Below are 288,358 nucleotides of genomic sequence, written 5' to 3'. Positions count from 1 at the left end.
GGTGTAGTATTAGCATACAGTAGTAATAGTAACCTCTCCAGCCATGAGTGGGTGGGTTTTGCGGCGCCCAGTGTTTTCTGTGAGAAATGTCTCCCTTCCTTCCTTCCTTCCTTCCTTCCTTCCTTCCTTCCTTCCTTCCTTCCTTCCCTTCCTCCCTCCCTCCTTTCTTCCTCCCTCTCCACTTCTCTTTCCCTTTTCTTTCTTTCTCTCCATTTCTCTCTCTCTCTTCCCTCTCTCTCATTCTCTCCCTCCAGATCTCTCTCATTTCTGTGTACCTCTCCCTCTCTCACACCCTTTTCCCTCTCATTTGTTTCTCTCTCCCCCCTTTTTGCTCTCATTTTTCTCACTTTCATTTCTGTTTTTCTCTCTCTTTCCTCTCCCTCTCCCTTTTTCTTTCTCTCCCCTTCTGACATTTGTTTCCCTCTTCTTTCATTCTCTCTCTCTCTCTCTCAATTTTTCTCTAATTTCTCTTTCCCTTTTCTCTCATTTGCCTCTACAGTGATCTCTTGATTATCGCGAGGGTTACGTTCCAAGACCCCTCGCGATAATCGATTTTTCGCGATATAGTGGAAACACCATCTGCGCATGCGCACCCTTTTTTCCCATGGCCGCGCATGCGCAGATGGTGGAGCCGGTGGCTGGGGAGGTGGATTCGCCGCCCCCACCAGCCCTTCCTGCTCTGGGTCAGAGCCGCGGAAACCTTCGGCTCGCCGAGGCTGCGTCTGACCCCCTTGAAGCAAGGCTCCAAGCTCGCCTGCCGCCACCGCTGCTACGCCTCCGCCGCCTCAGCCACCCCCTCTGCTGTGCAGGGACCTCGCATTCTCCTTGGCGGCGGCCAAGCAGCAAGTTTACAGTAATGGGAGACCAAAGGCGAAAAAAGAAAAAAAAAATCCCCAAAAGAGAGGGACAAGAGGCAGGCACAAAGCGAGGGCACAAGGGGAGCTGCCCGGCAGAGGTTGCTTTTTTTCTTCTCGTGGGCAAGTGGGGGGGGGGAGAAGGAAAGAGAGAGAGAGAAGAGTGGAAGGAAGAGAGAAAACCGCGGATGTATTTTTAATTTATTATTTTTTGAAAAATCACGGTATAGCGTTTCGCGAAGATTGAGATCGCGAAAATCGAGGGACCACTGTATTTGCTCTGCTTCATTCTTTCCCTCCATCATTTTCTCATTTTTCTCTTTCTCCTTTTCTCTCTCTCTCTCACATTCCCTCCCCCTCTCACTTCCCCCCTCTCTTTACCTCTTGTCTCTCTGCCTCCATCTCTGTCTCTCTGGGGACCAGCCAGCAGCGGCATGTAGAATGGGGGGGGGGGAAACATGGACATGGCTCCAGTCCCTTCAGTGCAGAATGAATGAAAGGGCAATTCCTTTCCCCTTCCCCCTCGCCCCATCCAAGCATGTCTTTTCCGGCTTGTGGGCATGTGGCTTGATTTGCTCAGTTTGGCAAATCGACTCTTAACCTAGCAGTCCCTGAAACCTCTGCTGGGCGGGAAAGGGCGCTTTCTGCCACAGTAGGGAAATGAGAACCAGAGTCCCCGCTGGTGGAAATGGGGAATGCTCGTGTGCTGTCCCCAGAGACAGAGATAGTTGGACTGTATTTAGGCATGATTCTTTAAGATATTGCATTAGGGGAAATGTAGTGAAATTGCACTCTGGGTAATGTAGTTTTACATGTGACCACATTTGTGTATTCCTATTGGCTCTGACTCAGGATGAGGGGTAATTGGAGAGAACATTCCAGAGGGTTTTTGTCTTCACTCACTAAGCCAGCCAGCATGTAGATGCTACACCCAGAGCTGGGGTCAATTCAACCTCTTTTTACCTGCACAATGGGAAAGATTATACTGCAGAAGAATCGCATCATAACTGTGAGTTATTGTGAAAATTCCTGTAATAAAATGATATGTGATATCTCGTTGTGCTGAGTTATCTGACTGGGAAAAGTTGAACTTGTACCAGAACAGCTCGGCTTATCTTGTTCACCAGTTCGTGGATGTTTCTCAGCTCCCATTGAAGATCATCTGATTGAACTTCACCAGGAACTGGCCTTGGCTGAAGGCGGGGATGCAATTCCTCTGGTAGTCAGAAAGTTTGATGTGGTGCTGTTGGAGGTGGTTTTTCTGGAAGTTCGGAAGGGCGAGCTTCAGGTTCTGCCAGGAGATGATGGAAACCGTGGAGTCGATGTCTACCTCCATAAGGCATGGTGTGTCGCCAATTGATGTGATGACAATCAGCTTCTGCTTGCTAGGAAAATTGGTCCAAGTGACACATGTCTGGTTGGCATCCATCTGTGGCTTTTTGTCATGGTTTCCAAGATTCCTGCCAAAAGGGGTTTGACAGGTCATTGCATGCAGCATCAGGCACATGTGCATGGTTGACAACAAAAATGTCATGGCAGACTCTCACTTGGTGTCCTCACCACTCGCACAATTTGCACATAATGTTGTGGAAATGGCACAATGCTTTCCAGTACTGCCCCTTGCCTCATAGCTGGCACAGTCAGCTCTTTTGAGTCCGTCTCGGACCAGTGCTTGCAATCCAAATGGCAGACTTCTTCATCACTGCTAGTCCAGTCCTCCTTTGTATCCTGAGGCCGGAGGTTTGGCATCAGTGTTGGATGCAGTTAACTTGTGCAGCTGCCTTAGTTGAAGACTAAGCTTCAAGCCAGCAGCTCTGGCTTTATCCAGAGCGACAGCCAGGTTCAAGTTTGTCTGAGCTAGTAACTGGCACTGGTGGTGGACATCCCAGATGCATCAAATGAGTTAGTCTAGCAGAACATCATTTAGATCTCTGAATTCACAGTGACCTGTGGCTTTAAGTAGGACAACGATATACTGGTTTATCATCTCACCTTCCTGCTGCATCTGCTGCTAGAATTCAAACTTCAGGACAACTTTTGAAGTAGTGGGAGCATAGCGGGCCTTCAAAATTGCTTGCAGGTCCTGCCATAACATAGTGTGTACTGGGGTTAAGTCTGACAGGGGCTCCGCTGTGTAAAACACATCATACCCACGATGACTTAAGAAAAGTGCTCTTTTTCTATTATCTGTCTGACCCAGCAGATCATTAGCTTCTAGGAAGCACTGAAATCACCACATATGATGCGCGTATCATGCCACCTTGATTGCATCAGCGGAATCCCACCCGGCCGCTCTGTTTAGGATAACCCGCTCCCTTCTTAACCAGGGGGGAGTTGGGGAGCCCTTGCAGAGTAGTGCCGAGGATTTTAACACGTTTTTCGCTGATAAAATTGCTCGGATTCGAACGGACCTCGACTCCAATTGTAAAACAAAGTCGATTGACAACGAGTCAGTTGAGGTGACTGGGGCTAAACATCTTTGTCCATCTGTCTGGGAGGAGTTTGACTTGGTGACACCTAAGGAAGTGGACAGGGCCATTGGAGCTGTGTGTTCCTCCACCTGTCTACTGGATCCGTGTCCCTCTTGGTTGGTTTTGGCCAGTCGAGAGGTGACACGGAGCTGGGTCCAGGAGATCGTCAACGCCTCCTTGGGGAGTGGGTCCTTTCCAGCTCCTTATAAGGAGGCACTTGTGCGCCCCCTCCTCAAGAAGCCTTCCCTGGACCCAGCCATACTCAATAACTATCGTCCAGTCTCCAACCTTCCCTTTATGGGGAAGGTTGTCGAGAAGGTGGTGGCATTTCAGCTCCAGCGGTCCTTGGAAGAAGCTGATTATCTAGGTCCTCAACAGTCTGGATTCAGACCCGGCTACAGCACGGAAACTGCTTTGGTCGCGTTGATGGATGATCTCTGGTGGTGCCCAAGACAGGGGTTTATCCTCTGTCCTGGTGCTCCTTGACCTCTCAGCGGCTTTCAATACCATCAACCATGGTATTCTTCTGCACCGGCTGGAGGGGTTGGGAGTGGGAGGCACTGTTCTTCAGTGGTTCTCCTCATACCTCTCTGGTCGGTTGCAGTCGGTGTTAGTGGGGGGTCAGAGGTCGACCTCTAGGTCTCTCCCTTGTGGGGTGCCTCAGGGGTCGGTCCTCTCCCCCCTACTATTTAATATCTACATGAAACCGCTGGATGAGATCATCCAAGGGCATGGGGTGAGGTATCATCAATACGCCGATGATACCCAGTTATACATCTCCACCCCATGTCCAGCCAACGAAGCGGTGGAAGTGATGTGCCGGTGCCTGGAGGATGTTGGGGCCTGGATGAGTGTCAACAAACTCAAGCTCAACCCAGACAAGATGGAGTGGCTGTGGGTTTTGCCTCCCAAGGACAATCCCACCTGTCCGGGGGGGGATTATTGCACCCCTCAGAGAAGGTTCGCAACTTGTGCATCCTTCTCGATCCACAGCTCACATTAGAGAAACATCTTTCAGCTGTGGCGAGGGGGGCGTTTGCCCAGGTTCGCCTTGTGCACCAGTTGCGACCCTACTTGGACCGGGAGTCACTGCTGACAGTCACTCATGCCCTCATTACCTCGAAACCCGACTACTGTAACGCTCTCTACATGGAGCTACCTTTGAAAAATGTTCGGAAACTTCAGATCGTGCAGAATGCAGCTGTGAGAGCAATCATGGGCTTTCCCAAATATGCCCATGTTACACCAACACTCTGCAATCTGCATTGGTTTCCGATCAGTTTTCGATCACAATTCAAAGTGTTGGTAATGACCTATAAAGCCCTTCATGGCACCGGACCAGATTATCTCAGGGACCGCCCTCTGCTGCACGAATCCTAGCAACCAGTTAGGTCCCACAGAGTGGGTCTTCTCCGGGTCCTGTCAACTAAAGAATGTCGTTTGGCGGGACCCAGGGGAAGAGCCTTCTCTGTGGCGGCCCCGGCCCTCTGGAACCAACTCTCCCCAAAGATTATTTATTTATTTATTTATTATTTAGATTTGTATGCCGCCCCTCTCCGCAGACTCAGGGCGGCTCACAACAAGATACAGCAAATCATGACAAATCCAAATAGATTTAAAATATTTAAAGAGATTTAAAAAGAACCCCATTTACTAACAAACACACACACAAACATACCATATATAAATTGAACATGCCCGGGGGAGGTGTTTCAGTTCCCCCATGCCTGACGGCAAAGGTGGGTCTTAAGGAGCTTACGAAAGGCAAGGAGGGTAGGGGCAGTTCTAATCTCCAGGGGGAGTTGGTTCCAGAGGGCCGGGGCCGCCACAGAGAAGGCTCTTCCCCTGGGGCCTGCCAACCGACATTGTTTAGTTGACGGGACCCGGAGAAGGCCCACTCTGTGGGACCTAATCGATCGCTGGGATTCGTGCGGCAGAAGGCGGTCTCGGAGATATTCTGGTCCAGTGCCATGAAGGGCTTTAAAGGTCATAACCAACACTTTGAATTGTGACCGGAAATTGATCGGCAGCCAATGCAGACTGCGGAGTGATGGTGAAACATGGGCATACCTAGGTAAGCCCATGACTGCTCTCGCAGCTGCATTCTGCACGATCTGAAGTTTCCGAACACTTTTCAAAGGTAGCCCCATGTAGAGAGCATTACAGTAGTCTAACCTCCAGGTGATGAGGGCATGAGTGACTGTGAGCAGTGAGTCCCGGTCCAGATAGGGCCGCAACTGGTGCACCAGGCGAACCTGGGCAAACGCCCCCCTCGCTACAGCTGAAAGATGGTTCTCTAATGTGAGCTGTGGATCAAGGAGGACGCCCAAGTTGCGGACCCTCTCCGAGGGGGTCAATAATTCCTCCCCAGGATAATGGACGGACAGATGGGATTGTCCTTGGGAGGCAAAACCAACAGCCACTCCGTCTTATCCGGGTTGAGTTTGAGTCTGTTGACACCCATCCAGGCCCCAACAGCCTCCAGACACCGGCACATCACTTCCACTGCTTCGTTGACTGGACATGGGGTGGAGATGTAAAGCTGGGTATCATCAGTGTACTGATGATACCTCACCCCATGCCCTTGGATGATCTCACCCAGCGGTTTCATGTAGATATTAAATAGCAGGGGGGAGAGGACTGACCCCTGAGGCACCCCACAAGGGAGAGACCTCGGAGTCGACCTCTGACCCCCCACTAACACCGACTGCGACCGACCGGAGAGGTAGGAGGAGAACCACTGAAGAACAGTGCCTCCCACCCCCAACCCCTCCAGCCGGTGCAGAAGAATACCATGGTTGATGGTATCGAAAGCCGCTGAGAGGTCAAGGAGCACCAGGACAGAGGATAAACCCCTGTCCCGGGCCCGCCAGAGATCATCCATCAATGCGACCAAAGCAGTTTCCGTGCTGTAACCGGGCCTGAAACCCAACTGCTGGGGACCTAGATAATCGGCTTCTTCCAAGGACCGTTGGAGCTGGAGTGCCACCACCTTCTCAACAACCTTCCCCATAAAGGGAAGGTTGGAGACTGGACGATAGTTATTAAGTACAGCTGGGTCCAGGGAAGGCTTCTTGAGGAGGAGGCGCACGAGCGCCTCTTTATAGAGTGTTGGAAAAACTCCCCTCCCCAAGGAAGCGTTGGTAATCTCCTAGACCCAGCTCCATGTCACCTCCCTGCTGGCCAAAACCAACCAGGAGGGACACGGATCCAGTAAACAGGTGGCAGAACTCACAGCTCCAATGGCCTTGTCCACTTCATCAGGTGTCACCAGATCAAACTCTTCCCAGACAGGTGGACAAGTACGTGCCCCCACCCTCCTTGCCTTTTGTAAGCTGCTTAAAACCCACCTCTGCCGCCAGGCATGGGGGTATTGAGACCCTCTTCCCCCTAGGCCTTTACAATTCTATGCATGGTATGTATGTATGTATGTTTGGTTTTTTATATTAATGGGCTTTTAATTATTTCTAACATCAGAGTACTATTGTACACTGCTTTATTGTTGCTGTTAGCCACCCCGAGTCTCCGGAGAGGGGCAGCATACAAATCCAATAAATAAATAAATAAATATGCGACTACCATTTCTCTCTAGCCAGATTAAACAGCATTGGAGGGTGGAAGGTAGACAAGTCTGGTTGAAATGCCTCAATTCCGATCGTCTTTGTTCTCTAGTGGGAATAATGACAGGCGACAGACACAAGGAACTTCTTTACTAGGCAACGTCTCTGTATAACTAGCAACTTGCAGTCTGACAACTGGCCCTTTTATAGGTAGCATGCATCACCCAATAGCATTTGAGCATTCTCCTGCTCAAGCATTGGACCTGAGTGAAACACTGTACAACTGTTAATACATAACAGTGCTATCTTCAGCTATAAACAGTGCTGCTTTCATGCAACAAACTGCACTAGACGCACCCTCAGGCACTTGGAAAATATGTTTTAGGAACTGTATTAGATATATTCAATTCTTGAGAACTTAAAATAAACATACACCTTGTGAACACATGAGCCTTTTCTGAAAGCAGTGATGGGCTCCTACATGTATGGTCAGGTACACAGAACCGATAGAAAAAATTTGGTCAGGTATGCAGTATTTTTTTGCTTTTTTTCTCTTCTGGGCTTTGGGTATGTTTTTCCTATCACAGTAAATGAGGTTAAATGTGTATAATTTTTAAAAAGCTGTGCATGTGTGTGTGTATGTGTATAAATACACATAGAGTTTATATAGTAGATCATGTATTTTTTGTGTGTCTGTGTGTAATATGTATGTACACATATGACATATATAGAATTAAATAGTATATTTTGGATGTTCAGTAATAGTAAATAGATAGAGAAATTGTATCACTTTGAGGCAAGGAGAGGCCAGGCACCCTAGCCCAAACCCTTGATGTGAGTGACATCAAGTTGGCCACATTTAAGCCGGTCACATGATCTTTAAGCCACCCCCGATCACATGATCATCAAGCCACTCCCACCTGGTCACATGGCTGACAAGCCACACCCACAAAATAAGCCACGGCCGCAATGTGGTAGTAAAAAATTATATAGCCCTTCACTGTCTGAAAGGAAATTTACTGCAATACGAATAAACTAGGCAGCCTAAGAACAGTAAATGGCTTGTATAGCTGAAGCAAATTTTGTATTTTGTGTCACATAATCTCTATGGACATGCCTTACCTAACACATGGAAGATTATTTCAAGATATTTAAAGCAGCTTACTTGTTCTAACCCGTGCTCACTTAATGTCCAATTTAACATCCTTGGCCTTTTAGTGAATGCCATTATTTTCCTTTTGTCATAATTAATCTCTAAAAATTGGTTGTCATAGTAGGAAACAGGAGTGGGTAATGCTGTTCTAAACCTACTGGGATTTGTGAGAGAATGATCATGTCATCCATGGAAGGAGAATATCAAGAGGTTTGCTTGCCTGTTTTGGATCATTATACGTAGGAATGTCCATTGTAAGACATTTTGAAAACTTTTAAATGTAACAAACAATGAAAGAAATATTTTCTGGAGAATATATGTATTCCCATATAATATACTATATATTAATTACTGTCTTTCAAGGCATAGTAATTATGCCTAATTGTGTGGAAGTCTTTCCTTAGAAAGTTTAAAAATGATTGAGAATAAAAATAAGATGTATTTTTAGTTAGTATATAAGTTAATTTATTATAGTTTATTTATTTATCTGTAAATAAAAACATCTCTCAAAATGCAAATTAATTTTTAGCTTAGTATAGACAGGAAAGAACGCATTGGCTTCAATTTATTTATCAGCTGTTAATTTATACACTAATGAATTCATGCCAGCTCTCAGCAAATTACAATGAAATTACAGTCTCATGAATTTGCTGCTTGAAATCACAACTAGATCTGTTCATGGAGATCAATTTGGATGGATGAGAGATCAACTATTTGATCCTAAAAAGAAGCATCTTGTCTATTTCCAAGGTTTAAACAGACTTGCAATGAAGCAGAGAAATTCATAAATCTTGGCTGCATTCATACTCATAAGAGAGCCAGTTTAGAGAAGTAGTTAATGCACCAGGCAGGAACCATAGTAATAATAATAATAATTTATTAAATTTGTATGCCGCCCCTCTCCGAAGACTTGGGGCAGCTCACAACAATAATAAAAACAATATTACAGTGAAAAAAATCTAATATTTAAAAAAGCATATAAAACCCTATCATATTTAAAACCAAACAACACATACATACCAAACATAAAATATAAAAAATCCTGGGGGAAGGTGTCTCAACTCCCCCATGCCTGGCGATATAGGTGGGTCTTGAGTAGTTTACAAAAGGCAAAGAGGGTGGGGGCAGTTTATCTGTCTGTCTGTCTGTCTGTCTGTCTGTCTATCTATCTATCTATCTATCTATCTATCTATCTATCATCTATCTATCTATCTATCTATCTATCTATCTATCTATCATCTATTTATTTATTTATTTATTGTTAGAGTTGAAAGGGATCATGAAGGCCATGGAGTTCAACCCCCTGCCCAAGCAGGAACCCTATAGTATTTTTGTGGGGATTGAATTGTTTTGGGCCTCAATGATAGTGTTTTTTAGGGCTTCCCAGGCATCCTGTGTGGATTTACACTTTAGAAGTTCCTTCCAGGGTTTATTCTTCAGATTGGCTCTGAGCTTGTTAAAGTCTGCTTTTCTGAAGTCTGGGACTGTAGTTGAGTTGGGTGTTGTAGTTAGTGATTGCGCAAGGTCGAATTTTAGGATGGTATGATTACTCTCACCTAGAGTCCCTTCTCCTTCTATTCCCTCAATCATTTCTTCCCTGTTTGTTAAAATTAGGTCTAGTATTGCAGTCCCTCTGGTTGCTGTTTCCACTTTTTGAGGTAGAAAGTTATCGGCAAGGCTGGTAAGAAATCTGTCAGACTTTCCACTTGGTGCTGAGTTTGTTTTCCAGTTAATGTCAGGGTAGTTAAAGTCCCCCATTATTATTGTGCTGTGCTTGTTGCATATTGCTGATAATTGGGTTGTAAAGAGGTTGTCCAGTTCTAATCTCCGGGGGGAGTTGGTTCCAGAGGGCCGGGGCCACTATAGAGAAGGCTCTTCCCCTGGGCCCCGCCAAACAACATTGTTTAGTCGACGGGACCCAGAGAAGGCCAACTCTGTGGGACCTTATTGGTCGCTGGAATTCATGCGGTAGCAGGCAGTTCCGGAGGTACTCTGGTCCAATGCCATGTAGGGCATAAGACCATGAGATCTAGTCCGGCCTTAGGCACAAACCATGGGTCAGTCATTCTCTCAGCTTTAGGAAATAGACAAAAACAAACCATTTCTTGAAATTTTGCCAAGAAAACTGCAGGAATTTGTCCTGGCAGTCATCCAATTTGAAGGCACAATAATAATATAATATATCATACTCATGGCTGTCCCAGTCTGTTGCACAAAATGCATAAAAGGCTGGGATCAGCGACCCTTCCCAAATATCTCAATCTTCTTGAGGAGGCTGGTAGCTGTCTCCTTCCTTCCTTCCTTCCTTCCTTCCTTCCTTCCTTCCCTCTCTCTTTCTCTGTCTTCCCTATTTTGAAAAAGGGAAATAAAACCACAAGTATGAATAAAAACTAAATCTGTAGAAATGTCCTAAACTAGCCTTGTTCTGCTTGGCTACTCTAAGTTTTTATGTCACTGCAGGAAACCAAAATAGAGAATTAACCCTACATTAACCAATACTTATTTTCCTTTTTTACCTGATATGAATCACCAAGAAAAGATGAAATTCCAAATAATGTTATTTAGATTAGTTTGAATTAAAAATTACCATTTCCTACCTTCTATGTCTTGTTTTATATTTGCAATGTTCTATTGAGAGTTCAATATGCTGTGGGAACATAGTTGTCATTAACCAAATAGATGTTCTGAGAATGAACGCAGCAAAAAGTAGAATGCAAAAAAGCTTTCAGGTAAAATGTACTGTTAGCTTTCTTTCTTTTCCCCATTCCATGTTTTTCATCTTCTGTCACACTGACTTTATCTCATAGATGAGTTGGAATCTGTGGCCCCTTGGATATTTATAAATAGGAAGTCTGAGTTGCTCGCCAGGAAAAAGCTGGAGATTAAAGTGCAGCCCCACAGTATTCTCACACTGCATATTATGCTGTGGTAATAGACTGCCAGTGATAAAATAACATTGCTTATTGTTCTACAGCACTTGTTGATTTGTTTTCAGGAATGAATTTCCCCCTTTCAGCTCCCATACAAATTCATGAAATTGAGCTGCTTGTGTACACATGTCTGCTTTCTCTTGTCCTATAACTCCATATTTCCCCAGCCTTTGTTTTTAGCTCCTATCCCCAACCAATATCATTAATTAATCTGTCCTTTAATTTAAATTGATACTCATTTGAAATTCTAGGATATTCTTATCTGTTGCAGCAGTGAAGCCTTATTTTGAAATGAGTAGACTTAAAATGTAAAGATCATTCTTCTGGCTGCCTGAAGATCATAGTTTTCTGGAAGGACATTAATATAACTCCTAAATAATATTGAAGTAGGAGTGCCACACTCATATAGATTCCAGTGGTAAATTAAGTTATTTCCCAAAGAGAAAAGACATTGGATTAAATCCCAGAAAGTGTAAAACTTTGGGACTATGCTTAATAACATTAAATTATACCTACATATAGTCATTTAAATTCATTATCAAGTTATGTATTTAAGTTTGAAAGATATATAATATTTCCCAATAAATAAATAAACTTTGCAAAAGTGACAGAGATAGGCATGCAGCAAGGTGCTGGGCTCACGGAGCATCTTGGGAGGTTGATAGGGAGGTCACCTGTCAGTGAATGACACATCTGATATTTTAAGACAAATATTGGAAATATTTGAAAAGGAAAATTAGAAATCATGATTTGACTGTTTTGGCAGGATATGCAGAAGATGCTAATCCGTTTATTATAATTTGGATTAGATTAATACAAATGTATTAACAGGTTGTTTAACTCCCAATGACTCTAGAAATTATATGATTGCTAAAAAGATTTTAAATAAGTAATCAATTCAAAAACACATAGAAACCCTCCAGCACATAATAGAATAATGAAAGCAAAGAAAAAAAATCCAGAGGAGAACAAGAAAGAAGAAAAACACATCAGTCATCCTTAAAAAGACCTGGATTTAGAACCAGACTTTAAGGCTCTTTGGAATAGCAGTGGGATGAAAGCCACTTAAATAATTAAGACATTCTAGAAGACAGAGAAGACAGGGTCCTAATATATAAGATTATTTAATTGATGGAACTTGAAGCATGCCAATCTTGTTATGTTGAACCAGCTGAGCAAATATTATGTGAGACAGGCAGTCCCTCAAGTAACCAGTCTCTGTGCAGGGCTTCACAGATCGGATGAGATCGGGTGAGAGAAGCGGGTCTCCACGCTCCTGTACTGAAATCTCCCCATTGGAGGGTTCCAAAAGGAGCTAAAGCCACTCTTGAGGAGTGGTGAAGAGTGGTGCCCTGTAGGTCGTGGAGAGTCGTATCTCTCCTGCTTAACCCAGGGCTCTTTTCCTTCTTATCCATGACAAGGAGAAGAGGCAGCCATCATGGCTACCATGAAGCTGGGCCAGCTGAAGCAACAAAGAAAATGCAGGAGCAGTGGTGACCCTTGAAGGAATTTGATTCTTGAAAGAAGTTCCTAGCATCAGGACTACAACATGAAAGGTAAAAGGTAAAGACTCCCTTGAATTGTGCTTTACCTTTAATAACTATAAAGGCATATCCATATGGCTTTCTTGGATGGCCAATAGTATGGGCATCCACAGTATTGTCCATATAGAGTATATTGTCATAGTATAATCAAGAGTCCTCTTGACTATATTTTCTTCTAAGGATTATAAACTAAAATCCTTCATGAGCATTCTTTGATCTTAGCCATAAGCCCTTCTCTTGGCAGCAAGATGCAGCCTGAATGAAAGCCAGAAATATTTATAAATAGATCATTTGCATGAACATCCATGTCATTCACAGCAGTAGAAGGCACAATATAAGGTTAATTTCAAAATGAATAAAACTAGATCATGCCAGTAAATTTCAATAAATTGGTGAGGATAAACAGCTGAATGCCTAGCAAAAGAGATTACATTCTGAAATTATAATGTATTTTTCTTTTAGGAGATGAAAAAATAATTTGGATGGTAGCCATAAAACATAAGAACATAAGCAGCGCTCTGCTGGACCAACCAGCCCAGCAATCTGTGTTAACAGTGGTTAACAAACGGCACAAGGAAGCCCACTAACTTCCTACCACTATCTAAGTATCCAACAACAGGGAAATATTAAAAGTTGCTCAAATAGGTCAGATATGTATCTTAATCAGAACTTAATGCTTATAAAGAAAAATTCTTACAGACCATGTTCTCCCACACACCCCCAAGAATGTGTTTATCCATGAATATTTTCTATTTAAGGTCATTCCAGAGCAATTGAATTTCAAAGAAAAATAGATTGAGGAAGCCATGAGAGCACATTGCCAAATTGTATTGTCAGTGTGTGAAATCTAAGAAGACACAAACAACATCCTACAAATCCCCCAAACCTAACTTTAGACTTTCTACTGTTGACTTTACCCCATTCCTAAGAGGTCTCTAAGGGGGTGGATAAGCACACCAATGTGCCTTCTGTCCCTGTCCTAATGTTCCCATGTACTCATAACCATCTCATGTATACATGTTTATACTTTTACTGCAATCTTGGATAAGCTTGAATAAATAAATAAATAAATAAATAAAAATAAAACATTCTGTTGCATCCTCACATACTCAACCCTCACTATACAAAAAGAATGTGTGTGGAATGTGCATTACAGCAGGTGGCAGCACTTAGCCAATGTTGACTTGGCTCATGAGTCAATGGCTCATGAGTCAAGTTAGATGCAGGAGATTTCCAAAAATACCAGGTTAGATGGGAAAGTTTGTTTGTTTTTTCAAATAAGACAGCAATGGTAAATCACTTCTGTATTACTAGCAAGAAAATGACATGGATATGTCAATTTAAATCATGAGTTGTTGAGTGTTACTTGATGTAAACAAAGACTCGCATGTGAAAATCAAGGTAAGGCGGTTTAAGGAACTTGCTGGAATATGTATTACAGTGGTACCTCGAGATACGAGTTTAATTCGTTCCGGACCTGGGCTCTTAAGTCGAGCAGCTCTTATCTCGAACGACTTTTCCCCATAGGAATTAATGTAAATAATTTTAATTGGTTCCAGCCCTCAAAAAACTCACAAAGTTAGTCTAAATTATGCAGAAAGACATGTTTTTAATGAAGAAATGTACATGTACATATAAATGAATAATGAAGTTTCTTTCACTTAACTTGTAAACTTTCTTAAACTTTTAAATTTACATATGTTCAACTTCTCTGCCACCCAATCCTGTAGGACAGAGGTCCCCAACCCTTTTTGCACCAGGGACCGGCTTTAAGCGATCAAGAGAGGAATGGGTGAATGAATGGACGGAGGGTGGGAAGGAAGGAAGGAAAGAGGGAAGGGACAGGAACAGAGGAAGGAAGCAAGGAAACTTATGAAAGGGGAGAGTAAGAGAGGAATGAGTGAAGGGAGGGAGGGAAGAAGTTGGGAAGGAGAAAGAAAAGAAGAAATAGAGGAATGGAAGGTAAAAGAGAGAAAGAAAAAGAGCAAGAAAGAAAGAAAGAAAGAAAGAAAGAAAGGGGGAAGGGACAGGAACAGAGGAAGGAAGCAAGGAAACTTATGAAAGGGGAGAGTAAGAGAGGAATGAGTGAAGGGAGGGAGGGAAGAAGGTGGGAAGGAGAAAGAAAAGAAGAAATAGAGGAAGGGAAGGTAAAAGAGAGAAAGAAAAAGAGCAAGAAAGAAAGAAAGAAAGAAAGGGGGAAGGGACAGGAACAGAGGAAGGAAGCAAGGAAACTTATGAAAGGGGAGAGTAAGAGAGGAATGAGTGAAGGGAGGGAGGGAGGGAAGAAGGTGGGAAGGAGAAAGAAAAGAAGAAATAGAGGAAGGGAAGGTAAAAGAGAGAAAGAAAAAGAGCAAGAAAGAAAGCTGCAAGCACCCCCCCCGAGCCCCCCAGGCCGGCTGCAACCTTTTAAAACACGCGCGCCGCTTCGCAGCTGTCTCCTGAAGCCGAACGCGGAAGTTAGCGTTTGGCTTCAGGAGACAGCTCCTTGGCGCTTGTATCTCGAATTTGGGCTTGTAAGTAGAACAAAAATATCTCTCCCCTCCCAGCTCTTATCTCGAGTTGCTCTTAAGTAGAGCAGCTCTTATGTCGGGGTTCCACTGTAATAGCAAAGGAAACCAATTATCTGCAAATTGTAAGACTAATTCTGTCTCTCTGTCTCTGTCTCTCTTTCTCTTTCTCTCTTATCTATCTACATATATATAAAGGATGTAGAGCCACACATAGCAGCAAATGCCATGAGGGTGTCTAATTATTCTCAAGAATTTTGCCCACTAATCCTTTAAATTAGTATTTGGGTAGTACAAGACTATTGAATTATTGGTAGTAAAGGTCTTTGTGTTTTACTTAGAAGAAAATACAGCATGAGTCTAGTTATTTAGGTTTATCCAACCAAAATCTAAAGGAAAGAATGGTGCTTTAAAAAAAACCCTAATTCTTCTTACTCTGCAACTTTTTGAATATAAAACTTCACCCAGTTTAAATGATTAAAAATGTACAATCATTAAACTTCTTCCTCACACCTATCTAGATAAATATATACATTGGGGGTTCATATTATGCTATGCCTTATTTATCTTGGTACAACAATTTCCAGGAAACTATTTAGTTTGCACTTATCTTTTTTGGTACAAATGAAAGAAAACCTAGAAAGATGATAAAGACATTCTTGTGATAAAATAGAAATAATTCATAGCTGATTTTGATTTTATGAAATCTTTTCATGCTAGTATATCTCCATCACAATATTTTAATGAGTTTACAAACTATTCAAGGTATTTCTTTAGCAAAGATTTTCCCAAAGTTGTAACTGTATTTACAATTACTTTTAAAGGTGGAATTAACTACACCCTTTCAGATTCAAGCACTGGGGATACATTCTACCATCAATTACAGTCTGGAAAGGGGAACTTTCAAATTCACCTACTCTTGTAATCATCAGATAGTAACTAAGTTGTCTCATATCCCAGCATGAATTGGGATCCCCGCTGGTGAGGAACCGGTTTTCATAATACACTTAATACTGTAAGGCATATGGAAAACACTGGACATTTCAAATATAACTTTGACCTATTTACTCCTAAGAAGCTTACATTGTGGGATAATTGCAGTTTAAAAGTGGTGTCTACATCTGTTTGGGGGATAAACTCGATCTCTCACAGCATTATTTCTTTATTATACAACATTGGAAGGAGAAACGTGTAGCAATATATTGTTGATAGTTGTGTGTTGGCATTTGAAATAATGATAGTATGCATGTTTTGTTTTGTTAGTTTTTATAGTCTGTGACAAAATGCCAGGGAAGAAGACTCCTCACAACATGATGAATGTTTGTGTGGTTGTTTATAATTTTCAGCTCTACTCTTTTCTCTCCGTTCTTGCTATTGCTATGCTTATGATTTCTAAAGTTCTCTCTTTAATTCTATTAAATATATTTCTACCTTTATTGTGTTTATTAGTTTAGCCAGTTTGGGTGTAGTAGTTAAGGCACTATGCTAGAAAGCCAGAGACTGTGAATTCAAGTCGCGCCAGATACATGAAAGTCAGTCACTTATTCACTCAGCCCAACTCAACTCACAGGGTTCTTGTTGTGGAAAAAATAGGAAGAGGACGATCTCTTGGATGTGATATGTTCACTGCCTTGAGTTATTTATAAAAATAATAAGGTTGGAAATCTTTCTCCCTTCCAGAAAGTTTAACTTTGCCATCTGTCACTCTTGATTTTTCGGATGAGAAGTTTGCAGTGTACCTACGGATTAACAATTTGGAATTTATTTTTTTAATTTTTATTTATTTATTTAATTTTGTCCAATACACAATAATACACAGTGAGGGTAGTAGAGGACACCTTCAAGGAAATAAAATAAGAGAAGGAATAGAAGAGAGAGTATAGGATAAAATAAATCAATGAGAGAATAGAAGAAAGATAAAGGGATAGAAGAGAAGATATATTGAATATAGGAGAAACAATAGGATTAACAACTCTTAGAGCCTTCTTGGCGATGTTGTTGCAGTGGGCTTTGGCATTTAGGTCTTTTGAAATTAGTACTCCGAGGTCCTTAACTGGGGGGTTATCTGTGATCATTTGATTATTCAGTTTGTGTTCAGAGTTCTGATTCTTTTTGCCGATGTGCAGTTGGTTGAGATTTGGAGTTGCCATGTGTTAGACCAATCAGAAACAGAGTCTAGTTCTTTTTGGAGAGTAGTTGTGTTATCGGTGATGTTGAAGAGTTTTACATCATCTGCAAAGAGAACACAGTTGCTTGTAATGAGATCGCAAATGTCATTGATATAGAGAATGAAGAGTGTAGGTCCCAGTACACTACCTTGGGGGACACCACTTTTAACAGAGACAAGGGTAGATATGGTGCTTCCTATTTTAACCACTTGTTGTCTGTTTGACAGGAATGCTGTAATCCAGCTGTGGAGGGGTCCTGAGATGCCATAGGATTTGAGTTTTAGGAGTAGGATTAGGATTTCACTAATCTAATGGTTTATTAAGATAAGTTTATAAAATGAAAGTATATGAATTGCAAAATATTTTATATTGGTTAAAGAACATTTGTGAAAAATGTAGTGCAAAAGAGCAGTACAGTACTTGTTTTTATTTTGTTAAGTGCATTGTGAGGTTTCCTTTAGGTCTTTGCCTTTATTTTTGTCAGTTATGTTTTTTTAGTATATTTGGCTGCATCCATTTTATACCAGTCTCAGACAATTCAGCATTTTTACAATTTTACTTTGTATTTAAAGGAGAAGTGTAATTGTGAAACATCCAGGAATTTCAGCCATTTTTATCCAAATCTTTAGACTGGTCATCTTATTAACTTCCTACGTCAATTTTTTAAGGCCAAGGAGCATCAGTGGCCTTAGAGCAGCATGCAGCATTAATAACCTCCTGCTATCCTCCACACCTTCAGAAATAGCTTTTTGCCTTCCACCAAAAGATTGCCCATCCATATAATTTTCTGAAATTTGAAAATGATCAAGTAAAGCCTTCAAGCCTCTTGTCAGGGTTCCAAATAGCACCCAAAAGTAAATCAGAGCCCGAGTCAAAATATTCTTCAAGGTTCCAATTTATTCTCAGAGTCATGTTGGCACATCTGGGTGAAACCCAAATCTGAAGTCCCCAGAGTTTCACCACCCAGTTTAAAGTTCAATCCTATGTCCTCACAACCACAAGTCCATCACATTCTCCAATCTCCAAGTGCCATGCTGAGAGAATCCACCCATCTCCTTCAGTGCAGATGCAGAGGTGCAGAGACAAAAGATGACCTTGGCTTTCTAGAAAGGAATTTGTTATAACTACATACTAGCAACTTCATGCTACCCACCCACCCCCCCGCTCCCCTTTTTCCACAATAGAAAAGGCATGGCAGGTCAAAGACTCCAACAAAAATAGCTTTGGCCTGACATCTCTGTCATGATGTTGAGCAAGCTTGTAGTGACCTCAGGTGTCTATTTCTAAAGTGAATATATCAGTAGGCTGTACCAAGATTCATTATGAGACAGGCTGCACTAGGAATCGATTCCACTTATTCAAAATTCATGGATGATTTTACTTGGTGGAAAGAAAAACCAAAGAAGGAATGGAAAACAGTGTCACTAATTATGTTTTTAAACATCATTGGTTTGTTTCCCTTTCAAATTATACAAAGGCAAGTTTTTTTCATAATCAAAAGCTCCATAATGAGACAATAAAGATTTTCTAGTACTCCTGTGTGAGCTTTTCTGTCATGCTCACATATATAGTTTAGTATAGGATTCATGGGAGAACATGTGTTGAGTCCCAGAGAGTTTGTGTACTGATAGCTTTTGGCAAAGCTGAATTATTTCACAGAAGATCTTCCATCTGTCACTATATTCAGCTACACAAACTGACCTTAGTGGACTCAGAAGTTCTGACAGATTAACATTTAATGACGCTTTCAGACTAAACCCTTATTATTTTTCATTTTCCAGGAAACTGACACAGCACAAAAGCATATTGCATGGTAGATTAATCATTAACGTAAATAAGCATGTGTTTAGAACACTCAGGGAAGGGAGCACTCACCGCATAATTTTACCTCTAGCTATCATGCCCTTAACTCTTTCCCTGCCACACTAGACTTTAATTTTACTTATAGTTTTGTATTTGCATTTTTCCTTTATAAAAATTTTATTAAAAATGCATCAAGACATGGAAATTTGCTGTTGTCCTAGTTGTAAGTAAATGCTTGTATTATATATTACTATTGTCTGTTGTCCTAGTTGTAAGCAATTTTTTTCTGTTGTCCTAGTTGTAAGTAAATACTTACTTATATTGTATATTACTATTCAGTGCTAAATAGATTAAAATTTATTTATTTTTATTTTATTTTAGTCAAGTATGTATTGGTAGTATACATAGATATAACACTGTTATAAGTCTCTCATGCTGTGGTCACTGATGGAAAAGGATTCTTTTATTTGTAGTCCATAAATTGCGCTTTTGCTGTTGCAGAATATGAGGTTGAGGCAGTAGTTGAGTCTAGTATTGTTCATTACTAGTTGGTCATGTCCCATACAACAGCATTGTATGGATGGGTTCAATCATGCATTCATTTAGGGTCCAGTTAATGTGAGGTAGATTGAGGTCTCCAAGGGGGTATGGGTAGGGGGTATGCCCACTGAGGTTAATTTGTTTGCATGTGTGATGTTGTAATCTAGGGCACTGTAACAAAAATGTGGCATTTAAGGATCACAGACAATGGGTTTGGGAAGGGTGAAATCATTTGTAACTTGGATATTTTTAAGGTTTAGAGTCTTTTTGTAGAATATACCTAATCCGCCTCCTCTGTGGTTTTCACAGTTGGACCAGAAGACAAGGCAGTTTCTTGCTGTGATGATGGAGTCAGGGAGGGATGCATTTAGCCATGTTTCACAGACAAAAATAATGTTGAAAGTGTCAGTGTTTAGTAGTAGTAGTAATTCAGACATCTTATTAATTACACGTCTTGTATTGATTAGTTTGCATTTGAGATTAGTATTGGATTGGATTGAGGAACTAAAGGGCACACTTTCCTGGTCTTGGTTGGTGGTGTGTGTGATGTTGATTTGTTGTTGAGAGATAGTGGATTAGATATTGTGGGATGGATGGCGGGTCTTATTTTTGATGCGCACAGCATAGTAATTTATGTATAAGTTTGTTTCACCTAGATCTAGTTATCTTTTGAATTCCGCGTGGAGTTCACGGGAGCAGATGCGTTGTAATAAAGATAGATCCAGTCTGAATCTATTTAATATTGATGGACTGGAGGACAAATGAATTTTTTATCTCTGATTTCACTTTCAACATTTATTGAGTCTTAATGTCTTGTCAGTTAAGCAATGGAAGGGCCAATGGGTACCACAATTTATTTAAATTGGATTTTATTCAGCCTGGCTTTCCAGTCCAATTGGAAGTCGGCAAATGGGCCATTTTCTGCCTCTGGAGGGTCTCTGTTGGGGAGGCCATTTTTGCCCTCCCGGGGCTCCTAGAAAGGCTCTGAAGTCTGAGGAGAGTGAAAAATAGGTGTGCCATCACATGCCAGGAGAGGGGTCACATGTGAATGCATGGGGGGCACATTGAATCATGTCTGTCAGCACACACACACACACAAAACCCCTGATGTGACACCACCACCCCTTTTTGGCATGTGAACAAAAAAAGATTCACCATCATTATTACAGGATGTTAATTCTTAAGCTTAAAGGAGGGGTAAATTTGGATCCAATTATAATTTATAAACTCTAATTATGTAATAATCTCTGCCTTTAAAAAAAAACCTCCAAAAATTAAGATCTTCATTTGCCTGTGTGTGAAATAATAGTAAGAATAATAATAACAATATTCAATCTGAATATTAAGTTTAAGTTTAAGTTTAAGTTTAATCAGATTTGTATGCCGCCCCTCTCCGCAGACTCGGGGCGGCTCACAGCAACAGCAACACAATGTACAACAAATCCAATATTTAAATTAATTTTAAAAAACCCACAAATTAAAACAAATCATACACACTAGCGTACCATACATAAATTTTATAAGCCTAGGGAGAAGGAACATGTCAATTCCCCCATGTATTGTATTGGCAGTTCTGTGTTAGCAAAAATTTCAGAAGAGAAGGATTTAGGGCTAGGGGTTTATGACAGTCTCAAAATAGGTGAGCAGTGTGGTCGGGTGGTAGGAAAAGCAAATAGGATGCTTGGCTGCATAGCTAGAGGTATAACAAGCAGGAAGAGGGAGATTGTGATCCCACTATATAGAGCACTGGTGAGACCACATTTGGAATACTGTGTTCAGTTCTGGAGACCTCACCTACAAAAAGATATCTACAAAATTGAATGGGTCCAAAGAAGGGCTACAAGAATGGTGGAAGGTCTTAAGAATAAAACGTATCAGGAAAGACTTAATAAACTCAATCTGTATAGTCTGGAGGACAGAAGGAAAAGGGAGACATGATCGAAACATTTAAATATGTTAAAGAGTTAAATAAGGTTCAGGAGGGAAGTGTTTTTAATAGGAAAGTGAACACAAGAACAAGGGGACACAATCTGAAGTTAGTTGGGGGAAAGATCAAAAGCAACATGAGAAAATATTATTTTACTGAAAGAGTAGTAGATCCTTGGAACAAACTTCCAACAGACGTGGTGGTTAAATCCACAGTAACTGAATTTAAACATGCCTGGGATAAACATATATCCATCCTAAGATAAAATACAGGAAATAGTATAAGGGCAGACTAGATGGACCATGAGGTCTTTTTCTGCCATCAATCTTCTATGTTTCTATGTTAAGAATCATTTAAATTTCAGGGCAAAATGCTTTATCTTTTATACCAGCCTCTAGAGGTTTTTAGAGTAGAAGAGGGCACAATTACATTGAGTGACAAACAATTTTCTTTAATAGAGTAATTAATTAATTTATTTATTTATTTATTACTTAGATTTGTATGCCGCCCCTCTCTGAAGACTTTATTCCAGTTTCTAAAATTGCCATGGTAATGTGATCTCCTGCTAGAGAGATTGCAGAAACTTTAAGATGATCTGGCAAAACCTCAAAAATAAATCAGGTTTTATATCCTACTTTTCAGGAAAACAGTCCTCCCAAAACTGGCTAACCAGCAATTTGTCTTGTAATTAATTTAAATAATTATCTTCTTTAGCTTCCTAAGTTAAAGAAGCTGGGTATTTGATCTCCTATGGAGTTCTAGAAATGATCATAGAGTTGTTGTAGCGAAAAAGAAGAGTGCTTCTGTCCATCACATTAATTCTTTTTTAATCAATGACCTAGAACAGTGATGGTGAACCTTTTTTGGTTCGTGTGCCAAAGGGAGGGAGGTACGCAGTGAAGGGCTACCAAAATTTTTACTACCACACTGTGGGCGTGGCTTATGCAGGATGCCCTGCATTTTCTTTCAACATCTTTCTGTGCAAATTGGGTGCTCTGGGGTGGAGCTCCATTTTTGCTATCCCATTGCATTCCCCCCACCGTCTGGGCAGTAGCCCACCCCTGGAGGTACAGGAAGGTCAGGCATGATAATGATAATGATGATGATGATGATGATGATGATGATGATGATGATGATGATGATGATAATGATGATAATTTATTGGATTTATATCCCACCCCTTTCCGAGCAATTCCATGTGCTTCCCCCACGCATGTGAGTGTGAACCCTCTCCCACTCCCGGCATGCAATGGCATGCCCATTTTTCATTCTCCCCAAGCTTTAGAGCCTTTCTTAGAGCTCAGGAGGATGAAAATGGCCTTCCTCACCCCTCCAGAGGCCCTCCAGAGGCCAGAAATGGCCCATTTCAAGTCTGTTTCTCGATTTCCAGTGGGCCCAGAAGGCCTGAAAATCAGCTGGCCAGCACTCGTATGCATGCCAGACCAGAGCTCATGTGTCCACCAATATGGCTCTGTGTGCCACTTGTGGCTAACATGCCATAAGTTTGCCATCATGGACCTAGAATTTATATAATGCACAACTCCATATTTTCTGCTCAAATACTAATATCAATTGATCAAAAAGACTATTGAGAATTTTCCAAATTAAATGCTGTATTTAACTCTAATCAGTAATATTTAATCCACTGTATTTCAGAATTCATATTACATACAAATTAAACCAAACATATAATCGTTTCATGCGTGAACTGCCTTGGAGTCAAATAAATGAATAAACATATCATATTCAGATTATATTAGCTTAGTTTGACTTAGTTGATTTTAGGCAAACTGAAACTCTGATTTGTAAATCATGGCTTAAAGCTGAGTGCATTGTAAAAAAACATTTTAAAGAAACATCAGCTTCTAAAAATGTCAAAAATCAAAATCAAGTCAAAAATCCTACAAAAAATACTACAAAAACCTCCTCAATTATTAGGTTTATTATATAGTGTTTGTTAATTTATCTCACTACTTGAATCAAGCAATGATCTCACAACCTACAACTATTATTAAAACAGAATAGAAATAGAAATCAGCACAGTGATACCTCTACTCAAGAACTTAATTCGTTCCATGACCAGGTTCTTAAGTAGAAAAGTTTGTAAGTAGAAGCAATTTTTCCCCATAGGAATCAACCTAAAAGCAAATAATGCATGCAAACCCATTAGGAAAGAAATAAAAGCTCAGAATTTGGGTGGGAGGAGGAGGAGGAGGAAGAAGAGGAGGAGGACAGTCGCTGCCGAAGGAAGGAGGTGAGGGGAATCCAAAAAATCCAAAAAATCCAAAACTTTAAGGTTTTAAAAAGAAAGAGGGACTCTGAGGCGGTGAGGAGGAGCACATGCCTCCCATACACCTGGCATGAGGCTGCCTCCAATACACTGTGCCAGAGAGAGAAGCTCAGATGGGGAGAGGCAGAATCCTTCCACTCTTTTGACCGAAAGTTGACTGTTGCTGCTGCTGTCTGAAGTATAAAACGTATCAGGAAAGACTTAATGAACTCAATCTGTATAGTCTGGAAGACAGAAGGAAAAGGGGGGACATGATCGAAACATTTAAATATGTTAAAGGGTTAAATAGGGTTCAGGAGGGAAGTGTTTTTAACAGGAAAGTGAACACAAGAACAAGGGGACACAATCTGAAGTTAGTTGGGGGAAAGATCAAAGGCAACATGAGAAAGTATTATTTTACTGAAAGAGTAGTAGATCCTTGGAACAAACTTCCAGCAGACGTGGTTGGTAAATCCACAGTAACCGAATTTAAACATGCCTGGGATAAACATATATCCATTGTAAGATAAAACACAGGAAATAGTAAAAGGGCAGACTAGATGGACCATGGGGTCTTTTTCTGCCGTCAGTCTTCTATGTTTCTATGTTTCTATGTTTCTATCTGCTTCCTCTTCTTTCCCATGCTGAAGGGCTCCCCTCTCTTCTCTTCTCACTCACTTGCTTTGTAGCCAGCGCCTTTCCTTCACTGTGGTGACTCCTCAATTTGGCTGAAGCCGAGTTGATCCAGCCGGGAGGAAGCACCCCCTTTTGCCTTTCTGTGCCCAGACGCTCCAGGAGATAAGTTCGCGGGTGTATGGGAGGCAGTGTGAGGTAGTCACCACAGCGAAGTGGTTTATTACCTCTTCAAGTGCCCAGAGAAAGGAAAATGCTCCATTTGCTCTGTGCTGCCCAGAGCGAAGGGGGTGTTTCATTTTTCTGGGCGCTGGCAGAAGTTTATTCCCTCTCCAAGCACCCAGAGAAAGGAAAATGCTTCATTCGCTCTGGACTGCCAAACCTCCTTAAGCACCACTGAAAGGCTGCTCTGGCAGCCCAGAAAAGCCCAAGATGGCCGGGATTAAAGGGGGAATGGCAGGAAACTGGCCGAGCCTTTGTACCGCTCTCAAATTTTTCCGGGAAAAAACAAATTTCCCATGGTGTTAGGAACTAAAGATTCTATTCTGCACCTTGAAATATATTTTTACAATACAAGCAAGCAGGCGTTTATAGTGGGGGTGTCCCTCTGACCTTCCTGCCAATCAGCTTAAAGCTCTGTTAGGAGAATTGGTGCTAGACTTATGGTTGGGGGTTACCACAACATGAGGAATTATTATTAATTATATTAAGAACATGATATAACAGATCTTTATCTTCATATAATATTTGGTACTTGGAAGATTACCTGGTTACTAATCATGAAAAAATATTTTTGTAAAATCTGCAGTTTGCCAAATTTCATCAACAGCTTGAGTGAGAAGGACCTTCAATGGGCCAGAATAATTAAAAACAGCTAATCAAAGCTCCAGACATTTCTATTTTGGTAAGTCAATTGTACAAAGCCATGGTTAACGTTATACTGATTAAAATGAAATTGGTAATAATTAGGTTGATATAATGAAGTTCATAACATACATACATATGTATAATTTACAAACCATAAAACTGTAGGCACACTATGCATTACTATAATCACAATCGTATTATGGTTCAGAATGAACCAAATATAAACCAAAGCATCTCCCCAACCTTTATAAACCTAGGTTTCCACTATTCTGACTATCTATAAATCTCCAGGGTCAAAGACAAAGAAGGTTCATGCCAGTTCTTGCTAGATACCTTTTTCAGGTGGAAGTATGAAGTTTGAATATATTATATGCAACTTATATGTTCTGTTAATTTTAGCCTATCCTTTAGCTTTTAGAATTGAAATAGGGCTTGTGTCTGTCAGAACAAGTGGGCCTCTTTTTCCTCTTTATACCTCTTAGGTGAAAATCAGTGATCAAATCAGATGAGACTCTTGCACCCAAAGGGTGCAGCTTTTCAATCGGAATAAAATGGATCAGGCATCTGTACTATCACCAACTTAATATCTGGCTTTGAAGTGCAGGTATTAAGTACAATCCAGTGATGAATTATAAAATAAAATGTGATAAATAATAGTATGACTGGCAGAAAGTGATTTAATTTTGTTCATGGAAGATTATGCTCCACATAGGCTGGAGCAATTTCAAATTAAAAATAAATACATTTACCCTCCATAGTTTTAATATTTTAATTATGTTTCTATTTGTTTTATAATTTTAAGATACCTACAGACAGTAACTGTAGAAGAGATGGTTGGGATAAAATGTAATTAATGCATAAATAAATAAGTCAGAGAGGGTTAATTTATTCCTTAAGGTAAGTATCAATTTTCATGAAGCGATTAATAAAAATTAAACAATAAAATCTATTTTAACTTAAGACCATAAAGATTCACTAAAAATAATATTACAAAGTATATTCTACAACAATATATAAAGCCCTACCCCAAGTTAAATTTACTATTATTTAAAGCTGTGTATTGGCTAATTTCCAAAATTGGGTGAGATCTACTTCAAAGATCTTCTCATGCTTATTCCTATAGCCATAAAATTATTTTTGGGTATCACATACTAAAAACAAGTTTCACTTCCAAATCTGAAGTTTCCTAACTTTCCAAAATTTGTTACATAATTAAGCATTTTGTAATATATCTAAATTAATACTTTTTCTCATCACCTCATCCTAACCTATTCTGGCATTCTGGTTCCAGACAATTTTCCTATCACCGGCATATTTTTATTATAAAGGACGGAAAAATGGGCTTAAAACAATACATTAAGTAAAAAGATTCTAAGAACAGTACCTATTAAGTAGCATATTATGCATGGTATAATTTTAGATTTATAAAAACACAGGTTATCTTTTAATTTTTTTTCTCAGTTTCCATTAATATCTATCTTATTTATCACATTAATGAATAGAATGGAGATCAAATTTGTTGAATTGCTAGGGGGGAGAGGTATTGCAGATATCTACAAATAAATATAATTTGCTCCAGCACACTAAGAATGTATAAGGCTTTTCATTTGCCAAAGCCTGCAACAATATCTGAAAGAAGAGAGCTCATTAACAGTAGAACTCCATCCCATGGAAGCTCAATCTTCATAGCATGCTGCAATATTCCATTTGATATTCAATTTTTAAATAGTCTGCTTTCTGCTGAAAGCATTTCAAAAAGAAAATTCAGATGGCAGAGAAATCATTTGTTTGCTCACTTGAGAATGGACAATATTCTCCTCTATTATGCTATGCACATAAACGATCACTATTGTCATGACATTGTAACAAGACACAATTTCATAGATTGATATCTACTGCCATATACTATATGCATAGTTCCCTCTAAGCTGAGCAGTGAGCAATCGCTCACTTAAAAATCATCATCAACTCAGAGTTTTCCAAACCTGCCCAGAAGCTGAGAGGGAAAGAGTGAGAGGGAAGGAGAGAGAGAGGAAGAGAGGAAGAGAGAGAAACAGATAGAAAAAATAGAGGAAGGAAAAGAGAAAGAAAAAGAATGGGAGTAAGGAAGAGAGAAAGAAAATCAAAATCTAGTTTGAAACTAGCTCAACCATTTAAGTGGCATTTTGATATTGGTAGAGTTGCCCTATTATGAGCTCACTGTTATAGACACACAGTACAGTATTTTATTTTGAAATTCTCTGAGGCAAAACAGGGTAGGTTTTTTATTTATTTATTTGTTTGTTTGTTTATTTATTTATTATTTCTGTGCCGCCCAGTCCCGAAGGGACTGCTGCTCAGACACTATACTTTTCCGCCCCCCCCCCCCCAAAAAAATTAGAGGGAACACTGACTATATGTAAAAGAAAGAACAACAGAAATAGACAAACACAACTCTTGCTACTCCTACTCTTTTCTCAAATGCATATATTAGAATAGTTTAAGGAATTTAAGGGTTGGATCACAAAGCACATCTGCTTAATCTAGTATGATCAGGTCGACTTTGTGCTTTAAAAAATAAATAATCCAGATGTACAAGAATAATTCTCTTCTAAAACCATCTAAAGTCATAGCTACAATCTTGTTTGATGCATATCAGAATTCTGTACATTTGTGAGTTATTGCATAACATCCTTTTATTCTGTATCCATTTTCAATATTTTTCTGGCTGAACCTAAAATTATAACTTCTTTGTTTTCAGTGTATGGGAAGTTACCATACTAAATAATCTCCTTTGTTCTCCCACTGTCTTCATATCTCTTCTTCTGGATTCTCTTGACATTTTAATTGCATTTTATTTACAATTTGGATCAAAGGAAATTTCTTTTTGTTATTACTGGTAATTGCAAAAGCAAAAAAATATTTTTTGAAAAGTTCCATTTTTTCCAACAAAGAAAATAATAATGGGAAGGGCAGGGAGAAGTAGGGTTGATGGGAATTTTTTTTTTTTTTACCAAAATGCGATAGCAGCAATCAAAGAAATTGCAGTGAACTGGAAAATCCTGGAGTTCAACTACAGTTGCTTTTGCTTTGGAATATATACTGTATCTTAAAAGTGGGCTCATTACTTAAATGGAATATGGGCTCACTGCATAAATGTTTAGACAAACTGCATCTTGAGAAAAAATACACACAATTTTTAAAGCAAACATACTGTACTCCATTTCAACTGTTATTAGCTTGGTTCACACGTAGCATGGTTTACTGAATGAACTGCAAGGTCTACTAAACCATAAAAAGAGGATTCAGGGATCACATTAAGCCAATAATAAACAAAATGGCTTAATGTTAATTATGACCTTAAGCCTCAGAAACACAAAACATTTTTTTTTAAATTACTTAAACTTGCTTTAAAAAATCTGTTTTATTGAAATTATTTTCTTGACAGCATGCAGCTTGCCTTAATTTCCTAGAATTATATATCCATTATTAAAATGTTATTTCCTTCTCTGTCATGTCAGTAAATAATGAAATAAGCAATGTTGGAGAAGAAAGATCAGAAAAGATGGAAATTTACAGGAAGCAAAAATCTACTGATAGTTTACTGTCAAGAAGAGGTAACTTAGAATTATGAATCCCATTTTTCCCCACAGAAACTACAATAGGAAATTGAAACCAATGTCTGTTTGAAAATAGTTTGTGACCAGAAAAAGGTTTGCTTTAATGCTGGAATTGCAAGAATTATTCTAATGCTATTATGGAGTTACAATTTTCCAATACTATTATAATAAACTTTTCATCTCCATAATGATGTATAATTGTTCAAATATAAATATGTATCATGATCACACTTTGGGAACCATAAAATATCTCTCTAAACTGCTGGATGTATTAATTTTCACAAAAAAAGCCATGTTCCATCTAGAGTTAATTGCCCTGGACCACTTGTGCAAATTTAATGCACTATCACATCAAAATACTTGTTTCAAATTAGTGTGATATCTAATTGTTAAAAATATCACAGCAGGCATCTGAGGGTCTTAAATGTTTTGCTCTCCAAACAGTTTTCTGAAGACAGATCCAGATTTTACTATTAGGTTTATATTCAGGGCATGTCAGATGCTGCTAATAGGCTCAGCTGAACCATTTATCTTGCAGTTCCCACATAACCACCCAAGGGGGAAAAAGACAGATGGAAGTCAAGAGTCCCTCATGCTATTTCTGAAAAGAGAGCAATGATTATTATTTTTTTGTTAAGAAGAATAAATAAATATAGGACTAAAGCAGTTGCTGGTAGTCTTGCAGGCTCACTCTAATGGACTAAAGTCACCTTACATTGAATGCAATTTTTGGAAAAACAACGAAGTTATTTTTCCCCTCCTCTACACTAAGCCAATTCAAACACATGGTTTGATTAAAATGGTTAAAATGGAGTGTGACTTTAAAAAAAGATGACAAAGTTTAATGAACATCATGAGAAAAATAGTCATATTGGGGTTAAGATATGAAACCTTCAGATGTTTTTGTAGTACAATTTTCCTGGATTACTGGAAGCTGCTCATTAGAATGTCATTTTAAAAAATGAAGAGCATCAAGTTGCCTTTCCCCTAGTTTGTATTAAGTAAATTCAGACAAGAGTTTCATAGCACTTAGGAGCAAAATGGGACAGAAAGGAGGAATTAGAGATGGGTGAACCAGTTTTATTCTAGATCGTATCTCTTGATTTCTCATACAGGTAAATCCATTCTGATTCTCTCCATATCAATATATACTTTTCAAAGCAGAAAAAGAGATTAACTGAATTCTTTAGAAAAAAACAAATGCTATTGATTTCTCTGATAACGTTCAACTTAAGACAAAAATAGGTAAACGATTCATTTTTTAATAGACCAGATGCACTAACTTTAACAAAAGCTTAGGTACCTACGTAACTTCTTAACGTTTTTGAAAGAAAAACAAGAGAATAGAACAGTGATGGCAAACCTTTGGCACGGGTGCCATAGGTGGCACGCTGAACCATTTCTGCTGGCATGTGAGCTGTTGCCCTAGTTCAGCTCCAAAGTGCATGTGTGCTGGCCAGCTGATGGGGAGGACATTTTTACCCTCCTCCGGCTCCAGGGAAGCCTTTGGAGCCAGGGCTGGGTGCAGGGATGGGCTGCTGCCCGGACAGGGGGGAACGCAGTGTGGTAGCAAAAATGGAGCTTCACCCCAGAGCACCCAATTTGCACTGAAAGGTGTTGAAAAAAAATGCATAAGCCATGCCCACAGTGTGGTAGTAAAAATTTTGGTAGCCCTTCCTTGGGTGGATGATACACGAGCCTACTGGGGCCACCAGAAGTTGGGAAACAGGCCGTTTCTGGCCTCCAGAAGGCATCCAGGGGATGGGGGAAACTGTTTTTGCCATCTCCGGGCATTGAATTATGGGTGTGGGCACAATGATGCGTATGCATGGTCTTTCGGCACCCGAGGAAAAGAAGGTTTGCCATCACTGGAATAGAAGTATTGTTATTAGAAGGCTCTCTCCAATTTTGATGAGATATCTTAATAAACACCAGGAATCACTGGTAAGTTGAAAACAGCATTTGGTCTCATAATGTGTAGATTGCCAACCTCTGACATAAAAATCTATGAAAACTGTATCCAGAAGTTAAAATACATATGCGGCCTATGTTAATTAAATAATTACTTCTTTACAAATGCTGCTAGTGAGACCATCGTAAAGCAGGTCACACACATCATAAAAATGGCATGTGAACTGATACAAAATCTCATCACAAGAACTCATCACAAGCAATTGTGTTCTCTTCCAGAAGATGTTAAACTTTTCAATACCAACAACACAACTACTCTCCAAAAAGACCTGGACTCTGTTTCTGATTGGTCTAACCCATGGCAACTCCAAATCTCAATCAGCAAATGCTCTGTCCTACACATTGGCAAAAAGAATCAGAACTACAAATACAAACTGAATAAACAAATTATCACAGATAACCCCCACTCGGTTAAGGACCTCAGGGTACTAATGACAAAAGACCTAAGTGCCAAAGCCCACTGCAACAACATCGCCAAAAAAGCTTCAAGAGTTGTTAATCTAATCCTATGTAGCTTCTGCTCTGGCAATTTTACCAGAGCTTACAAAACTTTCGCCAGACTCATCCTAGAATACAGCTCATCTGTTTGGAGCCCATACCGCATCTCAGACATTAACACCCTCGAAAATGTCCAAAGATACTTCACCAGAAGAGCACTTCACTCCTCCACTCAAAACAGAATACCCTATGAAACTAGATTTACTATCCTGGGCCTAGAAAGCTTACAACTATGACGCCTTAAACATGATCTAAGTCTTGCCCATAAGATCATATGCTGCAATGTCCTGCCTATCAACGACAACTTCAGCTTCAACCACAACAACACAAGAGCACACAACAGATACAAGCTTAATATTAACCGCTCCAAATTGGACTGTAAAAAATATGACTTTAGTAATCGATTTGTCGAAGCGTGGAACTCATTACCAGACTCCGTAGTATCTTCCCCTAACCCCCAACATTTTACCCTTAAACTATCCACGGTTGACCTCTCCAGATTCCTAAGAGGTCAGTAAGGGTTGTGCATTAGCGTGCCTCCCGTGCCCTGTTCTATTGTCTCTCCTGTATCTCATATATCATATCTACTATTCTTCTATTCTATCCTTCTCATACTTTTCTACAATATTCTTCTATTCTCTTGATATATTTTATTCCTATATTTTCACTTCTACTCTTTCTCTAATATATCTTACTCTATATATCCTCTATAACCTTCATTGTGTATTATTCTACATTGTAGTAAATCAATCAAGCAATCAAGCAATAAATAAATAAATCTTCACTGTATTTGTAGGAATTTATAGACAATAGGAATGGGATTGTGCTCCGGTATGCATGATTAAGTCTTCCTATTGTCTTCCACTGCCTCAACGTAAAAATTAATGCATTTTATTTTTTATTTCTCTATAGAAGTCTAACTATTCATGTGATTTGAGAGAGGTTATGCAAATACTCCCATAACACTGTACTAATTATAATGCTCCATTTAATAAAACTATTTTTCCATGCCAATGTGTAACATGAAATCTGCCATTTGGATTTTGAATGGGTATATTATTATGGGCATATTTAAACTGCTGTACCATATTAAAGCCATATAGGAACACTATTTAAAATGTCATAGAGATTTTCTATTGTAAGAGAATCAGTATTGTATATTCACATATGCTGTGTGAATATATAAAACAAAACCTAAGCAAAACATAACCTAAACAGCATGGGCAACCCACTGAATTATTACATGCAAGACATTCACCGTTCAGGTACTGAAAAATATCTTCATTTCTGCCATTGAAGACCAGGAACTTATTGTGGCATTAATATGTATGTTATTAATATATATGTAATATGAAATATGTGGCATTAAATAATTAATCTAAAAGTCCAAAGAGGGTGATTTATAGAGTTCATATTCAGTAATAGCAGTTGTAGTATTTTTATTTAGTATATGTATATATCTAAACACAGGGAACATTTATTTTTGGATCACCTTACTTAGATCAGCTGCAAGCTGTAAGTATTATTTTGTTCTTCAGCACTTGGGATATCTTCTTGCTGTATTTAATAATGTCTAGTAAAAGTGAATTCATTTTTCTGAGTGCTAAATCTTTAAAATGGAGATTTGGTGTCTTGCCCTTCGGTATCTTTTAGTTATCTGTAAATTTATTTATTTATTTATTTATTATTTAGATTTGTATGTCGCCCCTCTCCGCAGACTCGGGGCGGCTCACAACAAAGTGAAAACAATTTACAACAAATCTAAATTACTATTTAAAAATATTTAAAAGACCCCCTTTTCTAAATACACATACATACAAATAAACATACCTTTCATAAATTGTATATGCCCGGGGGAGATGTCTCAGTTCCCCCATGCCTGACGACAAAGGTGGGTCTTAAGGAGCTTACGAAAGGCAAGGAGGGTAGGGGCAGTTCTAATCTCCGGGGGGAGTTGGTTCCAGAGGGCCGGGGCCGCCACAGAGAAGGCTCTTCCCCTGGGGCCCACCAACCGACATTGTTTACTTGACGGGACCCGGAGAAGGCCCACTCTGTGGGACCTAATCGGTCGCTGGGATTCGTGCGGCAGCATGCGGTCTCAGAGATATTCTGGTCCAGTGCCATGAAGGGCTTTAAAGGTCATAACCAACACTTTGAATTGTGACCGGAAGTTGATCGGCAACCAATGCAGACTGCGGAGTGTTGGTGAAACATGGGCATACCTAGGTAAGCCCATGACTGCTCTCGCAGCTGCATTCTGCACGATCTGAAGTTTCCGAACACTTTTCAAAGGTAGCCCCATGTAGAGAGCATTACAGTAGTCGAACCTCGAGGTGATGAGGGCATGAGTGACTGTGAGCAGTGAGTCCCGGTCCAGATAGGGCCGCAACTGGTGCACCAGGCGAACCTGGGCAAACGCCCCCCTCGCCACAGCTGAAAGATGGTTCTCTAATGTGAGCTGTGGATCGAGGAGGATGCCCAAGTTGCGGACCCTCTCCAAGGGGGTCAATAATCCCCCCCCAGGGTAATGGAAGGACAGATGGAATTGTCCTTGGGAGGCAAAACCCACAGCCACTCCGTCTTATCCGGGTTGAGTTTGAGTCTGTTGACACCCATCCAGGCCCCAACAGCCTCCAGACACTGGCACATCGCTTCCACTGCTTCGTTGACTGGACATGGGGTGGAGATGTAAAGCTGGGTATCATCAGCGTACTGATGATACCTCACTCCATGCCCTTGGTTGATCTCACCCAGCGGTTTCATGTAGATATTAAATAGCAGGGGGGAGAGGACCGACCCCTGAGGCACCCCACAAGGGAGAGACCTCGGAGTCGACCTCTGGCCCCCCACTAACACCGACTGCAACCGACCAGAGAGGTAGGAGGAGAACCACTGGAGAACAGTGCCTCCCACCCCCAACCCCTCCAGCCGGTGCAGAAGGATACCATGGTCGATGGTATCGAAAGCCGCTGAGAGGTCAAGAAGCACCAGGACAGAGGATAAACCCCTGTCCCGGGCCCGCCAGAGATCATCCATCAACGCGACCAAAGCAGTTTCCATGCTATAACCGGGCCTGAAACCCGACTGCTGGGGACCTAGATAATCGGCTTCTTCCAAGGACCGTTGGAGCTGGAGTGCCACCACCTTCTTGACAACCTTCCCCATAAAGGGAAGGTTGGAGACTGGCCGGTAGTTATTTAGTATGGCTGGGTCCAGGGAAGGCTTCTTGAAGAGGGGGCGCACGAGCGCCTCTTTATAGGATGATGGAAAGGATCCCCTCCCCAAGAAAGCGTTGACAATCTCCTTGACCCAGCTCCGTGTCACCTCCCTGCTGGCCGAAACCAGCCAGGAGGGACACGGATCCAGTAAACAGGTGGCGGAACTCACAGCTCCAATGGCCTTGTCCACTTCATCAGGTGTCACCAGATCAAACTCTTCCCAGACAGGTGGACAAGTACGGGCCCCAGTCACCTCGACTGACTCGTTGTCAGCTGACTCTGTTTTCCAATTGGAGTCGAGGTCCGCCTGGATCTGAGCGATTTTATCAGCGAAAAACGTGTTAAAATCCTCGGCACTACTCTGCAAGGGCTCCCCAACTTCCCCCTAGTTAAGAAGGGAGAGGGTCACCCTAAACAGAACGGCCAGGCGGGATTCCGCTGATGCAATCAAGGCGGCATGATACGCGCATCTTGCCGCCTTGAGTGCCACTTTGTAAGTCTTAATAACAGCTCTTACAAGTGTTCGATCGGATTCAGACTTACTCTTCCTCCATCGCTTCTCTAGACGTCTCTTCTGGCGTTTCAACTCCCAGAGCTCCTTGTTGAACCATGGAGCTCTACAGGGTCTAGCGCCACGGAGAGGTCGCAAAGGCGCAATCCGATCAAGAGCCTCCGCTGCAGCCTTGTTCCAGGCTTCCGCAAGAGACTCCGCCGAACTGTGGACGAGTGCATCTGGAATAACCCCAAGCGCCATCTGAAAGCCCTCTGGCTCCATCAGGCGTCTGGGGCGGAACATCTTAATTGGTTCCACCTCCCTGCGGGGAAGGATTGGAGCCAGGAAGTCAAGCCGTAGTAGAAAATGGTCTGACCATGACAAAGGCAGTACTTCTAAGCCCCTTAGTCTCAGACCATTGCTCAATTGCTCAGAGAGGAATACCATGTCGGGTGCGTGCCCTCCCTCGTGAGTCGGACCCTGTATTACTTGAGTCAGGTCCATGGCTGTCATGGTGGCCATGAACTCCTGTGCCAGTCCAGAGGCTTCGCCAAGTGATGGCAGGTTGAAGTCGCCCAAGACAATAAGTCTGGGGAACTCCACTGCCAACCCGGCTACCTCCTCGAGCAGCACAGGCAGGGCTTTTGACACGTAGCTGGGAGGCAGGCATGTGAGAAACAAGCCCACCTGAACCCTAAGTCCAGCTTCATCAAGAGAGACTCGCAACCCGCAATTTCTGGAGCAATGAGTCCACGTAGGCAAAGGCTCTCCCTGGCTATAATAGCCACTCCTCCCCCCCTTCCCTGGGGTCGAGGTTGATGCCATATCTGAAACCCAGCTGGGCAAATTTCAGAGAGGAACTCCTCCCTCTGGGCCCAGCCAGGTTTCAGTAATACATGCCAGGTCGGCCTCCTCATCCAGGATTAGATCCCGGATGAGGAGAGCTTTATTTACCACCGACCTGGCATTAAGCAGCAGCAACCTGAGCCCAGGGCCAGAATTACACTCATCACCAGTACCCAAGGTTGAGCTCACAGAGCCAGAACAAGGGATCGTTATTAAACAACGATCCCTCGTTCCCCTGGAACGGCTAACTCTGTGGCCCCCGCCATATCTGCCTCTCCCCAGCAACACCGGGATATTCTGACCCTCTGTCCCCGCAGAGATAGGTGTCTCCCCCCCCCTCCTGCCTCTCCAGCGTCAGGTGGGCCAACTATGTTATTTGCAACCTTCCCATTCATCTCACCCATATTGTAACCCCATCCATCCCATCCATACCAATCATTCACTCCATACATACTACACCCATCTAATGGAGGGCAACTACCTTAGATGACCGAACAGCTATTTTTAAAAAAGAAATCTTTCTTTTTATGGCTAAGACTCCACTCTATACAAATCCTACTTTGTAGAGACTCACTGTATCTATCTGGAACCTAGTGATCCTTTTTGCCTCTGTTGTAGATTGGAATGCTGAATTCTAGCTTGTGGTACTGGAAGTTAGAGATCAATAACTTACCATTTAACAAATGGCTGCCTTTCTTGATGTGGTCAATTATTAACATCTTTTTATTAAAAGATATATTAATCAAATTGCCCCTCCTAGCTCCCAAGCATACTGTCTACCATCCTTTGTCTTTTGCCTTGGCACTTTTATTTCCAAGCATCTCTGGAAGTACTGCTCCCACCCTGCTGGCCTTCCAAAAGGCTAAGAAGACCTCGCTTTTCCGGCAGGCCTGGGGGCCAGGAATATTACATCTTTGATGGCCAAATTGTATTGAATGGTATACATGTGTTGATTGGATTCTTTGAGTTGTGGGTTTTAACCAGGGGTAGGCTACTGAACACATGGGAGGGAATGCAGTGGGGTAGCAAAAATGGAGCTCCACCCCAGAGCACCCAATTTGCACTGAAAGATAATGAAAGAAAATGCAGGGCATCTTGCATAAGCCACGCCCACAGTGTGGTAGTAATAATTTTGGTAGCCCATCAATGGTTTTAACTGAGCTTATAGTTTTAATTTAGATTTGACTTCTTTTTATTGTAAATTGTATTTTTATATTGTTGTAAGCCACCCTGAGTCCTTCAGGATTGGGCAGCATAGAAGTCACAATAACAACAACAACAACAACAACAACAATAATATAGTCCATATATTCTCCAAGAATTCACAGTGGCTTATATGGTAGTGGTTGTTGTTGTTGTTGTTGTTGTTATTATTATTATTATTATTATTATTATTATTATTATCAGTACAACACAGCAAACGAGATCACTATGCTGGATTTCTTATTTCATCACCAGTCGGGCGCTTCCCAAGCACCTAGGACTGCGTGATGTAGCGGCGAATTATGTTTGCCGATCCCAGTAAAGCAGCCTTTTGCAATTGACAGATGGAGATTTTGTCAATTCTGATGGTTTTCAAATTATTATTATCATTATTATTATTATTATTATTATTATTATTATTATTATTATTAATTAGATTTGTAAGTCACCCCTCTCCGAAGACTCGGAGCGGCTCACAACAGACAACAGACAGATTACAAATCCAATATTAAAAACAATATTTAAAACCCTTATAGTAAAAAACAATCAAAGCTCTCTTTAATGAAATTTAATCCCTGCAGTTACTTTGAGAGGTAAATTAGGTTAAAAAGAATTACTGAGTTCAGCCAAGTTGTCCTGGGTTGAAAACCACATTCTGCCAATCTCATTGGTTTTAATTTAACCATATTGGATAAAGATAAATAAGGAGCCATGGTTGTATAGTGGTTACAAACTCTGCCACAGCTTGGAGTTTGATCCTGATGGGTCCAAAGTTGACTCAGCCTTCCATCCTTCTGAGGTCGGTAAAATAAGAACCTAGACTGACAATATGCTGACATTGTAAACTGCCCAGGGAGGGTTGTAAAGCACTATGGAGCAGTATATACTGTAAATCTAAGTGCTATCACAAAATATTAGCCGTAAGAAAATTGCCATGCAATGTTTGTTTTTTATTTTTCCATTAAAAAAACCATAATGGTATTGGTCTTTTATGATGTTTTTATACTTATGTGAGTATTTGGTATATAACATTTTGTTGTAGTTACACTCCAGTTGTTTCAGTTCCTAACTGAATAGCAATCTGAACTTGGGTTTCCCATCCCAAAATTAGACCTTCTAGCTACTACCATAGTTCCCTCTAAGCTGAGCAGTGAGCAATCGCTCACTTAAAAATCATCATCAACTCAGAGTTTTCCAAACCTGCCCAGAAGCAGAGAGGGAAAGAGTGAGAGGGAAGGAGAAAGAGAGGAAGAGAGAGAAACAGATAGAAAAAAGAGAGGAAGGAAAAGAGAAAGAAAAAGAATGGGAGTAAGGAAGAGAGAAAGAAAATCAAAATCTAGTTTGAAACTAGCTCAACTATTTAAGTAGCAGTTTGATATTGATAGAGTTGCCCTATTATGAGCTCACTGTTATAGACACACAGTACAGTATTTTATTTTGAAATTCTCTGAGGCAAAACAGGGTGGGTTTTTTGTTTGTTTGTTTGTTTGTTTACTTACTTACTTACTTACTTACTTACTTACTTACTTACTTACTTACTTACTTACTTACTTACTTACTTACTTACTTATTATTTGTGTGCCGCCCAGTCCCGAAGGGACTGCCGCTCAGACACTATACTTTTCCGCCCCCCCCCCAAAAAAATAGAGGGATCACTGGCTACTACACCTAAGGTCGTGAAAGAAAGTAGACTTATAAACAGGTTTACACTAAGATAAAAAGGGAAGTTGACATGTGTTCAATCTCTCTGCAAGGGTACTCTTTTGAATAAAGAAAATACCAGTTTAAACCAAGCAGCAAAATCCTTTTCTTGCTAGGATTTCTCAGCTGCAGCAATCTTATTTCCTTTTTGTAAGTGTAACAGAAGGTATAGATAGCATGGACTGAGTAGGTGGGATAATCAGAACCTATAGAGCAGCGTTTCCCAACCGGTGTGCCGCGGCACACTAGTGTGCCACGAGACACGGTCAGGTGTGCCGCGAAGCTAGGGAAGCTCCAGCTGGGCAGGGCGCTGCCGATGCCTCCGACCTCCCGGCTCCTGCCCGATGCCGCGGTTTCTGGCGCTCTCCTGCTGGGCCCCAAAGAAGGAAGGCAGGAAGAAGGAGAGCTTTATTCTTCACGCCTTTTTCCCGCCTTCCTTCTTTGGGGCCCAGCAGGAGAGCGCCAGAAACCGCGGCATCGGGCAGGAGCCGGGAAGTCGGAGGCACCGGCAGTGCCCCGCCCAGCTGGAGCTTCCCTGGTGTCGGCGGCAAGTGTCCTTTGGGGCCCGGTGGGAGGGCACTGGTGGTGGGAGCGGGGTGGTGGTGGCTGCAGTGGCCGCAGGCAGTCGCGGGGGGTGGCGGCTGCAGCGGTGCAGGCAGTCGCGGGGAGATGGTGGTGGGAGCAGGGGGGGTGGCTGCAGCGGCCGCAAGCAGTCGCGGGGAGATGGCAGCGGCCGCAGGCAGTCGCGGGGAGAGCTCCAGGGTGGAGGCACCAACATGCTGGCGCTGCGGGACTGGCATATACGGCGTCCAGCAGCACGTCCAGCTGCCGCCATCAGGGCTCCCGCTTGCAGTCAGCTGAGAGAGAGAGAAAGAAAGAAAGAGAGACATATAAGAGAGGCAGAGAGAGAGAGAGAGAAAGAGAGACATAGCAAGAGAGGCAGAGAAAGAGCGAGAGAGACATAGCAAGAGAGGCAGAGAAAGAGAGAGAAAGAGAGAAAGAAAGAGAGACATAGCAAGAGAGAAAGAGAGACATAGCAAGAGAGGCAGAGAGAGAGAGAGAGAGAAAGAGAGAGAAAGTGAGAGAGAGAAAGAAAGAGAGAGAAAGAAAGAGATAGCAAGAGAGGCAAAGAGAAAGAAAAAGACATATAGCAAGAGACAGTGAAAGAGAGAGAGAGAGCAAGAAAGAGAGAAAAAAGCAAGAAAGAGATAGCAAGAGAGACAGAGAGAGAGAGAGAGAGCAAGGGAGAAAAAGACATAGAGGAAGGGAAGGAGGGAGAGAGAAAGAGAGCAAAAAAGAGAGGAAGAAAGAAAGAGGGATGGAGAGAGAGAGAAAGAAGGGAAGGAAGGAAAAGAGAGAAAGAGGGAGAAATAGAGCGAAAGGTAGGAAGAGAGAGGGGTTTTTTGTCCAAATTTTTCTTTAGCCCGCCCCCCCCTTCAATGTTCCCCAGGATTTTGAAAATATGAATAATGTGCCGCGGCTCAAAAAAGGTTGGGAAACACTGCTATAGAGTGACATTTTGCTCTAGATTTTGAACCTTCAGAAGGGAAGGAGAAGAAATGAAAGGCAATTTTCATAATACCGTAGTACAGAGGTCCCCAACCTTTTTTGCACCAGGGACCGGCTTTAAGCTAGACCAGTTTTCCATGGCCCGGTGGGGGGGGGGAGCTAGCTGTCAGCGGCGCCGTAAAAGGGGCGATCAAGAGAGGAATGGGTGAATGAATGGACGGAGGGTGGGAAGGAAGGAAGGAAAGAGGGAAGGGACAGGAACAGAAGAAGGGTGCAAAGGAAGCAAGGAAAGGTGTGAAAGGGGAGAGTAAGAGAGGAAGGAGTGAAAGGAGGGAATGAGGGAGGAAAGAAGGGAGGAAGGAAAAGGAAAGCAAGAAATGGAGGGAGGAAAGGAAGGAAGGAAAGAAAGAAAGAAGGGGGGAAGGGACAGGAACAGAGGAAGGAAGCAAGGAAACTTATGAAAGGGGAGAGTAAGGGAAGAAGGTAGGAAGGAGAAAGAAAAGAAGAAATAGAGGAAGGGAAGGTAAAAGAGAGAAAGAAAAAGAGCAAGAAAGAAAGCAAGAAAGAGAAAGAAAGAAAGAAAGAAAGGCAACTTCAAAGAAAGGCTCACTGAGCATCTCTCTCTCTCTCTTTCTATCCCTCTTTCTTTCTTTCTTTCTCTTCCTTTCTCTCTCTCCTCTTCCTTTATCTCCTCTCTCTCTCCCTCTCTCTTTCTCTCCCCCCTCTCTCCCCTTTCCCTCTCTCTTTCTCTCTCTCCCTCTCTTGCTATCTCTCCCCTTTCCCTCTCTCTTTCTCTCTCTCCCTCTCTTGCTATCTCTCCCCCCTCTCCCTCTCTCTTTCTCCCTCTCCTTCTCTCTCTCTCCCCCTCTTTCTCTCTCTTCTTCTCACTTTCTCTTGTTTTCTTTCTGTCTCTTTTGCTTTCTCTCTCTCACTCTTTCTTGTTTTCTTTCTCACGCTCTTTCTCTCTCTTGTTCTCTCTCTTGCTATCTCTTTCTCCCCCCCCTTTCTCTCACTCTCTCTTTCTCACTTTCTCTCTATCTTGCTGTCTGTTGCTATCACTCACTCTCGTTCTCCGTTCTTCTCAGCGGTGACGCGCGCACGCCCTGCCCGCCTCACCTTTGCGAGAGCACTTTCGCCCCGGGCTCTCAGCAAGGGGGTTTGCAGGAGAGGTGGGGCCGGCGAAGGTGATATTCAATGTCGGGGGCGCACAGGCGGTTGCACGCGCTCCCTATCTCCCTGCTAGCCCACTCGGAATATTCAAAATAAGAAAAGCCTTCGCCGGCAAAGGTTTTTCTTATTTTGAATACTCCGAGTGGGCTAGCAGGGAGATAGGGAGCGCGTGCAACCGCCCGTGCGCCCCCGACATTGAAGACCTCCGCTGAGAAAAGCCTCTGCCGGCATTTCCTCTCGGCGTCAAGGAGGCGCAGCGGCGGGCGGAGAGAGGGAAGGGGGGGCAGCGGCGTCCCTCCTGGCCTTGGCGGGCCGCCCGACCCTCCCCGCCTCCTGCAAACGCGGCGGGCGAGGAGCCGGTTCCGGCGGCCACGGGGCTTGGCTGGCTGGCGGGGGGAGCGCCGCTGGTGGTGCGGAAAGGCCGAGGGGGCCCTGGCGCCGCGGACCGGCTGAAAACCCCCAACGGCCCGGTGCCGGTCCGCGGACCGGCGGTTGGGGACCTCTGCCGTAGTACATGGCACAGCTTGACTGACAGTGACATTTTGAGCTTGTTTTGAGCTGAGTTTTTCTCTTCCCCATGTTTTTAAATTATTCCCACCTGGCTGAGGACCTTAAAAAAGTAGAGAATGGCGTTGTTGTTTTTTTTACTATGAATAGACAAAGCATATTTCCCCTTACGTAGGCAGAAAAAACCACAATTGAGACACTGGTAAACGCAGTGCAGGAAGCTACCTGTTGATTAAATCTTAGTTGCTGTTTCAGGACTTGTCTAAGCTCAACTGAGGCTTTTATGAAATCTGAAGAATCGGCCAATTTCATAGTTTCACATTCACTTGCTATCACTTTCTAAACTTGAATTATTGGCTGAATAACCACATAATCAATAGAAAAATTTGAAGCCAAACTTTTAGAAGATGCATCCTCAGATCAGAAAGACATAAAAGAGGGTTTCAAGGTTTTCCTCTAAATAGTCAGAGATTCTTCACACCCAGAGTCTGGGTAAATACTCTGTTGATCTTCTGACCCCCAACAGTCTGTTAATCTCATCTCCACAACAGTAACGTTGAGAAATATGGCAATGACTGAACTATACTACCAGCTATCCTGTGGTCATGGCAACTGAGAGTGCTAGCTAATCATTATGGTAGCTGAAATCCAATACGTCTGCTTTTATTTTCTTTATGAAGAAAGTAAAAACTGATCCTGTTGATCATGTACTTGCTAATGAGACATTGGTATTTATAACTGAAGAAAGAAGGGAATTGAAGGAAAAGGAGAAAGCAAAGGAAGAAGATTCACCTTAATGCTAACAGTATTTAAATAAAACATTTCTACTACTTCATCCCCAAATGGATTTTTATGATGAGGAGATTATAGTAATCAAATATGGATTATAATCTGGAAATTGTTTTTCTTTTGACAACAGAATGATTAAGGCAGAAAAATGCATCTGTTGTACAATGTGATATCCCACAGCTGGCCTTCAAATCAGAAATCAACAAATATTTATGGTAGGACATTTTTACAGGTATATTATTATTATTTATTATTATTTATTATTTTGTATACCACCCCTCTCCGTAGACTCGGGTAAGAGTTTTGTCATTGTTTCCAGTTTCAAATACCCCAAAATTTGGGAACTCTCAATGGCAAGAAAACATGGTTAACAAGAATAACATAAACTAAATCAAACTAAGAGTCTCCAAAATCACTCTCTTCCACAACCTGGGAAAATAATCAAATTGTTAGTAATTTCCAAAATGTCGTGAGGATGGGAACCACACAAATATCTCGAAGAATAACATTCCAGAAAGCAGACCTTGCAACCAAGGTACACCTTCTGGTGTCAGCCTTGTGAGCTAGTTCAGACAATCCAGATGCACCAATCTAGTGATGGGCTCCTATGGGCATGGTATGCAGAATTGGTAGAAAAAATTTGGATTTTTTTTCTTTTCCCCCCTTCTGGGTATGTTTTTCCTATCACAGTAAATGAGGTTGAATTTGTATAATTTGAGAAGAGTTGTGGGGGAGAGGGTGTACATACACATACAGTTTATATAGTAGATAATGTACTATATAATGGGGCCAATGAATTGTACATCGTTCATGGCCAAATCGTATTAAATAATATGTATTTTTTGATTGGACTGCTGAGTTGTGAGTTTTAACTGGGGTTAAAGTCCTCGGAGAGGGGCGGCATACAAATCTAATAAATTATTATTATTATTATTGTTGTTGTTGTTGTTTTGTTGTTGTTTTAATTTATACTTGACTTTTTATTGTTAACTGTATTTTTTTATATTGTTGTAAGTCGCCCTGAGTCCTTCAGGATTGGGTGGCATAGAAATCAAACAAATAAACTTCTACAGTTGTTGAAATTCATTTTTTCTCATTAATCTACATTCATACTCCATAATGACAAAGTGAAAACAGAATTTTAGAAATGTCCGTAAATTTATTAAAAAGAAAAAACTGAAATATCACATTGCCCTCAGTGTTCAGACTCTTTGCAACAACACATGAAATTTATCTCTAGTACCTGCCATTTTTCTTGATCGTTGCTGACATGCTTCTACACCTTGAATGGAGTCCACCTGTGGTAAATTAAATTGATTCGGCATGATTTGGAAAGGCACACACCTTTCTTTAGAAGGCATCAGAGCTGACAATGCATACTGTAGCAGAGCAAAAACCATGAGGTCAAAGGAACTGCCTGCAGAGCTCATAAACAGGATTATTGTGAGGCATAGATTTATTAAAGGCTACAATAAAATTTCTGCTGCATTGAGAGCACAACCAGGACTCTTCCAAGAGCTGGTCGCCCAGTTAGACTGAGCAATTAGGGGAGAAAGGCCTTAATAAGAGAAGTGACCAAGAACTATCCTGCCCTCCATTTTTGCTGGCAAAGGGCTGCAGGATGCTCTCATGGCTGGCCAAACATACCCCAACCACACCCACCGGCCTCCCGAAGTCAAATACAAGCTTCACAACGAATCAGGTTTTGAAACCCCTGGGCTAGACGGAAGCCTCTCCTCAGTGCAAAACACATAAAAGCCCATTTGCAGTTTGCAAAAAAAAAAAAGCACCTAAAGGACTCTCAGACTGTGATAGCCCACTAATAATTACTAGTGTACAAATAACAAACTTTATCTGCAAAAAATATGTGCCTTTAAGCACAAGTGCCATTTTAAAGTCAAAGAAAGTAGGTTTTCTAATAAAGCATCTGATATTAACTTGGGGGGGGGGGGATATTTAAAAAAAATCATTATAAAAAGGAGTCTCCTCTATTTAAAAAATGGATGGAGATCTACATCTTTATATGAACATATTTTAAGTGTTCTAGAATAAGAGTCCTTCCACTCGATAAGAATAAATTTTAATTGCCACACAATATAAACAGAAATGAATAAATAAATGAGCAGAACCTGGGATGTGGTCAGAAAGGGAGACCTTTTCACTAGGGTATAACCACATCAGGATGTATTGAATCACAGCAAGGGAGAATTGCCTCCAAAGGCCGTCCCAGAGGAAAATCAGTGAAAACAGATGAAAAGACATCGGAACTAATTTCATGAGCTGAAAACACTGCATGTTCCTGTGGCTCAAAGTTCTCTTGTGGCCCTGGAAGCTATTCTGGCAATAGTTGATATTACTGGTTTGCTGCCATTTTGAAGTAAGGGTACTACAAAACTGGAATCTAGCCCACTGTTGGCCTAAAGCCAGAGATGCACTTTCATTAATCATACACAGTATAATCGCCAATCCAATGTAAAGTTTTCTAAATTGTCTGCTTTTTCTCTTCTTCAAATGTATACCTCATTTATGAGAGAGAAAAAGATTATTACAATCCTCTCTTTCTATGAGAAATAGAAATAGAAATAGAAATATTTCTATGAGAAATATTGAAGCAATACAGAGCAATCACAGGATAATACCCAAGACTAGGAGAGTCTCATTCCCTCCAGGCTTAAAGCTGTAATATAGGTCACAGCAATTCACAGTGAGCGCAGCCTGAATATATGGCTTTCCCAAAAGGTGGGGCTGATGGCTGGCTGGCTGCTTGGCCCAGCAGTTAATAGTACAGTGGTCCCTCGATTAGCACGGTCTCAATTAGTGCGAAACGCTACAACACGGTTTTTCAAAAAATATTAATTAAAAAATACTCCACGGTTTTTTTGCTATACCACGGTTTTTCCCACCCGATGACGTCATACGTCATCACCAAGAGTCACTTCTCTGTCTCTTTCTCTTTCTTTCCTGTCATTCTCTGCTTCAATCATTTTCTCATTTCTCTTTTTTTCTCCCCTTTTTTCTATCATTTCTCTCTCTCTTTCTTCCTCTCTCTCACACTCTTCCTCCCTTCTCTCTCCCCCCCTCTTGCAAGTAGAGGTCGGGTGTGTTACCGGGAGCTGGAGGTGGCGTGGGGCCGGACACTAGGTGCTGGGGAGGACAAAGGAGTGAACGTAGCTACTGCCTCTCAGCTGCAGAGCCGAATGGGGGCGGAGGCAACAGCGGAGCCCGGCGCTGGGGCCATGCGAGGCTGTTCATCCAGGGGGGCGTGGACTGGCAAGTCGCCCTCCTTTCTCTCTCTTTCTCTCTCTTATACCACACCGGTAACAGGGAGAGAAAGAGAGAGAGCGGAGGGCACCTTGCCGGTCCACGCCCCCCTAGATGAGCGGCTCCGCATGGCCCCAGCGCCGCCCAGGCAAAGGGGAAACCCCAAGATCGCTTGCCGCTTGCCGCTTGCCGTATTGCAGCGAAGGAGGCGAAGCAAGGCTCCAAGCTGCAATACGGCAAGCGGCAAGCGATCTTGGGGTTTCCCCTTTGCCTGGGTGGCGGGAAGACCCAGGGAAGGTTCCTTCAGCCGCACAACACCTGATCCGCTCGGCAGCGCGGCAGCAGCGAGGAGCCGAAGATGGGGTTTCCCCTTTGCCTGGGCAACGGGGAAACCCCATCTTCGGCTCCGCGCTGCGGAGCAGATCAGCTGTTGGGCGGCCGAAGGAACCTTCCCTTGGTCTTCCCCGCCGCCCACACGCAAACTCCACCATCTGTGCATGTGCGGCCATGAAAAAAATGGCGCGCATGCGCAGATGGTGTTTTTACTTCCGCACCACTATAACGCGGAAATCGATTAGCGCGGGAGGTCTTGGAACGTAACCCCCGCGCTAATCGAGGGATCACTGTATAGTCATTCATGATCAACAAAGCCAAAAAGGCTTTTCATGGCCTAAGGGAACATCACATGATCAACATCATCACCACAGCATAGTTGCAGCTCAGCTGGTTTACTGAAATAAGCAAATGCTGTAACTACTTTTTATATTTTACACTGCAGTTACTTTTATTATTTTAACATTCACAGATGAATCTACTTCTCAGGTCCTATTTATGTGCTAATTTTATACTGTTTCATAATTTTGTGGCGCTGTAATCTTATACATTATTACTATTATAATATTATACCAATTCTTGGTAATAATGAGGTTGAAATTGTCTGAAAAAAGACCATTGTTTCTCTGGGCAGTTTAAACTATCAGACATTATAATATAAACATCCATACAATATATAATGGTATAAACCATCAAGTTTCTAAAAATCAAAGATAAAAATAACTTTAAAATAAATAGAATGAATAAATAACATATAAAATATAAAATATGGGATTCCAATGTGGAACAGTCATTAAATTAAACTGGGGGGGGGGTAATCTATGAAGACTGGGAAAAGAGAAATTGAAATGGTAGTTGTCTCCTTGGGAAGCTCATTCCAATAGCAAAATCTTCAAATGTAGAAAATCTTTTTTTTTTGTAATTCATTAAAAATTATTCAACTTTTATCAATACACTCAGCCAGAGAAAGTTGCTTTAACACTTTCCAAAATTATCCAAACTAATTGTGTCTCTTATAACCACAAAATTATGCTCTTCCTTTAAAAATAAGTACGGTATTTTAAAATTAAACAAATATTGTTACCTGTAGAACTACTGCAAAAGTCAATATAATTAATTACAGTGTAACATCCATTAAGTCTGGATTTTTGTAGCATAGATTTGGTAACCCCATTGGATCCAGTACATATAACAAAATAGTTATAAATAATATTTGTCTGATACAGTCTCCAAAAGAAGAGAACATGCAGAAAAATAAATACATCCTTTTCACCTGCTAAATTATCTGTTCAAATAATCACAGTGCAGTATAAAAAATTACTACAATTGCTATATTGTAGTAATTGAATGAAAGAATACTGAATTCATTCAAAGTGAAGAAATTGTATCAGGTATTCTTTATGTCTTCTTAATCTCATCTTTGCTGTTAGCAATTCAAGCCTATATTGTGTTCAATACTTTCTTCTTCTGATTTCTTTTTTTATGTATAAATAATCTTTACTAAATCTACGAAAACAACAATCTTTATTAAATATATACATTTTAAATCACTACAATATACAATATACAACAAAAGGGGAAAGGAAAGAAAGAAAAGAAGAAAAAGAAAAGAAGAAAAAACACACAAAATAACGGACATATGCATAATTCACACTTACAGATAGTGTTAAATGCTAGGAAACCCTTTATTTTAGATAGCATATAGTTTTTCCTCATTTATATTGTCAACGTTGCAGTTTAAAGTTCAATTTATTCCAGATACTTTTAGGTGTGTGTAAGAGTATGAGCATCTATTTGATTTTGGAAATGAAAAAAAAAGGAAAGGGAACATCTATGTCAACTATCCAGTTGATTTTCATTAGTGTACGACCTAAAGTTAAGGTATCTAAGGTGGATGTATTCTATCCCTCATTTCTGGTTCTTCGCTGTTTTTAATGTTATCTTTCTGTTTCCTAGCTTTTCAGGTTGTTGTCATTTTTGTTTTTATCTTTTTAAAAATTAGTTGTGTGTATATTGTCCTTATGTATATTGTGTGTTTATGTTGATGAACAGTTTCAGCCAATTCCAGGGTTTCAAGTGGATCTTCATCATTGTCTTGATTGATAGCTTTGCATAGATTACAGTATAAATTATTTTCATTTTATCTGTTGTGTTCATAGCGAGCAATATTAATGCTAGTTTTTATCCTTTTTTATGATGTTTAAATAATTCTTCTGGTTCAGCCATTTATATCATTTTCCAGGCTTCTTCTGATTTCTATCTAAAAGAAAGATCACTGCCTTTAAAGAAGGACTGTTTTCTATAAATTAGTGCATATTGCTTGTTTTCCTAGCCCAATGTTTCTTCTATAGGAGTGAGGAAACTGGGTCCATGATCTTCACTGAGGCTGTTGGGAGTTGTAGTTGTGCAACATTTTAGAGCTCCAAGTTACCAATTCTTTCAGTAGAGGAAGTAATATCCAATTGAGAAATAAGAAGGCAAGAAATAATACAGATGTTCCTTGATCTCTGGTTCAATTGTTCAGTTCAACTGGATTGCAAACCTGAGATTTACTGCTACAGAGAGAAGTGAGCATTTGAGACAACAAAAAACTTGTCTTCAAACTAGGAGATGGCTCTATTTTCAGATAATTTGGATGTTTTGATGTGGCTGTTATTGTTGATTAATATTAAATTAAATTATTTAATTAAATTATGAATAAATTATAACTATAATTAAGTTGCTGTGATATATTTTGTTATTTTTACTATTATTACTACGATGGAATAAATTTTAGAAAATAATCATAACCTGGAATCCAATAAAAAACTTTTTTAAATAAAATAATTCTTTTGAACCAAAATCCAATGATGGCACAAACTAACTGTTTTTTAGAAAGAAAACAGCATTACATTTTGTTGTAGTGAGTTACTGCCTGATAACTAGCTTTTATCAAAGCTTATTATTGAAGTGTCAGTAGCTACTAATTTCTTGAGCCAATAGAAATAAATAAAATGTGCTGAAACAGTTTCTAGCACACAATAGCAGACACCAAAATAATGACATATGTATGGTGATCCTATTGCCACCTTACATATGTGTCCCAGGGTCTAATGCATAAATTTAAATTGCATTTGTTTGGTTGTTTGCCCAATAGCTGTCCATGTGTCTGTATTAAATAAAACCAACAAATAAGTAAATGAGAAAATGATTGAAAAGGTGCAACATCTCACCTGTATGTTTTGGGAACTAGTGCTATTAAATGCAATTATATTTTCCACAGAGTAGCCCCACATTTGAATTTAAATGCTGCCATCTTGTGGGACCATTAATCTCTTTCTTTATGTTCATTGATTAACATAATATGTCTGTAATAATACATGCAAACACTTAAAATGCATTAAGAATGAAGATTGAATGGCTTACGAAATAAATGGCATGCTTTGTATCTTCTGCAGTTCATGTCTTCTAATCTCATTCATTATTATTTTTTCTCTTCCTATTAGGGCAGAATTCATGTTCCTATTTCATGCAACTGATGAAGCTGATTATAGCTCACAAAAACTGATAATGTAATAAAGTGCTCAGTTGATTTTACTGTAGATATCACCCTGGAAACACTATTACATTAAGTAGTCTTCTATAACTGTGTGTCTTCCAAATGGTTGTGATAACTGTTAATGTATGAGCAGACTAATCCTGGTTTACCAAGGTTGTGCACACACAGAAACATTTACATTGAGATTAATTGTGAATAACTATTCAGCCATACAGATATACTAACCTGAATTAAAGTTTAGTTTGAGAAATAACATATTCAGATAAACAGTCTAAAGTCATACACATGTCAGAATAACAATCTAAATATTACCAAGTACATAGTCTTTCTTACCAGTTGTCTTTGTCATAATCAGTAAACAAAGATATCAAGCCTAAACACATTTTAACTGTAATACATAACTAAATACAAGAGAAATTGCAGATCTAACCTAAGAATAATTAAGGTAACAACTAAAAGAGCAGACTAGGGCAGTGATGGTGAACCTTTTTTTCCTCGGATGCCGAGAGTATGCGTGTGCGCTTTCGCGCAGGCGCAAGTGCCCACAGCCAGAATTCAATGCCTGGGGAAAGCAAAAACAGCTCCTCCCACCCTGCCGAAGGCTCTCCGGAGGCCGGAAATGGCCTGTTTCCCATGTTCTGTTAGACCCAGTAGACTCATGTTTTGCCCTCCCCCATCCCCCCAAGGCTCCCAAGAAGCCAAAAACACTCTCCCAGAACCTCTGTGCGAACCAAAAATCAACTGGCTGGTACACACATGCACGTTGGAGCTGAGCTAGGGCAACGGCTTGCGTGCCAGCAGATATGGCTCCATGTGCACCCGTACCATAGGTTCGCCATCACTGGACTAGGGTGTTTTTTAGTGGAATTGGAGCATTATTATAAAAAAAAAAAGATATCAAGAATAAAACATGACCTCATCTCCAATGCTCCTGTTAGTGGACCTTAAGTGGCCCTGGACGCCATTGGCTACTGATACTGAATGCCAAGTTTGTTTGAAACAAAGCCTCTCTGTCCATGATTTGAAATGCATGAGAGGGCTTAATCTGGCATGACCAAAATTTAGAACACAAGAAATGAAAATGTGATTTGACAACTATGTCAGTGTGGTCACAGTTGAATACATTTTCTTTAAAAAGTGATGCTAGTGTAGCAAGGACTGGAAATATCTGTTAAGATATTCAATCAATTCATGTTAAATTAGATTGGTAGATTTGTATTCTTTCTCAGGGCTTTTCTTGACAGTGTTTTTCATATTCATCACAAGCCATGTTGGAGACAAATGAATTTATTATTATTTGATGGAGATATCAAATTGTTATCAGTGTCACCAGCATTGATATTCAACAGAAGCTACTACTGTAATCAACAGAATCTCCAAATTACCGGTATGTCTTCTTCATTCAACAAGCAAAGCTCTTTGCTTGTCTCTTTTAGCACTTCTTCTAACATCTTAGACATGTTAGTCTGGAATGTAAGTCAATTTAGCTTTTTTTTAAATGGAAAATTCCTTTTCTTTAATGCACTTCTCCTGCAGCTATCAAAGATCAGCTTCCAAAAGTTTTTTAAAGACATCTGATTTTTTTTCCTTTGGCGGCATTTCTGAAATTTTGAAAGTGAGGAACAATGCCACTGCTGATGTTACTGTTTTCTGCTTTGCATCTCTCATCATTTTGAACCCTAACCCTTCCAGAAAAACATGAAGTAGGGATTCCTTTATGATGTCTTCCTCTGGGATTTCACTGAAAAATGGAAAGACAATGCTGCATCTTGCAGGAGACAAAATGGTACAAAGAAAAACACAGACAGGGGCATTGGTCAGCTTCCAACTATGCAGGATTAGATCAGGACATTCCATCCATAAATATTTTATTGAAATTCTCTTATAAAGCCTTGCCAACTTCTGAGTATAGTGAAGTACAGATAGTGCTTGACTTATGACCTCAATTGAGCCCAAAATCTTTGTTGCTAAGCGAGGCAATGTTAAGTGAGTTTTGCCCCATTTTATGTCCTTACTTGTTAAGTGAATTACTGCAGTTGTTACATTAGAAACACAGTTGTTAAATGAATCTGCCTTCCCCATTGACTTCACTTGTCAGAAGGCTACAAAAAGTGATCACAAGATCCAGGAACACTGCAACTGAGTTAAACATGAACCAGTTGCCAAGCATCCAAATTCTGATCACGTAACCATGGGGATGCTGCAATGGTTGTGAGAAACAATCATAAGTCACGAATGAAGGCAAATATATGTCTCCCAGGATAATGTTACAAGACCCAATCTGAGTCAGTCACTGGGATAAGAGGTTTAGTCTTCCAAGCTTTTGGATTCGTGCTAGAGCCCATCCTCAGGGAACTTTCCTCCCCTAGAAAATGTGTTTGAGTTATTCTATGCCTCATATTTATATTGTGCTTTATATGAAGCATAGAATAGCCCAAAGCACATTCCAATAGAGAGAAGTTGCCTGAGAATGGGCTCCAGCATGAGTCTGAAAGCTCAGAAGACTAAACCTCTGGCCTTGGTGACCCACACAGACTGGATCTTGCCGTTATAAGTAACTTTTTTCAATGCTCTTGGAACTTCAATCGCTAAACAAATGATTGTTAAGTCGAGGACTAACTATAATAGTGATGGCTAACCTTTTGCAGATTAAGAGCCCAAAGTCCGTGTGCACATGTGCAATTGCACATGCACATGCCTGAACCCCCAAAATGCAACGTGCATGCCCCACCACCACATGTTGGCAAAGACCCGAAGACCACCTGGTCGGAGGGAGGCACATAGCAGAGCTGAATTGGGGCAAAGGCTTGTGTGCCATCAGAGAGGGGCCTGCATGCCTCCTCTGTCACACGTGCAATAGGTTCGCCATCATGGACCTATACACTGAAATATACTTGTGGTTTCTTCTTCTATAAGAATGACTATTTTGTTTTTGAATATAAAATCAAATAACATTCTATATACACTGCTCAAAAAAATAAAGGGAACATTTAAACAACACAATATAACTCCAAGTAAATCAAACTGTCCACTTAGGAAGCAACACTGACTGACAATCAATTTCACATGCTGTTGTGCACATTCAACTTTGTACAGAACAAAATATTCAATGAGGATATTTCATTCATTCAGATCTAGGATGTGTTATTTGAGTGTTCCCTTTATTTTTTTGAGCAGTATAGTTATTTTACAAATGCAAATCTTGAATAAATTGTTTGACAATGCATCCAAGATTAAAATGCATTTTATGCCTTTCTCCTTCTCTTCCTCTCTTCCATCCCAAGATTCAAGTCTATTTGAAATTTAATTCATAGGGGCCACAGATTAACCTCCCTCAGCTGGACTCAGCTGACACTTCTAGAATAAATTTTGCAAGACATGTGATCATACCTCTAAGCATGCTTTCACCACTTGTAGGTTTTAAGTTAGGAAGATTTTTCTGTTGTCTGTGGAGTCCTTGATGCTCTTTGAAGTTGGCTTATTTGCTTGCAAACTTTCATTATCTGACCAATGCACTAATGATTTTCACTTATGCACGCTGATATAATGAAATGTCTGCAAGCACATAACCAGGTTCAGACAGAATCAAGGACTCTATCGTCCAATTCTAAACTACATACAGTATACTCCTTTCTATTTTATGTTATCTTTCTCCTTTGCTTTGTATTTAATTTATGGATGTTTGTTTTCATGTTTTTAATGCTGGGTATAGTAACCATCAAATTGTAAAAGATGATTTGCCATTTTTTTATTGGCCTCTTTAATTTTTATTGGAAACACAAGCTGTTTCAAATTCAAATTCAAAACATACTGATAAAAGGCTTTTATACCATCTTTCATTATACTTAAATTCACAGTAGCCTTTAAGGCAGAAAAAAAAATTAAACTATTACTTTTGTGAGCTCACCTGCTATCACTGGCTCAATATATCATGATCCCAAAATGTTCAATTTTATCCATCTTTTGATACATAAGAAAAAGGGATCACATTAGAAATTAACAGTAGCATCTTCAATATTCCTTCTTTAGAGACTTATTTTATTTATTTTTATTTGTTTGTTTTGTCATGTACATATTGGTGGTATACAAAGATATAATATTTAGATACATGATACTAGTAAAAGAGAAACATTAGGACAGGGGACAGAAGGCACTCTGGTGCACTTATGCAGGCCCCTTACTGAACTCTTAGGAATCAGGAGAAGTCAACAGTGGATCTAAGGGTAAGGTTTTGGGGGTTATGTGATGATACTACACGGTGCTCACTCTTAACGTTCTCATTTTCACCCACCACACCCATGGGCACAAAAGAAGAGTTTCCACATACTGAAAAACAAAACAAAATGTCTCAATCCAACTAGACATACAACTAAAAAAATTAGAATATGGTGCAAAAGATCATTTAGTTCAGTAATGCAACTTAAAAGGTGATACTAATATATGAGAGAGACTCATTATATGCAAAGCAAGATAGTTCAAGCCGTGATTTGCCATAATTGTGATGATTATGGGGTATAGCTCATGAAAATCCCAACCCAGAATCTCAGAAAATTAGAATATTGTGAAAGGTTTCAACATTCCAGGCTTAAAGTGTCCCACTCTAATCATCTAATTAAGCCATAACAAAGGGTTCCTGAGCCTTTAAATGGTCTCTCAGTCTGGTTCAGTAGGAATTACAATCACCGACTTGGCTGTTGACTGGACAGTTGTGCAGAAAACCATAATTGACATTCTCCATAATGAGGGAAAGCCTCAAAAGGTAATTGCAAAGGAAGATGGATGTTCCCAAAGTGCTGTATCAAAGCACATTAATAGAAAGTTATGTGGAAGGGGAAAATGTGGAAGAAAAAAGTGCACAAGCAGCAGGGATGACTGCAGCCTTGAGAGAAAAAGGCCATTCAAAAGTGTTGGGGACTTTCACAAGGAGTGGACTGAGGCTGGAATCAATGCATCAAGAGCCACCACACCCAGACGGATCCTGGACATGGGCTACAAATATTGTATTCCTCTTGTCAAGCCACTCTTGAACAACAAACAACTTCAGAAGCATTTTACCTGGGCAAAAGATAAACAGAACTGGTCTCTTGTTCAGTGGTCTAAAGTTTTCTGATGAGAGCAACTTTTGCATCTCATTTGGAAACAAAGGAGGAATGGAGGAAGAATGGAGAGGCACACACTACCAGATGCTTTAAGTCCACTGTGAACTTTTCACAGTTGATTTGGGGAGCCATATCATCTGCTGGTGTTGGTTCACTGTGCTCATTAAGTCCAGGGTCAATGCAGATGTCTACCAGGAGATTTTGGAGCACTTCATGCATCCTTCCACAGACGTGCTTTGTGGGGATGTTGACTTCATTTTCCAGCAGGACTTGGCACCTGCCCACACTGCCAAAAGCACCAAACCGTGACCATGGAATTACTGTGATTAGCCAGCAAACTCGCCTGACCTAAACCCCATAGAGAATCTATGGGGAATTGCATTGCCAAGAGAAAGATGGGAGACATGAGACCGAACAACGCAGAAGAGCTGAAGGCCGCTATTGAAGCATCCTGGTCTTCCATAATAGCTCAGCAGTGCCACAGGCTGATAGCTTCTATGCCATGCCACATTGAGGCAGTAATTGCAGCAAAAGGGGCCCAAACTGAGTGTTCGGGCATATTTATACTTGGTTCAATATTGTTCTATGTACAATTCTTGTTTTATTGATTGCAGGTAATATTCTAATTTTCTGAGATTGTGGATTTGAGGTTTTCATGAGCTGTACCCCATAATCATCACAATTATGACAAATCATGGTTTGAACTATCTTGCTTTGCACGTAATGAATCTCTCTCATATATTACATTTCACTTTTTAAGTTGCATTACTAAACTAAATGAACTTTTGCACAACATTCTAATTTTTTGAGTTTCACCTTATTGTTTTCAGTGAGTTTCAAATATAGTGCTCATTCTACCAAGTCGTAGCAGATTTTTCTTTTTTCCTCATTTTAAGGACCTTTGCTCTTGCATTCAAGGTACTTTCCAACTGATGAGCAATAAAAGTTGAATATTTTGCTGGGGTCCTTATGTTTACAAGTAACATAATTGTAGATATATTATGTACATAGATATGTGACAAAAGTGTAAGAGTGAGAAAATATTCCAATACTGAGCTGAGAAAGCAGCACATACAGTTGTTATTCTGACTTAGGCTTCCTTAGAAAGCATAAAACACAATCTTAGTTCCAGCAAAACCTCTTTTATTTCCACGGCTGTGAATCACTTTCATTCACAGCCTGCAAGGCTTCAAAAAAGTATTCCAGAGGAATGTTTATAAACACGACCTTATTGCACTTGGAAGACAACTAAATTACCAAATGCAAGGCAAGGCCAAACTTGGCACAGAATCTAACAGAACTTTTCAAAGCTTGAACCAACCAGATGAAATAATTGCTTCCTGCAAAAGCTCACGTCCAATTTGCTCCTCTTATGTGTCCTATGGGAGGGGCCAATCATCTCGAAAATGTGGCCTTATCCCCAAATTGATCCTGCTTTCTCAATTGTTCTTGTCTTGTGGCAGCTCTGTGCATGCGCACATTGGGAATGGGCTCCAGCTGTTACTCTGCCTCGCTGATGTCTGACTCCAGAGCCAGCTGATAAGTACAAGATGTCTTTGGCCCCCTCTTTACTTCCAATGCAGGGCCCTTGTCCGAGCCTTCCCCAGACTCCAGGGCTAACCCATGTTACTCCCTAACCTCCTCATGGTCTGGATCCGCTGCCAGATTTGCTGGCAGGCCCAACAGTTGCTGCCACTTCCTGAACAGTATAGCTGAAGCTTGTTAATGACATGCACAGAGAATTGGCTATAGTTTTCAGATGCTATGATGATGATTTAAATGTTCAAATACAGAAATTCTTAGCCAGTATTCCCCAAAACCAGAAAAGTGGTCCCACATGGCCCAAGATACTATTCATAGCACAGAGAAGTACAGATCCTGAACATAGGAAATTGTGTAGCATAGCCATTAAAAAACTGTAAAACATTTCTGCTAAAGTAGAGAAAGGGACTACAGCAATCTGGCTTTCCATAATTTAAAAAAATGTCTTGTAACTTCATGTGCAATACAATGGTTGCTATTGATGTAAACATTATAAAAACATAATGGAATGGAGTGGATTGGATTGTGCAGTTTTTGTATTTTTTGCTATTTTTATCCAGTAATTTCCTGAGGCCTGAAAATTATTTCAAGAGTCTCTAAGAGATAAAAAGATTGAGAAAAACTATTCATGGTATTGTAAGATACAGAAAGCTACCATTCAGATCAAATCTGTCAACTTTGTAGCTTTTATTTTGTAATATAGAGCCTAATGATCATGGGCAAGAAATGATTAAGTGTCCCAATATTTGCCTCAGATTAGCAACCTGTGTAATGCATACTAAGTGTAAGAGAAATCTCAACTAGAAATAGAAAAAAACACAAATCAAATTTCAGTGCTGCAAAGAGAAGTAACAGTGAAGTTAATTATTTGAGAGTGTTTTTATCCATGCTCAAATAAAAGGTGATGGATCAATAAAAATCTGAGTGCTTTGGGATCTCATCAGTACTGACAGTATAGAACACCTATTCAGTGGCTATTGGTATGGGAGCATTACTCTGGCACAAGGGTGAATGTGATTTAATTTTTATTCAAAGCTGATGAACCTTTTCCTTGTTGTTTTCTTCAGCAGGAACTCCTTTCTATTCATTCACTAATCACACACAACACAGTCCCATGTTCCTTAGATCAGTATTTCCCAACCAGTGTGCCGCGGGACATGGTCAGGTGTGCCGCGAGCCCAGCCTGGCTGGAGCTTCCCTGGCGGTGACGGGAAGTGAACTTTTGGGGCCCAGTGGGAGGGCGCCGGCCACTGTTGCTTCTAAGCTGCGTGGGCGTGCGCCCGCACAGCCATTAGAACCCCCTCCCCCGCAGAAATTTTTGAAGTGGCGCAAAGCCACGCAGTCCTGAATCGCTCCCTTCTCCGGCCAGCAAAGTCGGCTGCCCAAGAAAGCGCCGCGTTTGAAAAGCGCACGTTTAAAAAGCGTGCCGCTTTCCCAGGCAGCTGGCTTGCTAGCCGGAGAAGCGAGCGATCCGGGACTGCGTGGCTTTGCACCGTGATGACAACGGTGCCGAGGTGACCTCCAAGCGCCGCCCTTCATGGCGCCCCACCACCCATTCCTGCAGGTAGAAGTTGGGCGGGGTACTGGGAGGCGGAGGCGGCATGTGGCCGGGCGCTGAGCGCCATGGACACCTGGGAGGGCGAAGGGTTGAATGTGGCTGCTGCCTCTTAGGCGGAGGTGAAGGTGACAGCGGAGTCTACGCTGGGACCATGCGGGGCCGCTGATCCAGGGGGCCGCGGACCGGCAAGCCACCCTCCATTCTCTCTCCGCTCTCTCTCTCTCTTTCTCTCTCTGTTGCCGGCGTGGTGCACGAGAGAGAAAGAGAGAGAGAAAAAGGAGGGGAGAGAGAAAGCAAGAAAGAGAAAGAAAGAAAGAAAGAAAGAGGAAGAGAGAAGGAAAGCAAGAGAGAGAGAAAGAGAGAGAAAGCAAGGGAGAAAAAAAGAGAGAATAAAAGAGATAGCAAGAGAGAGAGAAAGAGAGAGAAAGAGAGAGAAAAAGAATGCAAGAGAGGGAGAGAAAGCAAGAAAGAGAGAAAGAGGGAAGGAGGGCGAGAGAAAGAGCAAAAAAGAAAGGAAGGAAGAAAGAGGGATGGAGAGAGAGGGAAAGAAAGAGGGAGGGGGAGAGAAATAGGGCGAAAGGGAGGAAGAGAGGGGTTTTTTGTCCAAACTTTTTTAGCCCCCCCGCTCCCCCCCCCCACACTCAATGTTCCTGAAGGAAGAATCCATTGTGTATAAAATAATTTAAGTTTTATTTTAAGAATATCAGTATTTGCTGTCTGTCTGTAGTTAACAAGATTAGGATTTCCTGTTTTTCCTTATCTTGTGACTGTCACTTTGGGATCTGTTTTTAACAAGATAAATGTTTGCTGTTTAACAAGATAAATGTTTGCTGTTTACCCAATAAACTATTCATCTCCGGGAGAGGGAGGCAGGATGAGGACCATATTTGGGCAAGGAATTCTGTGTACCCCTATGATAAGTTGAGGAATTCTATGTACCTTTGTGATTTGTAAAAACCTATATAACCTGCTCTTTAGCTTCTGTACAAGTGTCTCTTCCCTTGGGAAGAGTACCCGCTTTGCAAACCGTTTTTGGTATACCCAGAGAGAATAAACATTTCTGTTCTCTTTGTCCAAACGTCTCGTGTGAACTTTTTCATAAAATTTCAGCGCACATTCCCCAGGAATTTGTAAGTGTGAATAATGTGCCGCGGCTCAAAAAAGGTTGGGAAACACTGCCTTAGATAATATGTTTCTGTTTGATTTCCCAACAAAGCAAATATTGTAGACTCAAGAGAAAAATATTTCAAATAATGCTAACATTTGCTAAGTAGAATCAGAAGATGAAACAGACACTCAATACTTCTGAAGCTAAATCAGCAATAGTTCATATTATTTTTTAATTCATCTCCAAATCTTATTGCAAACAATGAGCTCTTAATGGAAATGCATGCTACGGTATGAACATTTGCTATATCCCCACCTACACTAATTAATCAATGTGGTATAATTCCTTCACACAGATCTACATTATATATGTAAAATAGGACTCAATATATTCATTTTTAAAATTCTCTTTTATAAGACGCATTAGACAGAAATACAGTATTTTTCAGAGTATAAGACACACCTTTTGTTTCTCTCTAAAAGAGGCTGAAAATTTGGTTGCTTCTTAATACCCTTAATGTAGCTTTTTTTCTAAGCTTATTTTTTCAGCCCTAACTAGGTGCTAACGATCTTCCCAGCTCTTCCCAGCCTGCAAGCTATTTCATCCAGAATCATTTCAGGCCTTTGATTACTGGTAAATTTGGTAAAAAATAATCTCTTTCACACATTTTACAAACGATATATTTTTAAAAAGAATATTTCAGACCCAAAGAGTTCAGATTTAACCTTTTATTAAGCTGAAATTTTATATTAAAAACTCTCTCTAGAACACACAAAAAAAGCACATAAATCTTGAGCAGTGTTTCACCTGAATTTCTCAGTCATAAGTTGTAGTCACAAGTATACCTGAAAATTATCTTGCCTAGCCAGCTTTAATCTCGTGTAAAATTATTCTGTTGAATTATAAGAGTATATAGTGCAATCTTGCACATAATCTTGGACCCATTTTAAAATAAATAGACAGAGATATAGAACCGGCTCAAATGTATATACAGTCATGGAAGTTCATGCAGGCACCAGAAATGCTGGGGTTACAGCTCCTCCCTGTAATAGCCAAGTTTTGCCAGCGACATCTCTTTCCTCAGTTGCATTACTTCCCAAAACATCTGGTCCACTGTGCAAAAGAAAAGGAGATGTTGTGGAAAAAAATGCTTCTTTAAAATTTCCCAATGATCAAAGATATTTAGCAATGTTAAATCATAGTTTACAGACACTAAAAGCACTATTTATACGGGTACTGAGAGGTGCTTATTGGGGGGGGGAAATATATTTTATATTAAGGATTGCATTATGTTCAACCACTTTTGAATACATAGCCTATCATTCAGTTCATCTTTCAAACTAATTCAAGATTTTGGGGCAAAAATCTAATGATACTTCAACCTTTACCAATTGCACTGTTAATTATATTTTTTCTGCCTTAAAACTTACTCTGTTTATATAAAAATATTTATTTATTTTAGTATTTTGCAACCATTTAGGTTTTTTTAAGATGCACCTGTAAAGACTCTGATAAAAACATCTAAATTTCAAAATAACATTTTCTACTATCTTATAATACTGTAGATCTTAAAGTTTGGTAAAACCTGGATACAAAATTAGAATTAACAACCATGCATACTGTGTATATAAAAGGTTATGACAGTATTTAACTGATGTTTAACTATTTAATGATGAATATATCAAATCCCTTGCAACATTTTTCATATAAAAATACTAAGACCATGTAAAATAGATTTTAATTCACAATACACAACGCAATAAAAATGTTTTACCAGTGTAAGATAAAATCAATTTGCATCCTTAAACCTAACTTTTAAATAGTTTATGTAGTTTAATCTTCAAGTGCAGTGCAGATATGAAAAATTCACAAAAGGATGTAAAGAACTAAGAGAACAGGAAAACTGGTGTATTTTTTTTCTGTATGCTCGGTTTAGAAGAATGAAACACTGCTTTCTATTTTTCTTTCTCCAACCTCCCTTGATACAATCTGTCACAAAAATCTGTGAATATACCGTATTTTCCGGCGTATAAGACGACTGGGTGTATAAGACGACCCCCTAAGTTATGGCAGCCTGGAAAAAAAAGCAACTTATGGTTGTTTTTCACCCTTAACAACCATTGCCTTCCCTGTGGCCGTGGGAGAAGACTTCAGACCCCCAGCAACTGACTCGCCTTTATGACGGTCATGGTATCCCCAAGTCATGTGATTTCCCTTTGCGACCTTCTGACGAGCACTCTTGAATGGGAGGGGAGACGGATTCACTTAAGGACCGGGTCAATGCCTTGACAGCTGCAATGGTTCCACCTACGGACTGTGGCAAGAAAGGGGGGAAAACTCACTCACAATGCATTTCTCTCTTAGCGTACGCCGGCTACCCCCGCAGTTCCTGCCGCCGGCTTTGCTGGGGTCAAGCGCCACGCCCGGCGGCAGGAACTGCAGGGGGTAGCCGGCGTACGCTCCGGCTAACGAGCCCTTGCCGCAGCTATCCGCCGCTTCTTTCTTCTCTGCCTTGCCTCCGCTACTCCCGCCGCCACCTTTGCTCTCCCCGCCGGGCAAGAGGCAAAGGCGGCGGCGGGAGTAGCGGAGGCGAGGCGGAGAAGAAAGAAGCGGCGGATAGCTGCGGCAAGGGCTCGTTACGCCGGCTACCCCCCGCAGTTCCTGCCGCCAGGCGTGGCGCTCAACCCCAGCAAAGCCGGCGGCGGGAGCAGCAGCAAAACGGCGGGGTCCAGCCCTCTAGCCGGCGCCTCGCCAGCTATCCACCACTTCTTTCTTCTCCGCCTCGCCTCTGCTACTCCCGCCACCGGCTTTGCTCTCCCCACCAGGCAAGAGGCCGGGCGAGCAGGCCGAGGCGCTGGAACGGCGGGCAGGTGGTGCTCGGCACCCGGAATCCAGTATCTGGCGTATAAGACGACCCCCCACTTTGGAAAAGATTTTCAGGGGTTAAAAAGTCGTCTTATACGCCGGAAAATACGGTATTTATATGAAACCCACCGATTGCCTAGAAATTAAAAGCTTAATGACATATTGTTCTTTTGAAATTTAAACAGATGACTGTCAGCTTAATTATGAAAAATATATTTCTCTTCCTAACTTATACCATATGGGACTATAAAAAAGCAGCATAGTAAGAGGTTTTAGACGCAGTTCCAGAGGTTGTAGGAGCATTACAATTTCTCCAAGTTCTTGGTTTATATAGCAAAAATATAGTTCTGAAAATCCGCAACCTACTGCAAAAATAATAGCAGCCCTGCTAAGAAATAAAACAACTTTCTTACAGTAGGCTTCATTCCTAACTTACCATCCTGCTGCTTCACAAGCCCCTGCTGAATATATCGAATGTATGTGAAGAAATTACATACTGATGTGATCTGTATAAAAGAAGGGGGATAAAGAATTAGAATTCCACATGTTCAATTACCTGCCTGATCCAAATATACAAACCATGATTTAGAGTTCAACACTTACCCTATACCTACAGAAAGGAGAAATATAATAGTAGTTTCCTGAGTCCCCTAGCTTGATTCGATGCTTGCAGAGTTTACTTTGTCCACTGAGAGCACATTTCCTGTCAACAGAATGGAAGAGTTTTAAAATATGGGTTGTGATTTAATTTACATGAATATTGAATTATGGTAGAGTTGTTTACCAAAGAGCCTATCATCCATTTATATACCACTTTGACAAAAATTACAAAATGATCTGCTCATCGTTTACAATATTTTGTAAAGCTGTTAACACCACATACCGTATTTTCCGGTGTATAAGACGCACCTTTTTGCCTCAAAAAAGTGCGTCAAAAAGTGAGTGCATCTTATATATTGAACGTTACATGGGGGGGGGGAGTTGGATGATGGCGGCAACGGTGACAATGGCTGGAATTAGAGAGATGATTCTGCCTAAGAGTTGCCGCTGCTATGCCTTCTCACAGAGGTCAGCAGCTTTCTCATAGTCCCGTGGTGGCAGCTTTTCACTTGGGTTGGCGGCGGGGGGCTGGCTTTAACCACAGCCACCAAAACATTGGAAAGCTTCTGCTGCCACCGCCAGTGCTACTGGCAACTTCTGCTTCTCCAGCGTGCAAGCTTCAGCCTCTGTTCCCCCCCACCGCATGCGGCTCCCTCCCTCACCATGTGGCTGGCTGGCAGAAAGAATGCTCATGTCCAGCAGCCTCAGCCGGTTGCTGCACCTGCCCACCCCCGCTGCTGCTCCTGCACCTCAAATTGTTGCCTGGTCCTTTTGCCGGTACTTCTACGAACTGTAGAAGGGAGGAAGGAAAGACTGACTCAGTGGAGGGGGTGAGAGAGAGGAGAAAAGGCTTCCTCAGCCGGCTTTGGGGCTTGCCGGCGTTTTGTTACAGTCTGGTGGCTGCAGCTGCAAATTTAACTTCCTCATCGCCTCGCCCCTCCCTCTGTTGCAAACGTTCCATCTGTTTGGGGAGGGGTGCATTCTAGAACGCTCGGGGCTGGCTCTTTGCCTGGAGCGGGGTGCGAGTCAGCAACCCCTGGGGGGGTGCACCCTAGCTTCCCTTCCCCCCCCCTATATTACACAACAAAATTGTGCCTGCCTGCTTTTGCAAGTAGGTGTGCCAGCTTTTGGGGTGTTTTTTTTCTGCCGTGAGGACCACACACATCCACACGTTCTTTTCTGTTGTATGTTTTGACAGTGAAACTTGCAATGAATTAAGAGTTAAAAAGCAAATTGGGAGAGGAGATTAGGTAAGGGAGAGGAAAAGAGAGAAAAGGTAGAGGGGATGGAATCTAAAACAGTTGGTCCCTGGAATTTTGCAAAATCCCAAGCTCTTTTTAAACATCTATAACATTTTTTTCTTGGAAGTTTCCGTGTTGTTTGGCGATTGGGAAGAGGAATTTGAAGCCCCCTTTCTCCATAAACAGATGAGATGCAAGAGTTGGAACGAAGCAATACAGGGGGAATAAAAAAGAGATGGGGTGGGATAGTAGCAGATATGTATACAACCATCCTGCAAGGAGGGAAGGAAGTCATTTTCCCAAACCTGATACTCATTCCTCTTCAAAATAAAGGAAATATCTGGTGGAGCAAGAGAATGAAAAGGATTCTTCCAGTTTGATGTTTTTAAAAAAAAATAAGGACACTCAACCTTCCTTTCCCTTCCTCTTCTGTTCACCTTTCAACTTTCTTTAACTTTCTCTCCCTCTTCCTTCTCCATCCTCTCCCCACCCTCTATCTCCTCCTCCCTTTCCACTTCCTATCCTCCTTTCTTTACCCTTCTCTGCCTTTTCCACTTTCTAGAAGAGAAGAATGGGAGATCTTAACTTTTCTCTCCCCACCCTCACCCTGTTTCCCTCCCTCCTTTCCTCTCTTTTGCTGCTGTAATTACACCCAAATGGTGAAAGTCTAAAACTAATCGCTGACCTCTCCCACTATTGCCTTTTTTCTTCTTCTTTCGTATTAACAGCTGTTTTCTCTAGCTGCAGAGAGTGTCAACTGATAGACGGATCTCCCCCGCCCCAAAAAAGACAACCAACCACCACATTGCCATTTTTAGATGATTGTAGAATGATCTCCTGGCTGTGCATGGCTCTGGGGTTGCTTCTTTTTTCCATAGCTTTTCTTTGCTGGCCTTTTATCTACCCCTTTGGGTTTAATTTGATATTAGGGTGTATGGTTTTTGATATTTTTATTTTACAGCTTTTTGGTGTGTCTGGAAATCCCAATTGCCATTCTGAGCTTGTGGTTTTAATTGTGTCCAATTATTCCTCTACTAGGCTCACATAGAGATACTGTGAGAGTTTTATGACAGAGAAGCAATGCTAGCCTAAGTGCTGCATTTGTTTCTTGCTTCTCTTCTGTTTTCTGAGAGAAAACAGCCCAATTGGGGAGGGGAATTAAGTGGATGCTCTATTGGCCTTTAGCTGGTTTTCCTTGCTAGATTATGGATAAGTGGGCCAAAAATCAGCAGGGAAAGAGGAAAAAACCTCCTAGTGGCAATCTAGGAATTTTATTATTTTCCAAGCTGACCCCTGAGTTAGAGGTGCAAGGGTCTTCAAATCTGGCAAGTTTAAGGCTTGTGGACTTCAACTTCCATTTCTGAATTAGCATGACTGGTGGAGGAATTCTAGGAGTTGAAGTCCACTAGTCTTAAAGCTGTCATGTTTGAAGATTCCTGAGTTAGGAGTTAGGAGTGCAATGGTCATTAAACCTGGCAAATTTTAGACTTTTGGATTTTAACTTCCATTTCTGAGCTAGCATGACTGGAGGAGGAATTCTGGGAGTTGAAGTCCACAAGTCTTGAAGCTGACAAGTTTGAAGTTGACAGTAAAAGGTGTACATGGTTTTTAAAAATATACATGGTTGTAAAAAGTATTCTGCTTCACTGGTATTTTATTAAACAATATAATACTACACCATTTGGTTCAGAATACTTTTTCCCTTGTTTTCCTCCTCTAAAATCTAGGTGCGTCTTATACACCGAAAAATACGGTAGGTAAAATTTTCTACTCCAGACAGAATTGCCCTTTGCAGTGGTCTTTGCCAATTTTTTTTAATCCCCTTAAAAGCATATCAACTATTACATACTTAAGATCCCTTCATTTTGTTATGGTTTAGTATCTCTATGAACTTAGTGGTGGTGATCTGCAGTGGTTACAGCCTAGTATTAATTAATTAACACAGCCACAGTTTTACCTATGGAAGTAGTTTGATTCTCACCTCTTGCTGGTTACAGAATGATAAAAAGTGCTACCTGAATTAAACTTCTGACACAATGGGAGGGGCATGAGGGAAATGAGATCAGAGGCATATCTGATTTTGGGGGGGGGGGAGAGAGGGAAAGAGACTTCCTTATGTCATTAGAAATGGGGATACAGGCAAGATAGTGTGTAATTTGTAGGGGTGGGGCTAAAAGAGCAAAAATAAAGAAAGCATAGTAAAATATGGAGACAGGAAGAATCTATGTTACTTGTTCTTGAGCCAATTAACTGTCGTATGTGCAGAACTTGGGATATACAAAGCTTCCCTTCCAAGTACTGAAACACATCAGATGCCTGGTAATAGTCGCTGGCAACTACCCAAACTAAGAAGATAATCAGTGTACATAAATGTGCTTTATAACTCCCAAATGTCACTGATAAATATGTAAATAAATATATATATTTATAAATATTTACATATTTATTCTCACAACCATAATCTCTAATTCAGCCTCAGAAACACCATCAGTAAATGTTACTACTGCTCCTGAAGAAACTAGATCTGGTTATTAACCTAAACCCCATAAACTAAGTTAGGACTCAGAGATTAGATGATAGTGATTCTCAGACTTACTTAGAGTTTTAACTTATTTTATGGGCTTTTGATCCATAGCCTAGTTTATTTTCTTAATCTCTTTCATGGCACATCAACTGCCTTTGCTCTGGTTATACCTGCAGGAGCAACAACCCTTCCTCTTTGTATAAAAGATGGTGGAGATCCATGCCTTGCTGAGAAAGAAATAGTGCATCGTGTAGCTTTCCATGCAGCATTTATGGGGTTTCTCTTTGGGGGTAAATCTGTTAGTCATTTCTGCCAGAATAAAACCCAGCAATGTATTCCCGATGCCAAAAGATCCTTAAATTGCAACATACTTGGGTCCTCCACATTCAACCGCAGAAGCTTTTACAAATCGAACAGGCTGCAGACCAACAGGCTCAATGCTTAATGTATTGTTTTCTACAGCTTCCAGGACAGCAGAGGCCAACTGAAAATAGACCACAAAGAGGCAAATAGTTTTCTCAAGGTGTTTCCCAAGGCTTGACAAAGCATGCTATGAGCTCTATCTGGAGACATTATTAATTTACCTGTGACAAAAGGAAACATGTATCTTCAATACTTTAAATCAGTGTTTCCCAATCTTGGCCTTTCAAAGAAGTATGGATGTCAATTCTCAGAATTCCTTGCCAGCATAACTCCCTGGGAATTCTGGGAGTTGAAGTCCATATGACTTCCAGTGGTCAAGTTTGAGAAACACTGCTTTAGCAGCATAGGAATGAAAATGCGATACATCCAGTTGCCCCCACCAACACCACCCACTCCAAAGCTATACTACCGGTGGTAGAAATTGCATGAAGCCTAGACACATGGCTCTTCTCATATAAACCAGAACAACACAGTATGTAACACAAAGCAGCAAAACCATATACTTCATTAACATAAGAACCAGCTTTAGAATTGCATTGCAAGGGAAGGCAACATTTTGGTGGTTTGTATCATTGGAAAATTTCACGTTATTTTCTTCCACATTTTTATAGGCAGGGAAGAAGATAAAAACAAAGTCCATTTTCGAGTTTAACTGCAATTCTCATTTGTTTTTACACTACATTATCCCATGTACATCCTACACACAGGGCTCAGATATCACAGGTTGTCCGTTTATGAATTATGATCAAGAATAAAACATTCTAAATATATATTAAGATAGATGGCTTTCAATTTGAGAAACTAATGAACATATCAGCTTTTAATGCTAGTGGAAAGAAGAATAGCAATGTAGAAGAACTGCCCAGAGATTCTTGGTTTAATATAAAGCTAATTTTGGCATTAATATAAAACTAAGATTAGGAACCAACACAATATTTGTATTCAACAGAGTAAGATTTTAGGAGCAGTAAAATCAATAGCAAATTGTAGTACGATATGAGAAACAAAAGGAAAGAAATGTATTATAATCTGCTAAAACTAACTGCAATATTTTCCATTATTCCAGCTTGCAATTTAAGCAAAGTGAAGTTGGGGCTCTCCTTATGATTTTACTTCAGCTTTCCTTTGCTTTACAGACTTGTGTCATAAATGTGAGGATTGATTAAATTATTTCACGGTCACTAAATGAACAGTCACTAATTATGGATTATATGTAGATTGTCTCCTTGAAACCATTTATCATCAAAATACTTGGCAACTGCTCAAAGGTTCAATATGCTATTTTGAAACTCTCAATAACAAATCCAGAAGAAAACTTTATGACCTTAATTGTGAAATGGTCCAGAGAAACAGTATATGCAATAAAAACAAAATCAATTCTACCTATAATTCTGTGGAAATACTTTGCAAGTAAAAGAGGGAATTTTGGACTGAAATATCAAAATAGTTGGTGGTAGTTGTTTTAAAGGCCTTCTTTCATATTAGATTACTAATCTAACTATATAACTATATATTTTCAAAGTATTACCTCACTTTTCGAGAAGGTTAAGCATGGAAAGATATCTTCTTCATAGATTTTATTGAGAAAAGGGCATGTCCTTTCCATGGTAGGATCATCCTTCCAGGATTTGAATTCATTGTATAGAGATACATCAGCCTAACATTGAAATAAAATAAGCAAAATGATAGTGCTTCATTCAAGAATCATACTATATACCATAAACTATATTGTACCAAACCATAATTAACAAATGATAGACATTACATTGCACTTGCACTTCAATGATATTAACTTACAGGTACTGTACTTCATTCTTCCACTTAAATCAAGATAATTAAACTCCATCATACCATTGCATAGCAGCTTCAAGCACTAAACTGCAGAACCAGACAAGTAAAGCAGACTTCCCACTGGGTAGCCAGTTCAGCAATAGCTATATTGACTGGAATTCTAAGAATTGAAGTCCACGTATTTGAAGAATACCCAGAACAGAGAAAACTGAAGTGTTAGCTAATTGTCAACTTCTACCTTTGTCCTCTTAATATTTCCATACATATATGCCATTGTTCATAACACCATACTAAAAAAGTTAACAATTCCTGGGTTAACAATTTGCCATATTAAAAGTTATATGGCCAATATATGTTCTGTCTCCTTAGGAAAAGTAGACTAAGCAGGCTAAATAAATTTCTAACTGGCTGTTGAAAAAAGGGAATATAAAGAAAAATGGATGGTTGAAAGGAATGAAATTGTGCGTGGCAGAGGTGGGCTTCATATAATTTAACAACAGTTCACCCAGAATTAAAAATGTGCACACGTGTGCTGCATCAAAACCACAGCAATTGTATAGGATGGGATAGCTTCACTTGCACGTGTGCCTTTCACACATGTGTGCTGAGTCAAAAACATGCCAGTTGTATAGGACAGGATAGCGCCAGGGTGGGTGGGTGGGCCCAGATGCTGGCAGTTCACCCCAACTGGTCCGAAGCGGCCGAATCTGATGCAACAAATGGGAGATCTCCTGAACACAGCATATTGTTGATATTCCTCCAGTTGCCATTAATTTAGTGCAACTTTTTTTAAAAGAGATTGTTTTTTATCTACTTCTTATCACCATTAACTCCCAATTCTAATCCTATAAAAACCTGACAACAACTAGCTTGCTTAAGCCTTGTTAAGCCAATGAAACTAAAGGCTAACCCTAAATTACATTAAATGTGTGGCTGCAATTATATCATTCAAACCACAGTGTATGTCGCCCCTCTCCAGGAATAGCTTTATATAGCTTTTCCTTGTATGTGGCCAAAACTTCCTGTCAATATTCCAGTCAAAATCCATTCATATGACTATAGCAACAGATCTAACTTATAAGTTGCAAACATAATTATTGAAGAGTTTCAGTTACATGTGGTAGGAAAAGAGGGCTCATATAATAACCAAGGACTTTCTGTAAAAACACCCAATAATCTTTGCAAACCCTGAGCTCCATATTTCACCAAATCCCAATTGTTAAAATACCTCTTTGCAGTCCTTTACAATTGGCTGCATCACGTTAACCTCCTGATTATTGACACCCATTGCACTACTTGTACTCTTGTTTCTTGTGTGGCCTTTTCTGAAGGCTGTTTTTCCACTAGACTGAAGCTCTTTTGTTGGTGAAGTTGGAGAAGTAGATAGTACTAATGCTTTCAGAGCTGCTACTTCAGCCTGAAGTACATCAATCTAAATATATATCAAAAGAAAAATGTGTTAGAAACATGCCATTCTGCATCCTGCACAGTAAGATGAGATACATGTATGTATGTATGTATGTATGTATGTATGTATGTTAGTTAGTTAGTTTGTTTGTTTGTTTGTTTGTTTGTTTGTTTGTTTGTTTGTTTGTTTGTTTGTTTATAACAAGAGAAAACAAAGCCCATTGCCCTTGGAGTTTTCATAAAAAGATGGACGTAATTATAAGAAAAACAAAATGCACTATTTATTGAGTTCATTTTATACTCAATAGTAACTATGGCAGGCATCTTGGAGTCCTAGTGGACAACCATTTAAATATGAGCCAGCAGTGTGCAGCAGCTGCCAAGAAAGCCAACACAGTTCTAAGCTGTTCTGGGAATCAAAATCAAGTTAAGTGTTAATACCACTTTGTAAGGCCTTGGTAAGGCCACACTTGGAATACTGCATTCAGTTTTTGTCACCATGATGTAAAAAGGATTTTGAGACTCTAGAAAGAGTGCAGAGAAGAGCAACAAAGATGATTAGGGGACCAGATGCTAAAACACATGAAGAACGGTTGCAGGAACTGGGTATGTCTAGTTTAATGAAAAGAAGAACTAGGGGAGACATGATAGCAGTGTTCCAATATCCCACAAAGAAGAAGGAGTCAAATATTCTCCAAAACACCTGAGAATAGAACAAGAAACAAGGTAGAAACTAAACAAGGAGAGAAGCAACTCAGACTAAGGAGAAATTTCCTGACGGAACAATTAAGTAGTGGAACAGCTTGTTTCCAGAAGTTGCGAATGCTCCAACACTGGACGTTTTTAAGAAGCTGTTGGATAATCATTTGTCTGAAGTAGTGTAGGGTTTCCTGCCCAAGCAGGGGGTTGGACTAGAAGACCTCCAAGGTACCTTCCAACTCTAACATTTTTATTTTTATTTTATTATTATTGTCGTTATCTTTATTATTATTATTATTATTATTATTATTATTATTATTATTCCAATTCATAGCCAATATAATTGAAATAAAAACAACTGCAACCCTATTAAAATCAAGATTTTAATGCATAGGTAGCAAATTAGCAACAAGATTGATATCTTTTGAACTTCTGGTATACATGTTATATTTAGGTAGAACAGTAATAGAATTATGAAAAAAATTAGTAGGGGAGACACACACACACAAATATTTTGCTTGATATAGGGAATGTAAAATATCTAATTAAAAGTAGAAAGAAAGGGGAACTATGAAGAGAACAGTTAAGGGTTATGCTAGTGATTTTTTTATGCCAGGAATTGCTTTATTTCCTTATTTTTATCTTTTGCATTTTTATGTTAATTAAAACTGCAAGCCACTCACAATGTTCAATATGAACCAATAGTAGCATATAAATTGAGCAAATAAATAGATTGGTTACACCAATTATTTAAGCAGTGAGCTATATCTGGAAAGGCTCACCAACTTTGAATACTGATTTAGCTCTTTATGCAAAATAATCATCCAAAAAATAAGAACCCTATTCTCAAATGGTGTGAATAATTTCTCACCCATTTCTCTTTGGATTGTTTTGACATAGAATCAATTAAACTGATTTTAAAACTCTGTACATTTGAAGTGCAGTTGGGAAATCATAAAAAAGAAGCATGCATTGAGAGAGAAAGAGAAATTTTGTAAATGCTATTATATCAAAAATTAGAACTCACTTTTCCTTGTGCTTCTTTCAACTGTTTTTCTGCTGTGGCCTGTTTTATATTAGCTTCTCTCACCATCTTATGAGCTTCCTATTAAAAAAAACTTATGTGGTATAATTCCTTCACACAGATCTACATTATATATGTAAAATAGGAACCAATATATTCATTTTTAAAATTCTCTTTTATTTTACTTTTATAAGACGCATTAGACAGAAATACAGTATTTTTCAGAGTATAAGACGCACCTTTTTTCTTCCTAAAAGAGGCTGAAAATTTGGTTGTTTCTTATACACTGAATGTAACTCTTTTCCTTAGCTTATTTTTTCAGCCCTAAGTGCTAATGATCTTCCCAGCTCTTACCCTCCTGCAAGCTCTTTCATTGTTACTGTCTGCGAATAATGTTTTCCAAGCCCTAAGTTTTTGCAGGCTGTTTTTCATTTCTCTACTTGCTCCAAATATTTCTTTCCAGCCCTAACCAGGTGCTAACAGTGTGCCCAACTCTTACCAGCTTGCAAGCTCTTTCATTGTTACTCTCTCCGAATAAGATTTTTTTTTATCCCTAACCAGAAGATAGAATAATGTGCTGAAACACAAGACTAAGGATGCTAGCTAGATGAATATCTGGTAGGCAGATTTTTTCTCTCTCTCTATTTTCCTCCCCAAAAACTAAGGTGCGCCCAGTAATGGGCTGCTGTCTCCATGTGGTGGGACGCAGTGGGGGTAGTAAGTTTCTGCACTATTTATTGAATACTTAATAGGTATGGTCCTTAATTACTTTTAAAATAGGAAATAAATAGTATGTTTTTACCCATAAATACTTTAATTATTTTAATCATTATCTATAACTGAACTTTTATAGCAATTAAAGAAAATTGAGCTACTTGCCTAATGTGTTATCATACTGAACTTTGAGGGCTCAGTACAAAACCTTAAAATGTTAATGTGCTCCTCAACAAATTATGCAGGTCCCGCTGCCGTCACCTTCTTTCCCTCCGCCTCTTTCTCCTCATGCAGCCTGAGCCCGCCTTTGCGAGTCCGCCCTGGCTTTTGCTTCGCCCCATGATTTCCCCGCAAATTCATCCAGGCCACCTCTTGCCTCCTTTTGAACTGCGGGAAAATCTGCGGGCAAAGCAAAAGCCAGGGCGGGAGAGAAGCGCGGGGGTGGGGAAGGAGGAGAGCCCCTCAGCGCTTCCCCTCCGCCAAGCTGCCTGCTTGTCCTCGTGCCTCGTTGCTGCCTCCTGCCTTTTTCCAGGGGCCTTTGGAAGGTACCCAGGGAAGGGGGGGGATTGGGGGTGGCTGCAGCGGCTTCTCGTCCTCCTCATCCGGCTGCTAACGCCCGCCTTTGTCCCAGGCTGTCAACGAAAGGGCTACAGGACAAGCGGGGCAGCCGTTCTTCTCACAGCTGAGGCAGGATTTGGAATGTCGTGTGTGTGTGCGTGCGGGCTCCGCATCCCCCTGCCACCCGGAACTTTTAAAATAAGAAAAACCTTCGCCGGCCTCCGCAGACAAGAAAGGAAGGGAGAGAAAGAGAGACAGAGAAAGAGAGGCAGAGAGAGAGAGAGAAAGAAAGAGAGACATAGCAAGAGAGACAGAGAGAGAGAGAAAGAGAGCCAGAGAAAGAGAAAGAGAGAGAAAGAGAGCTAGCAAGAGAGAGAGAAAGAGAGCCAGAGAAAGAGAGACAGAGAGAGAGAGAGAGAGATAGCAAGAGAGCCAGAGAAAGAGAGAGAAAGAGAGAGAAAGAAAGAAAGAAAGAGAGAGAATGAAAGAGAGATAGCAAGAGAGGCAGAGAGAGCAAGGGAGAGAGAAAGACATATAGGGAGGGAAGGAGGGAGCAAGAAAGAGAGCAAAAAAGAGGAAGAAAGAAAGAGGGATGGAGAGAGAAAGAAGGGAAGGAAGGAAGAGAGAGAAAGAGTGAGGGAGAAATAGAGCGAAATGGAGGAAGATTTTTTTTTGTCAAAACTTTTCTTTAGCTGCCCGCCCCCCCCCCCGCCCCCACGGTTCAGCGTTCCCCAGGATTTTGAAAATATGAATAATGTGCTGCGGCTCCAAAAAGGTTGGGAAACACTGATCTAACCTATGGAGACATTTTCTTCATTTTGAATATGCAACATTCAGAAGCACAAGCAATTTCCCAAATTTGCCATTTTACTGGGGGGAATTGAAGGTTTCATGAAATTAGCCATATCATTCCTAGAGTATATTATAGTAAAGTCTTTTAACAAACCTCAAAAAGGCTAGCAGTGAGTTCTTCCAATTCCTGGCCAAGTTGATCACGTACTTTGGAAAGCCTCTCGCATTCTTCATCTTTTAGTTTGAGTTCCTATGAGGTAAAATGTTATTCTGACAGTAATAACTGACAGTTTTAACTTGCAAACTCAAAAAGAATATGGAAGCTAGGTTCGTGTTATATGCAATTAGACAGCCATGTGCATTTCATTTAGGGATCTGGCTTTTTTTTAATAACCAATCAAAATGCATAGAATCCATTTCTAATATAAAATATAACAAACACAGCAGGAGATGAAAGCTCTATCTTCTTCATTCCTTTCTGGCTTATATTACAAGTGGGAGTGTTTAAGAAGTTGGCTTCTGACTTAAGGAGCGAAGTTCAATATCATATTGAGATTATTAACTATGTCATTCTAAAGTTATATTAAACCTGAAACCAAAATAAAATAATAAAAGAACAAGACCAAATCATGTCATGATAAATTGCTCGTATCATTAAAAATAAGAAATGTAATTTCCTTCATTTTTAAAATATTCTTGTAAGAGTCAAATAAATCTGAAATAATATTTTACAATGAATTAATTTCATTTTTAAATCATAAGCAGTATTTTTTTTACCACCTGAACTACCAATTTTCCAAAACTGAAAATTTCAATTCTTCCTTCCACAAATCAATATACTGTATAACTAATGATTTAATTTCACCTTTTAATAGTTTATAAAATTAAACGGTAGGTTTTCATGCAAGGAAAGTGTTTCTTAAAGAAGTCAATATTGTAGATACATGGAGACTGCTAATTATCTGGGCTATACTATTCAGTTAGGAGATGTTTCAGGTGTATATACTAATATAGCTGCATATTCAGCAAACTGCAAAGCGATCAAACCAGTCAGTCCTAGAGGAGATCAATCCTGACTACTTTTTAGAAGACCAGATCCTGACAATCAAACTGAAATACTTTGGCCACCAAATGAGAAGGACTCACTGGAGAAGAGCCAAATACTGGGAAAGATTGAGGGCAAAAGAAGAAAGGGACAACAGAAAATGAGGTGGCTGGATGAAGTCACTGAACTTAAATGAACTCCAGAGGATGGTAGAGAACAGGAAGGCCTTTAGGAACATTGTCCATGGGGTCGCGATGGGTCAGACACGACTTCGCAACTAACAACAAAAATTGAAGGAAACTAAAATTCAAAAAGTAATATCTCACAACTGTTAAAATCATCATTAAAAATTAACTGGTTTAAAGTATTGATCTCTTTTTAGTCCAAGTATTCCAATGAAATATTTTCCTGCTATTTTCAGACTTCAATTATACTTTGTCAAGTTCTTTTGTGATTCACCTTACACAGTATCACAGGAGCAGCAAATTTCAGAAATTTAGAGAGGCATTTTCTCAAATTATATTGAAATTCTAAGGACTGTATCCTGATACTGCTTACAAAGTATCTACTGAATACTTACATAACAACCTTTCCCACAACCAGAATATTCAAATACAGTGATCCCTCGATTTTCGTGGGGGTTACGTTCCAAGACCTCCCGCGAAAATCGATTTTCCACGATGTAGCGGCGCGGAAGTAAAAACACCATCTGTGCATGCGTGCCCTTTTTCCATGGCCGCGCAAGGGCTTGAAGTTGGAGGCGGGGAGGCGGGGAGCGACGAAAGGCTGGCAATGATTGCTTTTAATGTCGGCCACCCACCCAGCGCCTCCGGCCTCCTCGCCGCTATCCCCCGCCCGCCCGATTCGCCCCTCTCACCAGCTTTCTTGGGGCACGAGTCCTCCTGCAGCAGCGCTGGCGGCAACGGCTTCTCGGCTTTTAGAATGCCCGCCTCCTTCCTTCCTTCCCTCCCACCTTCCTTCCCTCCTTCCTTCCTTCCCTCCCTCCTTCCTTCCCTCCTTCCTTCCCTCCTTCCCTCCCTCCTTCCTTCCCTCCTTCCTTCCCTCCTTCCTTCCCTCCTTCCTTCCTTCCTTCCCTCCCTCCTTCCCTCCTTCCTTCCTTCCCTCCCTCCTTCCCTCCCTCCTTCCCTCCCTCCTTCCCTCCCTCCTTCCTTCCCTCCTTCCTTCCCCCCTTCCTTCCTTTCTTCCCTCCCTCCTTCCTTCCCTCCCTCCTTCCCTCCCTCCTTCCCTCCCTCCTTCCTTCCATCCTTCCTTCCTACCTTCCTTCCCTCCTTCCTTCCTTCCTTCCTTCCCACCTGTGTTTGAATTTCATTCACTCAGTCATTCATTCATTCTTCTGTATGCCACTCAGTCCCAACACTTTTAACCCATAAAGTACCATTTCCCATCCCCTTAATTACCATTTCCCCTTCCCATTACAGTACCTCTACCTGTACCTGTACACATTGAATAAGACATTTAGTCATCCTGATAATAAATGATAACAATATTTATTTACATTTTGGGGGGGGGTGTTTAGCATAACTAGGATAACTCGGGATCTTCTTCTATCACCATTTCTACAATGGACGCTGCAGGTGATGGTGTGACAGACCTCTTGGTTTTCGTGACAAACATAGTTATGGGCAGTTGTTGGTGCAGTTTCTTTTTCTGGGCTAACATGGCTCTGTATGGTGCAAAGGTGTTGTCATGGGAGGCCTTAAAGTGTATAGAGCGAGTCATGTTGGGATCCCAAAGTTCCACCATGCGTTGGAGATGTGCTGCAGCTCTGTTCAGTTCTGCAAGCCGCTCAAGCGTTAGGCCAATATCTTCTTCTTCCTCAGCTTGTTCAGCTTCCTCTTCCTCCTCTTCTTCACTCGCTGACCTGGTCAGCTCCTCCAGATCTTTGTCTGTCAGTGGTAGGCCATGCTCATCAAGCAACCCATGGACTTCATCTGGTGTCATGTCAATGAAGCCTTCTCCACCCAGTGCCTGTGCCAGCTTCACAGATTTCTGGACTGCAGCATGTTGAATTTCTTCGGGAGCAAATTCCTTGTAATCATGCACCACTTCTGGCCACAATTTCTTCCAGCAGGCATTCATTGTCTGTGACTTCATATCCATTAAGGCATTCTGAATGTTCTTCAGACACGATGCGATCGTGTACTGACGCCAGTAGCCCTTCAATGTGAAGCTTTCATCAGCGTCCATTGCTTCCACGAGGCTTGCAAGGGAATTGCGTGTGTACAGTGCCTTAAATGCGCGGATAACACCTTGATCCATCGGCTGGATAAGCGATGTGGTGTTTGGTGGCAAGAATTCGACTTGCACCCCAGCATGTTCATGTGCCAGGTCATCATGGCCTCCAGCATTGTCCATTAGGAGAAGCACTTTGAAATTGAGTCCTTTGCCAGCCAAATAATCCACCTGTGGGATGAAGCACTGATGAAACCAGTCCCGCGTGAGGGGTTTTGTAATCCATGCTTTAGGATTATGCATCCAGTACACTGGCAATGCATTCTTATTTCTGTTCTTGAGGGCTCTTGGATTTCGTGACTTATAAATTAACCCTGGCTTCATCAAAAAGCCTGCTGCATTCCCACACATGATCAAAGTTACCCGATCTTTCTGGGCCTTAAAGCCAGGGGCTTTGGCTTCATCTTGCATCAAGAAAGTCCGTGAAGGCATCCTCTTCCAGAACAGGCCTGTTTCGTCCATGTTGAACACCTGTTCTGGAAGGTAGCCCCCTTCTTCAATTAGGTCTTTAAACGTGCCCTGGACGTACTTTTCGGCTGCACCTGTATCTGCTGAGGCAGCTTCTCCGTGCAATGACACACTCTTCAGGCCATAGCGCTGTTGAAATTTCTCGAACCACCCTTTGCTTGATGTGAATGTGGATGGGGCCGAAGAAGCAGAAGATTAGGTTTAGGTTAGGTTTATTGGATTTATATGCCGCCCCTCTACACAAACTCGGGGCGGCTCACAACAATAATAAAAAACAGTACAGTACATAATACCAAATCCAATGCCCACCCATCTAGTTACAATTTAAAATTAATAATCTCATAAAAACAGTATATATAAAAAAACAGGCACACAGTCAATCAATCAACAAAACAACATGGGCAAGGGGGAGGTGTTTTAGTTTAGTTCCCCCTACGAAAGGCAGGGAGGGTGGGGGCAATCCTAATCTCAGGGGGGAGCTGGTTCCAGAGGGTCGGGGCCCCCACAGAGAAGGCTCTTCCCCTGGGTCCCACCAGACGACATTGTTTAGTTGACGGGACCCGGAGAAGGCCAACTCTGTCGGACCTAACCGGTCGCTGGGATTCGTGCGGCAGGAGGCGGTCCCGAAGATATTCTGGTCCGGTGCCATTAAGGGCTTTATAGGTCATAACCAACACTTTGAATTGTGACTGGAAACTGATCAGCAGCCAATGTAGACTGCGGAGTGTTGGAGTGATATGGGCATACTTGGAGAAGCCCATAATTGCTCTCACAGCTGCATTCTGCACGATCTGAAGTTCCCGAACACTTTTCAAAGGTAGCCCCATGTAGAGAGCGTTACAGTAGTCGAGCCTCGAGGTGATGAGGGCATGAGTGACTGTGAGCAATGACTCCCGGTCCAAATAGGGCTGCAACTGGCGCACCAGGCGAACCTGGGCAAACGCCCCCCTCGCCACAGCTGAAAGGTGTTTTTCTAATGTGAGCTATGGATTGAGGAGGACGCCCAAGTTGCGGACCCTCTCTGAGGGGTCAAGAATTCCCCCCCCCCCAGGGTAATGGACGGACAGATAGAACTGTCCTTGGGAGGCAAAACCCACAGCCACTCCGTCTTGTCTGGGTTGAGTTTGAGTTTGTTGACACCCATCCAGGCCCCAACAGCCTCCAGGCACCGGCACATCACTTCCACTGCTTCGTTGACTGGACATGGGGTGAGATATACAACTGGGTATCATCGGCATATTGGATGATCTCACCCAGCGGTTTCATGTAGATATTAAATAGCAGGGGGGAGAGGACCGACCCCTGAGGCACCCCACAAGGGAGAAACCTCGGGGTCGACCTCTGACCCCCCACTAACACTGACTGCGACCGACCGGAGAGGTAGGAGGAGAACCACTGAAGAACAGTGCCTCCCACTCCCAACCCCTCCAGCCAGCGCAGAAGGATACCATGATCGATGGTATCGAAAGCCGCTGAGAGGTCAAGGAGCACCAGGACAGAGGACAAGCCCCTGTCCCGGGCCCGCCAGAAATCATCCATCAACGCGACCAAAGCAGTTTCCGTGCTGTAGCCAGGCCTGAATCCAGACTGCTGAGGACCTAGATAATCGGCTTCATCCAAGGACCGCTGGAGTTGAAGTGCCACCACCTTCTCGACAACCTTCCCCATGAAGGGAAGGTTGGAGACTGGACGGTAGTTATTAAGCACAGCTGGGTCCAGGGAAGGCTTCTTGAGGAGGGGGCGCACAACCGCCTCCTTATAAAGGGGCAGAAAGGACCCCCTCCCCAAGGAGGCGTTGACAATCTCCTGGACCCAGCTCCGTGCCACCCCTAGACTGGCCGAAACCAGCCAAGAGGGACACAGATCCAGTAAACAGGTGGCGGAACTCACAGCTCCAATGGCCTTGTCCACTTCATCAGGTGTCACAAAGTCAAACTCCTCCCAGACAGATGGACAAAGACGTTTAGCCCCAGTCACCTCGACTGACTCATTGTCAGTCGACTCTGTTTCACAATTGGAGTCGAGGTCCACTCGGATCCGGGCGATTTTATCAGCGAAAAACGTGTTAAAATCCTCGGCACTACTCTGCAAGGGCTCCCCAACTTCCCTCTGATTAAGAAGGGAGTGGGTTACCCTAAACAGAGCGGCCGGGCGGGATTCCTCTGATGCAATCAAGGCGGCATGATACGCGCATCTTGCCACCTTGAGCACCACTTTGTAAGTCTTAATATGAGCTCTTACAAGTGTTCGATCGGATTCGGACTTACTCTTCCTCCATTGCTTCTCCAGACGTCTCTTCTGGCGCTTCAACTCCCGGAGCTCCTCGTTGAACCATGGAGCTCTACGGGGTCTAGTGCCGCGGAGAGGTCGCAACGGCGCAATCCAGTCAAGAGTCTCCCCTGCAGCCTTGTTCCAGGCCTCAGCAAGAGACTCTGCCGAACTGTGGACAAGTGTATCTGGAATAACCCCAAGCGCCATCTGGAAGCCTTCTGGATCCATCAGGCGTCTGGGGCGGAACCTCCTAATTGGTTCCACCTCCTTGCGGGGAAGGATTGGAGCCAGGAAGTTAAGCCGCAGTAGGAAATGATCTGACCACGACAAAGGCAACACTTCTAAGCCCCTTAATCTCAGATCATTACTCAGTTGCTCAGAGAGGAATATCATATCGGGTGCGTGCCCACCCTCGTGAGTCGGACCCTGAACTACTTGAGTCAGGTCCATGGCTGTCATGGTGGCCATGAACTCCTGTGCCAGTCCAGAGGAACCGCCGAGCGACGGCAGATTGAAGTCCCCCAGGACGATAAGTCCGGGGAACTCCACCGCCAGCCCAGCCACCTCCTCGAGTAGCACAGGCAGGGCTGTTGACACGCAGCTGGGAGGCAGGTACGTGAGTAACAAGCCCACCTGAACCCCTAAGTCCAACTTCACCAGGAGGGACTCGCAACCCGCAACCTCTGGAGCAATAAGCCTACGCAGGCCAAGAGTCTCCCTGGCTATAATAGCCACTCCTCCCCCCCTTCCCTGGGGTCGAGGTTGGTGCCATACCCGAAACCCAGCTGGGCAAATTTCAGAGAGAGGAACTCCTCCCTCCGGGCCCAGCCAGGTTTCGGTCACACAAGCCAGGTCGGCCTCCTCATCCAGGATCAGATCCCGGATGAAGAGAGCTTTATTTACCACCGACCTGGCATTGAGTAGCAACAACTTGAGCCCAGGGCCAGAATTACACTCATCACCAGCGCCTTGAGTTAAGCTCATGGAGCCTGAAGAAGGGATCGCTACTAAGCAGCGATCCCTCCTTCCCCTGGAACGGCTAGCTCCATGGCTTCCGCCATACCTGCCTCTCCCCAGCAAGACCAGGATATTTTGACCCTCTGCCACCCCAGAGATAAGTGTCCCCTCCCCTCCTGCCCTTCCAGCGTCAGGTGTGCCAAAAATTCCATTCATGTCATATTCATTCATTCCATACATATTATAATCCCCCCCACCCACTCCATTCCATCTATCACCCCCCTCCCATTCATTTTCATTCACAGTATTCCATTCATTCTCCCATGCCTCTGGAAGGAGAGTCCAGCATGGGTTTAGCTCAAGTCTTATTGGTAGGACTGAGTTTTAAATTAACATAATTAAATAATAATTAGGTACCGCCCCCTTGCTGCCCCAAGAAGCCAGTTTTTAAAAACTCAGTCTAGGTTAAGGACATGAGTTTTCTTCCTCTAGGATGAGTATGTTTAAAAATAGTAATTAAAATTGATTGTATTTGAACTTTGTAATTTTTTCCCCTTTCTCTTACACAGATTCGTGTTTGGCTGGGGTCTCTGCCCTCCGCGGGCACCACCCCCACCTTTCCTCCTTTTGGGGCCTCTTCTCTCCGTGGGTACTGCCCAACGAGGAGCAACTGGGCTGTCAGTCTCTGACCCCCGTGGCCAGACTAAGCCCAAAACACCCCAGGGGGGGGGGTCCGCCCCTCCCCATTGACGGGGGCGGCTAGAGAAAAAACGCTGCTACCGCGGCCGTGGCCGCCATTATAAGCCGCCAAACAGCTGATCGCTCGATCGCAGGGAGCGGATGACAGCGGCTGGCTTTGCGGGTGCCTGAGAGTCCCTGGGGAGTGATGGCTGCCTGGACGGCACGGCAAGGATTTTTCCCCCGGCTCTGATGGCCATGGTGCTTAACTCTGAGGCGGCTTCCTCGCGCCCGCCATTTTTTCTGGCACCCGAAGGCGCGAACGTTTTTTCATTAACGTTTTTAAAAGGCGCAAACTGGGCAGGTTGCCAACCTTTGTGGAGGCTCCTATTCTGCCCAGAGACAGACGCTGGGGGTCACGTGGTGTCTTGACAGCCAATAAAGGAACAGCCTAGCTGTCAGATTGCCCTCACGTCTCACTTGCGAGTGAGAAATTGCGGTGTAGGCCAGTGACTGCCCTTGTTGGATTCGACTTGAGTACGCTGCCCCTATAAAGATAATGGCTGATCAAATCGAGGCCAGGGAGGAGCAGGCCCAAGCACTTAAGGCACCTCCAAAGGGAAAGGACAAGGCTTCAGGCAAGCCTAAGAGCAAATCCTCCCAATCGGGCTCCTCTCTTCGTGAAGCTGAGAGAAAAATCAAAGCCCTAGAGCAACATTTGGAGGCGGCCTTGTCCCCCCCCCATCCCAGGGGGACTGGCTATGTAGGAAGTGGCTTTTCAACCACTTCCTACATCAGCTCTCTCACCTGCTGTATTAATGGGGCTCCAAGGCACTGCAACAGAGAGAGACTGGTCACCTGACAGGCAGGCATCACAATTTCCCCCTCCACCTTTGCCTTCTCCTGCCTCGAGGCCTGAACGGCCTTCATCATCTAATAGTCAGGCTTTGCCACAGGTTGGGTTGCAGACAGCTTATGCTCCCTCATCTACTTTCACGCCAACGGCAGCGGGTCTTAGAGACCACACAGACGCTTGGCAAGCCTTTTCACCAACGTTACAGGACATTATCGCTAATGCGTATACTCAGGGCATAGCGGCGGCAACCCAGCGTCCTAATGCCTTCACATCACAGGCTACCCAACCCAGAGATATCTGGTCAGCTCCACCGCCCCCTACTGGGTTGGGTTCTATGTCTGTTGACCATTCCAATTTTGAGGAGGACAGCGACCACGGGAACGGTTTGTGGGACGACGAATTCAGTTTTCCTGAGCAACCCGCAGTGGCCGGCCTATTTAAACCCTCCTTGTTTCGGGTTTTATTGCACAAGGCGAAACAGGCCTTGGATGTGCCGGGATCGGCGACTCCGGTGGAACCAGGAGATGGGCCGCGCACATCAGCGACATTGTGCAAAGAACCCACCAGGGAATCAGACAAGGTTCCTGCGCTGGAAATATTTCTTGAAAACATTAAGCGCCCATGGCAACATCCAGCGGCGGCGCAAGGGCCTTCAAGCCTAGAGCGCAGATTCTATACATTCGATGACAACCTGGAGAATCTGCTACAGTTTCCCCCCGTGGACAAACCGATGGCCACATTGGTCTCCCATGCGGTCGTGCCATCAGAGACTGCTGATAACTTGAAACCTGATGAGAGGAGGGCAGAGACTCTCCTGAAGAAGACTCATCAGATGGCCGCTTGGGCTCTTCGGGCAGCATCCACTGCCTCGTTTTTCAATCGGGCATCCATCATGTGGATCCAGGAGGTCCAGGCGAGGCTGGGCTCAGATGAGACCCGACTGAGGCAGGACTTAAACAAGCTCCTAGCGACGGCTGAATTTTCTACAGACGCCACGCTACATGCAGCTAAATTTGCCTCAAGGGCTATGGCATCAACCATCTCGTCCCGGCGCTTACTTTGGCTGAGGAATTGGCAGGTGGATGCCAAGTCGAAGTGGACATTGTCTTCGGCTCCCTTTGAGGGCACAAAACTGTTCGGGGAAGCTCTTGAGCCTGTCCTGGTGGAGGGTAAGGACAAGAGGAAGGTCCTTCCGAGATCTTACCCCCGCCAGGACCGCAGGACTGGCCCGTACTCCCGTCGTCAGCCCTTTCGGTGGGACTCGTGGTCGGCCACGTCACAGCCGGCCAGACCTTATTCCCAGGGTAACTTTTCGACGCCCTATAGAAGTGACAGATCTTACTCCCAAGATCGGGGTAGAGGTTTCTCTCAGACAAGACGGCCCTTCCGGGGATACCAGCAACGGAACCTTCGACGTTCCAAGTGACTGCCGACACGACACACCCTTGGGGGGCAAGTTACAGCGGTTCAGCGAGGTCTGGCGGACTACTTCTTCAGACCCCTGGGTGTTAGCAACTGTTTCTCGGGGACTGCGAATCGAGTTTCTGCACACTCCTCCGCGTCACTTCGTAACTTGTCCTGTACCCAAGGATCCCACAAAGAGGGCTCTCTTGGAACAGGAGATTTACCACCTCTTACAGATCCAAGCAATCGAGCCAGTTCCGGACAATTTCAAAGGTACGGGATTTTATTCAAGAGTGTTCCTCATACCCAAAGCGTCAGGGGGTTGCAGACTCATCTTGAACCTCAAACGTTTGAACCAGTATGTTCTTTACCGAAGGTTCAAGATGAGCTCCCTCCGTTCCATCCTGGCCTCCGTTCGGGCAGGGGACCTTCTTACCTCAGTCGACTTGAAGGAGGCCTATCTGCACGTCCCCATACACCCGGCCCATCGACAATTTCTCAGATTTTGTCTAAACCACGTCCATTATCAATACAAGGCAATGCCCTTTGGCCTGTCATCGTCCCCGCGTACCTTCACAAAACTCTTGGACGCGCTGATGGCCGATCTACGATCCCAACCAATCCGGATCCTAGCATATTTGGGCGACATCCTCCTCCTGTCTACAGACCGCAGGGCGGCACACCGGGATTTGCAGACCACATTGGCCTTACTACAACATCACGGCTTTACGATCAATGTGCCAAAGAGTCACTTGGTCCCTGCAACCAGGCTCATCCACCTGGGTGCGGTAATAGACACAGTTTCCCAGAGGGTGTATCTCTCTCCGGAGCGGCAGATCAACGTTTGCTCACTAGTGAACAGTCTACAACGGCAACGGAGAGTCCCATTGTCCTTCCTATCCAAGGTACTGGGAACCCTGGTATCCTGCGTGGACATTGTTCCTTGGGCCCGTTACCATTACCGGCTGCTTCAGTGGACTCTACTCCCATTCCAGCGACGGCGTCTAAGCCATACGCATCATCTGATCTCCGTGCGACACGAACTACGACTTTCCCTGAGATGGTGGAGATCCCCGGCACTGCGTCAGGGCTCCCCCTTTGGCCAGTTTCGTTATACCACCCTTACCACGGATGCCAGCCTTCTGGGGTGGGGCGCCCATGTCAACTCCCACGTGGCCCAGGGGTTGTGGAAACCCCAGGATCTGCACCCGATCAATATCAACTTCTTGGAGTTGCGAGCGGTCTGCTTGGCATTACAGACCTTTTCCACCCTGCTAGAAGGACACCACATTCTCGTACGCACGGACAATGTAGCGACCAGAGCGCATTTAAATCATCAGGGAGGGACGCGGTCGCTCAGACTGATGGAAGAGACGGTTCTTCTTTTCGATTGGGCGGAGACGCATCTTTCCTCTTTGCATGCAGAACACATCGCGGGAGAGGACAACAAACAGGCGGATTGGCTCAGCCAACAAGCGCTGGACCCGACGGAGTGGCGACTCGATCCCCTTCTGTTTCAAGAGATCGTCCGTCGGTTTGGGGACCCGGTGGTGGATCTGTTCGCCACGCCCCAAAATACCCAGCTCCCGAGGTTTTACTCCCGGTTTCCATCCCCGGGAGCCGAGGGGGTCAATGCCCTGCACCTTCCGTGGCCAAGGACCTTACTGTATGCCTTCCCTCCAATTCCACGTATTCCAAAAGTATTAGGGAAGATCCTGATGGAAAAGGCGGAGGTGATCCTGTTAGCACCACATTGACCTCGGAGACCTTGGTTTGCGGACCTCAGGGAACTATCCATCTCTCCACCGTGGAGGATTCCAGACGACCGGATCTCCCTCAGCCAAGGGTTTGTGTATCATCCGGATCCTCAATGGTTCCACCTAACCGCTTGGCACTTGAGGGGGACAGGCTGAGGAGCTGTCACCTTCCCGAGAATGTCATTGCCACAATTCAAGCGGCTCGACGCCCTTCCACCGCTCGAATTTATCAGGCGACATGGGCCGCCTTTACCTCCTTCTGTAACAGCAGACATTTACGACCCCAGGACTCTTCAGTCCTTCCTGTTCTGGAGTTTTTACAAACAGGCTTGGAGAAAGGTCTGGCGCCCAACATGTTGAGACGTCAGGTTGCGGCGCTAGCCACCATTATAAAGGGGGACGATGGGGGCTCCTTGACCCATCACCCTTGGATTAAGGACTTCCTCAGAGGGGCTACGAACACACACCCTCCTCCGGTACGTCGTTTTCCCACATGGGACTTAACTTTGGTCCTTCAGGCCCTCACTGGTCCACCATTTGAGCCTTTAAGGACAGTTTCATTACGTTACCTTTCTATCAAGACGGCCTTTTTGGTAGCGGTTACCTCGGCTCGGCGGTTATCCGAATTATCTGCACTGTCGGTGAGATCGGATTTGTGTAGGTTCTATCCAGACAGAGTTAGTTTGCGTCTGGATCCCACGTTTATCCCGAAAGTCAACACACACTTTCACAGAGCCCAGGAATTGGTGTTACCAGATTTCTGTACTCGTGGTAATCACCCTTTAGAGCTTAAGTGGCACAAGGTAGACGTACGCAGAGCGTTGAAGCTTTACATCAGGCGTACAAGCACTATACGAAAAACTGAGGCCTTGTTCGTCTCATTTGGTTCCTGTAGACTGGGTCTCAAGGTTTCTTCAAATACCATTAGCCAATGGGTAAGACTCTGTATAGTCGAGGCATACAAGGCGAGTTCAACTAGTCCGCCGTGTGGCATACAGGCTCATTCAACAAGGAGTGCGGCTTCGTCGGCAGCTTGGAGGACGCAAGCGCCCATTGAAGACATTTGCAGAGCCGCGGCATGGAGTACACCCACAACATTTATTCGCCACTACAAGTTAGATGCCTTCGCTTCGGCTGAAGCTGCCTTTGGCAGGTGTGTACTTCAGACAGTGTGCGGGGAGGCGCAATCCATGGTTCAACCCTCCCTGGAACATTAAACTTGGGTATATCCCATGCTGGACTCTCCTTCCAGAGGCATGGGAGAAGAACCGTTGTACCTACCTGAACGGTCTTCTCGATGCCCTGGAAGGAGAGTCCAAACCCTCCCTCTTGAACCATGGGAGTTCTAGTTCTTGTTGTTATTCTTGTTGTTAAATAAATTGTTTGATTATTCTACCTTCGTTTTTAAAAACTGGCTTCTTGGGGCAGCAAGGGGGCGGTACCTAATTATTATTTAATTATGTTAATTTAAAACTCAGTCCTACCAATAAGACTTGAGCTAAACCCATGCTGGACTCTCCTTCCAGGGCATCGAGAAGACCGTTCAGGTAGGTACAACGGTTCTTCCAATAATTACTAAAATAGTCCCATTCATTCATGTCATCACTACCATCCTCCCATCCACTTAAAAATCCCCACAATAATTTAATTAAAAAGAGTTAATATAAAACTAACAGTTCATATTATTAAAAATATTAATTATTAAAAATATAGATAAATATAAGTAATAAAAATAAAAATATAGGTAGAAGATATTTCAACTGGTCAGTTAATTAATCAATTAAGCCAAGTTCATATAGATATCATCCAGTCTAAAAAGGTGAGTCCAAGGGATGTATGATGTTATTAGTAGGACAAACAGTCCTGAGTATAAACTCTGTCCTCTGTCCTCCCAGGTTTTCTCTTTGCCACTGTCGTTGTTATCAGCTTTCTCACCTCCACGACACCCCCGGTCTCTCATGGGTCGCCCCAAATGTCTACCAGTACCTCTGCTGTTATTTGAGAGGTATCTCTGTATCTCCTGGTCTTCAGTTGTAGCATCCAGCAGCCACAAGGTTTTGAAGATGTTGATGGCTGGGGGTCTTCAGAGTCATCAGCACCTTCACCAGCACCTTCATCTGCAGAGAATGACAGGAAAGGAAGAGAGAAGTGACTCTTGAATGAAAGCATACAGTACTGTATTAAATAATGACAGAATAAAAAACCCCAGCCCTCACCTGCGTTTCCCTCATCTGCATCGCCTCCTTCTGTGTTTGCAAGACGGGTGTAGAGTTGCTGTGCCTTTGTCCGTATTGTGTTGGTATCCAAAGCAATGCTCTTTTTACGGCAGTCTTGTACCCACATGGACAAAGCAGCTTCCATCTTCATAAGGCGTTTGTTTCTAGGCGTCACCATTCTTTTTGCAGCCTTGTTGAATGTTATCAGAGAAGTTTGCCTTATCTTCTTTTCGTCTTTCCGAATGTATCGCACACTCGATTTGTTGATCCCATAATGCCGACCAACATCTGCATAAGAGCATCCCTCTTTCAGCATGTCCAAAAGTTCAATTTTCTCCTTAATTGTCAGCATCTTCCTGCTCTTTTTAGCGTCGCCGCCTCCGCTCCGCATGCAACGTTTAGGAGCCATCTTCCAACAAGTCTTAACAAGTTCCAAAAGTTCCAAAGCACGCTGGCCAAACAACACTGATTGGCCGAGATTTCTGTCCATCAGCAGTCAGGCGAAATTTTTGCAATGACAACGCTGATTGGCTGAGATTTCGGTGCATCAGCGTTGCCGGGCAAAGTTTTTGCGATGGCAAAGCTGATTGGCCGAGATTTCGGCCAATCAGCAATGGCAGACGTTAGTTTGGTGATGACGTATGACGTCATCGGGCGGGAAAAACCGTGGTGTAGGGGAAAAAACGCAGACTATTTTTAAATTATTATTTTTTGAAAAACCGTGGTATAGCCGTTTCGCGAAGATCGAGACCGCAAAAATCGAGGGATCACTGTAATCTCAAAAGAGTGATGATAAATAGCTACAGTGGCTGAACAAAAAATGGAAATATGAAAATATAAAAATACAAGGGATCCAGATATAACATGACCTCAATAAAATCCCTGGTCCATATTATGTGGCAGCTAACAAATGGAAGTGCAATTGTCACATTCCCTTTTTTGTAGCCTGTATTGCATTTTTCTGAGCTGGTGAGACAATTAAATCTGTGGAACTTGCACAAACTAGATTTCACAAAATCATAAATATTCCATATTTGTAGCCAAATCTGAATACAAAGCTGGTTAACTAAAAAAAAAATTCAATTTAGGCCCAAAGTGTTAATCCTCTAGTCCACACTTTAACAAGTGTTAAATATAATGTATAGTACTAGGGGGCAGTAAATATTAAGAAACATAAATCAGGGCAATGGCTGCAAGATTCCAGAAATGAAAGGATCTCTCCCTGTGTAGTTGAACAGCAAACTTCTGGAATTAGTACCGCCGCATACAACTGCTCAGCATTTCTGTCATATCAATCTCTGATAGACTACAACTTGCCAATTTGATTAATATCCAAAAAGCAATAAATAAGCAATTAAAGGTGATTAAAAAGGAAGTCTGCAAATTCAGTGTCCTTCTGAAGGCTCAAAGCCATAGCTTAGGCCAGTGATTTTCAACCTTTTTTGAGCTGCGGCACATTTTTTACATTTACGAAACCCTGGGGCACATTGAGCGGGAGGGGGCCTAAAAAAAGTTTGGACAAAAAATTTTTCTCTTCCTCCCCTTCGCTCTATTTCTTTCTCCCTCCCTCTTTCTCTCCCTTCCTTCCTCTTTCTTTCTCTCTCTCTCCATCCCTCTGTCTTTCTCTTCCTTCCTTCCTCTTTTTTGCTCTTTCTCTCTCTCTCCCTACGTTCCTCTATGTCTTTCTCTCTCTCTCCTTCCCTTCCTCCCTCCCTCTCTTTCTCTCTCTCTCTTGCTTTCTTTCTCTAGTTCTTTTTCTCTCTCTCTCGCTCTTTCTCTTGCTTTCTTTCTCTCTCTCTCGCTTTCTCTCTCCCTTGCTTTCTTTCTCTCTGAGCTTCGCGGCACACCTGACCATGTCTCGCGGCACACTAGTATGCCACGGCACACTGGTTGAAAAACACTGGCTTAGGCAACAATGGAGATTTCCTCAGCTCTCAGAGGAAGACCACTGTCTTATACTCTCTTCATAGGGAGTTACTGTATGTATTCATATCTGGAATGCCTGTGGGCAATCCTGATTCCTCTCCTTGTCTGGAGAGGAAGAACGAGAAGTCTGCTCTTTTGCTGACTTCTCAGTCTACCAGTTGACAACTGTGCTCACTGCAGGGTCATCTTCAATTCACCATAGCTTTCGCAGACATCCACAACATAACACAGTTTTTCAATAAATTGTGAATGAAGAATGAATGAAATTGCTTGGAAACTATCTAAAGGGCAGTGTAATGTTTTATTCGTACATAATGAAAGGTATAGTTAGGGGAGTGGGGGGCAGAAAAGTTAGAAAATAAAGACAATAAAGAATTGCCATAATTTGGAATATTTTATCTCAACACCAATATTTTGCCGTTACACAGAAATAGAATTATATATATTATTCTTACCCTTTGAGCTTTAGCAAGTTCTTCTTTCAGTCTCTCATAGCCTTTCTCTCTAACTTCCAATACCGATGGACTTCGCAGACGAGACAGACTATCTGTGCTTAGGCCAAAAACATCATCTCTTCCTTCAGAAAAGTCTGTTACTGTTGCACCCTGCAAAAATTCTCTCTCTGCGCTACAGTTGTCTTTCCTGGAATGATCATGTTTGGACAACCCACCATAGCTTCCTGAGGTAGTACACGGTACAGTTTCTGTGGTATTGATGCTATAAGAAAAGAATGTATTTTTTAAAAGTAATACATTATACATGGATTATCTGCAATCGCAGGTAACACAAGGTGATTGAATACACAACCTGTGTAATAATCAACAGAAGGGTTTTTTTACAACCAACCTGATACCTGGTGTTTCTGCACAATTTAGGTGCCTAGCGGAGGAGTAGACAGGTTGTGTAGGAAGATCAGTCACATTCAGAGCACTTGGCTGAATAGGTAAGGAGCACACAGCTGAAGGGTGAAGCCGGTAAATAATGGTAGGTGAGGTAGGTTCTTCAGAAGTTTTAGATTTGTGCACTTCTAAAAGATCTGGAGTAGTAGGGGAAGCTAGATTCACTTCATGAAAACCTTCTAAAGTATCATTTGCCATGATAAAAAAATCATCATATGAAGGTCTAAAATAAAAAATAAAAAAACCAGAATTATTGGACTGTTACCAATCCCCAAATTACATACAAATAGATGGTGAACTTATCAACCTATTCAAAATGCATATTAAAATCTTAGGTTGGCAACTTTAAGACAGCAATGTACATATATACATATACATACATATTTCGATCCCAAAATTATGTCTCCATATACAGAATAAAGGCGACTGTGGCTAAACATCTTTGTCCATCTGTCTGGGAGGAGTCTGACTTGGTGACACCTCATGAAGTAGACAAGGCCATTGGAGCTGTGAGCTCCGCCACCTGTTTACTGGATCCGTGTCCCTCTTCGTTGGTTTCGGCCAGTCGAGAGGTGACATGGAGCTGGGTCCAGGACATTGTCACCACCTCCTTGGGGAGGGGTCCTTTCCAGCTCCTTATAAGGAGGCACTTGTGCGCCCCCTCCTCAAGAAGCCTTCCCTGGACCTAGACGTGCTTAATAACTACCATCCAGTCTCCAATCTTCCCTTTATGGGGAAGGTTGTTGAGAAGGTGGTGGCGCTCCAACTCCAGCGGTCCTTGGAAGAAGCCGATTATCTAGGTCCTCAACAGTCAGGTTTGAGGCCCAGTTACAGCCCGGAAACTGCTTTGGTCGCGTTGATGGATGATCTCTGGCGGGCCCAGGACAGGGGCTTGTCCTCTGTCCTGGTGCTTCTTGACCTCTCAGCGGCTTTCGATACCATCGACCATGGTATCCTTCTGCGCCGACTGGAGGGGCTGGGAGTGGGAGGCACTGTTCTCCAGTGGTTCTCCTCCTACCTCTCTGGTCGGTCACAATCGGTGTTAGTGGGGGGTCAGAGGTTGACCTCTAGGTCTCTCCCTTGTGGGGTGCCTCAGGGGTCGGTCCTCTCCCCCCTGCTATTTAATATCTACATGAAACTGCTGGGTGAGATCATCCAAGGGCATGGGGTGAGCTATCATCAATATGCGGATGATACCCAGTTGTACATCTCCACCCCATGTCCAGTCAACGAAGCAGTGGAAGTGATGTGCCGGTGCCTGGAGGCTGTTGGGGTCTGGATGGGTGTCAACAAACTCAAACTCAACCCAGACAAGATGGAGTGGCTGTGGGTCTTGCCTCCCAAGGACGATTCCATCTGTCCATCCATTACCCTGGAGGGGGAACTATTGACCCCCTCAAAGAGGGTGCGCAACTTGGGCGTCCTCCTTGATCCACAGCTGACATTGGAGCCTCCTGGATCCACAGCTGACACTCCCAGCCCCTCCATGTTTCGGCTGTGGCGAGGAGGGCGTTTGCCCAGGTTCGCCTGGTACCCCAGTTGCGGCCCTATTTGGACAGGGAGTCCTTGCTCACAGTCACTCATGCCCTTATCACCTCGAGGTTCGATTACTGCAACGCTCTCTACATGGGGCTACCTTTGAAAAGTGTTCGGAAACTCCAGATCATGCAGAACGCGACCGCGAGAGCTATCGTGGGGCTTTCCAGATTCGCCCACATATCTACAACACTCCGTGGCCTGCATTGGCTGCCGATCAGTTTCCGGTCACAATTCAAAGTGTTGGTCATGACCTTTAAAGCCCTACATGGCATTGGACCAGAGTACCTCCGGAACCGCCTGCTACCGCACGAATCCCAGGGGCTGATAAGGTCCCACAGAGTTGGCCTTCTCCAGGTCCCGTCGATTAAACAATGTCGTCTGGCGGGCCCCAGGGGAAGAGCCTTCTCTGTGGCGGCCCCGGCCCTCTGGAATCAACTCCCCCCGGAGATTAGAACTGCTCCCACCCTTGACTTCCGTAAACTACTTAAGACCCACCTATACCGCCAGGCAAGGGGGATTTGAGACATCTTTCCCCCAGGCTTATTATAATTTATGTTTGGTATGTATGTGCTGTTTGGTTTTTAATTATGATAGGGTTTTTAGTTTTTTAATATTAGATTTGTGCCATTATAATATTGTTTTTATCGTTGTTGTGAGCCGCCCCGAGTCTTCGGAGAGGGGCGGCATACAAATCTAATAAATTATTATTATTATTATTATTATTATTATTATTATTATTATTATTATTACATTTTTTCTTCTATTTGCCAGGTTGTATTCTAAATCATTGCCAAAAATGTCAATATTTGAGGACGAGGAAGGCATGGGAACTTATTTGCCCATAAAAATAAATTTGAAATCAAACCACACATATTTTATCCTCAATTAAGGTTGGGATCAAAAGCCCTTCTTTCACAATCCATAGCTTTTAAATAAGATCAGTAATGGTTATCCTTTATTTCACACACTTCCTTAAATTCTGTAGTGATATTTCCCATTTTCATGCTGGCATTTCAATGTGTTCAGAAAGGCTCCAAAAGTTCAGAGCAGTTTACTGATATTTAAGTGAGACACATACAATTTTTACAAAGCATCTATAAAAAGGTATAGCATCTACCTTTAAATATAAGGTAGAATAAACTTAAGAAAAAAATTAAAGTTTAACTTCCTTCCTGATTTATATGGGAGGATGCAAAGGAGTATATTCATCTTTAGAGATTTCAGTTATCTATTTTACGCATTAAGTTGCTTTTGTAAGATAGGTGGCACATGAATTTAATAAATACTATATGTATGAAACAGTTGAATGATTGATTTATATTATCTTTAATAATTTAACATTAATGAGAGACTACTTAACATTATATTTTAACATATACTGTACTACTGGTCGTAATGTCACCATTGTGCTCACAAGTACCTTCTTTGGCAACATCTAGAACTTTTATCCTATTTTACATTTTTCTAAAAAAGAACACTTAAAAAGTATAAGGGTCAGCATCATCTCCATTTCAAACTGCTACACCTTAGTAGCCTAGAAAATAAAAATGTCAGATGATTTGAGCAGAATATTGTGTTCAGAAGTATACAATTTTTCTGGGAAAGCTGGGACTTATGAGAAAGCCTCTGAATCACAAATAGATCTGATAGGCAAAATATTATTGGAAATGCTGCAAGGTCATCTCACCACAGTGCTTTTGGGTAAAAAGATGTTTTCCAAAACACATAAAAATCTTTTTTGAACAGGTAACCTCCAAACATGGTACAAAGTAAGTCTGCCCGTGTTTTCAAAATTTCAAATATGCTCTCATTCCAAAAAGTTTCTCAATTCTAATTTGAGAATTAGACAAGCTAAAGCCAGATAAAAGGTAGAAAATGGGACCATACCATATTCATTGTTATACAGGGTGTTATTTTCAGAAGCCAGTTGCTAAATCCCAGGATCTGTGAATCACCAGAATCCCCAATCCTCTTCCTTGTTAAAAGTAAGCTCTATGGAAAATTCAGATAGGCTTCCAGCAAACAATTCTTCATAAGCATCAAGATGAACAGATCTGTAAAAAGACAGTTACAATTATGCTAAGATTATGTTTTAAATCAAGCCCAAGATGACCACTGATATAATACACATGAAATATAATTTTTCTATCCATGGGGATGTTTCAGTTTTTTTGTTTTATACATATTCCTGATTCCTGTAAAGAATTTATGGGAATCAATGTGTATTAGGTAACCTGATGAAGGACTAGCTGATATTTTCTTCAGCTGTTATTAAGAAGTAACAGCAAAAGTCAATATAGTACTTATTTCTGCTCTAAATATTGCATAAACATTTGCAGCCGAAAAAAGATATTTGTGGTTACAGAAGAAACAAATAGTTTCAAAAAATATGTTCTATTTTAAAACATGACCCACTTTACCTAGAAACTATACTCAAAGCCTAAAGATCAAAGAAAAAGTAATTGTCTGATATTATTTATTAGATACTATATCTTGTAATGCCAGAACTCCTTCCTAATACCTCACCTTTAAAATTCAATACAGACTATATAATAAAATAAAGTTTAATGTTTCCAAACAAAATAATGCACTTGGGGAAAAGGAATCCTCAATCTGAGTATTGTATTGGCAGTTCTGTGTTAGCAAAAACTTCAGAAGAGAAGGATTTAGGGGTAGTGATTTCTGACAGTCTCAAAATGGGTGAACAGTGCGGTCAGGCGGTAGGGAAAGCAAGTAGAATGCTTGGCTGCATAACTAGAGGTATAACAAGTAGGAAGAGGGAGATTGTGATCCCACTGTATAGAGTGCTAGTGAGACCACATTTGGAATACTGTGTTCAGATCTGGAGACCTCACCTACAAAAAGATATTGACAAAATTCAACGGGTCCAAAGACGAGCTACAAAAATGGTGGAAGGTCTTAAGCATAAAACCTAGCAGGAAAGACTTAATGAACTCAATCTGTATAGTCCGGAGGACAGAAGGGAAAGCAGGGACATGATCAAAACATTTAAATATTTTAAAGGGTTAAATAAGTTTCAGGAGGAAGTATTTTTAATAGGAAAATGAACACAACAACAAGGGGGGGACAATCTGAGGTTAGTTGGAAGAAAGATCAGAAGCAACGTGAGAAAATATTATTTTACTGAAAGGGTAGTAGATGCTTGGAACAAATTTCCAGCAGACGTGGTTGGTAAATCTACGTAACTGAATTTAAACATGCCTGGAATAAACATATATCCATCCTAAGATAAAATACAGGAAATAAAATAAGGGCAGACTAGATGGACCATGAGGTCTTCTTCTGCCATCAATCTTCTATGTTTCTAAAATTTTGTTGCAAAAATGAACATATATACACACTCTACACCTAATAACTCAGGAGTGTAGTACAGTGATACCTTATCTTACGAACTTAATTGGTTCCAGGACGAGGTCCATAAGGTGAAAAGTTCGTAAGACGAAACAATATTTCCCATAGGAATAAATGGAAAAGCGATTAATGCGTGCAAGCCCAAAATTCACCCCTTTTGCCAGCCGAAGTGCCCGTTTTCGCGCTGGTGGGATTTCCCTGAGGCTCCCCTCCATGGGAAACCCCACTTCCAGATTTTGCGATGCTGTAGGGGAATCCCAGCAGGGGAATCCCACCAGTGCGAAAACGGGCGCTTCGCCTGGCAACGGAAGTCCAGAGGTGGGGTTTCCCAGCGAGGGAAGCCTCAGCGAAATCGCAGCATCGCCACCCACCTCCGGACTTCCATTGCCAGCCGAAGTGCCCGTTTTCGCGCTGACGGGATTCCCCTGCTGGGATTCCCTTGCAGCATCGCAAAATCCAGAGGTGGGGTTTCCCATGGAGGGGAGCCTCAGGGGAATCCTACCAGCGGGAAAACGGGCACTTTGGCTGGCAACGGAAGTCCAGAGGCGGGGCATCTCAGCAGCAGTGGCGACGGCGGGTTCGTAAGGTGAAAATAGTTTGGAAGAAGAGGCAAAAAAATCTTAAACCCCGGGTTCGTATCTCGAAAAGTTCGTATGATGAGGGGTTTGTAACACGCGGTATCACTGTATAAGCCCAGACAAATATTCAAAGTAGTTTCCCTTTGCCATACTAAGGATAAAGAGAATTTCCATTCATCCCAAAGCAATGAAAAGTATGCCCTTCTTATAAATCAATAGGCAAAATTTAATTAAACTGTATATGCTTATACCACTCAAGACTTGCTTTTCTTGGAAGATTGCTATCAGAAGACAGAGCTTTCAGTATGGCTTACTCTGCAATAGAACTTAAGATTCCCTGACATTTCCCCCCTTAGCAGTGTCTTGTTAATATTTCCTCTTACCTCTCACTGGTCATGGTCTCCCATTACAAAAAAGTAGACTGTAACTCTATTATTTCAACTATTCTCTCATTTGTTGCATGAAAAAATAATACTGTGGTATTATAGCACAGTACAACATTTAGTTTTCTTTTTCATACAAGCATCAAATCCTGAAAACCCCAAAACAAAAATAAATAAAAGCCAACAAGCTACAAAATCTTAAATGTCTGCATTTTTTTCCTATCAAAATCATGTGAAGCATTTGGAAAGCGTGCACTGTGAGATAATCCTGGGTTAAACTTTTTAAATATTCAAAATTGGATATTCAATGCTCTTTCCATTTAGTCTTGCTCTCAGAAGTCAAGGTGAAGTTAAATTTCTTAGAGAAAGTATCACCCTTTTGAGCTGTGTTATTTTTAATGCAAATAGCAAACTTGAAATTCCTGGCATTTTTCTTGAAAAACTTGATGCCGCCATGATAATGGTGATCAAAGTTTAGTGCCTTTGATCACAATTTAATGACTTCCAAGCCTTTGTTCTATATCTATATAGTGTAATCCAACCCCTTCCAGCATTCAGGCCCATGCAACTTAGCTGCTACCTGATACAAGTTACCCTTCCCAGAAACCTGCAATACCGCACTATCACTAGCCATGGAAGCACATCCACAACACTGAAGAGCATGTAAACAAATTACAGTAAAGATTTAATGTTTCTAGAAACATTTTGGAAATCAGCATTAAAACATGTATTATGGCTATGTATTTCTCATAAATCAACTGATAGCAAAAATAAATAATGAAGCTAGAAGGAAGAGCAATCTAAAATGATAAAAAGATGATGGTGTAAAGGGTGGGAATGATTTCATTCTTGTAAAGATATTTATCTCCAAATTTAGGGTTTGGATGCAGTGCTTGAATTCAGTTAATCAGAAATGTAAGTGAAAGTACTGCATTTCTTTCCAGATACGGGCAGCAAAGGGCAGCTATTTGCGGCGTGTGCAACCCGCCCTCTTTAATTTTCTGCGCACACGCAGAATTGTGACCAGAGGCTGTCCTGCCCGGGAATCACCAGCGGGAAGAAATCCGCCTGGAAGGAGAGCAGCTAGTCGTGGAGACGATGTCGCTCCCGCTTTGCCCGCCTGCCAGTCACCCCCATGAACTGCTCTCCTTCCTGGAGGATTTTTTCCCACTGGTGGCTCCTGTGAGGGATTGACTGGGCTGAGTCCTGCGAGGCACAGTAGCAGTGGCGGCTATCAGTTCCAGCCTGCAGCCGTCAGTAGGAAAAAATGCTCCAGGGTGAGCATGGTGGGCGCGCGCCACCTCTCTGAACTCAGCTAGGAGACATGCCTGGCACTCTGCTTGCTCAAGCCGCCCCGGTCCCACTCTGGCTGCGGCGGGGCAGCAGGCGCGTCTCCTAGCTGAGCCAGCACGAGAAGCAGCTCGGAGAGGTGGCCACCAGCAGGAAAAAATGCTCCAGGACGGGCCTGGCGGGTGGGCCTGGCAGGTGGCGGCCACCTCTCTGAGCTGCTTCTCGCACTGGCTCAACTAGGAGATGCGCTCGGTGCTCTGCCTGCTCGAGCCACCCCGGTCCCACTCTGGCTGCGGTGGGCAGCAGGTGTGTCTCCTAGCTGAGCCAGCGCTGAGTCAGGAAACGCACCGGGCGGCTCAAGTCTTCTCTCCAAATTATCCCAGTGGCAGAGGCGCCCCATGCCCACCAAACAAGTGCTGTGCTTTCTGGCTCCACTTAACAGTGGGCATTGCTACTGACTGGGGCAGCAAGATTTTGTGTGCACGGCGCATGGCAATGGAGATGCGTGCACAACTTCATTTTTGCCAGTGGAACGGTGTTCCATGCCCTCCTGCCAGGAGCCAACCTCTGGATACAGGTAACCCTCGGCTCATAGCAGTTCATTTAGTGAGCCATGGTGGCATAGTGGTTAGCATGTAATACTGCAGACTACTTCTGGCTGGCTGAAATTTGGCATTTCAAATCTCACCAGGCACAAGGTTGTCTCAGTCTTCCATCCTTCCAAGGTGGGTAAAATAAGGACCCAAATTGTTGGAGGCAATATGCTGCCTCTCTAAACTGCTTAGAGAGAAGGCTGTAAAGCACTGTAAAGTGGTATATAAGTCTAAATGCTATTGCTATTGCTAGTGACAGTTCGAAAGCTAGAATGGCATTGAAAAAAGTAACCTATAACCATTTTTCAAATTTACTACCATTGCAGTGTCCCCATGGTTAGGTGATCAAAATTTGGATGCTTAGCAAATGACTCATATTTATGACAGTTGCAGTATCCCCAGGTCATTTGATCACTTTTTGTGACCTTCTGACAAGTAAAGTCAATGGGGAAGCCAGGCTCACTTAACAATCTTGTTACTAAGTTAACAACTGCAGTGATTCACTTAAAAACTGACAATAAAGTTTGTAAAATGGGGCATTAACAAATGTCTAGCTTAGCAATAGAAATTTTGGGCTCAATTGAGGTCATTCTCTAAAGATTAACATAGCCTCTTTCTGGCTAAAATTCTACTAGCTCTCATTAGACTAAATATTATGTTTAAATATTATGCTGTGAATACAAGTTTTGTATTCATTCCACTGATTGGAGAGCAAAAATAAATCAGCCCACTAAAAGGAGCTATGAGCACAAAACTCTTTGGATTAATCTCTTATAATCTCCAGTTAAGAAGCATTAAGAAGGTTATTTGGGTATTATACTTGCCAAGCACCATTGTTCAATAATAAATAAGTCAAGAACAACTATGCAGAATTAAACAAAGACTCAAAGACTCAAAAGTAAAGAAAATGGTGGTTGTCAGAACCCTTTTTCAGAACATGAGAGCATGAAATAGATTTACATGGTTGAATATTTCTCCAAACAAGATCAGGACACAATTTATATAAATATGTATGAATAAAACATTTTTGTAATGAAAGAGCAGGCAATCAAACCCCCCTTAACTTTAAATTAAATGAACTAAGGAGAAATAAATCATATTATAATTATATATCTGTGATCTATATAAAAATATACCTTAAAGAGATAGAGATGGAGAGATATCTTTAGATATTCTTTAGATGCCCTCCACTGCACTTGGCCGGGGGGCCTGCTGTATGCCTTTCCCTTGCTACCAATCCTGCCCCAGGTCATCCACAAGATCCTGGAGGAGCAAGCAGAGGTCATCTTGATAGCTCCTTTTTGGCCCAGGCACCCTGGTTTGCAGACTTACTTAAAGATCTTGTTGGCAGCGGAACCATGACAGTTACCGGTGTCACCTCATCTGCTATTGCAGAGTCCCCTGCTCCATCCGGGCCCGGGCCGGTGCCGCTTGACCGCCTGGCTTTTGAACGGCGCATCTTGAGGAGCCAAGACTATGACAACCATGTAATAGATTACATCCACAAGGCACGAAGAGCTTCCACGGAGCGGATCTACTCTTTGACATGGCAGACCTTCTGTGCCTGGTATACCTCACAAGACCTCTCCCCAGTCAACATTCCACTATCCAAGGTCCTCATATTTTTAAAACAGGGTCTAGACAGGGGTCTTTCCCTGAATACCATCCGACGCCAGACTGCGGCACTATCTTCTATCATAACCTGTGACCACTGGTCCTCCTTGGTTCATACCCCCTTGGTGTCCAGATTCCTCAAGGGCATCACTAACGCTTCATTTCTTGACTGAGCCTCCCTATGACCCCTTACGAGAGTCCTCCCTTCGATACCTGTCCCTGAAGGTAGCCTATCTCATCATGATTACCACTGCCAAGCGAATCTCTGAATTGGCAGCTCTATCAGTAAGAGAGGACCTGTGCTGTTATCAGGATAAAATAGTCCTTCGCCTTGATCCGTCCTTTATACCCAAGGTCAATTCATCGTTCCACAGGGGTTGGGACATTATCTTACCAACCTTTTGCTCCCAACCGTCCCATCCTTCGGAGCACAGGTGGCACATGCTTGACATGAAGAGAGGCTCCGGATTTACCTGAGGCAAACCCAGCCCATCAGACGTACTGCGGCCATATTTGTCTACTTCTCGCCTCACAAACTAGGCCTCAAAACCTCCCCCACTTCCATCAGACAATGGATCCGTGGGGCCATTGCCAAGACCTACAACGTTGAGGGCATCCAGCGGCCATTGGGTATCACAGCCTACTCTACGCGGAGTGTGGCCACTTCAGCGGCATGGGCCACTCAATGCCCATTGGAGGAGCTATGCAGGGTGGCCACCTGGACATCTCCTACGTCCTTCATCCGCCACTACAGAATTGACAAATTTGCTTCGGCGGAAGCAGCCTTCGGCCGCAGGGTCCTACAAAGAGTAGTGGAATACTCGACTTAATCCCTCCCACCCTTTTATTATGGAACAGTTGGCAGTTAAATCAAAGTGTCTGCTTAGAAGTGGTTTAAGCTTCTAATGTGGATGACAAATAATTATTCATATTTTATTAAGTATAAAATACAAATGACAATAGTGGAAAATAGGGGGAGGGAAAAAGATAAAGGTGTAGGAGAAAGGGGAGGAGAAAGAAAGACACAGATTTCCAACTCTTTAGCTCAGTAGAATAACATAGTAACAGTCTCAACTTTTTACTTTTATATAGGTAGTATGTATTAGCATTTCTATAACAACAAATTTAAACCCAAAGTCAATGAGGACCCAGATTGTGGAGGCAATATGCTGGCTCTGTTAAAAAGTGCTATTGCTAACATGTTGTAAGCCGCCCTGAGTCTAAGGAGAAGGGCGGCATAAAAATCAAATAAATAAAAAAAAAAATAAATAAATAAATAAATAAATAAATAAACCTATTCTCCTATCCCTTTCTGCTGCCTCCTTGAACTTCTTTATTTCATAACAGTTGGATGGTTATAGCTTAGGTGTTCATATTCCAAGCTTCTTAACCTCAGGTTGTGCTGTCCACTCCGAGTCAATGTTTCAGCTTTGTCAAAAAAACTGGGGCCTATGGGCAGTTCCAGTGCTTTTATATTCTCCTGACTCGACCATGCCTCTGACGAGAGAGTACAACCCATCCTGATTGGTGACTCCTCTACCATGAAAACGAGCATATCAGGTGAGTCAACGCTCATTTTGCATAGGCATTTCAAAATGCTGGAACTATTTACTTAAAAAACTAACATCATCATTATATTTTGGATTGTTCCCATTTTGAAATACCTATACAAAATGAGCGCTGACTCACCTGATACGCTCGTTTTCATGGTACAGGAGTCACCAGTCAGGATGGGTTGTACTCGCTTGTCAAAGGCGTGGCCAAGTCAGGTCGAGACTATCCAGAGGAACAGGCTGATCAATTTTTGGATTTAAAGTTTTATGAATATTGAACTTTTTGAGAAATGATTTTATGTAAGATGCTCCACCAGCAAGAAATGAATGGAATTTGGGAAAAAACAGAAATTCAAAGTATTAAGGATACTTTGACAAGAAGATTCCCAAGAGATTATGAATAAAATGTAGAGCAAAGATGGAGAACTGGAAAGGACAAGAGTGACCAAGATGCCCAGGAAGGGGGAGGACCCAATTGAAAGAATAGATGAAAAAAACAAAACAGAAAAACCAACAAATAAAACAAGACGACAAGAAGGAGATACCAACAAAAATAATAATGACAGATGAAATAAGCCGAGGGGAGGTATTTTAAGGGAATTAAAAAAGGAGCTGGCGTTGAAGGAAGACTTTTGGAAAAGAGATAGAGGCAAGAGTAGATATTTTGAAAATCAGACAATGGAAAAGGACAGAGAAGGGAGAAATGTTTAAAATAATTGGTCAAGATGTGGGAACTAGATAGAGATGAAAATTCAAGTTGGAAAGAAGAAACGAACAATTAAAGCTTTAAAGCGAGCAAGAGATGATTGATAGTAAGGGAATATTTTTAAATATAATAGTGGCATAATTAAAAGTTAGAATAGGGATGGAAACTAGAGAAAGGGATTAATGAAATACTGTATACATTTTATACAATGTGAAATAATGACAAGAGGGGAAATCAGAACTTGAACGAGTGTATTATTAAGTATGCTTGAATAATATGGTGATTGGCATAAAAATAACATACTGAAATACTGAATAATTAAATAATGGAAGATTATAATTTAATATAAATATGTATATTATTATTTGAACCATATAAACTTGCTAAATGTAACAAATATGATTAATAATACACTGCTCAAGAAAATAAAGGGAACACTTAAACAACAGAATATAACTCCAAGTATTCAACCAGAATATTTCATTCATTCAGATCTAGGATGTGTTATTTGAGTGTTCCCTTTATTTTTTTGAGCAGTATATTTTATTTGTATTAAAAGGAATGACACTCAGAATACTGTATAGTGATTGGTATAAATATAATATATTGAAATACTAAACAATGGAAAATTATAACTTAACATAAATATGTGGACTATTACCAGAACTATATAAGCTTGTCAAACATAATAAATATGATGAATATTGTTTTATTTATACTAAAATGTATGACACTCAGGTGCTACACTGTTCAAGCATTAATATGTTTGTAAAAAAATAAAAAATAAAAAAAACTTAGGGGTGGGGAGATTTGCTGACTTCAACTTCCAGAATTCCTCAGCCAGTCATTTAATTTGATGTCACAGCATTCTATGTCGTATAGTCAGAACTAGCAAAAAAAGAAAAGCATAGCAGCATATTACAGTACCGCTCATACAGCTTGACCAAATACACAAAGTTTGTAATTCCCAGAATCATGGACCTCATGAACTTCTACCTCATTAGCTATATTCAGTTAGATCAGGATGGCCTGTGTCTTTTAAATGAAGATGGATGCTGAATCTAGTCTTGGTGTGTTCGTTCTCCTATGGTGTGCCATGCGTTTATGAAGTGGTTGTTTCATTTCCCTAATGTACAGATCTGTACATGGTTCACTGCATTGTACTGTCTTTACCACATTGCCCTGTTTCTGTCTGGTTGTTTAATATTACAATGCAAGAAAATGGTCTGTAACCATAGGAAAGGCTGATGTAAACCATTATCAGTATGTAATCATGGGTTTATTAAATGTGCTGCAACCTGATTGGCTGTAACCTATATAAAAGAAATAACACCCTTGCATGGGTGTGGTTTGTTGTTAATGGTTAGTGGTTTGTTGTTAATGGTTAGTGGGTGGTTGCAATGGTGGATGTAATAGTAGTTGTATGATAGTATTATGGGTGGTTTGTTATAGTGGTTAAATGTAAAGATGATAGTTTATTTAGAGAAACCTTTTGCTAAGAAGACAAGTAAAGTATATTTTTACAAGAAAGCCTGCTGCAGTGTTTTTCATTGAAGACTTCAATTAAATATAGTTGTGAATTAGGGCTAGTGGGGGGGTTACCTTCCGCATGCGCAAAACTCTCCAAACAGTTTTATCCTTGGTGTGGACAAGCTTCTGCCTTCTGCCTACTTGCAGAGCACATTCTCTGCAGCAACCAACACCCAGATAAGCAAGGATTAACACCAGACAAACAAGCAGAAACTAATACACTAATCAAGTAGAAAATCACATCCCCACCAAAACTGGTATTTATTTGTTTGTTTATTTGATTTTTATGCCGCCCCTCTCCTTAGACTCAGGGCGGCTTACAACATGTTAGCAATAGCAATTTTTAACAGAGCCAGCATATTGCCTCCACAATCCGGGTCCTCATTTTACCCACCTCGAAAGGATAGCATGGCAAGGGATTGTATAGAAACAGGGAGCAATCTCAAAGCACTGATATTTTATCTATTCGGAAATATCCCAAAAGTGCTGTTTTTCAAGAGGAAACTAGACTATCTAGGATTTTTTGGGAGATGTTTAGCTTTTGCTTCAGAGGTCAAGAAGCTACTTGGATGAGAAGCAAAACATCTTCTAAGAAATAATGGAAAGTCCAGTTGCCTGTTGAAGAAAAAAAAGCATCTTTGGGACAACCATGACTTGGATGACTGAGCATTTCCATAGATATTTAGTCAGTAATAAAATATCTGCAAGCAAACAACCAAACTCAAAAAGCACTATTTATTTTCAATCAATTCTTCCATGTCTGCCTGAATGTTTTTTCTCTAGGAATGTTGAAAAAGAACATAACCTAGTATTAGATGTATTTAATTAAACCTACTATTCTTTGGATCTGGTAATACTTCTGTGTTTAGACTTGGCATAAGCAAGTATCTTTGGGAATCAGCAGGGCTTACCATTAATTCCTCCCAGAAAGAAAACCTCCCACAAATTAGTGATCTGATTTATTTAACTGCCCTTCTTCCTATGATGTTATTCCAGTATTTATTCAATGAAAGCACACAGCTACTAAGAGTTGTTTGGAATAGTTAGTGCCTGTTGATACAACAATTCACAGAATTCAGTAGTTTCACCAGAAAACGTTAACACCATAAAATGATGATGTAAGGACCATCCCACATGCACTGTGATGTCACAGCGCATGTACAACAGTAATAGTGTGATGTTCATTTTAGACTTTGCTCTTCCTTCCCCCGCTTCTTCAGATGCATTTGACTATCACTGCACTGTATTTTTCCCAAATATATCAGATAAATTATGTAGAGATTCCATCTCATGCTTACTTTGGAGCTAAGTTATAAAATAAAGTCTTCCTCAATTGAAGGTTAACTCCTGGTGATTAGTTACATATATCCATGTTGTTTTCTTTGCAGGGAAGAAATTGGAAATTATTGCTGCCTTCTTTTGTGATAGAAAAGTAAAAGCGTTAACATATGAACAATTTTAAGCATATGCTACAGAATGTAAATTCACAGGTCTCTCCAAAGAGCTATTTATTGTTTTCATAATTCAAAATTAAGATGTTAAAAAAAGTATACTGTACAATCTTCCATAGGTATGGGTACGAGAGTGTGTATGATAGCCCATCTCACTAAAAAGGCTCCAGGCAGTAAATAACTTTTCTATAGTTTTCTCTTTCTATAAATAATTATTATTCAGCACTTAGACCAGAAGCAATCTGATACAACAATAAAAACATGAAAACAATCATGACTGGAACTTAACTCCACTTATTTATCTTAGTCCTCACAAATATACAGTATTCAAACAGGATCTGTGGCTGAATAGCAGAGTTTTGCAATAATATACTGTATATCACTTTAGAGACTCTTGTCCACCAATAAATATATAAAATTCATCAAAGTGACATAAGTTTTTTCAATCTAAGTAAAGACTCACTTAAAAAACTAGAACAAAACTTACATCATAAGAGAGTGCATCCAATATGCTAATCTCCTCTGCTTCACATTGGTTTAACCTTTGGAAGCTGGAGAACCATTACAAGTAATCCTCAACTGACAAAAATAATTTAGTGACTGTTAAAACTTACAACGGCACTAAAATGACGACAGTGGAATGCCCCCCATCCACCCAAAAGTGTGATGGAGGGAATTTTAAATTTTAAAATCACTGCTGCATTCTTTTAGATTATGACAAAGGCATGTTCATTAACTTGAGCTATTTTCATTTTATAAGATTTGAACACCATTCCTAGATTTAAAGCATTTCACTTGTTTTATGGCCGGATTATTTTGCCACACACATACACCTTTGTCTGTGAGTTTGATGCTATTGGAGAGGACCACCCCTTTGGTTTTTTGGTGATTCATTGCCAACTATTTTTCATTGCAGTGACAAGCTAGAGAAATCTTTTGCAATAAATGTAGTGAATAGCCTGGAATACCAACTTTGCAGAAAATTTCAGGATAAAGAAGAATACTTTAAAAATATTTTTAAAATATTTTTAAAATATTTTTAAATATTTAAAAATTAATTTTCTTTTGGCCTAAAGACATGATATAAATCCAAAAATAAGAAAAAGAAATAAGTTACAGTGCAGTTATGCCGGGAGTTATCTTTGAAAACAATTAAAAGTTCAACAAGTAACTTGATATTTTCTTATAAGATCTAAAATGCATTCCTCAAACGTACATGTTTCAAAGTATTGATTATAACTTGGATCACTCTAAAACAGGGAATGATGGGAATTGTAGCCAATGTATTGGGGAAATTTAAATTTAGGTTCTTTTAAAGCCAAATATCTTTCCCTTCTAAAAAAAAAATCAATGTAACAGCTTTTGAATTTGCCTCAGGAACACAAACAACAGGGTTACCTATACAGTATTACCAACAAGTTGTCCTTCAAGCACTAAAGTTGAATATGTTGACTCTACTTAGTGAGTTTAACATCTCCTACCTCTTTTAATAAAGATTAATATAAGACCAAAAATAGTAAATATTTGTCATATACAGCAATGATTAAACTGCCAATCTCCTGATTTTCAACTGAACACAAAGTCCAAAGGACAACTTAAAATCAGTATTACCTCTAAATGACTTACCTTTCTTAACACATAGTACTTCATTAACATAACAGTTACAGCTGTTAAAAATAGTTCCTGCAACCAAAAGGTGCCTATATAATCAAAGAGCAGAACAATGAAGAATGAACATTAAAGGAATGTAACAGTTGGTCATAAATATTAATTATAATACAGTGAAGGATTAGCTTCTGGGTCATTCTTTGTCAAGTGGACCAGGTATCCACTTGACTGATTTTTGTATGATAGGAAAAAATGTGTTCTTTCTAATGAAATAAATATGAAGATGATTGAAGGTGAGAAAACAGAGCTCTGTTTCATCACCTTCAATCATCTTCATTAGAAGAGCAAGATTTTTTTCTATCACTTTCTGTTTTCTCACCTTCAATCATCTTCATTTTTATTTCATCAGAAAGAGCATGTTTTTTCTATCATATATGTTGTTTTGTGAAGGTTTCTTTTCAAATAAGGTTTCAATTTCATCTGGACACTTGACAAAGAATGATCCTTCTTTTAAAAACTGAAAATAAATTTGTCAAAATAAATAAGTATATATGGTATGTATTGAAGAGAGCCAATTTGTTGGTTAAATCACAAGGTTAGGAACTGAGAAATGTATGTTCTAGGACTGCCTTGGGTACACAGCCTGCTGGATGACCTTGGCCAGTCACTCTATCTTAGCCTTTTCTTCGGAAAAAGTTGCCAAGAAAATTGTAGACTAGCAGATTCAAGCCTGATCTAAAGACATATTTAAAAGTCTTCATAAAAACTGTGTAATCAGCAAACTTTATTTAATATGGAATCTAAGTACAGTATATGAAGGATGCAGGCCAAAATGACATTGGGGTCATTTTTTTCAGTCTGAGTGCACTTAACAATATCCCTACCTGCCACTTTACAATTGACATGCTTTGGAGACCACTGGAGACCATATGATAAGCTTTCTGAAAATACTTTGATTTCTCAGCTTTCTAAGCAGTGTGGACACTGTTATATTCACTGAAACATTTCGAAACAGCCTCAAAACAATTAAAAGTCATCCAATTTATATAATGCCAAGGGCCTTTTCCTTGTACCTAGTCAAAATATTTTCTCTAATGACAAAACAAAGTTCCATTAGAATGCTCTTCCACAAGTATTGTTCCTTTAAATAGGAAAATGCAACAGCTGCAAATTGTATAGACTAGTTAGTTATTTATTAAAAGCATGACTAGTGTGAATTATTTATCCTTATTCTCAGATGTTAATTTAATCATACAAGAATTCTGCAACTGGCGCATGTACAATATGCACAAAACATATGTGAAGTGAATGATATAAAATAATATATGATTGTATTTAACATTTGCCAACAATTTCCATTTATAAATAAAAGATTAAGCTCAGGTATCCAAGGCTTTCAAATGCATGCATTATTAATTTTCTATTATTTATCAGATGAAATTTTACAAGACCTATGTACAACTTCTATATTTTTAAGATAATCCACAATCTATTGATTTCAATGAATAATTAAATACACAATTTCTATCAAAAGATTCATTAAGGACTTTCAATGTAAATCCTGCAGTAACATATACTCCATTGTTCCCTTAACCAATTTAACCTCAGTGATATACTATTATTACTTTAAGTGTGTACTATTTACAATACTGGTAATCTCCAGTTAATATTAACCTGTTACCAAAAACAGATTAAGTCCAGACAAATTATTCTGGCCATTGCAAGTTTAATAAGTTATGTTTACTGGTTCAGGGAGGCAAAGAACACAAGTTCCAGACATTGAGAAAACAGAAGAGATTCTGTGAGGCCTGACAAAATTGCTTAGAAGGCTTTGCACATTATTAGTCGGTGTATTTTCAGGCATCTAGGATTCTAGGTCGGCTTTCTGACAAACAAAATAAACATTTTCAGAATGGCTGTATTAGCCTTTGGGGAAAAACAAGCGTGCTACAGCATCTTGGAATACTATCAGCTTTATCAAAATCCACTTCAGTGAATATTGCAAACCATCAGTTCAAATGTGCAGATTTTGTATCAGAGAGTTAACTGTGAATTCAAGGAACCTGAGAAATAGTCTAGGCCAGTGTTTCCCAACCTTGGCAACTTGAGGATATCTGGACTTCAACTCCCAGAATTCCCCAGCCAGCATTCCCTGGCTGGGGAATTCTGGGAGTTGAAGTCCAGATATCTTCAAGTTGCCAAGGTTGGGAAACACTGGCCTAGACTAAGGAGAGCAAAGCAGCAAATTGCCTGATGACTCTGAAAATAAGAAAGTGCAATGGATGCTGGATGCTCAGGCCCTGAATGTTAAATGCACGGTATAATACTGAGTTATCTAGCAAGCCGGAAATATATACCTGTATACTATTATCCATTTATTTATGTCCTCCGTTTATCACCCTGTTTCGCTTCTCCCGTACGAATTGAAAACATCACACGGAACAGCTCTTAAAGACGCTTCAAAAAAGATCCCTGGCGTTAGCTAGCCCACCTGCAAAACTGGATATAATCCAAGTGCCTGCTTGTGTGTGCGTGTGTGTGTGCGTGTGTGTTTGTGGAAGGAACCATTGCCGGGCGCAGGTGAGCAAAGGGATCCAAACCTAGGCATTCAAGTGACCTTGCACCTGCGCTCGGTCAGAGTGCTGCCTGAATCACCGGAGCAAAGAGAGAAACTGCCGAGGGGTTGGGAAAAGAGACGCGGTTCCATTAGTCGCAGGCGGCCACGGCCACGGCACAGGGACGGCGCAAAAGAAAAGGCTGAAGTGCATCTTTCTGCAAACCGTGCGTCGAACTACAATTCCCCGAATCTCCCACCACGCTAATGCTACTTGCAATCCAACGCCATTGGATGTCACGACTCCTTTGGAGCTACAGCTTTTGAGTGACTCCTGAAGGAGGAGCAGGAAGAAGAAAACCTAGCAGCGGGGCTTACCTGCGGAGGCCGGCAACGCCACCCCTGCCAGCCGCAAGCGACGAGTCAGCAACAGCTCCCGCTTCTGCTCTCGCTCCGGCCGCCGAGACCCGACCCTGAACACCAGCGGCGGTGGAACAACCGGGCGAGGCTGCGCATGCGTTTAAAAGCACAACAATCTCGATCCGGGCGGAACTGGAGTCCGCCTATTGCCAGGTAGGACTTCTGGGGTGGAGCGGAGAGCTACGCGGCTCCCCCTAGAGGATGTGACTCTCCAATGCATGCTGTTGCCGGAGTGAAGGTGCCCCAACAGCTTTGCCAGAGCTGCTATTTGGGGGGAAAGCGAGGAATTTACGAGAATCGGAGCTGCTGGAGACTAATCCCTCGAAAGTCTAAAAAGTACTCGAGCAGTATTTTCTAGGAAAGGAAGCGAAATGATGACATCTCCATCTCTATTGTCGTCATTCCATCCATACGGAATATTCATATCTAATGACCTAAGTGCCAGAGGCCGATGTAACAGCATTGCCAAAAAAGGCACTAAGAGTTATTATTGAGCCGGGGTGGTGCAGCAGGTAGAGTCCTGTGCTGCAGGCCACTGAAGCTGACTGTGGATCTGTAGGTCAGCGGTTCAAATCTCATCACCAGCTCAAGGTTGACTCAGCCTTCCATCCTTCCGAGGTGGGTAAAATGAGGACACGGATTGTGGGGGCAATATGCTGGCTCAGTTAAAAAGTGCTATTGCTAACATGTTGTAAGCCGCCCTGAGTCTAAGGAGAAGGGCGGCATAAAAATCAAATAAATAAATAAATGTAATATTGCATAGCTTCTTCTCTGGCAATATTAATCTACTAACCAGAGCATACAAAAACTTTGCTAGACCAATTCTTGAATACAGCTTGTTGTGTCCGTAGCAACAGCCAGAAGGATTCCTATTGGTCGGCTCAGGAAGCAGGAGTTTCCTGAGACCGGATTGGTTGCTGGTCCTGACAGCTCATATAAAAGAGCTGTCAGTCGGTTCTGAGGCGTTCTTGTTTCTGTTTGCAATTTGGTTCGTGCTGCCTGTTACTTTGCTGTGCTCCCAAATAAAAGAGTTTGTCCCAGCCTTTCAGTATTCCAGTCAATACTTTTCACAGCTCACCTGTCTGGAACGGCACTGCATATCAGCTATCAAAACAATCTAAAGTGTCCAAAAATATTTCACAAGAAGAGTTCTCCACTCTTCTGCTTGCAACAAAATACCTTATCACAGTGTTTCCCAACCTTGGCAACTTGAAGATATTTGGACTTCAACTCCCAGAATTCCCCAGCCAGATGGCTGGCGAATTCTGGGAGTTGAAGTCCAAATATCTTCAAGTTGCCAAGGTTGGGAAAAACTGCCTTACCACACATGAAATTTTGGGTTTAGATAGCCTAGGACAGTGAGGGTGAAACTGTTTTTGCTCGGGTGCCAAAAGGGTGTGCACACACATGATGGCGCAATGGTGGGTGCCCATACCTATAATGCAATAGCCTTCCCTTGTGCATGCGCATACAACCCCCTGCACTCCCTCCATGTTTCCAAACCCCTGGTTGGTCTGTTTGGTGATTTTTCGGCATCCCCAGGCTCTACAGAGGCTTTCTTGAAGTCTGGGGAGGGTGAAAAACAGTCCAACAGGTAAAAACAGCCTCCCGCACCCTCCAGAAGGACAAAAATCAGTTAGCCAGCACATGCATGTGCGCTGGAGATGACATAGGGCAAAGCCTCACATGCTCTCAGATATGCTTCTACATGCCACCTGTGGCACCCGTGCCATAGCTTTGCCATCACTGGACTAGAACTTTGTCACCTACGATCACACTTAAATGTACTGTAGTTTATAAAATCATTTACCACAATGTCCTGTCAATGATTTCTTCATCTTCAACAGCAACACTACACAAGCACACAATCGATTCAAACTTAATGTAAACCGCTCCAAACACAACTGCAGAAAATATGACTTCAGCAACGGAGTGATCAATGACTCGAATGCACTACCTGACTCTGGTTTCTTCCCCAGACCCCAAAAACTTTAACCTTAGACTATCTACAGTTGACCTCACCCCATTCCTAAGAGGTCTGTAAGGGGCATGCATAAGTGCACCATTGTGCCTACCATTCCTGTCCTACTGTCCTATTGCCTAATTTCCTTGTACTTACTTTGCTAATGTTTATGTTTATATCACTACCTACTACCTATCAACAAATTAAATAAATAGATAGATAGATAAATAGACAAATAAATAAAAACATATTTCCTGCTTCAAGTGTTTGTTTGTTTTTTAAGGCAGCTAAAGTGGCCCGTGTGAGGCTTCTTCCCACCTCCGGAAAAAATGGTCTAATATCGAGTTTCTAATTCAGAGGAACAGAAATCACTTGAGGCTGAGCAGGGTTATTTCTCAACAAAAGTGTTGCTTGACTCAACACTTTCAGGACCATGTCCGCATCAGAGATTTGTAAAACTTTTCCTATAGCTAAGTAAATGATCTTATGATCTTTGGCAGAAAAGGTTTTTGTGCACGTTGTGCATAAGAAATGGACTTGGCTGGCCTCTTTATTCACATCAAACCCGGCCCACTGAGTTCAAATACAACCCTGATGTGTCCCTCAATTAAATTGAGTTTGACACCTCTGCTCTATGGGGCTTCTCAGTCATCCATCCAGGTTACGGTTGTCCCAAAGGTGTTTCAGTCTAGTTGCCTCTTGAGGCATACTGCTTCTTGTCTTTTTTGAAATTGTTTTTAAGCTATTTGTCTTTCCTGGCTTTGATTTTTCTTCATAGCAATTTCTACTGTTTGTTCTAACATTTAATTTGATTTCTTCTATTGCTTGGTCCTAGATCAGTGATGGCGAACCTTTTTTTCCTTGGGTGCCAAAAGTGTGCATGTGTGTGCTATCACGCATGAGCAAGTGCCCACACCTATAATTCAATGCCTGGGGAGGGTGAAAACAGCTTTCTGGAGGCTGGAAGCAGCCTGTTTCCCAACATCTGGTGTGCCCAGTAGGCTTGTGTTTCGCTTTCCCCAGGCTCCAAAGGCTTCCCTGGAGTTGGGGAAGGGTAAAAATGCCCTCCCCCATCCCCGAGGAGGCTCTCTGGAAGCCAAAAACACCCTCCCAGAGCCTCTGCGAGCCAAAAATCAACTGGCTAGCATTCACGTACACATTGGAGCCGAGCTAGGGTAAAGGCTCGTGTGCCACCAGATATGGTAAGATATGGTAATCTTTTCATATTATATGCATGATCCCCCTGCTGCCCTGCCCTCTGTGTATGCATGCATGCCTTACCCGCTGCCCCATCCCACCCCCACCCATGCATGTGTGACCCTCCACTGCCCTGCATGCATTTGTGGCTCCCCGTGCATGCACACATAACCCCCCTGCGCTCCATTTTGGGCTTAGCAGGCCTCTCTGAAGCCTCCAGAGGCAGAAATGGCCCATTTCCAGACTTCCAGCAGGCCTGTTTTTCACTCTCCCCAGCCTCCGGAGGCTTTCATGGAGCTGTGGAGGATGAAAACAGCCTCCTCTAGTCTTCCATAGGCTGAAAATGGCCCGTTTTTAGACATCCGGGGGGGTATTTTTCACCCCCTCAGAGCCTCTGCATGAGCCCTGTACTTACCTGGCATCCAAAACGGGCCATGTGGAGACTCCTGGGAGAGGAAGCATGACGGGGCCAGCCAAAATTCAGCTGGCTAGCACATGCACATGTGTACTGGAGCTGACCTAGTGCACTGGCTCATGTTTAATTATGAAGCCGAAACACATGGGTTCTGGGTAGCTGACCACATGGAGTTGAGAATGAGGGGTTTTTATAACTTCTTTTGTGCTTTGCACTTGAAATTCCTATTCCTGTACAAGAACATGTATTCTATTGGCTGTGTCATGCAGCACATGGTGCCATGTACAAATCCTAGGAGTTTGTCTGAGCTAAGCTTGGTTGAAGTTTGGCTGATGCAAGGGGCTTGTTGGGCAATTTCTATTGTGGCTGAGGACTAAACCAGTGATGGGGTACCAAAATTTTTACTACCACACTGTGGCCATAGGTTATACAGGATGCCCTGCAATTTCTTTCAACATCTTTCAGTGCAAATTGGGTGCTCTGGGGTGGAGCTCCATTTTCACTACCCCACTGAGTTCCACCCCTGGAATAACCCTACCTTTGTTTAGTTTTTGCTGCAGGGAATTTGCTTATGAATAGAGCTAGCTGCCTCTTTATCTCTTAAATGGTGACATCTTCTGAGACCTATTAAGAAAGGCAAGAGCTATTAAGAATGAGTCTGCTTCCTACCTCTAAAAAAAGTTTTTCAGAGAAATATAATATTCTGTTTTTTTAATACTTCTCAAAATATTTCATTCTTTTATGAGAGGAGGATCACTTTCCACATAAGTGATCTGCTAGATTAATAGATGGTGTTGATTGATTTACTGACCAATATTAGAAAAATGTGTCCTCTCCCCCATACCAAATATGTCATTCTGCCTTCAAAGTTCTGTCTTCAAAGTACTGTCCTTGGGCCTCTACACATTTTTTCCAGTGACTCTGCCATGACTGGTACACAGCCTGGAAGGCGTCTTTGGGGACCTCTTGCAAGGTCTTCATCACAGCTGATTGGATCTCTTCTATGGATGAAAAATGCGCCTTGTCACAATGCGCTATGAGTCCGCGAGTTTCTGCCAAACACTGGGTGCCAACGCTGCTCCCCCCCTGTAGTCCTGATGTCGCCCCAGCAGACTTCTTTTTGTTCCCAGTCCTGAAAGGAACCCATTTTTCATCCATAGAAGAGATCCAATCAGCCATGACAAAGACCTTGCGAGAGGTCCCCGAAGACGCCTTCCAAGGCGCATACCGGTCATGGTAGAGTCACTGGAAAAAATGTGTAGAGGCTCAAGGATAGTATTTTGAAGAATTTTAAGTGTTTGTGCAAATCTGTTCAATAAACTACTTTTTAAAAAAATTGCATTATTTTTGGAACGTACCCTGTATCATTTGTTACACAAAATTTTACAGTAATCTCATCATAAATTATTCTGTATTATAATTTCTGAGCTATGTCTTTTTGCCAGTTATTCCACTGCCAAATCCTCTTCCTAACCGTTAGGCCATAGTTTCCAGAATTCCACCTTTGCAATTTTGTAAGATATGAAAAAAGAAATAACACAGTTTCTGGTTTTCTTGACACTAGTTCCTTATTCTATAGAACACTTAAAAAGCATCTATTCATAGACATACGACAGGTAAAAGTACAGAGATATGTAAACTTTCAAAGCGATCATATGCATATTTACATATTACTAAACCACTGCAGTTACTGAGACTTAACATCTAGATAAATCTTTGGAACTGCATTCTGAATCATCTAATTCTTAATAACTGCATATTTTGTCTGATCTAATTACAATTTGGGACTTTTTAAGCATTAGTTCCATAGCTGATAATGCTATATCATATCCATCCCATGGAAACTATATTCAAGAGAAAGATCTTTGGGAAGTTAATATGACAATACCCTTTATTTGGTTTAATTGCCTTTGACTAGTTAGCATATAGTTTTTAGGCCACAACTTCAAAAGCCTGAACTCTTTTTCCTTTCTGACTCTTATGTTTTAATAACAACAAAGTAAGAATCTAAAGGCATTTTTCTTTTACCTTTTTTTTGCTTTTCCATTTCTTTCCTTTCTTCTTCGAATAATTGACCTTTTCTTTGACACTGAACGATGGCAGAAGGAATGCATTCCAACTAGAATAGGTTGATGCAAAGTATTTTCATGATTGTGACTTCCCTCCAAAGGAGTCCTCCTATGAAGAACAAGTGGAGGATAATTATAGATTTGAGATGAGCCAGGTCAGCAGCTGTTGCTTGCTTGTGTTTGTTCTCAGTTAAGTGACAGCAGAAGACAACTTGGCAAAAACATACCTCCCGAAGTGGAAAGATGCGTTCACCCCTGTGCTTGTCAGTCCAGTCCTGTGAAACTCCAGGGAGAAATTAGAGCCCTGTATGCTGAAAGCAAAGAGAGGAACAAAGTAACCTGAATGTTTTTATTTGGGGAATACAACAGCCCCACATCATCACCTCTGTATTTGAGTGCCCTAGCCAGAATAAACGGTGAGTGTTTCCAAAATCTTATTGTGCTTCTTCTTGTTTTGGCATTGCTATGAGTGTTTGAAAACTATATCTGATTTCTTAACAGCACATTTCTAACACGGACTTTAAATGTTAATTTAACATTTAGTCAATACCTAGACAGTTTACCAGTTCCAAAAATACATAGTAAAGCTTTGTGGAGGTGTAAACTCCACAGAGGGCCTCCCTTTGCTTAAACATAGTTGAGGCCCTTCCACAATCACTTCATTCCTTATATGTTAGATTTACTCCACATGCTTATAGCAGTATGAAATTACTCCAAAATGTCTGCAATAAAAAAATAGAAAAGAATATGGTAGGAAATACCATAGATGACTCTCAAAAGTTTGCCAACTTCTAGTTGGTTTTGGTAATTCACGCCTTAAGGAAGAATAATACTTTGAATTATTACTTTCACTATACTTAAATATATGTAAATATATTTTACCAAGCCCATGGAATGACTTGTGTTAGAACTAGATTCAATATGTGGCTCAGTGCTAATGTTTTTGTCATATTTAATTCTTTATTAACATTCATTGCATCCCAACTATCATCAAGGGGTCATGCCTTCCAGAAACGATGAGTAAAATTGCAACTAATATATTTATTGGAACGTTTCTTGTTGCTGCTCAACGTATGCCAGTGGTTCTCAATCTGTGGTCCACCGACAGTGGGAAGGGCATGATGTCATCACAGGGGGTCCACAAAGTCTTGAAGAAATGTTAAATGTTGTTTAAATGTTGAGTTAAGCATTGGGGGTCCATGGCCACAAAAGGTATTTAAAGGGCGTCTGTAGTAAAGAAAATGTTGACAACCATTGATATATGCCATTGATAAAGACAAATACATTTTGTAATGGACATTTTGGATTTTAGTTAGCTTAATCAATGAAAATATTTCAAATCAGGGACAAGAACGGATGTGATTACCTATATTACATACAACAATGCTGGGCAGCTCACAAAACATATAACTAATTTTAAAGAAAGCTCTAGTTCAACAGTTGTACATTGAGACTTTATTGATAATACCTTTTTGCAGTGCCATGATTAGTGATTGAGTAAGTCTTTCAGCAGGATAGGCTCTGGTATCAATTATGGAATTCACTACCTACATCCAACCTTTCCCAACATAGTAACCTCTCCTTGTATCTAACTTCTGCTTTGTTGAAGTTACTTGTCTAATGTATCTAAAGGTTGGAGAATTAATTACATTACTGTAATTCTAAAAGAGCAACTTGGAAAACTCTAGTTTGATGAAATTATACATATATCCAATAAAGGAGAATAGTTGTAGCTCAGGGTTGAAATGAGGGCTCCTTAATGTTCTCTGAGCTTGCTTGTTTTCTTGTAGATATTTCATTACCCAAACTAGGTAACATCCTCAGTACTAGTATATCCAGTTCAGGAATATTCTAATGACATCTTTCATTGTGAAAGCCATGACGGTTTAGGTTTAAATCAATATTCTCAGTGAAAGTCCATTGGTTTCACTTTGTGCTTTTGTCTTTCATTTTTTTCAAAAGCATTTTGGAGAGATGACCGTCACATACTCCAGTAAAGTTGCAAATGCTACCTTCTTTGGGTTCCACAGGTTACTTCTCAAATGGAAAGGAAGCATCTACAAACTGCTGTACAGAGAATTTATTCTCTTTGCCTGTCTTTACACAGCGATAAGTATATTGTATAGGTATAACTTTTTTCACAATTCTACAATGCTATCAGCCCCACCCTTGTAGGAGAATGTGTGATACTATATTGCAATGTGGTTCTCTGGAGTATTCTAACCAGTGACACTCTTCTATTTCTTTCCTCCAATTTTCTGTACCTCCTCCCCATTCGCTAAACACTCAGGAATTTATAGTATGCTTAGTCCTCCTAAAAGAAATATTTTATAGATTCTTTCTTTAGAACATAGATGTCCAAACTTTTGGTTTACCTGGGATGCATTAAGTGAAGACAAATTGTCTTATACTGTATGTAAAATATATAATATAGTTAACATATATAAATAACAAAGTTCCTTTATTTATATATATATATATTAGTTATATTTTGTGCAGTCATCTTACTAGAGGTCCAGGACTGCATGCAGCCCGCAGGCCACAGTTTGGACATGCCTGCTTTAGAAACTTTTCCTATTAATATTTTTTTGGTATTTCTGCAAGTCTTGTTGTTTCTCCATATCTGCAAGTGTTTCTCACTTAGGGTACCATTTTGATTACACAAATACTGGAAATTGGAAAATGAAATTGTTGTTGGTATATATATTTATGTAGATCTTAACTATTCAAGAAGGCTTTGTTTTAAAAAGATGTGTTGAAATGTATAGAATCTATGCAAAAACATTGCTTTCCAAGCTTGCATTCTCAACATATCTTGTATAATTTGATTATTTTGCAGTTAAAGCAAATAATTTAATCAATTCGCTAAAATTATTATGTGGAATTTTTGGTTATATTTAGAATCAAATGTACATAGTTGCATATTGTTTTAATATTTTATAATGTTTTTAAAAACACTTAAATAGTATAATGTTTCATAATTGTATTTTGACAAAGAAGGCAAGTCCTCACCATTGAGGGAAAAGAATCAAGAAATGACAACTCTAAATCAACTACTTCTGCAAGACACCATGTGGCAATTGTCATTTCATGGAGATATAAATGTACAATGAGCAGCTTCATTTAATATAATATGAGAAAATTCAGTTCAGCTTCAAATCTTAACTGAATGTCATCCCTCTGTGGAATTGCAGTTTGAAGCAAAACTAAATTTACATCTCCATTATAGTCAGATCTAGGTTTGATGTTGCTTTGGAATCTGTAGCTATTGAACTACCAGTGAAATCTCTCACTGCAGAATCTCTCACTGCCTTTTTTCTGTTATGTCCAATGTGCGATTTAATGCTGAGTGGATGCTTATCTTTGTTCTTAATTTGTATTTATTTAGTCTTTATATCAAAAGTTGCTGTCTTTTTTGTTACAGATTTTTCCTTTCAGGAAGCCAGAAACGATATTTTGAAAAATTGTCCCTTTACTGTGACAAATATGCAGAACAAATTCCAGTCACTTTTGTTCTAGGTAAGCTTATATTCCATTTCATGCAGAGCAGGGGTGGAAACACTTGCAAGGCCATGTTACAGAAGTGTAAAACCTAAAATATTATGTACAGTTGTTGCAACTGTACATTGGTGGCACCACACTATGTTATTGGCATAATGTGCTTTAAAAAAAACTCTAGAAGATCAATAAAATCCCCCTTCCCACTATATATGACAATTGCTCCAGTCTTACTTTGTGACTAGTTAACCCATCTGCTGCAGCCTCTCTAAAATCTTAAAAGTGACTCACACCTGATGTAGAAGACCCTTCCTGACCCTACTACTCTCCAGATCTCTTGGAGGTACAATCCCCAGCATAGACATAGTTGGAGAGCTCTATGTATATATTATAAAGGTTTACTTTGGATTTCATCAATGTATTTGTAGCAGGGATGGATGAAAAAAATCTCCTACCAGATGTCAAGGGGATTACTAGAAGAGTACATATAGGGTTTACTTATGCATAATATTATAAGATCTTCTGTTGGATATATGACAAGTAATGTGAATCAGGATTTTTGAACTCTCCAGGATTTTATGTTACTTTGGTGGTGAACCGCTGGTGGAACCAATTTGTAAATCTGCCATGGCCAGACAGAATTATGTTCTTGATCTCCAGCACTGTTCAGGGAAGAGATGAGTATGGCCGATTACTCAGGAGAACTCTAATGCGTTATGTGAATTTAACATCTCTCCTCATCTTTCGATCAGTGAGCACAGCTGTCTACAAAAGATTTCCAACTTTAGAACATGTGGTAGAAGGAGGTACTGTTTACTTCTTTTCATTCCTGTCTTTGACCCAGTTAAAGTCATCATTTCCCAGTGAAGCAGACATTTGGGACAGAGCCAGTATAATCACACTGCATTGCAAGAAACAAGCAGAGATGAAGCTATACGTTTTATACTTTTATGATTGCTGTAAGCTGCCAATGCTGCTTAAGATGGGTGGTCATAAATATTTTAAATAAATAAATATTGTTATAATTTAATATGATCTTATACTTACACATGTTTCCCCAATCTGGTATTCTCTTTTTATTGTAATTTCTGTCATCTTTAACCATTGTACCCAGTAGCATGATAGAAGACAAATATATTGGGGAAACCTGTCTTATTTTGTAAAATTCCTCATTTGAATAACCTCAGGACAAGATTCGGTACTTTGTGCAATTCTCACTGTATCATGATACCGTCTGTTACTGGGAGAAACGATATAAATTTCAAGTTGCAATGCATACATGTTTCTGCAAACATTAAACATGCTGGGTGGGTGCTACTGATTGAAACAAAGCAAAACAAAATATACATTTCCCCCCAGCTGATTAAAAGTTTAATTGTATGCTGCTGTATATCTCCTGTGTAATGTCTAACTTACCCACTGATTTTACTAATATAGATGTATCTATGAGTTCTGCAGGAGTTGGTCCCAAGTTAATATATGTTCACTATAGCCTATAGATCCTGTCAATTTCCCCCCCAGCACTTGGCTTCATTATTTAGGAATAATTCACTTCAGTATTCTCAGATCATAATATCATTCTGACATCTGAAACATCTGAATTATGATATTACCAAAGTGGGGTATAATCTGTGTGAACAATTCAGTCACTACATTTTTAAAAAGATAAAACAGAACTGGGAAAATGTAGAATGTGCAGCAGCTAAATTGCAAGTGCGAAAACATTAGATCTTTGGAATTATTTTCATGATTTAAGGAGAACAGGATTGAAGTACTTAAAATCCTGCTTGTCGAGAAAGTAGCCAGGAAAAAAGTTTTCCCCTTCTCTCAAAACAGTGGGACCAAGTTCATCAATGAATCTGATTAGAAAAAACTTCTACACAGATGAAAGAAAGCTACTGCTTCGTATGGCAAATAATTAACCTGTGAGATTTGGTATCACAAGATGTGACTGACTTGGATGACATTCATGGAGGAAAGGTCTATTAACAGGAGTGGGCTGCTGCCCGGCGGGGGGTGGGGGCGGGAGAACACAGTGGGATAGCGAAAATGGAGCTCCACTGCATAGCACCCAATTTTCACTGAAAGATTAAAGAAAATGCAGGCATCCTGCATAAGCCATGCCCACAGTGTGGTAGTAAAAATTTTGGTAGCCCTTCACTGTCTGTTAAGCACTATTAATATAGAATACAGTGTTACTTCTACTGTATGCTGTAAATAGTTGCAAGAAAATAACAATAGATAATAGGTAGATTTTAATCAACTGTGGAACATCTAGATACCTCTTGTCAGTCACTATGAAAAATGAAATGCTGGACTAAGGCCTTGATCTGATCAACAGGGATGTTACTATATTCTTCAGTAAAAGTTTATCATGTAGCAACAAGGACTTCAATTCACACATCAGAGAGTAATTGTATGGAGGTGAAGGGGGTGGCATGAGATCTGAATATGATCTAGAGCAGTGATGGCAAACCTTTTTTTCTTCGGGTGCCGAAAGAGCATGGGTACATGCTATCGCACATACGCGAGTACCCACACCCCTAATTCAATGCCTGGTCAGGGCAAAAACAACTTCCCCCGTCCTTTGGAGGCCCTCTGGAGGCCAGGAATGGCCTGTTCCCCAAATTCTGGTGGACCCCATAGGCTCATGTTTCACCCTCCCCAGGCTGCAAAGGCTTCCATGGAGTCGGGGGAGGGTAAAAACACCCTCCCCTTATTTCTCTGGAGGCTTTCTGGAAGCCAAAAACATCCTCCCAGAGTCTCTGTGCGAGCCAAAAATCAGCTGGCCGGCACACACATGCACATGAAGCTGAGCTAGGGCAACAGCTCGCGTGCCAGCAGATATAGCTCCGCGTGCCACCTGTGGCACCTATGCCATAGGTTTGCCATCACTGATCTAGAGGATAGTTGCCTTTGTCAAAGTCAGCTAAGGTGATGTTGCTGTAAAATGTTTATGTAATAGCTGTTTTGTAGCGAGAGAATTGAACCGATACATAGTTCAGACAACTAGTCTTTTATGAAGCAAAGCTCTTTCAACTAAATCAGCTATAATGGGCTAAAAAGATATTACTAAAACACAGCATGCCATGACATGCATAGCAGAAATATAGATAGTAAGATGTTGTTACTTTTCTTTTCTAAATAAAATAGTGGCTGTGTGGATGTGTAGGTTGTAAAATTAACATTTATTGGGTTCATCATATGATACATACACTAAAATAGCTTCAAATTAATTTGATTTGAGCACTGGATTAAAAACTGGTTGTTTGAAGAAGTGAACATATATTTTAATACACGTACATGTATAAAATTACATTAAAAGTTTAGGAATTAGAACTTTGCTTGGTTTGAAACTTCTCTTTTGAGGAAACAAAAACAGGTGATCAAGTTCCAGCTGCATTTTTTTATACACAGGTTTTATGACAACTGAGGAAAGGATAATATTTGATGAACTTAAATCACCCCATCTTAAATATTGGATCCCTTTTGTTTGGTTTGGAAATTTGGCAGCCAAAGCAAGACAAGATGGAAGAATTAAAGATAGTGTGGACTTGCAAACACTGATGAATGTAAGTAATCAGATGCAGTGAATATTTATGAAAAATATTTGAATTTCAAAAGTAGAATACTGTATAAGACACACCTTTTTAACCCCCAGAAGAGGATGAAAACTTGGGTGCATCTTAAATACTGAATGTAGTCACACTCAGCCTTTGGCTTCTGCCTCCCAGCAATTTACCTCCTTGCAGCAAACAGCACAGAGCTTGATGACCTTTAGAAGTATTTAGAATATAATTTTTTAAAAGTGAATTAATTTACAAAAAGGTAGAAAATTGATTCGGATTTGAGAGGAGGAGGGTTTTTTGCTTTATTCATTGGGATCATTAATACTACAATAGGGCATGAGAATTCCGCTGGCTACACAGTGCTAATATTAGAGTAGGGCACAAAGATACACAACTTGATTCCAGTGGGTATTCAGAGAAGTTTCCTTTTCTTTGATTAAGTTAGGGTTTTTTCCCCTTTTTTTCCCTCTCGCTTCTCTTAAAGGTATAAGGCAAGAGAAAGTTTTATAATAAAAAAATAATTGATTATAGAAATTAGTAATTATAAAAAAATATAGATTATAATTTTAGAAAGATGTATTGAGGGCTGAAAGGTTTTTAATTGAATTAGGATTAAAGAAATAATAATAATAATAATAATAATAATAATAATAATAATAATGTATTAGATTTGTATGCCGCCCCTCTCCGAAGATTTTAACCAATTTAGAATAGGGCATGATGATTCCGCTGGACATGCAGCATTAAGCTTAGATTAGGGTATGATGATTTAGCTGAGTACACAGCATTTTTCTTTGGAGTTGATCCCAGTGGGCTAATTTCCTCATTTTATTTTTCTTTTCTTTTTTACAATATTTATAGACATATGATTTAATGAAGGTTGGAGGTAAAAAAGGAACTTAAGGCTAAACATTAAGTTTTCATGAATTCATTGGTTCTATATGAAGGTAGGAGGTGAAGTATAAGAAGAGGAGGAAGTTATTTTTCCATTTCTTCCTCTCCTTCTTTTCTTATTTTTCTTTCTCTCTTTTTTCCCTTTCTTTTCTTCTTCTCTTTTTTTCTTTTCTTCCTCTTACGTTTGTTTTCCTTTCTTTATAAACACTTCTTTCTTTCTACTTTATTTTTCAGCTTTTACTCTTAAACTTTATTTCCTTTTTGTTAGTTACTTGTTATTTGTTCATAATTTTTTATATAATGGAATTACATATTAGGTTTTGTAATTTTGCAATTCGGCTAATTGGGTGTTTTTAGGAGATGTTATTGTTTTTGTTTTTTTGTTAGGTTCTCTCTCCTTGAATTTGTCACCAGTAGTTTTTTTATGTTCTTTTTTTTCTTTAAAAGTTCCTTATTAATGGGTGATTATCATTTTAAAAGGTTATTAATTATATATGAAAATCGACATAGAAGAGATAAGGAGAAATTTGAAATTTTTCAGCCTAATTATCTTGAGACATTTTAAATCTTGAACAGCTTAAAAGAGGTTTTAGCTAATAATATTTTTGTACAACATAAGAAATTGAGCAGCTAATTTTTATCCAGATGTTAAAAGTTAAGGAGGCAGCATTGATCTTTGCATAATACAATTTGTAAAATTGAACTATGGTAAAGCAACTCGATGTTTTTGGTATTTTTTCAACTGTACTGTGAATGGAGAAAAAATAAAAAATTCTTTGGAAAAAAAATAATTATGAAAAATATTTGAATTTCAAAAATAGAATATTGTATAAGACACACCTTTTTAACCCCCAGAAGAGGATGAAAACTTGGGTGCATCTTAAATACTGAATGTAGCCACACTCAGCCTTTGGCCTCTGCCTCCCAGCAATTTACCTCGTTGCAGCAAACAGCACAGAGCTTGATTAGCACAAGTAACTGATCATCAGCTTTCTGACCAGCAGATGATTGAGACTGCAGGAAGGCCATTGCTAAATTGAAAGGGAAACTAAAACTGTGAGGAGGCAAATTGCTGGAAGAGAGAGGCAGAGGAAGGATTTTATTTTTGTATGCTAATCAGTTGCTGAAACTGGATGCAATGAGGTAAGCCAATAACTATAAATGTCTATAGAATGTTCAAATTATTACTCTTATTTTTTTAAAAGACTGCTTTATTGTTGCTCTAGACACCTTAACAAAAGGAAGAACTTTTTTTTTTAAAAAAAAGCTTGATCTGAAGAGCCCAGTGCTTCATGCTTTATTTTTGCTGTCAGTTGATTTATAGGAAAACCCCATAGCAATAACACAGGTATTAATGCTGACTTCTTAAAACTCCTTAATTTCACAACAACTGGACAAACCTAACCACTGTTTCAACTGGGAAACTGTAAGCATCCTAGACCAAGCTAAAATACCAAAAATGCTAGAAAATCCTAGAAACTTGGCATGCACACAAAGTGGTCATCAACAGGAATATAAACAACTTTTACATACCATTCAAAATAGACAATCAACCAACCAAAAAGGAAACAAAATGACCAAAATATATCCTTTTCAGCAGCCAACATCCAGATAAGCAGAAGTTAATACTGTAACAGACAAAAAAAAATCTAGCAAAAACAATAAAGGTAAACTGACACCCAAACCAACACTGGGAAGGACATATTGTATACAAGCATGGATTAAATTCACATTTATTCACATTACCCTACTAATAGCCTCAGAGGTCATTATTTTACTTCCTGTCAAGTATCATTATACAGTATCTAATTAATGCATTGTGACAATCCTCAACTATATCAGTCGCTCTATTATTTTTTTTCCATTTAGGAAATGAATCGGTATCGATCATGGTGTAGCCTACTATTTGGTTATGACTGGGTTGGAATACCTCTCGTGTACACACAGGTACAAAGTGAATGCTTATATATTATTAAATATATCTGAGACGTATTAGGGTAGGGTGAAATCTTGAGTGCTGAATACTTTTATATTCAAGCACTGAAAATATTTATCTCCTTCTCACTACTCTGATTCAGCTTTCCTTAATTTGGGGCATTCACGTCTCAATTCCACCAACTCCAGATACACTAGGAAAGTCTTAATGGCATCATAAATGGCAGTGGTGGCTGATCCTAATGAGATTCATACTCACACAGTCGCAACATATCTAAAGAACCACAGATTGATAAGCCTTGTTTATTATGGAACCAAGGAATTGGTTCCTTGGTACTGTGAAACCAAGGAATAAAATCAAAGAATATTTTGTATTGAATGGTCCATCACATTTTGTAATTCATATCTTTAAAATACAGAATCTTTTGCATCCCTCCTCAACTTAGATTTCCCTCGATATCTATTTTTGCCTTGTTGCCTCTGGACATTGTAATACAGTACCATAGAAGGACATCAGGTCAGTGAAGGCAGGTTTTAGATATACTGTATAGAAAGCATCCTGCATTCGTTGTTATATTCATAACTTTGTATGAATTTTAACTCTTCTAGGTTGTCACCTTGGCTGTTTATACCTTCTTCTTCACGTGCCTTATAGGGCGTCAGTTTTTGGATCCTGCCGAAAGCATCCAAGGTCATGATTTAGATCTTTACATTCCTATCTTCACATTGTTACAGTTTTTCTTCTATGCAGGATGGCTTAAGGTAAACAATAATGTTAAAAAGGGTTGGAATTTTCTGATAGTTTTCTTCAAAACCAGAGACCCATGTGAATGAAAGTTTTTTTACATGAACATGAATAAAATTTTGCTAAAATTTTAGTATTTTCTGGGAATCTGAGCTAACTATTTAGTTAACACCAATTGTCATGTGGCAAGAAATACTTCACAGTTGTACAATAGTGTTATAAAAATATTTGTGCACATTTTTAAGAGTTAGCAAAAGTGTTTGTCTGCATAAGAGACCTTGAGTACCTCTGCACTAAACATATCTCTTACACATTAACACTAATAAGACATATCAAAGTATTTAGCATTTATAATTAGTGTTAGCTGTACTTTGAGATCAATCCTCACATGCATATTTATGGTCATTATCAGGGGTGTAAATGTATTTTACTATATATATTCCTATGCCTACTCTCATCCATACAATTTCCCAGGTTTATATATATAGCCAGGGGTGGGCTGCTGCCTGGAAAGGGGGGTGGGACGCAGTGGGGTAGCAAAAATGGAGCTCCACCTCAGAGCATCCAATTGAACTGAAAGATGTTGAAAGACAATGCAGGGCTTCCTGCATAAGCCACTTCCTCAGTGCGGTAGTAAAAATTTTGGTAGCCCTTCACTGTAAATAGCCTACAATCAGAACTGCAGAAACCATTCTGACATTTAAGTGCATATTGTCTAAGTGTCTGTGCCTCATTTAAGGAAATCACAGCTTTCAAATTTCATAGATCACTTCATTAGACAAAATTTAAAAAATCACAACATTCCAACAGGAGATCCCCAAAGCATCAGTGTTAGCAATCAGATGTTCCTCACCAGGCCTCAAACAAGAGTTATTTATCCACAAAGCTAATTAAAGGAAACAGTTTCCAATTTTTGTTTAATTTTCTTCAAAAATCAAATTACCTGCCCTTGACTTGACTTGGTTATATTGCTAAATATATTTGGTTGTATATTCAGCCAATGCTCCTAGAAGTAATATAAACTTCAGATCTCTTACATGCCAGGTCTCAAAATTAAAGATATCACAGAGCATGTAAGTGTGAATCTATCTTTTTTTCTAAGTTTAAATCTCTTAAGAAAGGGTTTCAAGTGAGTAATCAACTGTCATTTTTGTTGACTGTCAAAGATACCTAGTAAAAGTAAATAAAAATTTCAAGGACCATAAGTTGCTGAACAGAATTAATGAAAAATGCTTTTTTGCTATCACATAAAGCAAGTAACAGCAAGTAACAGTTATAGAATTCCTCATTGTCCAATTGATAGTTATTTCTTGTCAAGCTTAAATCTGTACAATTCTGTATTTTTCTGTATAACTCCTTCTGTATTTTTGAGTAATTTCATTGAACCCACTATAAATGCTACTTTTTGTTTTCCATGTAGAGAATAAAGTACAAATTTTATTTTGCATTTGGACTTTATAAAAATGGAACATAATTTAAATGAAGAATATTTAAGGCAACAATATCTAGAAAATATGTTGATGCCATTAAGCAAATTTCCATTAATCATTCATTACAATAAATTATGCAGATTCTGGAACTAATGATATTTTGGATGTTTATTTGCTCGCCTTTAATGCAAACACAATTGTTTTATCAAGTTTTGGTATCATATATGGATTAATCACATTGTTGTGCTATTACAATATACTTTGAAATGAAATGAAATCAGAGGTAATGCCAGAATATGTTTTTTGGATGGAATTGGTTTATCTTGCTTTTTTATAATTAATGTAAACAAATCATCAGTGCTAAAGTAGAGTGCATTTTCCTCCTTTCACTGCCTCTAGTAATTGCCTGCTTAACCTATAATGGGTTTTTGCTACCTAAGAAAATAAATCCTAATACAGTAATCTTTCTTGTAAAGGAATTTTATTTTCTACTAAGACCTATTTGAGAAAGGAGTAATCTGATTTTGTTATAGAAATCAAATATTATATACCGTAGTAGAGAGTTCTATGTTGTGAAAAGAATGAAGAAATAAATATTAAAGTCAGGTAAATATTGTAACTTTTATAAGGAACATATTTTTGAGCCTGGTGTCTCTGTGGGAGAAAAAAAGGAAATAACATGGTGACAAAAAAATATCATCTCTGTTTTCTATTATATAGGAGAGCCTGTAGGCATCTCCTTCTGTTGTGAAGTGACAACAAATTAGGTAGAGACCAAAACTAACTGGTCAATATCAGAAAATTTTATTTTATTTTATTTATTTATTTATTTTGTCAAGTACGTATTGGTGGTATACAAAGATATAACAATGTTTATATACATGGTACTAGTAAGAGAGAAACATTAGGACAGGGGACGGAAAGCACGCTGGTGCACTTATGCACACCCCTTACTGACCTAGAGTAAGGTCAACAGTGGATAGTCTAAGGCAGTGATGGGCTCCTATGGGAACGGTCAGGAACGCAGTTCCGGTAGCAAAATTTGGAGCTCCACCTCAGAGCACCCAATTTGCACTGAAAGATGTTGAAACAAAATGCATAAGCCATGCCCACAGCATGATAGTAAAAATTTTGGTAGCCCATCACTGGTCTAAGGGTAAAGTTTTTGGGATTAAGTGAGTCAGGCATTAGCTACTCGGATACTAAAGTCATATTTCCTGCAGCCGAGTTTGGAGCAGTTTACTTTTAAGTTTGTATTTGTTTAAGGTGATGTAGTTCTAAGCTTTCTAAACCTAGGATTGTAAGTCTAGTTGCATAGAGGATTCTGTTGCGAGCAGAGAAGTGGAGAGCTCATCTAGTAAAGTATCTCTTTATATTTTCTCAAGTGTTTATATCCGAAATGCGGTGTAGGTTCCTGACGGATGAGCTGTATTCAAGGATTGGTCTGGTGAAAATTTTGTATGTTCTGCTTAGTAGTGTGAGATTACCAGAGCAGAAGCTGCATGGGAACAACTCTTGAAGCCTTTTTAGTGATGTTGTTGCAGTAGGCTTTGGCACTTAGGTCATCTGATATGAATATTCCAAGTACAGTAGTACCTCGTGATACGAACCCCTCGTCATACAAACTTTTTGAGATACGAACCCGGGGTTCAGAATTTTTTTGCCTCTTCTTACAAACTTTTTTCACCTTACGAACCCGCTGCCGCCACCGGGATACCCCACCTCCAGACTTCCATTGCAAGCGAAGTGCCCGTTTTTGCGATCCTGGGATTCCCCTGAGGCTCCCCTCCATGGGAAACCCCACCTCCCAGGATCGCAAAAATGGGCACTCCACTGGGCACCGCTGCCCGGCTGTCACCTTCTGAAACAGCCAGGGGGCTTCTCAGCGTTCTCCCAAACACCAAACCTGGAAGTTCGGCAAAAGTTCAGGTTTGGTTTCGGAAGAACGCTGAGAAGCGCCGCTGCCCGGCTGTCACCTTCCAGAACAGCCGGAGGGCTTCTCAGCATTCTCCTGAACGCTGAACCCAGAAGTTCGGCAAAAGTTGGGGTTTGGCGTTCAGGTTTGGGAGAATGCCAAGAAGCGCCGCCGCCCAGCTGTCACCTTCCCAAAAGAGCCGTGGAGCTGTTGGCCGGTCGGGAGGCTCAAATGGAGGTGGGGAATCCCAATAGGGAATTCCAGGGGCGGAGCTTTGACATCACGGAGACGTCCTTCCAGCCGGCCAGAAAGGATGTCTCCGTGACGTCAAAGCTCTGCCCCTGGAATTCCCTGTTCGGATTCCCCACCTCCGTTTGAGCCTCCCAACCGGCCGACAGCTCCACAGCTCTTCTGGGAAGGTGACAGCTGGGCGACGGCACTTCTCAGCGTTCTCCCAAACCTGAACCCAAAACCGAACTTTTGCTGAACTTTTCGGGTTTGGTGTTTGGGAGAACGCCGAGAAGTGCCTGGCTGTTTCAGAAGGTGACAGCCGGGCGATGGCACCCAGTGGAGCGCCATTTTTGCGATTTTTGGGGGGAGCTTGCACGCATTAATCGGTTTTCCATTGTTTCCTATGGGAAACATTGTTTCATCTTACAAACTTTTCACCTTACGAACCTCCTCCCGGAACCAATTAAGTTCGTAAGACAAGGTATCACTGTATTTTACAGAGTGAGGATTGTCTTTAGGTCTTGTTTATTCAGTTTGTGTTTGGTGCTCTGCTTGTTTTTGCCAGTGTGTAGGACAGAGCATTTTTTGGTTGAGATTTGGAGTTGCCAGATGTTTGACCATTCATATACAAAGTCTGAATGACAATGACAATGTCAACAGTGTTTAAAGAGATGTTTTACAGATAGTATATATCGCCAAAGAAGCTAGCCAAAATGTTTAAGAATAGGTCGATGAAATATTGGAAGTGTAGTAAGTTATTGGGCTCCTTCTTTCAATTTTAGAGAAAAATCCAACACTGGATACAGAAGATATTGAAAATGACTATTGAATTTAAACCTGAGATTTTTCCTGAGAATTTTAATAAGGAGGAAATATATTTAATTATCTATATAGTAACTGCAGCACAAAACCTTCTTTTTTTCCGCACCAGATTCTTTTAGCTTTGGCTCTGGTGAAGTCCCCCTCCTTTTTTATTCTGTCAAACTAGAGAAAAATAGGAGAGTACCTCTATCAATCCCAGCGCAGTGTCTGCTCTCTCTCCCTCTCTCTCTCTCTCTCACGCGCACAGACACACACACACACACTCCCCTTTTACATGAACTGAAGTTTTCTTGCATAATATTTTGTGCTATTATTTTTTTTAAATAATCCATTGAGTGTTATTCTAATTTCTAGTGTTATTGGTATCCTAGCTTCTGATTTAACAATGCTGTGGTTGTACTACATTATTTTTGTTTACTATTATATATTGTAAAATAAGAATAATAAAATAATATGTTATATTTCCAAAATACTGTTAAAATCAAGTACAGTGGTACCTCTACCTACGAATGCCTCTACTTACGAACTTTTCTAGATAAGAACCTGGTGTTCAATATTTTTTTGCCTCTTCTCAAGAACCATTTTCCAATTACAAACCTGAGTCTCTGAACCTGTAAAGCAGAGAAAAGCCTCTGTGGTGCCTCTCTAGGAATCTCCTGGGAGGAAACAGGGATGGAAAATGTGGGGAGAAGCCTCCGTAGGCCTCTCTAGGAATCTCCTGGGAGGAAACAGGGCCTCCATCCTCCCTGTGGATTCCCCAATCACACACATTATTTGCTTTTAGATTGATTCCTATGGGAAAAATTGCTTCTTCTTACAAACTTTTCTACTTAAGAACCTGGTCATGAAACGAATTAAGTTCGTAAGTAGAGGTACCACTGTACATGCAATAAAATAAAACAAAGCTGATAACTAACCTAAAATCACGAACAAAAAAGGCAGCAAATTTTCAATTCTGTTAAAGTCCAATAATACACATCTCAGCAACACATATAATTGCTTTCTGATTTAATCTTACTAAATAAAAAACCGCTTCTCCCTTTGATAATTTCCACAAAGTCGAGCTATTAAGACATCCTAAATTGAATTTGCCGGTTGAAATGGATATGCTGAATTATTTTAATGTAATTACAAAAATATTGTTACCTGCTTCAGCTGAACAAAGGATGCAGAAATGTATTTTTCTCTCGATATGTATCTCTGTATCTCTGGTTCACAAAGGACATTTCATTATAAGAGTATGTGTATTCTTTTGCAAGGAAAATAGTTTTAAAACCAGATGATTTTAAACGGTTGCTTGCCTGCCAATCACATTATATATAGGACGATGATTTTCTCACATGAAATCCTTTTAATCCTGGCCCTTGTTGTCTGGGATTAGTCTGTAATCCTTTTTGTTGTGGTAGCCAAGTTTCTAAAATAATATGTAATTGTCTTCCGTTGCATTCCTTTCAATCCTGTGAGATTATATGGCACATACCAACGGCAGATGATCTATGCAGCTAGCCAGTACAAAGTTTCTTTGTGTTGTCACACATCTTTCAATCTCATTTAAGGGTGTCCTGTGGTAGATTTGCCAATACATAAAATAGATAACTTGTTCACCAGAAGAGGAAATTTAGTGTCTTCCAGATTACAACTTTGTCATGATACCTTTGAGGGCTGTCTGGAGCAAAAGGAATTGAGAAATAAGGAATGCCAGATTGTGTACTAATCTAGCTGCTTGATAAAATTGAAAACTCTATTTATCTAATTATTAATTTGTTTAATAGTGAAATAAAGAAAAAAAATTCAACTACAGCAGTCTCGGTTTAAGATATAAGGCTTGGGTGCCCATGTAGAAAAAAAACATAGGGAACAGCTAGGAAAATATGAATAAATAAGAATAATAGACAAAGTCCTCTGAGATTCAAGGTAATGTACAAAGAAAATCAATCGATTGATTGATTATGTGCCATTAAGTCAGTGCCCCCTTTTGCCTTTCCACGCCCAGACGCTCTGGGAGGCAACCACGCGCCGGGTGTGTGGGAGGCAGCGTGAGGGAGTCACCACAGCAAAGTGGTTTATTCCCTCTCCAAGCATCCAGAGAAAGCAAAACTCTCTGTTCTCTCTGGGCTGCCCAGAGCAAAGGGAGGTTTATTCCGTCTCCAAGTGCCCAGAGAAAGGAAAATGCTTTGTTCATTCTGGACTGCCAAAGCCTCCTTAAGCACCAATGAAAGGTTCCTCTGTCAGCTCAGCCAAGCCCAAGATGGCTTGGATTAAAGGGGGAATGGCAGGAAACTGGCAGGGCCTTCATGCCGCTCTCAAATTTCCTGGGAAATTTTTCCGGGCTCGGGTTCTTAAGTAGAAAATGGTTCTTAAGAAGAGGCAAAAAATATTGAACACCCGGTTCTTATCTAGAAAAGTTCTTAAGTAGAGGCATTCTTAAGTAGAGGTACCACTGTAATGTGCTGAAGCTGATCAGAGTGGTTTTTTTAGCTATCCACAGTATTCTCACGAGTCTTCTCAAACAGTAAGGTTCAAAAGCATCAGCTTTTTAAAAGCCATACTTTCATCATGTCTATAAAGTGTTACAGGGAATACCATTGCCTGCATTATTGTTGGGAAATTGCCAGATAGGCTGGTAGGAGGAGTCAAGCAAGTCCCTAGCTTGGAGTTGTTGTGCAGGCACAATCAGCAAAATAACCTCCCGCAAGATCCATGATCATTCCCAGAGAAAAGCAAGCAGCCTGTGATTCTGGTTGCTTGCATCTCACAACTATGCTATATTTGTTGACAGACATCTGAATAACTTTTCAATGGTCTTCATGGATGTTCTATCAAGTACTAGCCTATGTGTATTTCTTGACTGATTATTTATTTATTTATTTGTTTGTTTTATTTTGTCCATTACACAATGAGGATTATATTGGGTATACATATAGTAAATATATAATGAAGGTTATAGAGGATATACTCATAGAAAAATATATCTAAGAAAGAATAGAAGAGAAGATATAGGAATAAAACATATCAATGAAAGAATAGAAGAAGAGATATAGGAATAGAAGAAAGGTATAGGAGATATAGGAGAGCAATAGGACAGGGGACGGAAGGCACTCTAGTGCACTTATGCGCGCCCCTTACTGACCTCTTAGGAATCTGGAGAGGTCAACCATGGATAGTCTAAGGGTAAAGTGTTGGGGGTTTGGGGATGACACTACAGTGTCCGGTAATTAGTTCCACACTTCGACAACTCGGTTACTGAAGTCATATTTTTTACAGTCAAGTTTGGAGCGGTTAATATTGAGTTTAAATCTATTGTGAGCTCTTGTGTTGTTGTGGCTGAAGCTGAAGTAATCACTGACAGGCAGGACGTTGCAGCATATAATCTTGTGGGCAATACTTTGATCATGTTCTAAGCATTCTAGACCCAGGGTTGAAAATCTAGTCTCGTAGGGTATTCTGTTTCGAGTGGAGGAATGAAGGGCTCTTCTTGTGAAGTATCTTTGAACATTTTCAAGGGTGTTAATGCCTGAGATGCAATATGGGTTCCAAACAGATGAGCTGTATTCGAGGATGGGTCTGGCGAAAGTTTTGTAAGCTCTGGTGAGTAATGATAGATTGCCAGAGCAGAAGCTACGTAGGATTAGGTTTACAACTCTTGAAGCCTTGTTGGCTATGTTGTTACAGTGGGCTTTGGCACTTAAGTCTTTTGTTATTAATATACAGTGATACCTTGTCTTACAAAATTAATTGGTTCCGGGACGAGGTTCTTGAGGTGAAAAGTTTGTGAGACGAAACAATGTTTCCCATAGGAATCAATGGAAAAGCGATTAATGCATGCAAGCCCAAAATTCACCCCTTTTGCCAGTCGAAGCGCCCGTTTTTGCACTGCTGGGATTCCCCTGAGGCTCCCCTCCATGGGAAACCCCACCTCCGGACTTCCGTTGCCAGTGAAGCGCCTGTTTTTGCACTGCTGGGATTCCCAGGCTGGGATTCCCCTGCAGCATCACAAAAACACGGAAGTCCAGAGGTGGGGTTTCCGATGGAGGGGAGCCTCAGGGGAATCCCAGCAGCGCAAAAATGGGTGCTTCGCTGGCAAGGGAAGTCTGGAGGCAGGGCATCCCAGCGGCAGCAGTGGTGGGTTTGTAAGGTGAAAATAGTTTGTAAGAAGAGGCAAAAAAATCTTAAACCCCGGGTTTGTATCTTGAAAAGTTTGTATGACAAGGTGTTTGCAAGACGAGGTATCACTGTACCGAGGTCTTTAACCGAGTGGGGGTTATCTGTGATAATTTGTGATAAATTATGCCCTTAATTTTGATGGTTCATCCGAAAAGGCAAAAGCTATCTAACACTTCAGTATCTGCATTATCAGTTTTAAGGCTGATAATGTTGCCGTTCATTTGGTTTTCTTCCTATTTAATTTCAGTCCATTTTTTCACTGTGCTGCTTGACTTTTATTACTAGTTTACAGCTTGAACTTCCTTTGAATTTTGAATTATCAGTGTTGTGTCATCAGAATAATGCCAGTTATTGATTTTTTTTCCTGCAATGTTAATACCACACTCTTCTTCTTCCAATCCAATTTCCCGTAATATTTATTTGTCATGTAAATTAATTAATTTATTTTATTTATTTATTTATTTGATTTTTATGCCGCTCTTCTCCTTAGACACAGGGTTGAATAAATGGAATAAATAAGGGGGAAAGATATTGGATGGTCTGGGAAAGTGTATCAAACAGTATGAATCATAAACAGGAATGCCGCAAAACAATTAACAAGCCTACCATATTTATCTAGATGTGGCATATTTTACCATGGACAAAGAATATTCAGAGGAATCCCACCTATCTAACCACCTTTTACACCTCATGGTTCTACCACATGCTTCCACTATTTCATTCTAGGCCATCATTTCCTAACTTTCTGAGACTTTTATGAATTGTAATCACTATGACTGGATGCCATTCCACTTATGAAGAGTTGACACCTACATCCGTGATGGCAAAACCTATGGCACACGTGCCACAGGTGCCACACAGCAGCATCTCTGTGGGCATGTGAGCCATCACTCTAGTTCAGCTCCACTGCACATGTGTGCATTCCTCCCAAAGGCCAATTAGTTGTCAGGTCTCTGGCGTGCAGGAGCAGGGCACATGTGGAGGGAGGGCTACACGTGCCTTGCATTTTGAGAGTTCAGATGCAGGCACTCACTCCGGAAAAGGTTAGCTATCATTGTCCTACATCTTTGATTGCTTATAGCTCATTCTATCAACTGTGTTATGGGAAGGAGAGAGGGTGAAAGGCAGTGTAAGATGAACCCTATAGCCATCTGTTACCAACAAGAGTCTCGTGGGAAGGTTCTTTGAATGTATTGGGTGCAATTGTTTAAAATATAATTTGAAATAATTTGAAATATAATTACGGTAGGTGCAATTGTTTAAAATATAATTTGAAAGGATTATAATCTTTAAAAGCAGAAAATAAATAATTGCAATAAATAAATAAATATGCAAATATTAACACTTTCAGCTGTCCATTTTTAATGTTTTGTTCTATTTATTTTTGTTAGGCTGTTCTGAATTTTCTATCTGGAGAAGAATGCAACAAATCCATCTAATAAATAAATACACAAAGCAATAGTCTCTTGAAAAACCAAGGATTAATGCTACAAATATGGCATGTCCATAAATATCTCACCATACAATGTACTGTATCTATTCTATGTGGATTTCTTCTTGATATTGCCAAAGAATTATTCATATCTGCAATGGTTATATGTGTTTGTAAATCAGCTTTGGATAATATGTAACTCTATGCTCAAAATATCCAACTCTAATCACAGGTTGCTGAGCAACTTATCAACCCATTTGGTGAAGATGATGATGATTTTGAAACAAACTGGTGCATAGATAGGAATCTCCAGGTAACACCCTTTTGCTTCAGCCGATAACTATTTTTTGCTGTCTTGCAACATCATACATTTATGCAATTTATAGCAATAAATAGCACAAGTGTTGCAACCTGCTCCCACCTTTATAAACATTTTCCAGATTAAAGTAAAATTATTTATAGTTGTTTTCATATACAGTACTCATTTTGTAAGCTGCTAAAACTTTCTCGCTGTTGGTTCTGTGCTTTTTCATTTACATTTCAATTCCTGTTAGATTACTTTTTTGCATTACTATCAAGAGGTCTACAAACATTGTCTTCTAATGTGCAACTGCAACTAATGCTACAATATGAGTCTCCGGAGAGGGACGGCATACAAGTCTAATAAATTATTATTGTTGTTGTTGTTGTTAATAATAATAATAATAACAACAACAACTACCACTATGGATTCAAAATATATTGCTGGCTGTTGTCCAGTAGAGTAAGATGCAATTCATGGCAAGGTTGTTTGAAGCAATAATGGAGCTGTTCAGCAAACTAAAATAACAAATTAAAAAAAACCCAGCCCTCACCTGTTTTTGGAAATGGTTCAAGAATTCACACAGAAAGAGACAGACAGACAGACAGAGAGAGAGAAGGGGGGAAGAGACAGGGATGGAAAAAGAGAGAAGTGAGAGAGGGAAGGAATGAGAGAAAAAGGGAGGAAGAGGGAGAAATGGCAAACAAATAAGAGAGAAAAGGGGGAGAGATACCCAGAATTTTTTTCTTTCTTTCTTTCTTTCTTTCTTTCTATCTATCTATCTATCTATCTATCTATTTATCTATCTATCCATCTATCCCGCCCAGTCCCAAAGGAACTGCCGCTCAGACACTATATTTTTTCGCCCACACCGAAAACAAAATTAGAGGGAACACTGATAGTTGGAGTGAATTAGATTTGGTGACCTATAGACTTCTCAGATGGAATGTCTTCTATCAGAATGACATGATGGGACTCGTTATTAATATGCTTTAGGTCTTGCAACAGGATCATCCCCATCTGAGATTGTCTAATTTTTGTTCTAATTTTATCCATTCTGATTGCAGTAAGGCTATATCACGACTGTCTCCCTCATTTACTGAATATCCAAGATCTAAAAAGCGCCCTGTAAAGATTCATTTCTTCTTACATGGTTACCAAACTTCAAACTCTGATTTTGGCCCAGAAAAGTGCTGCTGCTGCTTTAAATAAAAATGATATGGTTGTGTGGTGCGGTTCTTTGGATTGTGACTTATGTTTAAAATGTGGCAGAGATGTTTAAAATGTGGCAGGTCTTCTAATTCTTAATTCTTATAGGTTTCACTAATGGCTGTTGATGAAATGCATATGAATTTACCAAGAATGAAGAAAGATATTTACTGGAATGATTCTGCAGCTCGTCCACCATATACATTAGCAGCTGCAGATTCCTGCATTCCATCTTTCCTTGGATCAACTATTGAAATGGGGTATGCAAATCTGCAATGTCTTATCCTACTTTTTCATATACAAATGTATTATATCTTTAACAGTATCTTCTTGTAAATTTTTTTAAAAAAATAAAGTTAGACAGACAGGACCTTTTCTTACCTCTCATGGTAATCTAAAATTATATTCCCTCTAACATATTACCATTGAAAGTATGTTAATTAGGAACATTTTTCAGTAATAAAAGCTATGGAAAAGACTACGAATACTATGGAATTTTCCACCTCAAATGACCTTTGATAACTTTGGGACATTCTCATAAAAGATTGGGGGGGGTTCCACATCATTTGAATAAATGTTTTCTTTGACCTAGCTAAGAATTATATTCTGGTTGATCTTAGCTTTTAGTTGTATTTTAAATTTAATTTAATTATGTGATGTGAACATAAATGACAGGAAAGTAGATTTTGGCCATTCTTTCTTTCTCAGCCTGGTCTGTTTCAGAGATTTGTTGTGGAGATAAAATGGATGGGCCTACCAGTGAAGGGCTACCAAACTTTTTACTACCACACTGTGGGTGTGGCTTATGCAGGACGCCCTGCATTTTCTTTCAATATCTTTCAGTGCAAATTGGGTGTTCTGAGGTGGAGCTCCATTTTCGCTGCCCCACTGCGTTCCCCCCCGTTTGGACAGTAGCCCACCCCCCTGGGGCCTACCCATTATTTTAAATAAAAGGAACATTTCAGTGCTATTTGGAATTCTCAAGTGAAGTCCAACAGGCGCGCCTGAACATTTCAGAAAGATATACCAAGGGGATTTGGAATCTGAATTGAATTAATCAACCTGGAAATGCATGTCATAAAAGTCTCTCTAAATATACTTTCAGTCATCAAGTATTGACTATAAAATAATTCATAAATTAATATGTATTTAATATGTAAAATAATGCACTTGGGGAAAAGGAATCCTCAATCTGAGTATTGCATTGGCAGTTCTGTGTTAGCAAAAACTTCAGAAGAAAAGGATTTAGGGGTAGTGATTTCTGACAGTCTCAAAATGGGTGAGCAGTGTGGTCGGGCAGTAGGAAAAGCAAGTAGGATGCTTGGCTGCATAGCTAGAGGTATAACAAGCAGGAAGAGGGAGATTGTGATCCCCTTATATAGAGCGCTGGTGAGACCACATTTGGAATACTGTGTTCAGTTCTGGAGACCTCACCTACAAAAAGATATTGACAAAATTGAACGGGTCCAAAGACGGGCTACAAGAATGGTGGAAGGTCTTAAGCATAAAACGTATCAGGAAAGACTTAATGAACTCAATCTGTATAGTCTGGAGGACAGAAGGAAAAGGGGGGGACATGATCGAAACATTTAAATATATTAAAGGGTTAAATAAGGTTCAGGAGGGAAGTGTTTTTAATAGGAAAGTGAACACAAGAACAAGGAGACACAATCTGAAGTTAGTTGGGGGAAAGATCAAAAGCAACGTGAGAAAATATTATTTCACTGAAAGAGTAGTAGATCCTTGGAACAAACTTCCAGCAGATGTGGTTGGTAAATCCACAGTAACTGAATTTAAACATGCCTGGGATAAACATATATCCATCCTAAGATAAAATACAGGAAATAGTATAAGGGCAGACTAGATGGACCATGAGGTCTTTTTCTGCTGTCAGTCTTCTACGTTTCTATGTTTCTATGTTTAATATAATATGGGTGCTCTCCAAATATGTGGATTTCATCTAGAATTCGCCAACATACAGTTATTATTGAAAATGTCAGGGGTTAAAGTTCACATGGATTGAAGAAATGCAATTACCAGAGGCTGTTCATGATTTTTTTGGGGGGGAGGATATTGAATATGAACAGAATTTTGTATTTATACCACTACTTTAAAAATTGTTTGCAAAAATAGATAAAATTAAAATAGAATCTGGAAAAAGTTAGGACCTATGTTTCATTTATTAGCCAACCAGCCATGCCTCTCCAGAGAAAATCTACTGCATTCCCTATTTCTCCCCCCTCTTCTGCTTCAGGAATGATCGTTCAGTCTACTCAAGCTTTACTGTTTTTTCCTTTGTCAATGGTAAAAGTCAAGGTTCTGCCAAGAAGTATACCTGCAAATCAATGCATCCAACTGGTGCATTGCACACACATCCTCTTGATTCAGGCACACCTGTGCGTGTTCATGTGCATGCTCACACATCCCTCATGTGATTTTGTTTCCATGCGTGCGCAGGAAACAAAAGCACACCGAAAACTCACAAGAGGATGCTCGCACACACATGATTTCGGTGCATGCACAGGAAGCAAATAAGGCAAAAAATTCAGGAAAAAAAGATGGTGCTGCCCGATAGACTGGCACTGGAGCGGTTGTGCAGAAATTGCTCAATCTGGCGGCTGCTTCCAGAATAGAGTTGCCTACCATACCGGTAAGAACCCACCACTGCTGCAAATATACTTTCCATTTAATGGATGGCTTTCTGCGACCTAGGTCTGCACACTGAAAGAGCCAATTTACTCTTAATACATAAAATTAATGTTGCATGTTTTTTTCTTGCAGCCTGGCAGACAGCCAGTTCTTCCATGGAGAAAACTGGCCCCGGGATGATGATAAAGCTAGAAGGCAGCATTCGGTGCTGCGAAGAGTGAAACGCTTTCTGAGTGTCCGAGAAGTCTCCCCTTCGCCCAGCAGGAGGACCTACCAACGACAATCCAGTGAAAGCTCAATTTTTTTCCCATCACATGAAATGCATCATATTGACAATTTTCTGGAAATGCACTCTAGAGGGAGACACTTCCCTTTAAATGACAGGAAAACTCATAACTGGCCTGATAAGAATGGAAAGATGCATGCAAGTACAGATCTTAGAGTTATTCGAGAAAGTAGCAAAAATGATGCTCTAGAGACTTCCAATAAATCCAAAGTGGATGAGAGAATTGGCAAAGTAGACTCACTAACTGTAAAAACCGAGAGCAAAGAAACCAGACTGGATTCAGACAAGGTTTTCCATGTCATGACAGGAAAAGATTTGGGCAGTCAAAGTGGGTCAGAGACAGATTCTGAAGGAATTGTGTTGACTCATTGTGGAAAACTCAATAGTAATGCAGATTTGTTGATAACACCTTCAGAAAAAGAACCTCCTCATATGGAATCCAAGCAACAAGTTCCATCTTTGGGTATGCCAAAAGGAAATAAATCACCCTCGTCTCAAATATCAACTGTCAATATGGCAGATACTCAAAGATGGAGATTTCCAGATGTTCTTGCTCAACATGAAGTGCTCAGTACCAAAGAATTGGCAACTTCCTCTGGAAAAAGTCCAGATAGCACACCTACACCTAGTCCTATTTCTCCAAATACATTTGACATATGTTACTTATTAGAGCAACCAGATACTAAAGAAACTGATATTCTTCATATAGCTGAGTTTAACAATGACTCCACTAAAGATAACCTTTGACAAACAGAGTGCTATGGACTCATAGTTTTGTTATAAACTTTTTGGCATATAGAATGTTAATTTCCCTTGGAGAAACAAAGCTTGCATACTGTCTATCCTACTGTGTATTTTGATAAAAACAATTTTAAAATGTTTGAACTTACCTTTCATTTCAGACATAAGTAAATACAAATTAAATAAGATTAAGATACAATGGAGTAAATATTAAAAGGAGTAGGAAAGAGAGGGGAATAACCAAACTTCAAGAAACTGGCATTCTTTCTCTTTGTAACAGCCTAGTTCATTTGTCAGTAAATTCTGAATATTTATTAGTGAAGATTAGTGAAGATGTCTCTGAAACTCATCCCTGCTAGATAGCACTCAAATAAAGGCATGACAACTTGAATTTTGACTTCTACATAAGTAAAGATGCTCAGAATAGGGCGCCTGAAATGCTCTGAATTATAGAAACAAATCATAATTTTAAAAATTCCCTCAAGACAGATATGACAGTCATTTCTAGTGATGTATACAAATAAGACTAAAAACTAGAGTCTTTGTAATAGAAGCTCCATGACCATAAAACAGGTGCACAAGGAGTACAGAATTCATATCCATAGTTGCTTGAAGTTCTTCCCCTACATAAAAATATTTTGGCCTTCCTTTTCTTAGAGAAAGGCAATGTGCATGTTTACATTCTTTCCACTGTTGCTTTGAGAAATTCCTGGAGAATATCCTGTTTCTTATAAAACTCTTGTGATTAAAGTTCAGAATTCCATTTCTGTGTCCTTAATATGAAAAGAGATAAATGTAGCAATGACTTTTTAAAATCTTGGCATACTGCCAAAACATCAATAAAATTGCTTGTAGGAGAAGTTGTAATGACCTCTCAAAAATGTGTGTCATAACTTCATTTATCTTTTCATATTGAAGGGCGGGGTATAAGATAGTCATTTAATGAGAGAAAAGCATAAAGGAAATTTCACTATTATCTTCAGGGCTCATCAGCAAAAAGGGACTGGTTTAATTCTGCTGCCTGAAAGAATTATTGGAATTCAGCTGCCAACATCAGAAGAGAATCCACAATTCAGTGCTAAGCAGGACTTCAGTTTTCTGGTGAAAAGGTCAAATTAACTTGAAACAGAATGACTCGGAACTTCGGAAGGTTATTTGCTTGCTCAACTTTATTTGTATATCTGAAAGTCCAGAACAGATTAAACGGGGGGGGGGGGGGGGTTTAAAGAGAATTTATAGCTTTGAACACATCTGGCTTATGAACAATTATGAAAGTGGCTGATTTGGGCTGTAGGATTCTGAGGAATAAATCTTATATCAGTTTCAGCAATTCTATATCTGAAAATCTACCTTTAAGCCTTCTTAACTACAATATTTTAATTTTAGAACAAGTTAACTTCAAGAAAAAGTAAGCGTCTCTGATTTTAATGAAACAAACACACATGTAATTTGTAAATATGTATTGGATAAGCAGTCTCTTGCCTATCTTCATGGCAGACATGGAATCTTATCCAGCCACAGACCCAGCTAACTAATTATACTAAAGCCTGAGTCTGCAGTGAAAAAAAGATCTGCCTTCTTTGTCGGCAATGAAGTGGGAAATTGAAAAGAATCTAGCAAAACAGGTAAAGAAATTCCATGGGCCAAATCAGGCCTATCAGACAAATTCCCTTCACTTGGGGTGGGGAATGATGGCCCTTTTATGACTTCAACTCCCAGAATTATTAAGCCAGCCATCGTTCCCTACCTCTGTTTTACGGCAACTGTAATATAAGAAACATAATTACTGCAGATAAATAACTTTTCAGTTACCAGTTGTGTAGGAATAATTTAACCAGCAGAATAATAATAACTTTTGCCTTAGAACAAAAGTTTGTTTCAGTGAAGTCTTTTCTCATCTAAGTATACAGTATATAGGATTGAAAGCTGAGCATCCTTTGCAAACAAAAATGAGCATACATCATGATCCAAGTAAATGTAAAATAGGTAAGCCAAATGGCTCAGCTCTACAATTTTTGAAGACTTTATTCAGCTTATTTCTAATATGGCTACCTAATAGGTTTTGGGTTTCAATCATAAATAGATCTCCAATCAGGCATCCTGTTAGCCCTGCCACATCTGACAATCAATAGGTTGGAAAAAGTTGCTACACCTCCATTATGACCACAGAAGGATCATGGTTAAATCCTTTTTAACCACGATCCCTCTTCTCCCCATTCTCTCCACAAATCAAAAACAATTCTTGAAAGGCAAAATTATCAATATTATCTCTATCTATGCTGTTTTACTACTTCTGTTGATGACTTCTTCTTTTACGAGATGGTTTAGCAAAGCCAACTCTATCATGTCCACGATCAAAAACAGTGTAAAAACCAGACATAAATAGATCTCCTAGAATCCACAATGGTCCTTCATTAGAGATGAGATCTAGCGACTGGAAACCACTGAAACACAAGGCCTCATATCCGCTATTTTCCTGCCAAAGAGAAACAAATTTTATATCTAAAATGTACAGTTTACTTCTTAAACAACTAATAGTAAAGGAGCAAGTTAAACCATCAATGATAGCATGGGCCCAAAATTTCAGTTACCCCATATACTTAAACGAATGGGAGAAACTCTGGAACTTAAACTATAAACTTACATTGGAAATTCCGTACAAAGAAAATCTTTATAAAATGGTTTACCTTTGGCACCTTCCCACAGCACATATAGCAAAGATGTTCCCCAATATCTCACCTCTTTGTTGGAAATATAAAAAAAACAATTGGAACGTACTATCATTGCTGGTGGACATGTCCAATAGTAAAAAAATACTGGAGGAAAATTAAACTATATCTAGAACAAATCACAAAACAAACCATTCACTTAAAACCTGAAATGTTCTTGCTAGGAATATGTAAACAAAAATACAGAATACTATATGCCCAATACTGGAAGGAAAATAATACCCCATCTAATTTACACCTCATAAATAAAATACATGAATGTGCAGAACTAAAAAAAAAAGACCTTTGAACTGCAAGATAGAGACACATCAGACTTCTACCCAGCCCTGGATCGTTGGTATAATTGGCTGAAACATTATAAATATTCCAAACAAAAATTAATTAAAACTGACAAGTTCTCTTTCACCTTTCTTAGAAATATTCCAAAAGAGACAAATCTGAAATATTATATACAAGAGAAACTGTGAACCTATCGATAGATGGCTATCCAAAAACTTTTAGGAATATTATAAACTAAAACGGCTATAAATAATCTGAACTAAATATTTAAAATTGCAACTTAGCGGTCAACAATATAGTTGACAAATCAATAGTAAAGATCTTTGGATGGTATTACAATTCTATAGAGGTTAAATTTGACTATATAAGTTCCAAATATACGCAAAATAAGAATGAAAATGTAAATTATGTTAATCTCAACTTATATATGTTATCCCTACTTAGTGATAAATTAATATACAGTATATCAACTCGATATATTCATGAAAATCACTTTTTATAGTCATAGCATTAAGTTTTTACTCTTGTGATGTGTACCACCTAGTTTACATTTTGGAAATGCTCATTTAAATGTTTTGTTATGTCTTATGTGTTTTGTTTGTTTGTTTGTTTTCTTCTTTATAATCAATAAAACTTTCTATTAAAAAAAGAAAGAAACAAAGACTGCCATTATGTAGCATGTACTAGACCTGAAATAGAGGACTGTAGTGATGAGAATGTTTGCTGTCCCTTTTAACTAAATGTTATGAAATTATTAAGAAGAGAGTGGATATTTAGGAGAAGAGATAGTAGTGTATCATTACCTTGTAGGATTGGGGATATTAGAATACAAATTATCTATAATTTTGCATTTTTGAACTAATACAGTACATAAAAAAACTTATTCATATTCAAAATTCATCTTTTTTTACTTTAAAATACAGTTCATCAACAATTTTGAAAACTTGTTCATTTTAATTCAATATTTGTACAATATGCATATGGACTCCCTTCTCTCCTTCGTTCCTTCGTTCCTTCCTTCCTCCTTCATTTTTTTCCTTTTTTCTGTCTTTTGTTCTGCCTTTAAATGATCTTGACTCCTGATGGCTTGCCTGGACTAGTCCCTACAGTTTTCTTGGCAAGGCTTTTAGAAGTGGCTTGCTATTTCCACCGTCCTAAGACTGAGAGAGAATAACTTGCCCCAGGTCACCCACCTTGTTTTATGATTAAGATGGGACTGGAACTCAATCTTAGCACACTAGACAAAATTGGGGGGGGGGGCTTTGCAAAAATATCCACTGAAACTTCTATAAATTTTGTTGCATTTTTATGCAAAAAGGAAATGAAAGAAAACGGGGGAAAGCCAAACTCAATCAATGAAAATTGAGCTCCTGGGGACTGGGGTAAGGCAAAATGGCCCATTTTTCAGCTCCTTGCAGGCTTCCCAGATCCTTTGCCCATCCCATTTTTGTGAAAAAGCAGGCAAAAAATGGCCAAGATTTTGCAAAAATAGAGATGTTTTTGCCTTCTTATTAGCCCATCTAGCATGACTGAAAGAGAAATTCTGGGAGTTGAAGTCAACTTGTCTTAAAGCTGTCAGGTTGGAAGACTCCTGGGTTAGGGATTAGGGGTACAAGGGTCTTAAAAACTGGCAAGTTTAAGATTTGTGGACTTCAACTCCCATTCCTGATCTAGCATGACTGGAGGAGGAATTCTGGGAGTTGAAGTCCACAAATCTTAAAGCTGTCAAGTTTGAAGTTTGTAAAAAGTGTACATGGTTGTAAAATGTATACAAGTTTGTAAAAAGTATTCTGCTACACTGGTATTTTATTAAATAATATATTAGTATACCATTTGGTTCAGAATACTTTTTTCTTTGTTTTCCAACTCTAAAATCTAGGTGCGTCTTATATACCGGTGCGTCTTATACTCCAAAACTACAGTAATTATCAATCCATAATCACATATGAATAGAATAGATTAATAGAAATCCTGCTGCTCAAGTCTTCGGGCAATTGGACTAGACAGCTAGAACAGGAGGCCTCTTCTTTAGACTGAGGGTAAAAGGATCCATTTGCTCCAATTTTTTTTTATCACCTACTCAAGGATGGTTACCTCCAGATATATTAACTTCATCTTGTGTACAGTCTCATCATCAAATGAGAAAATGTATTTACTAAAGGGGAAAATAGTCCTAAAGCAGCATATTCGGTCTGCAACAGGAAGTGATACATGGAAGATAAGGAGCAATATATTAAAAAGTTATTTGAGCTGATTGCTAGACCCTTCCAAAATAATAATATGTCAAAAATCATGTGTATGAAAATCTGCGTGTATGCCTATTGTGTGATGCTAGAAAATATATACATGATTTATTTATTTAGCATATGGTATATTATACACGGACTAGCAATATAAACATTACAGCTATATTAGTAGACTCTAATAAAATATGTTTAAAAGATCTATGTCTAGGACATCTAACATTGAAGTACAGCATTATTTATATTAAAAATTATTAAGTGATAATTAAGCTACCATTATTAAAGCTTGGATACATACCTTAATTATATATTGGTTTGGTGTTAATGTGAATTCTTTCTGCCCAATGGTAAAGCTTATTGAGGGCAGACTAGATAGTCTCCTGCAGTCCACAAGAAACTGTAACACAAATCAAAGCATTCCTTGATCTAAAATTTTGTTCACCATTTACACTGACTTGTTCCTGATAATTCCTGACATCTAATCATCCATTGCATTTGAATATGGAAGATTCATGTTTAACAATTAAGTAAAACGGCAAATATTAGATCAACCTTCCACAATATAAGCCAAAGAATTGATATAGTGGCTTATTAAAAGCAGCATGAGGATATATTGGAACTAGTAAAGAGGCAATATTTATCATAAGAATGTAATTTCCCAAATTGCTTTCCCTCTGGCACAGGTGGGCGGGCAACATGATGAGCACAAGGAAGTGTCAAGGTTGGATAGATCTATCCAGAGGTGGGCTGCACATATGTTAACAACCAGTTCGCACATGAACCACATGAAGTAGCCAAACTAAGAGCTCACCAATAGGAAGTGGCTGCTTAAAATTCACTCACACTTTGTTCCCCGTTCACATTTATTAAATGTAAAGTCAGTCTAATTTAAAATTCTTTTGAAAAAGTGATTAAAGCCATGTTTTAAAGTGGCCAAACAATGACATGCCCCTGGGCAGGACTGTGCCATGAAGCAGCAACTAGCCTCTTTCTCATTAACCCTTTAATTTATTCTTCGCTTTCACCATTGGTCTGCTGCCCTTTGAGCCAATCAGATCTCCAAAGTGATGGATTGGATCAGAGACATGATGGATAAAAGGGAGAATCTGGTTTGATTTTTTTGGGTTCTCTTGCAGCCTCATTAAAGAAGAAGACTCAATTTTTGAACTGAAGAATCCAGATAAACATAGAAATATCATCAAGTGGTCATCCAAATGTTATTCTACTACCTAGAATTAAAAAAAACATGACCAGTTCATCCAAGCATCTTCAATTCAGTACCTTTCCCATTTTAATTCTTCCATATCAATATCCATGGTAGAACATTAGCTCCAAATAAAGTGGATAAACAGTAAATAAATGCCAAATTTTCTCTTTAAAATTTCAGTCTCTTCCATTTCCAACAGCTTCTGTGCTGGTTTCAGATATATTAAATATAGGCCTAGGATTAAAGGATTATTAAAAAACCCTTCATTCTTAATTTTACATTTCACAAAAACAATATTTACACTTTAGTATAACTCTTACTTTGAGAGGTCTTCACTCTCTTAATACATTTTTGTCACTGTGATATCAATAATTTTTATCCTTTCCAGCCCACAATTTTATTTACCTCTCCAGAAGAACTAGGTGCAGCTCCAATTTTTGCTTGTAGTTTTTTAATATCTAGTAATGGACCAGTAATAAGAGAGGTTCCTGAATCTACGATTGCTTCACAGCCATTTTTACATGCTACAATCTGTCCCTGGATTTTCACACTGCATTATTGGATATGGAAAGCATAAAGGGATGGGGGGGGGGGGGGGAAGCAAACATCAATAATCAAGAAACAGACTAAAAGTAATTGGCAGACATTAATACAAAAAAAACCAAAATTAAATAGGTACATTTGGAAAAGTCAATCTCAAATCTTTTCTCTTTCTCTGCATTACACACACACACACACACATTACATCTGTACATTAATATCATTTGGATGTTTACATTCCGTATTGTCAAGAGAAAGTAAGGCTGCAATCTCATACTTGCCTGTTTCAAAATCTGGTGGTAAGATTTATGCTTCAGTAAATATGTATTGAATTATCCTCTAACCCGAAGGTGTCAAATATTTGGACCAGGGGCTGAATGCATCATGCCTTGGCCATGCCCACCCATGTTTTAGCAAAGGAAGGAAAGTCATGATACGTCACTTGATGACAACATGTTGACATGAGTTTGACATCCCTGCTCTTACCCATGCAAATATCTGCCCATTTAGCAGTTTGAGAGCAAGTAGATTAAAAGACACCACTTCAGTGGGAAGGTAACAGTATTCTGTGCATCTTTCACATATAGCCATGCTGGCTACATGTCCACAGAAACTGTCATTGGACAACGCTGGCTCCCTCGGCCATGAAATGGAAATGGACACCATGTCCCAGAATCAGACATGGCTGGCTGAGAGAGAAACTTTTACTTTTTACCACACAAATGTCTAATTTATTTTAACACCAGCAAAACAAAAATATGAAGAAAACATCTTGCTCATACTTTCTATGTGCCTCTTCTTTTGAAAAAGTTTCTATTGATGAACATATTAAAATAAAATTATGCTATATGTTCAATTATATTATGTATTAACTAATTATATTTAGTTAAATTAAATATGCTCTGTGTTCACAGCTCCTCAGACTCTCAGGGCCCAGTCCCCAGTCCTAAGTAGAGTGATAAAGATTCAGCCACAGAGGAAACCAATCCATAGATTGGAGAGACTTGGCAGGAAACCGGACAATGGAAGAGCCAATTCTGAGAGCTCAGCTATGGCAGCTCTGTATTTTATTCAGTGATTTATTTAGAAAATTTACATGGCTACCTGCTCACTCTCAGTGACTCTGGGCATCTTACAAAAAATAAGCTGGTGTATTGTCCTTTCCTGATGCTGAAATTTTTTTTCCAGGCCTCAACTCTGTTTTGGGATTATGCCATAAACTCTGGATTCTACCTCACTGTGTCTGTTGTCTTGCCTTGGATTACGGTAGTCTCTATTTAGTGAATTCCTGGTCTTGATCTATACCAAGCTTATGACTGTTTACAGTTGCCATCATAATATATTGGTAAAAAAGGAATCTTTTCATTTAAAAAAATCTTCCTGAGCTCATATATACTGGACTGTGATAGGCATCCAGCTTGTTATTAAGTGCAAGCTTCTCATACTGAAACATAAGCATAATATTTATGGATTGTTTGTGGTTCATCTGCTTTCTGTTCCAGCAAACTTACTTTTCAAGAGGAATCTGCCAGTACATTTTCCGACTGACAGGAATCCAATATATGGGTCCATGGTAGAGTGAATGGTCTATGCCTCCAAATATCAATTCACCCCCATCGTTAGTGCCATCTCTAAAAAGATTAAATACATTATGCTGATGAACAAAAGATGTAGCTGTTAAACTGAATGAGAACACAACTGGGACTCAGAGACATATTTGAAATAAATTAGGGATGATAAAGAAATGGAAGCTATTGTAGCATGAATTATTAGTTATTAAAATCTACCTCAAAGTATTTCTCAGCTCATAACTGTATATAGATGGTACATATTTGGGGAAGATTCATGCATATTGGGAAACATCTATAATACAGATAATTGGAAAGCTGTATTCAGGTATAAATAGGAAAATATGAAAATGAAAATATGAAAAAATGAGCCAGGGTGGGGCAGCAGGTAGAGTGCTATACTGCAGGCCATTGAAGCTGACTGTAAATCTGTAGGTCAGCGGTTCAAATCTCATCACCGGCTTAAGGTTGACTCAGCCTTCCAATCTTCTGAGGTGGGTAAAATGAGGACCCAGATTGTGGGGGCAATATGCTGGCTTGGTTAAAAAGTGCTATTGCTAACATGTTGTAAGCTGTCATGAGTCTAAGGGGAAGGGCGGCATAAAAATTGAATGAATGAATGAATGAATGAATGAATGAATGAATGAATGAATGAATGAATGAATGAATATAGTTATAGGACTTATAATAATCTATTCTTATAAAAAGTTGTTCATAGAAAAATGGATTTTCTTAGTTTAAAAAATCAGAGCTTTGATCAAACAGATGGACCGAAAGTTAACATGTAATCGTGTTGTGATTTATTTTGGTGGTTTATTTTGAGAGAAGGAAACCACATTGGCTGCAAAACAAGTTTTCCAATTGTATTTATCTAAGAGCTGTGAATAGTGTTTCCCAAAATATATAATGGAGAAATAGATGAACCAATCATCTTCCTGTACATGTATTATTCTTTTGACATAGAACTGGACTAGTCCCCCCAAAAGGCAATGGCATGAGAATTAAATAACTCTTGAATAGCTATTGATCAACTGATGCATGTATTTCTCCTCCATTTGTATATATTAATGTTCGCCCTTCCTTTCACGTGCAAATACTGACCTGTTCAGAAAGAAGGAAAACACAGGCTCTTCAACCAAATTCTGCTTCATCATATTGTCAAATACTGGAACTGCATCCACCACTGACAAGTTAGGGTATGCCAAGCCCAACACCCCATCAAAATGTGCAGAGACAAAGGTGTTGCCTGGCTCCAAGAGAGATTCACCAAACTCTTGCGCCTTGATGGAAATGTTGCTAATCTGTTCATTGATTGTAAAAGAAAAACAGTACGGAAAAGATATTATGGCTACACATAGTAGGAGCCATTTCAAGGGAAATGTTATTTTATTTAGATTTTTATTCCACCTTTTTCATCTATATTTCTTTGCTAAAAGCATACCATCACTCCTTTTTTCTCCTATTTTCCTCACAGCAACCTCACAATAGCTCATTGGGCTGGGAAAGAGTGACTGGTCCAAAGATACCAAGCCAGTTTCTCATGCCTAAAATGGGACCAAAAATAATGGTTTCCTGATTTCTAGGCCAAAATCAAAACATTAACCACTATACGAAACAGGCTCCCAATTGTTTCCTTAGGGTATTATTATTCCTAGCTCCCCTAACAAGAGGGTTCCTATATTAGTTGAATTCTTTTTAAAAGAGAATTGGTCTCATTTATCTCCAGCAATTTATTTTTAATTCTAGTAATATACACATTCTCAGAAAACATAAAACCCTTGAAGATAACAGCAGTTCTCTCACCTGGACCACATCTTCGGAAAAAATGCCCATGAGGTGCCCAGTACCATACCGTAGAGAAAATTGTCGCCCTCCATGTTGATAGGAATGTGACAGAAATGACTCAAATTTGTTGTGCTTTGCTGTAAAAATAAAATTTGCTCTTAACCCATTACTTCTTCTGGAAAGTGGGATTCATTTTTAAAGTATTTTTTCAGCAAAAGAAAAACATGGGATTAAAGTATCAGGGTTAAATTATTTGGCAGAAAAAGCAGCAACTCTTTAATTCAGGTAAATAAAGCAGCGGATCAATGACAATCCATCACGGTCAACCCTTCATGACCAATTCACTACAGCAATTAGGTAGAATAGAATAATTAAACAAAGGATGCAAATGGAGGGACAAAATGAAATGTGAATGACAAAAATGTGTTTATTTTGAATAATTAAATTGAATTGATAAATTGTCCCGCAGCGAGTTGGCCCATTCCAGAGACAGCTACTTTATGTGACAGAGCCTAAGAACAAATTGAACTGGCAGAACTGGAGGATCTATGAAGTCTATTCCATGAAATATGAGCCAAAGTGGCACAGTGGTTAGAGTGCAGTAGTGCAGGTTACTTGAGCTGAGAGCTAGCTGCAGATTGGCAGTTCAAATCTCACTGGCTCAAGGTTGTCTCAGACCTCCATCCTTCTAAGGTGGGCAAAATGAGGACCCAAATTGTTGGGGGCAATATGCTGACTCTATAAACTGCTTAGAGAGGGCTATAAAAGCACTATGAAGCAGTTATATAAGTCTAAATACTATTGCTATATTCAGTTTCTTATATGTTAGAAAATAATATTGCCTTCTTCTTTCTTCAGAGAGATACATATTATGGTGCAGCCTCAACAAAGCTAATATTTGGATCTGAATGTTGAGCTATTCAAAGTATACTATATGGCTATAGGAAATTGCCCTAGTAGGGCAGAATAATCACTTGAACAAAAATTAGCTTCAAATTTAAAGATGCAGAAAATACTGTTGTGGATATGAACATCTTTACTTAGATGTATCGTGATTATTTAAGGTGAAGGAATTGGGTATGTTAGATCTCTTTCAGCTTAAGCATCCTACTATTCCTTATTATTTTAGTTCTATACAACTAGACACAAGAACAGGTTTTTTTTCCGAACGCCATCACTCTACTAAACAAATAATTCCCTCAACACTGTCAGATTTTCTACTAAATCTGCACTTGTATTCTACTAGTTTTTCTCATCATTCGTATCACCCATTTCCTCCCATGTTGACTGTATGACTGTAACTTGTTGCTTATATCCTAAGACTTTTATTAATATTGCTTCCTCGTTGCTTATTTGACCCCTATGACAATCATTAAGTGTTGTACCACATGATTCTTGACAAAAGTGTATTTTATTTTATGTACGCTGAGAGCATATGCACCAAGACAAATTCCTTGTGTGTCCAATCACACTTGGCCAATAAAAATTCTATTCTATTCTATTCTATTCTATACAGACTTTCCTCCTCATTAAAACAGTTTAAATCAAAATATGAATAATAAATCCACAAATTCTAAAAGAAACGACAGAAAAATAAAATACTGTATCAATAAAAATAGAAAAATCAAAATAATGTTCATTTTAAAAATGTGACAACTCTAAAATGACACAATTTTTGAAGAGTTGTATTATCTAACCGACATAAATGGGAGATATCAGCAGAGAAGAAATCTCAAAGGGATTCCATATCTATGAGAGAACTTTGCATTAGATGAAGTCATGAATTAACTATTCTTTCCCCTATTTTTCTGTATGACAAAATTTTAACTTTTCTTTGTTGATTTTATTTAAGTTCTTAATGATATTAAATATTTCTTACAACAAGCATCACTCATGCAATATATTGAGGGTACCCAACAATCAGCAGATCCGGTGTCAAATATCACAGAGAATTTCTGTGGAGGGGTGCCAATGCTCACTTCTCCATAGTATTGGGCCTAGGGGAAAAAAGGCATCCATCATTCAGTAATTAGTCACCTACCAAATTCCAACTTGCTCTAAACCCTTTCAGTTCCAAGGCTTCAGCCCGGACTTTGCTTTGTCCTATCTGGATCGGAACAAAGAGAGAATCCAGAAGCTGACATTTCAAATAACACACTTTTATATTAAAAAATAGGGTTTATACAAGCAAACTCATGCATTTCGATCCATTTTGGCAGCTTTCCAGGTTTTATTGGATAAGAGATAAATTTAGGCAGCCACCAAGAGTCAAAGCTAATTATCACATTCCTCATTAACATATATATTCTTGGTCACACATACACACACGATTCTCCAGGTTTTCCTTACATAGCTGCATCTCTGCCTGATGAATTTAGAAGCATAATAGCAGGTTACCAGCGTGGCATTTCTGGAACCCCAAATCTAGGCCTGCCACCATTACGAATGTTGAAACACCACACTCCTTTACCCAGAAATCTTCCTTTATATCCTGTTTGGGTGTGGTTAACTGTTTCCTAGACTTTCTTTCATAGACTCATTTTCTGAACTTTTTCCCATAAAGATATTCCTGTCTGCTTCGTGATCTTCTAACCTGTTGTGGTTGGCTCTGGCCCAGCTCCTGCCCCAGGGAATGGGGAGGTGGATGCAGGGGAAAATTCAACATGTCACAGGCCTGTGTTATTGCCGACAGAATCAGATCAGAGTTTAGGTTCCTCGGACGAAGAAGAAGGTGGGAGTGATTTGGCAGAGGAGGGCTTGGCACACAGCCAAGGCAGTCAATCTTCCTTATTTCCTATAGCTTCAGATTATGACATGTTAGACCCACGCAAGTGCAGAATTATGTGTAGAAGAGACCAAGTAAGAACATATTACAGGAAATAGGGAAGGCCACCTGTGTTTGGGTGGAGCTCCAGTAATTAGGGATGCTGCTATAAATATAAATAGCAGCAGCCAGATTTGACTATTGTGGAAGAATATCTGTTGCAGTTTCGTCAGGAATCTTGTGTGCTAGACTTTGTTGCTTTTTCACTCCTTTGAAACCAAAGCAGAGCAGCGTGTGTGTGTCTCCCTTCGTTGGAAGAAGAAGGGGTGTGAAGTTACTCCACAGCCAATGTTTCCTCTAATTTTTTTCCAGTGTGGGCGGAAAAGTATAGTGTCTGAGCGACAGTCCCTTTGGGACTGGGCGGCATAGAAGGATAGATAGATAGATAGATAGATAGATAGATAGATAGATAGATAGATAGATAGATAGATATTTTCTTTTTTATTAAAAGAAATTAATAATAAAAAAAACAAAATCCATTACTATTAAAACTAAAACAACCAGCAAAACTATTAATAAAAACAGGTGAGGGCTGGGTTTTTTCTCTGTTATTATTTAAGTGCTTTTAACATATGCTTTAAATCAAGAGTCACTTCTCTCTCTGTTTCTCTCTCTTTCCTGTCATTCTCTGCCTCAATCATTTTCTCATTTCTCTTTTTTTTCTCCCCTTTTTTTATCATTTATCTCTCTCTTCCTTCAACTCTTCTCTCTCTTTCTTCCTCTCTCTCACTCTCTTCCTTCCTCTCTCATCTTTCTTTCTTTCTTTCCTTCTCTCTCTTTCTCTATCTCTCCCCCTCTTGCTCTCTTTTTCTCACTTTCCCTCTCTTGTTTTCTTTCTCTCACTCTTTCTCTCTCTCATTCCCTCTCTCTTGCTATCTTTCTCTCCCCCCTCTTTCTCTCTCTCTCTTTCTCACTTTCTCTCTTTCTTGCTATGTCGCTCTCACTCTCGTTCTCCGGAGGCTGGCGAAAGTGATTTACAATGTCAGGCGCGTGGGCCGTCGCGCACTCTCCCCATCTCCCTGCCAGCCTGCCCGGAACATTCAAAATAAGAAAACCCTTCGCTCTTACTTTGAATATTCCGGGCGGGCTGGCAGGGGGATGGGGAGAGCGTGCGCCGGTCTGCGCACCCGACATTGTAAATCACTTTCGTCAGCCTCCGGAGAACGCCTGCCCCGCCTCTCTTGCAGCGGAGGAGAAAGAGAGGCGGATCGGGCGGGCGGAGGGCAGGGCCGAGAGGCCAGGAGCGTGAGGGGGCCGGAGGCACCATGGAGAGGCAGGGGCGGCCGCGGCTCCCTTCTGCCCACGCCTCCCCGCCCGCCCCCCCCCCTGCAGGCTGGCAGGGGGATGGGGAGCGCGCGCCCAAGGAAAAGGGTGCGCGGGGTGGTATTTTGGAGCGCGCGTGCACGTGCACAGCTTACAGGGAACGGTGTCCACAGCTGCTGGCTAAGTACTTAATGACTGCTTAAGGGAAATTGTACAGACTATCTGGTTGTTTTGGGAAGCGTGCTCTTTGCAATACAAAAAGAGTGCTTAGTTTATTTGGACTTTTGTGATAAAGAACATTGTTTTGAATTTTCAAACGTGTGTGTGTCTGAAATTTGTATCCTTGAATTTTCGGGAGGCTCCTATCAGAGAGCCTGACAGAACATAACCCAGGCATCTAGGACTTCTCTCCCATGTCCCCTTCCTCCTCTGACTCAGATGTTACCTTCATTGGGGTTTCTACAGTCTCTCGAGGTTCCTCAGGCTCCTCAGGTTCCAACCCTCCCTCACTCTCACTATCTGACTCAGTTAAGAACACTGGCCTAGGGCACCAAGATGGGCCCAGTTCATCCTCCTTAGAATCTGTGACTAACTGAGCTGCCGTGGACCACTCACAACAATACTCACCTCTTAAACATGAAAATGAGTTGCTCTTGATCAAAGTCTTAGGCATATCCTATTAATTATCTTGAAAATTTGGATGGGAATCTATAATTCTAATTTCAACTTTAGAATTATTATTTCGTAAACCTGGGGGACAAGTTTGGGGTTTTAAAAAGCCATTAGCTCCATTGTGCCCTCTGCTCTCTAACTGGCTTCTAGCTGAAATTAATGGACTCTGTGAGCCTGATAAAAAAACTTAATAGAACCTATAAGTCTGAAGTCAGGCATACTAATAGCACAGATAATACTATAATAACAAGATAAATGGAGTAGATTTTTGCTAATTATTTCATTTCCATATTTAACTCTATTTGTTTTCCAATCGTTAAGTGGGGGGACATCCAGGAAGTATAGGAGGAAGTAACAAAAACCCTTCCCTTAATGGGAATTGTTCAACATCAAATATATTTTCAGGAAATCAATGCACATTTGGATTTGGGTTGTTATATTTCCCTTCCCTGCACAAGCTGTATTTTGCAAATATCAAAGTTATGTTTTTATTCAAGGCCAACAGCTGTCAAGAAGTCTATTAAAATATTAAGGCCTCCAACCAGTAGATGTCTATTAAAATATTAAGGCCTCCAACCAGTGCTCTCCAAATTTGTTTCACTATTCCAGTATTCATATGGATTTAAAATCAATTCTATCCAAAAAAAGTATCCTTATTTCATCTTCTTTCCAAAGTTTTTAAATAGTCACAACGAATTTAATGAAGGTCTGGGTCCCCAAAAGATGGGCATGGATTTTGATTCCTGGGAAATCTGATGGTGTCTGTTTTCTTCATCATCCCTCCAAGGTGGTTCCAACCTGGTTCCGAATGAACCAGGTCCTCCAAGCGGCATTGGTATTTGGATTCCCCAAGTCGCCACGGCATTTGGCTATGCCCCTCTCCCAGCTTTAGACATTTCTCAATGATTGCCCAACTTGAAGTACTTTATACTAGCAAATCAGCACTGGAAAATTTGCCAAGTCTAGCAACTCAGGAATGGTTAGATAAGGCACAGTGCAAATACACTCTCTGCGGTCACTAGCAAAGCTATTGTGGAGGGGTCAAAGAGCAAATGTTTAGATCATTTGTTTTCATACAGCCCATGGGTGTCATCAGTATACCAGTAAGATATCATTCCAAAGCTCTACATGAACTCTGCCAGCAATTTTATTTTTTGTAAAGATTGAAAATAACCCTGAAGTTGATTGAAAAAAAGTAGCCATTGAACCTGAGCTGTTAAGAGACACTGTTGCCTTCAGAGGTTTATCAGGAGTCCACTCTGTATCAGTCCACTTTCCATATCAACCCAGAGCTCACAATCTATTTTTAGGAAATAAAATAGGTCACTGGCATCTATTAGATTATGACTTGATCGTATATGCCAACAATATTAGTGAGTTTAAGTGTCAGAAGTATCTGCTTGGTATTTTCATTGCTTCAATTGGTAAATCCCATTTTGCATAATACATTGGTCTAGGCCAATGATGGTGAACCTATGCATGTCTGCCAGAAGTGGCACACGGAGCCATATCTGCCAGCACATGAGCTATTGCCCTATCTTAGCTCCAGCACTGATTTTTGGAGAACATGAAGGCTCTAGGAGGGTGTTTTCAGCTTCTGGAGGTCCTGTGGGGAGGCGAGGGAGTGCATTTTTGCTCTCCCCAGGCTATAGGGAAGCCTTTGGAGCCTGGGGCGGATTTAAAAATGGGCCTACTAGGCCCACCGGAAGTCAGGAAATGGGCCATTTTCAGCCTCCAGAGGACCTCCAGGCAGGGCAGGGGAAGCTGTGTTTGCTCTTCCGAGACATTGAATTATGGGTGTGGGAACACACACGCATATGCTTTTGACAGCTGAGGAAAAAAAGGTTCACCATCATTAGTCTAGGCAAAAAGTCTCATTAAAGAGGACAATTAATGGCTGTTCCAGGAGAAGTTTCCATTCCTCTCAATACAGCCCAACAATGGAAGGAAAACTCTCACTCCATGGCATGGAAGCAAATGTAATAGCTGATGACACCTTCAAACTAAACTTTTAAATTTTAGTCTTTCAGCATGCCAAAAAAAGTTATTTTTATACAATGCAGATTAAAGTGGAGCATTATAGATAATGAGTTACAAAAAAATAGTGTATCAGAGCACAACAGTTAAAGAGGAAAACTCTGTGTGCCTCCCTTCCCCCTGGTGCTCTAGCTCTCTGCTTATTTTGCTTACTGATTGACCCAGAACTGTCCCAGGCTGTTCTTTTCATTCTGTTTTCTACAAATATACTCACATTCATGTAATTATGAAGCTTTTCCTTTGCTGTTCCTATGGACAAAAGAATATCAGATGGAAAGCAAGGATGGTACTTCCGAGCAAAACTTTCATGTAAATTATTCCTCCAAAATTGCTCCAGTTGTCCTCTTTTTCGAAGTACAGTTTGTATAGAATTAAACTGAACTAGTGGAATCCTGATTGAACAATATAAATATAGATTTGAATGTTGACACTACCATTATCAATTGTCATGATTTGCACTGTTTTTCCTGCTTTGAGGCTCAGTGAATTGACACTACAGCATTATCAAAGTATGCTATTGGGTAGGAGGTTTTTTTTATTTTTGTTCAATTTGGTTCAAATTTTTGAACCAATTTTTTTTGTTCAATTGGACATACTCACTGGATATGAACCATTTAGAGCAGAGTTCCCTAATCGTGGCAACTTTAAGATTTGTGGACTTCAACTCCCAGAATTGCTCAGGTAGCAAAGCTGAGAAACTCTCAAAATTCTGAGAGTTGAAGTCCACAAGTCTTAAAGTTGTCAAAGTTGGAGACGCCTAATTTAGACTTTATCCATTAGAAAAAGTGGTAACACAGACATATAAAAAATAAACTCCCTGTGACATGCAATACATTCTAGGTCTAAATGGGCCCTCCTCCAGCCCAAAACATTAACCCAGAACGTGAAAAAACAGGATAGCTTGGGGAAGGAGGAAATTATAATGAAACTTTAAAAAGAGTGGGTAAAATATAAATGCATTTATAACCAGCCCCACCCCAAATCAAATGCTGTTTCTTTGTACTACCATCTTTTTTCTCTTTCTCTTTTCTCTTTTCTTTCTTTTTTCCTATATTTTTCTTATATTTCTAATGTAACATCTAAGAGACTGAACAGGAGATATCTACTTCGATAACAGATAAATTAGGTTTAGTGCTTAAATATTCTGGCCTTGTAAAAAGAGCATCTTAAGAACTGAATTCACGTGATTCATATTGGTTTTGCCAGAAATGAAAACTATAGTAGCATCATTCTCTTTAAAGTAAACTGGTAACTTTTTTTCATATTGATTATATACACAAATAAGAATGCTCTGAAATTCTTACCTTATCAGAGCAGTCATGAACGGAATATAAATCAGAGTTACTAAGAGAACCTTCATGCCTTCAGTGTATTGAAAATGAAAATGGGACTGATTTCCTGCAGCATCTGCTCTTTTATGTGTCATTGTGGCTCATTGGGAACACAATCAGCTATTGGTGAGTCAATATCTCTTTGGCAGGACATCTGCAATATGCTGTAAAAGCAGAGTTGTTTTGTGTAAATATTGTAACCTGTTACGGATGGGCAGACCCAAATTGGGATCTACTAGTGGATCACTGAACTATTATGATTTCTCAATTGTTGTTTGTATCTTATTATTTATGAGTGTATCTTATGGTTTATGATCTATGACATCACTTTGTTATTTATATGAACATTGAGAGCTTATGAAAATATTCCCTGTGTATCAAATTATACTTGGCCAATAAAGAATTCTATTCTATTCTATTCTAGTGCCTAAGAGCAGAACATGTAATGACACAAATTATTTTAACAATAATTGTTACCTAATTGCATAATGGTCACGGAAAGCTTTTTCTCCAAGACTAAGTGAATATGAATCACTTGTGACCAAACATCTCAAAGAATGTTCCAAAGGTGCTGTTTCAAGAGGCAATTGGACTTTCTGTAAGTCCAATTGCCTCTTGAAAAAGCACCTTTGACAAAACCATGTTCTGGATGACCGAGAATCTCCATAGACATCTGAAGGAAGTTTTTTTTTCTGGAGCATCCTTCACAGCTATTGACTGAGTTCTCAAAAGGGTGGAAATTTGTGAGTTATGTTATGGAGAAATATATTGCATTTATGAATTATAACAGAATAACAGAGTTTTATTTTTTATTTATTTATTTTGTCCAATACACAATGAAGGTTATAGAGCAGGGGTCCACAACCACCGGGCCGCGGACCAGTACCGGGCCGCGGGGCATGTTGCACCGGTCCGTGGAGTCAGCAGCTGCCAGCCCTCATGCCGCCACCCCCTCCTTCCAGTGTTTCGCCTCCCGCCGGGCAAGAGGCCTCGGGAGGCAGGTTCTGCCGGCCACAGGACGATGGATGGGACAGAGGGGCGGGAAGGACCGAGAGGCTCAAGCCTCTTTTGGCTTCTGCCGCGGGGCGCTTTTGCGTTTTTGGCTGGGGGGAGGCAGGAGGGCCAGCCTGACCCCCTCTCTCCAGCGCTTAGCTCCCGCTGGGCAAGAGGGCTTGGGAGGCAGGTTCTGCCGGCCACAGGACGATGGCGGGAAAGAGGGGCGGGGAGGACCAGCACCCCCATGCTTAATCCCGCCCCCAACCACGCCCCTTTCCGCCCCCACTGGGCCATAGAAAAATTGTCTTGCTGAAACTGGTCCCTGGTGGAAAAAACGTTGGGGACCACTGTATAGAGGATATAGTAGAGAAGAAACATAGAAACATAGAAACATAGAAGACTGACGGCAGAAAAAGACCCCATGGTCCATCTAGTCTGCCCTTTTACTATTTCCTGTATTTTATCTTACAATGGATATATGTTTAGGAGATATAGGAGAGATTATAGGACAGGGGATGGAAGGCACTCTAGTGCGCTTATGTATGCCCCTTAGAGTTGGAAGAGACCTTGGAGTTCTTCAAGTTCAACCCCCTGCTCAAGCAGGAAACTGGAGAAGGCCAAACAATGTCGTTTGGCATGCCCCAGGGGAAGAGCTTTCTCTGTGGCGGCCCCGGCCCTCTGGAATCAACTCCCCCCCAGAGATTAGAACGGCCCCCACCCTCCTTGTCTTTTGCAAATTACTCAAGACCCACCTATATCGCCAGGCATGGGGGAACTGAGACACCTCCCCAAGGCTTTTATATTCTATGTTTTGATATGTATGTGCTGCATGGTTTTTAATTGTTGGGGTTAGATTTGTTACAATGTTATATTGTCTTTGATTATTGTTGTGAGCTGCCCCGGGTCTTTGGAGAGGGGCAGCATACAAATCTAATAAATTATTATTATTATTATTATTATTATTATTATTATTATTATTATTATTATTATTATTATTGGCAAAGGGAAAAAACATACATTGAGCCCTCACAGCTTTTTGTCCTAAAATATTTCATCTTCTAGAGGTAGAAAACATATATTAATTGGTTCCCACTCTCTCCACACAAACCAAAGACTTTAAAAAACTCATTATCTGCAATATTGTATTTCATTATCTCTCTGCTGAGACTTTGGCTATGTCAACGGTCACAAGATGCAATAGCTTAAGGTCATAATGATCTATGTTGATAAAACAGATTAATGGTTAAATGGTAAATCAGACCTTCCCATCTAAATTTTATATTTTGGCACATCCCAAAAAACACTAAAGAAATGCAATAAAACACAAATAAGTTGTCATAATTATTAAATATTTAATAAATATGGCCATTTTCCTGTGTTTTGTAACAAAAGGCCACATTCTGACTAAGAAATGTGACTGTGCTATACAAGCTGCACTAATTCATTGCACTTCATATCAGATGATGGTTTAAAACATTTCTTATTCCACGCTTACTACTTTTAAAATAAAATTCTGCCAATGGGGGCCCAGATCTGAATTAAAATCATATGAAGTGGAGGGGAAATTAAGTCCATACCCTGGCCTAATTTTCCACCTACTGAGGCTGATAGTCAATGCCTTATTCATCTTGTTTAAGTCACTATAAACAGATTCATACTACTTGCTAAACCAAAATCAGAAAGCCATATCACGACTTAACACGTCTGAAAGCATACATATGAAATGAATGGATAAATTGCTGAAAGTATCAATCATATTAGCGATCATTAAGTCATGGGACACAAACCTCAAAAATGAAATATCCTAAAGAGGAAACTCAGAAGCATTTCCAAAAACATTTGAGATCAACAAGAACTTCCCTAAGATAGTTTCACTGCCCTTTTCTATTAGAGCTGCTCCATGGGAATGTCTGTAGCTCTCATCAGCAGACACTCATTCACTTATCAGAAATATTTCAAGGCTCTTGAAAATCATGATTGTTGCCATGTAGACCCTGCCTCTATTTTACTGGGAAGAGGAAATGCCAGAAGAGCAGAGTAAAACCCACAGAGTTTCTACATCTACAAGGAATATTCATCTGACTCTAAGCCATTGCAACTTTTAAGAATGGGCAACACATTAAGAGCAATTATAGCCTTTCTCCCATTTGATGAGTGCCAGAAATACATCCTGGGAGATCTTGAAGAGATGCCAATTGATAAAATGTTGGATCTGAGTGGCAGGCAAGTGAGACGGTTTCCTGTGTGTGTTTGCTCTTTCAGGGAGCTGGTCAAGCTGTACTTAAGCAACAACAACCTGAATAATCTGCCCCCTGAGTTAGAACAGTTACAGAACCTTCAGATCCTGGCACTGGATTTCAACAACTTCCACACACTACCCCAAGTGGTGTGCACCTTGAAACAACTGTGTATTCTTTATCTGGGCAATAACAAACTGGGAGATCTACCTGCAGAGATGCATCAGCTCCAAAACCTCAAGACTTTATGGATTGAATCCAACTGCCTGTACCACCTGCCCAATGTGGTGTGCGAACTGAAGCAACTCAAGACATTGCATGTTGGATCCAATGCACTGCGCTCTCTGCCTGGACAGCTACAGTATCTGAAAGAACTGCGTACTATCTGGCTCTCCAGCAACTTACTGGCCGATTTCCCACCAGTGCTTTTGCACATGCCTTTCCTGGAAGTGATTGATGTAGACTGCAATGCTATTCATGATTTTCCCAGTCTCATCCACCTGAATGGTTTGAAATTGGTGATCTATGACCACAACCCCTGTAGAAATGCACCCAAGGTGGCTAAAGGGGTGCACAGAGTTGGAAGGTGGTCAGAGGAGAGCCCCGAGCCTAGGAAGCGATCTGGGATGGACAAGGACAAAGGAATAGAAGACATCAACTCCCTGCTGCCTCCCCCTCCTCCTCTCTCCTCCAAAGTGTCCAGTTAAAAGAACAAGAACATTCCTCAATCCACCAAAAACTGAAGAAATATTAGTGCCTACAGCTTCTTCTCAGAAAAGTTAAACAGGACGCTTGGACTGGCTTTTGCTTTTGCAGGCTTGCATGAAGGTGACATTGGCAGAATATCATTTGTTCCAGTGGTATGTATGTGGTATGCCTGCACGTGCACAGTTAGCTATCTGAACACTTGCAGCAAATTCGTAGTTGAAAAATGTTCAGAACAGAGATAGCAGTCAGCAGCTGTAATGTTATGTACTGTAATTGCTTCTTTTCCCAAAAATCAAAATGGAAGGCTAAAGCAATGCAGATGAAATTTATTGCATTTATTGCCAATAAACTATAGCATTGGATTCTTAACAATAGAGGCATTGCCTAGAAGCATCCTGAAAACATTTTGAAACGTTTTATTGTTTATAATTATCAGCTAATATAAATAAGCCACATTTCAAACTAGCTGCTGTTTAAATAAGGTGTTTCAAAATGTTCTTAATGTTAAATGTTCTTAAGAATTATTAAAGGATATCCAGAAAGATTTAGTGAAGTGGTCTAAATTACAAATATCCCTGCTAGGTAGAATTTCAGTAATTAAGATGAACATACTTCCAAAGGTACTTTACGTTTTCCAGACAGCCCCAATTAGAAATGAACAAAAATATTATAATGAATTGGATAGTTAGGAAATTTATTTGGAAAGGGGAAAAACCCAGAATTAAATATAAACTGTTACAAGATGCAAAGATCAAGGAAGCATGGGTCTACCAAATTGGAAGTTATACTATCAAGCGGCTACTGTTTTATGGTTAAAAGATTGGGTAGTATTAGTAAATAAGAGATTATTAACCATTGAGGGACACAACCTACAATACAGATGGCATAAATACCTATGGAACAATGAAGAAAAAATACATAGATACTTCAAAAACCATTTTATCAGAGGCACACTAATTCAAAACTGGCTGGAAATTGAGAACAAAAATTATTTGCAGACTCCAAAATTGCTTTCACGTTTGGAAGCAATAATGTATCCAAACTTGATTCAGGCAAATAAGAAACTATTATCAGAACAGAATGAGTTGAAATCTAGAACAAAATTAGCAGAAGATGGTGTAAACATTGATTGGTGGCCCTATTTTCAATTACAAAATAAATACAAATTTGACCTGGAAAAATTTGGCTTCCAATCAAGTGAACAAGAAATCGACAAAATTTTTACAGGCCCGGAGGGAAAAGAAATTTCAAAATTTTATAAATGCCTTCTAAAAAATGAAATGGAGAAAAAATTAAAGAGGTCATGATGAAATGGGCCCAAAATGTAGGCCATACGATTGAGTTAGACAAATGGGAGGACCTCTGGAATTATAATTTAAAACTTACCATCTTTTCTGCGTATAAAGAAAACCTCTACAAAATTTTTTATCAATGGCATTTTACACCAGTGAAATTGGCAAAAATTTATAAAGGAATGTCTCAAAATTGTTGAAGTGTAAAGATGAATTAAGTACATACTTTCATATGTGGTGGACCTGTGGGAAAGCTAGAAAATTTTGGAAATTAATATGGAAATGGATAAAGGAAATAACTGAAATAGAGATCAGATTGAGCCAGAAATATTTATATTGGGAATGGTTGACAAAAATATCAAAAGGGATGACAAATATCTTATTATACATCTACTCACAGCTGCAAAAATCTGTTACGCTCAAAATTGGAAAAAGGAATTTACACCCACTTTCATATTATAAACAAGATAATGGAATTGGTTGAAATGAATAGGTTGACTATGCACATTAAAGATAGAGAAGACGTTTTTTATAAAATTTGGGATAAATGGAATAATTGGCTACGCAAAAGGAAAAAAAACTGGAAATAAATAGTCCTTATTTTATACAGTATAGCCAAGGGGAAATATACTAAGACAAGAACCAAAACCTTTTTTCCTTAACCCAGACATGCCATAAATGTATATAATCTAAAATTGTTTTGGATTAGAATCTTAAAATTTAATTAATGATTGTAACATTTGAATTTTTTAAAAAATAGTTTTACCATAGCTCTAGAACTGAAAAGTATAATCTGTATACTTTTATTATTCTCTTTAGTTTCTCAAGAAACATAGAGCTTACCTGTTAGGAGAGCATGAAAAACTTTAATATGGGAAATGGCTAATTGAATATTAAATTGTTTGTTTTCAAAATATAAGAAAGAGAGAGCACAATGCCTCTCTAATGTTTGCTGGGGTTTTTTTTTCTGTTTTTCCTGTTTTTCTGTTTTGTTGTTTTTCTAAATGTTGTTCTTTTCATTTGATATTGGTGGACTGATGTTTACTTTCTGTACTATATATTTTCAAATAAAAAATTTAATTTTTTAAAAATTTTTTATTAAAGCTGTAGAAAAATGATTTGGTATTTTTCTCTCATACTTATACACATTACTAGGGTTCCTTTTAATATTATTTATACTCCGCTCACCTTGTTAATTACAGTGCAAATGAGAAATATTTTAATTTTATTCCACATTTTTAATGGGAAGTATATCAAAGTATTTTTTTTATTTTTCTTGCCACCATTTTCCATGATATTCAATTTATGTATCTTCAGATCTGTTGTGGTTGGCTCAAGTCCAACTTCTTTTGTCACTTTGATGAGGATGAGCTGGGTTCATCTGGGGGTCACAGGCCAGTGTATCTATCAGACGAGTCAGACAGTGAAAGAAAGGGAGTTGGGGCCTGGGGATATTCAGGAGGCTGCAGACCCCCTAAGATGTAACAGAATCAGAGGAAGATGTGATGAATCCTATTCTAGATGTGAGAGTGAGAAGAATGTGGGGGAGAAAGGAGTATATCCAACAACTGAGATAATGTAATCACATTATCAAGGAAGTTCATTTGCAGAATTGCAACGTTTGTTTGTGAGTAGAGAAAGAGCACAGCTGAAGTGTGTTTCTGTCTGCAACCTTGCAAAAATCTAGTCTGGGAAAACTTTGTGAGAACTGTTCACGTCAAGAGTTAATTGGCTGTACAGTGGTACCTCTACCTAAGAACTTAATTTGTTCCGTGACTAGGTTCTTAAGTAGAAAAGTTTGTATGTAGAAGCAAATTTTCCCATAGGGATCAAGGTAAAAGCAAATAATGCATGCAAACCCATTAGGAAATAAAAGCTCGGAATTTGGGTGGGAGGAGGAGGAAGAGGACAGTCGCTTAAAACTTAAATTTAAAAGACATGTTCACATTGTATCCACTATTGATATTTTTTTTCTTTAAAAAGAAATCTACGTTAAGTCCCACCGTGTAATTTTCAGGGCTGAATTGCTGCAATGTCCTCTACCTAGAACAGTGATGGCAAACCTTTTATTTCACAGGCCAAAAGGGTGTGTGTGCGTGTGCTAGCACACACGCACGTGTCCATACCCATTCCCTCCCCCATGAATGCGTACACCCCGCGCTGCCATTGCGCATGTGCACAACCCCCCACCCCCCACGCATGAGCAAAGACCTAACTGAAGCCTGAGATGGTGAAAAAAATGGGCAAACAGGAGGTTCAGAAAAATGGACTTCCGGTTTGCCCGTTGTGCTGTTTTTTGCACTCTGGAACCTTCAAAGAAGCTTCCTGAAGCCCTGGAGTGCAAAAAAACAGCACAACAGACAAACTAGAAGTACATTTTCCTAACTTCCGGTTTGCCCATTGCGCTGTTTTTCACACTCTGGGGATTCAGGAAGCTTCCTGAGGCCTCCAGAGGGCGAAACGGCCTTCCTCAAGGCCAAAAAACAGTTGGCTAGCGTGCGCTTGCGCGCTGAAGCTGATACAGTGATCCCCCGATTATCGCGAGGGTTCTGTTCCAAGACCCCTCGCAATAATCAATAATTCGGGATGTAGTGGTGCGGAAGTAAAAACACCATGTGCGCATGCGCGCCCCTTTTTCCATGGGCGCACATGCGCAGATGGTGGAGTTTGCATGTGGGCGGCGGGGAAGACCGGGGAAGGTTCCTTCGGCCGCCCAACAGCTGATCTGCTCCGCAGCGCGGCAGCAGCGAGGAGCCAAAGATGGGGTTTCCCCGTTGCCCAGGCAACGGGGAAACCCCATCTTCGGCTCCTCGCTGCTGCCGCGCTGCAGAGCAGATCAGCTGTTGGGCGGCCGAAGGAACCTTCCCCGGTCTTCCCGCCGCCCAGGCAAAGGGGAAACCCCAAGATCGCTTGCCGCTTGCCCGTTCGCCCGCCCGCCTGCTCGCTTGCCGCTTCCCGTTCGCCTGCCCGCCTGCTCGCTTGCCCGTTCGCCCGCCCGCCTGCTTGCCGCTTCCCGTTCGCCCGCCCGCCTGCTCGCTTGCCCATTCGCCCGCCCGCCTGCCGCTTGCCCGTTCGCCCGCCCGCCTGCTCGCTTGCCGCTTCCCGTTCGCCTGCCCGCCTGCCCGTTCGCCCGCCCGCCTGCTCGCTTGCCGCTTCCCGTTCGCCCGCCCGCCTGCTCGCTTGCCGCTTGCCCATTCGCCCGCCCGCCTGCTGCTTGCCCGTTCGCCCGCCCGCCTGCTCGCTTGCCGCTTCCCGTTCGCCTGCCCGCCTGCTCGCTTGCCCGTTCGCCCGCCCGCCTGCTCGCTTGCCGCTTCCCGTTCGCCCGCCCGCCTGCTCGCTTGCCCATTCGCCCGCCCGCCTGCTCGCTTGCCGCTTGCCCGTTCGCCCCGCCCGCCTGCCGCTTGCCGCTTCCCGTTCACCCGCCCGCCTGCTCGCTTGCCGCTTGCCGGTTCGCCCGCCCGCCTGCTCACTTGCCGCTTCCCATTCGCCTGCCCGGCTGCTCGCTTGCCGCTTGCCCAGCTGCTCGCTTGCCGCTCGAGAGCAAGAGGGGGAGAGATAGAGAAAGAGAGAGAAGGAAAGAAAGAGATGAGAGAGGGAGGAAGAGAGTGTGAGAGAGGAAGAAGCAAGAGAGAGAAAGAGAGAAAGAAAGATGAGAAAGGGAGTGACGTCATCGGGTGGAAAAATCACGATATAGCGATTCGCAATGATCGGGATCGCGAAACTCGGGGGATCACTGTATAGGGAAACGCCTCACATGACCTCCGATATGGCTCCACGTGCCACCTGTGCCACAGGTGCCATAGTTTCGCCATTACGGACCTAGAAGTTTCAACTGACACAAAGTGCTACTTTGTTTCAAAAAATCTAATGGGAGATATCTGAATAGAATAGAACATTTGCATTTTCTCCAATTCTTCAGTTTACAAATGCATTCTCCTAAGGTGAAAGATTTATTTTTTTCAGAAAGATCTTTCTGCCTAAATATTTTTTTTCTTTTCTTTCAACCTCTTGCAAATTCTGAATTTGTTTTTTCGCGCATCTCAATATGCTGGCTAAATCTTCAAACTTTGATACCAAATGTATCTGTTCTGATTAAGAATTCTATGAAACTATCATTTTGTTCCAATGAATGGTTATCTACCTCCAGAATTTTAAACCATACCAATAAAATGAATTTGAAAAATTTTATTTCAATTTTCACAATTGGCTTATCCACAGGTGGCATTTTGGCAATTTTCATGTTTTGATTAAAAATTCAAGAGTCTGCTTATCCAGATAGTTTTACATATATAGAGTATATTTTTAAGACGTATGTTTGGCGGGTAAGCAGAACCCAATTAGCGGTATTTTGGAATCCCCCCCCCCCCCCCGGTTCATTTGAGTATATATACACTGCTTAGGAACCAAATTATTTTGCACTTACTACTACATTTAAAAAAAATCTACTGCAATATTTTATCTTTATTTATGTAAGAACAACTAATCTGATACTTTCCTGAAGTTTTCAATTATAACTTCCCTAAGCTGAGGCTGATGGGAGTTGAGGAATAGTCTCAAATGAACTAAATGTAAGATCAATTTTTTAGTTTAAAGTAATGATCCTGAACTCTGAACCAACTGCCATCTACAAATGTTTTAAGTAATCTGTTCTGTTACTTTTCCAGGTTTAAGTGCACATTTAGTGGAATAATAGGAAACTAAAATATTAATCCATTTCTATTTGAAATGTTTATTGTGACTACACAAAAGAAAGGAGTATAGATGTTGTACTATGAGTTATGTGTTTTTTAAAAAAACAATATAAGTTAAATCAAAACACTTATGCACCAGTGCTAAATGTGCCAATTCTTCTGTAATCTGTTAGAAGTACACCCAGTCTGAAAATGTCTGGTTTGAATGTTCTTTCTGAATGCAGAATGCTCAACAAGGATACCGATCTGGGACTCGTTTCCTGAAAGAAGCAATAGAAATGAGGATAAGCAGATGCCATAGGGCAAGGAAATATTTCTCTACTCAAAATAGCAATAGCACTTAGATTTATACACCTCATAGTGATTTACAGTACTCTCTGGTCAGTTTATAATGTCAACATTCTGCCCCAACAATCTGGGTCTCATTTTAGAGAGCTTTGAGGGTTGGAAAGCTGAGTCAACCTTAATACTCATCAGGATCAAATCTTAGGCTGTGGGCATAATTTACCTGCAAAACTGAATTCTAAACACTGTACCCCCAGTTAATTATAAATGATAAATCTCAATTTAAGATTTAATTAAGTAGCATTAACACATATAACCTGTAACAGTAAATCATAAATACTGAATTTATGTGTGAAATATGTAAACTGAAAAACATGTGTAGATAAACAAAAGTATAGACATCCCATTCGTGCCTTACTTCCAACTATATCTTACCAAATGAGAGTAATTTTGGTCATATTCCTGTTGCCCTCAGAGGTCAGTAACCAGAAAAAAAAAACAATCTTGCCCACCCATTGCAAAATATTTGATATTCAATTAGCTCATTCCCTCACAAGGGTTGAAAAGTTGCACTTTACCTTGGTGCTGCCTTAATGATGTCATCAACACGGAGAATGACTTCTGCTGCTTCAGCAGCACTTAACAAAACCTGACGTTTCACTTGAAAGCTTTCAACAACTCCTAGACTTGCCATATCTGCAATAGCAGCTTCTTTCATATCTTGGAGAGATTACAGAGAATTATTGACTTTTTCATTTTTGTTTCTGCTGCAATTTTCAATTACACAATTATTTAATTATTTATTAATTATTTATTTATTCAATTTTTATGCCACCCTTCTCCTTAGACTCAGTGCGGCTTACAACATGTTAGCAATAGCACATTTTAACAGAGCCAGCATATTACCCCCACAATCTGGGTCCTCATTTTACCCACCTCAGAAGGTTGGAAGGCTGAGTCAACCTTAAGTAGGTGATAAGATTTGAACCGCTGACCTACAGATCTACAGTCAGCTTCAATGACCTGCAGTATGGCACTCTACCTGCTGGCTCATGCATTAAGATTTATTAAAACATGAACTTACCAAGTCCATAGGTATTCTTTCCTTCACTGTGGGCAGCTCGAAGTTGGGAAACCAAATCTGCACTATCATATCCAGCATTTTCAGCTATGATAGCTGGGAGCTACAAAGATAGGCCTTTATTAAAGGACTATTTGAAATCAGTACCAAACAAGCCATAAAAGCTAATTCAAACATAAGATACCATGCAACAAATCTCAATAATATTCATTCACATTTAAGTATTTTCAATTACAGCTAGGATGCTAATTGAGGGACAAAGTCAATTACAGTATTATTCCATTTCCATACATATTCCTTTTAATTGGGCCTTGTACATTATATGCTGTACATTATTTGGCTAGCTTGAAAAGAAATAGTTCAGAATATTAATCAGTATCTTTTTTTCAAGACTCAAACTTGTCTCACAAAAATGATGATTTCTCGCAAGAGTTAAAACACTCAAAAGGCTAGCAAGCTAGCCTTTTCCATATCTTTTAGCTTTATATATTTATTTCTAATATAATTAACTGGACAGGAGCTTACCGTACTTAGAGCCCTAGCAAACGACTCCATTGCTAACGATTCTTTGCCAGGAGTTCTTTTTGCAAGCTCCCACACTGCATTAGCCATTAACATTTCTGAACAGCCTGAAAATTTGAAAAACCAAATCTTAGCCAATGTGAGTAAATACACTCTGCACTGAAGAAAATGTAGATTTCAAAGTTTGAATACTCACCTCCACCATACACAGTTCTAGTATCTTTGACTGTCTGGGCAAGAACACAGAGTGCATCATGCAGTGACCTTTCAGCCTCATCTATGATTTGCTGTGTTGCACCACGTAATACTATTGTGCAAGCTTCACCTAAGAATAAAAAAAAAAGATATGTATATTTAAATTTAAATAATCTTAGATTATTAGCTCATACATAAGGTCTAGTTCAAAAGCTACCTGTAGAAAGTCTGATGATCATATTCTAACAGGCCTTTATGCTATATAATAATTTCATAAATTTTGTATTATATGGGCAGACTAAACCTCAGCATACACACCCCCTTTCCAAGCAGGTATAGGATGGAGCATCTAATGATTAATAATTCTAGAGAGTGTGTGGTCTCTTTGTTATTACTGGAGTTACTCACTCCACAGTACCTACCAGGTCAGAAATACAATGATATATATATTATAATGCAGGAACATTATGAAAAGTATGGATCAGCAATGTGAATTCAAAGGATCTCTCCACATATGGTCAATTATTACTTTTACATTCTCTTGCATTTAATTTTGCATCTTTCCCCTATTTTGATCTGGTCACTGCACAGTACAAGTAATAGTTTATAAATAATTGGATTAGGATTGCTGATTCCAATATGTAGTCGGATAGGAATAACTCGAGAATAGGATAATTCAATCTATCTTACCCATAGCAACTCCAGAGAAATGAATAAGTTTATCTTCACCAATCATGACCTCTTCAATTAGCTTGCAGCTTCCTAGCTTTACTAGTTCTGGGTGATCAAAAGTTGAAGCAATTTCGCCACCTAAAAAAATTAAAGTTCATATGAACCATATTCACTTGCATGATAATGCAGAGATTATTAAAATAAATAAAATAAAGCAAAAATGCATTATCTTTCTAAGTATCTTTATGATAGCTTTATGAAGAAATGGCTATGATACTGCTACTTCAGAACATAATGGTAAGAAATCCCTTTTCTGTTCAAAAGAATAGAAAAATAGTAAAAGCCCATTTTGATTATTTAACTGTCCAGTACCTTCTTTAATGTGTCAATAGATGTTTTTATAACCTGAAGACTATTTTTTAAAAACACAGAACTATGAAATTTCTTTGAGGAGTATCATGAGAAATCAACAAGGAATCTTAAAAGGAAATTGTCACTGAAAACAATTGAGAGTCAAAAAGCTTTTACACAAGGGAAATACACAAGGGAAAAGGCACTTTGATTTATGGAAAAAAGGACATTCAATCTCTACCCACCAATCCATAGTTACCATTTCCTACATAATATACTTTTAAATATTCTTAAGATTTGGATTTTTTTTCAGGCTAGGAAAATAATCTATAATTCTTTGTTTTCATTTTCTCTAAGTTGGAAATGTTTCAAGGGTAAATAGTGAAAATCAATACAGTACTAATTGTAGAATGGATTACTCTTTACTTACCTGTCACAAGAGCTAAACGTTCAACTCCAGCAAAATCTGCATGTTCAATTGCCATAACTCCAGCAGCAGCAAACATCTGTTCTGGGTAATTATAAATCAACTGCCTATAATGGAAACATACACCATTCCTAATCAAACAAACTTCCACATGCACTCAAAAACAGAATAGATAATCCAATCCAATATATTCCAGATAAATGGGAATAAAAATCTGATAATTCTAATTCATAATGCCTGGGGATTATCTGTTTTAATTCAAGATTTCTAAAGGATAGTTGACTGAATAGATCAGTTTTTCAACTGAAAGTGGTCTGGATTTGACAAGACTGACAAAAGCCTTTAATGGACCATCAGCAAGAGAATCAAAAAGTTATGGCATAAAACAAGTCCATGCAAACACTGCATTTCAAAATGCAGAACTCCAAATATCAGATGTTCCTAGAATTTTTCCAATCTTTCTGCTATCAAATTAATATTTTGTAATCCACCAGGTGTTTTTCTATACTTAATTGAATAAGGACAATCATTATGGATCAGGCAAATTGTTAGTACAAGCCCTTGTAAGGAAAAACAACTCTATTGTCCATAAGCAACTAATTTTCAGATGTGCATAGAAATTATTATTAATGGCCCCTACAGACACATTTATTCAGTTTTTATTGGAAGAATGAGAATGTCAGTAGCTGAAAGAACACGCTAACTATGAACTATTTACCGACTGATCAATAAAAGAACAATGTTTTTTTGGATATCAATGTAATATACTTTAAAATATAAACACAAGTTATAACATTAATATGAGACAGAAAATCAATGCACAAAGGGATTGCATCATGTACAGGGATAGGGAAGTATCAAGACAAACACAACACATAAAAGTATTACAATACAAGCTCAATTCATTATATATGCGTACAGGTGAGGCTTGGGTGCAAGATTATGCCTACCATCTTGCCTATTTTGTCCAGTAAAGCTTCTTGAGACACAATCTAACTACTGTCATGCATCAGGGTAATATAGTGATTTCAAAAGAGTTCCTTTAGTGAACAAAAGGGTTCTTTCTGTCTTCATTTTCAATGTAATGTAGCATTTCCTTTGGGCAAAGCAGGCATGGATGTAAACTTTCAATAACCCCTCCTGCTAAAGTTCCTCCTCCAAAATATCTAGGTATTTTCATTTGTCTTCACTGTGCTCCGTGGTATATTCAAAGCCCTGGAAAAAATGTGTATGCTACTCCTGACATCTTCTAACAATGAGCTCCTTTTGATGCTTTGTAAGCTCTGCAGACTATGGCTTTTGCTGTAAAAGGCAATTGAATAAATGCCAGAAAAATCCTACTAGAACAGTTGAATCTTATCTGAGCTTGATTAAAGTCATTTTAATTGATAGCATGTATGTATTTACCATCACCTTGAATAGGATTAATTTTGAACAAAGCCACATCCTTAGCTAAAAGAGTGTGCATACTTATATAGCCACATTATTCTAGTTTTTTAATTGTTCTTTTCCACTAAAAAAATTCAGATTGTTTTTCAATTAAATTGTACTGCTTTTGTATTATATAAACGGTGGAAAGAATTCGGCAATGATTTATTTTTAACATCTCAAAAATCTTGCACTTTAACAGGGATGTGTAGACTTTTTATATTCATTGGAGCAGCAAGCTTGTCAATTACAACTGTTCAATTTTGCTGGAAAAATACATACCTGTTGATAAAACAGTTTATTCCATGCTTCAGAATACGCTCAACCTTCTCCTTCATTTTCTCCTTTTCTGCTTGTTCTATTTCTGCTACCTTTGCTGTGGAATCCACTCTTACACGGGAACCAAATATCTACATGAAATGAATATAATCATTATAATAACTAAAATTCAACTGTTTCAATTAAATTTATTATTGAATCCACTTACCTTAATTTTATCAGTATCCATTCCAGTATTGGCAATAAGTATCTTTGCATTTTCAATTTTTTTAGGTTGATTAACTCCAATTTTTTTATCCAATAGAAAACCTGAAATAGTTTGCAGGGTTAAACAATAAATGATTAAGTGAATTGTTTAAAATCTATACTGTATACCACTAAAATTCTCACATATTTCAGCAAAGAATCCTCACGAATTTGCTTTTACATTTTATAAAATAATATTGCTATGTCGTTTCTTTGGTTAATTGGAACTTTTAATAATCTTTCTACTGGAATCTGCAACAAATGTATTGCAAATACATTTTTCTCTATTCATACAGCCAATCAAAACCAGTAATATAATACCTTCATCCAAGTAAGAGTCTATGAGACTTCCTCCTAATTTCTTGATGACATGAATAGCTTCTAGGTTTCCAGACCCTTTCAGCCTAAGGACAGCATCTACAGCAAGTTTTGCAAAATGCTCTTTATGATGAGTAAGCAGTTTTGAAGATAGTGTTGTTTCTGCAATGTTCATTAAATCTTTATGAAATTTTGCTTCATTTTTACTGAAAAACAGAAAGAAAAATAATCAGGACCACCAACAAAAATTCACTTTTTAGCTCCAGTATTTATATGTAAACAGGGAAGTCTCATTCTCCTTTTTCTAAAAATATATTCATGTGACTAATTGTTTTTAGAATGTAAAAAATATTTTAAAACAAGGAACAAATAGCAAGAAATCCCACAACAATTTCTAGATTCCTGCTAATGTGACTTCTCATTAGAATAACAGAGTTGGAAAGGACTTTGGAGGTTTTCTAGTCCAACCCCCTGCTTAGGCAGGAAACCATACACAACTTCAAGCAAATGGTTATCCACTATCTTCTTAAAAACTTCCAGTATTGGAAGCTCCAGTATGGAGCATTCACAACTTCTGGAGGCAAGCTGTTCCACAGATTGTTTTAACTGTCAGGAATTTTCTCCTAAATTCTAAGTTGCTTCTTTCTTCGATTAGTTTCCACTCATTGCTGCTTCTCCTATCCTCAGGTACTTTGAAGAATAGCTTGACTCCCTCTTCTTTGGCATCCCCTGAGATACTGGAACACTATCACGTCTCCCATAGTCCTTCTTTTCATTAAACTAGACATAGCCAGTTCCTGCAACCGTTTTAGCTCCAGTCTCCTAATTATCTTTGTTGCTGTTCTCTGCACTTTTTCTAGAGCAGTGATTCTCAAAGTGAGCAGTACCGATCCCCTGGGGGGCAGTGGGATGACTTAGGGGAGCAGTAAGAGGCAAGAGGGTGGCAGGGGGGTGCTAAGAGGGGTGAGGGGGGCAGCAGAAGCCCTGTGAGGAGGAAGCCCTGTGAGGAGACGCTGCTGTTGATGTGCAGGAAATCTCCCCCACCTCCCTGCAGAGCATCTTTCAAAGAGAGTTTCACAAGGACTAAGAGGTGGGTGGAGGCGGAGTTTGCTTTGGGTTGGGCTTTCTTTGTGAGGGAAGGGAGACCATCTGGGGAGCGAGATTTAGGAAGCCTGGGCTGGTGGACGGTTTCTCCAGTGAAGCATCTGATTCATCCCAAGAGGTGAGTGTCTTCAATGAACTTTGCTCTGTTTGTCTATGTCTTGCAGGTAGCAAGTGTCAACAGCGTTTCCTCACAGGGCTCTTCCCTCCTTCTCTCTGGTCGGGTTCTCAAATATTTTCAAGCAAAACACTGCCGACAGAGGGAAGCATCTCTTTCCCTCTCTCACCAAACTTTGTGTGTAGGCATGACGTTTCACAAAGCTCCTTAATCTGTGGCTGCTTGCTCCCTCCCTTTGTGCTTTATACACTGCTCAAAAAAAATAAATAAAGGGAACACTTAAACAAAACAATATAATTCCAAGTAAATCAAACTTCTGTGAAATCAAACTGTCCACTTAGGAAGCAACACTGATTGATAATCAATTTCACATGCTGTTGTACACATTCAACTTTGTACAGAACAAAGTATTCAATGAGAAAATTTCATTCATTCAGATCTAGGATGTGTTATTTGAGTGTTCCCTTTATTGTTTTGAACAGTATATACAGTATACACAACAACATATCCACCTTCCTGGGGATGCTGTTTTGGGAGGGAGGGAGGGAGGGAGGGAGGGAGGGAGGGGGGGAGGGAGGGAGGGAGGGAGGGAGGAAGGAAGGAAGGAAGGAAGGAAGGAAGGAAGGAAGGAAGGAAGGAAGGAAGGAAGGAAGGAAGGAAGGAAGGAAGGAAGGAAGGACAAACTTATGACCACAATTGAGCCCAAAATTTTGGTTGCTAAGTGAATTTCACATTTTACAAGTTGGCCATGCCCATCCAGTCACTTGACCATCAAGCCATGCCTACCCGAAGAGGGTGAGGTGGGGGCAGTGATGATGAGTTTGTAACACCAGGGGGGCGGTGGACTGAAAAAGTTTGGGAACCACTGTTCTAGAGTCTCCACATCCTTTTTACATTGTGGCAACCAAAATTGAATACCGTATTACAAATGTTGCCTTACCAAGACATTATAAAGTGGTATTAACACTTCACGTAATTTTGATTCCATCCCTGTTAATGCAACCTAGAACTGTGTTGGCTTTTTTGGCAGCTGCTGCACACTGCTGGCTCATATTTAAATGGTTGTCCACTAGGACTCTAAGATCCCTCTCAGAGTTATTACTATTGAGTATACCACATACTCTGTACCTGTGCATTTTGTTTTTCTTGTCTAAATGTAGAACCTTACTTTTTTCAACATTGAATTTGTTTGATAGAGACCAATGTTCAACTCTGTCGAAATCTTAAGCCTATCATCTGGAGTGTTGGCTTGGTGTCATCTGAAAATTTGATGAGTTCCCCATCTATCCCCTCATCCAAGTCATTGATGAAGATGCTGAAGAGTACTGAGCCTAAAACAGAGCCTTGGGGTACTCCACTGCATACTTCCTTCCATGTAAATGCAGTTCCATTGAGGACTACATGTTGAATGCAGTTGGTCAGCCAGTTACGAAACCATGAAAGAGTCTACCAGCATTCACTGAAGGTTGCCATTAGAATAAGAAATAATATCTTTATTAGGTCGCACTATTCATAAAGAGGGTAAGCTGCTCCTCCAAAACTGCAAATTGGTCCTTTGCAGGGAGAAAGTGGCAGGAAGGTGACAAGCGACAGGGGGAAAACAGAGCTACTTAACTTGTTTTTTGCATCTATCTTTACATAAAGGAGAAAAATAGTCCAACCTATGAAAAACAGCACCACAAAAAATAGATTAGGAATGCAAGTTAAAATAGGGGGAAAATGGGAAGTGAACACCTGAAGGAACTGGCAGACAAGATCTCAGAACCACTGAACTGTATGAGTTCAAATCACCAGGACTGGATGGATTATACCCCAAGGTTCTGAAAGAACTGCCGTCAGTTCCTTCAGAACCTTGGGGTGTAATCCATCTAGTTCTGGAGATTTGAACTTGTCTGGGGTAGACAGATGTTCACTTACCATTTTCTTCCCTATTTTAACTTGTGATACAAAAATGCCTGTAGCAATACTAACCCATTATCCACAGCTGACTTCACCAAGGCTTCTCTGGCTGCTCTTGTGGCTTCTCTCCAGCCAGCAATAATGGTCTGAGGATGGATTTTCCTTGAAACCAATAGTTCTGCCTCCTATTAAGGAAAATACATTAGTATAATTTTGTTTCCATCCTGAACTTTTGCAAGCATATCAACTATTTGTCAATTCTGTTGAATATCATATCTAGTACTGTACTGCATGAAATCCAAACTTTAAAAATATATTGAGAGTTTTCTCTTTGTTTGGTAAATTTCAAAAATTATCATGAAAGTAATTAATTGGTAGCATTTATCTTTATCATTACCAATACAATATTAAAAATTAGCATTACTATTTTTCTCAATGATTTCTCCTTAGATTATATACACTGCTCAAAAAAATAAAGGGAACACTTAAACAACACAATCAAGTAAATCAAACTTCTGTGAAATAAAACTGTCCACTTAGGAAGCAACACTGATTGACAATCAATTTCACATGCTGTTGTGCACATTCAACTTTGTACAGAACAAAGTATTCAATGAGAATATTTCATTCATTCAGATCTAGGATTTATTATTTGAGTGTTCCCTTTATTTTTTGAGCAGTATAGTACCTATTATAAATTATCTAGCAGAGGGCAACTTTTTCAGATTTAAATCTTAATGATTTAGGAGATATTTTTGAATAAAAGTTGAAAATTGGCTTCTGAATACAGTGATCCCCCGATTATCGCGAGGGTTCTGTTCCAAGACCCCTCGCAATAATCGATAATTCGGGATGTAGTGATGCGGAAGTAAAAACACCATCTGCGCATGCGCGCCCCTTTTTCCATGGCCGCACATGTGCAGATGGTGGAGTTTGCGTGTGGGCGGCGGGGAAGACCGGGGAAGGTTCCTTCGGCCGCCCAACAGCTGATCTGCTCCGCAGCACGGCAGCAGCGAGGAGCCGAAGATGGGGTTTCCCCGTTGCCCAGGCAACGAAAAATCGCGATATAGCAATTCGCAATGATCGGGATCGCGAAACTCGGGGGATCACTGTAGTTATATTTTTTATTAAAAACAAAGATATAACAACTTACTCTTAGTAATTCAGCTGCCAGAACTGTTACGGAAGTAGTTCCATCACCAACCTCATCATCTTGAACCTTGGACATATCTGTGGGAATAGTATTTTATAATTAATAACTTCCATTTGTTATATACAGATCTCTCCAAGACTACATAGTGGTTTTCATTCAAAAGTAAAGATGCTAAAGAGTTGCCAATTCCTCAATGTACAAATCCATTTTCCCTTGGACCTTCTTACAGTTGTCATGATTCTCAGTAAAGACTGCAGCTGCTTTAGGAAATATTTACTCCAAAGCACTTTTTACCCTTTGAATCCAGCACTCTGCACACCCTCACTGTGCAGATAATAGAAATGTCACACATTAAGCAAAGCTATGTAGATCTATAAGGATGAGGTTTCCACCAACTTGCAAAATGTATCCTCAGCTTTACTTGGCAAATGATTATATTTGTCTGGGAGCACAAAATCAGCTCAGAGTAACACTGATAAAGCCAAACTAAAGCTGCTACAGATGCTTTTAATCAAAAGTAGGATATACTGTACATACTGTATATTTTACTAAACATATACAGTAGTATGTTTAGTAATCTATATGTATAAAAATGTAAATGTATCTTTGTTAGGTGGGGCTAATCTCAAAAAGTACTTCACCGATTGCTTTTAAATTTTGACACAGTGTTCCATTTGAACACAGCCCTTATGATATACCTATATTATACAGCTATCGCACCTATGACAGGTAAAAACTGGCGAAAAACAGAATTCCCTGGTGAAAATCATAGGAGGTGCGTTTTGATTGTCTGGTGAAAAGACAGGTAATTGCTTTGCATGGAGACTGGTGACAAACATAGCAGGTGTTTTGATTGGCTACTAATTAACTGCCATGCCGATTAACTGCCACAGGAAAGTATCCTCAGAAAATGAAGGAACCAGGTTTGGCTACAAACCATGAGGTTTGTCACCCATGCTTGGGTGGAACTAAGAACCCTGCAAGGTAGGCTGGTCTTATCATATTTTGGAAGGTGGGTCGGGCCAATCTCTTAAACCAGTGGGGGGCAGGGGGGGAGAGAGATGTACAAATGTCACCCTGCTCTCTGTTAATCCCCTCAAACTGTTTGATATAATTGAGCAGGGAGTTGGACTAGAACAGCTCCAAGGTCCCTTCAAACTCTGTTATTCTGAATAAATTGAGCAGGGGGTCTCAAAAATTTAAACGTCCACTTTCTCATTTCTTTCTTTTCCACTTAACCAGATTGAGCCATAGCACTGCGTGGCTGGGTATAGTTAGTTTATGAATAATTTAGAATTTTTAAAAGTATCTGAATAATGTATTTAAACATACATACCGACCAAAACTTTAGCTGCAGGATTATCAATTCCAATTGATTTTAAGATTGTTGCCCCATCATTTGTCACTGTCACTGTCCCCTCTCTTCCAGTATTCAGAAGAATCTTGTCCTGCAAATTACACATTTGTGATTATAAAGCACCAGATTCAAAATACTAACAATGACAAAAAATAATATTACAGAATCTTACCATGCCTTTAGGCCCCAAAGTGCTTTTAACAAGGTCTCCAATGGCAATAGCTCCAACAAAAGAGGACTGTAATAGAAATAGTCAATAAACATAATTTCTTTCAGCTTGGATTCAGGGTTCCAAAAATAAAATTCAAATTTTATGTAGCTATTATTAGACTAAATCAATGACAGACTTACTAAACGAGCAGTTTCTGCTTTTTCTTCATCAGCACCAGCCTTGAAGATGTTCACAGGTGCAAGTGACATGGCAGCCTGAATAAGTTATTGGGATGATATAAACCACATTGAATAAAGTAATTTACAATACACTTCACCAGTAACTACTGGATTTTGTTATGTGAATGTTACAGCAAATAAATATTTAGCGTTATTAAAATAATTATTAAAACAAAATTATTAAAACAAAAGTTAATTTTTGTATTTCCTTTTGGTTAAATATATTAGAATAATGCAATTTGTTTTCACCAATACTATTTTCCATGCATAAGTTTAGTTTTTAAACTAATATTTACTATTATATCTTGAATATATTGTTTTAAAGAATGGATAGAAGGGATTCTTTAAAAAAAATGAGACTAGGAATAACAACATGAAATTATTTTTAAAATCTAAGAGGATTCAAATTTCCAAGAAAATTAAATCTCTGGAAAAGATTGCTCGGGCAGAAACAGTGGGCTTTTCCATGGTAACACTGCAGGCAGTGTTAGGGAAGTAAAGTCTACTGTATTGGACAGTTGAAATACAGCTGATAGCTTTCCTGACTGTTATCTACAGAGGCGAAGCTCAGGTTTAGGTCACTGATTGGTCCTGTGGGAATCGTAGAAAAACTCCAGGGAACAGAATATGTTCCCGTTACATTTTGAAATTACATTTCAAATGAAGCAAAGAAATTCGTTTACTCGCGACGGCGGCGAACACTAAGAGTAGTCGAGAGTGAGAGGCCCTCGGCCCGCCTTCCCCAACGCGGTTCTTCTGAAATGGCCTGCACGGTACCGGGAACTGAGGAGAAATTACAACTCACGGGCCTAACATTCCCCACCCAGCCGAGTCCGCTGCGACCAGTTATGGAACTTTCCATTTCCCCTCCCGCCGAAATGGCCTAAGATCCCTATCGGGAGGGCGTTGTGATTTGGTACGTTGCAGAATGGGGGGGGAAACCCTCAACCTCGCGCCCAGGCTCACCATAGTAACGACTGTCTGAAGGCTCCAATCTTTCCAACCGCCTCGTGTCCGGGATAAAGCCACCCGCTCGTGCCCAAGACCCAACGAGCGCCGGAAATGACAAAAGCGCCCCCTTCCTCGCCCCCGGATGAGAAAGTTGCGTGTCGGGAGATGTAGTTCTGCGCTCTTATATCCACCCCCTTGGCTATTGGGCTATTTGTAATTCCTCAACGGCGTGTCTTAGCGTGTTCGTAGCGCGAGCGCTACATTTTGCAACTCATCGTAGGGGGCCCCAGCTGCCCCCATTGGTATGTTAGCTTCTCGCAACACCGAAAAGAAATGACATCACAAGTAAATTCGAGGAAGGAAAAAAATTCCAGTGTTTGAAATTTTCGCTGTTATACACATAAAACTCTATACGTATGTTTGGCTCTTCTTGATTTACTCCATGCATAGCATTTGCTTAGATTCACATTATGTGCTGAGGCATAAACATTCAAACTATATTGTTGTTTGATGTACAGTATTTCAGTCTCTGAAGTGAGCAGTAAAAATATGAAACCTATGAAAATAAGTTTATTAAAGGAACCATTTACTAATGACAGAACCCATTATTATTATTGCCTCTTGTTTTGCAGCTCGTGTAATAAACGCTAGAGGACAGACTGTAACTTAAAACAACCCATTGAAACAATGTCATTAATCCACTCTCAGAATGCATAAGATTGAGACCTAAACATATTTGATCAGTTAATTTTTAAAAAATGTTGATAAAGATTGGTAATGTACTAAGCATAACAGAAGCAATGAGGAGCTGGCATATAAACACAGCAGCTTCTAACTAAATTTTCATGTAAGAGTGAAAACCAGTATCTTTATTCTTATTCTTTCTTCTTGGACATCTATGTTACTCACTCTTTCATTTCTGACCCAAATGAAGATCAGAATGGTAATTTTTTCGACTTGGCAAAATGCAAGAAATACAAGTAAAGGCTCTCAGGCTTCATCAGTTACAGATCCAGAAAGCAAGTACTATCCCAAAGGTACTTTTTCAAAAGGCAAGTGGACCTTTTTTTTTGTTTTTCCTTGTTGTTTTGCTTCTCATACAAGATGCTTCTTTTCTTGAATAAGAAGTGAAATGTCTTCAGGGAAAAACAAAGTCCACTTGCCCTTTGGGGGGGGGGTAAAATCCCATCCGATTCCAAGCTGGGAAAAAGACACTGGAAATAAAATGGAGGCAGGCTGCAAGAAAGAAAGTCTGTTTATTTGGTAGCCAGAAACTAGTGACAGCGGCATGTTTCTGGGGTGGCTGACAAAATGTGGTTGAGAGTAGGTGGGCTTTTATACATTCATTAGGGCTTTGTGATTGAGATGCCTGTTCCTGTGCAGGAATAAGTCCTTCAATATTTTAATGGCTGTTGCCAAATTCCTATGGGGTCATGTAGAGGTCATGGCTGGCTCTACAGGCAAAAGGAGAAATGCAAATCCTATGTGCTTATTTAGGGTTTCAGCCAGGGGTGGGTTACTGCCTTGAAGGCATGCAGCCCTCCTTCAGTGGGTCGCCCTCTAGGAAGGCACTGCATGCCATAATTGTCACATCAGAATGAAATTTATTTATTTATTTATTTATTTATTTATTACTTAGATTTGTATGCCGCCCCTCTCCGAAGACTCGGGGCGGCTCACAACACGTGGAACAAATCATAAATAATCTGACAAATTTAAAATATTTAAAGATTTAAAAAAGACCCCATATACTAACAGACATACACACAAGCATACCATATATAAATTAAACATGCCCAGGGGGAGATGTTTCAGTTCCCCCATGCCTGACGGCAAAGGTGGGTTTTAAGGAGTTTACGAAAGGCAGGAAGAGTAGGGGCAGTTCTAATCTCCGGGGGGAGTTGGTTCCAGAGGGCCGGTGCCGCCACAGAGAAGGCTCTTCCCCTGGGGCCCACCAACCGACATTGTTTAGTTGACGGGACCCGGAGAAGGCCCACTCTGTGGGACCTAATCGGTCGCTGGGATTCGTGCGGCAGGAGGCGGTCTCGGAGATATTCTGGTCCAATGCCATGAAGGGCTTTAAAGGTCATAACCAACACTTTGAATTGTGACCGGAAACTGATCGGCAGCCAATGCAGACTGCGGAGTGATGGTGAAACATGGGCATACCTAGGTAAGCCCATGACTGCTCTTGCAGCTGCATTCTGCACGATCTGAAGTTTCCGAACACTTTTCAAAGGTAGCCCCATGTAGAGAGCACTACAGTAGTCGAACCTCGAGGTGATGTGGGCATGAGTGACTGTGAGTAATGAGTCCCGGTCCAGATAGGGCCGCAACTGGTGCACCAGGCGAACCTGGGCAAACGCCCCCCTCGCCACAGCTGAGAGATGTTTTTCTAATGTGAGCTGTGGATCGAGGAGGACGCCCAAGTTGCGGACCCTCTCTGAGGGGGTCAATAATTCCCCCCCAGGGTGATGGACGGACAGATGGGATTGTCCTTGGGAGGCAAAACCCACAGCCACTCCGTCTTATCCGGGTTGAGCTTGAGTTTGTTGACACCCATCCAGGCCCCAACAGCCTCCAGGCACCGGCACATCACTTCCGCCGCTTCGTTGACTGGGCATGGGGTGGAGATGTAAAGCTGGGTATCATCCGCATATTGATGATACCTCACCCCATGTCCTTGGATGATCTCGCCCAGCGGTTTCATGTAGATGTTGAATAGCAGGGGGGAGAGGCCCGACCCCTGAGGTACCCCACAAGGGAGAAACCTAGGAGTCGACCTCTGACCCCCCACTAACACCGACTGCGACCGGCCAGAGAGGTAGGAGGAGAACCACTGAAGAACAGTGCCTCCCACCCCCAACCCCTCCAGCCGGTGCAGAAGGATACCATGGTCGATGGTATCGAAAGCCGCTGAGAGGTCAAGGAGCACCAGGACAAAGGATAAACCCCTGTCCCGGGCCCGCCAGAGATCATCCATCAACGCGACCAAAGCGGTTTCCGTGCTGTAACCGGGCCTGAAACCCGACTGCTGGGGACCTAGATAATCGGCTTCTTCCAAGGACCGCTGGAGCTGGAGTGCCACCACCTTCTCAACAACCTTCCCCATAAAGGGAAGGTTGGAGACTGGACAATAGTTATTAAGCACAGCTGGGTCCAGGGAGGGCTTCTTGAGGAGGGGGCGCACGAGCGCTTCTTTATATGACAGAGAGAATGTTTTCTCGATGGGAGGACGACCTTGAATGGATCCAGGTCTCTCCTATTTATTGTGTATTCACAGTTCTGACATGTGGTACAGAATAACCAATTGGCGAGCGCCACATACATTTAAACCAGCACCATATAAGGCAAACTTCTCTTGTGGCTTTCCTATGGATAATTAACGGAAGCTACATTCTTTTGCCTTTTCCCATAGATTGTGTGATTGCAAATTAATGTCAGTAATGCATCCTTATATGGAAGTTCTATGGGTTTAATTGCTTTGTGGTCATGGATTCTGCAGAATGCTTGCTCAGCCTGGGCTGCCTTTCCATAGAGGAAGAATTAAGATTTTAATCAGCACATAATTTAGGCTTAAAACATCACTCTCCAGCAATATTTTATTTCCAAATTCCAGTGCTTAAAAATCTATGATTACAACATCTCCTCTGTTTTTATTTTTAAAGAAGCATGATTATTGAGAGGAAAGGATCCAAAAGTACTGTGACTTCTGCCAAAAAGGCAGATTGTCCCCATTAATTTTGCAGTACCCATGATCACGAAATTGGTAAACAAATGAAGAATTTAAAAAGCAGAGTCATCTTCTTCCCCTGGCATTTGTGGTGGTACTTTCATTTTTAGTGGATCATCATAATATGGCTCAGGGGAAAATAGAAAGGGTTGTCTTATGCTTTGTACCACATTAATTTTTATACTATCTCTATACATAGTCATCAATGAAGAAATGCATTGAATACAACAACACAAACAAATAAGACAGATAACAATCAAAACAATAGCTACTATCAATTTTCGCCATGGTAGTATTAAACATGGCAAGTTTCCAATTATTTAATAAATGTAAATCTCTATAATTCATTGCCGCTCCTAATGAAGGAATAAGGGCTCTGGCAATTTGCGTCTATATGCTGCCACCTTCTGTAAGGGGTGGCTGTTCTCTTTTGTTACGCAATCGACCATAAGGAATAGTGGTATGAACAGAAATTGCTGGTACCATCATGCCCAAAGTACAAGTATCATTATGATTGACTATAAACTCTGTATAGACATAGTTATCACAAAGTAGCCAAAGTGAATCCGTTAAAGCAACAGAGGCTTGTGTTTGCTGAGAAAAATTAAAATACGTAATACAATGTCATAAGAAATATCGTTTCAATGAGGTATTAAACTGACTAGGAAATGAGTAAACGTCATCAACCCTTGAGGATAAATTTTTACATTGCACTGCATGGTAAAATGTAAACTCACATAACGACCAAATGTCCACCTCAGCCTGATTTGGTAAAGTGGTATTTTGGTGAAAGCATACCCAAGCTAAGTGTTGTATAGAAATATAGACTTTGCCGGTTGCTTTACATGACCAGCTTCTAATGCTTTCCTTGGGTTGGTCATCATTAAGCAGGAAACCCACTAAGGGAATTCCTATACGCCCTTGAGCAGGCATATGAGAACAAATCCAGAGGGAATAACATGACCACGAACCTAGCGGATTTTAAATTCCTCTGGGTAGGCAGTAACAGGCAATATTGATTACCGCATTAAACTAAGCATATTTGCTGGCTGGATGTTCATTACAAAAGGCAAAAGACAATACATAGTATCATTAGTACAAACAATACAAAATAGTAACAAATTTTTTTCAAGTCATTGGAGCCATGAGTTCATTCCATATTGAAAGATGATATCCTGGCATCTGTTTGTGCAAAATTGGACATCCTTTTGGTGGAAGGTATCCTGGTGGGTCCTCAGAACAGCAATCATCAAAGGTAGGAGGGTGCTCTTGCCTAGTTTCCAGGTCAGGCATAGAGACAGCCTCTGTAGAATCAGTCATCGTCATGGACATCTGAAACAGGATCAGGGACTTTGACGAGACGCGATCCCCGCTGGACGGGGGTCTCGACAACCCTGTGATGGTTCACTTTATGAGGCCCGATCCTGAAACCATTACTAGTGCTTACCAATGAAACACGGAGTCAATGGTCTGGGTAAAGTGACAAAGCTTTATTGTTACAAGTATGTCTCTTTTATACCCTTCATATGCAAATGAAGGGGTTTCAACTAGTAATTTTCTATTGGCTAAATACAAGTCTAATTTTTCCTAATATACGTTCCTTATAGGCTATAAATATAAGGTTTTTCAAATCTATAGGCTAATAATAAAACTTTTGAATACGCAAGTTTTCATAGGCTATATCTATATGCAAAATTAAGGCTTCTGACCACCCAACTGTTCATAGGCTATTTCTATTAAGCTTCTAATTGGTTATAAAAAGTATCATCTACAGCTTATGATAGGCTACTAAATTCTCACTTTATGCACCTATCGGTAGCTGAGTTGCCAGCCAATCACACCGCTAGTGTCTTATCTCGTGCCAGGAGCGCTGTTGAGGGATTTTTCTTATCTGTCCAAAGTTCATGGCTATTGTATGAGTCACTGTCTCTGGGCAAATTTTCACCATGCTATTTCAGATAACTGTTTCTGTGTATATCCTAGAGCATAGCTAATATTTGGCTTACACAATCCCCACAGGACTTCCCCTTTTTTATTAGTTTTTTGGGAAATATAGTCTTACGTGTCTTCCAGGGACTCAAAGCACACGATCGTCCAATTGTATGGCAGCGTAACCTCACCCCCAAGTAATGATGTCAACTGGACCACGCCAAGTCGGATCAGGCAGTTCTCGGTAGTAGACTGGTGGTCGAACTAGGGAGGATGAGGGAGCTGAAAAACTACGTTCAGCTGCAGACAATTGAATCGTTCCGGAAAGATTCAAAAATTAAAAAGTGAACAAAGACATGTGAATAATGTCTTGCACCGCTGGGAGGCTGGGGGACCTTTACCCCTTAATCCAGATTGGTTTGTCAGTTTTGAGCTCTTTTTGGGCGTCCCAACGATGCAAAAGTCCAAATGCAATGATTAATAACCTGCTTAGTGGCATCACCCTTTTGGGGTGTGGCCATAATAAACCCTGAAAAATTATCAACATGAATTTATTTCCAGGGGCAAATGAAGGATATTGCGTTACATCCATTTGCCAAATTTGCGCAGCCTTAAGGCCCTGGGGATTAACCCCCATAGGGATAGAAATCCCATGTTTACTATACTCAGGGCGTTGTTATATAATGGCTGTTGCTTCATTTAATGAAATACCAAATTGTTTAATGAGTGCTTTTTTATTTTGATGAAAAAATGCATGATTCTCCCATGGAGTGGGAGCCACAAGGAAATCATTTCCTTCCTTTAATATGCCAGGAAATGGCTGGGGGCTGCAAATGTGGGCAACAAAGAAAGAATTTTTTCATTGATGAACTAATAGCTGTAGTGTACGAAGCAATGTTCACTAAAAAGACTCCACAGAAGGAGAAAGATAGGCTTCAAAAATATTTTGAACTATCTGAGTAACATATAAACTATCTGGTATCAAATTAAAGGACTGATCTTTAAATTAAGTAAAAGCTAATAAATGCAGCAAGCTCAGCACGCTAGGCTGAGGTTTAGGGGGTGGTAGTAAAAACCTTCCATTTCCCCTGAAATTGCTAAGTACAAGCACCATTTATTTTTTTACTGCCGTTGGCAAATACTGTGAATGCATCTGGCAGAGGTTTAGCTGGGAAGCAGGGAAGTTCCATTTTACAGGAACCATTTTTATCAAGGACAATCTAGGGTCTGAGGGTAGGTGATACAATACTTGACTTGGCCAATCTGCAAAGGCAAATTGGAGATCATCTGAGAATTCAAATAATGTTTCCCATGTACTTAAGGGACAAGGGACAAAAAGTTAAAAAGATTCCATGCCAATCAAAAATCTACAACGCTTGCATCCCTTAGTAATCAAAGTGGCAAAAAGCAATGGTTTTTGAGAAATGGTTTTTGAACCAATTCAACAAGAGCAGCCAATTTTTGTTAAAAGCCACTGATCCACCCACACAGGGGTATCATTTAAAAGAGTTAAAGAAAGAGGAGTAACAGACATGACAAAGAGTAGAAAAATTAGTGTAAAATCAAAGGTGCCTCAAATTGTGACATCAAATATCTCCCCCACAAATTTAAATTGAGTGGCAAAATAACAGGTTTGATATGAGCTGTTACTTTTAAATCTGGGGAGGTTACTGGTAACAGGAATAGCAGTAGCAACAAATAGTCTCCATCTTTAAAAATCAATGGAGAATACACAATATACACAAGAGCAGTAGAAGACAGATCGAAAGAGTAAATCAAGAAAGGTTAGGCAAGAACGCCACGAGAAATAAGATCAGGCTAACAAAAGCAAAGTTGAAGGAAAATTAGGATTGCTAGAATGATTAATAGGAAGAAAATAAGTTGAACCTGGGATTTGCATGTCCACAGTTTCTCTAGTAAAAGTTTCATTGAAATCACAAAAGAAAAAATGGAAAAAGTTTTCAGCCTTCCTAGTGGGGCTGGCTGATTGCTCCATGATAATCAGTTTCCTGCAGCTGCTGGGGAGGGGATTTAACAGGACACTGATTAACCCAAAGCATTTTTTACAAGGGAAAAAAGTTCAAAGTTTAATATTAATTAGTCTTGTAGCTGCCCCTCCATTCACCTGGGGCAAAGGTACATGTCCCAGTAATGCTATGAATGAGGTCTAAAACCAAATGGCTTTGAATGCCCTCGAGAATAACAACTGGTTTCAGGTTTCTAAGAATTTTAACAGGCAAAGGCTATTGTTAAACTGTCCTTGATTAGTTAACAACTGGAGCACAAAAAGAGAATTTATCCCCTAAAATATCTCCTATTCTTCAAGCTTGCTCTAACCCTTAGACTATAGCACCTTTTATTCCCAATTCTGGTGCTATTGGAGCAGAAGAAATTACAGGATAAATTTTGGAAGTCTCTGTTTGCACTTTTTGTGCTGATTCATATGGCAGGGGAGGATCCATGCCCCCCCTTCTTTACATTATCATGAATTTAAAGACATTCTATAACAATCCTCTATGTGGAGAGTATTTTTAGGGGTGATCTTGGCACCTCATGAAAATAAGCTTTCAATTTTATCCAAATTGAACAATTTAGCATGCCCTTTTCCAGATAGGTGAAACAATTTTGTTAAATATACTTTAGTAAATGAACTAACTCCTGTTTTGAAGGCAAAAACAAATTTTCCCATTATTTTTCAAAATTAAATAAGGATGACCTGGTTATTTCCCTGAATTCCTTAAAATGCTCTATATGCAAACTTAAGAAAATCCAGATCCTATACTCACGGAAGAGGGTGCTTCGTCACAGCCAGCCCTCGGGTGCACAGATGCTTTCATCTCCCTTTTTTTTCCCCTTTCTTCTCTGTCGGTGAGTCAGGACAAACCAGGAAACGTGTCCTTTATCTAGGTCACATCGCGGGCACCAGATGAAAGCATTCCGCCCTCCCCCGGTGGGTCGCCCTCTGGGGAAGGCACAGCATGCCATAATTGTCACATCAGAATGAAATGACAGAGAGAATGTTTTCTCGATGGGAGGACGACCTTGAATGCCTCAAGACCTCTCCTATTTATTGTGTATTCACAGTTCTGACATGTGGTACAGAATAACCAATTGGCGAGCGCCACATACATTTAAACCAGCACCATATAAGGCAAACTTCTCTTGTAGCTTTCCTATGGATAATTAATGGAAGCTACATTCTTTTGCCTTTTCCCATAGATTGTGTGATTGCAAAGGAATGTCAGTAATGCATCGTTATATGGAAGTTCTATGGGTTTAATTGCTTTGTGGTCATGGATTCTGCAGAATGCTTGCTCAGCCTGGGCTGCCTTTCCATAGAGGAAGAATTAAGATTTTAATCAGCACATAATTTAGGCTTAAAACATCACTCTCCAGCAATATTTTATTTCCAAATTCCAGTGCTTAAAAATCTATGATTACAACACTGCCTGGATGGGGGAACGCAGTGGGGTGTAGCGAAAATGGAGCTCCACGCCAGAGCACCCAATTTGCACTGAAAGATGTAGATAGAAAATGCAGGGCATCCTGCATAAGCCACACCCACAGTGTGGTAGTAAAAATTTTGGTAGCCCTTCACTGGTTTCAGCTTACTATTTGCTTATGACTAGATTGGCTCAGTCTTTCTGAATGGATATACAGTGGTACCTCTACTTAAGAACACCTCTACTTAAGAACTTTTCTAGATAAGAACCGAATGTTCAAGATTTTTTTGCCTCTTCTCAATAACCATTTTCTACTTAAGAATCTGAGCCCGGAACAATTTCCCAGGAAATTTGACAGTGGCACTCAGGCCCGGCCAGTTTTCTGCCATTCCCCCTTTAATCCCGGCCACCTCAGGCTTTTCTGGGCTGCCAGAGGAGCCTTTCGGCGGCGCTTAAGGAGACTTTGGCAGTCCAGAGCAAACAAAGCATTTTCCTTTCTCTAGGTGCATGGAAAGGGAATAAACCTCTGCCAGCACCCAGAGAAAAGAAACGCTCCCTTCGCTCTGGGCAGCCCAAAGCGAACGGAGCGTTTTCCTTTCTCTGGGCACTTGGAGAGGGAATAAACCACTTCGCTGTTGTGACTCCCTCATGCTGCCTCCCACACACCCGGCACGTGGTTGCCTCCCGGAGCATCAAAGGCAAAAGGGGGTGCTTTGCCCCGGCCAAATCAACTCGGCTTCAGACAAATCGAGGAGTCACCACAGTGAAGGCGCCAGCTACAAAGAGAGAGAGAGAAGAGGGAAGCCCTTCAGCATGGGAAGGAAGAGGAAGCAGATACCAGCAGCAGCTGCTGCCTTTTGATCAAAGGAGTGGGCGGCTCCCCCCTCTCGCCCACCTGGGTTTCTTTCTCTGACAGAGTGTATGGGAGGTGCCGGGTATATGGGAGGTGTGTGCTCATTTTTGCCGCCTCAGAGTCCCTCTTTTTTTTTAAGACTTAAAGTTTTTGATTTTTTAAATTTCCCTCACCTCACCTTCTTCCTTCAGCAGCGACTGTCCTCTTCCTCCTCCTCCTCCTCCCACCCAAATTCCGAGCTTTTATTTCTTTCCTAATGGGTTTGCACGTATTATTTGCTTTTACATTGATTCCTGTGGGAAAAATTTCTTCTACTTACAACTTTTCTACTTAAGAACATGGTCACAGAATACATTAAGTTCTTAAGTAGAGATACCACTGTAAAGATAAAAATTCAATTCCTAAAGATCACGTTTCTGCTTGAAGCTGTTTTCCTATGGCAAGAAGATTCTAGCTGTTTTCTGCCTTGTTAAGGTTTTTCTTCTCTTCTCCTTTAGAGGAATTTTTCTATCCTGATTCTTATTAATAGTAACAATTAGTATTTTAATTGGGGGGGCTTCCTATGTGCCTTTTTAAAAAGCACCTTTGGGACAACCATAACCTGAATGACTAAGAATCTCCATAGACAAAGAAGTACCAGTTTTTTGAAAAAATAAATATATTTTCTGATTCAATAAATAAATTTGATCCTTGTTTTATAAAGTCATCCTAATGTGATACAGTAGTAGGAAAACTAATTGTTCTGCTAGTCCAATCTAATTAAACAATCAGGGTTGATCACAGTATAGATTCTAAAGACACATTATGTCCCACTTGAAATAAATTTCTGAGCATCTTCATTAAAAGATATTTGATACCTGTCAGTCTGTTGCAAGAAAAAATACCACACATTTAAGACAATAGCATCCCTTATACTGAAGACACATTAACATTCTTATATAATAAAATCAAATTTTTTATTTCCATGCTAAAGTTCTTTGTGAAGCTGGCACTTCTTGGGAGGACAATGCTATCCTTGTATTACAGAATACATTTCAAAATGGACATCATATAATAAATCAATGTAAAAGCAAGCTTAAATGGTAATATATGGTGGTTGAAAAAAAAATACAGCCTGTTTTTAGGAACAACACTATTGCTTCAAAAGAAGCCTGGAATGTTTAAAAAGAGCCACAGTGGAGGGGGGGGTCGATTAAAACAGCTTTTGAACTTGTCAAGGAGTATTTTGACAACTTTAGACTTTTTAATATATAAAATAAAACTCTAGAAAGCTACTTTCATACAAAGTTGCTATATTGATGCCTTTATGTAGGAAAACATTTTTATAATTCAAAATTAGGACATACAACTTTACAGTATTTTACAATGTAATGAAAAATTAACATACAAATACAGATTTGGCTTTTATAGAAATGTATATTTATGCATTTCAGAAATGCATTTGTGGCACACTGGTGATTACAGGAGTGTTACCTGTTTTCATATTAAGATGTCAGATTAATAACTTCTGAAACACTGCCTCCTTCTCTACCTACAGAGTGATTGGAAAGACATAACAGTAGGTGATGCTACAATGAAAGGAAGTTTATGCCATAAAAATAAAAAGACATTATACTTGCTGGTTGAGACACAGTGTAACATAGTATAATGTACAAACACTGATTTTCCCCCCACAAAATGGAAGCATTTCCTTTACATTCTGTGACAGTCTTACAAGCAACATCTGTATTTCTAGTTTAGCAAATAATAAGAATACAGAGTTAATATGTATGTACTTTTAAAGGTGAAATTAAAGTTTAAGATGTTGACATCCATTGTTAACAAGTATAGAAATTCCTGAGTGAAGGGTCCTCTCCATTTTAAAAATCATTTATTTCACAGAGTACAGTATTTCAAAACTCAAAGCATGAAGAGAAGCAAAATTCACAGTAATATTTAACTACACATATATATGAACTTATTGTTTAATTATTGAATACTCGATTTACTGAGCATTTTTCTGTATTTGTTTTGGATAATTGCTGAAAAAGACAAAATTCATGTTTTTTATTACATTAAATCTCTAAACTCAGAGATTTCAAGCATTCTTCCCTTTAGCAGAAAGTAATTCAGTTTGTGTAATTGTATGACAACATTATTCCCACTGTTGTAAATATTTATATGGCAAAGATTATGTCTCTGGAAAGATAACTAGAAGAAGTCAGTTTCTAATTTGGGGCTAATTTCCTCCTTTCATATATTAGAGAAATTATCTAATTGCTTTTATGCTTTTTTAAGGCTGTGTGTGTTTGTGTGTGTAGCCCTCTACCTCAAATTTTATTACATAATATTTCAAAAGAACATTTCATTGAGAATTGTTTTCATAAAGGCCCCTACTCCAAGACAGTATTTATAAACATACAGGAAGACCACATTGTGCCAAAATAATTAATAAACTCATTTAAGACTCGCACGCATTACAAATGTAAATACAAAGGTTAATTCTACTGGCTATGACAGATAAAATGTAAGTTACCAAATGTGTAATTTTAGCCTTAAGAAACAAATAATTTACATACCTTTTGCAAGTATATGGTTAAAATTTTATTTTTGGCAATGCTTCATGGATTATAAAGGCTATTTGGGGGGATCTTAACTTTAACATACATTCTTTCAAAAGGAATGATGTGATTTTGAGTCAAATTATGGAAGCGAGAAGGAAGCTTATGAGTTTCACTCATTTCTCCTCCAAGATCTCTACCAAAATCTATGAGAATCTGATGCAATCAGTTGTCAACCATCTCAAACTGGAGTACCCTGTTTAGCAAATAACATTAATCCAAGATATCTCCCATAGATGATCCTTTACTCCTTATCCTATATTTTATTTGCTGCTCCAATTCTCAGGGACTGGTTTTCCAGGGTGTGGGGCAGGAAAATCCTGTAGAAACATAGAAACATAGAAGTCTGACGGCAGAAAAAGACCTCATGGCCCATCTAGTCTGCCCTATTTTCTGTATTTTATCTTAGGATGGATATATGTTTATCCCAGGCATGTTTAAATTCAGTTACTGTGGATTTATCTACCACATCTGCTGGAAGTTTGTTCCAAGGATCTACTACTCTTTCAGTAAAATAATATTTTCTCATGTTGCTTTTGATCTTTCCCCCAACTAACTTCAGATTGTGTCCCCTTGTTCTTGTGTTCACTTTCCTATTAAAAACACTTCCGTCCTGGACCTTATTTAACCCTTTAATATATTTAAATGTTTCGATCATGTCCCCCCTTTTCCTTCTGTCCTTCAGACTATACAGATTGAGTTCATTAAGTCTTTCCTGATACGTTTTATGCTTAAGACCTTCCACCATTCTTGTAGCCCGTCTTTGGACCCGTTCAATTTTGTCAATATCTTTTTGTAGGTGAGGTCTCCAGAACTGAACACAGTATTCCAAATGTGGTCTCACCAGCATTCTATATAGTGGGATCATAATCTCCCTCTTCCTGCTTGTTATACCTCTAGCTATGCAGCCAAGCATCCTACTTGCTTTCCCTACCGCCTGACTGCACTGTTCACCCATTTTGAGACTGTCAGAAATCACTACCCCTGTAACTCCTGTTAACTTAATTTTCCTTCTGTTCATGGGTTTCAGGCCCTAGACTTATAAGCATGTTAGGCGATAAAACTTGAAAAACAACTTGGCTATACCATAACATAAGTGCTGCCAATTATGAAGTCTCTGGTGAGGATTTATTTATTAGAATTGATTAGATAGTGCCAGTACATATTGTTTAAACACTTATGGAAGAATGCAATCCAAACTGACACTTAGGGGCCCATATATCTCAAAGACAGACAAAATTCATTTAAATCATGTTGTCTTGGAAATTTATGTTTGAGTTGGGGAATCCAAAATGGACTGAAGCATTGCTAATGGAAAAAGTGAAAGCAAGAGAAGATCCAACAAACTAGATTATTCTAGAGAAAAGACAGTGTTGTAGTATGAGAATGTCCAAGCATTTTTAATAATGATAGACTTCAAATCTAATTCAGGACTTTGTAACTTTCTCTTAGTTTATTTTTTAATAAATTCACACGTTTTAGAACATTATAATGTTGAAATTAAATGGGAAGGCATTTGCCGTAAACTTTTTATAAACTTAGAATAGATACAATTTCTCAAACAGAGGAAAGGGAAAGAGCTTTCATCAAGATAAGAAAGATACTTTTTTAAAAAGTAAAGAAATTGTTATATAGTGGGATCACAATCACATGCAATATTGCTTTGATATATTATATTACCATATTTTTAACATAATAATACAGTAAGTACATTTCACTGTACTATTCCTGAGTACATTGAGATAAATTGTATTAGCCACAAATTACATTTCAGCCAAATTATCTTTATCCTATCTACCAAATAGACACATATAATTTAGACCTACTTAATACTATGCCTGCTGCCCTTTCAGTAAATGTTCTTCTTAGAAATAAAACTTAACAAACTTTAAGTGAATATACCCTTCCTATTAAAATATATGGCAATGCACCCATATATTTTCTACCTTCAGAAATGCAGTATAACAATACACTGCATTTTAGTCAGGTAAAAAAAATTGACAGGAGGGGACAGGTGGGAGTGTATGAAGGAACAAGATTAAAAAATAGTCTAAATCTGATAGACAATCAGATTTAGCTGGTTTCTGATATTCCTGGATAATAGCTTTTGTAGGGGTAATTCAAATTTAAATAGATTACCTGTGTTAGAAATCTTTTAATTTTGATTTATAAATGGGCAGATGCAATAGTGCAAAACTCACTGAAAATCACTAAATAATTTAAAACAGAACAGATAAGGATAAATGAACCCAGCAGAGAAATGTCAGGGTTGTTGTTTTGTTGTTTGGCACCCATAGTGCAAACAAAAGGTTATATATCAAGGTAGGATTTTGTGCAATGAAGGGAAGCCCTATGATGATGACTAGATACAATTAGCATACAATTGCATATTGCCATACCAGAACCACTTTAGAATAAATCATATAGACAATTTTGACTATCTTGAAACTGCTTTATCTCTTAGCCTCCTGCACATATTGCTTATATAGAAGATAGAAATAATAATTTACATAGTAGATAGGATAGAAATAGTAGATAAGATAGAAATAATTAATAATTTACATAGTATGTAAATTACTAGAAGTTCAAAGAGACAATCTTGTTTTCTATCATGCTTAAGTAAAGCACCTTTTTGTTGAATTTATCAAGCTGATCATCTCAACATAGAGTCATGGCCGTGTACCTGTATAAAAGTGCTACTGGCTTTCCAGATTATGAAAAAAACATTATTTGGTAGTTGAAATTTATGAAATATGTTTTAAATGTCTATACAATTTTTGAAGCTATAGTAGGCTAAGCAGATTCTCTGTAAGGGAGGCACATTTTGTGTGTGAGCGCAGTTTCTTGTCATCTCAGATCTATGTATCTAGCCTTCAAGTACTTAGATAATATGGAAAAGGGCTTTATGTGCAAATTTGTTTGACATAATTTGGCATATATTTATAATCTTGATGTAGAAATATGGCACATTAAAAATGGATAGAATAACGATTTGACTAAATATAATGTTCAGAATAGTAGCGTGCATGCTGTTCTAGCTGGGATGGCTTTTTTTTTTTTTTTGCAAACTATTACATCTTCTCTTAGGCTGTTCAGTACAAAACTATCACAGTAAAAGGCTTCAAGTGTAGCAATTTTATCTCATTTCTTGTTCCTTTCTACAATATTGAAATTCAGGCTAAATTATCCCCAGGTCACAAAAAATGGATTATCAATGTTATTAAAGGCACTGTATTTTTTTTAAAAAATTCATTACTATGCCTGTTAATTCCTCTAAATGTTTATTTTCAAGTCCAATGCAAATATTACCGTAGTACTGATGAATAGAACTGCACTTGCAAATTTGCAATTATGAATTTACCCTAATGGACTCTATCTAGGAAAATGTCATCAGCTGACAGCAGCTAGTGAGATATATTGCCAATCACTGGAAACATAAAACTATAGAGAAAGGAAATAACTATCCAAATTACTTTCCAACATACTTAGAAGGTAAGGTTTAGGTACAGAATATATGAAGAATAAAGAAACTGAATTAAGCACAGCTCATCATACTGAAATCTTACTTTTCTGGTTACATTAGGTTTCCTATTGTATTTTCAGAATTTTGGAACTTGAACTTTTTCTGCAACCTGATCTCTTCAAGTATTTTGGAAAGGCACTGCCTCTAATTTTCAGCCAATATGTTTGTCTTAGAAATCAGACCATTGTAGCACAGCACATTTGGCACCAATCTGGAAAAAAACTATTTAAGGCATGGAGTTCTATCAAAAGAGTGCCAGTTAACTGCAACACTGTAGATTAAACTGAGGGGAACTCATATATTATTCTGGCTTTTTTGGGTTAATGTTCCTTATAGAGAATATTCTTAAATTTATTGACAACAAAACCAAAATGTTTGCCAGATGGAATAATCTTAAAATGTCATCATAAAGGAAACACCTTTTTTTTTCATGACAAGACTTCTAGTTGAACATCTGAATATATTTGTATGCACTATAACTGTAACACCTTTTAGGCAATTTATTTCCGTAAGCAATGAAATTACAACAGAATAAAAACTTTAGCACAGAACCCCAGCTCCTCAGTATATGTACACAAACACTCTCTCTCTTCTGGAATTGGAATCAGTATGCTTCTGAATGATAGTTGCTGTGTTAGAGTGATGATGCCACGGCACTCAAATATTGCTGAGAACTCCCCAGATAAACCTGATTGGCCACATAGAAATTGCCCTTTGGTCTTATTGAATACTGTTCTTACATTTCCAAAGGTTTCATTGCTGTTATCTGAACTCACACAGATGCATGTATTTTAGATGTAACATTCTAAATTACTAAGTGTTAGCAATGTTGCTATTGTTCCAGATCTGGAATGTTAAATACTTTTCAAAATAAATAATTATTGATTGAAGAATTTTGTCCTTTTTGAAGGGTTGTGACACCACCTAAAAGTTCCTAATCTGATAGAATTAATACTTTCATTTTTAAATGTATTATTAGCATGTGAGATAAATGTAATTTGAGAATAACTGTTTTACAAAAAACCTAGGGGCTTTTAGTCCTCTTTAGTCAGAAACAGATTCCTAGAATCAACAGGTATTAAATCCTAGTTAAGTGTCCATAGGACAGTATTTTGTATAGAAAATAGTACATCATTATGTTTAGCTATCCAAATATACTTCCACTGCTACATAATATGAATATTTACTTTCAGAGCTTCGTTTGAAAATATGAATTCCTTTAATTCCTCTGCATGATTATACTAAGGTCTACATATTGTTTTAAATTCAAATAATAAAATCTCACTTTATTACTATATTAATCATTCCAATGATTTCCCATTTTCTTAACCGTTGAAAAAATCAGTACCTTATGGTACAAATGTATGGATGTCTATTGAGAAGTACTGTAAGTGAAAACAGACTTCAATAGACAAAATGTATTATGCGATAACACTGGCCAGATTTGAATTAACGTTGGAATAAAAATTTTTAAATTTTATAAATATATGAAACAGTATCATGTGTTGATCTATATATTTCATGCTTTTTAAATCCAATGAGGAAATAAGTTTCCTCTATATTGCAGTTTTCTCATAATGTCTGACTTTGTTTTGTTTCCCTTAGGAAACCATACTAGCTAATCCACTTTTTTTCTACATTCTCAAAATGCATTAGACTGGTAACCTCTCTTCAGATAGTCCTTCACTTACAACCAGTTACCAGTCATTTAGCAACTGTTCAGAGTTACGATGGCTTCTGGGTGCTTTAATGACTCATAAAGCATTTCTGGCCATCATAAAATTTGCTCCCCCAGTTCACATTTAAAACTGCTTGCAGTCTCCTAACTCCTACTGGTTTTCAGCAAAAAATGTCCATTTGGAAAAGTGGATTTGGACTTATGACTGTGTGATTTGCTTAACAACTGCAGGAGTTGGACTTATGACCATTTGATTTGTTTAACAACTACTAAATCAGGTCTGGTCACATAGTGCCTTGATTTAGAATCAAAATTCCAGTACCAATTGTTGTTGTAAATTAAACGCTACCTATATAAAGTTTACAGCTGCTTATAAAAGGTTTTACTTTTTTGAATTGTAGATAGAAACTGTTTCATACTGTTATAAACTTTGCACAGCACTGTATACGTAGAGATTTCTAATTGAGAATTTGGCAGAATCAAAAATAGATTGAAAGGTAAAAAAATCAGGAATGGCAAATGTATAGGAAGTATGACTATTAATTTAAGAGACTACCTATACATTCAGTAGGCATTCCATTTTAATCTTTAGTAAAGCTGACTTAAGATGATCATCTGATATCAATAACTTTATAGAAAAGAGTAGCTTATAACAGAACTGAAAGGATTTTTGCTTGTAGATAACAGGGCCACCAACTGTCATTATTCATAGAACTAAGCAAATGTTATTGGCTTTTATAAGTAAGTCATACAATGTATTAAATCCATCATTCTAACTTTGATACTTTGGTTTGCATTTCCTTTTTTCTGGGTTAAACTAAATATGAAAACATATTACATCTTGCTTCTGTAAAAATAACAATGTTCTGAAATGAACATAATGCATCTTTAAATTTGTGAAAGTCAGCTTTCTCTTAATTGACATTATTACAAATGGGCCTTTCCAATACATATGAAAAACACTGAAGAAGAAAATATGCCGAACACAAATTACATACAAAGTTAAGCAACTGATACAATTTAAAAGAGGGAGTTAAAAGAAGATAAAGTAAAAGGTAAAAAGAACCCACTGTAGATACATGACTGAATTATATTAAAAATATTTAGAGTGTGAGTATCTGTATAAAAGTATAAAAAGGAGCTATCTAAAGCAAGACATTTTTTTTTGATGGAAGAAACCTGAATGGGAAAAAAATAATGCTGTATCTCATATAATAATATTGGCAGGTGAAATCTAAACTCAAATTGTTATAGTTAAAAAAATAACTAACACAGAAGTCAAAAACTAAAGAGACCTGTGCATTAGTGGTACTTTTGAATGCATTAGGAGGAGACTTGATTTTTTACTTGTTTGTATCCTGTCAGAGTGCATGGAATAGTTGTTCCAGGAGGCCTTCATAGGTTTCTGAAGGTCTCAAAAGCAATTTTAGAGAAAGTAATAGAATTACACATAGAAAAAGGTTCTAGAAAAGTTGCGCTGTAGGTAAATGCAATATCATCCTTTATGTCCTCTATATACAGTTTATAGCCCTTAGCCCATAAAGCATAATACTTCTTTAACAATATCCATCTTCACTTGGCAAAAGGTTTGAAACTATTTAGGTGCATATCATTATTCTTGCTAAATGATGTACCTTCTTCATATTATCTGTTATTAACTTGAGGAAAAAAATTCTAGAACTGAAACACAAACTTTTTAAATAAAATTGTACCAGAGAATGTTTTAAATTATTAGTTGTTGGACTTATGATTAGTGAATTTAAAGTGCATCTAAAGATCATGGATAATTTTAAACCAATATTCCATGAGCTACATGTCAACTGAATGAAATCTTAATGAACATGAAAATTTCATCCGTTTTTTCCTCTCTCCCAAATCAGCCACTAAACAGCATTCTCCTCAGTATAAAATAGGCTTTATTAGATTTAATTAAAAAATTTACTATAGAAAGCTGCTCCTATTAGGAAACGTTTGGAGGGTAACAGCTGCCTGTCAGTCCTTTCTCATAAACCCAGCACTCTGAAAGAAAACCGTACCATGATTTGACAATTGAAGTTGACTAAAATCTTTCTCATTTATACCACACATGAATTCAACTGGAATCTGTGAGCCTATTAATATACTATGAGAAATTTTACTGATTTGCAAATAATGCAAGTTTCAGGCAGCATAGGAGTGTCATAATGCCTTGACAGTGATTTTAGGCACATGGCCAATTTGTTATAATTGGCTACTAAAACTTTCAGACAATAAAATAGGCACTATAAAAATGGCAAAAATATTTAAAAGCTGTTTCTATAATTATAAAGTGATAATGTTATTTAATACTTTTTCTACCTTAAATTCCCTTTAAGCAAGCAAATGAAGTATTCAGAAAAATCTATTAATCTATGAAAGGTGATAGCATTCAAAAATAAAACAGCACTCATCCAATTAAAATAATTCTTCACAAAGGTGCAAATGATTTCACTACTGCTTTCCAGGCTCACATAGGCAGGTCAGTACTGTTATGTCTAGTCTTTCTAGAAGTACCGTCGTCTCGTGGCAGTGCTTTCTGCAAATTTGACATAGCAGCAGTTCTTTCAATATCTATCACAGCATATAGCTCAGTGCGCCTGGTTGGTGTTGGGGGAAGTGGAGTAGTAGGAGTTTTGGGAGTCTGTGGGTTATCAGAGTCACTGCCACCTTCCAAATCAACTTGTATATAATTGAGTTGCCTGTGTTCTGAACTTGGTCGCCTAATATCAAAATTGAAGACCGTTGGGGTACAGTCTCGACGTCTTGCATATTCGACTTTGTGAGCACTTGGTGGTACTGTTACATTCTCTGTATTGACATAATTATGCATGGGATCTAAGTTATTATGATAGCCATTCAAAGAGGGAGTCTTTGGTCCTAAACTGTCATCCTCCTCTTTACTTAGTTTATGTGTTTCCCAAACTGGAGGCAAAGAAGGAAGATTTTCATAATTTAACAGTGCAGTTCTCCTTTGAGCTGAATTATTGATGTTTTGTGTATCAGAAGTACTAGATGACACTAGACGACCTCTCCTGTGCCCTGGAGCATTAGGGATAGATAATCTATTTACATTTTCGTACGTTAGTTTATTACCAGAAGAAACTTCTTTACGTTCATCACTGTCATATCCAGTATCCCATTCATTGTTACTATTTCCAGTAGCATGAGTACTGCTACCACTTGTTTCAGTATTGTTCCCACTAATTTGAGTACTGTTCCCACTTGATTCCAGTTTTTCCTTCTCCATTAACTGTCGCTGGACAGGAGTTGGGCCCAAAACAAATTTGACTCCTTGAGGTTCCAGTACAACCTGGGCATCCCTGTCATCAGAGCAAGTCTCTTCTTCTCTTGCCTTGTTTGTTTCTGCACTGGGAATCTTTTGTTCCACAGGTGTGCGTGCACTCGGTTTGTTTTTTCTTTCTTCCTGTACACCCGTTGTATTTACATATGTATGGACCTGCAAAAGATAAAATCCAATGTCAATCTTATACATTGCCATAATCTTTTTAGACTCTTTGGTCACATAATTTATTATATCCAACAATAATACAGTGATCTCTCGGTTAGCGCGGGGGTTATGTTCCAAGACCTCCCGCGCTAACCGATTTCCGCGTTATATTGGATGCGGAAGTAAAACCACCATCTGCGCATGTGCGCCATTTTTTTCATGGCCGCACATGCGCAGATGGTGGAGTTTGCGTGTGGGCGGCGGGGAAGACCAAGGGAAGATTCCTTCAGCCGCCCAACAGCTGATCTGCTCCGCAGCGCGGAAGCAGCGAGGAGCCGAAGATGGGGTAAAGGCAAAGGGGAAACCCCATCTTCGGCTCCTCGCTGCTGCCGCGCTGCGGAGCGGATCAGGTGTTGGGCGGCTGAAGGAACCTTCCCTTGGTCTTCCCGCCAGATCACTTGCCGCTTGCCGCTTGCCAGTCCACACACGCCCCCCTGGATGAGCGGCCCCGCATGGCCCCAGCGCCGGACTCCGTTGCCGAACGGCGAAACCGGAAGGGGCGAGGTGGGGGAGAACGGGAGGCTCAGCATTCCGGCAGTCGCAGCGCTGGCTGTCAACTTTTCTTTTTAGCACTGGGGAGGCAAGTCAGCTCCTGCCCAGTTTTAAAAAGAAAAGTTGACAGCCAGCGATTGTTCCGCTGCCGCCAGCATGGAGCCCACGGGGGATTCGCCTTCCTCCCACCCGCAGCCGAGACTGATCGTGGGCTCCTTCGCAACCTCGGAGAGCTTCCAGGGCATGAAAGCTCACGAAAACCAGGAAGCTCTCCAAGGTTGCGAAGGAGCCCACGATCAGTCGGCTGCCGGCGGGAGGAAGGCGAATCCCCCGTGGGCTCCATGCTGGCGGCAGCGGAACAATCGCTGGCTGTCAACTTTTCTTTTTAAAACTGGGCAGGAGCTGACTTGCCTCCCCAGTGCTAAAAAGAAAAGTTGACAGCCAGCGCTGCGACTGCCGGAATGCTGAGCCTCCCGTTCTCCCCCACCTCGCCCCTTCCGGTTTCGCCGTTCGGCAACGGAGTCCGGCGCTGGGGCCATGCGGGGCCGCTCATCCAGGGGGGCGTGTGTGAATGCCACGGGGCTGGGCTCGGCTCCCCCCTCGGCTCCCCCCCTTACCAGCCCCGCCGCGGAAGGCTCCATTCTGTTCCCTGCCAGCCCGATTGAGCGGCCGGCGGTCTCCATTCAGACTTATTTTTTATTTTTTAATATTTTATTTTTTTAATTAATATTTTTTGAAAAACCGCGTTGCAGCGTTTCGCGCTAATCGAGAACGCGCAAATCGAGGGACCACTGTATATAATAATGTAGACACCCACTAAATATGAAACTGGATTCAGTGTACATCCATCATTTACAGGGCATATTTTAGCAGTACTAGTATAAATATATAATAATGACTAGTTACAATAAAATTAGAATATGGAAAAGAAAATTCAGAATAACGTACTTGTTCCTCTGCTACAAGTAAGGGGTGTGTGGACTCTTCACCTACTGAAGGAAGACGTGCACTTCCTACAGAAGGGTGTCTGCTGGAAGGATGTGATGAAGCATCTCCATAGGAGGGATACCTTGGGTACCCATTAGGTAAATTCTGCCCACTCAATCCAGGCGCTGGTTAAAAACAAAATCCAATTTATTTATTTATTTATTACTTATTAACCAGATTTATATTCCAACCCTCTCTGAGGATCCGGGGTAGCTTACAACATATAAGGAAACAATATACATCCTAAATCCAATTAATTTAAGTTAATAATATAAAAAACCTCAAAACCAATTTAAAAACTCTCATATACATTCAGTCAACAAGTTCAGAATACATTTGTCGGCCATGGGGTAGTGTCTAATAACCCGAAGCCTGGAGGCATAAATGAGTCTTCAGACTCTTACAAAAGACGAGGAGGGTGGGGGCAGTGTGAATCTCCAAGGGGAGCTGATTCCAGAGGGCGCCCCCCCCCCCCTCAGAGAAGGCTCTTCCCCTAGGCTCCACCAAATGATATTGTCTAGTTGAAGGGATCTAGAGAAGGCCAATTCTGTGGGACCTCACCGGTCGCTGAGACTAATGTGGCAGAAGGCGGTCCTGCAAGTATTCTGGTCTGATGCCATGTAGGGCTTTATAGGTCATAACCAACACTTTGAATTGTGTCCGGAAACCAATTGGCAGCCAGTGCAGACCGCGGAATGTTGAAGAAAACATGAGCTTGCCTGCATTCTGCACAATTCGCAGTTTCTGAACACTCTTCAAAGGTAGCCCCATGTAGAGAGCATTGCAGTAGTCAAACATCGAGGTGATAAGGGCATGAGTGACCATGAGCAAAGATTCCCTGTCCAAATAGGGCCACAACTGTTGCATCAGGTGAACCTGAGCAAATGGCCCCCTCACTATAGCTGATAGATCCAAGGTCAACTATGGATTGAGGAGGACGCCCAAGTTGTGGACCCTCTCTGAGGGGGTCAGGTGTCCCCCCACTAGGGTGATGGGTGTGTCCTTGGGAGGCAGAACACACAGCCACTTCGTCATGCCGGGGTTGAGCTTGAGCCTGTTAGCTCCCATCCAGACCCTAAAAGCCTCCAGACATTGGCACATTATTTCCTCTGCTTCACTGAATGGACACAGAGTAGAAATGTATAGCTGAGTGTCGTCAGCATACTGATGGTAACTCACCCCATGCCCTCGGATGATTTCACCCAGCGGTTTCATGTAGATATTGAACAGCAGGAGGGAGAGAACCGACCCCTGAGGAACCCCACAAGGGAGGGACCTAGGAGTCGACCTCTGACCCCCTGCTTACACCAACTGTGACTGACCAGAGAGGTAGGAGAACTACCGTAAAATGGTGCCTCCCACTCCTAACCCCTCCAGCCAGCGCAGAATGATACCATGGTTGATGGTATCGAAAGCCACTGAGAGGTCAAGGAGCACCAGGATAGAGGATAAACCCCTATTCCAGGCTTGCCAGAGATCTTCCATCAGTGTGACCAAAGCAGTTTCCATGCTGTAGCCAGGCCTGAACCCTGACTGTTGAGGGCCTAGACAAGCAGCTTTATCCAAGGACCTTTAGAGCTGGAGCGACACCACCGTTTCAACAACCTTCCCAAATAAGGGGAAGGGTGAAGACAGGTCAATAGTTGTTAAATACAGCTGGATCCAAGGAAGGCATCTTGAGGAGGGGGAAGCACAATTGCCTCCTTGTAGGGATCTGGAAAGGACCCCACCCTCAACGAAGCATTGACAATCTCCTGGATCCAGCTCCATGTCACCTCCCTGATCGCTGAAAGCAGCCAGGAGGGACACGGGTCCAACAAGCAGCTCCCATGGCCTTGTCTACTTCATCAGGTATTACCAGATCAAACTCCCCACTCACAACAGGACTAAGATGAGCCCCTGTCACCTCAACTGATTCATTGTCAGTCAACACTGAATTCCAATTGGAGTCAAGGTCTGCCCGGATCTGATCGATTTTATCTGTGAAAAGGCTCATAAACACACACACACCAATTAAGGAGGTAGTGAATCATCCTAAAACAGGGCGGCTGGGCGGGATTCCACAGATGCAATCAGGGCGACATGATACGCGCATCTTGTCACCCTGAGCACTACTTGGTAAGTCTTAACATAAGCACTTGCCAGTGTTCGGTCAGACTTGGATTTACTTTTCCTCCAACATGTCTCTGCATGTCTCTTCTGGTGTTTCATCCCCCGGAGGTCCTCAATAAATGAAGGAGATCTCCAGGGTCTACTGCCACAGAGAGGTCACAACAGTGCAATTCAGTCTAGAGCTCCTGCCACCACTGTACTCCAAGCACCAGAAAGGGACTCTGACGAACTGTCTACAAGTGAGTCCGGTAAAACCCCAAGCGCCTTCTGAAACCCTGCGGGACCATCAGGCGCATGGGGCGGAACCACATAGTTCAGGGGGTAGGCCAAGTTGGCTCTTGTATGATTTGTGGACTTCAACTCCCAGAATTCCTGAGCCAATCATGCTAGCTCAGGAATTCTGGGAGTTGAAGTCCAAATGTCATAGAAGAGCCAACTTTGCCTACCCCTGAACTAGTCGGTTCCACCTCCCATTTATTACATTGATACTATTAACATTATTCCTTCAGAACTTATATATTAATAAATACTAATTCAATACAAGTTAGGTTGTAACAACTGCAATAAATACTAATTCAATAAGTTGTAACTACTTGTCCAGAGAGTAGCCAGTAGTAGTAGTCTCAAAAATGGCAACAAAGAGTTTAACAGAATTTAACTATTAGCATTTTATCTTAAGGAAAGCAAAATTCATACTTTATGTTCAGGACCAGGGCCCATATACAGTATATTAAAAAGGCCCTAGAGGAAGAGACCACATATATTAAAAACCAGATACATGTCTAGAAGCATGGTCTGGCTAAAGGACAGTAAATAAAAACAAAAACAAATGCAATTCTGTAGTTTGGCATACTCTGCATCAGATTTTACTCATTAAAATTTATAACCCCCATCATTCTCAAGACTTGGAACAATTATTTATTGTTTTTTAATCAGTAACAAAATTGAGAAAAAAAGAGCAAAAAAACAAAGACAATAATGGGGGATATATAGCATATTTTTTGGACTATAAGATGCACCAGACATAAGACACACCTAAATTTACAGGAGGAAAACAAGAAAAAAAATAGTTTTTATGCAGGCCTCACATCGCCTTACAGCCATAGCTGCCTACTGCATTTGGGCAAGAACGCCATTTTGGTTTTAACAGCTGTTTAGATTGGTGTTGAACACCTGCCATTTTGTTTCTGCCTTTTTTGCACAAACACCATTTTGTTTTGGGTGTGGCTTCCATTTTGTTCCAAAAATTTTCTGAACGGACTCATCCGTGGTGACAGGATTAATGGCAGGTGCCCTATTGTGAGTAATTCATTTTTGCAGATCCCTTTACCCACTGGTTACCCACTGTGTTCTCCCCTCTGGGCAGCCAGTTTCTCACTTGGGACTCCGGGACTCTGCACTGGGTTTGAGGCTCATCCTTGGTCACCTCACAGTGCAATTACTGGCGGCCTTCTTCTAATTTGACAAGTCTAGTCCGCACTATCCAACCCTTAAGGCCCAGGCGATTGTACCAATACTATGGGAGGAGGAGGTCCCTAGCGCTGCCATACTCCTGGCTCCACCAAGGCAGGAGCAGCGGTTTTTTGCATAAGCCTGCCTTCTTCTGTGATATTATCAGAATTTCAACAGATTTGACTCCATCTGCCCTGCTGAGATTTTTTTTGCACTGGCACAGCCTTTGTTTCCTGATCCAAACTATCTACTATGGGGGTCAAGTTTTATCTGATACCTTCTGCCACGATAGTCACTTGGCTCCCATTAATTTAAGTTTATTTTTACTTTTAGGATAGACAAAGAAGTTGCTTCTTCTTCCAAACATAGAAGGTCTTCGTGTACACCACTCCCCTTCTGACAGAGAGCCCAGAACTATGATTCAGCCCAGGCTTGCCAGTCTCTTGGGCACAGAGAAAATTAAAACGACGGGTCCAGGACCTTCAAGGGTGTCTAAGGCGGATTTGAAGGTGGCCCCTAAATGCCAAAGAGCATTAGAAAAGGAGTCTGCAAGGGCAGAGGAGGCCTTAGAGCAGTGATGGCGAACCTGTGGATCAGTGGAATTCTCCTGCCAGCACTCAGTGGCCTAACACTATGGAAAACACATATTTTTCTGTGGAACCCAACCTGTTCCAGTTGATCCAGTTGCCAAAAATGGAGCACCGGTGACCTCTTTGCCTCCAGATGCAGATGACAATTTGAAAGCCGATTAGAGACAGGAGGAGATGGCTCTGCGCCTGGCTCATCAGGCCGATTCTTGGGCTATTCAGGTTGCTACTATGGCATCTTTTTTTACCAGGGTGTTGTTGAGGTGGCTCCGCCAGCTGCAGTACTTCTGGAGGCCAGGAAAGGCAAAAATGTGATGCATGGAGGGCTTGGGAGCCTCAAAACAAGCCCATTTTTAGCAAAAATGGTATGTGCAGAGTACTGCACAGTGCTTCTGGGGGGCAGAGAGAGCAAAAATGTGAGGCGCGGAGGGTTCAGGAGGCCAAAAACACCCGTATTCGGTCTATAAGACACACCTAAATTTTCACCCACTTTTTTGGGAGGAAAGGTGCATCTTATACTCCAAAAAATGCGATACATTGTCAAAGAGAAGAAAAAACACTTTAAAATACTTTAACAAAAAAGTGAAAAAAATAACAAAGGAAGCATAGTATGATAGCAGTATATATACATACTGTACATATGTGTGTATATTTATTTAATGTAAATATTATTCAAGTACAGTGGTACCTCAAGATACGAACCCCTCGTCTTACGAACAACCCGAGATACGAACCCGGGGTTCTTAAAATTTTCGCCTCTTCTTACGAACTTTTTTCATGTTACGAACCCCAAAACCGAACTTCCGGGTTCGGCGTTCGCCCGGCTGTCACCTTTTAAAACAGCCGGGGGGCTTCACAGCAGCCTCCCGAAGCCGAACCCGGATGTTCGGGTTTGGCGTTCGGCTTCGGGAGGCTTCTGGGAAGCCCCCCGGCTGTTTTAAAAGGTGACAGCCGGGCGGCGGGGCTTCTCGGCGGCGGTGGCAGGTTGGTAAGACGGAAAACGTTCGGGTTCGGGAGCCCACTTTGGGTTTTTGTCTGGGAGGGAGGGCAGGAGGTCCGGCGCTGGGGGAGGGAGTCAGGAAGGTCCTCCTGCTCCCCCCCCAGCGAAAAACCACAAAGACGGTCTGCCGCCGCATGACAGGCAGGGCGGAGCAGCCTGGAGCAAAGGGAGTCTGAAACCGCCGGCGGCTTCAGCTTCCCATTGCTCCGCGGGCGGCGGCAGACCGCCTTTGTATTTTTGGCTGGGGGGGGGAGCAGGAGGCGCAGGATCGGGCCGGCGGCGGGCGTGAGGCGAGGCAGCAGGTCTGCATCCTGGGCGGGCGGGCGGCGGGCGAGGAGGCGCGGCCAAGCGAGACGGGGAGGGCAGCGAGACGGGGCGGGCAGCGACTGGGGGCGGCGGCGGGGGCGGCGATGCTGTGTCTGACTCGGGGCTGGTGGCGCCCGACGCAGCGGGCAACATTGTCGGCTGCTCCGGGCCGCTCCCGGAAGCGGCCATGGGAGGGCGAGCTGCCTCAGGGAGGAGGAGGATCGGGCGGGACCAGGTGGGGGCTGGAATTTCTCCGCTGGGAAGAAGCGGCGATGGATCCTCCGTCTACCTCTGTCGGCTGCCCCGGGCCACGGGGGCGAGGATGAAAGGGCGGAAGGCGTGCTCGGCTCTGCCGCTCCAGCCCCTTTCGATCGGCGCGGGAGGCAGGAGAGGACCGGGCGACCGGAAAAGCAGCGCCCCTCGCCCCTGTGGCCCGGAGCAGCCGACAGAGGTAGACGGATGATCCATCGCCACTTCTTCCCAGCGGAGAAATTCCAGCCCCCTCCTGGTCCCGCCCGATCCTCCTCCCTGAGGCAGCTCGCCCTCCCATGGCCGCTTCCTCCACCCTCCATCGCAAGCCCTCGCCACCGCAGCCAACGCGCGCTGCGATCTTCAAGCCCGGCTCCCGGGCCAAGCGGCTGCCGTCCGTCACTGAGCCTGGCTCGCCCGGAAGATCGTAGGGCGCGTTGGCTGCACCGGCGAGGGAAGCCAAGCCAGCAGCAACGTCGCCGCCGCCGCAGCCAACGCGCGCTATGATCTTCCGGGCGAGCCAGGCTCAGTGACGGAAGGCAGCCGCTTGGCCTGGGATGCTGGGCCGAAAGGAGCCGGGCTTGATCTGCTGAGCCTGGCCGGCTTGGCTTCCCTCGCCGGTGCAGGCAACACGCGCTGCCATCTTCCGGGCGAGCCAGGCTCAGTGACGGAAGGCAGCCGCTTGGCCCGGGATGCTGGGCCGAAAGGAGCCGGGCTTGAGCCGCTGAGCCTGGCTGGCCTGGAAGATGGCAGCGCGTGGTGCCTGCGCCGGCGAGGGAAGCCAAGCCGGCCAGGCTCAGCGGATCAAGCCCGGCTCCTTTCGGCCCAGCATCCCGGGCCAAGCGGCTGCCTTCCGTCACTGAGCCTGGCTCGCCCGGAAGATTGTAGCGCACGTTGGCTGCGGCGGCGGCGACGTTGCTGCCGGCTTGGCTTCCCTCGCCGGCGCAGCCAACGTGTGCTACGATCTTCCGGGCGAGCCAGGCTCAGTGACGGAAGGCAGCCACTTGGCCCGGGATGCTGGGCCGAAAGGAGCCGGGCTTGATCCGCTGAGCTGATGTTCCCCGGTGCGTCGGGCGCCGCCAGCCCCGAGTCGGACGCACCCTCGCCGCTGCGCCCAGCCGCTGCCCGCCCCGTCCTAGCCGGAGCCTGAGCCGGTCGGTCGCGCCTCCTCGCCCGCCCGCCCAGGATGCAAACATGAAAAACGTGGAGGTTGGTGAAGAAAGGCCAGAACTTTCAGCTTCTGGGTGGATGGGAGGAGCTAAGCGGTGGGAGGAATCAATGCCGCTGGGCTGGTAACATCGCCCCAATGTAAAAAGCCGCTGGGCTGGCTTAGCTCTCCCTTTCCAGCCCGAGGCCGAAAGAAAAACACGGAGGCTGCAGGAGTCGGGATGTATGGAAGAGGTCCGTGGGAGAACTGGGGGGACCCCAACCCATGCCTGCTGCTTGCTCTCCCTGAAAGACCCCAGCCCACACCTTCGGGAGCTTCCCAGCCGGGTCCCTTCCACGGGGCAGTGGCCACGGCTCCCCCCAGTTCTCCCGCTGACCCTTTCCACACACGCACACCATCCCCACCCTCCGTGCCGCCGGTTGGCTGTCATCTTCTAAAGAAGCAAGAAGAGGAGGAGGAGCTGGGCGCCGGTGGTGGTGGAGGAAGGCCTTGCTTCTTTAGAAGATGACAGCCGGCCGGCGGCGCGGAGAATGTGGATCGGAGGCTGGGAGGGAGGCGGAATACAGGAGGAGGAGGAGGAGGGAGGCCAGGAGGGAGAGGGGGAAGGAGGGAGGGAGGAAATCAGAGAAGACGCACGTACAAACCGCCCGTGCGTTTCCCTCCCTTCCCTTCCAGTCATTGCAAGCCGGACAGTAACTGTTGACTTTTCCGTGAATCCACCCACGAGGCTCCCTCCGGGCAGCCTGCGCTGTCTCCCCCCGTCTCCCCCCCCTCCACCCACACCCGAACAAAATCCGAATGCCGGCGAAAATGAGGCAAAAGGGGTGAATTTTGGGCTTGCGCGGATTAATCGCTTTTCCATTGATTCCTATGGGAAACTTTGTTTCGTGTTACGAACTTTTCACCTTACGAACCTCCTCCTTTCACCAATTAAGTTCGTATCATGAGGTATTACTGTACATATATATTTCTAAAACATCTACAGTGATCCCCCGGTTATTGCGTCCCCGACCATTGCGAACAGGGTAATTTGCGATTTTTGAACCCGGAAGTCAGAACACCATCTGGGCATGCGTGCCTTTTTTTTCTATGGGCACGCATGTGTAGATGGGCCGGGCAATCAGCTGCTGGGCGGCTTCCCTGAGGAGTTTCCCCACCGCCCACGCAAACTCCTCGCTGCTGCAGCTTCGCTCGGGCCGCTTCCCAGCTGAGTACTCAGCTGGGAAGCGGCCCGAGCGAACGGCTTGTCCGCAGCCTGCCTGCCCGCGCGCCCGCGGCTCGCGCGCCCTTCTCCCACCCACGCCGTTCGCTCGGGCCGCTTCCCAACTGAGCTCTCAAGCCAAGCGCAGAAGTTCGCTTTTGGCGCTTGGCTTGAGAGCTCAGTTGGGAAGGCGCGCGGGTGTTTCAAAACGTCCCCACCGACATGGGGGGCTCGCTAGCATCCCCCCAAACCCGGGTTGGGGGTTCAGGGGGGTGCTAGCGAGCCCCCCATGTCAGCGGGGACGTTTTAAAACACCCGCGCGCCTTCCCAACTGAGCTCTCAAGCCAAGCGCAGAAGTTCGCTTTTGGTGCTTGGCTTGAGAGCTCAGTTGGGAAGGCGCGCGGGTGTTTTAAAACGTCCCCACCGACATGGGGGGCTCGCTAGCATCCCCCCAAACCCGGGTTGGGGGTTCGGGGGGGTGATAGCGAGCCCCCCATGTCAGCGGGGACGTTTTAAAACACCCGCGCGCCTTCCCAACTGAGCTCTCAAGCCAAGCGCAGAAGTTCGCTTTTGGCACTTGGCTTGAGAGCTCAGTTGGGAAGGCGCGCGGGTGTTTTAAAACGTCCCCACCGACATGGGGGGCTCGCTAGCATCCCCCCAAACCCGGGTTGGGGGTTCGGGGGGGTGCTAGCGAGCCCCCCATGTCAGCGGGGACGTTTTAAAACACCCGCGCGCCTTCCCAACTGAGCTCTCAAGCCAAGCGCAGAAGTTCGCTTTTGGCGCTTGGCTTGAGAGCTCAGTTGGGAAGGCGCGCGGGTGTTTTAAAACGTCCCCACCGACATGGGGGGCTCGCTAGCATCCCCCCAAACCCGGGTTGGGGGTTCGGGGGGGTGCTAGCGAGCCCCCCATGTCAGCGGGGACGTTTTAAAACACCCCCGCGCCTTCCCAACTGAGCTCTCAAGCCAAGCGCAGAAGTTCGCTTTTGGCGCTTGGCTTGAGAGCTCAGTTGGGAAGGCGCGCGGGTGTTTTAAAACGTCCCCACCGACATGGGGGGCTCGCTAGCATCCCCCCAAACCCGGGTTGGGGGTTCGGGGGGGTGCTAGCGAGCCCCCCATGTCAGCGGGGACGTTTTAAAACACCCGCGCGCCTTCCCAACTGAGCTCTCAAGCCAAGCGCAGAAGTTCGCTTTTGGCGCTTGGCTTGAGAGCTCAGTTGGGAAGGCGCGCGGGTGTTTTAAAATGTCCCCACCGACATGGGGGGCTCGCTAGCATCCCCCCAAACCCGGGTTGGGGGTTCGGGGGGGTGTTAGCGAGCCCCCCATGTCGGCGGGGACGTTTTAAAACACCCGCGCCGCCCCCAATCTTCGGCTCCTCGCTAGCGCTGCGGAAGTAAAAACACCATCTGCACATGCGCAGATGGTGTTTTTACTTCCGCAGCGCTACTTCGCGAAAACCCGCTCGTTGCGGGGGGTCCTGGAACGGAACCCTCGCAACGAGCGGGGGATCACTGTATATGACAATAATTTTAGTCTATTATATTCTCCATAAATGAGTCCTATATTTCATGATATTGGCTGTAGAAAGTCTACATGTATAGGTAATAGGCCTATAGGTAGTAAGTGAATCAGATCTTCAATCCATTGAATAAATGCAGCTATATGTTTATCTTTCTAATGCTGCAATATCAGTTTTGTAGCATAGTAATCGTACAAAGAATCCATTTATGTTATCTGGTTGTCAAATTCTACCCCTAGGTATATAGTTCAAAAGAACATTAACCTCTGAAAAAATAGCTTTTCTCACATAATCATACTTATATAATCCACTACTTTATCCCCAAACGTGGCAAGTATATGGCACTGTAGAAACATTCTCTCCTCCAAGCATATGTATTAGCAATCATGTACAAATCCCAGGCCAAAGTCCCATTCTGAAATCTTTCCAAGAGATCACCTCAGTACAACCAGAGGGCCAATATCTAGTGAGTTTGAATACTAGGCCTCTCCAAACCAAATTCTGTCCTGACTCTACAATAAATTGTCATAGGTCATTCCAAATCTATCTCTGCCAACAACCTCCCTCCATCAGAAACTTTCAATAATAGTGGCTAACATTAATTCTTATCAGATGTCAACTTATCAGATGTCCACTAATTAATTTACATTTCCTTTAAAATATTAACTGTCACATGGGGTGAACATTATGTGTAATAATGATCAATGGTAGCATTCAAAGTAAAAAACATGGCAACCTTAACAAATTATGTAAGCCTTGTCAATGAATCATTCATACATCAACTTACTGGTAGGTGTGAGAGGTGTTCTTGGAACCTCAATCTCTGTTTGGTGTAGACTCCTTTCTACAACTGGTTCTTCTACTACATTTATACTATTGTTCTGCATGATTTCTTGCAGCATATTAAACAGTTCCTCTGCACGAGCACACTTGAAGGCAAATATCCCTGCAAAAACATATATTAGACATCATAATAATATTTGTATGCATAATCAGTTTTTCACTTAACTGTTAATGAAAGATATTTATTTTTTAACCATTCCAAAGGAAAGTTTTTGATATCTTTATCAGAAAACTAGTTGCGAGACCATAGCTATCAACCAAAAACTTTGAAATACACTTGTAGCCTAATGTGTCTAGCCCAGGACACGAATATCATCAGTCCTCGGAGAGGGGTGGCATAGAAATCAATCAAACAAACAAAGAAAGAAATACACACACACACACACACAAACAAACAAACATAAAAAACTATCTCAAGAACAAATGCCTCTTTGAAGAACATAGTTTCACAATTACTGTATTTTTCAGTGTATAAGACGCACCGATGTATAATACTCACCTAGATTTTAGAGCAGGAAAACAAGGAAAAAAGCATTCTGAACCAAATGGTGTAGTATTATATTGTTTAATAAAATACCAATGTAGCAGAATACTTTTTACAACCATGTATACTTTTAAAAACCATGTATACTTTTAAAAACCATGTACACTTTTTTACAAACTACAAACTTGACAGCTTCAACACTGTAGTGTGAGTTCGGCTTGGGGCGGCTAGCTTTCCACCAGGTTCTTGTCTTTTAGAGAGAATAACCAGCTTCTCTAGAGAAAGATATGTGTATCTCCCATCAATTGCAGTGTAATTCTGTCTTTCTTTCTGTCTTTACATTGCAATTGATGGGAGAGACACATTTCTTTCTCTAGAGAAGCTTGTTATTCACCCACCCCCTTCTCTCTCTCTCTCTTTAAAAGAAAAGAACCAGGTGGAAAGCTAGCCATCCCCATCTGAGCTCACACCCCAGCCGATACCTTCCTCAGAGCTTCCTTACATTGCAAATAGAGCAATGGAAAAAACACTGCAAAGATTTAAGGTTTGGAAAACATTCTTCTTTGCAGAGAGTAACAGTGAAAGAGCTGAAAGAAACTTACTCAGAGCAAGTTAAAGTAATGAAACAAACCCTGCAAAGACTTAGGGCGTGAAAATATTCTTCACAGAGACTAACAATGAAAGAACTTGGGTACATTAATAGCACCGGGTTAAGGCTTGAAAGAAATATCTGGAGCAAGTAAATGAAAAAAACCCCTACAAAGACAGGTTTTGGAATACATTCTTGGCAGAGATTAACAATGAACGAGCTTGCAAGGCTAGAAAGAAATATTTGGAGCAAATAGAGAATGAAAAAAAGATCAAAGGCAGGGTTTGGAATATATTCTTGGCAGAAATTAACGTTGAAAGAGCTTGCAAGTGTTAAGAGCTGGGAATATCATTAGCACCTGGTTAGAGCTAGAAAGAAACTTACTCAGAGTAAGTTAGAGTAATGAAACAAACCCTGCAAAGACTTAGGGCTTGGAAAACATTCTTCACAGAGAGAAACAATGAAAGAGGCTGCAAGGTAAGAGCTGGGAAGATCGTTAGCAGCTACTTAGGGGCTGGGGGGGAAAAGCTACAGTGTATAAGATCCACCCTAATTATCAGCCTATTTGGGGGAGGAAAAAAGTGTGTCTAATACACCCAAAAAATACAGTAATAAATTTCAAGTGTTCTGGTCAATTATAGTATCAAAATTAAATATTATACATAAAGAAGTATGGAGGATCCAACACCAGATACACAGTCCATATTCATGTCAAGCTTGAAGGAACAAAAGACAGATGTGAGTATAACAAATAAAATAAATCTGATTTGGTCTCAGAAACAAAGTAAGCAGTATCCAAAAAATTTCTCTAGAGTTATTCTACTTTTTCTTTCAGCAGCAATGAAATCCCACTTTATAGTTGCAGTGTTGTATTATTTTTTCAATGAAAGCATTAAGTTGACATTCTTATTGTATCTTTGCTATTGTTTTAGCAATTGTATCTTTGCTATTGCTAGCTTATCTAATATTTAATCATATATTTATTAAATATTTATCAAATATTTAATTAAATAATATTTAAAAATTATGTACAATTCTATTCAAGCCAATGTTAGTTTAGTTTATTTAGATTTGTATGCCGCCCTTCTCCGAAGACTCGGGGCTGCTAATAACAATGAAGAAAACAATGTAACAAATCTAATATTAAAAAGTAATCTAAAAAAACCCAATTTAAGAGACCAATCATACCAACAAGCATACCATGTATAAATTCTATAAGCCTAGGGGGAAGGGAGAAAAAATTTTCAATTCCCCCATGCCTGATGATAGAGGTGGGTTTTAAGGAGCTTGCGAAAGGCAAGGAGGGTGGGGGCAACTCTGATATCTGGGGGGAGCTGGTTCCAGAGGGTCGGGACTGCCACAGAGAAGGCTCTTCTCCTGGGTCCCGCCAAATGACATTGTTTAGTCAACGGGATCCGGAGAAGGCCAACTCTGTGGGACCTAACCGGTCGCTGGGATTCGTGCGGCAGAAGGCGGTCCCGGAGATATTTTGATAAATCATAAATGCTAAATTTCAATTCAATAACTACCTTCCTTTAAATAGTAATCTATTGACCTAGTGTCATGCAAACTTCCTAAGAGTATGTGGACCTTATACACTACTGTCTGGGATGATTCTATCTTTAAAGAAAATTATCTAGTCTAAGCCTGCCTCCGGGAAAATAGGTTTATAAAATGGAAATGTATTCAGGACTTTTTCTTACAGAGCAATTTTAATAAATGTGTTTCTAAATAATAATAAGACTTTGGAAATGCTCCCATGGTATACCAACTGAAGTTGACATCATGAAAGCTGTGATGCATAACCCATACTTTCAATACTAAGTGAAGGCTAGTATTTTAAGATAAAACTATTTTTACAGAGTTACTTGCTACTGAAACATACAACTCATACAAACAGGGAAATAATATTATACAACACTTTGGAGATAAATAAATAATTTGGATAATTTGACAATAAATCATAAAGATTTATACTACATTTTTATATTTCATTTAATCATACCTCCTGAACAAAAAGCTAAAATGTTGATAAATAAATGGCAACATGTTTGTATATTCTCAAATATAAGGCAATAATTGCATCCTGAAAATATGGTTACATAATTGCATTTATATAAGTTTAGTTTTAAAAATCCAATAAAATATTTAAGTTTTGAGAATATAAACATGCTTACAATTTATGCCACTTATCTACAGATAAGTGATTTATTCAAAGCCATTATGAGAGTTCAATGACTCACAAACCTCACTTTTCTGATTTTGACCTTAAGCAGTTGGTATTTAGAAGCACATTAAAGCATCAACTTTTCCCAATATTTTATCTCTGTGTTGTCCATCTCTAAATTAAAATATTTCTTCATAGGAAAATTTCTATTGTATCATTCTGTCTTTTCTCCTAATTTGCTTATGTGACTACAGATTTTGGCTATTGTATTTTTTAAAAGAAAATTCAATACACTCTATGTCACGGTCAAGGTTCCGACTAATGAACCCAAGCGAATCAAACCTGGCAGCAACCATTTTTCTGTTCCTCAGTTGCCACTCTAGTTGAAACATGTATTTTTTCTGCTGTTATTGAACACTCAATTGATGATGTACAGGTCAATGAAGCATGACTCTAAAACTGCTTTCTTGATCAGCAAATACCAATTAGATTAATACCGTCTAATGTCAATAACAACCTTCCTAACAACATAAAACTATGCTGCAGGATAGTACTTCAGGATGAGACGGTTGGGTTTCCTTCTCCAAATATTGTAATTAGTTCCAACCTTATGGTGAAGAGGGGGAATCTGATAGATACCCCCCCTCCTAATTTCCCCTTCTTTTCAGTTTTTTTCTGTTACTGGTTATCTGTCATTTTGGAAAGGGCTTAAAAGGGGGGACGGACCCTGGAAAGCAGGCAAGGCTAAAATTCCAGACTATCCTTGATGCAGCCATTCCTCTGTCAGATACAACATTCAGCCAGAGATATTGATCTAAATATAATCTTTCAATATGCTTGCAATGGAAGTTTTTAAAACTATGGGATAGTAAATACTGGCTTTCTGCCTTACCAGTTGGTTATCAGTAGGGCTTTGACCTTGTTAAAGCACTTCAGAAGATGGAGAGAATAATGGTATCCATTATAGGGATTTCTTTCAGATCAACTAATTCATTTAGATCAACTAAGTACAGTGGAACTTCAGTTAACGAACACCTTGGTTAACGCACATTTCGGATAACAACCAAAAATTTCAACAAAAATTCGGATACTGAACAGAATTTTTTGGTTATTATTCGGAATGTTACACCCGTTGTCCCTCACTCCCACCCCCTATCCTTACCTCTTTACCCCTTACCCCCCCCATTGTCCCTCACTCCCCCCCTTACCTCTTGCCTCTCTGCCTTTGTCTCCTCGCCAGGGGAGCAGCAAAGCATCGCTTTGGCTATGACAAGGCAGGCACTGAGTTTGCTGGTCCCAGGGGGGCTTCTCTTTGAAGACAGTAGTGACTGCGGTATCTGCGGCAGCGGCTTCTTTTTGAAGACAGTGGTGGCGGCCTGGGGGCCTGGGCATGGATGTGATGTTCCCGGCGTTGCTGTTCCTCGAAAGGAAGCTGCCGGAACTGCCTCAGCAGTTGCTGCCACTGCCGCTGCCACCTGCTAGTCCCAGGGTGGCGGCGGCAACTGCGGCAACTGCTGAGGCGGCTCCGGCAGCTTCCTTTCGAGGAACAGCAGCGCCGGAAACATCATGTCCATGCCCAGGCCCCCGCTGCCACACTGTCCTCGAAAAGAAGCTGCTGCTGCAGCCACCACAGCCACTGCAGTCTTCAAAGAGAAGCCCGCTTGGGACCAGCAAACTCAGCATCTGCCAGTCGAGGAGACAAAGGCAGAGAGACAAGAGGTAAAGAGGTAAGGAGAGGGAGAGAGGGAGGGACAATGGGTGAGAGAGGCGAGAAGAAAAATGCTTGATAAATGCGTGATAAATGAAGGATCAATTTTCCCCATAAGAAATAAAGACTGGGAACCAATTAAATCCATTTCCTTTATTTCTTATGGGAAAAATTATTCCGTATATCGAACATTTCAGCTAACAACCAACATTCCAGAACTGATTGTGGTCGTTAGCCGAGGTTCCACTGTACAGTTGATCCAAGTTGGTTAATACTATGTATTTCTAAGTCTTCATATTTCACCAATACTATTAACTTTACATTATATATGAGTTCCATTTAACAGACTTATGAAATAAAGAACTATTTATACATACCTGGTCCAGTTTGACATCTTCGACCACTTTCGAATGAGAAAAGATTGGAATCATAGCCATAACGGCGCAGACAGAGATAATGCCACTTGACAGAATCTCGTTTACGGGTATACAAGATTAATTCTGTATCGGTAAGTTCCATTATACCAGAACCCAATTCATTACCATCATCATCCACATTAATAACCTAGAAAATATATTTTTTCATAAACTAAAGTTATGATTCACACAATCAAATTCAAATAATTATTTATACATAACCATGTACTTTACTAAATGTAATTGAGCAAATATTTATTAAAAACTGCTAGATAACAGAAAATAAACCTAACATAATTATAAGAATAATACATAGCTAATTGGTATTTTATTTATTCCCAGAATATGATAATGTTTCTGCATGCCACAAAATATATTTCACATCTTTCCATCATCCATTTTAGATATAATAGATATAATTTATCCCAAAGGTTTGGTGATATGAATTATTATATCAACTGTTTCTAATCTGAAAATCTTACAAAAGAAAATATCTAAAGATTCTCTGTGGTAGATAAAAGAGACATACAATAAGTAGCCCAGATAATGGAGTATGGTTTTTTGCAATTATCTGATATATAGTACTCAAAATTTATGAGCATTAATTCTGCATTGATGGAAGTTATACTCCAAAATGTATCAAATATAGATTGCCTACCACTGGACCTCAACCTTCTTAGCTCTAAAGTTAAGAATCAACTTGAAAATTGAATTGTTTTTTTTAAATTACCACAAAAATCTCCATCATTCCTTCCAATTATTTTATTTCTCCTTGTCAATCTCAAATAAGAACTTTGCACTCAAATGTTTCCATGTAGAATTGTACCTTAAATTTATTTCGATGGTTATCAGGGACTGCTTCTTTATCAGGACAGCTACAACAGCTACCCATGACTTCTTTAGAAGACCGTGTGATTACTATAGCAAAGCAAAGAGAATTGTTTTAAAGACAAATGGAAAATGCAGTGCAAATAATTGCAAAGTATTAAAAAAAAACATGATACATATGAAGAAATCAAATGTAAAGTCTCTTTTTTAAACATTTATTTTTATTGATTTTTAACAAGTTTAATATCCACACAATATAAAACAGTGCATAGTGAAAAGTGCCCACCACCCCGATACACACACATACTCCACCACCAAATCGGAGGTGTTTCTTATATAACCCACTTTGACCCAAGAGCAATATATCTACAGTGATCCCCCGGTTATTGCGTCCCCGACCATTGCGAACAGGGTAATTTGCGATTTTTGAACCCGGAAGTCAGAACACCATCTGCGCATGCATGCCCTTTTTCTATGGGCACGCATGCGTAGATGGCGCCGGGCAGATCAGCTGCTGGGCGGCTTCCCTAGGTCTTCCCCCTCTTGGCGGGCATCAGCGAGGAGTTTCCCCACCGCCCACGCAAACTCCTCACTGCTGCTGCTTCGCTCGGGCCGCTTCCCAGCTGAGTACTCAGCTGGGAAGCAGCCCGAGCGAACGGCTTGTCCGCAGCCTGCCTGCCCGCGCGCCCGCGGCTCGCGCGCCCTTCTCACGCCCACGCCTTTCACTCGGGCCGCTTCCCAGCTGAGTACTCAGCTGGGAAGCGGCCCGAGCGAACGGCTTGTCCGCAGCCTGCCTGCCCGCACGCCCGCGGCTCGCGCGCCCTTCTCCCGCCCACGCCGTTCGCTCGGGCCACTTCCCAACTGAGCCCTCAAGCCAAGCGCAGAAGTTCGCCTTTGGCGCTTGGCTTGAGGGCTCAGTTGGGAAGGCGCGCGGGTGTTTTAAAACGTCCCCGCCGACATGGGGGGCTCGCTAGCACCCCCCCAAACCCGGGTTGGGGGTTTGGGGGGGTGCTAGCGAGCCCCCCATGTCGGCGGGGACGTTTTAAAACACCCGCGCGCCTTCCCAACTGAGCCCTCAAGCCAAGCGCAGAAGTTCGCCTTTGGCGCTTGGCTTGAGGGCTCAGTTGGGAAGGCGCGCGGGTGTTTTAAAACGTCCCCGCCGACATGGGGGGCTCGCTAGCACCCCCCCAAACCCGGGTTGGAGGTTCGGGGGGTGCTAGCGAGCCCCCCATGTCGGCGGGGACGTTTTAAAAACACCCGCGCGCCTTCCCAACTGAGCCCTCAAGCCAAGCGCAGAAGTTCGCCTTTGGCGCTTGGCTTGAGGGCTCAGTTTGGAAGGCGCGCGGGTGTTTTAAAATGTCCCCGCCGACATGGGGGGCTCGCTAGCACCCCCCCAAACCCGGGTTGGGGGTTCGGGGGGGTGCTAGCGAGCCCCCCATGTCGGCGGGGACGTTTTAAAACACCTGCGCGCCTTCCCAACTGAGCCCTCAAGCCAAGCGCAGAAGTTCGCCTTTGGCGCTTGGCTTGAGGGCTCAATTTTGAAGGCGCGCGGGTGTTTTAAAACGTCCCCGCCGACATGGGGGGCTCGCTAGCACCCCCCCTAACCCGGGTTGGGGGTTCGGGGGGGGTGCTAGCGAGCCCCCCATGTCGGCGGCGACGTTTTTAAAACACCCGCGTGGCTTTCCAATGAGTCCCGAAGACAAACGCGGAAGTTTGACGTTTGTCTTCGGGACTCATTGGAAAGCCGCGCGGGTGTTTTAAAACGTCGCCGCCGACATGGGGGGCTCGCTAGCACCCCCCCGAACCCCCACCCGGGTTAGGGGGGGTGCTAGCGAGCCCCCCATGTCGGCGGCGACGTTTTAAAACAGCCGCGCCGCCCCCAATCTTCGGCTCCTCGCTAGCGCTGCGGAAGTAAAAACACCATCTGCACATGCGCAGATGGTGTTTTTACTTCCGCAGCGCTACTTCGCGAAAACCCGCTCGTTGCGGGGGGTCCTGGAACGGAACCCTCGCAACGAGCGGGGGATCACTGTATTTACATATTATAGAGTGGTTCCAATTTATTTCTTGTAGCTTGGTCTCGGATTCTACTCGTCATATATCATCTTACCTTGTCCCACTGTCCCATCAGTTGTCTCAATTCAGTTTCATTATCCAAATTTATCCTTTTATCCATAATTTCAAATTGAATATGGTCCACCATGTACATATACCAATTTTGCATTGTCCATTTTGTCACATCCTTCCAACCCAAAACGATTACCCCCTGAACGCTTTCTATTGCTGCTTGTTTTATTTCTCTAAATTCTCCCATTGCATTGCTTTTAACTAATACTGCCATTTCCTTAGTGATTGTCCATTGTATATTTAACATTCTAATAATGTCCTCTTGCACTTTTTGCCAAAATTCCTGCACTATCGGGCATTCCCAAAACATATTATTATTATTATTATTATTATTATTATTATTATTATTATTATTAATTAGATTTGTATGCGGCCCCTCTCCGAAGACTCAGGGCGGCTCACCACAGTAATAAAAACAATATAGTAGTGGAACAAATCTAATATTAAAAAACATATAAAACCCTATCATTATTTTTAAAAAAACCAAACAACGCTCCTTTATCTTGACACCCGTGCGAACAAATACCCCAGACATTCTGCTGAAAGTGTGTGAATTGATGGGAGTATAATACCACTTATGTAATATTTTCCTTCTCATTTCCCTAATTCTTGTATTCTTAATTTTACTTATATTTTCTACTGTATTTTCCATCTCTTGTACCTCTTCTTGTATCTCATTTTGCCACCATTTAGTCAGTCCTTGAATCGTGTCCCCGTCTGACTGCACTAGCAATTTATATATATTGGTTGCTTGCGCCTTTATACCCTCACTTTTTTCTCTTATTATTTTCTCTAACCCTGTCTACTCCCTCAATACTACTTCTTTATTCTCCCTTTCATTTGAGGTATTTACATATTGCATTTATTTGTAGCCATCTTCCCTTACCTAACCACCATTCTATACGGTTTGTACTTGGCCTGCCATCCTTCTCATATAACTGTTCCATCTTAGTTATCCCTCTTCCCTTCAACTCTCCTATAACCCTATTTAAATTCATTTAATTATCTCTATTTATTACATAATGTGATGACAGTTTAGATTTATATAATCCTATTTTCCCCTGCCATTTTTCCCAAATTTCCATAGTCCCTTTCATGGGACCTATTAATTTACCTAAGTCGCTCCTATTCCACTTTGTAAAAATTAATTCTCTATTCTTCATCCCATTAATCTGTTTTTCCAATTTCACCCATTTGTTTTCACATAATTGCAACTCCATTAACCTTCCCATTGGAAAAGCTTCCCTATACAGCTCCAAACAAGGAACTCCCCATCCCCCCTCTTTTTTGTTCGCAATTAACCACTTTTCCCTTATTCTTGGTCTCTTATCTTCTTCAATCCAATAATTACATTTTTTTGTCCCACTCTTTAAACTTAAATGCTGATAGCCCCCCTGACATCACCTGAAACAGGTACATCATTTTTAAAGCTCTTACTAGCTTTTTCTCTTTCCAGCTCCTCATCTATTTCAACATTTTCCTCCATATTAATCTATAATTCACCTCCTCAATTTTCACTGGGTTTCTCAACAACCAAATTCCCAAATATTTTAAAAAAAATTAGTCCTAATTTCAACCCTGATTCTTTCCTAATTTCTATCTGCTCTCTCGGACCTGTATTTAAACACATAATCTCTGATTTTTCCATATTAACCGACAGTCCCGATTCCTGTTTAAACTCTTGTGAAACATTTCTTATACCTTTAATCATCTCCATCGGGGTCTGGGTCAATATAATTGCATCATCTGCAAATAAGTTTAATTTCATTTCTAATTCCCCTATTTTATATCCTGTCCAAGTGTTATCTTGTCTTATCTTATTAGCTAAAATCTCTATTGCTATTATAAATAACTTTGGAGATAAAGGACATCCCTGCTTGGTGCCGTTTAATATTTTACTTCTCTGCATTCTTTGTCCATTCACCCTTATATACGCTTCATTCCCTTTATAAATCTCTTTTATAGTTTCACAAAATTTATCCCCCATATTTAGTTCCTTACATAATTTATATAAATAGCTATGGTTAACTTTATCAAAAGCTTTATACACATCTAATTTCAAAATTCCCAATTTCCTTTTAGTAACGGTAGCATGGTGCATCACATGGTGGCTTGATTTGACCACCACCATCAAATGTAAATTCTCTGAAATATATTACATTTAAATGTTTGAATAATGAACACAGAATTCTATATTTCTAAAATAAAATACAATTTTAATAATAATTCATTTGATAGTGCTGTTAATGTTTCCATATATAAAAGGAAAGAACAATGGTGATTGCAAAAATTATATGAAACTTAGTTTATTAAACATGCCTGAGAAAGTGAGAATTTAATAAAGTTGAATGATTTGCAACAAACTTTAGACTGTGTGATGCAACAAGGAGTACAGGTCTTAAAATGGAACAGTAAAGCAAATGCTTCAGGTTTTACACAAATAATAGAAAATTAGAGCAAATAGACCTTGGTAGAATGTTTTTCCAAAGATGGGAAAAGGGATGGGGAAACGTTAAGATACACATGTTTTGGCAGAAAGGTAATGGGAGTATTGCTTTCTAAAAAAAAGTTATAGCTAGAATACATTAGTAAACTGGCAAAGATATTTACTTGCACAAAAATTACTTGAGCAGGAAAATAAAAGCTGGGAAACCACAATTTGTATTTTTAATTAATTAAAAAGCATAATAAATACTCTGTTATTTAGGGACAAGTTACTTACATTCCATCTACTTACAGAACAGGAAATATAATAACAATTGTATACCTTATAATTCATATACAAGATGATTTCAAATTTTGGAAGAAACATCTGACTGAAAGTAGATATACTCACTTAGATTTGGCCATTAATATTCGTAGCCTCTGGTACAGCAGCAGTAATTCTTTCATACTTCAAAACATCGTGTTTTCTTTCCAGATAGTTGCTGGACCTATAAATGAAAGTTTGAACAAACTGTAAAATGAATTAAGACATCAGCTTTAAATTAAAAAAAAATGCTTCTAAAACAAAACAGTGGTTACTATTCTGTTCAGAGCCATTACTAATTATTCCTAATGAACAGCAGCTATAGGGTGTATGTTTCTTTTTTATATACAGTGATCCCTCGAGTATCGCGAGGGTTACGTTCCAAGACCCCTCGCGATACTCGATTTTTTGCAATATAGTGGTGCGGAAGTAAAAACACCATCTGCGCATGCGCGCCCTTTTTTCCATGGCCGCGCACGCGCAGATGGTGTTTTTACTTCCGCACCTGGGAAGACCCAGGGAAGGTTCCTTCCGCCGCCCAGCAGCTGATCTGCTCGGCGGCAGCAGCGAGGAGCCGAATCGGGCTTTCCCCTTTGCATGGGCGGCGGGGAAACCCCGATCTTCGTCTGCTCGCTGCTGCTGCAGCAGCAGCGAGCAGACGAAGATTCGGGTTTCCCCGCCGCCCACGTAAAGGGGAAAGCCCGATTCGGCTCCTCGCTGCTGCTGCCGAGCAGATCAGCTGCTGGGCGGCCGCGGGCAGCAGCGAGCAGACGAAGATCCGGGTTTCCCCGCTGCCCACGCAAAGGGGAAACCCCGGCTCCTCGCTGATGCCCCCCGCTCGCCCGCCAGCCGCCCTCCGCCCGCCAGCAAGAGGGGGAGAGATAGAGAAAGAGAGAGAAGGAAAGAAAGAGATGAGAGAGGGAGGAAGAGAGTGTGAGAGAGGAAGAAGCAAGATAGAGAAAGAGAGAGAGAAAGAAAGATGAGAAAGGAAAGAAGAGAGTGACGTCATCGGGTGGGAAAAATCGCGATATAGCGTTTCGCGAAGATCGAGATCGCGAAAATCGAGGGATCACTGTACAACAAAAAACCTACTTTTTGAATTCAGATGGTAACATCTATTTTAATAGCTTAGCACTTAGACTTAGGAGACCTCTGCCAGCAAAAATGGAGCTCGCGGGGGAGGGGGGGCTGAATGCAGCCCTCCCAAGTTCTGGTTTCACTGACAGATCACTCAGGCCACCACAGGTGCACTTGACACAAGTAATGTCAAGCTGGCTATGCCCAACCTAGCCACACCCACCCAGCCCTCCAAAGTCAAACCCAACCCTGATGAGGCCCTCAATGAAATTGTGCTGACATCCCTGGTTTAGACCTGGGATCGACAAACCCAGGCGCCTGGTCGCCAGTGGCGCCTAGAAAATGTTGTCTGGCGCCTAGAAAATGTTGCCTGCTGTACTGTATGTATACCAGGGGTCTCCAACCGCCGGTCCGCGGACCGGGACCGGGCCGTTGGGGGTTTTCAGCCGGTCCGCGGTGCCAGGGCCCCCTCGGCCTTTCCGCGCTGCCCACCGCCCCGCCCGATTTGCCCCCTCTGCTCCTCTGCCACCTCCTGCCTTTCACCGCAGCTCCTCCCGCACCCGGAACGCACGCCCTGCCCGCCTCACATTTGCCGAGAGGACTTTCGCCCCGGGCTCTCAGCAAGGGGGCTGCATGAGAGGCGGGGCCGGCGGAAGGTGATATTCAATGTCGGGGGCGCATGGGCGGTTTTGCGCGCGCTCCCTATCTCCCTGCTAGCCCACTCGGAATACTGTATTCAAAATAAGAAAAGCCTTTGCCGGCAAAGGCTTTTCTTATTTTGAATACGTATTCCGAGTGGGCTAGCAGGGAGATAGGGAGCGCGCGCAAAACCGCCCATGCGCCCCCGACATTGAATATCACCTTCCGCCGGCCCCGCCTCTCATGCAAACCCCCTTGCTGAGAGCCCGGGGCGAAAGTCCTCTCGGCAAATGTGAGGCGGGCAGGGCGTGCGCGCGTCACCGCTGAGAAGAACGGAGAGAGAACGAGAGTGAGTGAAAGCAACAGACAGCAAGATAGAAAGTGAGAAAGAGAGAGTGAGAGAAAGGGGGAGAGAGAAAGAGATAGCAAGAGAGAGAGAACAAGAGAGAGAAAGAGCGTGAGAAACAAAACAAGAGAGAAAGAGTGAGAGAGAGAGAAAGCAAAAGAGACAGAAAGAAAACAAGAGAGAGAAAGTGAGAAGAAGAGAGAGAAAGAGAGGGAGAGAGAGAGAAAGAGAGAGGGGGGAGAGAGAGAAAGAGAGGGAGAAAGAGAGGGAAAGGGGGGAGAGATAGCAAGAGAGGGAGAGAGAAAGAGAGAGGGAAAGGGGGAGAGAGGGGGGAGAGAAAGAGGAGATAAAGGAAGAGGAGAGAGAGAAAGGAAGAGAAAGAAAGAAAGAGGGATAGAAAGAGAGAGAGAGTGAGAGATGCTCAGTGAGCCTTTCTTTGAAGTTGCCTTTCTTTCTTTCTTTCTTTCTTTCTTTCTCTTTCTTTCTTTCTTGCTCTTTTTCTTTCTCTCTTTTACCTTTCCTTCCTCTATTTCTTTTCTTTCTCCTTCCTACCTTCTTCCCTCCCTCCCTCCAGTCCTTTCTCTCTTACTCTCCCCTTTCATAAGTTTCCTTGCTTCCTTCCTCTGTTCCTGTCCCTTCCCTCTTTCCTTCTTCCTTCCTTCCTTCCTTCCTTTCCTCCCTTCCTTTCCTCCCTCCATTTCTTGCTTTCCTTTTCCTTCCTCCCTTCTTTCCTCCCTCATTCCCTTCTTTCACTCCTTCCTCTCTTACTCTCCCCTTTCACACCTTTCTTTGCTTCTTTGCACCCTTCTTCTGTTCCTGTACCTTCCCTCTTTCCTTCCTTCCTTCCCACCCTCCGTCCATTCATTCACCCATTCCTCTCTTGATCGCCCCTTTTACGGCGCCGCTGACAGCTAGCTCCCCCCCCCCCACCGGGCCATGGAAAACTGGTCTAGCTGAAAGCCGGTCCCTGGTGCAAAAAAGGTTGGGGACCTCTGATGTATACAGTATATTTTTCCCGCCTTGTGTTTACGCCCAGAAATGGTACATCTTGGCTTCCGTAGCTCCGCCCATCAACCTCGGAGCGAGCTGCTTTCCCAGCGTCCCCTGCGCTTGCGTGCGTCTCTCCCTCCCCCCCTTGCCTCCATTCCGCCTCCTACTCGAACCCCTTCACTCCCCCCCACCGCACACAGACGCTCCGATCTTGGCCGCTCACCCGCCTTCGGAGAGAAGCGGAAGCCCCTCCCCTCCCGGCGTGAGGTTTTGTTCATTCCTCCTCCGGCCGCGTGCGCGGTGACTTCCGACCAGTAACCCCTCCTCCCCCCTCCCCCTCTCACCCGCGTCCCCGGCCCGGTCTCCCTTTCCTTCTTCTCTGTTTCGGTTTCTGACTAACGGTCTCCCCTCGGATCCCGACGGGAGTACAGCAGAGCCGGCTCGGCGGAGCCAGGCCTGCGCCGGGGGGGGAGGGGGTGAAAGCGATGTCAGGTGGAGACTCGGCAGCTGCCGCGGCCTCCCCTCAGCCGTTGCCCTTCTCGCTGCCCAAGCCTCCCCCCCTGATGCAACTGAACCCCGGCGAAGGCGTGCGTCCTGTGGGACCTCCCGGGCCGGAACAGTCGCCGAAAAGCGCTCGCATAGGTGGCCGGCCGGACTGGCCTGCCGGGAAACCCGTCAGTCTTCTGGCGCCTCTCCTTCCGCCGCGCGGGGAACCCGAACCGCTCCTTCCCTTCGGGCCAGTAATCTCAACCACACCGGACTACGGTGTGGTTGAGATTACTGCATTGGCTCATCATTTTCGTAAACAGCTATCTCCACCTGAAAGTGATGACCAATGCATTCACTCACTCCTCAATGAGTGGTATGAGTTTAAGGTCCTTGGAAAAGGAAAGAAACTGTGTGAGCTTCTGGATTTGGCACTCTCCAACACCGAGAGATTTCCAGTTCTGGGAAACCTGTTGTCGATTGTAGCGGTGCTCCCTGTCTCAACCTCATGTTGTGAAAGAGGATTTAGTTTGATGAACATGGTCAAAAATAAATTCAGATCAAGGATGCAAGAAGAAAGTTTAAGTGACTTGTTTATGATCACCATGAATGGGCCATCTGTGAAGGCGTTTGATCCTGCCAAGGCTGTGGACCACTGGTACTTCAGCTCTAAAATCACAAGGCATGTTCATGGCCACAAAACGCAAAGTGAAAAACACTAGAATGTTGCCTAAAATCTAAAATATCAAAATATAATATTTATTATCTTTAAAAGTAAAATGTTGTTTATAACGTTTGTAATGTTTTTTTTGTTAAATTAAAAACCAAGTTTGCTTAAAAAAAATTCTGGCTCCTAAATTTTTTGGCTGGCTCCTAGATTCTGAACAACTTTGTCGACCCCTGGTTTAGACAATAAACAGCAAACCCTCATATAGGTTTGACTTAGGAAAACTATCTTTGTACATCTCATATATATCACTAAACCTCATTTTAGACCATGATGAACAAAATCTGATTGGGTTCTAATATTTGTGTGGATTAATACCTTGATTCTAGTATTTAAGTAGCAAATTTAAATTAGATTCTATTTATTTAACCAGTTTGAAAAGCTGCCTATCTCAGCAGCTAACAATAACAAAAAACAATGATATTTTGAACTCAAAATTACAGCACATAGCAGCTAAGAAAAACAACAGTCAGCAGTGCTAGTACAGCAGGGAGACTGGCTGTTTCATACACTCAGGGTCCCAGGCCTGGGCACAGAACTTGGTTTTTACTGGTCTACAAAAAGGCTACAAGGTCAGGATCTAATCTCCAAAGGGCAGGTGTTACAGTGGAAAAGGAAGAACTCTTGGCCAGTATTCCTTAGCCAATTCATGCCCATCCTGCTGAATTAGATTGGAGGAGTACAAATAAAATTATCTGGTGTTTGTTTTTAAAAAAAAACCAACTTCTTGCATGAGAAAAATATGTCAATATCAGAATTGAGGGGCAGGAGAGAAATATGTTACTGTTAAAGTCAAATATTATGCTTTTAATATCCAATGCTATAAAGACTGGCTAAAAATAGCATGAAGAATTTTTCATTTTTATAAAAAAAAATTGTTAAATTTTATAAGAGAATGCTATAGCTGCTGGTTTTCAGAACATGAGACTACATTTAGTTTGGAATCTTATGAAAACATTCTTTAAATACCACAACAATAAAAGGCTCAGAAAAGTCAAGACTACATCCCCTAACACCTTAGTATAATCCTGAAAGAAATGTCAGAGGAGGTTTAAATGAATTTGCCCATTTGTTTAAAAAAAAAAGGAAGGAAGGAAAGAAGCTGAAATCATAAAACAGCATATCACAGATGATAAAATCAGAATCTTTCTGAGATCTTTTTCATAATTCATAATTTCATCAAACTTTAGAAGCTCTGTGTCAATTTGTCCCAACATGGTTAATTAGAAAAGAAAAACTCTTAAATCCATAGTTAGCAAAAGTATGCTTCACTAAAGCCAAGTGGTTATCGAGATGCAAAGTCGGATCTTATATTTTTCACATCCAAAGCAAAACCCTCTCCCATGGTTATCTCTAGGTCTCCAATTGGATTCAAACAATTCAATTCAATTCAATTTATTAGATTTGTATGCCACCCCTCTCTGAAGACTCGGGGCGACTCACAACAACAATAAAAACAAACTGTATAACAGTCCCTGTCTTTGCAGGCTGGATGGTGCTGCATTCCAAGTGTGACCCTGGAACTGCCAGCAGCTCTCACAGGACAGCAGGATGCTTAGTTTTGATTCCTCTCTCCCTTATCCCACCCCGCAGTTCCTTCTTCTTACTGCATATAGCAGAATGGCAGCAAGCAAAGCATGGTATAGCAAGATGGCAGTCTTGACACCGACGATACAACAAAATACAGAAATTATTCAAATAATTATACAACTGTTTTTCAGACTTCAGCATAGTCAAACTTTTAAATACAGGTAATAAATGTCTATTAGCATTTATTTTTAAAAAAATTACATGTAGGTCTTAAGAGCATTATTCCATTAAATTTGAAACAAAAAGTATTTTAATGGCAGTTCAAATATCCACTTTGATAGTGAATGCTATGAAAGCATGAATTAAAAAAATCATAGATTCATCAATATGTGTATAATAGCTTTTTTTTTGCTTCAGTCAAGTTTGTTTCCATAAAAACCAATTTCAGAAACAAGAAAAAATATCAACTTACACATTTGATAAAAGATAACATGCAGTTTATGATACCTATCACCTTTTGATTCCCAAATTATCTTTTTATTCAGCATATTTAAAGAAGCATTTATTTCTTATGGGTTAATTATGAATGAAGGTATTAATTACCAATTGCCTTCCTGTCCAGAAAGGGCATTAGTCTTTTCTCTGGGGGGTAGAAATAGCATCCAGGAATGGGCTAACTCTGTCTGTTCTCTCAATGGACTGGGTCTGCACACCTAATGACATGCCTTCTCCAGTTGTACTCCATGCTTGTGATGAAGAGATCACTGCAGACTGATGTGAATTTGTGGTCCCTAAGGGACCCAGGGCCGGACCAAAATCCAGGTGAGGCTGGATGCTATTTCCACCACTCAAAGAAAAGGCATCTCAGGTAAGACCAATGCCCTTTCTCCTTGGTGAGTGGAGAAAGCATCCAGGAATGGGGCATAACAAGGCTTGGCAGTCATCATAGGTGGATAGTTGCCCGGTCCTGGGCCATGTCCTCTGTATTGCACCCTCTGTAAGATACATCAACCAAATGCTGCCTCAGTCAAGGCAAAGCATCCAATTTATAATGCTGGATGAATGGATTCAAGGAGGACCAGATAGCGGCTCTAAAGACCTCCTCAATTGAGGCCTGGGTTGCCCAAGCCGCAGAGATAGCTGCACTCCTGGTGGACTGAGCTGTAATATGTTACAAGAGCAGGCAAAGACTGGACCTTATATTTATTTATTTATTTATTTATTTGATTTTTATGCCGCCCTTCTCCTTAGACTCAGGGCGGCTTACAACATGTTAGCAATAGCACTTTTTTAACAGAGCTAGGCTATTGCCCCCACAATCCGGGTCCTCATTTTACCCACCTCGGAAGGATGGAAGGCTGAGTCAACCTTGAGCCGGTGATGAGATTTGAACCGCTGACCTTCAGATCTACAAGTCAGCCTCAATGGCCTGCAGTACAGCACTCTACCTGCTGCGCCACCTCGGCTCATGTGCTTTGGCAATACATGCCTTGTATATGCTTTGGCAATACATGCCTTGAGCCATCTGATAATGGTAGAGGGGGTTACCTGTGGCCCAGTGTGACCAGTAAAAAAGACACAGAGATTCAGTCCTTCGAATTTGGGAAGTCCTATTTATGTATATACATAAAGAACATGTCCTATTTATAAATAAATAAATAAATAAATAAATAAATAACGAACACGTCTAACAAATTGTGTTGCCATTTTCGTTCTAGCCGATAAAGAGGGTGCGGACAGAAATTTGATAACACTAATTCCTGGGCCCTGTGGAACCAGGTATTTTATTTTTGGTACAAAGGAGGGGTCTAGTCTGACGACCACTCTATCTCGGTGTAATAAGCAAAAATTCTGACAAATGGACAAGGCCACTAGTTCTGATACCCTCCCAGCCAATGTGACTGCAATGAAAAAGTTCACTTTAAAGGAAAAGTACCTGAGGCAAGCTGACTGCAAAGGTTCAAAGTGGGGTCCAGAAGAACGTTTAGTATCTCTGACAGGTCCCAGATCAGATACCTGTGGACTACTGAAGGTTTGATGTTAATCGCCCTCTGAATGAACCATCTGACCACCGAATGCTGAACTAGGAAGTCGAAGGACCCGATGGTCAGCACCAAAGAGAGGGCTGCTACCTGCCTCTCGATGGTGTTAGGGGTCAAACCCCTATCTAACCCCTCGGAGAAATTCTAGCACCTGTGGGAGGGAGATGTCTGTAGGAGAAATTTATTTCTTGGAACACCAAGAATAAAAGTATCGCTGAGTACAGCCATATAGGTGGGTGATGGAGGCCCGCCGTGAAGCTTGGATGGCTCGGATGATCTGAAAGAGAATTTGTCCTGGTGTCAGGGTTCCCAATAGCATCCAAAATTAAATCAGAATCTGAGGCAAAGTATTTCTCAAAGTCCCAATTTATTAACAGAGCCATGTTGGTACCTCTGGATGAAATCTGAATCTGAAGTCTCTCAGATTTCACCACCCAGTTGCAAGTTCTGTTGCAAGTGCGAGTCTTCGGAGAGGGGCGGCATACAAATCTAATAAATTGAATTGAATTGAAGTTCAAGCCCTTGCCACAACACCCACAAATCCATCACAATGGAGCACTAGCAAAGTGCACGCAGTCTCTGAGAAGCAGACACAATTGAATGGGGGAAAAGGTTTTCCATGATATTTGATCCTATAAATAAACTTTGGATTAGTATAACATGTGATTTCCCAATATATTTCATTGTCTTTATGCAAATATAGTACATAGGTACAAGTGCTTTAATCTGAACAGAAGATAGCAAAACAGACAGGGTCCAAGTCAGCAAAGGAATGAGACAAAGCTGTGTATTCTTTACTTATTCAACCTGTATGCTGAATGTACATTGAGATAGGCTAGAATAGAAAATGAATGTGTTTTTAAATTTGAAAATGAAACAATAACCTGCAATATGCTGAGAACTGAAAATGCAAATGACATGGAAATTCTATTAATGAAAGTCAAGGAGCACAGTGCAATATGGAAACTAATTGCAATGGGTACTAAATGAAATAAAACCTAGACCTGACAATAAATACATTGAACTGGTGGACAGCTCCTGCCTTTTAGAACCGACTATGAACAATACAGGGAGAAGCAATCAATACATATTCCACATACTAGTACAGTGATCCCTCGATCTTCGCGATCTCGATCTTCGCGAAACGCTATATCGCGATTTTTCCCACCCGATGACGTCACTCTCTTCCTTCCTTTCTCATCTTTCTTTCTCTCTCTCTTTCTCTATCTTGCTTCTTCCTCTCTCACACTCTCTTCCTCCCTCTCTCATCTCTTTCTTTCCTTCTCTCTCTTTCTCTATCTCTCCCCCTCTTGCTGGCGGGCGGCGGGCGGCGGGCGGGTGGGGGCATCAGCGAGGAGCCAGGGTTTCCCCTTTGCGTGGGCGGCGGGCAAACCTCGATCTTCGTCTGCTCGCTGCTGCTGCAGCAGCAGCGAGCAGACGAAGATTGGGGTTTCCCCGCCGCCCACGCAAAGGGGAAAGCCCGATTCGGCTCCTCGCTGCTGCCGCCGAGCAGATCAGCTGCTGGGCGGCCGCAGCAGCAGCAAGCAGACGAAGATCGGGGTTTCCCCGCCGCCCACGCAAAGGGGAAAGCCCGATTCGGCTCCTCGCTGCTGCCGCCGAGCAGATCAGCTGCTGGGCGGCCGCAGCAGCAGCAAGCAGATGAAGATCCGGGTTTCCCCCGCCGCCCACGCAAAGGGGAAAGCCCGATTCGGCTCCTCGCTGCTGCCGCCGAGCAAATCAGCTGCTGGGCGGCCGCAGCAGCAGCGAGCAGACGAAGATCCGGGTTTCCCTGCCGCCCACGCAAACTCCACCATCTGCGCATGCGCGGCCATGGAAAAAGGGCGTGCATGAGCAGATGGTGTTTTTACTTCCGCAACCCTACATCGCGAAAAATCGATTATCGCAAGGGGTCTTGGAACGGAACCCTCGCGATAATCGAGGGGTCACTGTACTTGTTAAAGTAGAAATGAAGGCCTTGGGAAAAAATATTAAGATGTCAGGATCTGTCAATACCTACAAAGATCCAAATCATTCAATAGTTTTCCCCATGTCCATCTATGGAAGTGGAAGTTGGACTATGAAAAAGCAGAAAGAGTATTGCCACTCTTGAATTTTGTTGTTGGAAAAGATTTTTGAGAATATCACATTAGAATGTGTTTTCTGCAGAACTCACTGGCTATCATTAAGAAGTTGCATAGGACAGGATGTTGTCAGATCAACTTCAACAGGCTGAAGAAATTTAATGGGTTATGAAAAATCCCCTACATCTTTACAGATTAACAGCTTCCAAATTCCATATGAACAATATGAACTGTGAAGAGAAAGGTCATTCCTGTATATTGTTTACCCAGGCATTATCCTAGTCTCTCACAATTTTTTAAAAAGCAAAATAATTTGGAGATGGATTCAGGGCTTAGGCATTCATGGAAAGGCATATTCAAAGTCTCTGAGGGCACCAAAAGACCAAAAGGTTGGCCATGTGTCGTCGAAAACCTGCCTAGAGAAGAGAAGAAAATGTTGCCTTTTTGAAAATTATTATTATTTCAGAAAATCAAATAACATGAAAGGTAAAATGAATAGCCAATAATTTAACAGTACAAAGATAAGTACAGTATCTGCAGTTCAGAGGGTAGGTAGATTATTTCTCCTGAAAGCAATTCTGAATGTTTCTTCTTACTGAAAGAGGGCAAATTATGAAATCCAGAATTGGAGAGGTATTTTATCCCTGCAACTTCAAACTAAAGGCTACACTTAGATACTGAATATAGCAGTGTCTCACTACTGTGCCTCAAAACTAAAAATGTAGAATTGCTTATTATAAATTTTTTAGTTTCTAAAAATGAAGTAACTAAAATCTTCATACAAACGCAACAGAATTATAGGCTACTACACACCACTAATATAATGTTTAGTACTTGAATGTGTGTGATTACTGTAGAAGAGCTAATGGATGATCACATCAAATTCTTTCCCTCAACTTGCAGATCAAAAACTTGCCGGCTCAGCTACATTCTTCTTTGAACAGCTACTGTTACCCTGGTAACCCTATGCTGCTGACACAGGCAGCTGGTCCATTTAAAGTCAGCCGAAACTGGTAATTGAAATGCTTGTTCAATCAGTTGAGAGCAGATTCTCTAATTTTCAAGTACAGCTTGCCATTAGTTTTCAGATATTTTTTCAATATTTTTTTTAAAGTATTTCAACTTTGTTATACACACAATCTTCATTTCTAGTAATACAAATACAGTACATTAAACATTTAGATATGTGTTTGTTTACAACTTGTGGTTTAGCTTGAGGACACAATGGAGACAAAAGAAACATTTTAATTACTATATGTAACAGCATATATCAGAGATTCTTGTGTATATTCATTTTGCATCTGTAATATAGAACATTGTAAATACAGTGATCCCTCGAGTTTCGCGTCCTCGAGCATCGCGAAAGGGCTATATCGCGAGTTTTCAACCCGGAAGTAAACTCCACCATCTGCGCATGCGTGCCCATCCACGCATGCGTAGATGGTGGAGTTTCCCCGCCGGGCAGAGGCTTCCCTGGGTCTTTCCCCTCTTGCCCCGGTAAGACCCCAGCGGCGGCACGAGCAACGGCGTGGGCTGGCGGGCGGCACGCGCGCGGGAAACCCCAGCTCCGCTTCCCAGCTGGGAAGCGGAGCCGGCAACAGCGTGGGCGGGCGGGCAGCGCGCGCGAGCTTGGGGACACCCCACCTCCGCTTCCCAGCTGGGAAGCGGAGCTAGGGTGTCCCCACCCCGCGCGCGTTGCTGGGGAAAGCGCGCGCGCTTGGGGACACCCCACCTCCGCTTCCCAGCTGGGAAGCGGAGCTAGGGTGTCCCCACCGCGCGCGCGTTGCTGGGGAAAGCGCGCGCGCTTGGGGACACCCCACCTCCGCTTCCCAGCTGGGAAGCGGAGCTAGGGTGTCCCCACCGTGCGCGCGTTGCTGGGGAAAGCGCACATGCTTGGGGACACCCCACCTCCGCTTCCCAGCTGGGAAGCCGAGCTAGGGTGTCCCCACCGCGCGCGCGTTGCTGGGGAAAGCGCGCTTGCTTGGGGACACCCCACCTTCGCTTCCCAGCTGGGAAGCGGAGCTGGGGTGTCCCCAAGCGCGCGCGCACCCCAGGCGCGAGCAACGGGGTGGGCGGGCGAAGGGCGGGCGGCAGTGGAAGTAAAAACACCATCTGCGCATGCGCAGATGGTGTTTTTACTTCCGCACCGCTACTTCGCTAAAAATCGATCATCGCGTGGGGTCCTGGAACGGAACCCTCGCGATGATCGAGGGATCACTGTATAATGCAATATAACGTAGTGTAATAACTGCATAATTTTAAAATATTAATGGAAACTTCAAATGTCCTCAAATAACTCTTGATTATATAAATTTCCAAAAGCTAAAATTCTTTCCCTTCTCTCCTCAAAAAAATTACTAGTAGAAGCACATTTTAGTTCTACATTTCAAAAATTCTCCAGTGCTCAAGGAATTGTATCTCTAGATCAATAATAATTTTTCTGTATCTCTTTTCAATTAGGCAATTTTGATTAATTTTAATCTAGGGGCGGTATTGCTTCTTCTCTGATACGCCCTTTTTCTGAGAATCAAAGAAAGAGTCCAGGATGGGTTACTCTAGCTCAGTACAGTGTTCCCTCACTTTTCGCAGAGGTTGCGTTCCGAGACCGCCCAAATTTCCATGAAGTAGAGATGAGGAAGTAAATATACTGTACTATTTTTGGCTATGGACAGTATCAAAAGCTTTTCCTTAACACTTTAAACCCCTAAATTGCGATTTCCCATTCCCTTAGCAACCATTTAGATTATTACTCACCATGTTTATTTATTAAAGTTTATTTAAAAAATATTTATTAAAGATGGACGAATGTTTGGCGATGACATATGATGTCATCGGGCAGAAAAAAACGTGGTATAGGGGGAAAAAACGCAAAGTATTTTTTAATTAATATTTTTGAAAAACCGTGGTATAGACTTTTCACAAAGTTCGAACCCGCGAAAATTGAGGGAACACTGTAGTTCCCAACCTTTTTTTGGCCATGCCTCACCTAAGCATCTCTAAAGTCCTGATGGTCTCCATCCCACACATAATTCTTACTATTCAAAAAGTGAAGTCCTACTTAGGCAGAGGAAGTGTAAAAGATCATTTACTTGCTTTAAACAAGGTTCCAATTGCCCCCATTAAAAATCAAATTCCCCCTATGTGGGGCGTGGGCCCCACGTTAGAAACCACGGCTCTAGCCCCATAGTTCTTTGGACTGGGTTAAATTTTCTGAGGATCCGCCTCCCTGATGACGTTTCCTCAGTTGACAACAAGTCCGAAGCTCCCAGTAGAACTCACGAACTGTGTCCAGTCAAATCCTGAGAAGCCTGCAGGAACACCAAACATCAAATCCCCCTGGTACCAGCCAAAATCAGACCTAAGGGTGGCTCTGGATTCTTCCTTTGATCCTCGGAAAAAGACCATATCATGTAAGAACCAATGTCCCTTTTCCCTCACATCAAAAGAAGAGCCCAGGATGGGACTTCCAAAGATAAGGAGTCCAGTAGTGTGGGCAAATACTTAATCATGGCTCTTTGTCTCCTCATGCATCCAATGCAGGACTTGCTGGCCGAATGCCGCATTAGGAGATGCAAACAAGTCTATGAAGGATGAAGGGAGAAACCGATGTCCATGTCGCCGCCCAGAAAATCTCCTCAACTCTAGCCTATGTAGTCCAGGAAGGCATGGTAGCTGCACTTGTCATCGAGTGCACTGTCACAGGAAGAGACTGTGACTGATATATTAAGCAATGCAGGATCAAAGCCACCAACTGTATCATGGAAGGCGAAATCTTGAGACCAAGTGATGAAGGGCGAAAAGACATAAATAAGGCCTCCGTCTTCCTGAGAGGGATGGTTCTGCAGATGTAGATGCAAACAGCCCTCTGTATGTCCAAAGTATGTCACCAGACCTTCAATTTATGGCATAGATCCAGACAGAATTTGGGTAAATCAATTCCTGGGATCGATGGAATATGGAGTTGACCGTGGACAAGAATACAGGATCAGCTTTAGAACCACCCTGTCCACATGGAAGACGCAAAGGTCCTTCTGCATTGACAATGCTGCCAATTCTGAGATTCGTCTAGCAGACATGATGGTCACCAAGAATGCCACCTTCCACAATAAAAATCAGAGGCAAGCCTCCCACAAGTGTTCTAACAGAGGCTTGGTCAGAACCTGAAACATTAATGACAAATCCCAGGTGGGATAGTCCCAGGTGGGATAGAGGTCTAAGATTAGAGGGGGGCTCCCCACAAAAATGCTGGCTCTGGGATGATAGATAGAGAAGGCCGATCCCCAGAGCCCCAAACAGAGGCCAAGGCAGCAACCTACAGCCTCAGAGTGCTGGGAGAAAGGCCCTTAGAGTGACCGTGCTGCAGGAAATCTAGGACATGCTCAACTGCCACCCCCAAGGGTCCAATTGGTGCTCACCGCACCAAACACAAAAGGTCCTCCAGGTCACCTCACAAATTCACATGGTGGAAGGCTACCTGGCCGCCTGCATCGTCCAGATGACATCAGTGGAAAAACTGCTTCCGGACTAGGAGACTGCTCAACCTCCAGACGGCTAGCTGGAACCACTGGGGTCCAGATGATGAACATAACCTCAGCTGAAGAAGACTCAATCTGGATGAGGCGACTGACAGGTTGACCAGGTCAGCAAACCACGGCTGCCTGAGCCAGTGGGGAATCACCAACAACAACTCCGCTCATTTCTGAAGAAACTTCCGGACCACGGCCGGAATAAGGATCAGAGGTGTAAAGGCAACCCCTGTGCCAGGGACACCAAAGGACATCCACTCCCTCCGCCCCCAGAGATGGGAACTGGCAGAAATAACGGGGAAGGTAGGCATTGTCTGGGGAGGCAAATAGGTCCACCAGAGGACAGCCAAACCTTTGGGACAGATCCCTGAACAGTCAGGCTGCCAGTCTCCACTCTGATTGGTCCACCTGGACTTGGTTCAGTCAATCCTCGACAATGCTGGATGACCCCGCTATGTGTTCCACTCTCATCACCAACAGGTGGTCCTCCACCCACCGACACAAGATGTCCAATTCCTGCATGAGCGGTCATGAGCAAGTTCCCACTGACTATTGACAGGGGCTTTCATGGCCACTTTGTCCATCATAAGGAGGAGATGCTGACCCTGAAACCCCCTGGAGGACCAACTGGGCTGCCCTGAGATGCAGCCAGTTGATGTTCTGCTGGAGCTCTGACAGGGACCACCTGACCTGTGTGACTTTGATTTGAAATAGGCACTCCATTGGTAAAGGCTGGCATCTGATAACAGTCTCACCGGCTCACAGAAATACTAGCCCTTCTCAATGGCTCCTGGTATCTACCAATTGAAGCATCACAACACCTCTGACAGGATTCGAATCCTAGCAAGTGATGAGCTGTGGCCAGCCCACTGATGAGGGAGCAGTAGCTATAGGAGAGGTCTGGCATGGTAGCAGGCCCAGGGAATGATGTCCAGGCACGAGATCATCTTCCCTAACAGCTGGCAATAGGAGCACAATTGAAGCCTTGCTGGCCTTGCACAACTGGCCCACCAACGACCAGAGGCTGTCCTGTTACTCCTGGGAAAGAAAAACCCGACCTGAAACAGTGTCAATCAGAGCCCCTAGAACCTGGGGGTCAGGACCCATTTGGGGGTCAAACAACCATTTCCCAGGGGTTGCCTAAGACCATGGGAAAAGACAAATTTCATACTTTCATACTTCAATGTGAAGGAAATTGTTTAATTTTCATGTTAATGTATTAATTAAAAGCATTTTAATGAGTACATGTAACAGCATATATCAGAGTTTCATTTTGCATCTGTAGTACAGAATATTGTAAACACAATGCAATATAATGTAGTATAATAACTGCATAATGTTTAAATATTAATGAAACCTTAAAATGTCCTCAAATAACTCTTGAGTTTATAAATTTCCAAAAGCTAAGGTTCTTTCCCTTCCCCCCTCAAGCACATTTTAGTTCTATGCTTCAAAAAAATTTCAATGCTCAAGGAACTGTATCTCTGGATCAATAATTGTTCTGTATCTCTTTTCAGTTAAGCAATTTTGATTAATCTTAATCTAGAATTGTTTGATTATTCTCACCAAACTTAATGTAGACATGTAACAAGATTATTTGTCTTTAGCCCTAGACCAACTGGAACAGCCCAAGGCTAGAGCAATGAATCAGCAGATAATGCACAGAGGTTGTTTATTAAGAAGTAAATACTTAGAGCTCCCAAGAATTAATTTTTAAGTGTTTTATCAGGTTAGTAAGATTAGTGTGGAATGTTAATTCTTGCAGCATGTTACTTGATGACAACTCTTGGAATAAGACACAATTGCCAGATTATGTTGATTCCGTTGTAGTCTGATAACTTCTATTAAGATGATAAATTCTAATGCTCATTTATATCCCTGGACTCCTGAATGCATTGAAACAAGAACTCAAGAGACATGCTGCAAGAACACCCTTATTTAAAACAGAAATGAAAATAGACTCTCCTACTCTTCTGTCCATTTTCCATCTACAGTATTAGAGGTTTTTCTTCTACCTATCCTACAGAGATTAAAAAAACAAAAAATGCAAGGCCATTTACTTCCAGGTGTAGAACCCACCTCTTTATCAACAGTTCTCCAAGAGGCTTTCATCCTATTATTTATTATTGTTTATGTAAGGCTTATTGATGAATTAAGCAAAGATATAGAGTAAAAGGCTCTAAACTGATTAAAACGTAATAGAAGTGCTCAGGAAGCTTTTACTAAAATACTGTGCCATCTGGAAAATGTATTGCCACCTGAATGTCATCTTGAAAATCTGGACTCTGGAAAATGCTATCTGCCATCTGGAAAAAACCCCCAAAAGAAATGTACCTAACTTGCTTATCAAAATTACCATAGCTTTGCCAAATTTTAAAACTAGTTAACTAGTTGCATACTAAATTTCACTTCACTAACTTATAAGGAATGCAAATCAAAATAATCTGAGCTCTATTGAGGTTGTTCTGCATACATATTGGATTAGAAAAACTCTTAAGGTCCCTTCCAGCCCGAAGTTTCTTTGAAAAATTCTGCACAGCAACAGTATGTGTCCTGTAGGTAAGGGCCCAATTTTTCATATAAAAACGGGCAACTTGTCTCCTGGTTTCATCATTCATTAACTTTCCCACACTTTCCTGCAAATCCAATGTTTTCTGAAACAGAGAAAAGCTTCCCCTCCGCCTCAGAGGTTGGCTGAAAAAGCTCCATCCCAAAATGGATCTCAATTGACTTATTTCAACCAGCCCCAAGGAACTAGAACAGTGGTTCTCAACCTGAACTCCTTTGGGGGTTGAACAGCCGTTTCACAAGGATCGCCTAAGACCATGGAAAAAGACAAATTTCTCATAGTGTTAGGAATTAAAGCTTCTATTCTGGCGCCTTGGAACATATTTTTACAATCTGACCACTCAGGCGTTTACAGTGGGGGTGTCCCTTTGACCTTCCTGCCAATCAGCTTAAAGCTCTGCTGGGAGAACTGGCGCTAGACTTATGGTTGCAAGTCACCACTTGGAACTGTTAGGGGGTCGTGACATTAGAAAGGTTGAGAACCACTGAACTAGAGGAAGCCCTGCAGCAGTGGCTTTCAACTATCGTACTGACTTTTTGTAGAATTAGTGGCAGAGCCAAGCCAAAGAATGAAAAAGATTCTTGGATTCGGCCAATAATCATTATATATTATATAAAAAGCCATAAATTAGCCAAGTCCAACATCTTCTTGACTGCCATTGAGTCTTATCTAATCATACCGAAGAGCTGACTGAAGATTCCTGTGCTCAGCCTTTTAGAAATAAATCAGTTAAACTGAACCTTCATTTGTGGACCTGGTCTTTTGGGCCTGACAATTTCTGAGGAAACCAGCAAGGAAGATTGCAGGTATTACATGATCACAGAGGGTGCTGCAATGGCTCACATTTAGGCAGCAGGTAATAAGTCCCTTCATTCAGCACCATTGTGGTAATTTTGTAAGTTGAGGACTACCTGTACAATGCTTAAACTCTACTTTGCATTGCAAAACAAAAACAAGATTAAAGATATTTATTCTTAATCGTTAGAATAGAGGCTCTTGATCTACCAAGGCTTAAATTTTGAGTTTCTCTGTCTTATCATCACCATCATCATCCTCATTTTAATCATTAAAATTTCATGTGTGTATTGGTGTGTTTACGTATGTGTGTTATGAAATGTTAATAAGATAAAAACAATACAAATATTAAAAAACAAAAGTAAAGAATGGTGAATAAGAAAATAGAAAACTAAACTAAAAGAAAGATTAAAGTGAAGCAGCTTTCAAACTTTTTGACAACAGTATATAAGTGCATTTATATTTTATTCTCTCTAACGTTATATCATAACTTCTTTCTTTCATAATTTTTGATATGGTATTAGAAAGCTATGTACTGTATTTCCAAAACCTGTCTGGGAGAGGAGGAAAAGGTTCCCCTTTCTGAGATACGTTCCTCTTGGTTCCAAAATGTGGCACCAGCCAAGACCCCAAAGTAGGGGCAGTGGAATGACCATGGTCATTTGAGACTGTTGAGAGACACATCCTAATCCTTGATTGTTGCGAAGGAGACCTTATTTGTTAAGTTGGGCTCTAAGAGAGATTTATTGGGACTTTTCCTATACAGCCTCTCTGGTGTATAGCAACCTTTCTGCCTCAGCTTCTTGACTCCTTGTTTAGGTTGTGGTAGAATCTCGCAGGCTTATGATCTTGGAAAACTTTGTCTTGCGTTCTCCAGGCTGGGGTCAGAGGCAGTTTGAGAATTAATGGCAACCATGATAGCCATGGGTCTGTTACAAATTATTGAAAGCATTGAAGATCTAGTTATTTGCCCAGGCTTGGAGCTCAGAATGTGCAACGGCCTTGTTTCCTAGTCATGCTTAGATCTACAGACTATAATATTTCTTGCCTGTTGAATGCATTTAATTGTTCTTTTTTAATTGTGTTTTTAATTGTTTGCCACGGAGTCACTTGTTTGAGATGCATGTATGTATAGACAGTTGGCTATATAAATTAAATAAATAATCTGTGTTTTAATGAAGCTAAATTGCTTTTCCGTATTGCCTTTTAAATTTTGCTAATGCATTACAGTTTTCCACTCCCTCTTATACATAAGAAATAAAAGAAAAAAAAGTTTTCTCATAATTGTTTCTGATTTATATGCAAATCTGTTTATAAACAGGAATTATATAAAAATCTTGAAAGCAATTTCTACTGTTGCACTAATTGTGCTCACATTAATTCCAAAATCCTTATTCAATTGCTTGCTTTGTCAGTCAAATTAACTAGATAACTATCTTTCCTTTCCACCCACAACTCTGCAGGGGTCTTTTTCAGCTTTTCTGCTTAAACCTTTGATTATCTCAGGCATTTGAAAAGCTAACTCTATATTATACTAACAAGAAACAACTTGACTTGAACAAATACTACCCTTACTATAACTATCTGCACTAAATATAACCTACCGGTAAGTAATAAAAAACCCCTAAGATTTTGTATACCAAGTCAAACAAATGAAAGGGGGGGGGGGGTATACTTTCTGTTGCACAAAAAATGAAAGATTCCTGTAGTTGAGCTTACCTCCTTTTTTATTACATGAAGAGTACCAAATAGTTTTCTTTGCCAACAATAAAATAATTATTTCCCATTTTGTTTTGTTTGTCAAACCTAATTCCTTGACTTTCCTGATATTCTCCAAGCATTCAATTTGCTAAGTCGCTCTTGTGAAGATGTTTGACTTAGATTGATTTTTGTTGTTTGACTATTTTTCCTTTTCAATTTTGTATTTATTGCTTTTTAATTAATAACAAAAGAGCAATAAAAACAATGGTGATAGTTATAAAAATAAGAAATTGTAATTTATTATTATGACATATATTATTGATTTTTGATGAGTTTTTTCATTGCTTTTCTTATAGCAATATATATATGTGTGGTCTTTTTATTTCTGACAATGTATGCATCTTTAACACTATAGTACAGTATAATGTTTTTTCCTTGTCAACTCAATGAAAAAATACAGCACTACTGGATTGCTGTACTGCAGGGGTTCATGTTGTCTTCATTTTCAACACTCCTGGACACTTCCTGGCCACTGGCACAATCCCTTTTCCTTTCCCCACTCAGCCGCAACCACTTACCTGCCTGTTGGGAGGTGGAGGGAGAGAGGGAAGTTTCCAATACTCATTCTGCTTCCCACAAGGAAATTCTATGGGGAAGCTAATATAAAGTTGAAAGTTGCTACTGTTCTCACTGATTTTTTTGCCTGCCCTTGGTCATTCTGTTTTCCTGTTTAGGTAAGGAAATATTTCTTAAATTATGACCGACTGGGCTTGCCAATGGCTATAATTAATGCATAATTAATAAGACCTGCTAGTGTGAAATGAAAAACTAAGAGAAATATAGATCACACATCCCAACAGAATAATGTGACATGTGAAATAATTTTGGCTTGTTTATTCAGTTTCTGCCTTTTGCCACACAAACCCTTTATTAGATAAGATTTCTCTTTCCTGTGATGTTTATCAGCTTCATTACAGCTTAGAATTAAAACAACTCCGAGTCTTCGGAGAGGGGCGGCATACAAATCTAATTAATAATAATAATAATAATAATAATAATAATAATAATAATAATAATAATACCAACAACTTCAGATTCATAGAAATTATCTACAATTTCTCAAGGATAATAAATGTTCAACCAACCAACAGCTAAATCTTTTTGCAGTCTACAAGTAAATTCGTTCAATTCTCCAATGATAAAAAATATCCCAGATAGAAAACATCCCAGCAAGTCTCCACAATGCCCATTAAATTATATGTGTTATGAGCCAAAGTTCTGATTCTTCACTGACTTATGATAAATCTACTCAGCTTGCCCTGCACTGCTAACCTTATCTTCCTAATTTGGATAAAACAGGAAGCTATGATTAATTGATTCATTTATGTTTCTGGTTAATTGGACCTATCACAAAGAGAAATTGCATATGTAGGCAAAAGGCTACATATTCAGGCAAGAATCTTACATATGTGCTGCATCAGCTCAATGGTGCCTTTAATGCATCAGACTATTATAATAAGTGAAGAAATTTATTTTGGTATCTATTTCAAATTCTTTATGCAGTGTGCCCTCTCCCCAATCATTGTTCTAGGGTTTTTTTTATTCAGACAATTCTTCCATTTTTACTTAATGATTTTAAGAGTGACTTCCTCCTTGCCGAAAATTGTGCTGGATCAGAGCAGGAAATGCAAACCAGTGTGAATAAATTTGCAGCAGCATGCAACAACTTTGGTCTCCTTATCAACATAAAAAAGACCAAAGTGATGCATCAGCCAGCTCCGAAAGCCAAATACCAAGAGCCCACCATCACAGTAATGGGACAAATGTTACAAGCAGTGGAGCAATTTACATACCTTGACATCACCCTTTCCCATACAGTGACAATTGACATTGAGGTCAACTACAGAACTGCCAAGGCAAGCTCTGCATTTGGCAGACTAATGACCAACGTATGGAACCAATGTGGAATTAATCCTTTCTACAAAGCTCAGTCTACTGAGCAATAGTGCTAACTACCCTCTTGTACGCCACTGAGACTTAGACTGTATACAGGAGACATGCTAGGCAATTGAACCACTTCCACATGACCTGCCTCCGTAGATTTCTGAGGATCCGGTGGCAGGATAAGGTGCCTAACACTGAGGTCCTTTCCAGAGCAGGCCTGCCATCAATTCCCACCCTGCTGATGAAAGCCCAGACATGCTGGGCAGGTCATGTTGCTAGGATGCCAGACCATCACGTCCCTAAACAGCTCCTCTATGACGAGCTGCCTAAGGAAAGCGATCGCATGGGGGACAAAGGAAGCGTTACAAAGACAAGTCATTGAAAGACTCCTTCAAGTCCCTCGATATCGACACCACCTCCTGGTAAACCCTGACACAGGATCGACCAATATGGCACGTGCTGATCCATCAAGGCTGCCAGATATTCAGAGCAGTAGAGAAGTAAGCACTCTGCAAAGCCAGGGTGCAAATGCAAATGCTGTGACAATGGTGCCCAAACATCTGCCCAACATGTGGCAGAACATTTCATGCCCTACAGCCACCTGCAGACAAATCATGTACAGCCCACAACCCATTGGATGTCAAGGTCCTCCTCAAACACGATGGACGGACATCATCACTTAATGATTTTATCTGTATAGTTTTCTCATATTGCTAAAAGGAATGAGAAATTGTTGTATCTTAACCCTTTCCTTTACATTTATTGAACATTCCACTTTTTGTCCTATTGTTTTTCTTTCCCTTTCAGTTTAATCCATAGTGATTTTTATGCTAACAATTAGAAATTTGAAGAATTGTTTGTACTGTTGAGGATTTGGGGCAAGAAAAAGGCATCAATTTTTAAAGAAACCTCTATTAACTAAAATGCCCATCTTACAATTATTTAAAATATACACTTAATATTTCTTAATATTCATTCAATTGAAAGTCTATTATTTGCTTATATAGAAAAAAATTAAAATAATATAACTCGAAATTAATTTAATATCTAGTATGTACTCATCACTGGATCCTGATAGACTGGGCTAGTAATGATAAAATACTCAGTCTAACAGAGAAAAGATTCATGTGTATAAATGATGTGAGATGATAGAACAGATTTAGTACTGCAAAATAATTATAGAGAGCTAAACCTTAACAAGGCAGTGCAATGTCTGTTTACTTTCAAATAATCCTTCTGAATCCAGGCAGTTCATTCACCTGAAACTATGTTTAGAATTAACTTTTTGAGTTCTTAATTGACCATGGCAGCTTTTGATTAAGATGCCCCTTTTTATATTGGCAGGGGCACATTAGAATTTTTTAAATTATTAGCAGGATTTATTCATTTATTTATTAGACTTATATGCCTGAGCGATTTTATCAGCGAAAAACGTGTTAAAATCCTCGGCACTCCTCTGTAAGGGCTCCCCAACTCCCCCCTGGTTAAGAATGGAGCGAGTCACCCTAAACAGAGTGGCTGGGTGGGATTCCACTGATGCAATCAAGGTGGCATGATACGCGCATCTTGCCGCCTTGAACGCCACTTTGTAAGTCTTAATATAAGCTCTTACAAGTGTTTGATCGGATTCGGACTTACTCTTTCTCCATCGCTTCACTAGACGTCTCTTCTGGCGTTTCAACCCCCGGAGTTCCTCGTTGAACCATGGAGCTCTACGGGGTCTAGTGCCGTGGAGAGGTCGCAAGAGCGCAATCTGGTCAAGAGCCTCTTTTGCAGCCTTGTTCCAGGCCTCAGCAAGAGACTCCGCCGAACTGTGGACGAGTGCATCTAGAATAACCCCAAGCTCCCTCTGAAAGCCCTCTGGGTCCATTAGGCGTATGGGGCGGAACCACCTAATCGGTTCCGCCTCCCTACGGGGAAGGATTGGAGCCAGGAAGTCAAGACGCAATAAAAAATGGTCTGATCATGACAAAGGCAACACTTCTAAGCCCTTTAGTCTCAGACCATTACTCAATTGCCCAGAGAGGAATACCATGTTGTGTGCGTGCCCCCCCCCCTTGTGAGTCGGACCCTGTACTACTTGAGTCAGGTCCATGGCTGTCATGGTGGCCATGAACTCCTGCGCTAACCCAGAGGTTTCGCCGTTCAACGGCAGGTTTAAGTCCCCCAAGATAATAAGTCTGGGGAATCCTACCGCCAGTCCGGCTACCTCCTCGAGTAGCACAGGCAGGGCTGTTGACACACAGCTGGGAGGCAGGTACGTGAGCAACAAGCCCACCTGAACCCCTAAATCCCACTTCACTAGGAGGGACTCACAGCCCACAATCTCTGGAGTAACAAGTCTATGCAGGCAAAGGCTCTCCCTGGCTATAATAACCACTCCTCCCCCCCCCTTCTCTGGGGTCGAGGCTGATGCCATACCCGAAACCCAGCTGGGCAAATTTCAGAGAGAGGAACTCCTCCCTCTGGGCCCAGCCAGGTGTCAGTCACACATGCCAGGTCGGCCTCCTCATCCAGGATCAAATCCCGGATAAGGAGAGCTTTATTTACCACCTGGCATTGAGTAGCAGCAGTCTGTTGTTATGAAAATAGTGAGTTGTAAATCTATTTAATAAAGGGTAGGCTGGAAGTGATGCTCTTTTTCTCAATGGTTTTTTAACTGATTACCTTTTTTTTCTATAAAGCATTATTTTTCTAATAAAGCATTAAATTATAGTGTAATATTGCGATTACAGCGTTCCCTCGATTTTCACAGGGGATGCGTTCCAAGACCGCCCGCGAAAGTCGAATTTCCACGAAGTAGAGATGTGCAAGTAAATACACCATTTTTGGCTATGAACAGTATCACAAGCATTCCCTTAACACTTTAAACCCCTAAATTACCATTTCCCATTCCCTTAACAACCATTTACTCACCATTATTACTGGTATTCATCATTGAATAAGACACTTAGTAATCCTGATATTTATAAACATAATTATTTATTAACAATAATTTTTATTTTGTTATTTATTTGCAAAAATTATTAGTTTGGTGATGATGTATGACATCATCAGGCGGGAAAAACCGTGGTATAGAAAAAACCCACGAAGTATTTTTTTAATTAATATTTTTTGAAAAACCGTGGTATAGGCTATTCGCAAAGTTCAAACCCGCGAAAATCGAGGGAACACTGTATTTGGCAGGAATTAGTATTGAAAAAACTTTAACCCTGAAATGCCAAAAAGCTACTCATTCCAGAGAGAATTTAAACCTCAAGAAGTCATATGAAAAAAAAAAGTACATCCTCTTAGAACTGGAAGTTCTAATGGTTTTACATATCAGGACATAGTAAAAATCATTGGTTCTTGGCAGTTCTTAACAGTAGGTAAATAGAACCTTAAAATAAATAACATCACCTGATATTACCGTGTTTCCCCGATAGTAAGGCAGTGTCTTACTTTCTTTTTACCCCCAAAAGCCCCACTATGTCTTACTTTCGGGGTATGTCATACATTGGAAAGGAGGCGGGCGAAGGAGGGCGCAGCTCCGGACCCCCCCCTTTCCACCCCTTGTCGCCCGAGACAAGGGGCAGCGAGGCAGGGGAAGAGGCGGTGGCTTCCGAGAACATGTTGCTGTTATTTCGTTGACAGAAAGCCTGCAGCAAGGCACATCGGAGCAGTAAATGGAATTACTACTCGGGATACAATCTTGCGCCCGGAGCGCCTCTTTAGCCCCAAAGCTGTTTCCCTGCAAGTGAGCGGATGTGCACCATCCCCGGAAGCGAGCCAGTTTATGCCCTGGAAACCAGCTACTCTTCCAGCCAAGGCACCTTTTGAACTGGGGGAGACCCCCACCACCTGGCAATGCACAATGGCCCTCCTTGCTCTCCCTTCTCCCCCACCCCACCCCAAGGTTGGGCTTCTCCACGCGCTTCTGTTCAGCCCCAACTCCGAGCGAACCACCTTCCCTCTTTCCCCAATGGAGCGGCGTTGCAAAAAAAACCAAACACATCTTACCTCTCCCCTTCCCCCAACCCCGGCCTCTTTCACACAACCCGACCCGGAGAGAGCGCTGGAGATGGCGCACGATTTGCAGAAGTTTCTCCTTTGTCGGGCGACAAGGAGTGGAAAGGGGGGGGGGGTCCTTTCAAGCGGCGCTGGGCGAAAGAGGGCGGGCGGCCAGCAGCAGAAGGCGAGAGGTGCCTTCTTCTCCGGCTCTCCGGCAGATCGAGCGCGAGAAGAGGCACCTCTCACCTTCCGCCGCTGCTGGCCGCCCTCTTTCGCCCAGCGTCGCTTCAGAAGCCGCCGAACGCCGTCAGGGGGGCGCTTGGCGACTGCCTCTCCGCTTGCCAAGTGGCGGTCGCCAAGCGTCCCCCTGACGGCGTTCGGCGGCTTCCGAAGCGACGCTGGGCGAAAGAGGGCGGCCAGCAGCGGCGGAAGGTGAGAGGTGCCTCTTCGCGCGCTCGATCTGCCGGAGAGCCGGAGAAGGAGGCACCTCTCGCCTTCTGCTGCTGGCCGCCCGCCCTCTTTCGCCCAGCGCCGCTTGAAAGGACCCCCCCCTTGGCTTCTGCTGGGGGTGGGGGGGGGTCCGGACGCCCCCTTCTCCGGCTCTCCGGCATATCGAAGAGCGGAGCGGGGAGAGCCGCCTGGCAGAGCGCTTGCAGGCGGCGGCGGGGGGAACGACGGCGGGGGGGGACATATGTTGAGGTTCTACTGTCTCTTCATACCGTGTTTCCCCGAAAGTAAGACATATGTCTTACTTTCGGGGTATGGCTTATATTAGCCGACCCCCCTGAAACCCCCCATATGTCTTACAATCGGGGGGGTCTTACTATCGGGGAAACACGGTATGTGATACACCATGCCATCATTTATTTTACAAAAAGAAAGCCAAATGGAGAACCCATGTATAAACAATTAAGTACACCCTTATTCATGGGTATGAAGAGGCTAAATACCAGTTAGGTTTTGCTAATCAAGTACCCTTAAACAATTGATCATTAGTGATTGTGACTACTTCTATAAAAGCAAAAATTTTAGGCATTTGCTGGTTTCCAGAATTAATACAATGCAAAATAGGAAAGATATCAGCAATGATTTTAGAAAAGCAATTGCTGTTGCCCCTCAGTCTGGGAAGGATTATAAGGCCATTTTCAAACAGTCCATCATTTGAGCCGCAAGTCTTGACACCCCTGTTTTGCAACGTTGTTGGAAAGTAAATATGTTATTATTACCTGAGTTGCCCCCAGCAATATCAGCTCAATTTCTGCCTACTACATAAAAGGCCAAGAGAGGTATGATTGGCAAGGAAGTCTTAAAGATTATAGTGGGGATTATTAACAGAGTTGGATGGGACTGTTTTGATCCAGCCTTAGCAAAAGCAAGAAACAGACTTCTTGTCACAAAAAAAACTTCATTATTTACCTCTTGTGAATTAATTGTATTCATCCACCAAAAAGTCCAGGTAATAATCCTTCAACTAATTAACTGCAGTAACAGATCTTATCAGTTCCTTGTGATAATTGCAATGCCATGGGCTCCCAGTCAAAAGACTGCAAATTAGGTTCTGGCACACAGTCTTTGTGGCACGAAACAATGACAAAATATTCAGAAATGCAAACTGTTGTCTCCTCAGTGTCCATGTGTGCTTTGCTTCCCAAGTCAACTCCTTGTTCACCATTGCTCCCCTCTTCTAACTGCTCTGTGCATACGTTCATCTGAAACAGGTCCCAGCTGTTATTCTTCTTCACTCATATCAGCCTCCAAAGGCAGCTACAGTAGTCCCTCGCTATACCGCGCTTCACCTACTGCGGCTTCACTTCATCTCGGGTTTTCAAGAAATATTAATGAGAAAAATCATTCGCAGATCTTCGCTGGTTCGCGGGTTTCTGAGGAAGTCGATCGGCAGATTTAAACAGCCCGCCGAACTCGATCAGCAGGGTTTTTTTTTTTAAAAAAAATCTAAAATTGTAAATACTGTATTTAAATACTGTATCTAAAATAAATACTGTGTGGGAAGGGTTTATAAACACTTAAAACAATGAAAACTTACCAAACAATTACAATATAAATACTTAAATAAGTACTATCAGTCGATAAATTCCCCATCGCGGATTTCACCTATCGCAGCCAGGTCTGGAACGTAACACCAGCGATAGGTGAGGGACTACTGTACCTCTCTGGTGGCTGGGAGGTGTTGGACAACCTTGGCTCTATCTCTGCATCCAATACAGAGCATCCATCAGAGCCTTCCCCAGACTCCAAAACTGGCCCACGTTCTTCCTCAAACTCTCATCGTCAGAGTCTGCCACAAGCTCTGCTGGCAGCTGACGGGTCACAACAGGGACCTGGGAAGTTTTCTAGTCCAACTCCCTGCTCGGCAGGAATCCCCATACCATTTCAGACAAGTGGTTGTCTAATCTCTTCTTAAAAACTTTCAGTGTAGGAGCACCCACAACTTCTTGTTCGACTGATTAATTGTTCTGTCAGAAAATTTTTCCTAAGTTCTAGGTTGGTTCTCTCCTTGATTAATTTCCATTCATTGCTTGTCCTGCCTCCAGGTGCTTTGGAGTATAGATTGACTCTCTCTTATTTGTGGCAGCCACTTGGATATTGAAACACTGCTATCATGTCACCCCTGGTCCTTCTTTTCATTAAACTAGACTCCAAATCTATGACCATGTTATTTAGTTCACCGCTATTACACAATATTATGAAACATTAATTTTAAAAATTGCTATTTACCAAATTATCACATTTTGCATACATCACAGCTTGTAATGAACTATTACTTTACATCTTCTCTAATAAGGCCTACTTTACTCCACCATTTTATCCTCCAAACATTCTTAGATATGATGGGAAAATGATTGTTCCCGAGTCACTTTATCATGCTCATGGCTAAGCAAAGATTGAATGTGTACCAACCCAGAGAAAATGCAACATTCTATACCATTTATTATGCTATAAATAGGGTGGTCACAATGAGTAAAGATTAGAAAAGGCTTTTTCAGGAACAAAACTTCCATAAATTTTATTAAAAATCAATCACTTTTGAATATGATATAAAAAGTATAACAAATTGTATCACCAAAGAATTAGCATGATGTAATGATAAATTGCCATCAAGATAAATAAGCAAACTACTGCTAAAGTAAAATTGTCTCAGAAAATACCTGCAGTGGCTTGTTTTTGTTTTTAATTAGAAGCTCATTAGAGGGATTCTGTCTACAGACATACACACAAAAATCACTGTGTTTACATGAGTAATTCATGAAAAGGCATCCATAAACTCAAATGCATTGCATTACAATATCCCTCAGGACAGTTACCAGGGTGGCAAAAGCTCTTTACATGAATTAACAGAATACCTTATTTAGGATAAATGTTTAATTGCAAACTTGATTCTGAGAACACTGCCAAACAAGTGAGATAATTGTAAAAGCAAGGTCTATATAACCAGTTATATTCCATTTATGTCTAAGCAACACCCATTGTAGGTTAAATAACAAATATTAAATAGCTATGTACGGGTAGTTTTCAAGATATGACAGGTCACTTATCAGCTGTTCAAAATTAGAACAGCTCCTTCAAAAGCTACATACAAACCTGTTTCAAAGTTAAGGAGGCTTTAACAGCCTCATCATCATTCCCCCTCGTGACTGACCACAGGGATGCTGCAGTGCTTCCTCACCCGCTACCCCATCCAGTTCTGAGGAGACTGTTTGAGCCTGCTCTCCATGCCTCCTAGCAGTTGCCATTTTCAGCGCTCTGACAATTTCTTGCAGAAATGGTGACTGCTTTTGGAGTTTTCTGCACTGATTAGGTGGTCATCGGAAGACTGAAAACCTCTCCTGGTCCTCCTGCTAGTCTTTAAGAAGCCAGCCACTTGCATGCAAAGACAACAACTTCAGAAGGCACTTCTCAAAACTTTCCTCAACACGTGCAGTTCAGGGCAGAAGCTGACTCCTTGGAAAGCTTTTTGCAGTTTGTGTGACAGCCTTTAGACAAGTCCTAGGTGGGTCCTAACTGTTCTAACTAACAGAAACTATTCAAGGAGTCAGCTTCTGCCTTGATCATTGCTGCCAATGTCTAGCCAGCTGAGTTTTTTGAGCTGAATTTTTCTTTCGTTCTTTAACACAAGCTGCAGAAAAAAGTTTTTTGCTTACTTTTTTCCTTCTATTTTTCATGGTAACCTCCAGATGTTGTCACCCACTTTTCAGGAATTTAGTAAATTTAGAAAATGAGGTAAATTAAAATAACAAGATTGGAAAATAGAGGTAGAAAGGTTAGTTTGAGTACCCATTGGTGGGGAAGGAGAGAAATATCAACAAGTCTGTTTCCCTCTCACCCAAGCTTTTTTTCTGCTGTCTTTATTGAAGAAATCTGGATTTCTGTGGGAGGCAGGGAGCAAAAGTAAGGGGAAGATTGTGAGACCCTTTTCCTGAAATTGCTGCCTTGGTATGCAAGCAACTGATTTTCTCAAAGCTTAGGAAAGGTTTGCAGTCTTCCAATGGCCAGCTGATCAGGGGCAGAGGCCCAGCCTACAAGCTCATCTTCATCAGCCAGAACAGAGGCTTATTTGGAAGCTTCTCTGGCATTGAAACACAACACTAGGACCTAATCCAGATGACCTCTTTCCCCATGCTAAGCTGTTGGGGGGGGGGGTTGGCTTTTTGCTGCTTATCTGCCTCCTTTATGGACCCAGCTGGGCAGCAGGCTGTAAACTGTAATAGAAAGGTTCCATTACTGCCATAGGTTGAAGACTGCCTGTAGTCACTTGAAGTATATAATTATTGTATTCAACTTTGACTAGACATCACAGAAAGAGGCATATTGTTTGTCTAGCAGCATTATAGCTACATTTACACAATGTAATGAGTGGGACTGCATTCCATTACATTAACATATTTTATTTAAAAATGAATAAATATTTTATTAATGCATCTTTTATCCATCCAGCTACTCTAAAAATATTGCCAGTAATCATATGTATAGAAGGTGACTATTAACTAATGACAATGGAGGCCATCACTTCAGTATATATTTATATCTTAGCACACTCGGATGTCCCATTCCAACATTTCTTTTTTTAAAGCTAGAAACAATCATACTACTGCCAGTCCCAGCCTTTCCTATACACTGGAATTCAAATGCAATTATGCTTTATATGAGATAAAATAGAATACACAATATACAGACCATATACTGTAGCTCCATAAAGTTCTTTTGAGCCTGGAAATTCAAAACCCATCCAGAAAAGTAAAGTCTCTTTCAAAAATAGCCAAAGTCAGAGCCAGATAATCCAAGCACTTATAATAATACAATTCCCTTCTTGGGCTCAAGGTAGAAGCATGGGAATGGAGTTCAAACTGTCCAAGAAAAAGGGAGGAAAGTAGCTGACAGACAAAATAATACTAGAGGCCAAAAAGTGGAGGCTCCCCTCATGGCTCCTTCCCATATTGAGAAATCTGCCCAGGTATTATATAACCACTCAGACTTTAAAGCAAATTGGACACATCATGAGGCATTAGTCCTCCCACAATCTCAGTATTGAAGAAGAGGACATTTTCTCATTCATCTATATTTCAATGTTTTTATAACCTAAATTACACATGCTGCAAACCCTTGGCAATGTTTATACAAGTACAGTTGTACACAATAAAGTTGCATAAGAAATAATTCTGAGCATGGTTAGAAATGATCAGGGATACAGACAGGGTCTGCAGTACTAGGAGGGAATTGTTATGGTTTCTTAAAAATTCCGCAAACCATTAAATTGGAACGTAGGGATTCCTGTTGTAACAACCTCACTTGAATGCAATCCAATCAGCCACATCAAGTTCAGGGCAAGGATTTTCCAATTCATGTAGGATCCCAATAAATAAATTCCAGCGGCCGATTAGGTCCCATAGAGTTGGCCTTCTCCAGGTCCCGTCGACCAGACAATGTTGCCTGGCAGGACCTAGGTGAAGAGCCTTCTCTGCCCTCTGGAATCAACTCCCTCCAGAGATTTGCATTGCCCCCACCTTCCTCACCTTTCACAAGAGCCTCAAGACCCATCTATGTCGCCAGGCATGGGGCCGTTAGATCACGCCCCCCCCCTTTCTGACCATTAATTGTTATTTGTGGATGTGATTGAGTTATTGACTGCTTTTTAATGTAATGGGATTTTAGCTTATAGTTTTTAATTATTAGTTTTGTACACGTATTGTTTTTGTATTTTCTGTGAGCCGCCCTGAGTCTTTGGAGAGAGGCGGCATACAAGTCTAATAAATAATAATAATAATAATAATAATAATAATAATCTATTTTATAATAATAAAATCTATGCAAATCAGATTAATGCATATATGTATATACATCAGTGTTTTTCAACCGGGGTTCTGTGGAACCCAAGGGTTCCGCAAGGGCCAGCCAGGGGTTCCACGACTTAATGAGAAAAACCAGGACCAGGACCGTATCATGCAGCAGCAGCAACCCTCGCCACCCCCTCAGCCTCAGGTCCGGGCTTTCATCACCTTACTCTGCTTTTGCCTCCTCCTCCTCCTCCCAGAAAGTTTATTTGGGGACGCGTCAAAGTCGCAGCCCCGCCCACTCATTATGGACGCCATCGGCCAAACACCCCCCCATCGTGCATGGCATCCTGGGAAGTGTAGTTCTAAGAAAGCTTTCGGAAGTGCACCAAGAAGTCCTCGGCCGCCTTTTCACTTCACTTTTCAATTCAGCTTTGGCTTCTGGCCGCTGTTTGATGCAGTGGAAGCAGCTCCACCTTCAACAACTGTTACATTGCTTCTAATCTATCCCCCAACTAACCTCAGATTGTGCCCATACTGGAATGACTGCCCAAATCCCAGTGACTCTGGGTGGTCTACAACATAAAACTATGCCTCACCAATGCTAGCAACAACGCACTCAAGTCAACAGTGATCCCTCTATTATCGCGAGGGTTCCGTTCCAAGACCCCTCGCGATAATCGATTTTTCGCGATGTAGGGTTGCGAAAGTAAAAACACCATCTGCACATGCGCGCCCTTTTTTTCTATGGCCGCGCATGCGTAGATGGTGGAGTTTGCGTTCCCCGCCGCCCACGCAAAGGGGAAACCCCGATTCGGCTCCTCGCTGCTGCTGCGCTACCGAGCAGATCAGCTGCTGGGCGGCCGAAGGAACCTTCCCTGGGTCTTCCCCCTCTTGCTGGCGGGCGGGCGAGCGGCGGGCATCAGCGAGGAGCCGGGGTTTCCCCTTTGCGTGGGCGGCCGGGAAGACCCAGGTTGGGGGTTCGGGGGGGGTGCTGGGAAGCCCCCCAGGCCGGCTGCGACCTTTTAAAACAGCCGCGCCGCTTCCCAGCTGAGTCCTGAAGCCAAACGCCAAAGGCGAACTTCCGCGTTTGGCTTCAGGACTCAGCTGGGAAGCGGCGCGGCTGTTTTAAAAGGTCGCAGCCGGCCTGGGGGGCTTCCCAGCACCCCCCCGAACCCGGGTTGGGGGTTCGGGGGGGTGCTGGGAAGCCCCCCAGGCCAGCTGCGACCTTTTAAAACAGCCGCGCCGCTTCCCAGCTGACTCCCGAAGCCAAACCCGGAAGTGTTTTTTTTTAATTAATTTTTTTAAAAAATCGCGATATAGCGTTTCGCGAAGATCGAGATCGCGAAACTCGAGGGATCACTGTACATGATTGGTTCCATCTCTATTCAAAGTCCCCAGATAAGCTGACAAAATCATGTCTTAAGGGCCTTTTGGAAAAGCAACAAGGTGAGGGAGAATTGTATTCCTGGGGCGATAAAGAAGGAGCCACCACTGGGAAGGCCCTTTTTCAGGGTTGCATAGAAACATAGAAGATTGATGGCAGAAAAAGACCTTATGGTCCATCTAGTCTGCCCTTATACTATTTCCTGTATTTTATCTTAGGGTGGATATATGTTTATCCCAGGCATGTTTAAATTCAGTTACTGTGGATTTATCAACTATGTCTGCTGGACATTTGTTCCAAGCATCTACTACTCTTTCAGTAAAATAATATTATCTCACGTTGCTTCTGATCTTTCCCACAACTAACCTCAGATTGTGCCCCCTTGTTCTTGTGTTCACTTTCCTATTTTTGATCATGTCCCCCTTTCCCTTCTGTCCTCCAGACTATACAGATTTACCGCTAACATGGACCAATTTATTAAAAAATGAAAGTTAGATGAAGCTGATGTTACTGAGCAATCGCCTGATGTTTTTTAGATCGAAAAAAATTGGAGGCTCACCTTGAAGGGACATAAACAGTACTGGTACACGGTACAGATTCCTCCAGAAATCTGACGACACAAAAGGGTTCCCCTGAAGAAAAAAGGTTGAAAAACACTGACATACGTACTCAAATGCAAATGAAATAAAAGTATTTTAATGTACTAATATTTATAATAACATGCATTTTAAAAATGAAAAATGGTATTTTAAAATACTTCTGCTTATTATTGCTTATTTCAAGAAAATTAATAAAGTTCTTCAGTCTTTCTTAAAAATATGGTGCAAAAAGTTATTAAATTTGATTTTTATTCTGCCAAAGAGCACTTTACTTAATGTTCACAACTCTCTCTGTCTCTGTCTCTCTCTCTCCATACACATACACACATATAATTTTCCCCAAAATAAGACATCCCTGATAATAAGCCCAGTTGGACTTTTGAGTGCATGGCAGTAAAGCCAAGCACTTATTTCAGGATTCAAAAAAATATAATACAGGGTCTTATTTCAGGAGAAATAAGAAACTTTGTGCGTGTGTGCGACATTTTAACTCTATTATATGACCACTAAATACTGTAAATCTTATCCAAAAATATGTGAAATAAGTTTATAAACTTGTTTAAGGAAAAAGTAGAAGAAAAGTTAGGGTATTCTCTTCCTATGGCAGGAGTTGTCAAACTCCTAAAATAATGTTATTGTGTGATTTCACAAATAAAACTAATTGAAGGGGGAGATTCAAAGTAGGAACAAAGCATGGAATGAGTGTTGACAGCATTCCAACCTAATCTGCATAAGCTGGTCATCTTGAAAAAAACCCAGTGACCTTCCGAATTTGTTTACAATACCCACCCCAAATTGTAACTGAAAATGTCTCCCTATGTAAGCCAAATTATGTACTGTACTGTGATACAAGAAGTGCTGGATTAAAAAGTGAAACAAAGTTAGCCAACCTCAGTTAACTTGGTACATAATCATAAGAACATCTCTATGCACATTAAACTGCCACTTGCCTTTTGGTGCATTTCTGAAGGAAAGCAAATCAAATATTTTCCATTGCCAGAAGAAAAAGCCACAGAGAGGTTGCACTCTCTTATCAGGTAAAAAAATCCAATCAAAATTGGAAATAAAGGCATACTGAAGGCTTGTTCTTTTGTTCAAATATTATCAGATAAATTCTGCTATTCTTTTTTCTCTCAACTCCCATTCTTTTTAATTTATAGATCTTAGAAATGGGTCTAATCTTTTTTTATTTAACCAACTGAAGCATTTTGAAAAGCAACATTTATGCATGAAGAAATGGCAAACTAAAGACAGCTGTGTGAAAAGCAAAGGTAACAACTAAGGCAGAATGAACAGCCAGCAAGTAGACCTGTTCTTTGCAACTGTTCACAAATGCTCCACCCAATGAGTTTGCAAAACAGTGGTCTCTAGAAAGTTTACAGCTATGGGAGATTCACTCTAAGTTGGCACGTTTGAACAGAAATACACAGAAAATAAAATGTAATTTGTTGAGAGCATGATATTGACTAAAAAAGAATCCTTTGACTTTTTAATGTATCAAGAAATATCCTGAAAACCTAGTTGAATATTTTACTATATCGATACACATTTAGAATTTATTTAGTAGTTCGTGATTAATTTAATACTTTGTTAGCTTGCAGGCTGACAAGAGAACACTGCAATACTGAGTTTTTGTGAAAAATATAAAAGGAATATCTTAGGACAGCGACGGCGAACCTTTTTGGTTCACGTGTCAAAAGGAGGGCACATGTGTGCGTGCACCACAACCATAATTCCATGCCCCCCCCCCCTCTGCATGCACTTGTGAGCCCCCGGCTCCCCAGACTTCAGAGTTGGGAAGGGCGAAAACTGCCTTCCCCACCCTCTCTGGAGCTGAAAGGCTGTTTCCCTGACTCCCAGTGAGCAGCCCAGAAGGCCTAAACATCAGCTATCCAGTGTGCGCATGCACGCCAGACCTGAGCTCATGTGCCCACCAATATGGCTTGGCGTTCCACTTGTAGCACGCATGCCATAGGTTCGTCATCACAGTCCTAAGAGATCTAGAAACATGCTTAAAGTTTTATACTATACAAATAAAATTGCTTGTTTTTAAAAAGCTGTACCTATTTAAATAATTTTAAAAAGCATCCCTTAAGATTGTTTGATGTAAAAAAAAAATTGCTAGGCTCAGAATGCCCATGGATTTTTCCAGAAAATTGCTGTCACATTTTGCCAGTGATAGCAAATATTCCGTTAAACACTGTACTTATGGCAACCTGTATTCTGTTCTAGCATTTCTAGTTACAAGTTTCTACCCTGGAAGCAGAGTAACTGAAGAACAAGCAGATAGACAAAGAGCTAACTCCAGAATCTATTTATTAGCCCTAGTTGAATCCCCAGTTTACCAGAACCGCACTTTGTTTCTTATTAATAAAGATGGGAAAAGTACTGTTTCTGTTCACAGATCCTATGTTCAATTAAACATAATGCGCCATAATGTGATTCGTCTGGGTCAAGCTAGCAAGTGTTGCAAAACCGGACCTCGAACTGCTCCTCGATGATCCCTCCCGCTTCTTCCACAGAAGGCTCGACATCAACACTTCTGAGGAGGCGGCCCCGGAATGACTCGTTTGGCGAGATCAGCGCGACCGTCGAAGCCAAACTGCTACCGTGCAAAAGGTCTTCGAACCTCACTCCCACTGGAGCCGCTCCGCCTGAGATCTGGGGATGATGGCGGGCATAACGTCCAAGGCATCTGGAAGGTACCAACTCGGACACAGCTCACGCACACCAAGCCGGCGCATCTCAAACCACGACGAAGCGGAACTTAATAGCGACATCAGTTCTCGCCGCCACCCGTCAAGAGCACTCAGACGTGCGTAAAAATAACACAAGCGCGCAACACCGACCTGCCGCCTGCCGCCTCCGCTGTCGCCCACTCCCCCTCCGAGCCTTGTCACCACCACCGGTGCCAACAGCCATTCCCACCCCACCCCCGCCTCGGATCGCCGCCTTCTCCGGGACTCCCCTTCTCCGCTGGCAGGCTGGAAAGGGGAGCCTCCCTCCCACGCACGGAAGGGAACGGCTCCGGCAGCCAACTTCTCCCCCTTCCTCTTTCAAAGTCAAGCCGACAAAACAACCTTAGGACACCCCCCCCTCCCAAAAAAACAACAACTCAACCAGTGAAGCGCCCGGACGTGGCGGGGAACGGGGAAAGCAGCAGTAAGAACGCCGGCCGAGAGAGATCCCGCCCTCACCTTCTTCGTGAGGCCGACTGGCTTACAGGTGGCTCAGAGACAACCGACCGGGGTCCACCCCTGCCTGGATGAGCCGGAATTCCAGTCCCGAGAGTAGCAGCCAGGCCTCGCTCTGGGCCGGACCCTGCCCAAGACAACTTCCGAGGCCAAGTGGGCTACTCCTTCCGGGCCAAAAAAGGGGAAGAGTGGGAGTGGTCGGCCGATCTCCCTAATCGCGGGTTCTCCGTCTTGCCGGCGGGAGGGATGAAAGGCGCGCCTTCCCTGCTGCTATGGAGGAGGGCTTGGAAATCGCGGCGCGAAAATTGGGGCAAAGGAGGGAAAGGAACCTCTTTGGTGGTCCGGGTTTTTCTAATCCAGGAATGATAGCCCGGCGAGAGTATCGGCTTCTTCATTTGCTACCGAAAGAATGTTTCCAAACGAACAGAGGCATTTTGCCTGTAAATCCCATCAAGACTTTTTCCTGGGAGTACATAACATTTTATCCCGCTAAGCAGAAGTTTTTTAAGTGTTGTTCTATTAAACATATTATCTTAGTTATTTCAATTACCGCGTGTCATTCTCTAAAGCAAATGACTAGTAAAGAACTTGTTTAGCACTGTTAATGTTAATATTAATGTTAGCACTTGTTTAGTTTGTTAAAGAGGTTTACCAAATTATTGATGGATAATATCTCTTTAGTTCAGACATGGTTTTTATTATTTCATGTCCATTAATATATGTACTGCATATATGTAGTTTCCTTGACCCATCTTTGGATAAACTTTTCAAAAGTTCCATATAGAGGCAGTTGGTGGAAGCATGGATTTATTTATTTTTATATATTAATTGATTTTGTCCATTACACAATGAGGGTTATAGTGGGTATACATATACATAATGAAGGTTATAGAGGATATACTCATAGAAAAATATATCTAAGAAAGAAGAGAAGAGAAGATATAGGAATAAAATATATCAATGAAAGAATAGAAGAAATATAGGAAAAGAAGAATAGTATAGAAGATATAGGAGAGCAATAGGACAGGGACAGAAGGCACTTTAGTCCACTTATGCACTAATTCTCTGCTAATTCTGGTAATTCTCACAGACATGGCCATACTGTAAAAGAAAAAAAACCCGGCAGCTCCAACCTCACTTTGTTTGCAGCAACACAAAGCCCAGGATACCAGCCTGAAAATGACGGGTGTGATCTCATCGAAAGGTCACAAAAACACTTGATACACGGGAAAAACCCAAACACACCAAATACGTGTGCGTGTGTGTATTCCCACAGATTAAATTTATCTGGAATTGTTAAATACTACGAGGTTAAACAGTAATATATATCATTTAAGAGATTTCTACATCTGCCATCACAGAGCATAACTATTGGTGGCTCACAACAGCAGTCAAACTACAAAACCATAAAATTAAAAGAGCTAGTTTATTGTGTTGAAAGACTGAGTTCTAAGCCTCCTTTAGGCAAGAAAAACAAGTTAACTTTGGTTTAGTAACTTGCTCAACCCAATCCATCTCACAAGATTGTTGTTTTGGAGAACATAGGAGTCATGGCATAAAGTATATTCACTTCCTATAAAAAATAAAAATAAAAATATAGTAATAACACTGATTCAAAAGGGGGAAAAAATCCCAACTTAAAAACCCAGTACCTCAATCAGCCTAGAATGCCTCAACAACTATCTAATTTCTCACCAATCTACCCTGTGCCTGGGTAAAGAGCCAACTAAGTCTTTATAGTCTTCCAGAAGATTAAAAGGGTGGGTGGGGGTCTGCCAGATCACTGCTGAGTGGGTGTTCTACATTAGGTAGAGGCAATCATGGAAAAGGCATTGCTGTTTTAGAATAAACTTTCTGGTTTTGTTTTCAATCATTTTAATTAAAAAGAAATTGTGAACATGTCCAGAATCAAGTTACCTTGTTGGAATCTTTTACCAAAATATAGTTAGATTCAGAAGGTAAATCCAGTAATAAGTACTTCTCCATGAGTAAATTTTGCAATTCAGCCTTAACATTTCTCACATAACTGTATCTATGGTTGGGGCCTGCATTAGCTTTTCATTCTTCTAAGCCATCTCAATTTTGACCTGTCATGACCTTATTATTCCAGTCTTTGCACTCTTACAGGAAAGAACTCTTATTGTGTGGTGTTTTTGTCATGGAAATTAGACTGCATAGACTACATATTTTCACCTGTGACCCATATTGTTTTAGCAAGTAGCCAACTCTATGTAGTTCTAAAGAGCAGTCAAGCAGCATAACTTGTTTTTACTCAGTGGAATATATCTGTAACATAAACTGCTCCTTATTCTTTCCCATGCTGTTCTTTGGTTAGCTGGAGTAAGACTCATTTCTCTGCTAGATAATTTCCCACAATTCCTGTGAGGTCATCTGAAAGTGGCACTTTTGCACATGAAAAACAGGGACCGTATTAAAGGAGTATAATAGCACTCTGCCTCCATTTGAGACCTCACACATTTCTGGGCTTTAACTACCTTCCTCTGGCAGAATGGACAATGGTAAAAATAAAGAGCTGTGGTACCTTAAAAGACTAGCCAATTTGATTATCACATAAGTTTTCACGGATCACAGCCACTTCAACGGATGAATGCAGGAAATTCCTGTGAACGCAACAATGGTCATAGGGAAAAACAAAATGGGTGGTGAGAATAGAATTACATTAATATCCAAGACAAAGAGAAACAGAATAAATTAAGGGTATATTATCATGTTATCTATGAAAACAACAAAAATATTGTGGTTTAAAGATTGACTACTTGCGTGAGATTTATAAACCACAATTTTTTAAAAGCATTTCTGGAAATTGAGCAAAATCTGAAAGAGCTGAAAATTTTCCACACATGGTACAAAAATATGGCTGCTACTCTTGGGTAAGTTAATTATGTTTTATTTCAAAAATCATGATCAAAAGACACCTTGTTAGGTGTAGTATGCAAATGTCTTTATAAATCAGATTATTGTCCCTAAACAAACAAATTTTGCAGAGAATGTTGATTGAATATATTTGAGACAAACATTTCCATGTTATGCTCAGAATCACTATAACTCAAATTACAAGTTGCCATGCTAAATGTTGGTAATCCAGTTGTGCCAAATTACTTTTGGGTTGAATCAATCCAATTCCATCTGTTGCATAGGAGTTTTCACAAAATAATGGTAACTTTTACATTTATTTCTATACAGTTATTTCCTGGGGCCTAGCTTAGTGTTTCTGATGGAGAAAGTAGAAATACAATAATAGCAAAAGAAACATAATGGCTAAGATATATTTTTGTTGTGTCTTCAAAGGACATCATGTCAATTATAATAACACAGATAACACAGCTACTCTCCAAAAAGACCTTGACTTTGTGTCTGAATGGTCAAACATCTGGCAACTCCAAATCTCAACCCAAAAATGTTCTGTCCTACGCATTGGCAAAAAAGAATCAGAACACCAAATACAAGATGAATAAACAAGACCTTACAAACAACCCTCACTCCGTAAAAGATCTTGGAATATTCATTTCAAATGACCTAAGTGCCAAAGCCCACTCAAACAACATCGCCAAAAAGGCTTTAAGAGTTGTTAACCTAATTCTACGTAGCTTCTGCTCCGGTAATCTCACACTACTAACCAGAGCATACGAAACAGTTAATCTGTCCAGAACCCACACCACATTTTGGACATAAGTACTTTAGAAAATGTCCAGAGATACTTTACTAGAAGAGCCTTCCACTCCTCCACTTGCAACAGAATACCCTACACAACTAGACTTACAATCCTAGTGTCGGCGTTCTAAATAGCATCTGAGAAATAAACCAAGTCCCAGTCCAATTCTCTCAATCAGAGCTTGATTTATTAACAGAACCATGTTAGTTATGCCATTGACATTCCGATTCTGATCCTTCCCAGAATCTCACCTAGGTTAAGGTTCATCTTACATCCCCCACACCCACAAGTTCATCACGAGAGCAGGGGCTTATCAACTTCCTCTTCTTTTCAGTTGAGGCAGAACAAATGGTGGCCTTGGCTTGGAGAAAGGAATCTTTGGTTGTGTCTAGTAACTTTCCCCTCTGACTACTCACTACCCCTCCCATCCCCCCTTGTGTTGTGTCAGGCTCAACTCTCTAACTCCACATGAAGACTTCGGCCTAACACCTAGATTTAGAAAGCTTAGAACTATGTTGCCTTAAACACAACCTAAGCATAGCCCTTAAAATCATCTGCTACAATGTCCTTCCTTCCAACAACTACTTCAGCTTCAACCACAACAACACATGAGCACACAACAGATACAAACTTAATTCACTACAAATTCGATTGCAGGAAATACGGCCTTAGTAACCGAGTAATTAATGCATGGAACTCACTACCTGATTCTGTAGTATCATCACCTAAACCCCAAAACTTTACTTTTAAACTATCCACTGTTGACCTCACCCGATTCCTAAGAGATCAGTAAGGGGCGTGCATAAGTGCAACAGAATGCCTACTGTCCCGTCCTAATGTTTCTCTCTTACTAGTATCGTATATAAACATTGTTATATCTTTGTATGCTATCAATATATACTGTACTTAACTAAATAAATAAACAACTGTCAAATATTTATTTTGCTACTTAAATAAACAAACAAACAAACAAACAACTGTTAAATACTTACTTTGCTACTTATTTTGCTACTATGAATATAGCATCCTTCTCCTTGATTATGGGCCATCAAGTTGTTGTCTTTTAGCAACTTCCTGGCCCACCTCCATCCACTCAAACGAAGAGGCATGCTGTAGACCCCATCAATCAAGATATTCTGCTGCCAGGGCCCAGGAGAAGAGCCTTTTCTATCATGGGTCCAATCCTCTGGAACATTGTTCCTCCCATGCATGTCCGCATCCACCTTTTGGCCTCCCAAAAGGGCTTGAAATCATGATTCTGCCCATTGGCCTGGAGCTCTAATCAAACTGGAGGTTTGGACTGAGGTAAGACCCCCTCCTCCCTGTGTACATCTTGCTCCCTTCCTTTCCATCTTTGCTGATTTCAAGGCTATTTTAATGTTAGTGTTTATTTAGTACATTATTACACTAATGAATAGTTTCTTCTGTTAGATCTAACTTAACTAATCCACAAAGACCAACAAGCTCTCGCTGTTTTAAATATGTTCTAAGACATTGGATTTCTTTGTAAAATTATATAAGGTAAATTTGACTTTGTTTCTTCAGTTCTCTAAATACAAATATGAAAAATTCAAATTAAGTATTTTTCAGAATTGCATGATGCAAACATGCCTAAAAAGCATGTTGACCTTTGCAACACATTATAAAAGATAAAGTGTCAGAAAAAGTATGCTAGAGCTGTTAAAATCCTCATTCCCCCACCCCTTTTCTTACTATTAACTGGAGAGGCAGTATTGTGGTATCTGAAGCAAAACAACTAGATTCTATAATAACTTTGTACCACGTAGTATCAATCTTGCTTAACTCACAAGACTTGTTTCCACTATGTACTATTCAAAATGGACAGTGATTAATATATATGTCTCTGTGTGTGTGTGTGTGTGTGTGTGTATACAGTGCACTCAGAAAATATTCGACCCTCCTCACTTTTGTCATGCTGTAGCCTCATTAATCTACACTGAGTACCCTATAATGACAAAGTTAAAACAGAATTTTAAAAATGTTTGTAAATTTAAAAAACTGAAATACAGTATCACATTGGTATAAGTATTCAAATCCTTTGCAACGCCACTTGAAATTTAGCTCAGGTGCCTCTCAATTCTCTTGATAATTATGACATGTTCTTACGCCTGATTGGAGTCTATGTGTGGCAAATTAAATTGATTGGATAAGGAGGTTAGGTTAGGTTTATTGGATTTATATGCCGCCCCTCTCCGCAAACTCGGGGCGGCTCACAACAATAATAATTTAAAAAAACCCAAAAAAAACATCTAGTTACAATTTAAATTAATAATCTCATAAAAACAGTACATAAAAACAGGCACAAAGTCAATCAATCAACAAAACAACATGGGCAAGGGGGAGGTGTTTTAGTTCCCCCATGCCTGACGGCAAAGGTGGGTCTTAAGGAGTTTACGAAAGGCAGGGAGGGTGGGGGCAATCCTAATCTCAGGGGGGAGCTGGTTCCAGAGGGTCGGGGCCCCCACAGAGAAAGCTCTTCCCCTGGGTCCCGCCAGACGACATTGTTTAGTCGACGGGACCCGGAGAAGGCCAACTCTGTGGGACCTAACAGGTCGCTGGGATTCGTGCGGCAGGAGGCGGTCCCGAAGATATTCTGGTCCGGTGCCATGAAGGGCTTTATAGGTCATAACCAACACTTTGAATTGTGACCGGAAACTGATTGGCAGCCAATGCAGACTGCGGAGTGTTGGAGTGATATGGGCATACTTGGAGAAGCCCATAATTGCTCTCGCAGCTGCATTCTGCATGATCTGAAGTTTCCGAACACTTTTCAAAGGTAGCCCCATGTAGAGAGCGTTACAGTAGTCAAGCCTCGAGGTGATGAGGGCATGAGTGACTGTGAGCAATGACTCCCGGTCCAAATAGGGCCGCAACTGGCACACCAGGCAAACCTGGGCAAACGCCCCCCTCGCCACAGCTGAAAGGTGTTTTTCTAATGTGAGCTGTGGATCGAGGCGGACGCCCAAGTTGCGGACCCTCTCTGAGGGGGTCAATAATTCCCCCCCCAGGGTAATGGACGGACAGATAGAATTGTCCTTGGGAGGCAAAACCCACAGCCACTCCGTCTTGTCTGGGTTGAGTTTGAGTTTGTTGACACCCATCCAGGCCCCAACAGCCTCCAGGCACCGGCACATCACTTCCACTGCTTCGTTGACTGGACATGGGGTGGAGATGTACAACTGGGTATCATCAGCATATTGATGATACCTCACCCCATGCCCTTGGATGATCTCACCCAGCGGTTTCATGTAGATATTAAATAGCAGGGGGGAGAGGACCGACCCCTGAGGCACCCCACAAGGGAGAAACCTCGGGGTCGACCTCTGACCCCCCACTAACACCGACTGCGACCGACCGGAGAGGTAGGAGGAGAACCACTGAAGAACAGTGCCTCCCACTCCCAACCCCTCCAGCCGGCGCAGAAGGATACCATGGTCGATGGTATCGAAAGCCACTGAGAGGTCAAGGAGCACCAGGACATAGGACAAGCCCCTGTCCCGGGCCCGCCAGAGATCATCCATCAACGCGACCAAAGCAGTTTCCGTGCTGTAGCCGGGCCTGAATCCAGACTGCTGAGGACCTAGATAATCGGCTTCATCCAAGGACCGCTGGAATTGAAGTGCCACCACCTTCTCGACAACCTTCCCCATGAAGGGAAGGTTGGAGACTGGACGGTAGTTATTAAGCACGGCTGGGTCCAGGGAAGGCTTCTTGAGGAGGGGGCGCACAACCGCCTCCTTATAAAGGGGCGGAAAGGACCCCCTCCCCAAGGAGGCGTTGACAATCTCCTGGACCCAGCTCCGTGTCACCCCTCGACTGGCCGAAACCAGCCAAGAGGGACACGGATCCAGTAAACAGGTGGCAGAACTCACAGCTCCAATGGCCTTGTCCACTTCATCAGGTGTCACCAAGTCAAACTCCTCCCAGACAGATGGACAAAGACGTTTAGCCCCAGTCACCTCGACTGACTCATTGTCAGTCGACTCTGTTTCACAATTGGAGTCGAGGTCCACTCGGATCCGGGCGATTTTATCAGCGAAAAACATGTTAAAATCCTCGGCACTACTCTACAAGGGCTCCCCAACTCCCTTTGATTAAGAAGGGAGCGGGTTACCCTAAACAGAGCGGCCGGGCGGGATTCCGCTGATGCAATCAAGGCGGCATGATACGCGCATCTTGCCGCCTTGAGTGCCACTTTGTAAGTCTTAATATGAGCTCTTACAAGTGTTCAATCGGATTCGGACTTACTCTCCTCCATCGCTTCTCCAGACGTCTCTTCTGGCGCTTCAACACCCGGAGCTCCTCGTTGAACCATGGAGCTCTACGGGGTCTAGTGCCGCGGAGAGGTCGCAATGGCGCAATCCGGTCAAGAGCCTCCCCTGCAGCCTTGTTCCAGGCCTCAGCAAGAGACTCTGCCGAACTGTGGACAAGTGTATCTGGAATAACCCCAAGCGCCATCTGGAAACCTTCTGGATCCATCAGGCGTCTGGGGCGGAACCTCCTAATTGGTTCCGCCTCCCTGCGGGGAAGGATTGGAGCCAGGAAGTTAAGCCGCAGTAGGAAATGATCTGACCACGACAAAGGCAACACTTCTAAGCCCCTTAATCTCAGATCATTACTCAGTTACTCAGAGAGGAATATCATATTGGGTGCGTGCCCACCCTCGTGAGTCGGACCCTGAACTACTTGAGTCAGGTCCATGGCTGTCATGGTGGCCATGAACTCCTGTGCCAGTCCAGAGGAACCGCCGAGCGACGGCAGATTGAAGTCCCCCAGGACGATAAGTCTGGGGAACTCCACCGCCAGCCCGGCCACTTCCTCGAGTAGCACAGGCAGGGCTGTTGACACGCAGCTGGGAGGCAGGTACGTGAGTAACAAGCCCACCTGAACCCCTAAGTCCAACTTCACCAGGAGGGACTCGCAACCCGCAACCTCTGGAGCAATGAGCCTACGCAGCCCAAGGCTCTCCCTGGCTATAATAGCCACTCCTCCCCCCCTTCCCTGGGGTCGAGGTTGGTGCCATACCCGAAACCCAGCTGGGCAAATTTCAGAGAGAGGAACTCCTCCCTCCGGGCCCAGCCAGGTTTCGGTCACACAAGCCAGGTCGGCCTCCTCATCCAGGATCAGATCCCGGATGAGGAGAGCTTTATTTACCACTGACCTGGCATTGAGTAGCAACAACTTGAGCCCAGGGCCAGAATTACACTCATCACCAGTGCCTTGAGTTAAGCTCATGGAGCCTGAAGAAGGGATCGCTACTAAGCAGCGATCCCTCCTTCCCCTGGAACGGCACACACCTCTCAATAGAAGGTCTCACAGCTGACAGTGTATATTGTAGCACAGCAAAAGGTATGAGGTCAAAGGAACTGCCTGCAGAGCACAGACACAGAATAATTGCAAAGTACAGATGGAAGGAGGGCTACAATAAAATTTCTGTTGCATTGAAGGTTCCTAAGAACATAGTGGCCCCCATAATTCTCAAATGGAAGAAGCTCGGCACAACAAAACTCTTCCAAGAGCTGTTTGCCTCATCAATCTGAGCAATTGGCCTTACTAAGAGAGAACCAAGAACCCAACTGTCACTCTGACTGAGCTCCAGAGATCCTGTGAGGAGATTGGACAGAGTTCCAGAAGGACAACCATCACCGCAGCCCCCCACCAATCTGGACTGTATGGAGGAGTTGCTAGGCAGAAGCCTCTTCTCAGTGCAAAACATCTGAAAGTCTGGTTGGAGTTTGCAAAAAAAAGTGTGAGAAACAAGGCTATTTTGTCTGATGAAACCAAGATTGAACTGTTTGGCCTTAATTCTAAAGGTTATGTCTGGAGGAAGCTGCCTCATAACATCCCAACAGTGAAGCATGCTGGCAGCAGCATCGTGCAGTGGGGATGCTTTTCAGCAGCAGGGACAGGGAGGACTGGTCAGGCTTCAGGGAAAACTGAATGAAGCAAAATACAGTGATATCCTCAATGAAAACCTGTTCCACAGTGCTCAGGACTTCAGAACTCGACCAAAAATTCACTTTCCAATATGACAATTATCCTAAGCATATAGCCAAGACAACACAGGAGTGGCTTAGGGACAACTATGTGAATGCTATAGAGAGGCCTAGCCACAGCCTTCACTTGAACCTGTTGAACATCTCCAGAGGGACCTGAAAAAGGCCAGCAACCAATGGTTGCCACCCAATCTGATTGAACCTGGGAGGATTTGCAAGGAAAAATGGCAGAAAATCCCCCAAACCAGGTGTGCAAAGTTTGTCACACCGTTACCCCAAAAGACATGAGGCTGTAATTCAGGGGTGGGTTCTAATAGTATTTTTTTACTACAGGTTCTGTGGGCATGGCTTATTTTGTGGGTGTGGCTTGATGATTATGTGATGGTGGGAGTGGTTGGATGGTCATGTGATAGTGGGAGCAGCCTTGTGGTCATGTGACTCCCACCCATTCCTTGTCACACCCAGCCACAATGTATCTATCTTCAAAAATGTTATTCACATTTTTTCAACTTTATTATCTACATACTATAGATGTACTTTCATGGACCACTGAAAGAAGCAAATGGCTCACACGCTTTGCTCAAGAATGTGACAGGCAAAGGCTTTTAAGGGGCTGTCAGAAAGAAGGGGAAGGCAATGTATTTTCCAAAGCACCAGAAGGCAAAACAAGAAGCAATCAATGGAAACTGAATAAAGCGAGAAACAACCTAAAACTAAGGGACTATTTTCTGACAGTGAGAACAATATAGATGCAGAAATACTTCAGTTATAATTTCACATATAAAATAGCCATTCGTGTAATACAACCTGCATATTGTTCAAAACAGTAATTAGTACTATGGCTGATGTTTGACAGCAAGTGTAAAAGTCAAAGATCACAAGAGGGCTTCATTCTCTTTATACAAAACATCACATACCAGAAATAGCATATTAAGTTGGACTTATGCAATCTGATTTACAAAATAAACACACACATATTTATGCTTTGAACTATAGACATTGAATGCATGTAAATCCTTGAAAAATGTGTGGTAGCCCTGGGCAAAAGAAAGGCAATAAAATCACTCTAAGTGTAGGGACAGTATAAAATATTAACACATGATAAATAATAGAACAATTAAATATAGTACCAGAGCTTTCTCCCTTCCGTTCTTTCTCGTCCACTTCTCCTTTCCTCTTTTTCTTTCTTTCTTCCTCTCTTTCCTCTCTCTTCCCCCCACCCTCTGTTTTTCCTTTCTTTCTTTCTGTGATGCTAGCTAGAAGAAAAACCCCCAGGTCTTTGATAGCAGGAAGAAAAGCCAGATGTTTTGAACATTCCCACTGATCATCTAGCATTCTTATAACTCCACTGTTGATTAGCTTGGCCTGAGCAATAATAGCTAGCAGCACTTTCAATTATCTCTCAACTCTCAACTTAAGATTCTTGATGAACGTATCTTTTCTTTTATGTACACTGACAGCATTCCCACCAAGACAAATTCCTTGTGTGTCCGATCACATGGCCAATAAACATTTCTATTCTATTCTATCTCAGCGCATGTGGGGATCACCAAACAGTGAGGGCTTCTTTCTTTCTCCCTTGAAGTCCCCTCCACCCAGCCCATTTTTGGTCCCAGGGGGCTGTAGGGAGGCTTGCTAGGCATCCCCCTGCACCCCTTTTGGGCCTAGCAAGCCTCCAGCCCCCTGGAGGGGGCCAAAACAGTGTATGTGGGGACTCCTGGAAAAGGCGGGGGAAGGTAAGGTCATGAGCCTGGTGGGAGTGGTGGGAGGTACAGCAAACTTGGGGAGGGGCCAGGGGACTAACTTACCTATAGGTAGGAGGCGGCAGCTCAGTTGGGGAAGAGGGCAGGCACCATATGGGAAGACAGCTTAGTAGGCAAGCTCCCTGGGAGGTCAAGAAGAAAAGGAACTTATTGGGAAGGGTAGCAGTAGTTTAAAAAAAGCTTCTGCACATGCGCAGAAGCTAAAAACAAGATGCCACTCCTATGGCATCTAGAGGACCAGCTTGGGGGTGTAGCAAGCCTGGGTCACTGCCAGTTCTAATGACTTAGGGCTCCAAGTTACTACTGGTCTTACAGAACCAGTCCGAACCAGGAGGAACCCATTTCTGCTGTAATTTTTGCCAAAAATGCTTCAGCAAAGTATTGAGTGAAGGGTCTGAATACTTATGCTAATGTGATATTTCAGTTTTTTTAAAAAAAATTACAGACATTTCTAAAATTATGTTTTAACTTCATTGTTATGGAGTACTGAGTACAGATTAAGAAAAAAAATGTCTAGAACTGTATAATCAGATTGCAGCATAACAAAATTGGCAACAGTGAAGGGGGGGTGAATACTTTCTAAATGCACTGTATATGTAGCATATGCATATTTTTTTATTTTTTATTTATTTATTCTTTGTCCAATATACAATACATATGGAAGAGAATAGACATTAAGTAATATATATGACAATAGAAAGTAAAAAGAAGAGAAGTAGATGGGAGGGAGAGAATATATATGATATAAGAGATAAGGAGAGAATATATAAGATATATATGATAGATAGATAGATAGATAGATAGATAGATAGATAGATAGATAGATAGATAGATAAGGAGAGAATATATATGACATATGAGATAAGGAAAGACAATTGGACAGGGGACGATAGGCACATCAGTGCACTTATATACGCCCCTTACTGGCCTCTTAGGAACCTGGAGAGGTCAATCGTGGAGAGTCTAAGGGAGAAGTGTTGGGGGTTGGGAGTTGACACTATTGAGTCCGGTAACGAGTTCCACGCTTCGACAACTCGATTGTTAAAGTCATATTTTTTAGTCAAGTTTGGAGCGGTTAATATTAAGTTTGAATCTGTTGTGTGCTCTTGTGTTGTTGCGGTTGAAGCTGAAGTAGTCGTTGACCGGAAGGACGGTGCAGCATATGATCTTGTGGGCAATACATAAATCGTGTTTTAGGCGCCGCAGTTCTAAGCTTTCAAGACCCAGGATAGATAGTCTATTTTCGTAGGGTATTCTGTTTCGAGTGGAGGAGTGAAGGGCTCTTCTGGTGAAATATCTTTGGACATTTTCAAGGGTGTTGATGTCTGAGATGTGGTATGGGTTCCAGACAGATGAGCTGTATTCGAGAATGGGTCTGGCATAGGTTTTGTAGGCTCTAGTCAGTAGTGTGAGATTGCCAGAGCAGAAGCTACGTAGGATCAGATTAACAACTCTGGAAGCCTTTTTGGCGATATTGTTGCAGTGGGCTTTAGCACTTAGGTCGTTTGATATTAGTATTCCAATGTCTTTTACTGAGTGTGGGTTGGCTGCGAGAATTTGTTTATTCAGTTCATATGCGAAGTTTGGATTCTTTTTGCTGATGTGGAGGGTAGAGCATTTGTTGGTTGATATTGGAAGTTGCCAGGTGTTAGACCAATCTGAAACAAAGTCAAGGTCTTTTTGGAGAGTGTGTTGTCAGTGGTGTTGAAAAGTTTCACATCGTCGGCAAAAAGCACACAGTTGCTTGCGATATTTTCACAGAGGTCATTGATGTATAGGATGAAAAGAGTAGGACCTAGTATGCTGCCTGTTTGTGTGTGGGTATTTATTTGGAGAGCGAACATCAATTTAATTTTTAATGTGTGTTAGTGTGTGTACAAAATGTTAGTGTGTGTACAAAAAAAGTGACAAGGTTATCTTCTCTTAAATTATTTTAAAAATCCAAGATAATAATGCAACCAGTCTCAAATCTTGTAGTGAAAAATATTTCTGCTCGCATCTGATCTACTTCACTAGATGATCATCCATCCATCCATCCTCTCTCTTTGTAGGAATCCCAGGAAATTTCAGAGGCTGTATAGATTTTAACTGTGCCCATGTTTCACCTGTACAGATATTGTGCTTATCTGAGCAAATGCTTTTACCCACTCATCCTCATCAAACGTAATACAAATTGGATGTTCACTTCAAAGTTGGCACAAAATGTTAAGCTAAATTATTAAGCTAAATTATTAAATCATAATGAGGATTGTGTTCCTCATCATAAATGTTGCAATGGTTGTCAGATTGGATTATAATATTTTTATGAGTAACTTAAGGTGGTGAACATACCTAATACTTCTTCCTCTTTTCCCCCTGCAATAACCATCTGTAACAAACACTTGCACATTTTAAACTTCTGACATTTCTGATTACCGTACCTTCAAGCCTTGAGCTGTTTAGGATTTTTTCCCAGTTATGAACGGAGCAAACAAATAACTTACTGGAGATATTTCACTTTATTTTCAGGGCCCATTTATTACCCATGGAAGAAAACCATTTCCTAACTCATTTCCAAGCAAAGAAATGTAATTCTTTGTTGCGTTTTACCTTTGTTCTTTACTTACAAAACATCCTGTCTTGACTACACACCTAATAACAATATCGTAGAAGGAGTTCATATACTCAATACATCAGAACATGAACAAGTTGTAACAGCAATATATTCTCTTTTTCTTTAGAGAAAATCAGTTTTAAAAATAAGTGAAGACAACTGCCACTTAAAACCATGAAAATATTGCTATTTTTCTTTTTTTAAAAACCTACTTCGTGAAATGTCACATACTGGGTTTTTTTCTTTTTGTCCACACAGAAAAAAATCTCTCCAGAATGTCTATATGCAGTTCTTCCCAGAAAAGGAAACATGTTATTGGCTCCATGATCAAAATACCGTAAGTTTCATGTGAAGTCTCTTAAAAGTAGTAAATAGGTACTATACATCTTTAGATTGATCATCATCCTCAAGCTTCCTTATTTCATTTTTTAGACAATTGATAGTTTCACGGCTTGCTTTTAATCTTTCTTTAAGTTCTGCAATCTCAAAGCTGGTCTTCTTCTTAGCAGCTTCCAACTTCTCCCGAGTTTTTACTTCTACACTGGCAACTGGAAAAAAAATTTGGTACATTGCTTAATTATTTTTTTTCAACATTTCTTTAAAAAGGCACAGTCTGTTATTTGAATGAAAAATATTAAAACATTCTGGACTGTGCACCATGTGCTACTGTTCCAAGTATAACACAAACTATATTTTTAACATACAATGCCTTTAAAATTGTAGCTGCAATAAGAGTATCATTTTAGGACTCTAAAACAATTGCATTAGCTTATCTTGAATACAAAATTGGCATAATCTACATAAATCAAAAGTTCTCCAACAGCAGATTGGAAACCCTGAGGGGGTTGCATTTTGCTAGTCACATATGGCTTTACTGAGCTGCTGGCACAAGGGTATCATAGATTCCAGACTTTCGATGTGTTGTGCTCACAACAACACCTCATACCATAACTCTAATGTGCCATCCAAAGTGATCTAGCAGGATGAAAGTTCTCTCCTCCTCCTCTTTTCAAGGGCAGCTCTTTCTAGATTTCTGAAGGAAAAGGATTCAGTAGTCTTGCACCTTTTCTGGAAAACATTGTGCTTCTTGTCTCAGCTTAATTACAGTGCAAAATAAATCACTCAGCTTATTGATGATACAAGCAACAGCCACTATTATTACTACACTAGTCATTAATTATGAACCTCTAAAATAAGCTATTTAATAGCCTGAAACCCTTTCTCTATACAACAGCTGGAGAATGATGAGTAAAAAGGGTTTCTAGTTCTCTAAAGAAATACTATACTGATTGAGACTTGGCTTCTCATCTGCTTCAGTGAGCCATTTTTTCTAAATGCTTACTTGAGCAGGAAGATGAAAGACAAGGGCAGGCAGAAAGAAAGGACATTTCACTATCTGCTAAATTTCACTAAATGCTCTATCAGAGGTAAATTCGAATGTTCATCAAGAGGCAGAATTAAATTGCGGGGAAGGACCTGATACTAAGAGATTTCAAATTGAAAGCCTCAAATTGGTGGGCATTGTGGTTGGCTATCCTCATATTAATGTTTATATAAATAGCTTTCCCATAATTAGCTGAATAGTGCAGGAATCCTCTTTTTAAAAAAGGAACAAAACAAATCCAGCCAACTATCGCCTCAGCCTAATGCTACAGATAAGAGACTTATTTACTTGATCCACAAGTTATATGAAGGAGCACAATGAAAGCTTAAATAGTTCAGGAAGTGATATTATAGGAAAAAAACTGGGCAAGACTGATAGGGTATGCTTTTTGGTTAATTTTGCATATCAATATACTTTGAAGAAGTAGAATAGAAAAGTTATTGATACTTTTGAACTTTGATGTTGGAAAGGACTCCTAAAAATACTACAGATAGCCGTCCTCCTTCAAAAAACCCAAGCCTATAATCAAACTAACCAACCCAAAGTTCTCATTAAAGCACAAATGACTAGATTCAGAAAGACCTAGTTCTCTGGAGAAGACGATAATGCTGAGACAAGTAGAAATAGAAGTGAATGACTGGCAGCAAGATAGACAGACTTGGTGATGGGTGCACCATTAGAAGACATGAAAGACCAGGATGGGGAGAAACCTTACTGGTGAAAATCAATTGGTTGGTTGCTAAGAGCGGAAATCAACCTGATGGCACATACCATCTATCAACAATATTACCACATCACTTTAATTCCCATAGACAGAAACTCTTTCTACTTTCATATGTAGGTTAACACAATGTTGCTTCCTATAACACAAATAGATGCATACACAGCTTCTAAACAGATGAATGATAAACAGATGAGTGCTCACCATTAATTTTTCTAGGGGTTCATAACACCACAAAGTTTGAGGGGCATGACCTTAAATAGTGAAACTCTATAAAGACCATATAGGACTAAAATATGATGATTATGCAGAAGTGACTTTTCCATAATTACTTTTTTCTATCTGGATTAAATATTATAAACTAAGAGGGTTTTTAAAGTAAAATATAATTTTCATGAAAGCCAAAGCTAAAGTGAAGATCTTGTTTAAGTCATACAATAATTATCAGACAGAGGATCTTTAAAATCAAGTTTTAGTTTATCTTAAAATCAACACACATTACTCAAATCTTGGCATTCAGCACTTACATTCTGTTTCATGCTTATAAGCACCAAGTGTTAACTGACGAGATGTAGTTAGCAGTTGCTGCATCATAGCAGTAGGATCCTGAAAAATCTATTGGAAAAAAGAAATTTCTATTATTTGCTAGACTATGTAATGTTTCACAGTAAAATGGACAATATAAATAATTATGTAATTTAACTAATAGAATATTCCAGTCTATTGGATCTTTCCTCCTGTATATCCAATATGCACCAAAAAATTGGGGGAACCATCCTCCGGAGCAGATTCAGACTATCAGAGTCTGAAAAGGAAAGGGAAAGAAGAGGAGACTATCATCCAAAAGTTAATGTAACTTTTTGTTATCTTACCATCTCATCATAAAATTCAGAAACAACAGTTTTCTTTCCCAAAATGGCATTTGTATCAGACTGAAACAGCTTCAGCAAATGATAGAGAGTCACCTGTGCAATAGAGAAATCTGGTTACTACCCAAATATACAAATCAAATAGTAAAACAAAAATAGAATATTTTGCATTTCAGTTTGCCATGATAACTGAAACTGAAAATTTAGTGTACCGTATATAGACAGGAATTAATAAACTTAAATGAATTAGTAATTATAGGTCACTTGCGATGGAACAGCGCTATTTGCTGTCATTTTTTTCAGAAGGCAAATCTTTTAATCTTTAATACTCACATTTATTTTCTTTAGAAACAAAGGGAATCATTTTAAGATTATGCTGCAAAGTATTTGTTTCCTCATAATTTGGCACGTGGAATTGTATCATTCCCAAAGACAAAGCAAAAAATACCCAAAGTAATACATTTAAGTGATATATCCTCTAAATATAGGTAAACTTCTCAATATTTTCCCAACTGTTATTTTAAATAGGCTGCACTCTTCCGTGTTTTTATAAAAATTCCAGCCAAACTCCTGCTAAACTGAACTACAAATTTATTTATGATACCATAAGAAGAATTATAGTCATTGACTGCTTTAGGAATTGGTGACAGATATAATCCACTTTCTCAGAATGTTTAAAAAGTCATGTTCAAACACATACAGCTTGTTCTGCCGGCGTGTTTCAACTACCCGTAATTACAGGGTAATTAGTCCAGGAAGACACACACCACACGACAAAAGGAAAACCCAAAAGTTTTTATAAACAGAAGAACAGAAACATTTTTAAATGTCAAAGGGATTTTCTGCTACACACAAGGCACAGGTTAAATGCAATCCAATTGCTCACCCAATAACTGGGAAATTGAGTCCAATTCTAAAGTCCAGAGAGTCCACACACAATCTTGAACAGCACAAAAACCACGATCTTGACGAAACAATGAATCAGATAAACTGCGACAAGGCTAAACCAGCACGCTGTTCTTTTTATCTGTAGCACTAATTACAGCAGCCCCACCCAACCACAGGTGGCCTCATTTTCTCTTGTAATAATCCTTCAGTTGTTGTCTCCTATGCATCATTCTACGCATGCGTGGATGTGTCATTAATTCTTGTTCAGAATCCAAGGATGATACAGATGATTGATCTCCTCCTGGGCTGTCTGCCAAATTCCCCTCTTCCCTGTCACTCACGCTTCCTTGGTCAGAGGAGGCTTCGTCGGCAGATTCCATCGGGAGCAAAACAGGCCTGCGGCATGTGGATGTTTCCCCCACATCCACCTGCACATTCCTTGGGGCAGGAGCTGGGCCAGAGCTAACCACAACACCGCTATACCCAGTTAAGTGCTTTCTCATGCTAGTACTTTTTTTCTAAACATGGCTTAAAACAATTCAACTGGCTTTTGTTTAACCTTAGCACAAAATTCACAACTTTTACTCTTAAAATTCCTTTCCAACAAATACTAGTAATGTATGACCTACCACATCTTAGCTTAGCTGAAATAGAATGTGACTTCTTCAAGCTAATCTGATGTATAAAAATGAGTATTGCCGTTTGTATTGAGAAAACTACTTACCGGCCTTTCATTAGGATCAATAAAAAATATCTTAATGATGATTTCAAATTCACCCCAACCTGTTTCCGTGATCTCATATGGTGGTTTTGTTACCACTAAAAAAGGAGGAAACACTAAACATTAGATAATCCAATTTTGAAAACTAATGAAGTCATTCTACTTTCACCTAAGGCTTTTTAACTCATACCTCTCAGTGGATTACCATAGCTTTCATGTAACTTGAACTGGATTTTCTTTACATAAGCAGACATATCCTAAAATTAAAAAGAGCCAATTAAAAAAAGTGTTTGGGTAGTATTTTTCTAACTTCTTTTCTTACTGAATCACTAGTTTCCTATCAATTATTCCATTGTAATCCCCCAAAATGCAAATATTATTTCCTTCCAGTTCCCTAATTTTGTCATGTAATTTCTTATAAAATTGCTCTTGACCTTCGTTTGCGGCATAAATTCCTACAAGTGACCATTTTTAATTCATTATAGCCTCTATTATAATTACCCTTTTCATCTTTGTAAATTTGTTTCACCATATTTTCCTTTACATAAAATATTATTCCTTTTTTTGCTGCGAGAGCAAAGTAAATGTTTTTCCCAATTTTGAATTTACCAATAACCGTTCATTTGTTGCTTTATATGGACTTCTTGTAAAACTATTATGTCTAATTTCAATTTATACAATTTATTAAATATTTTTTCCTTTTTTGTGGGGATTTTAGGCCATTAATATTTAGCAATAGGATCTTAATCTCTTCCAATTCTGTTTTACTTGTATTTAGGTCTTGTTGCCCTTGTCGTTCTAATTTCTTTTGGCTCATTAAATCTATCTTCATTATTTTCCTTTCCTCCTATCCCTCTATATCTCTCTCTATCCTGTATTTCTGTCACTTTTATTACTGTTGTTCTCATTTCTCTTATTTCTCCTTCCTTTTTTATTTCTCTCTCCTCCATTTTTTCCCTGTTACTATAATTCCTAAGATAAAATTCCTCTGCTTTTTCAAACATATATATTCTTAATCTTTTGTCTTGCCATGAGATCATCAACCCTTCTGGCATTAGCTATCTAAAATTAACATTATGTCTGATCAATTTAGAGATCAGAAATTGATATGGTTTCCTTAATTCTCCCACACTCCTTGGAACCTGTTTTAACACTGTTGTCTTCCTCTGTATTCTGTGGGATCACCTCTTGTTTTGTGAAGAATTTAATCCCTGATTGATTTTTTAAGATGAATCTTATATGCAATTCTTTTGGTAGGTTGTGCTGTCTGGCATAATTGATGTATATATACTAATTTGGCTACAGCCTATAAAGAAAACTATATAAAATGTTCTACAGGTGGCACATTCCACCAACAAATCTAGCAAAAATGGATTTAAAACTTTCAGCACAATGTTGGAAATGAAAAATGGCAAAAGACTCTTATTACTATATCTGGTGGCTGTGTAATAAAGCAAGGAAATTTTGGAACTACATTAAGATTTGACTAGAAGAGGTGGTAGAATTGTTTCTATTCGGAATTATTCAAGAAAAATATGAAAAAGGATATACTTAATTCTACACATAACATGTGAAACTGATATATTAGCAATTTTGGAAAAATGATAAAACTCCACTGGAGGAAGAAGAAATAATAGAGAAAAAAGTGCATTATTGTTGAAAATATTTTTGCAAAATATTTTTGCTTACCTCATTTCTATAAGGCTTAACATAAACTGTCCACTGATGTGTATGCCCGTCTTCTTCTCGTTTCTTGCCAAAATAGCGGGCCACATTACCATAAACAATGGGTTTTACAATAGTTACACCCTTGAAAGAAAAAAGCAAAATCATTTTACATTCTTACTTTGAAGCTTTAACACAGAAAGTTAAGGATTCTTTCTTAAATCACTTTCTTCCTTCAGAACTCAGTAAAGGGAGCCAGTTTGGTCTAGTCATGAAGGCAGGAGACTAGAAAGCAGAAGACTATGAGTTCTAGTCCTGCTTTAGCCATGAAAGGCAACAGTCACTTTAGGCCAGTCACTCTGAGCACAACTTCCACAGGATTGTTGTTGTGGAGAAAATAAGAGGAGGAAAGCATGTTGGACATGTTTGCCACCTTGAATTATTTGTAAGAATAATAAAGTTGAGATACAACTAAAAAGTAAAACATTTAAGAATTCCATCCTGTATATAATGTAGATTTAAAAGTCACACTGTACTTTTAATTAACAAAAACTTTTAGAAATTTATTTTTCCTAACACACACTCCTGGACTGACAGGCCATTCTTTCACCCATTCCTTTCTCACCTCTCATCTGAATCACTACAATGTGCATTAGATGTTCTGTCCTTGAAGACCACTCAAAAACTACAATTAATCCAGAACGTACCATGAATAATTAGAGGACCATAATATCTATGGGACACTGCTTCTTTTCTAGCTGATTGCCAATAAGTTCCCAGCAGCAATTTAAGGTGCTGGCTTTGACCTACTAAGCCTTTCATGTCAAAGTGCAAAGAGATTTTGAAACTGCCTCTCTCTAATTAATACTCCCAACTGATAGGCCCCAAAGGATAAACACAGCTTTAGGTTTCGTCACTCAAAGTGCCATTTGGTGGATAATATGTAGAATCTGTTGCTATGCCTGAACTTTGGAACCAAATTCTCCCTGAAAACTGGATGGCCCCAATTCTGCCTGTTTTGAAAGGCTTTTAAAACTTGGTTCTTTCTTGCAGACATTGGGTAAAGAAAATTTGTGGCAATTTTGACTTGTTTTTGTTTTGGAATGATTGAAGTTGCCCCCAGCACAATGTTTTAATATGGTTTAATTCTGAAGGGCTGTTATGTTATGTTTACACAATACTGGAATATGGTGATTGAGAGGCTACATAAATTGATTTGACAGGTAAATGCTGGATCTAAACTTAGACCACCAAAATAAATGAAATCAGAATGGTTATGAGATTTCAGCACCATTAATTTCAATGGAACCATAATAAACAATATATTTGCTATGAGCATTTAATTCACTTTAATATTCAGCTTTATACAGCCTTCAAGTTTACCAACATTGGAAAACAGTATATCAATTTATTATGACTCATTGTGTCTCTTTAGTAATGCCTGACTGGGATACGATTGATATCCTATATGGAACTTTACAGGTGGTCCTTGACTACCAGTTTGTTTAATGACAGTTCAAAGTTATGGCACTGAAAAAAATGACTTGACCGTTTTTCACAGTTACAACCTTTGCAGCAACCTATGACCATGTGATCAAAATTCCAATGCTTGGCGACTGGCTCATATTTATGATGGTTTCAGTGTCCCAAATTCATGTGATCACCTGTCATGACTTTCTGGCAAGCAGTCAATTCAGACTGTAGTCAATTCAGGTCCACTTAAAAACTGGGTTACTACCTAATCAACTGCAGTGATTCATTTAACAACTGTGGCAAGAAAGGTTGTAAAACAGGGCAAATCTCACTTAACAAATGTCTTATTTAACAAAATAAAGTTTGGGCTGAACAAAATACAGATGCTTGGCAACTTCCCCTTTTGTGATCTCCTGACAAGCAAAGTCAATGGGGAAGTCAGATTCACTCACTTCACAACCCTGGTACTAACTTAACAACTGCAACCATTCATTTAATAACTGTGGTAGGAAAGTTGTAAAATGGGACAAAATTCACTTAACAACTGTGTCACTTAGCAAGAAAAAATTTAGGCTCAATTGTAGTTAAAAGTTGAGGTAAACCTGTACATAAATCCAGAGAGCAGCATCATTTTGAAAAATAACTTTAAATCCTTTGAAGGTCATTGTCATACTGTATCTGGGTTTTTAAACACTAGCAACTACTTTAAAAATTTCAGTAGCTTCAGCAACACCTTTCTTATACCTACCGTATTAATTCTTAAGAAGTCATAATCTAATGAAGGATATACATAAAATCTGAAGTAATGAAATATATAACAATATACGCGATTAGTTAATTCAGCAATACCGATGGAGAGCAACGAAGAGGTTAAATTTAGAGAGACTTAAATTTATGCTTAAAACTAGGGAAGGCAAGTGAAGTACGAACAGCTTTCCAAGAAAAAAATTACAGACTTAAATCTTTGGAAACTCATATGAAATTGAATTCATTAAGTCTCTTAAGGTCCAGAAGACCCTCCGGTGTTAGTTGCAGCAACCACCAAGACCGGTTCCCTCCTGCGAAACCTCTTAAATCAATCCGTACACTTGAGGCTGTGCAACGAAGCGCCCCCAAGGGACCAAATGCGTGTCAAACCCTGCGATCGCCTTGGGATCTAACTTGGCCCTCAGGAGGAAGAGAAGCCGTGTGCAAAGGACCAAAAGCCCCCCTTCCCAGCGGCCCCCGCACCTTCACTCTCCCACCAGAGTCAGGCCCGAACTCAGCCATTCTTTTGAACATATTGCACCGGAAGGGAAGGCTCCTCGCGCCGCTCTAGCGCAGCCAGAGAAAGGCCGGCATCATCTGCCTGCCTGCCCGCCCACCGAACGCGAGACCAGGGAAACCTTCCCTTCTCTCCACAACCCGGCGTCCGCGCGACCGTCACACAATAGCTTCCGGGTGAGAATAACGTAAACACGCGTTGCAGGCACGTCCCCATTCCCAGCAGAAAGCAGCTGTTACTTGTCACGTGATCTCCCGCCGCTTTAATTTTGCGAACCGGAGATTAAAAACGGCTAGACTGCAGGGATCTCCAACTTTGGCAACTTTTAAGACTTGTGTGTGGACTTCAACTCCCAGAATCCCTCACCCAGCTTTGCTTTGCTGGGTAAAGGATTCCGGGAGTTGAAGTCCACAAGTCTTAAAGTTAGAGACAAGAAGTCCATTCTTGGTGTGTGGCGGCCGTGCTGGTTATAAAATGCTACATTTTGAAACGCAAATGTAAGGTTATAAATTCAACTTCAAGTTACTGGCCGGTATTAAGAGGCTCCTCAGAAATTTCTGTAATCTACGTTACCATACTATGAGAAACGTCTATTTGAATTCCGTGCTTCATAATACAACATGCTCTTTTCATCAAAAATGTTAGCTACATTTACACTAAAGTACTTGCAATACTGTTGTTGTAACCTAATAGTTTATATATGAAAACCATCAATTTAATAAGATGATATGTAATAGATCCGTCTTAGGCTCCGTTAGTCTACTTCCTATTACATTAATGTATTTTATTCCCTTTGCTTTTTATAAAGCTAGAATTGAAAGGAGACATCAAAGAACTAGTTTGGTGTAGTGGTTAAGGAAACCATCTCTAGAAATTGGGGAACCATAAATTCTAGCTCTGCCTTAGGCACAAATCCAGCTGGTTTATCTTGGGCTAGTCATTCTCCCAGTCATAGGAAGGAGGCAATGGCAAACTGCTTCTGAAATTTTGACCATAAAACTGCAGAAAGTGTACAGGCTATTATTCCCAGGAACCCAAGACTGAGTTCATACACTGTATAGTTATTACTTGTTGTTGGAGCCAACTTCACAAAACGTCTTCTCTCCCAAGAATGTTGTACTAGTGCTCTTATAGCACTATGCTAGTTTCAAATGAAAGATATCCAACAAATAAAAAACATTAATTTTAGGATTTTATATGGAATTGTTAACATTAGTGGTATCTTAATGGTAAAGCTATTTAGTCCCATCTTCCAAAATACCCTATTATTGTAAAATAGTTGAAACTTTTTGACCTTTTGTCAGGGGTGTCAAATTCATGTCATCACGTAACATCACATTTTCTCCTTCTCTAAAATAGGGAGTGCCGTGGCCAACACGTGATGCATCTGCTTGTGGGCCAAGAGCTCTGTTAACTGTTATTGTTAACTGTTATCTTTAAAATTCGCAAATTACAGGGACAAGTTTAAAGTCCCAATGAAATATGTTCATGGTTCTGCATTTAATAATACTATCTGAATCTTTTGCCATTCTGTCATTTAATTTAAATCTCATAAGGTTTCATCTAGAATGTAGCTCATCTTTCTTCAGGAGAAAAAAGGATAGTACCTAGAAATTAAGAACTAGCAGACTGAAGATATTTTTAAGGACATTGATAAAATCTTCTGGGAGGAAATAAATGGATCAAACTATAGTTGATGGGAAATATAGAGACAGCTTTAAGAGAAATACTATACTAGAAGAAAATTAAAATAAAATAAGAAATGAAGAGAACAAAATAGATTCT

General features: G+C 41.0%; 7 protein-coding genes across 10 annotated transcripts; 2 read left to right on the top strand and 5 right to left on the bottom strand.

The window, feature by feature from the left end:
* Positions 1–59,882: 59,882 nt before the first annotated feature.
* RAB3IP (RAB3A interacting protein) lies at positions 59,883–109,857 on the bottom strand. Of its 3 annotated transcripts, none has more exons than XM_070755725.1 (12): positions 109,687–109,857; positions 93,964–94,130; positions 90,485–90,760; positions 90,094–90,355; positions 73,962–74,057; positions 71,747–71,824; positions 69,842–70,045; positions 68,351–68,479; positions 66,771–66,883; positions 62,638–62,737; positions 62,471–62,540; positions 59,883–60,282 (listed from the first exon to the last, which is right to left on the bottom strand). In XM_070755725.1, exons 3-12 carry the CDS (start codon positions 90,733–90,735, stop codon positions 60,200–60,202), a joined length of 1,386 nt encoding a protein of 461 aa, XP_070611826.1. In that variant the 5' UTR covers positions 90,736–90,760; positions 93,964–94,130; positions 109,687–109,857; the 3' UTR covers positions 59,883–60,199. The 3 variants fall into 3 exon arrangements, with proteins under 3 accessions (XP_070611826.1, XP_070611828.1, XP_070611827.1); XM_070755727.1 differs by having other exon boundaries at positions 90,492–90,760; positions 109,687–109,830; XM_070755726.1 differs by lacking the exon at positions 69,842–70,045 and having other exon boundaries at positions 109,687–109,851.
* BEST3 (bestrophin 3) lies at positions 109,327–141,284 on the top strand. The gene is made up of 11 exons (XM_070755706.1): positions 109,327–109,881; positions 115,563–115,788; positions 117,335–117,498; positions 118,797–118,891; positions 119,443–119,676; positions 122,288–122,442; positions 125,203–125,280; positions 125,878–126,030; positions 136,240–136,320; positions 137,626–137,777; positions 140,299–141,284. The coding sequence occupies exons 3-11, from the start codon at positions 117,347–117,349 to the stop codon at positions 141,197–141,199; spliced, it is 2,001 nt and encodes a 666-aa protein (XP_070611807.1). The 5' UTR covers positions 109,327–109,881; positions 115,563–115,788; positions 117,335–117,346; the 3' UTR covers positions 141,200–141,284.
* Positions 141,285–142,344: 1,060 nt separating this feature from the next.
* On the bottom strand, positions 142,345–159,742 carry LOC139169473 (cathepsin E-like). The gene is made up of 9 exons (XM_070755692.1): positions 159,645–159,742; positions 158,555–158,732; positions 153,424–153,541; positions 151,563–151,681; positions 150,861–151,060; positions 149,703–149,822; positions 148,057–148,201; positions 146,743–146,841; positions 142,345–143,669 (listed from the first exon to the last, which is right to left on the bottom strand). The coding sequence occupies exons 1-9, from the start codon at positions 159,698–159,700 to the stop codon at positions 143,481–143,483; spliced, it is 1,224 nt and encodes a 407-aa protein (XP_070611793.1). The 5' UTR covers positions 159,701–159,742; the 3' UTR covers positions 142,345–143,480.
* Positions 159,743–162,774: 3,032 nt separating this feature from the next.
* On the top strand, positions 162,775–163,681 carry LRRC10 (leucine rich repeat containing 10). The gene has a single exon (XM_070754757.1). The coding sequence runs from the start codon at positions 162,775–162,777 to the stop codon at positions 163,609–163,611; it is 837 nt and encodes a 278-aa protein (XP_070610858.1). The 3' UTR covers positions 163,612–163,681.
* Positions 163,682–169,613: 5,932 nt separating this feature from the next.
* CCT2 (chaperonin containing TCP1 subunit 2) lies at positions 169,614–182,551 on the bottom strand. The gene is made up of 16 exons (XM_070755724.1): positions 182,384–182,551; positions 181,379–181,453; positions 181,200–181,265; positions 181,007–181,118; positions 179,671–179,747; positions 178,590–178,702; positions 175,403–175,605; positions 175,044–175,144; positions 174,839–174,966; positions 173,132–173,235; positions 172,369–172,488; positions 171,680–171,808; positions 171,487–171,590; positions 170,965–171,064; positions 170,459–170,600; positions 169,614–169,855 (listed from the first exon to the last, which is right to left on the bottom strand). The coding sequence occupies exons 1-16, from the start codon at positions 182,384–182,386 to the stop codon at positions 169,825–169,827; spliced, it is 1,608 nt and encodes a 535-aa protein (XP_070611825.1). The 5' UTR covers positions 182,387–182,551; the 3' UTR covers positions 169,614–169,824.
* A 19,474-nt stretch (positions 182,552–202,025) lies between these two features.
* Positions 202,026–263,704, bottom strand: FRS2 (fibroblast growth factor receptor substrate 2). 2 transcript variants are annotated; one of them, XM_070755690.1, is made up of 8 exons: positions 263,546–263,704; positions 260,309–260,381; positions 226,720–226,816; positions 221,755–221,846; positions 220,890–221,076; positions 215,509–215,667; positions 205,094–205,257; positions 202,026–203,602 (listed from the first exon to the last, which is right to left on the bottom strand). In XM_070755690.1, exons 4-8 carry the CDS (start codon positions 221,818–221,820, stop codon positions 202,613–202,615), a joined length of 1,566 nt encoding a protein of 521 aa, XP_070611791.1. In that variant the 5' UTR covers positions 221,821–221,846; positions 226,720–226,816; positions 260,309–260,381; positions 263,546–263,704; the 3' UTR covers positions 202,026–202,612. The 2 variants fall into 2 exon arrangements, with proteins under 2 accessions (XP_070611791.1, XP_070611792.1); XM_070755691.1 differs by lacking the exon at positions 260,309–260,381 and having other exon boundaries at positions 263,546–263,693.
* Positions 263,705–277,492: 13,788 nt separating this feature from the next.
* On the bottom strand, positions 277,493–286,793 carry YEATS4 (YEATS domain containing 4). Its single transcript, XM_070755689.1, has 7 exons — positions 286,540–286,793; positions 283,861–283,980; positions 282,362–282,428; positions 282,175–282,269; positions 280,566–280,658; positions 280,221–280,308; positions 277,493–278,136 (listed from the first exon to the last, which is right to left on the bottom strand). The coding sequence occupies exons 1-7, from the start codon at positions 286,588–286,590 to the stop codon at positions 277,967–277,969; spliced, it is 684 nt and encodes a 227-aa protein (XP_070611790.1). The 5' UTR covers positions 286,591–286,793; the 3' UTR covers positions 277,493–277,966.
* Positions 286,794–288,358: the final 1,565 nt, after the last annotated feature.

Source organism: Erythrolamprus reginae, chromosome 6 (assembly GCF_031021105.1).
Source record: "Erythrolamprus reginae isolate rEryReg1 chromosome 6, rEryReg1.hap1, whole genome shotgun sequence".
Taxonomy (NCBI): Eukaryota; Metazoa; Chordata; class Lepidosauria; order Squamata; family Dipsadidae; genus Erythrolamprus; species Erythrolamprus reginae.
The sequence above is the reverse complement of the archived record's forward strand: the minus strand, read 5'-3'. Positions and strand labels throughout refer to the sequence as shown.

What these genes read in the sequence shown, in the direction of transcription:
- BEST3 (XM_070755706.1), top strand. Translation starts at nt 117,347, where the DNA reads ATGACCGTCACATACTCCAGTAAAGTTGCAAATGCTACCTTCTTTGGG. An exon ending in AGAACATGTGGTAGAAGGAG is followed by an intron (nt 119,677 to 122,287) that starts GTACTGTTTACT and finishes TTTTATACACAG; the next exon opens with GTTTTATGACAACTGAGGAA. An exon ending in TCTATGCAGGATGGCTTAAG is followed by an intron (nt 126,031 to 136,239) that starts GTAAACAATAAT and finishes CTCTAATCACAG; the next exon opens with GTTGCTGAGCAACTTATCAA.
- CCT2 (XM_070755724.1), bottom strand. An exon ending in CTTTGGGGCCTAAAGGCATG is followed by an intron (nt 181,119 to 181,199) that starts GTAAGATTCTGT and finishes TGTAATTTGCAG; the next exon opens with GACAAGATTCTTCTGAATAC. An exon ending in TTTCTCTGGAGTTGCTATGG is followed by an intron (nt 171,809 to 172,368) that starts GTAAGATAGATT and finishes TTTTATTCTTAG; the next exon opens with GTGAAGCTTGCACAATAGTA.
- LRRC10 (XM_070754757.1), top strand. Translation starts at nt 162,775, where the DNA reads ATGGGCAACACATTAAGAGCAATTATAGCCTTTCTCCCATTTGATGAG.
- YEATS4 (XM_070755689.1), bottom strand. Translation starts at nt 286,590, where the DNA reads ATGTTCAAAAGAATGGCTGAGTTCGGGCCTGACTCTGGTGGGAGAGTG. An exon ending in ACTCTGGTGGGAGAGTGAAG is followed by an intron (nt 283,981 to 286,539) that starts GTGCGGGGGCCG and finishes TTTTCTTTCAAG; the next exon opens with GGTGTAACTATTGTAAAACC. An exon ending in CTGAATTTTATGATGAGATG is followed by an intron (nt 280,309 to 280,565) that starts GTAAGATAACAA and finishes TTTTTCCAATAG; the next exon opens with ATTTTTCAGGATCCTACTGC.
- RAB3IP (XM_070755725.1), bottom strand. Translation starts at nt 90,735, where the DNA reads ATGGCAAATGATACTTTAGAAGGTTTTCATGAAGTGAATCTAGCTTCC. An exon ending in TGAAAGAAGCACAAGGAAAA is followed by an intron (nt 70,046 to 71,746) that starts GTGAGTTCTAAT and finishes ATATATATTTAG; the next exon opens with ATTGATGTACTTCAGGCTGA. An exon ending in CTCCTTTCTGTAGGTATAGG is followed by an intron (nt 62,541 to 62,637) that starts GTAAGTGTTGAA and finishes TCTTTTATACAG; the next exon opens with ATCACATCAGTATGTAATTT.
- LOC139169473 (XM_070755692.1), bottom strand. Translation starts at nt 159,700, where the DNA reads ATGAAGGTTCTCTTAGTAACTCTGATTTATATTCCGTTCATGACTGCT. An exon ending in AGCTTCATAATTACATGAAT is followed by an intron (nt 153,542 to 158,554) that starts GTGAGTATATTT and finishes TTTTTCCCCTAG; the next exon opens with GCCCAATACTATGGAGAAGT. An exon ending in TTTTCCTTCTTTCTGAACAG is followed by an intron (nt 149,823 to 150,860) that starts GTCAGTATTTGC and finishes TAATCTTTTTAG; the next exon opens with AGATGGCACTAACGATGGGG.
- FRS2 (XM_070755690.1), bottom strand. Translation starts at nt 221,820, where the DNA reads ATGGGTAGCTGTTGTAGCTGTCCTGATAAAGAAGCAGTCCCTGATAAC. An exon ending in AACACCTCTCACACCTACCA is followed by an intron (nt 205,258 to 215,508) that starts GTAAGTTGATGT and finishes GTTTTTAACCAG; the next exon opens with CGCCTGGATTGAGTGGGCAG. An exon ending in TACTTGTAGCAGAGGAACAA is followed by an intron (nt 203,603 to 205,093) that starts GTACGTTATTCT and finishes TATCTTTTGCAG; the next exon opens with GTCCATACATATGTAAATAC.